The sequence below is a fragment of the Macaca fascicularis genome, chromosome 11 (genome assembly GCF_037993035.2).
Source record: "Macaca fascicularis isolate 582-1 chromosome 11, T2T-MFA8v1.1".
Classification (NCBI taxonomy): Eukaryota; Metazoa; Chordata; class Mammalia; order Primates; family Cercopithecidae; genus Macaca; species Macaca fascicularis.
The window spans coordinates 54,360,488-54,584,452 of NC_088385.1; the positions used below are offsets into that span (position 1 = coordinate 54,360,488).

General features: G+C 47.3%; 5 protein-coding genes and 1 long non-coding RNA gene across 72 annotated transcripts; 2 read left to right on the top strand and 4 right to left on the bottom strand.

Annotated features, from left to right (window-relative positions):
- Nucleotides 1-42,811: 42,811 nt before the first annotated feature.
- RPAP3 (RNA polymerase II associated protein 3) lies at nt 42,812-87,166 on the bottom strand. Of its 2 annotated transcripts, none has more exons than XM_005570657.5 (17): nt 87,110-87,166; nt 83,187-83,345; nt 81,955-82,095; nt 78,070-78,192; nt 76,733-76,860; nt 70,927-71,048; nt 69,548-69,618; nt 68,295-68,420; nt 67,196-67,323; nt 62,009-62,130; nt 60,047-60,117; nt 59,836-59,937; nt 50,313-50,551; nt 49,109-49,295; nt 47,948-48,018; nt 47,171-47,271; nt 42,812-44,082 (listed from the first exon to the last, which is right to left on the bottom strand). In XM_005570657.5, the coding sequence occupies exons 2-17, from the start codon at nt 83,337-83,339 to the stop codon at nt 43,997-43,999; spliced, it is 1,971 nt and encodes a 656-aa protein (XP_005570714.3). In that variant the 5' UTR covers nt 83,340-83,345; nt 87,110-87,166; the 3' UTR covers nt 42,812-43,996. The 2 variants fall into 2 exon arrangements, with proteins under 2 accessions (XP_005570714.3, XP_005570712.3); XM_005570655.5 differs by having other exon boundaries at nt 47,948-48,045.
- Nucleotides 87,167-90,810: 3,644 nt separating this feature from the next.
- Nucleotides 90,811-117,054, bottom strand: ENDOU (endonuclease, poly(U) specific). Of its 5 annotated transcripts, none has more exons than XR_012420177.1 (11): nt 116,326-117,054; nt 100,831-100,953; nt 99,209-99,274; nt 98,597-98,734; nt 97,968-98,139; nt 97,382-97,581; nt 94,345-94,458; nt 93,862-94,033; nt 93,588-93,694; nt 92,711-92,853; nt 90,811-91,996 (listed from the first exon to the last, which is right to left on the bottom strand). XR_012420177.1 is itself a non-coding variant. In XM_065524104.2 (10 exons), the coding sequence occupies exons 2-10, from the start codon at nt 100,946-100,948 to the stop codon at nt 91,879-91,881; spliced, it is 1,176 nt and encodes a 391-aa protein (XP_065380176.1). In that variant the 5' UTR covers nt 100,949-100,953; nt 116,326-116,928; the 3' UTR covers nt 90,811-91,878. The 5 variants fall into 5 exon arrangements, 3 of the variants coding, with proteins under 3 accessions (XP_065380176.1, XP_005570715.1, XP_065380177.1); XR_012420176.1 differs by lacking the exon at nt 116,326-117,054 and adding an exon at nt 105,447-105,578; XM_065524104.2 differs by lacking the exon at nt 93,862-94,033 and having other exon boundaries at nt 116,326-116,928.
- A 523-nt stretch (nt 117,055-117,577) lies between these two features.
- On the bottom strand, nt 117,578-140,337 carry RAPGEF3 (Rap guanine nucleotide exchange factor 3). 26 transcript variants are annotated; one of them, XM_074006713.1, is made up of 28 exons: nt 140,034-140,337; nt 139,349-139,561; nt 133,410-133,463; nt 133,217-133,323; nt 132,893-133,014; nt 132,536-132,681; nt 131,833-131,917; nt 131,423-131,483; nt 131,234-131,310; nt 130,891-131,037; nt 130,319-130,431; nt 129,954-130,042; nt 129,574-129,618; nt 129,214-129,364; nt 129,046-129,128; nt 128,362-128,401; nt 125,490-125,571; nt 125,034-125,180; nt 123,003-123,100; nt 122,409-122,534; nt 122,136-122,317; nt 121,800-121,890; nt 121,635-121,685; nt 120,651-120,738; nt 118,988-119,052; nt 118,517-118,571; nt 118,345-118,416; nt 117,578-118,007 (listed from the first exon to the last, which is right to left on the bottom strand). In XM_074006713.1, the coding sequence occupies exons 13-28, from the start codon at nt 129,609-129,611 to the stop codon at nt 117,889-117,891; spliced, it is 1,488 nt and encodes a 495-aa protein (XP_073862814.1). In that variant the 5' UTR covers nt 129,612-129,618; nt 129,954-130,042; nt 130,319-130,431; nt 130,891-131,037; nt 131,234-131,310; nt 131,423-131,483; nt 131,833-131,917; nt 132,536-132,681; nt 132,893-133,014; nt 133,217-133,323; nt 133,410-133,463; nt 139,349-139,561; nt 140,034-140,337; the 3' UTR covers nt 117,578-117,888. The 26 variants fall into 26 exon arrangements, 20 of the variants coding, with proteins under 20 accessions (XP_073862814.1, XP_073862811.1, XP_073862809.1 ...); XM_074006710.1 differs by having other exon boundaries at nt 123,003-123,274; XM_074006708.1 differs by having other exon boundaries at nt 123,003-123,274; nt 128,278-128,401.
- Nucleotides 135,399-138,918, top strand: LOC141408051 (uncharacterized). The gene is made up of 3 exons (XR_012420178.1): nt 135,399-135,526; nt 137,400-137,429; nt 138,781-138,918. It is a non-coding gene; the product is annotated as an uncharacterized lncRNA (long non-coding RNA).
- Nucleotides 139,753-164,178, top strand: SLC48A1 (solute carrier family 48 member 1). 8 transcript variants are annotated; one of them, XM_005570668.5, is made up of 4 exons: nt 139,753-140,235; nt 140,903-141,078; nt 160,480-160,647; nt 161,574-164,178. In XM_005570668.5, the coding sequence occupies exons 2-4, from the start codon at nt 140,988-140,990 to the stop codon at nt 161,708-161,710; spliced, it is 396 nt and encodes a 131-aa protein (XP_005570725.1). In that variant the 5' UTR covers nt 139,753-140,235; nt 140,903-140,987; the 3' UTR covers nt 161,711-164,178. The 8 variants fall into 8 exon arrangements, with proteins under 8 accessions (XP_005570725.1, XP_073862830.1, XP_045221063.1 ...); XM_045365128.3 differs by lacking the exon at nt 139,753-140,235 and adding an exon at nt 140,497-140,631; XM_065524106.2 differs by lacking the exon at nt 139,753-140,235 and adding an exon at nt 140,497-140,586 and having other exon boundaries at nt 140,863-141,078.
- On the bottom strand, nt 164,149-201,855 carry HDAC7 (histone deacetylase 7). Of its 30 annotated transcripts, none has more exons than XM_065524095.2 (27): nt 201,717-201,855; nt 183,888-183,938; nt 182,967-183,041; nt 180,439-180,626; nt 180,216-180,306; nt 179,767-179,878; nt 179,075-179,190; nt 178,701-178,826; nt 177,876-177,967; nt 177,575-177,685; nt 177,256-177,436; nt 176,853-176,977; nt 176,429-176,602; nt 175,026-175,245; nt 173,530-173,663; nt 173,245-173,365; nt 172,918-172,967; nt 171,484-171,591; nt 171,194-171,249; nt 170,932-171,019; nt 169,721-169,840; nt 169,387-169,484; nt 168,099-168,217; nt 167,125-167,258; nt 166,760-166,844; nt 165,486-165,624; nt 164,149-165,298 (listed from the first exon to the last, which is right to left on the bottom strand). In XM_065524095.2, the coding sequence occupies exons 1-27, from the start codon at nt 201,733-201,735 to the stop codon at nt 165,253-165,255; spliced, it is 2,979 nt and encodes a 992-aa protein (XP_065380167.1). In that variant the 5' UTR covers nt 201,736-201,855; the 3' UTR covers nt 164,149-165,252. The 30 variants fall into 30 exon arrangements, 27 of the variants coding, with proteins under 27 accessions (XP_065380167.1, XP_065380166.1, XP_065380165.1 ...); XM_065524094.2 differs by having other exon boundaries at nt 176,429-176,623; XM_065524093.2 differs by having other exon boundaries at nt 176,853-177,049.
- Nucleotides 201,856-223,965: the final 22,110 nt, after the last annotated feature.

Genomic DNA, 223,965 nt, shown 5'->3' on the forward strand with positions numbered 1-223,965 from the left:
GACTAAAAAGGAGCCAGGTGCTAATAGTCAAGACAATGGGGAAAAAGCCCCAAAGGCATTTCAGAAATATTTGAGGCAGCTCCTTCCATCACGGGCCTAGAGGCCTAGGAGGACAGAATGGTTTATGTGGACAGGCCCAGGGTGCTGCTGCCCTGCACTGCCTCAGGATGCCATTCCCCACATTCCAGCCACTTTGGCTAGTACAGCCCAGGCTCAAATGGCCTCAGGTATTGCTCAAGCATCTGCTCTAGGAGGCACACACCATATAAGACTTGGCAGCTTCCATGTAGTGTTGAGTGTAGGCACCCAAAATACAAAAGTGGTAGAGGCATGGAAGCTTCCATCTAAATTTCAGAGGAGGTATTGGAAAGACTGAATTCACAAGGCAAATTCTGCCCCAGGGGTGGAGCCATCACATAGAGATTCTACTAAGGCAGCAGCCTATTGGAGCTGTGAGAGTATGGTTTGTGCCCTCTAGACCCCAGAATTATAGAGCCACTGGAAGCTTGCAACCTCAGCCTGAAAAAGACACTGGCATTCAATTCCAACCCATGAAAGCAGCTACATGGCCTGTACCCAGCAAAGCCATGGCCTTGGGGGCCCACCCTTACACAGTGTGCCAGGATGTGAGACATGAATCAAATTTTTTTTTTTATCATTAAGACTTAATGTCTGCTCTTCTGGGCTTCAGACTTGAATGGGTCCTATTACCCTTTTCTTTTGGCCAATTTCTCCCTTTTGGAATGGGAATGTTTACTCAGTGCCTGTACCACCATTGTGTCTTGGGAGTAAATAACTTTTTTTATTTTACAGGCTCACAACTGTAAATAACTTTCTTGAGTCTCAGATGAAACTTGGACTTTGGAGTTCATGTCGGACCACAAACGTACTTGATTAAATTTCCAAGACATATATTTTGGGGAGTATATTCAGACCACAGTGCTGAGACCAGCTCAGTCAGGGAGACCCTAACCCACCAGCACTAGAGGAATTAAAGACACACACACAGAAATATAAAGGTGTATAGTGGGAAATCAGGGGTCTCACAGCCTTCAGAGCTGAGAGCCCCAAACAGAGATTTACCCATGTATTTATTAACAGCAAGCCACTAATTAACATTGTTTCTGTAGATATCCGATTAACTAAAAGTATACCTTATGGGAAACAAAGGAATGGGCCGAAATAAAGGGCTAGGTCTGGCTAGTTATCTGCAGCAGGAACATGACCTTAAGGCACAGATCACTCATGCTATTGTTTGTGGTTTAAAAATGCCTTTAAGCAGTTTTCCGCCCTAGGTGGGCCAGATGTTCCTTGCTGTCATTCCAGTAAACCCACAACCTTCCAGTGTGGGAGTTAAGGCCATCAAGAACATGTCACAGTGCCGTAGAAATTTTGTTTATGGCCAGTTTTGGGGCCAGTTTATGGCCAGATTTTTGGGAGCCTATTCCCAACACCATAGCATTCCACCTCTGGCCCCCCAAATACATGTACTTCTCACATATGAAACACATTCATTTCATCCCAAAGGCTCCAAAAATCCTAATTCGTTCCAATATCAACTCAAAAGTTCAAGTCCAAAGTCTCAACTAAATCAGATGTGGTTGAAACTCAAGGCACAATTTATCCTGAGGCAAATTCCCTCTATCTGTGATCCTAAGAAATCAAACAAGTGATGTGCTTCCAAAATACAGTGGTGGAACGGTTGTAAAACAGACATTTCTGTTCCAAGGGGGGAAAATAAGACAGAAGAAAGGTTCCAAGTAACAGAAACAGGTTCCAAGTAAATCTAAAACTCCACAGGGCAAACATTAAATCCTAAAAGTTGAGAACAGTCTTTTTGTTCTCCATATCTCACCTTCCAAACATCCTGGGGTGGGGTTGGGCTCCAACCCCCCAAACAGCCATGACCCTATAGCTTCACAGGGCAAAGTACATGCTTCAGCTCTCACACATTAAAGTCACATGCCTGCAGCTTTCCCAGGCTGATGCTGCATACTGGTGGCTCTACAGTTCTAGAACCTTGGGCATGGCCCCATTCCCACAGCTCCATTAAGAATTGCCCTAGTGAGACTCTCTCCAGTGGCTCTCTCCTTGCTGCAGGTCTCTGTTCAAGGTCTAAGGCTGTGCAAAACATCCTTTGAAATTTAAGTGGAGGAAGCCATGCCTCCTAAACTCTTGCACTCTAAGTACCTGCAGAATTAGCATCACGTGGATACCACCAAGGCTCACCACTTAAGCCCTCAGGAGTTGTGACTCAAGCCATACTTGGGCCCCCCTGAGCCACAACTGGGGCAGCTAAGGAGCACTACTGCACTGGAATGTGGGGAGCAGAGACCTCAGGCAGCCCTGGGCAGTGAGCCCTGAAGTCCCATGAGTGACCTGGGCCCATCCCCACAAACCATTCTGGCCCTGGTACCCTGAGCCTGTGATTGGAGGGGCAGCTCAAATATCTCTGAACCATCTTTTGGGTCATTTTCCCTTTGTCTTGATAAATAGCACTTGGCCTCCTTCTATCCATACTAATCTCTATCAAACAGTCACTTGGCCACACTCTTGGCTTTCTCTCCTAAACACACGTTTAGTCGTTACATGACCAGGCTGAGAATTTTCCAAATATTTGCATTCTGCTTCCCTTTTAGTTATAAATTCCATTTTTAATCTTTTCTATTTTCTTGCATTTTACTATAAGCAATTGAGGGAAGCCACACAGCATCCTGCTTGAGATTTCTGCTTAGAGATTTCTTTTGCCAAATATCCTAGTTTACCACTGGTTAAGTTCTGCCTTCCACAAAGTTCGAGGACATGACCATAATTCAGCCAAGTTCAATGTGCCAGCAAATTCAGTGTCTGATAAGGGCACTCTTAAGGGCTTGCAAATAGCCATCTTCTCATTGTGCCCTCAGGTGTCAAAGATCAGAGGGAGCGTGCAAGCTCGCCAGTCTTTTTGTGTAGGAGTACTAATCCTATTGACGAGGGCTCCATCCTAATGACCTACTTACCTCTCAAAGGCCCCACCTTCTACTACCATGACATTGGAGGTTAGGATTTCGAAATATGAATTTGGAAGTACACAAACATTCAGTCCATAACACTATTACATATACATAAGGGTTTATATAATAAGGCTTCTACATTAGCAAATGTTTATGATAGGTTAAGAAAATTATCTTGGTTCTATGGAATATATTATTTCAAAGCAACTGCTTTTTAGAGAAATGTTTGACTTGTGCATTTTAAATTTACTGACCTGCCTTAATTGCATCTGGAGAAATATGAAAGGGAAAGAAATGATAACTTCTTCAACTGAAAAAGAAAGCAAAAATAAATCAGTCACTCCCAAGGTACATCTTATATGTCAGTACAGACTATGTAGCTTGATTGATGCAAATCTGTGTATCACTCTTCTAGTACTATAAACAGATATTTACTTCTCCACTTTACTCCACATTCTGACACATTGGTTCAGGGAAAGGCATAATTACTTCAGCAATTCAGCCTACCAAATATTAAAAGTGACTTACAAGACAGCAACATGGAAACTGGATTTTGAAAGCTTTAGAATAGAAAGACTTGGTAAAGAAACTACCAGAAAGATTGAAAGAGAAAAGAAAAGAGACAGAGCAACATAAAGAAATCTGTAACACAAGTTAGGGTGGGTTCTGGAACCATGAGGAAGGAAGATGGGGAGGAAGGCTGGGTTTTCTGTTTATCTAATGGCTGGAGGGTCTGATAGCTGACTCCCTTGCTTATCAGTTCACTTCTCCATTAAGTCTCTGAGGTCCCTGCAAAGTCAACCCTGGTAATACATGAGATGCAGTGAAACAAATAATATTCATATTTTTGAAACAAACTCACAAATTGTTTAAAATGGCTACTACTGCCACTAATATCTAGCTTCTATTCCTACCTTTCTGTGTGGTTACATCTTAGTATTTTCCTATTTTAAAGGTACCAGAGCCTCCCCTGAAACTCCCCTGCCCAGCTCTGCTTTATTAATTCTTTTTTTTCTCCCTCTGAGCTCAGGGATCTAGCGAAATCTGGCAAGACTAGCTCACCATTTGCTAATACTGTGACCTAGATTGGATATGTTTCATTTAATAAACAGTAAGAGTTTTATCCTTGGGCTATCAATACATCTAATGCTGCAGTGGACCCACAGTTTGTTTACAAGGGATGTTTTTGCCTAGGATAAAACATGAGCTGTTGATTTCTTCTGAGTTTGCAGAATGGACCAAGATTTGGGCAATTATTTTAGGCTTTTTTCAAAAATGCTCACAAAGGTGTTATCTGTGTCTCAACATATTCAGCAAAATTTGTAAATTTCTTCCCCAGATAAATTTGGAAGTTCTCATCCCCTTCTGATAAGTAACTGGAAGGAAAAGATATTGCCACTCAGCACAGAGGCAGTACTCATTACATCATCCTTGGTTCAATGATTCATTTCCAAGTCTCCTTGATTCACTTTATTACATCATGCAGTAACAACTGAGTCATATCATAAGTGTGCTGTGAGGTAGATAAATTATCCATTTTTATGGATACTCAAGAACACACATCTATTAAGCAGAAAATTTTAAATCTGAGTTTGTCTTACTCCACACAGACTTAACTTTCATAGCACTATTCTAGGAGTGCAAAGGACTATAGATTCTAAATCATTTTAACCGTTGTGATCTTATTTGATCAGAAGCACAGCACTCTGTAGTAGCTATCATTATGTCCAGAAAGAAATTGAAGCTCCAAGAGTTTGAATATCTTGCCCAAAGTATGGCTGCCATGTCTACGGGTGCAAATATGGGACTTTCAGTTAAATTCGATTTTCAGATAACAAATAATATTTGGGAAACATACTAAAAACTTATTTGGTACTTATCAATTTCAGTTTATTCCATTTCAGATAAGCAACAAAATAATTTTTAGTGTAAGTTATGTCCCAAACAGTATTATTTATCTAATATTCAAATTCATCTTGGTGTCCTGTATTTATATATGACAAGCTTAGCCTAAAATCACTTTAATGGCGTGAGGCAAGTTTGGAACTACAAGATAGGTCTTTGCTCCTAAACCCAGGGCTCTTTCCACCACACCAGAATAAGGGGCCTAAACCCCCACTCAGATTTGTAAATGGACTATCATAGATAACTGCCTCTGATCAGATACTCAAATACTCATATAAACTAGTATTTTTCCTACATGTAAATTAACCTTGTAGCTGGTATGAATCTCAGTCCATATGTGATGACGTCAAAAATTAGAACTTAATTTGGTATAACTGAACTTGGTTTCTATTTTAAATTCTCCTCCTTGCTAGAATAGTAGAAGTACTGCTTCTAGGCTCTCTCCCTAATATGGGCTATGATTCTGGGATCTTACTCAGTGTCAGGCTCCACAGGAGCAGGGTCCCTTCTGGTCACTGTGTCATCGGCCCACACAAGATGCGTGAAGCCTCGCAGCCCTGATACTCCCATGACAGGCTGAACTCACAGGTTTTTGGCAAACTGCTAAAGCTTGCATCCTCTTTTGCAGGGTCTCTGGAAAACTGGCTGCCTCTGAGAGCCTCTGCCTAGGAAATGGGGTAGAGGTTCTCTCTGTTCTCATCACCTCTTACCCTCTCCCCAACCTCGGGACAAGATGGATATTTTTCTTTTTTTTTTTTTTTCCTAGTCTTTGAGAAATCATATTTCCCTTCACTTTCTGGCAGAAACTTTTATCCATTCTTCAGAATTTTTTCCTCATTCCTTTGGGTTTGGACTTTCAAAGATAAAACCTAGAAAGATTTCCATATGTATACATCTCTACCACACTCTTCTCTCTTCCCTGGGGTAAGAAACACAAGACCAACTAATCGCTTGAATGCACAAGAGACAGAAGGAAATTCAGGGTGAGAAAAAAATTCATTAGTATCTTAACATATTCTCCTGACACAACACAATATAAGAGTTACACTTTTGTCAACAAATTGCAAGTTATGGTTTTTCCATTTAATACACTGCTCTATACATCTCTGCAACTAAAATTGGCATAATCATCCTATGCAGCCAGACCAGTTTCCTGAAACCAGGCTCATCAGATTACTTCCTAGCTCAAATTCCTCCAACGGGTCTCCCTTGTCTCCAAAATATAGTTTTAGTCTCCATGGTTTAGCACATGAAGATGTCCAGTCTGCCCATTCTGTTTTTACCTCCATCTTCCAAAGCTCCTTAGCATGGAATGCTAAGTATGGAATAATACCATACTGTTTATTACCCCACAATATTACCCTGCCTCCAATGCCTTCCTTCTTCCCCTGTTCCTCTCCAAAATTCCCAAACTGTTGCCATAAATGTTGACTTCATATCCCCACCATCCCTCAACTACAGCAGCCCATACCAATCCATTTCCACTCACATCAACTAATTCCTCTGCCAACCACCTTACTCAGTATCCCTTTATATCTCTAAGAAGGATACCTTGCTATTTTAAACATGAAAACATCACATGTGCTAGGAGAGCATAGGTTAATTAATATGTCCAGGTTTCTTTGCTTAGGACTGGAATTGTACCACCTCCATGCAGTTACACTGGTTGTGTCATAATAATGAATGCCTGGCCAGGTCCTGAATGGAAAAAAAAAAAAAGTGAGAAAGCAAATGCTTTATTAAATGCAATTGTCTGATAGAAAAATAAGAGGCCCACTGAGATGTGAAAGAAGACTTTAAGAGTGAAAAGGTAGAAACCATCCAGTCCAGCACAGCCCTTCAACTTTCAGTTGAAGAAATACCTTCCGCCCTCACCCACACCCACTGCCACAAGTTTCCGCCTGGTGTAACGAAAGATGGTACTCCTCACATGCTATACAATGTGGAAAGCCCACTGCTACAGACTGTTTGTGTCCTGCCAAAATTCATATGTTACCTCCTAATCTGTAATGTGACAGTATTTGGAGGAGATTAGGTCATGAGGGTGGAGCACTCTTGGGCACATGAATGAAATTAGTGCCCAGTAAGCACCTTTGCCCCGCCACCATGTGAGGACTCACAGAGAAGATGGCTGTCTATGAACCAGATGCTGAATCTGCTGGCATCTTGACCCTGGACTTCCAGGCTCCAGAACTGTCAGAAATAAGTTTCTATTGTTTATAAGCCACCCAGTTTATGGTATTTTTGTATAGTAGCCCAAGCAGATTAAGATACTCACTTGCTAAGAAGCTTATAAAAGCTCATGGGCATAATTAGTGACAATCAATAAATGCATAACATGTGTGAATATGATGTATGAAGCCAAAAAAGAGATACTCTGAGAAAGACAGTGAAGAAGACGGTTGGATTTCCAAACTTTCCAAGCTTTCACGCTTCACATTTGCTCTACTGGAGCATCATCTATCAGTGAATTCCTCTAAAAAATGTGAGTGGGTAGTTCTTATGGGCGTTCTTATCTATTGTTTTATCCTTGGACATGTTAAGAGAAAAGCTGCTTTTTCAAAGTAGAGAAAGGGTCTTACCTGAAATGCACCATCTTCTTGGGTGGCTGGAGAAAAACTCATATTCAGACCAGAATCTAGAACTGAGGGGAAGGCCCTAGGTGAGAGGCAGAATTAGCATTTTTCCTTGGCCCTGACCTTGAAGAACCTTAAGTGTCAGGGAAATCAGTGCTGACATCTAGGAAACCAGATTCCAGCATCAGGGAAGACAGAAATTGTCCTCCACATGGAGGCAGTGTAGGAACTGGATTGGGGGACTCAGGAGGACACAGCAGAATGGCATAGGCCTGGGAATCTGGTGAGAGAGCTACCCAGGGTGACATCAGAGACCTGGATTGTTTACGCTGAACTTTTCTGCTTCTAATATCTTTATTTATATTTTACATTTGCCCCTAGAATTTGAAGTCCTCTTGAAACTGCCAGCTTGTCTAAGCTGGACTGAGGGGAACCAAAGGAAAGGGTTTACATCCATTCGTGGGCCTATATTTTTCACAGCCTAATCCCTGCACGCTAGGAGCCAGGCTCAGGGGTGGCAGTGGACATCCTAATATGAGTGCTCCAAGGGAAAACCAAGTCACAATCCCTTGGTCCCACCACACTTCCTCACCTGTCAGGTCCCTCCAGCCCTGCAAGAAAGATCTCTACAAAAGCACCCTCAGTTCTCCACCCCCAACCCTACCAACAAGTGTTACTAAAAATAGCAACAGGGTCCAGGGCTGTTGACAGCTGGTCTTTCCCAATATCTTCAACACAGTCCATGACTGAGCTTCCAGGTTCACTTCTTCCCTCTTACAACTCTAATTTGCATGTCATTCTCTGTTGGGCATCTACCTACTCATCCAAAAAAGAGCCAGACAAGCATGAACGGCAGAAACTCAATGCTGACTTTGGGACTCTGGCTTCAGAGCTTGTTGAGCAGTCCCATCATTACAGGTGGACCAGTACTCAGCATTAAGCCACCATTGGTGTCTTGTTGAACAATTTCCCAGTGACAGGCAAAAAACACCAGTAACCCTCAGAGCCATGCATGTCTGGCTGAGTATGCAGACCAGACAGAGCCTGGGGGTCCAAGACCACAGCAGGAGCCCTGGGGCCTCCTTTACTGGAGATCTAAGTCTTAACTACTATTCTGAAAATAGGATCTAAACACCAGAGGGCTTCCCAGTAGAGATTTAATTTAGATAGAATGTGCAGAAAAAAGCATGAAATCAGAACTGACAGCAGATGGAAGGGCTAGGATGTTACTTCAAATACATGACCTGGACTCAAAATAGAGAGAAAATTATTCTCCACCACATCAGATTATTAAAGTCACCATTGCATCCCTAGCCACAGGTGCTCACTGCTCTAGGGCTGCTGTCTTCACTGTAATGAAGAGTCTGATTCTCAGGCTATAGGTAAGTGGACAAGAGCGACTCAGGGCAAGGGAAACTTGGGTATGATTCTTCTGATTCTATGATGCCATTTATTACATTTTATTGTATTCTCATTAAATTCACTCCCAGTAATAATAAAACACAACATATATTGTCATTGACTATGTTACAAACCCAATGCCAACTAATTTAGATGAATTATCTCATTTAATCTTCACATCAACCCTGTGAAGTGGGTGCTATAATTACCCTTTTTTAAAGATTATGAATCTGAAGTTTAGGGACTTTGGGTCATTAGCCCTACTGCTTGACTCAAACTCCTGGCCATCTGACACTTGAGTCTAAGCTCTGATGCTATACCACTTCTGTAGACTGTAAATACAAAGGCAGGAAAAGTGTCATTCATTCATCCATCCAACAAATATTTTGAGCAACTACTATAGACTACTGTAAGCTATTCTAAGTGTTAGGAGTACAGTAAACAGACAACGTTGCTATGTGTAAGAAGCTAACATTCTGCAGATGGGAAAACAGACAAGAAACAAGTAACCCAATAAATGAAAAAGATAAATAATGTAGTGATAAATACTAAGATTGCAATAAAATAAGCAGACATGCTGGCTAGAGAATGACTAGGTCCAGGTGTGTGGCTGACAGGGCGGGTGTAACTTTAACCTGAGTGACTGGGGAAGATCTTCCTTAGGAGATAACACTTGAGCTGAAACCTGCAAGATAAGAAAGAAACAGTGATGTGAAGATCTGGGGAAAGAGAATCCCAAGCAAGGGACTGAGCCATGTTTAAGAAATAGAAAGGAGGCTCATGTGGCTGGAGCAAAACGAACAAGGATATTCCACCTGATGCTGGAGATGAGGTTTTATTTTCAGGGTAATTGTAAGTCAATGTTGTCTCCTTTACCTCTGAATCTATAGCACTTAGTGATGTGTTCAAGGTATATGTTAATTGTCACTGGATAAAATGTTTGCTGTGTGAAGAAATGAAAGAGTGAACAATACCCAGCTTTCAGCTCGAAGGAAGAAGTTACAGAATGATGTGCCCTGTAGAGGACTAAGAACCTGATCTAAAGCCCAAGATGCAGAGTCCTTCCTTCTCCCTCTGCCGCACACTGAGTGGGTGGCTAGACCCCCTAGAGATACTGCAGAACTGAGAACGGCAAGTCAAAGTTTATTATGTTACATATAAGGAGTAGAAGATGGTCATGCCCAGTGTGGCGATTCCTCAAGGATCTAGAACTAGAAATACCATTTGACACAGCCACCCCATTACTGGGTGTATACCCGAAGGATTATAAATCATGCTGCTATAAAGATACATGCACACGTATGTTTATTGTGGCACTATTCACAATAGCAAAGACTTGGAACCAACCCAAATGTCCATCAGTGACAGACTGGATTAAGAAAATGTGGCACATACACACCATGGAGTACTATGCAGCCATAAAAAAGGATGAGTTCATATCCTTTGTAGGGACATGGATGCAGCTGGAAACCATCATTCTCAGCAAACTATCGCAAGAAAAGAAAACCAAACACTACATGTTCTCACTCATAGGTGGGAATTGAACAATGAGAACACTTGGACACAGGAAGCGGAACATCACACACCAGGGCCTGTTGTGGGGTTGGCGGAGGGGGGAGGGATAGCATTCGGAGATATATCTAACGTAAATGATGAGTTAATGGGTGCAGCACACCAACATGGCACATGTATACATAACAAACCTGCACGTTGTGCACATGTACCTAGAACATAAAGTATGATAAAAAGAAAAAAAAGAAGATGGTCATGCCATTGCTCTGTGTGTGTGTGTGTGTCCCTACTCACAATCTGCACAATAGCTTCCTTGCTTGGCCGGGTGCATGATCCTTTTCAAACTCCAAAGGATAAAATGTATATAACACATAGGAGGCAATATCCCTGGGGACTGTAGCCCTCATTTCTGGAGGACAAATTCTGAAGAGTCATGCTTGCTCCTTCCAAGGGATTCAAGCATGAACAGGAAGGAAACTTGGCAAAGAATCACACCAGCCTTCTGAGGGACAAGGGATGACATGCTTAAGCCAGTCTATACCTAACCGTTTGTCTGGCTCATGTTTTACCCTCCTTCATAGTGCTTATGATATGTCATGTGATAAAAATGAGTTTCTGATGATCTCCAAACCACAGATTCACCACAGGAAGCAAGCATGCAGGCCATTTTAAATAGTTGCCTGAAACATCCTTATTTTACCCAGAATTTTATCAGCCTATTTTCCTGTTTAGATAATGCTTCTACTCCTCCAAGTGCTACAGAGAAATAGCACATCAATAAGGTCAAAGAGACAACACCTGGACCAGAGAGGCAGGTCTTAGGGCCAAAGTGTGACTGTGAACCTAGGCAACATAGCAAGACTCCAGCTCTACAAAAAAAAAGAAAAAAGAAAAAAAATTTTTTTAATTAGCCAAGCATTGTGGTGCACATCTGTTGTCCCAGCTACTCTGGAGGCTGAAGCAGGAGGATGGCTTGAACCCAGAAGTTCAAGGATTCAGTGAGCTACAATGGCACCACTGCACTCCACCCTAGGTGACAAAGCAAGACCCTGTCTCTGAAAAAAAGTGTGACTGGGAACTCAATGAACTTTAGTTGTCTTACATCTTTTCCATTTTTTCCCTACCATGCTCCCACCTCTACTGGCACTCCAAGTTGGAAGCAGATCTGGCTTTTGAATTACAGTTTTACTACAACTAGCAGTGCGACCTCAGTCAAGCTACTCAACTTCTACGTGTCTCAGTGAGCCAATCTGTAAAATTAAGAGAATAGTGCTGAGAAGATAAAATGCATAAAGCACCAGAGCACCTAACTCACTTCTGGCATCTATTCAGCACTCCTTCCCATCCTTCTCCCCAAATCCAAAGGCCACACTCCCTTCACTCTCTAAGGACATATTAAATAGCACAGAGAGAAGATACTCACAAAAAATATTTATCATGAAGGTGTTATTAATAATATCCAATAACATCAATTTTATGTTTCCTTTCCAAGCAGTATTTAAAGTTTAATCCACAGCAAATAATTCCTAGTTAAGGGATTTTATGCCATGTAGTCATACTGGCAAACAGTAAAGAAGTCTTTACCAAATACAAGCAAACTGAGGCTATGAATGAGTTTACCATGCCATTATCCCCACTTCCATATGGTGCTATCATAGTTCATTCAAATGAAGAGGCTAACTGAGGAAAAACCACCTAAAGCTTGGGAAGTGCAAATCTTAGGCAGACCAAACATTTATTGACTCTTGGAGATAAAAAAAGATTCATTAACTCAGAAAAGAAACTCTATTCATACAGTTCTTCAACCAGATTCACGTTCCTGCTGACTTTAATAAATGTTGTGAGGGGATCTGGCAAGATGGCCAAACAGGAATAGCTCCAGTCTGCAGCTTCCAGCACGACCAACGCAGGAGGGTGATTTCTGCATTTCCAACTAAAGTACCCTGTTCATCTGATTGGGACTGGTTAGGCAATGGGTGCAGCCCACGGAAGGCAAGCAGAAGAAAGGTGGGGCATCACCTCACCCAGGAAGTGCAAGGAGCAGGGGGCCTCCCTTTCCCAGCCAAGGGAAGCCGTGAGGGACTGTGCTACTTGGCCTGGATACTACACTTTTCCCACAGTTTTTGCAATTCACAGACCAGAAGACTCCCTCGTGTGCCTGTATCACCTGGACCCTGGGTTTCAAGTACAAAACTGGGCAGCTGTTTGGGCAGACACCGAGCTAGCTGCAGGAGGTTTTTTTTTTTTTTTTTTTTTTTTTTTGGTACCCCAAAGATGGCTGCAACCCCAGCAAGACAGAAACGTTCACTCACCTGGAAAGGGGGCTGAAGCCAGGGAGCCAAGTGGTCTTGCTCAGTGGGGTCCCAATCCCACAGAGCCCAGCAAGCTAAGAACCACTGGCTTGAAATTCTAACTGTCAGCACAGCAGTCTGAAGTCGACCTGGTATGATAGAGCTTGGTGGGCTGGGGGGTGAGGGGGCGTGCATCTGCCATTACTGAGGCTTGAGTAGACGGTTTTCCCCCACCAGTGCTAAGAAAGCCTGGAGTGGAGGTTCAGACTGGGTGGAACTCAACACAGCATGACAAAGTGGCTGTGGCCAGACTGCCTCTCTAGATTCCTCTTCACTAGGCAGGGCAACTCTGAAAGAAAGGCAGCAGTACCAGTCAGGGGCTTATACATAAAACTCCCATCTTCCTATGACAGAGCACCTGGGGGAAGGGGTGGCTGTGCGCACAGTTTCAGCAAACTTAAACATTCCTGCCTGCCGGCTCTGAAGAGACCAGCAGATCCTGACAAGGAGGGTTCTCCCAGCACAGTGCTCGAGCTCTGCTAAGGGACAGACTGCCTCCTCAAGTGTGTCCCTGGCCCCCATGCCTCCTGACTGGGAGAGACCTCCCAAAAGGGTTTGACAGAAACCTCATACAGGAAAGCTCTGGCTGGCATCAGGTGCCCCTCTGGGATGAAGCTTCCAGAGGAAGGAGCAGGCAGCAATCTTTGCTCTTCTGTAGCCTCCATGGGTGATACCCAGGCAAACAGGGTCTGGAGTGGACCTCCAGCAAACTGCAGCAGACCTGCAGAAGAGGGGCCTGGCTGTTAGAAGAAAAACTAACAAACAGAAAGCAATAACATCAACATCAACAAAAAGGACCCGCACACGGAAATCCCATCCAAAGGTTATCAGCCTCAAAGACTGAAGGAAGATAAATCCATGAAGATGAGGAAAAACCAGTGCAAAAATGCTGAAAATCCCAAAAATTAGAATGCCTCTTCTCCAAATGATCACAGCTCCTCTCCAGCAAGGGCACAAAATTGGACAGAGAATAAGTTTGACAAATTAACAGAAGTAGGCTTCAGATGTTGGGTAATAACAAACTTCTCTGAGTTAAAGGAGCATGTTCTAACCCAATGTAAGGAAGCTAAGAACCTTGACAAAAGGTTACAGGAACTGCCACCTAGAATAACCAGTTTAGAGAAGAATATAAATGACCCAATGGAGCTGAAAAACACAGCATGAGAACTTCAGGAAGCATACACAAGTATCGATAGCCAAATTGATCAAGCAGAAAAAAGGATACCAGAGACTGAAGATCAACTTACCAAAATAAGGCGTGAAGACAAGATTAGACAAAAAAGAATGAAAATGAACGAACAAAGCCTCCAAAAAATATGGGACTATGTGAAAAGATCAAACCTACAATTGATGGAGTACCTGAAAGTGATGGGGAGAATGAAACCAAGTTGGAAAACACACTTCAGGATATTATCCAGGAGAACTTCCCCAACCTAGCAAGACAGGCCAACATTCAAATTCAGGAAATACAGAGAACACCTTGAGAAGAGCAACTCCAAGACACATAATTCTCAGATTCACCAAGGTTGAAATGAAGGAAAAAATGTTAAGGGCAGCCAGAGAGAAAGGTCAGCTTACCTACAAAGGGAAGCCCATCAGACTAACAACAGATCTGTCAGCACAAACCCTACAAGCCAGAAGAGCATGATGGCCAATTTTCAACATTCTTAAAGAAAAGAATTTTCAACTCAGAATTTCATATCCGGCCAAACTAAGTTTCATAAGTGAAGGAGAAATAAAAGTCTTTACAGACAAGCAAATGCTGAGGGATTTTGTCACCAGTGGGCCTGCCTTGCAAGAGCTCCTGAAGGAAGCACTAAATATGGAAAGGAAAAACCGGTACCAGCCACTGCAAAAACACACCAAAATATAAAGACCAATGAAACTACGAAGAAACTGCCTCAACTAATGTGCAACATAACCAGCTAGCATCATAATGACAGGATCAAATTCACACATAACAATATTAAACTTAAATGTAAAAGGGCTAAATGCCCCAATTAAAAGACACAGACTGGCAAACTGGATAGAGTCAAGAACCATTGTTGTGCTGTATTCAGGAAAGCCATGTCACATGCAAAAAGACACACATAGGCTCAAAACAAAGGGATGGAGGAATATTTACCAAGCAAATGGAAAGCAAAAAAAGCAGGAGTTGTAATCCTAATCCCTGATAAAAAACAGACTTTAAACAAAGATAAAAAAAAAAAAAGACAAAGAAGGACATTATATAATGGTAAAGGGATCAATGCAACAAGAAGAGCTAACTATCCTAAATATATATGCACCCAATACAGGAGCACACAGATTCGTAAAACAAGTTCTTAGAGACCTAAAAAGAGACTTAGATTCCCACTCAATCATAGTGGGAGACTTTAATACCCCATTGTTGATATTAGATCAATGAGACAGAAAATTAACAAGGATATTCAGGATTTGAACTTAGCTCTGGACCAAGCGGGCCTAATAGATATCTACAGAACTCTCCACCCCAAATCAATAGAATATACATTCTTCTCAGCACCACATAGCACTTACTCTAAAAGCGACCACAAAATTTGAAGTAAAACACTCCTCAGGAAATGCAAAAGAACGGAAATCATAACAAACAGTGTCTCAGACTACAGTGCAATCAAATTAGAACTCAGGATTAAGAAACCAACTCACTCAAAATTGCACAGCTACACGGAAACTGAGCAAGATCCTGAATGACTACCAGGTAAATAATGAAATTAAGGCAGAAATAACAAAGTTCTTTGAAACCAATGAGAACAAAGAGACAACATACCAGAATCTCTGGGACACAGCTAAAGCAGTGTTTAGAGGGAATTGACACTCTAACATCAAAATAAAAGAACTAGAGAAGCAAGAGCAAACAAATTCAAAATCTAGCAGAACAGAAGAAATAACTAAGATCAGAGCAAAACTGAAGGAGACACACACACAAAAAAACTTCAAAAAAGAAATCAATGAATCCAGGAGCCGGTTTCTTTAAAAAAAAAATTAACAAAATAGATAGACTGCTAGCCAGACTAATAAAGAAGAAAAGAGAGAAGCAGCAAATAGACACAGTAAAAAAAAATGGTAAAGGGGATATCACCACTGATCCCACAGAAATACAAACTACCATCAGAGGATACTATAAACACCTCTACGCAAATAAACTAGAAAATCTAGAAGAAATAGATAAATTCCTGGACACATACACCCTCCCAAGACTAAACCAGGAAGACGCTGAATCCCTGAATAGACCAATAACAAGTTCTGAAATTGAGGCAGTAATTAATAGCCTACCAACGAAAAAATCTCCAGGACTAGATGGATTCACAGCCAAATTCTACCAGAGGTACAAAGAGGAACTGGTACCAATCCTTCTGAAACTAATCCAAACAATAGAAAAAGAGGGAATCCTCCCTAACTCATTTTATGAGGCCAGTATCATCCTGATTCCAAAACCTGGCAGAGACACAACAAAAAAGAAAATTTCAGGCCAATATCCCTGATAAACATCGATGCGAAAATCCTCAATAATATACTGGCAAACAATCCAGCAGCACATCAAAAACCTTATCTACCATGATCAAGTCAGCTTCATCCCTGAGATGCAAGGCTGGTTCAACATATGCATATCAATAAACATAATCAGTCACATAAACAGAACCAATTACAAAAACCGCATGATTATTTCAACAGATGCAGAAAAGGCCTTCAATAAAATTCAACACCCCTTGATGCTAAAAACACCCAATAAACTAGATATTGATGGAACATATCGCAAAATAATAAGAGCTGTTCATGACAAACCCTTAGCCAATATCATACTGAATGGGCAAAAGCTGGAAGCATTCCCTTTGAAAATCGGCACAAGACAACGATGCCCTCTCTCAACACTCCTATTCAACACAGTATTGAAAGTTCTGGCCAGAGCAGTCAGGCAAGAGAAAGAAATAAAGGGTATTCAAATAGGAAGACAGGAAGTCAAATTGTTTCTGTTTGCAGACAGCATGATTGTATATTTAGAAAACCCCATCATCTCAGCCCAAAACCTCTTTAAGCTGATAAACAACTTCAGCAAAGTCTCAGGATACAAAATCAATGTGCAAAAATCATAAGCATTCCTATACACCAATAATAGACAAGCAGAGACGCAAATAATGAGCAAACTCCCATTCACAATTGCTACAAAGATAATAAAATATGTAGGAATACAACTTACAAGGGAAGTGAAGGACCTCTTCAAGGAAAACCACAAACCACTGCTCAAGGAAATAAAAGAGGACAAAAACAAATGGAAAAAAAATCCATGCTTATGGACAGAAAGAATCAATATCATGAAAATGGCCATACTGCCCAAAGTAATTTATAGATTCAATGCTATTCCCATCAAACTACCAGTTACTTTCTTAACAGAACTAGCAAAAACTACTTTAAATTTCATATGGAACCAAAAAAGAGCCCATATAGCCAAGACAATCCTAAGCAAAAAGAACAAAGCTGGAGGCATCATGCTACCTGACTCTGAACTATACTACAAGGCTACTATAACCAAAATGGCATGGTACTGGTACCAAAACAGATATAGAGACCAAGAGAACAGAACAGAGCCTTCAGAAATAATGCCACACATCTACAACCATCTGATCTTTGGCAAATCTGACAAAAACAAGCAAAGGAGAAAGGATTCTCTATTTAATAAATGGTGCCGGGGAAACTGGCTAGCCATATGCAGAAAACTGAAACTGGACCCATTCCTTACACCTTATATGCAAATTAATGTTTGAGATCTGAGAATGGACAGACTGCCTCCTCAAGTGGGTCCCTGACCCACAAGTAGCCTAACCGGGAGGCACCCCCCAGTAGGGGTAGACTGACACCTCACATGGCCGGGTACCTCTCTGAGACGAAGTTTCCAGAGGAACAATCAGGCAGCAAATTTGCTGTTCAGCGATATTCACTCTTCTGCAGCCCCCGCTGCTGATACCCAGGCAAACAGGGTCTGGAGTGGACCTCAAGCAAATTCCAACAGGCCTGCAGCTGAGGGTCCTGACTGTTAGAAGGAAAACTAACAAACAGAAAGGACATCCACACCAAAACCCCGTCTGTATGTCACCATCATCAAAGACCAAAGGTAGATAAAACCACAAAGATGGGGAAAAAACAGAAGAGAAAAGCTGAAAATTCTAAAAATCAGAGTGCCTCTCCCCTTCCAAAGGAACGCAGCTCCTCACCAGCAACGGAACAAAGCTGGACAGCGAATGACTTTGATGAGTTGAGAGAAGGCTTCAGATGATCAAACTTCTCTGAGCTAAAGGAGGAAGTTCGAACGCATCGCAAAGAAGCTAAAATCCTTGAAATAATATTAGACGAATGGCTAACTAGAATAACCACTGTAGAGAAGTCCTTAAATGACCTGATAGAGCTGAAAATCATGGCATGAGAACTACGTGACAAATGCACAAGCTTCAGTAACTGATTCGATCAACTGGAAGACAGGGTATCAGTGACTGAAGATCAAATGAATGAAATGAAGCAAGAAGAGAAGTTTAGAGAAAAAAAGAATAAAAGAAACGAACAAAGCCTCCAAGAAATATGGGACTATGTGAAAATACCAAATCTACATCTGATTGGTGTACCTGAAAGTGACGGAGAGAATGGAACCAAGTTGGAAAACACTGTGCAGGATATTATCCAGGAGAACTTCCCCAACCTAGCAAGGCAGGCCAACATTCACATTCAGGAAATACAGAGAATGCCACAAAGATACTCCTTGAGAAGAGCAACTTCATAATTGTCAGATTCACCAAAGTTGAAATGAAGGAAAATATGTTAAGGGTAGACAGAGAGAAAGGTCAGGTTACTCACAAAGGGAAGCCCATCAGACTAACAGCAGATCTCTTGGCAGAACTCTACAAGCCAGAAGAGAGTGGGGGCCAATGTTCAACATTCTTAAAGAAAAGAATTTTCAACCCAGAATTTCATATCCAGCCAAACTAAGTTTCATAAGTGAAGAATAAATAAAATCCTTTACAGACAAACAAATGCTGAGAGATTCTGTCACCACCAGGCCTACCCTACAAGAGCTCCTGAAGGAAGCACTAAACATGGAAAGGAACAACAAGTACCAGCCACTGCAAACACATGCCAAAATGTAAAGACCATCGATGCTAGGAAGAAACTGCATCAACTACCAAGCAAAATAACCAGCTAACATCATAATGACAGGATCAAATTCACACATAACAATATTAACCTTAAATGTAAATGGGTTAAATGCTCCAATTAAAAGTCACAGACTGGCAAATTGGATAAAGAGTCAAGACCCATCAATGTGCTGCATTCAGGAGACCCATCTCACATGCAGAGACACATATAGGCTCAAAATAAAGGGATGGAGGAAGATCTACCAAGCAAATGGAAAACCAAAAAAAGGCAAGGGTTGTAATCCTAGTCTCTGATAAAACAGACTTTAAACCAACAAAGATCAAAAAAGACAGAGAAGGCCATTACATAATGGTAAAGGGATCAATTCAACAAGAAGAGCTATCCTAAATATATATGCACCCAATACAGGAGCACCCTGATTCAAAAAGCAAGTCCTTAGAGACTTACAAAGAGACTTAGACTCCTACAAAATAATAATGGGAGACTTTAACACCCCACTGCCAACATTAGACAGATCAATGTGACAGAAAGTTAACAAGGATATCCAGGAATTGAACTTAGCTCTGCACCAAGCAGACCTAATAGACATCTATAGAACTCTCCACCCCAAATCAACAGAATATACATTCTTCTTCTTAGCACCACATTGCACTTATTCCAAAATTGACCACATATTTGGAAGTAAAGCACTCCTCAGCAAATGTTAAAAAACAGAAATTATAACAAACTGTCTCTCAGACCACAGTGCAATCAAACTAGAACTCAGGATTAAGAAACTCACTCAAAATCGCTCAACTACATGGAAACTGAACAACCTGCTCCTGAATGACCACTGGGTACATAACAAAATGAAGGCAGAAGTAAGGATGTTCTTTGAAACCAATGAAAACAAAGATACAACAGAACAGAATCTCTGGGACACATTTAAAGCAGTGTGTAGAGGGAAATTTATAGCACTAAATGCCCACAAGAGAAAGCTGGAAAGATCTAAAATTGACACCCTAGCATCACAATTAAAAGAACTAGAGAAGCAAGAGCAAACACATTCAAAAGCGAGCAGAAGGCAAGAAATAACTAAGATCAGAGCAGAACTGAAGGAGATAGAGATACAAAAAAAAAAAAAAAACCCTTCAAAAAAATCAATGAATCCAGGAGCTGGTTTTTTGAAAAGATCAACAAAATTGATAGACCGCTAGCAAGACTAATAAAGAAGAAAACAGAGAAGAATCAAATAGACGCAATAAAAAAATGATAAAGGGGATATCACCACTGACCACACAGAAATACAAACTACCATCAGAGAATGCTATAAACACCTCTACGCAAATAAACTAGAAAACCTAGAAGACATGGATAAATTCCTGGACACATACACTCTCCCAAGACTAAACCAGGAAGAAGTTGAATCCCTGAATAGACCAATAACAGGCTCTGAAATTGAGGCAATAATAGCCTACCAACCAAAAAAAGTCTAGGACCAGATGGATTCACAGCCAAATTCTAACAGAGGTACAAGGAGGAGCTGGTACCATTCCTTCTGAAACTATTCCAATCAAGAGAAAAAGAGGGAATCCTCCCTAACTCATTTTATGAGGCCAACATCATCCTGATACCAAAGCCTGGCAGAGACACAACAAAAAAAAGAGAAATTTAGACCAATATCCCTGATGAACATTGATGCAAAAATCCTCTATAAAATACTGGCAAACCAGATCCAGCAGCACATCAAAAAGCTTATCCACCATGATCAAGTGGGCTTCATCCCTGGGATGCAAGGCTGGTTCAACATACGCAAATCAATAAACGTAATACAGCATATAAACAGAACCAAAGACAAAAACCACATGATTATCTCATTAGATGTAGAAAAGGCCTTTGACAAAATTCAACAGCCCTTCATGCTAAAAACTCTCAATAAATTCGGTATTGAATGTATCTCAAAATAATAAGAGCTATTTATGACAAACCCACAGCCAATATCATACTGAATGGGCAAAAACTGGAAGCATTCCCTTTGAAAACTGGCACAAAACAGGGATGCCCTCTCTCACCACTCCTATTCAACATAGTGTTGAAAGTTCTGGACAGGGCAATTAGGCAGGAGAAAGAAAGAAAGGGTATTCAGTTAGGAAAACAGAAAGTCAAATTGTCCCTGTTTGCAGATGACATGATTGTATATTTAGAAAACCCCATCGTCTCAGCCCAAAATCTCCTTAAGCTGATAAGCAATTTCAGCAAAGTCTCAGGATACAAAATCAATGTGCAAAAATCACAAGCATTCTTATACACCAATATCAGACTAACAGAGACCCAAATCATGAGTGAACTCCCATTCACAATTGCTACAAAGAGAATAAAACACCTAGGAATCCAATTTACAAGGGATGTAAAGGACCTCTTCAAGGAGAACTACAAACCACTGCTAAATGAAATAAAAGAGGACACAAACAGATGGAAGAACATTCCATGCTCATGGATAGGAAGAATCAATATCGTGAAAATGGCCATACTGCCCAAAGTGATTTATAGATTCAATGCCATCCCCATCAAGCTACCAATGACTTTCTTCACAGAATTGGAAAAAACTACTTTAAAGTTCATATGGAATCAAAAAAGAGCTCGCATTGCCAAGACAATACTAAGCAAAAAGAACAAAGCTGGAGGCATCACACTACCTGACTTCAAACTATACTACAAGGCTACAGTAACCAAAACAGCATGGTACTGGTACCACAACAGAGATATAGACCAATGGAACAGAACAGAGGCCTTAGAAATAACACCACACATCTACAAACATCTGATCTTTGACAAAACTGACAAAAACAAGAAATGGGGAAAGGACTCCGTATTTAATAAATTGTGCTGGGAAAACTGGCTAGCCATATGTAGAAAGCTGAAACTGGATCCCTTCTTTACACCTTAAACAAAAATTAATTCAAGACAGATTAGAGACTTAAATGTTAGACCAAAAAACCATAAAAACCCTAGAAGAAAACCTAGGCAATACCATTCAGGACATAGGATGGGCAAGGACTTCATGTCTAAAACACCAAAAGCAATGGCAACAAAAGCCAAAATCAACAAATGGGATCTAATTAAACTAAAGAGCTTCTGCACAGCAAAAGAACTACCATCAGAGTGAACACAGGCAACCTACACAATGGGAGAAAATTTTTGCAATCTACTCATCTGACACAGGGCTAATATCCAGAACCTACAAAGAACTCAAACAAATTTACAAGAAAATAACAATCCCATCAAAAAGTGGGCAAAGGTTATGAACAGACACTTCTCAAAAGAAGACATTTATACAGCCAACAGACACATGAAAAAATGCTCATCATCACTCGCCATCAGAGAAATGCAAATCAAAACCACAATAGATACCATCTTACACCAGTTAGAATGGCAATCATTAAAAAATCAGGAAACAACAGGTGCTGGAGAGGATGTGGAGAAATAGGAACACTTTTACGCTGCTGGTAGGATTGTAAACTAGTTCAACCATTGTGGAAAACAGTGTGGCCATTCCTCAAGGATCTAGAACTAGAAATACCATTTGACACAGCCACCCCATTACTGGGGATATACCCAAAGGATTATAAATCATGCTGCTATAAAGACACATGCACATGTATGTTTATTGCGGCACTATTCACAATAGCAAAGACTTGGAATCAACCCAAATGTCCATCAGTGACAGACTGGATTAAGAAAATGTGGCACATATACACCATGGAATACTATGCAGCCATAAAAAAGGATGAGTTTGTGTCCTTTGTAGGGACATGGATGCAGCTGGAAACCATCATTCTCAGCAAACTATCGCAAGAACAGAAAACCAAACACTGCATGTTCTCACTCATAGGTGGGAACTGAACAATGAGAACACTTGGATACAGGAAGGGGAACATCACACACCAGGGCCTGTTGTGCGGTTGGGGGAGGGGAGAGGGATAGCATTAGGAGATATACCTAATGTAAATGACAAATTAATGGGTGCAGCACACCAACATGGCACATGTTAACATATGTAATAAACCTGCACATTGTGAACATGTACCCTAGAACTTAAAGTATAATAAAAATATTTTTTTTAATTGAAATAAAATAAAATATTATTCTTTCAAAAATAAATAATAAAGCAACCAAAATAAAAATGCTTCGACCAGCAATTACAAGCCTGCTTGAAACAAATAAAATATAGAAAATAGACGATATAAAGAACTAAATGAAAATTTTAAAATTCAAAAATAAAATAACCGAAATAAGAGTCTCAGTGGATGGGCTCAATAGTAAGAAGAGGAAACACAGGAAAGAAATCGTGAATTGAGAGACAAAACAATAAAAATTAGTGAATCTGAAAAACACAGAGAAAATAGACCGAAATAAAATTAACAGTGTCTCAAGGACCTGTGGGACTATTTAAAAAATAACATTCATGTAATCAAAGTTTCAGAAGGAGAGGACAAAGGCAATAAGACTGAAAAAGCACTCAAAGAAGTAATGGCTGAAAATTTCCCAAATTTGCCAGGAGACAAAGACCTACTAATTCAACAAGCTGGGCAAACTCCAAACATAATCAACTGAAAGAAATCCATGCCAGCTTCTGAAAACTATATACAAATTTTAAAATATTGAAAGCAGCCAGAGAAAAATGACAACTTACCTACGGAAAAAAACAAAAGAAAAAAACACAGATTTTTCATCAGAAACCATGTAGGGCTCATGCCTGTAATCCCAGCACTTTGGGAGGTTCAGGTGGGTGAATCACTTGAGGGCAAGAGTTCAAGACCAGCCTGGCCAACATGGTGACACCCTGTCTCTACTAAAATACAAGAAAAAAATTAGCCAGGCGTGGTGGTGCATGCCTGTAATCCCAACTACTCGGGAGGCTGAGGCAGGGGAATCCCTTGAACCCAGGAGGCAGAGGTTGCAGTGAGCCAAAGTCATACCACTGCACTCCAGTTTGGGTGATACAGCAAGACTCCATCTCAAAAAACCAAATCAAAACAAAACAACTGCCAACCAAGAATTCTATGTCCAGTAAAAATATCTTTTAGGAATTATTAATATATAAATATTAAGAAATTATCATTTGAAGGAAAACTAAGATAATTTTTCACCAGCAAAACTACCCAAAAGAATGGGTAAAGGAAGTTCTCTAAACAGAAAGAAAATAATAAAAAGAGGTACTTGAAACATTAGGAAGAACACAGTAAGCAAAAACTATGAACAAATACAGCAGGTTTTTCTTTTTTTCTTGAGTTTTCTAAATTATGTTTGAAGGTTGAAGCAAAAATCACAGCATTGTGCTATGTGGTTGTAAATGTATGTACAGGAAATATTTAAGACAACTGTAAGTAGAGGAGGATGACAGAACAAAAAGGAAGGCAAGGTTTCTATACTTGAACTGGTAAATGATAACAACAGTAGACTGCAATAAGACGTGTATATATAATGTAATATCTACAGCACCCAAACAATTAAGACATATACTTTTTCAAAACTATATAGATAAATCAAAGTGGAATTCTAAAATATATTACAGTAACACACAGGAAGGCAAAAAAATATGAAAACAACAGAAAACAAAAAATAAAATGGTAGACATACATTCTAACGTAACAATTATGTTTAATGTAAATGGTCTAAAAACAAATTGAAAGAGATGGCATGTTGGGTTACAAAACATGACTCAACTATATGCTGTCTATAACCAACTTGCTTCAAATATAATTATATAAAAGGACTGAAAGTAAAAGAATGGAAAAAGACATATCATGCAAACATTAATCAAAGGAAAGCAAGGATGCCTATATTAATATCAGATAAAGTAGACTTCAAAGCAAAGAAAATTACCAAAACCAAGGAGGGACGTTACATAATGACAACAGGATAAATCAACTAAAAAGACATAGTAATTCTAAATGTGTATGCACCCAAAAATAGAACTGCAAAATATGTGAAACAAAAACTGATACAACTGAAAAGACAAATAGAGAAATCCACAATTATAACTGGAGGCTCCCATACCCTCTCAACAACTGATAGAACAACTAAACATAAAATCAGCAACAATACAGGAAAACTCAATACCATCAACCAACAAGTTAGCATTTATAAACTATTCCACCCCACAACAACAGAATCAACAGATTTTTCAAGAATCCACAAATCATATACCAAGACAGACCATAAATTGGGAAATAAAACAAACCTCAACAAATTTAAAAGAACTGAAATTATACAGAGTAAAAAGAAAAGATACAAATTACCAATATCCAGAGTAAAACAGAGACTATCATACAGACCCTACCGACATCAAAGGATGATAAGGGAGTACTGCAAAAAACTCTACACACACAAACTTGACAACTCAGAAGAAATACATCAATGCCTTAAAAGACACAAATTACCACACATTTTCTATTACGAAATAGATAATGAGTAGTCTACAATATTAAGGAAATTTAACTTATAATTTTAAAACTCCCAAAAAATAAATCTGTAGGCCCAGATTGTTTCACTGGATAATTTGACCTATTTTTTAAATAAGAATTAGCATCTATTCTATGTAATTTCTTCCAGAAGACAGAGGAGGAGAGGTTTCTTAATTCATTTTTGAATATTGTACTACCCTGATACCAAAAACAGACAAAGAATATTTAAAAAAGAAAGAAAACCAGACAATATCCTTCATGAACACAGACACAAAATATTAGCAAATAGAATTCAGCATTATACAAAATGAATTATATACCATGTCCCAGTGGAATTTATTCCAGGGATGCAAGACTAATTCAATATTTAAAATTCAATCAACATAACCTACCATATTGTGCTAATGAAAAGAAATATGGTCATAATTGATACAGAAAAAGCATATGAAAAAATTCAACAGAGATTCTTGATAAAAACTCTCTGAGTAACAGAAATTGAGGGGACTTTCCTGGAGAGAAAAGGTAGAGTTGTTCCTGAATTTATTTTTTTTAAATAAAGAGAACAAACAAATAGAAGAAAGTTCCCTCAACTTGATAAAGGATATTTACAAAAACCTACAGCTAGAGTTATACTTCATAAGATAAAAGAATGAATGCTTTCTCCCTAAGATCAGGTACAAGGCCAGAATATTCATTCTCACCATTCTTTATTCTGCATAATGCTGGAAGGTCTAACCAATGCATTAGCTAGTGCAATTTTTTTTATAAAAACTAACTCGAAATGGATCATAGGCCTAAATGCAGAACACAAAATATCCAAACTGAAATGCAAAAATAAAAAAGAATGAAAAAGACAGGATATTCAAGAACTGTGGGACAATTACAAAAGATGTAACATGCACATAATGGAAATACCAGAAGAGAGAAAGGAACAGAAGAAATATTTGAAGCAATAATGACTGAGAATTTCCCAAAATATCAGCTGATATTTACTCAACAGACTATACACCCTTTACTGTACCTAGTGTTCCCTAGTCCAGAGGCTCTCAAGAGTTCCAGAATGTAAGTACTATCTGTACTCAGTTGCTAGGGCTGCCATAACAAAGTACCACAGACTGGATGGCTTAAATAATAAAAATTTATTTTCTCACAATTCTGGAGGTTAGAAGTCCAAGATCAAGGTGCCAGTAGCATTGGTTTCTTCTAAAGGCCTCTCTCCTTGGCTTGCAGATGGCTGTCTTCTCCCTGTGTCTTCCCTCCATATGTGCCTGTGTCCTAATCGCCTTCATATAGGGACAGCAAATCGCATTAGGGCCTACCCTAATGACCTCACTTTAACTTAATTACCTCTTTAAAGATCCTATCTCCACATGTAGTCACATTCTGAGGTACTGGGGGGTGGGACTTCAGCATATGAATTTTAAGGAGAACATAATTAAGCCCATAATACTTTCCTCATGCTCCCTCATGCAAATCCTTTCTGTAACTCCACCTTCATCTTTCTAAATGCATTAATACTTTTTGTTTCCTAATGCAGTTCCCCTTCTTTTTGCTGTTTATGATTTATTCATGTGTAATTCTTTACTATTATTTTACATGAATATGAGGAAAGATAAGGAGAAGAAAAAATGTGCTTAATCCACTATCTTTTCCTAGGAGTCCCCCCAAACTTTTTAAGTATCACCTCCCACTAAGAAGTCTTCTTGCTGATGTTAGACCACAGTAATCTCTCCTTTATCCTAATTCTTATTTCATTTAACACATATTTGTCTTGTTTCATTTTTATTAGCCTTATGACACCACTTACAGGTTTTAAGCAACGATGGCTTTTAAAATTTCTATTTTACCCCCAATGCCCAGTATTGTATTAAATATTCATTATTTGATTGATAAAAATAATTTAATTTTTATGAATTTATAATAGGACCCCACTGCTATAATTCAGATTCAGTTTTTATGTTTTACTGTAGTGGATCAATGAATACATCATGAAATTCACAATGCACCACCCTATTATATATGACAGCTTATTGGGAATAAGAGGTATAAAATTTCACATCCAAGTACCAAAATGGAAAGCACAGAGCCATCTCATGCCTGAAAATCCTGTCCTACACTTCTTAGAAACACAAACATTTTACACGCAGCCCAGGAAAATTAGATCAAAGCTAATAATGTAGTCCTTTAAAAAATGACCCATTGCCCCAAGCTAAGTAAAAAGTGTATCAGATCTATGAAAAGTAATTATACATGAAAATGAGATTCTTTGCTTTCCTTCTAACAAGTGTTAAAGGTCATGTAATTAAAATCAACATTGATCACTATATTTATGGAAATCTTAGTCCTGAATTCAGGTCATTTACAATTAGTTAAGTTGATCTATTAACAAGATCTTTGAAGTTTCTCTAAGAAGCCTCATTGCCTTACATGATTTTCCCTGCTTCTGAATTTCCACCAGGCTTGGGTTCAAAATCCTCTGGTGGTTAATGCTGTCATGTGGTTGGTTGGTGAAAACTTTGTTCTGCTTCTTCGTCAAATGCAAGGACAAATCAAGTGTAATGAAAAGTGAGATGGCAAACATGCAGTGTAGCTTGACTTGACAACATTTCAGATTGTAAGGGCTGATATTTACCTGAAAGACCTTATACCCAATTTGAACATTTTGACTGACTTACTCTGATTATCCAAATCAGGCGTTCTCGGATGGAAAAGGTGGTAAGTGAGTAAAAAAGGACAAAATCAAATTCCAGGTACCCATTGCAACAGACATGAGAAAACAAAATTAAAGCCAACATTTGGGGAATCAGAAGCATTCTTTTCATTCTTGTGTGTTTCCTGGATTTTCTTTTTCCTTTGGGAAGATTCTCCTATAGTTCTAGGAAAAAGTTTGTTTTGGTCAAGCAGATCTAAGGTAAATGCCTACTCACTCTTTCAGGTCAGGGAAGTCCTGAAAGCAGGGAGTAATCCACATGCACAGGCTTCAGATTCAGATGCTGAGCCGGTCTTCACTGAGTGTGTAGTGAAGCTCTGCAGAGACTGTTAGAGGATGAGAACTGGTTTTCACTTCATCTGGCTTAGGCCAACTGGTGGAGAATTCGGGATTTAAGGAAGAGCACTTCTGCAAAGAAGCACAGCCAGTGGACTCCAGGAGCAGGGGTGCCTGGTTTTAAAGTTCATTTTGTGTCACATAAGGCCCCAATGGTATCTTCAAGTATATGGTAAAGTACTGTTAAACTGTGCCTTCTAGCATCAGCTGTGTTTGGAAGGCTAATGGAAGGGCCTGCGCCCATGCATGGGGTTAAACAGGCCGGGGGTGGAGGGAAGCCTAGAGACAAGGCTACAACCGCTGCAGGGAAGCCTGGGCAGCTGCCCACAGGAGGGCTGACTGGGAACAGTATGGCTGGATTTGTGTGTGTGTAAACATACCCTAGGTAGGTGTTGCTGGGACCCAACAAAGACTGATACCTTCTAGTGACACAAGAAAGAGGCTCAGGCTATGTTTTCCAGCATCAATGGGACAGATGACCCTCTAAAGCTAGAGTCCTTGAGGATATCCTGATGATAGTTATAGAAGTTCATTTATAGAAGTTCATTTGAATCTGGTTCTCTATTTTTGCTTCTGCCTTTCCAGCAAATTGGGGGCTTCAGATGGCTTTGCTGCTTGGTTTACGGTGGGGTTTAAAGGCAGATGGTAGCTGCCTTGAAACATCCTACTGAACCCCACCCTCCATTAAGCTCAATCTAATTATCACTGAAGTAATAATAACCAGAGCCATAAGTTATAATTACCTAGTACTGAGTCTACTCAGGAAAACCCCTATGTCAAATTTATGAGCCTGGGATCTCAGCCTCTCCAGCCCCAACTAAGGCAAAACTCTGAGCCTATGGGAGGTAAAAAGACTATGCCTACCTTCTTTATTCTTCATTTCCCCAGTTAAATCATCCTTTTTCACTTCTGACTTAACCCAAATCCTACCTTGGCTTTTGCCTCCCAAGGCCTGCTTTTAGGTTCCTTCAGGATCCTCCTCTCCAAATCATGGGACTGATAAAATAAAATCATCTTTGTTAATAGATGAATTAGCTCATATGTTACTATTTTCAAATTACAGTAATACCTGGGCTGAGTTTAAAATGTTTGTGTCTCTAAGAAGTCTAGGACAGGATTTGCAGGCATTCTGGCAAGGCAGGGGGGAAACGTATTTGGCAGGAGCCCTCTGGCACTTTGAGGTTGCTGGCTAGTCCAGGGCCAGGAGTTAGGACATGATCCAGTCTGTAACGATGCAGAGCTTCCACTACTGCCAGACTCTATGGATAATACTGACCCAGGTCTTCCACTGTAGGATGTTAGGGTTAAAATAAGGTTGATAGCAACTTTATTTTTTTATATTTTATTTTATTTATTTTATTTATTTTATTTTATTTTGAGACAGGGTCTTGCTCTGCCACCCAGGTTAGAGTGCAGTGGTGTGATCTCAGCTCACTGCAACTTCCACCTTCCAGGTTCAAGAGATTCTCCTTCCTCAGCCTCCCGAGTAGCTGAAAATACAGGTGCATTTCACCACACCCAGCTAATTTTTGTATATTTCATTGAGACGGGGTTTCACTATGTTGGCCAGGCTGCAGTGGTATGATCTCAGCTCACTGCAACCTCCACCCCCCAGGGTTCAAGAGATTCTCCTTCCTCAGCCTCCCGAATAGCTGAAACTACAGGTGCGTGTCACCACGCGCAGCTAATTTTTGTACATTTAGTTGAGATGGGGTTTCACTATGTTGGCCAGGCTGGTCTTGAACTTGTGACCTCAAGTGATCCACCTGCTTCAGCCTCCCAAAGTGCTAGGATTACAGACGTGAGCCACCACGCCCAGCCAGGTAGCAACTTCAGCTGGAAAAAACAGACTGCCACCTCAGTCAACTCTATTTATTGTTGGACAGAATTGTGAGTGAGTCCTTTCTTTTGGTCTTTTCACCCTCCTCATAAACTAATACCTGCCCAGTGAGCAGTACCTAATCACAGATAATTCAAAGATGTTTAGCACTCACAAAAAGGCTTGGTACAAAGCGCAGAAAAGAGAGAACTGAACATGGTATAATCTTTAAGAAATCAAATCAATGACCACAAAACTATGACACTTCTTGGTGTCAACTTGGCTTTTTGCCATTGCAAGTGTGCTACTTCATCATAATTCAGGGTCTGTGTTGACTTAATAAATATAGTTTTGCTCTGATGTTACAGAAATGCATATTCAATTATCCAAGTGAGACTAAACAAAATCACTGTTTTTACCACTTAAAGAGGCCTCATACAGTAAACATCAAAATGACTCACTGATGTTAGAAACTGAGAGGAAGGGGAAGTAGAAGAGAAGCAGGTATCTCTGTAGGCCAGTAAAGTAGACCTGAATACTACACAGAAACAGCATTGCCCACCACGTCCATGCACACGCACACACCCCTCTCTCAAGGAAGAACAGTCCTTTCTGCACATTCCTTTCTAACTGCATTTTTGTGACACCTCCACCTCTTCAAAATTTAGTCAATATTTAGCTTAAATCTAGGTCTCATGCACTAAAGTACTGAGGGGAGGAAAAATGCTGCCCACACACTCCACCCTAAGTCCCTAGAAAGACCTTGTGACACATTAGGAAGGGGACTCTCCTTGATGTAGGAAGATGGAGTTCTGACCTAGCCATGCTTAGGAACTGACTTTGAGGTATGCTCCCTGTCTGGACACTCCACCATGATTCCACAGCTTCCCTACATGACCGTGGCCCAGGACTGTCAGGCTACAGGACAGAGTAAATCCAACGTCTCATAACAGGGCCCAAATAAGCACTGACATCCCTTCCTGTCTGCCAGCTACTCAAGCCAACCACCACAGTGACTGGCACAGAGGAGGCCTCCAGGACCTGTATGTTGGCTAAATGAATGAACTTGCCGTAACAAACTGTCCACCGTACTCCCTCCTTTCACCATATCCTCCCCTTTCACCATAACCTGGCCTCCCAGGTTTCAATGCTGAACAACATGATCAAATATTACATCTTCATTTTTGCTGATGCACATTTTGCTGATTTTGCTTCATTATGCACTAGAAGACTTTTGCAGATACTAAACAGCCAAAATCTTTGTTTTGAGACAGGGTGTCACTCAATTGCTCAAGGTGGAGTGCGGTGGCGCAAACTCAGCTCACTGCAACCTCTGCCACCCACGTTCAAGTGATTGTCATGCCTCAGCCTCCGGAGTTGCTGGACTACAGGCATGCACCACCATGCCCGGCTGATTTTTCGTATTTTTAGTAGAGATGGGGTTTTGCCATGTTGCCTAGGCTGGTCTCGAACTCCTGAGCTCAGGCAATCTGCCCGCCTTGGACTCACAAAGTGCTAGGATTACAGGCGTGAGCCACTGCGCTGGCCGAATTCTTAAGAAATTAAAATTCACTTTCATTTTTATTCCTATCAGAATGCTTTCTGCCACGTGCATACTGCTATTTTCTGAGCATCCAGTGGGTGGCAGTAATACCAAGGAAATGCCAGCTGCCAGCCTGCCTTCTCCAGCCACTGTGCTCTTGTGTTATCCTGACAGTGGCTCAGCAACCACTGCAGTGTATGAGGAAGAATATGAGCATCTAAGTCAGACTAGCTTCTACTTGACCCCCAGCTTCACAGGAAAATCTATTCTGCATGTTTCTAGGATTGAGATAATATATGCAAAACCCTTGGTACACTGCCTGCCACACAGTAGGACACATATAAATATTAGCTAATATTAGTCTATTTCAACTGCCACGAACAAGGGAGTTCCACATGAGAAACAGAACATTATAACCCTATTCCTTTTTACATTCACTTGATATTCAAAAAACATTTTGAGGGAAGAACACTCTGAACACAATCCTATAAAAGGGAATTAAAATAATCCTCATTGATGATGAAAAGGTCTTTAAATGTCCAGACAAGTGATTTTAGCCAAACTTAAGGCTTATCTGAATACTTCATTCTCATTCTATAATGCTTGCATTCGTTCATTTATCTAGCAAACATTTATTAACTTCATATTATGTGCTAAGTACTATACTTTGGAGATCAACTCTTTAAAATACATTGCACATTTATAATCTCACTGATAGGTAGACCAATTCTAGTTTTCATGTCTCTTAGTTCAGGAGCCTATTTTAAGAATACAATACACTAGGTGGCTTAAACAAGAAACATTTATTTCTCACAGTTCTGGACACTGAGAAGTCCATGATCAAGAAGCCAGCAGACCCGGTGTTTGGTGAGGGCCCTCTTCCTGGTTTGCAGATGGCTGTCATCTCATTGTATCCTCCCATAGCAGAGGACAGAGACAGACAGAAAAAGAGCCAGAGAGAAGGGGGGTCGGGTAGGGGAAGAAGCTCTTTCCTGTTCCTTTTTAATATGGGTAGTAATCCCAGCATGAAGGCTCCACCCTGATGGCCCAATTACCTCCCAAAGGCCCCCTCTCCACATACCATCACAGTGGGGATTAGGATTTCAACATACAGATTTTGGGTAAGACACAACATTCAGTCTGTAGCACCACTGAATCCACATTCAATGGTTTGCAGTGCTACGGGGTTGACTCAGTAAACTGCTCTAACTATCCCACTGAACGCAGTTGCAAGAGTCAAATAAGATAAACTGAAAATGTCATGAAGGGTCAGGCGTGGTGGCTCACGCCTGAAATCCCAGCACTTTGGGAGGTTGAGGCAGGCAGATCACCTGAGGTCAGAAGTTTGAGACCAGCCTGGCCAACATGGTAAAACCCTGTCTCTACCAAAAATACAAAAATTAGTCGGGCGTGGTGGAGTGCACCTGTAATCCCAGCTACTCAGGAGGCTGAGGCAGAACTGCTTGAACCCAGGAGGCGGAGGTTGCAGTGAGCTGAGATTGTGCCACTGCACTCCAGGCCAGGCAATAAAGTGAGACTCCGTCTCAGAGAGGAAAAAAAAAAAAAAAAAAAAGTCAAGAAAACTATACAGCTCAGAGCACCTTGTTATGATAAAAGCTTATTGCTCTTATTGGGACAGAGTTCCAGAAGTATTCTAAATGGTATTACAAATTCTGTTCTAGTACAGGATCGATGGAATGACTGAGTCATCTATTTTCGTGTATTTCCACTACTCTGGCTACAGAATTTTTTTTTTTTTTTTAGTTTACCTTTTAAAATATCAAATTAATTTACAATCAGCCAGGCATGGTGGCTCACACCTGTAATCCCAGCACTTTGGGAGGCCGAGACGGGCAGATAACAAGGTCAGGAGATCGAGAGCATCCGGGCTAACACAGTGAAACCCCGTCTCTACTAAAAATACAAAAAATTAGCCAGGTGTGGTGGTGGGCGCCTGTCGTCCCAGCTTGGGAAGCTGAGGCAGAAGAATGGTGTGAACCCAGAAGGCAGAGCTTGCAGTGAGCTGAGATCGTGCCACTGCACTCCAGCCTGGGCGACAGAGCCAGACTCTGTCTCAAAAATAATAATATATTACAATCAAATTAATTTACAACTTTTGCCTGGTGTTCATGGACAATGCACAGCAACAACTGTCTCCAGCTTTGTTCACTTTTTACTCAGTGAACATTTATCAAGTGCCTCCTCAATGCTCTGCCCTGTGCACACTGGTCTCCCTCCCAAGGTGGCGGAAACTGCAGTGACTCATTACTCAAAGAGAACCAGCCAAGGATCAGAAGAATGTTTGATGTATTTCAGTAACTTATTAGTACCTGAGAATATTTTATCACTGATGACAGTTTTCTATGTTTTTTACTATTTCTTATGGCCTATGCTCAACCCTTATTAATCTGCTTGTTTCATCCTGATTTCATCTGTTTCATCCACCCAAAGGATGCCCCTAGTTTTAGAAAACATTTTCCCCCACGATCAGCTTCAGGATCATCACGAATGTGTTCACTGGCTTGCGTGATCTGAAATGTCAATAAAGCAAGCTATAATTGGTAGGTTAAAATAGACCCCAGGACTCACGCATATCTTCCTCATTTACACTATTCCCTGAAGATATAATAAACCAAAAGAAAGATTCTAGTGAGGCCCAAATATTGAGTTTTACCCATGTCAACTGCCTGAGTGCCTGCACTCTGTATCTTCTTTTCTTCTGACCTCTCAGGTTGGTATTTTGAAAGCAGGAAGTTTAAATGCTGAAGTGTCACATAAAATTTAAGAATCTTTTAAGAGACAAACTAAGTAACAATTCTACCACTGTTCTCCATCCCAAGATATCTCCTGAGTGAACAGGTCTGGGTTTTGATGTGCCATTCAAGAAAGGTGCCACAGCAATTCCCATCCTACCATTCTGCTATCCATCTGTATCTCTCAGAAGTTAAGATGGATCCTGTTAAGAGAAGCCATGAACCCTCCTCCACCTAAACCAGATCTGACCCATGCTTCTAGGCCTCCTAAGACCCCACCTCTTCCATGCCACCTTCCCTGTCTATTCTCCAGATTGCCACCTCCAGAATCATCAAACCCCTGATTGAGTCATCACTCACAGTCTTACTTCTTTGCAGTTCTTAGCACAGCACCAGTCACTACAAAAGCACAGTACTGATTCCATAAGCCACAAGGGAAATGTCTCCTACCTCCCATTTGACTGGCTGCTTGTGATCACAGAAGTCAAATACACTGAAGGAGGGTCTTCTGCTTAGGTAAACTGCCCATATACCTGGATCCTGGGATAGGCCTCCAGAATTGCAGATTCCAGATGAACCCAAGGCCAAGCCCTCTGGAGACCCCTGCAGTGTTAACTACAGCCTCCTCCAGAGCTGCATTCAGCAGGACACCACAGCAAGGCTTCATACACACATAAACCTTGGGTCTGTTATTGTTGTTTGGTATTTTGTCTATTATAAAATATAAATGGATATTCTAAATTTGTTTTAGTCTAATTGGGCTACAGTAACAAATCACCATAAACTGGGTAGCTTATAAACAACAAAAATTTATTTCTCATCATTCTAGATAATGGGAAGTCAAAGATCATGGCAGATTTGATGGCTGGTGAGGGATAATCTTCTTGCTATAACCTCCCATGGGAGAAGGGACAAGGCAGCTCTTTGGGGTTTCTTTATTAAATAAGGTCACTAACCCCATTCATGAGAGCTCTGACCTCATGACTTAATCACTTCCCAACGGTCCCACTTCCAAATACCATCACACTAGGGATTAGTTTTCAACATATGAATTTGGGGAGACACAGAAATTAAGACCATAGCAAAAAATTATATAGTAGGTGAACAGCATTTATTACATAAAATTACCCAGAGGCCTTTTTTTACTTAATTCAAACTCTAATTGTAAGCATCAGCTAATGGAGGCTCCCATATCCCTGAGGTGTTCCTACTTTAGGAGTGGTTCTTTCCAGAGACAGAATGTAAGGAATTTTGTCTCCTTGCTGCTACTAGGTTAAAATTACTGCTGTATAAAATTCAAAGCCGTCACAAATCTTAAAAGCCTTATGGCTAGACAGGCTGCCATTAAGACTAAATTGAAGTGAGGCTACCCATCCTCATGTTTGATGGGAAATAAATTTTAAACTTATATAAGCTCAACAAAACAATCATGTTAAAAACTATTTTTAATCAAGTCTTTTTGTTGCCCCAAATTATTATTTGACAAAGTAGAATCAAACTGATTGGGACAGCCTATATCATGTGTGGCTTGATTTTTCTTCTCTTTAAGTGATTACAATGAAAAAGTCATGAAGAGTGTAATTCTCTCATGAATTAGATTTGACAGTCCTGCATTAAATAACCACAGTAAGAGGTGAAACTCACTAATTCTAGCCTAATGTCGTAATAATCTAGACTGATCACTCAATAAATATTAGCTGAGCATCTGCCATAGACAAGGCCAATGTTAGCACTAATGACATCTAAGATGATGTCACGACCCTCCAGGAACTTAAAATCCAGTTATGTGCACACGTGAAAAATTAACAAATAAAAAACGAAGGGAAATGTTACCAGTCAACTCAAACTCTATCCCCCATGTCACCTTCCATAGTGTACAGAATTGCCTACAACCCCAAGGTCAAGTCAAGGTGCTCATGACTATGCTATTAATACATGGCCTTCACCTATGCTGATCCCGCCACCTGGATATCCTCCTTCCCACTGTGCACCTGGACCATCCTTCTCAAGTCTCATATCAAATGCTGCCTCTTCCTTCCCTGTCCCACCAAGTCTGATTCAGGGCTGCCCTCTGTGCTCTTTCCAAACCTTTATTAGGGCACTCATGACACTGTGCTGTAACTGCAGATTTATTTGACTCCCCAGCTACCCTGTGTGTTACTGAAGGGCAGAAGTTATGTCTGTTTTCTCATGCTTAATCCCCTACCAGGTACATTATAGACACTTAAGAAATGTTTGAATGAATGAATGCCCACAAGTCCTGTGGACTCTCCCTCCTACATATATTTTTAAAATCCATCTTGTCGGCTGGGCGTGCCTGTAATCCCAGCACTTTGGGAGGCCGAAACGGGGTGGATCACTTGAGGTCAGGAGTTCGAGACCAGCCTGGCCAACATTGTGAAACCCCATCTCTACTAAAAATATAAAACTTAGCTGGACATGGTGGCACATCCCTGTAATCCTACTTGGGAGGCTGAGGCTAGAGAATTGCTTGAACCTAATAGGCTGAGGCTACAGTGAGCCCAGATCGTATCATTGCACTCCAGGCTGGGTGACAGGAAGGCTCTGTCTCAAAAAAATAAAAATAAAAATCCATCCTGTCTTCTCTATACATCCAAGAGAATAACATATAGAATGGTGGTTGGGCATGTGGCTTCTGGAATCAGACTACTTGGTATAGTATCTCTGCTCCACCACCTGTTAATCAGATGTCTATGGGCAAATTATATAACCTATATAAGCCTCCGTTTCCTTACCTTTAAAATGAAGCCCTTGAGTGATTCTGGATCACTTTCAGAAAATTGACCTTTTTGTCACAGCAAAGGCCTTTCATAATCTGGCTCCTACTTCTTCACCATCTCCCCACAGCCAAGCCCCAAGTACCTCCACTGCCTGCAAATCCCTAAATGTTTCCTGTTTTCATACTCCTCTGTTCCAAGCTGTTCTACCTAAACCATGCTTTCCCCACATCCGCCTGGATTCTTTGCAATCCTTCATGTCTGAGACTAGATGGCTCCTCTGCAGAGATGCCTTTCTCAATCCTACCAGGTGAGCTTTGAGTCCTGCCTCTTAGACTTCTATCATTATATTTGTCACCCTTTTTATAGTTCATATTTCTTGTCCAATTCCCCCAACAGACTGAGATACTTCAGGGTAAAGGCTGTGGCTTAGCATAGCAGCTGGCACATAATATGTGTTGCTGAATTAAGAGTTAAATCCATAAATCAGAAAGCCCTTGGTCAAACACGTTGTCCCAATATTTAACGCAGAAGACGGCCATCACAAGAAGTCTCAAAGCAGTGAGGTGTCCTGCAGGCTGTGTGCACAGGTGACATGATGAGAGCAATGCTAAAGGAAGATTTAGCTGGCAGAGGCACACGGTGGATTATACAGGAGTACAGCCAGAGAGACACTTTAAGGGTTACTGCCATCTTCAGGCCATGAGGTGACACATGGCAGACACTGCAAGGGGAAAGCTCACTGGACTTCATGAGTTAGTGATTGGATGTAGGCAAAAAGAAGTAGGGGTCAAAAATAATGCTAAGGTTGAAATTTGTGTCTGAACCAACAAAGGCCACATTAAAAGAAGGGCAGTCAGGAGAGACGGCTAGGATGGGGCTGCTGGATTGCAAGGGCAATGAGCTGCTATTTACAATGCTGGGTTCTGGTCAGTAATAGCACACCAAGGAGTAACAGTACAGAACCAGGGAAAAAGACTAGCACTTGGGAAAAAGGAGAACAATTAATAAACAAATTTGGGAGTTGTTAGTAGAGGTTCTGAGTAGTCAAGCTCTCACGGGAGAGGAGAGGGCCAAGGACTAGACACTGAAGTTGCAAAGAAAAAGGAGACAGAGACAGAGCTATGAGGAGGAGGCAAGCAACCAAAGGGTGAAATGTCACCAAGGCCAAGAGAGCCAACCAGGTCAAATGCTACAGGGGGTCAAGGACAGTAAGAACTAAGGGGAAAATGACTAATTTTACCATCACAGAACTACTGGGGATAGCCAGGAGAGAGACAGGATACAGACATGGTCAAAGGACCATTCCTCTAAGCAGGGAAATCCAGACTTGCTTGTAGTCAGGGGAGGAGCCTCAGAAAATAGAGGACGACAGGATACAAGATAATAGAAAAGAGAGAAGGGCATGGGCTCAAGGCCCACACTCTAAAAAAAGGAGATATACATGCAAGAGAAAACAAATAACCTCTTCAGGGTTAGCTCTTATAACTCATACCTAAAATGAAAAGTCAATACCAGACAGATCAAGCCCTAAAAAGGCATAAGCCTTCAGCTTTCCACAAATTTGACAGTTGAGATGTATAGACTGTGCATCCAAAACTCCTGGTGTTGCAAAAGAAGAGATGCTTGCTAAACACTCACAGGCCTCAGGGTTATGGACTGAGAAAACAGGTGATTTACCCTGAAGTTAACAAAGCTTAAGCCCCAGGAACTCTCACTTGCACAAGCCACTTCCACCCTGAGAGGGGCTCCAGGGAAGTGTTTACATGACTATGTTTTTGCAAACTACATTTTCAAACTAAATTTCAAAACTAAGATATTTTAACCACAAGCAGTCTAGACTGCTGTCCCTTTCCACTCTAACTTCCCTGCACCAAGTGTTTTGAGATCTAGACTATGAAGTAGCTGAGTGTTATGGAATATATTTACATTGTCTGCAGTCATTTCTGTACCAGGTTGAACTACTGCTCACCATCTCAGCATAGGAAGATTTTAGGGATACTCCTACTGTCCATACCATCAACTTTCCCAGTTTTAGGCCAGAAGTTGAACCATGATATAAATGCATTAGACAGTAACCAGCCCCAGAAGTACATGTGCAGTGGCAGACAAAATTTGTAATGTATGGATCCCGAAGCTAATCTGTGGAGATACTTCTCAGTCTTCAGACATGTATTGTAACAGGATGCTACATGGATGCCTGGTCAAAATGGGAGATCTGCCTTGCCAGAAATATATACTCATATAAACCCTTAATCATATGGCTCAAATACAAAAGACACATGGTAGAGATTTTCTCAAACTTGGCAACAATCCTAAAAACTTACATGACAGAACCAATAATTAGTTATGAAGACAAAGCTTTTAAATTATCAATAACAAAAAACTTAATTCCATCACATGCTTTTTGCCAACGTCACCCTCTCTGTGCCCACTCTCCCCAGTCTGCTTTATGTGCTCCTTTTCCAATCTGTTAAATGTGGGCGTTGGTTCTGTTCCACTTACCCAGTCATCCTTTTCTCCTGATTCTATACTTCCAAGTAATCTCATCTAATCCTGAGACTCCACCTACATGCTTTTTAATGTCCAAACCCAAATCACCATCCCTAATCTATTTCAATGACCAAAGGGATCACAAATGAACAAATCCCAAATTGAACCTTTCTCTCAGCCACTCAACCAAACTTTCCACTGCCACATATGGTGTCACCCCCCGCTGTGGTCTATATTTCAGTGAATGAAAGCACTGTCCTAGGGGGAAAAAATCTAGGCACGACCATTAATGCTTCCTTCTGCTTCTCAACTTGCTTCCCAGTCCACACAGGATCACCAAATTGTACAAGTTAGGAAGCATTCACATTATGTGCCAGGGATGCCGTTCACGCAGACCACAATGTAAAGGGTGCTCCTTGGAGTTAAGCCCTGAATGTGGGGGCCCTGAATCTGCTGCCAAATCTTGCCCATTCTACTTCCCAAATACTTCCCCATTCTGGTCACTTCTCTCCATCCTCACAGCTAGTACTCTTGTTCAGGACACCATACTCTCTTGCCTTAGGTACCCCAAAAGTCCTCTGACAAGTTCCCCTGTCTCTAATGTCCCCAGGCAATTGCTCTTCCCATAGTAGCCAAAGTAAATTTTATAAAATACAAATTTGAGAATCACCTTTCCATATAAACTATCACTAGTTCCGCAGTACCCTCAGGATGAAGTTTAAATGTCCTCTAGAATCTCAATCCTTCTTTCTTCACCAGCCTCATTTCTAACCACTATCCAGTTCCCACTCTATGCTGGAAATAAAACAAGTTTTCTCAAACTTGTCTTGCCTTTTGCATCTGTTGTTCCTGGTATTTCCCATGATCCCTTGGTATTACCTGTTTAGCATTTATTACACTGTACCTCTTTATTTGTATCCCCCCCCATCCCATCCCACCTCCCACTTCATTGTAAGCTTTGTGAGGAAAGAATCCATGTTTACTGTATTCATTTTTGTATTTCCAGTGTCTAGCAGTGCCTGGCATTACATGTAGATTCAACAAATATTTGTTAAATTAATTAAATGAATGAATCAAACAGAAGTTTCATTAACATTAAATTTTTAATGTTTCTTTAAAGATAACTCTGATAAACGTCAAACATTAAGAAAGAATTGTAAAAAGGTAAAATGAGCCTTGGTACTATGTTCAGAAACGCCTCCTGTTAACAGAGATAATGGATTTATATGTTGGAAGTAAAACTTTTTTCAAATGCATTAGCACAAATTGTTAAAATGGTGAGGACTTGGGTATACCCCATCAATTTATTAAATTGAGTGTAACTAAAACAAGAGTGGGAGGCAGCCACTAAATGATGGGCATGGCGCTTCCGCCAACAATACAAGAATAATTATGATGTAAATGTTGCTATCAAGTCAAAAGATATAATTAACAGTAAATAACTACATTTCCAGAAAGAAACCACTTGGGAAAGTACTGCTTTTGTACCTTTAAGGCAATAATATTACTATTATTAATAAAAATGACTGAGCACTATGTGACAGGCACTAATGTGCTAATACTTACAAGTATTAGCCTTTCTAAAAATCTTGAGGTAGGCATTTATTAATATTCTATTTCATATGAGAGGAAACTGAAGCTGAGAGAGGCTAAGCAATATGTCCAAATTCACAAGCTAGTTGAGTGCAATAGACTGTATACTCAGGTTATTTGACCCAAAAATGACTCTATTAACCACTATGCTATTTTGCAATAAGGCAATAATATGATAGCCCCTAAAAACTGTTCTTTATTCTGATCACTTTTAGGAAATGATGGTAATTGTAATAATAATAGTAACAGTGGTAGCTTACTATATACCCAGCCCTGCTCCAAACACAAAATGTGTGCATTTGTTCAATCCTCACTTATACCCATTCTACAGATTTCAAAAACAAATAGAAAAGTAACTTGTTGAAGGCCCTAAAGCCAGATGGAGCCAGAATTCAAACTCAAGAAGTCTGAATTCAGAGCCTCTAGTCTTAAATCACTACATGAAAATGTCTCTGGGGAGAAATCAGGCTAACATTAGAAATTTTTTAAAATTCAAATTCTACAGTAAATCTTGTGATCTGTATTTCTTCAGTTAACAGTCTCTACACAGGTAACACAACATAAAAACTGCAGCTGGGAGGCCGGGCGCGGTGGCTTATGCCTGTAATCGCAGAACTCTGGGAGGCCAAGGCGGGCACATCACGAGGTCAGGAGATCAAGATCATCCTGGCTAACACGGTGAAACCCCATCTCTACTAAAAATACAAAAAAATTAGCTGGGCGTAGCGGCGGGCGCGGAGGCTAAGGCAGGAGAATGGTGTGAACCCGGGAGGCGGAGCTTGCAGTGAGCTGAGATCGGGCCACTGCCCTCCAGCCTGGGTGACTGAGCGAGACCCTATCTCCCAAAAAAAAAAAAAAAAAAAAAAAAAAACCTGCAGCCGGGAGTAGCTCAAATAGCTCTACATTAAGAGAAGACAAGACAGCACGTTCTGAACTGTTTTGGCCAATTTTTAGCTCTGTAATCATGTAGAGAACACTAACCCTCTGAGCCTCCTTTTCTTACATTAAGAATGACAATAACATTACCTGCCCTGACTACCTTGTAAGTTTCTTCAAAGGATCATACCTTAGTCCATTCAGGTTGCTATAATAAAATGTCAAACTGGGTAGCTTATATTAATATAAACAGAAATTTATTTCTTACAGTTCTGGAGGCTGGGGAATCCAAGATGAAGATGCCAGCAGATTCTGGTCTCTGGTGTCTGGTGAAAGCCCACCTTCTTATTTGTAGATGGTGCCTTCTTATGTGTCCTTACATGGTGGAATTGGTGAACAAGCTCTCGGGGGCCTCTTTTACAAGGGCCGGCCCTCCTGACCTAATCACTTCCCAAAGGCCCCACCTCTGAAGACCATCGCCTTCAGGGTTAGGATTTCAACATATGAATTTGTGGGGGATATAAACATTCAGATCATAGCAGATAAAAAGTTAAAATCCATTGCCTGTTTATATATCATAATACATTTGACAACGAACAAAAAATAAACGCTATCTTAAATGTATTGTAAAGCATTCAAATTATCCAAATTACAAACATATCTCAATAATTTATACCACAACCTGGAGAAATTATCTTTGTAAATAAATTATGATTACTTCTCAAACAATTCATAAGAATAGTAATATGTATAGTGGCAATAAAAATTAACAATATTGTATAAAATTGTAAACTGAACTGTCTTATTGATGCTGATAACAATTATAGGATGGTGTCCTAATATTTTTTAACAACTTGGTAGTCTCTAAAATTACACTGGTTTTACCAGTGTTTACACCATGCCAAAAATTTGCTAGGCTGCTACTTTAAACATTTACTTAATATGATTCTTGTGTCAAATTCAATTAAATTTTATAAGTATCAGTTGAGCACCTAACTATGTGCAAAGGTTTGTACTAGGTACCATGCAGAGTACAGCGATGAATAGAGTTCTAGCCCTACTTTCAAAAGCTTACAAATGCTACACTCACATCCAACACATACATATGGGCTATATACTAATTAGTACTTTAAACATTACTAATTTTTACATTTTTACACCTTCATTAGATTATCTGTCCTTAGCTGGTATGTAACATGGATATCATAAGGGAAAAAACCCTATGGCATTAAAATGTAAGAATACTGTGATACTTCAATTAACCTAGTTTGAAAATCTAGTTAAAAGTCTTCTTTCTTTCAACATAAATACTAAAAATGCATACCCTGCAACTAAATAACTTTATGTTACTGAATTGGCACAATAACATTAAAAAGTTTTATAAAGAAAGGATCTCACTATTTAACTTCCTCTATACAAAGATAATTATTCATATGCTAATGAAGCAGCTTTGGCATGTATTTACAAAAACTCATGAAAATATAAAAATAATGTTACATTTATGGGTCACTGAAGAATGTGTCTAAATTTAACATTTAAAATGACTCATACAATAAAATGCTGATCCTTACAAACATACCTCATTGTTTATATTTTTATTTTCAAAAAAACACAGAGTTCACTTGAATACAATTCTCACCAGTTAAATCACAATTCACTTTATAGTTAATTAGGTTCAAAGATAGTCCTTTCCTGCTATATAATTTCATTTTCTTAAAAAGCAAAACACTGTCAGTAGAAAAAATTTACATATGAAAGTCGGAAACAATTATTTCAGCAAAAATGGAAATCAACCACCATATCTTTTCTTGAGTTCTTCGACAGAATTATCCTTCAATCCTGACTTGTCTATGTGATTAAATAATGCATGTGCAACTGAAAAAGAAAAAAAAAATCTCCATTTTAATCTCATTTTTTAAAAACCAAGCAAAATGTAAATTAAAAGGAGCAATCTGATTTGTCAAAAACATTTTACATTTTAAAGCAATAAATAGGTTTATAAATTCTAATTCAGATGTTTAAAAAGCCAATCTGAGAATACAAAATTATATAGCAATCCAACAATGGTTCTTTCCAGAATATTTTGCTTTAGTAGTATAAAATTTCCCCTGCATTCTCAATATTAATCTTGCAGATTAAACTTAATTCATTCTGTACTACCTTTAAAATGTTCACCTTGTGTAACAAGTGAACTTTTATTTACTTAATATTTTTATTTCAATTAAACTGTTTTTCAAACCTAAATCATTTTATTTTAAAAGAAAACTTTACATCACTACTGCAAATGAAAAATAGCAATGACATCGATGAAATCACACTTGATAGGACATTTAAATATTTTTATATTACAAATTAAAACTACTAAATGTTAAGAATAAGATTATGAATTGCAAAAAAATTGTATTTACTACCACTATTCAGTCGACACTCAACATTAGGAAAACACTGTTATAGTTCATGCTTCTCAACGTTAAAACTGGAGAACTAGCTAACAGTTATTAATGATAATGGCAATAATAAAAGATAACAACAGCTAAGTATTTACTGAATACTCAGTTGCATGCCAGAACCATTCTAAGTGCTTTCCATGTTTAACTTAGCAGACAGTGGAAACCTCATCAAGACAGTACTATTTGTCAGCCAGTCTGAAGAGCCCACTTGCATTCTCGGACACCTTGAACTTATCACATTAGAGTTACAATAAATTCATTCATTCAACACACTAACCCTGATGGGTTATTATGTACTAGCACTGAGGCCCAGAGAATGAGGTAGACAAAGTTCCTGCTGTCATGGAGCTTTCATTCTATTAGAGAGGGAGATATAATAAACATACACATACACCACTGTCAGTTAGTAATGTATTATGAAGAGAAATAAAGCAGGGTAAGAAGAGAGAGGTTGATTGGGGGTTGATAAAGAAAGATGTCTTTGAAGCGGTGATAGATGAAAACCAAATGAAGAAGCACACAAGTGAAGATATGTAGGAAGAGATCCTAGGTTGAGAGAAGAGTCAAACACAAAGTCCTCGAGGCCAAAATAAGTTTGGCAGTTTGGTAATTTTTTTTTTTTTCTTTTGAGACGGAGTTTCACTCTTGTTGCCCAGGCTGGAGTGCAATGGTGCGATCTCAGCTCACTGCAACCTATGCCTCCCAGGTTCAAGCAATTCTCCTGCCTCAGCCTCCCAAGTAGCTGGGATTACGGGTGTCCACCACCACACCCAGCTAATTTTCTCTTTTTTTTTTTTTTTGTATTTTTAGTAGAGATGGGGTTGCACCATGTTGGCTACGCTGGTCTTGAGTTCCTGACTTCAGGTGATCTGCCTGCCTCGGCCTCCCAAAGTGCTGGGATTACAGGTGTGAACCACCGTGCCCAGTCGGCAGTTTGGTATATTAAAAGCTATATAAAACCACTATAACAGGGCAGAGTGGTTGAAAAAAGAGTGGTAAAGGTCAAAACAGTAATAAGAAACAGTAACATTTTTCAGGGATTTCAAGGAACATTTCTGGTTAACTAAAGCTAAAACCAAAACTTCTGGTTTAAACCCTCACTATTTTTTATATATATACACACACACACACACACACATATATACACACATATATATATACACACACACATATATATAATTTTTATTTAACTATTTATTTGAGGCAGAGTCTCACTCTGTTGCCTAGGCTGGAATGCAGTGGCACAATCATGGCTCACTGCAGCCTCAACCTTCTGCGCTGAAACAATTCTCACACCTCAGCCCCCCGAGTAGCTGGGACTACAGATGCATGCCACCGCAACCAACTAATTTCTGTATTTTTTGTAAAGACAGGGTTTTGCCATGTTGGCCAGGCTGGTCTCAAGCGATCCTCCCACCTTAACCTCCCAAAGTGCTGGGATTACAGGCATAAGCCACCATGCCTGGCCTAAAAAAATATATATCTAAATTACATGTCCACTTCCCTAAGTATAATTTCAAAAGTATCTTTCTTATAGATTTAAAAATCATTCAACATCACTGCTAAAAAGATAAAGAAGAAATAAAAGAAGCCCACGTATGTTTAGCACAGGAGGTATTTGAAAATGATACACTGAGTTTTGCTAATTTTTAAAAATAAAAAAACAGACACACTTGTATGTGAATGATTTTTCTCTTTTCTCCTGAAACGAGTATAGTCCAAAACTCTGAGTAACTGAAGTTTCTGCATAGTGCAATTTTACTTTAATTAGGATTTCTCAAAACGGACTCTTTATGCCAAAGATTGTGATGTGGAAATAAAAGAGAAATAAAATTATTCAGGTTCATCACCTGCCACTTATTACTCCCTATTCTACAATCCAGCCATACCACTTTAAATTCTCTGGACTCAATTTGCTCTTTCCTGCCTCAGAACCGCCGCACATATCATTATTTCAGTTTAAAACTCTCTTGCCCAGCCTTTCCTCTGACTCTTGCACTTCTTTGAGAATTCAGCTAAAAGCAAACTCAGGGAAATTACCTCTCTCAGAATAGATCAGGCCTTTACTATACCTCACCTGGTTACATGGTCCTGCGGCTTTGATCCTTTACATACTCAGTAACAGTAGGAACTCAACCATTATACCATTTATTGAGTTTTCAAGTAGAAGAACTCAGACTATGGAGTTGGACTGCCTGGGTTCGAATCCTGGGTCTGGCTTCCTAGCTATGCGACCTTAGCAAGTTTCTTAGCCTCTCTAGACCTCAGTTTCCTCCTCCGTAAAAGGAGAGTGAAAATAGTACCTACACTTCATAATATTGTCAGGACTAACAATACAATTTTAACTGTTGTTATCCAATTTAATTAACTTAAATATAATTTAATATAATTTAAATATAATTAAATGTAACGTTATACACAGTAAATAGTCAATAAATGTCAGCTATTATTTGTTGAATGATAAAGGAAAGTACAAAAATAAACAAACATGGGAAAACATTCATAGAACTTACTCTTCTTCTCTGTTTCTGACATAAACATCACTGCCATATCAAACCTTTTTAGTTCAGAAAGTCTTTGTAAGATTTCAAAGATGAGTGATGGTTTTTCTTTCCTGAAATAATCCAAATATAAAAACAAATGATCAGTTAAAAGTAGCTCATTTGTTAATAATTCTGTTTACTAACACAAGGCATCTAATTATACATAAATGACATCATTTTTCCCCTGGATACTACCTATGTTTTAAATGTCCAAATGAAGAGATTTATCAAGTCAACTGAAGAAATTACAATATTCTTAAATAAGAGCTTAGCACGGAAACTATCATTCTGTTAAAACACTGGTCACTTCCACACCCTACTTTTCTCTACAAAAAAATTAAGAGTCCTTTTTCCTCCCTTTTAAACTTTTCCCTTTTTATTGTCTGTACTTGTCATTTCCTTGCAACTTCTGTAACAATGAAACTTACAAAAAAGCTAACTTTGCTATATGCTGCTAATTTGCTATACACATTCAAAAAGAATGAACTCCCCAAATCATTGGAAATAGCATAGCATTATGAGAGTACAGTAAATCCTCACTTAACATCATCAATAGGTTCGTGAAAACTGCGACTTTATGTGAAATGGCATACTGTATAAACAAACCAACTTTACCATAGGCCAACTGATATAAACAAGACTTATGTTCCTATGTCTTAATCATTTTAATTAAAGTTGCAGTTTCCAAAAACCTATCAATGACATTAAGTGAGGACTTACTGTATAACTAAAAAAAACTTGACTTACTCAATGTAAAAGTCATGCAGAATTTTAATGATCTGGTTGAATACATCTGGATCCAGATTTTTCTGAAACAACTTAGGATACAAAGATGGTTCAATTTGCTTGAAAAATAAAAATAAAAAGTTAGACAATTAATTGATGGCAACACTTACAGATCACAAATTACACAACAATTGCTTGGGTAAAAATAGTAAAGAATAACTACTTTGGGAGGCCAAGGCGGGAGGATCACCTGACGTTGGGAGTTCAAGACCAGCCTGACCATCATGACGAAACCCCATCTCTACTAAAAATACAAAACATTAGCCGGGCATGGTGGCGCATCCCTGTAATCCCAGCTACTTGGGAGGCTGAGGCAGGAGAATCGCTTGAACCTGGGAGGCGGAGGTTGTGGTAAGCTGAGATTGCGCCATTGCACTCCAGCCTGGGCAACAAGAGCAAAACTCCATCCCAAACGAAAAGAAAAGAGTAACTACTATGCATTAGCACTTATGAATAATAATGGAGTCACATTAAAATGCAATTATGATAGAAGAATGAAAGTTACAGGAACTGCATGATAATCACTCTGTTCCAGTCACAGAAAAGTCTTATGAGCGGAAGAGATACACACCATCCTAAGAGAGACAGAAAACTTTAGAGGCTCTCAAAGAACACTAGAGATTTTAAAAAGTAGAATTACATGAGAAAATGTATTTGGAAGTAATTTTATATTGCATAATTATAAGGGAACGTTACTCTCATGACACTTGAAAAAGACCATGCTAATCCATTATTTGCTAAATTTCATAGGATTTGATTCTTTTTCTTAGAGCAAATATTATAAGAATGATTGCCTACATATTGCAAGTACTGCTCGGCTCACAGAAGACACTCAATGCATTTTAGGATTTTTATGAAGAATTAAGCTTAAGCTAATATATATGAAATTAGATTAAGTTATTTGAGACAATAGAATTTGACACAGAATCTATTGCCAAAGCAGAACACCCAGGTTCCCTGGTTGTAAATATTTTTAAATGGTCTGACCAGGGTGATGTATTCTACAATAATTTCTACAATAATATCTTACAAAAAGCAAATATGGCACCATTATTATAAAGTGACAAAAGAAGTTCTCTGACCTTTTACTTACAACAGAAGTACTAGCTTCCTCTCTCTTACCTTTAAATACTGAAACAACATATCTGGAGAACTTTTCAATTGTCTGAAATCAGATTCGAGCTGGAACGAGTTTGCAGGAATTGGAGGAAGAACAGTTGTGGCAAACTGAGCAGGTTTTTGTCCTATCTCTCTAGTCAATTTCTCGCTGTAAGACTGACATACATCCTGATTCAAATTGGCTTGAGGTCTGAAATATTTCAGAGGCATCAAACAGAAAAGAACCATAAATAATCAGCTCAATCAAGGAGACATTAATAAAAATTTTTTAATTTTTGATATTATATAATCTATTTGTATTATACAAGCATTCAAAATTATTTCAGCTAATAATATATAAACATTTTTTGGCAAAATAGATTAAGCTCTTGCAAATTTTCACATGCTGGCTATGTAATGACTATTCTACTCTGCTGGGCAGCTAGCCCATCCACCTTTTGAGTACACCATTTCTATATATTTCAGTTACCGTGTCACATACACTAATGATTTAGCCTTTCAAAGATCTAAATGATCATTTTCAAGATACTCCAAAAAGGAAGAAACGCATCTTCCAAAAACAAAAAAACTGCCTATTTAGTATTGTCCCATGATCTATACTATCACTTTAATAAAAGTACTATTGAAGTTCAAAGTTTACAAGAAAAAAACAACCTTTAGCAGGTTTGTTGAGCAGCAATGTAAAACTATGAGTAAGGTTTCCAATACCTCAAAATGAACCTAATTAGTCTGTATCTTCTATATTCTCATTATTAAGAAAAAACACGTAAACTATTTTTTAAATGCCAAATAAAAGTTAAAGTCCACAACAGTCTTAAATACTAATGGATGAAATAATGGCAATACATAAGTTTTACATTTTTGTGAAGCTTCCTTTAAAAAAATTAAAATTTTGCTGAACTAAATAAACTGAAATCCTAGAAATGAAAAATTTTAAACAAAATCAATTTTCAAGATACCTTCTTACCATCTCTAAATTTCATACTGTGGTTAAAAAAAAAAAAAAAAAAAAAAAAAGACAGTAATCATTCCTTAAGCAAAATCACCCTTACAATAAGTACAAATAAAAAAGAAAAAGCCAGAACCTTAAGTTAGGCAGTTCAAAAAATCAGCATGATGAGTACAAATCAGAAGTCTCAGTAATACCAATTCTCCAGTGGAATTATCCCATTCTAGATGATCATCAAATAACAGTATTTCTACTCACTGCAGGGATGAAGTATCACTGATTTCTTCTATTTTCAATACTTTTGCTCTTGGAGTATCACTTGTGGGAAAAAGGTCATCTTCGCTTGAATTCTTCTTACTTGTGGTGCCGGTGGCTGCTATTACATTTGCTAGATTAATAGGATTATTCTCTGGAGCAGCAGCAGTAGTGCTATCTGGCACATCAATAGTCTGTATCAAATTACCAGTTTCTTCAATAATAACCTTCTTGAGTGGTTTCTAAAACAATTAAAATCAATTCCTTAAATCAAAATATGAAAGGTTTCCTATTTTAGGGTCACAAGTTAAAAGGCTACAATGTTCTTACAGCTAATATCCCAGTGATTAGTAAATTCAGTTTGGTGGCTAGACAGATGTAGGAGTCTGATAATACAAAAATAAAAAGCTCGGGAGGCTGAGGCAGGAGAATGGCGTAAACCTGGGAGGCGGAGCTTGCAGTGAGCTGAGATCCGGCCACTGTACTCCAGCCCGGGCGACAGAGCCAGACTCCGTCTCAAAAAAAAAATAAAAATAAAAAATAAAAATAAAATAAATAAATTAAATAAATAAATAAATAATAAAAATAAAAAGCTATACAAAGCACTTATCCCAGGTAGGTCTAAATGAGGGAGAGAGACATGTATATGTAAATATATAAGGCCATAGGTATGTTTAAGAGATGAAAGCACAAAATGCTAAGAGAACACAGGAGGGAAGATAAACACTGGCATAAGGGAAGCCTTCACAGAAAAAGTACACAGGAATGGCAAAGTTGAAGGGTGCAGCACAGTCAGTGGGAAGGTGAGAGGTCCAGTGGGGCTGGTGCAAGGCAAGGCACGGTGGAGACAAAGCCTGAAAGGCTGCTTGAAGACAGCTTATGAAGGGACTTGGATGCCATGGAAGGAGTTTGGACTCTATTCTAGGGGCAATACAGCAAAGAAATTACCAAACCAACAGTAGTATTGTGGACTAACTGAAGGCAAATGGAATAAGGGCAGACAATAACCAGCATTATGTATGGGATAGACTATCATTAAAACCTAAACAAATGTGTTTACTAGATTAATAGGATTATATATATAGTAGCTGGATAAAACTAGCCCAGGATTAAAAATCTGTCAAGTAATATTCACAAAGTTGGTAAAAGTAAACCCTTTTTTCCAATTTAATAAAGTAAATGGCTTTCACTGTTTATCTCGATCACCACACGTGTCATTTTCAACTTATGTTGATATTTAATAATATATTTATATCTAATAAAATATAACAATATTCTTCACTATATCATCATACCAGACACACAGAAATACACTGAGGAGCTATTGTTCCACCAAGGGTATTGAAAAATGAAACAAGTTAAGAAAAGCTTCTTCTAAAATTTGCAAATATTGATTAACAGTTGGCGCTATATACTTTTATATACATTTGAAATTTGTTTTGTTCTATCTTTAGAAAAGAGAAAGAAACTTTCCTCAATATACTCTAAGTATACATTCCAACAACACAGTTGAATTATAAATTGCAAAGTTATAAATATAAGAACTTCTGCTTCTGCAGTAGATATCAAACTCAATGTTAAAACCAGAAATTCCATTAACGCAGCTGAGATATGACCCAATGGTAATAAATGAGTGTTACTAAATGAAGGTACAAAAATGAAAAAGCTGTAAGAAAATTTGTAACAGAATCCTTCAAGCAGTTCTATTTTAAAGAATAATATTAAGTTATGGCCTATGCTTTGCTAAGAACTATATCAGCAACAGTTTTCATCAAGATACTGATCACGAATGGATATGTCTATTAAACCTTTTCCTTGACAACAGATATGTAAATAATGATTTGAATTTATGAATTTCCTAATCACTGGTCTCTGCTAAGTGTAGACCTGGGGTACTGAGAGCTGCTGAGGGTCACTGATGACAGCTGGAAGGACTGTGGGGAAGAACAGTATGCTAGTAACAGGAGTAAACCATGAAAGAAACCACTATAGAAAGAAAGAATTTAAGAAAATATGAAAGGTTCAATTCATTCCTTTTTTAAATCATGACTCAGAAGTGTTAACATTTTATTTAGTTGTATATTGTGATCATTTAAAAAAAAAAGAGAGAGAGAGAAAAGAACAAAGGAATAAAGAGAAAAAGGGACCAAACAGGTGAAGTTTTGACATCAGGAAACAGAAAAATGAAAAAAAAAAAAAAAAAAGGAAATAAAGCAAAATAAGATATTTTAGCAGAGACTAAAGGATCAGGAAAACTTTCACTTGATACCATTCTCAGGGGAAACCCCAGGCCCAAGTTCACCTACGTCTCTGCTCTCCTACACTCTGTCTAGAGGTTTGCTAAAAATACTTCCAAGCTGCCAGCCCTTCAAGCACAGACTACCCTGGCCTAGCCTTCATTTCAATAATACTGAGACTCACTCTCTCTCTACTTTCTGTAGTCTTCCTTTCTTTCCTGACCACTTTCCCCAGTGACCAGGTGGTGTCACAAATATGTGACTAAAAAGGAAATTAAAATTCGTTTCACCTGAAATTGCCTCCACATTTACGCACATTATTTCCTTTGATATAATCTGGGAGTTATTCTCAATTTAAGGAGAAAAAGTAAGGATAACACAAGGATTAACTTGCTCAAGATTGCAAAGTTTTATCAAGTGGGGCTCAAATCCAGTCTCAAAGGCATTATACTAAACTGCTATCCTCTACTTTTTAAAAATAATGCCCACATTTTTTTTATCATGAAGATCCATTATAAAAATAAACAGCAATTTTTTCCCTCCCCACTGGGATACTAACTTTGTTGATTTTGGATCATTTACACAATGGTTTACCCCAAGATTTCTCATTTCCTAGAGGTGTTTTGTTTTGTCATATTGCCATAAGAGATTTAAATTCACATTGTATTTTCACAACTATTAACATAAATTCATTTTTAACAAGAAGGTGAACCCAACAAATTTGTAAAAGCTACTTATTGTATGTTAGTCGCAGGACATTACACATATCACGTGGCAATGTTTTTATAATTATGGACAGTGACATCTAACAAAGGCCTTCTGTAAACTTGTGAATTAATTTTTGTAAGGAAGTCTTACAAAGATGTAAAAGTTTAAACTATATTTAATATTTAATCACTTTTACTGAAAAGAACAGTAAATAAATATGTGAAAATGACCATAATGTGTGAAAATAACTAGATTTATCCCTGGCATACACAACACACACAACCAGCATTACCAAAAATACAGCTGTAATAGGCCAGGGACGGTGGCTCATGCCTACAATCCTAGCACTTTGGGAGGCCAAGGCGGGCAGATCACTTGAGGTCAGGAGTTCAAGACCAGTCTGGACAACATGGTGAAACCCCGTCTCTACTAAAATGACAAAAATTAGCCAGGCATGGTGGCAGGCGCCTGTAATCCCAGCTGCAAGGGAGGCTGAGGCAGGAGAATTGCTTGAACCCGGGAGTCAGAGGTTGCAGTGAGCTGAGATCTTGCCACTGCACTCCAGCCTGGGGGACAAGAGTAAAACGCCGTCTCAAAAAAAAAAAAAAAAAGAATACAGTCATATTAAATGCATTGGAAAAGTATTAAACTAAGAAATCTATTTGCTACTAACTACTAACTAGTACAAACGTAACAAAACAAACTTTCTCTCCTTTTCTGCCTTTACAAAAAGAGGATAAAAATACCTCCTCTGTCTTCCTTATGAAATTCTTATTTCTAATAAAGAAAACTGTTATGCAAAGGATCGTCTATGCATAACAGTTTAAGAGGGCAGGAAGAGGATCTTGATCAGTCAGGGGTACATAGAGAGGTTCTCTGAGGGTGATATCTTTGAGTTTTCTGACTTGGTGGTTTCATGGGTATTCACTTTGTAATTATTCTCTAAATCATACTTTGTCTTGTGTACTTTACTGTACATTTCATAATTTACTTGATGCAAGGGTGTTTATCCCAACTTCAGAAAAGAATAGTAATAAAAATACAAAGACATTTAAATTCTATAAAATGCAAAACTGCTTGAAATTCCTTTAATATAAGAGAAATAGGTAGAAATATTAAAATTTACAGTGTTAAAATAGTCACTAAAAAAGTTACCCCAAAACGCTAAACACTGCTAAATTTCCCTCATATGTCAGTAATCCTAGGAAGTATTTCTTAAAGATTCTTAAAAAAAAAAAAAAAGTCCCCAGGAAGACATTTCCACATTTCCTTTAAGAGTTAGGAGACGTTCCAAGATGGCCAAATAGGAACAGCTCCAGTCTGCAGCTCCCAGCGTGATCAATGAAGAAGACAAGTGATTTCTGCATTTCCAACTGAGGTCACTAACATCAAAGACCAAAGGTAGATTAAACCACAAAGATGGGGAGAAATCAGAGCAGAAAACCTGAAAATTCTAAAAATCAGAGCACCTCTTCTCCAAAGGATCGCAGCTCCTCGCCAGCTGGACAGAGAATGACTTTGACGAGCTGACAGAAGTAGGCTTCAGAAGGTCAGTAATAACAAACTTCTCTGAGCTAAAGAAGGATGTTCAAACTCATCACGAGGAAGCTAAAAACCTTGAAAAAATATTAGATGAATGACTAACTAGAATAAACAGCATAGAGAAGACCTTAAATGACCTGATGGAGCCGAAAACCATGGCACAAGAACACCATAACGCATACATAAGTTTCAATAGCCGATTCGATAAAGTGGAAGAAAGGGTATCACTGACTGAAGATCAAATTAACGAAATAAAGAAGACAAGGTTAGAGAAAAAAGAGTAAAAGAAACAAACAAAGCCTCCAAGAAATATGGGACTATGTGAAAAGACCAAATCTACGTTTGATTGGTGTACCTAAAAGTGATGGGAAGAATGGAACCAAGTTGGAAAACACACTTCAGGATACTATCCAGGAGAACCTCCCCAATCTAGCAAGGCAGGCCAACATTCAAATTCAGGAAATAGAGAGAACGCCACAAAGATACTCCTCGAGAAGAACAACCCCAAGACACATAATTGTCAGATTCACCAAGGCTGAAATGAAGGAAAAAGTGTTAAGGGCACCAGAGAGAAAGGTAGAGTTACTCACAAAGGGAAGCCCATAAGATTAACAGCAGATCTCTCAGCACAAACCCTATAAGCCAGAAGAGAGTGGGGGCCAATGTTCAACATTCTTAAAGAAAAGAATTTTCAACCCAGAATTTCATATCCAGCCAAACTAAGCTTCATAAGTGAAGGAGAAATAAAATCCTTTACAGACAAGCAAATGCTGAGAGATTTTGTCACCACCAGGCTTGCCTTACAAGAGCTCTGAAGGAAGCACTAAATATGGAAAGAAACAACCAGTACCCGCCACTGCAAAAACATGCCAAACTGTAAAGACGATCGATGGTAGGAAGAAACTGTATCAATTAACAGGCAATATAACCAGCAAACATCATAATGACAGGATCAAATTCACACTTAACAATATTAACCTTAAATGTAAACGGGCTAGATGCCCCAATTAAAAGACATAGACTGGCAAACTGGATAAAGAGTCAAGACCCATCAGTGTGCTGCATTCAGGAGACCCATCTCACATGCAAAGACGCACATAGACTCAAAACAAAGGGATGGAGGAAGATCTACCAAGCAAAGGGAAAGCAAAAAAAAAAAAAAGCAGGGGTTGCAATCCTAGTCTCTGATAAAACAGACTTTAAACCAACAAAGATCAAAAGAGACAAAAAAAGGCCATTACATAATGGTAAAGGGATCAATTCAAAAATCAGAGCTAACTATCCTAAATATACATGCACCCAATACAGGAGCACCAGATTCATAAAGCAAGTCCTTAGAGACCTACAAAGAGACTTAGACTCCCACACAATAATAATGGGAGAATTTAACACCCCACTGTCAATATTGGAAAGATCAACGAGACAGAAAGTTAACAAGGATACCCAGGAATTGAACTCAGCTCTGCAACAAGCAAACCTAACAGACATCTACAGAACTCTCCACCCCAAATCAACAGAGTACACATCATTCTCAGCACCACATCGCACTTATTCCAAAACTGACCACATAATTGGAAGTAAAGCACTCCTCAGCAAATGTAAAAGAACAGAAATCACAACAAACTGTCTCTCAGACCACAGTTAAATCAAATTAGAATTCAGGATTAAGAAACTCACTCAAAACCACAAAACTACATGAAAACTGAACAACTTGCTCCCGAATGACTACTGGGTAAATAATGAAATGAAGGCAGAAATAAAGATGTTCTTTGAAACCAATGAGAACAAAGACACAACATACCAGCAGCTTTGGGATACATTTAAAACAATGTGTAGAGGGAAATTTATAACACTAAATGCCCACAAGAGAAAGCAGGAAAAGATCTAAAATCGACACCCTAACATCACAATTAGAAGAACTAGAAAAGCAAGAGCAAACAAATTCAAAAGCTAGCAGAAGGCAAGAAATAACTAACATCAGAGCAGAACTGAAAGAGACAGAAACAAAAAACCCTTCAAAAAAAATCAATGAATCCAGGAGCTGGTTTTTTGAAAAGATCATCGAAATTGACAGACCGCTAGCAAGACTAATAAAGAAGAAAAGAGAGAAGAATCAAATAGACGAAATAAAAAATGATTAAGGGGATATCACCACCGATGCCACAGAAATACAAACTACCATCAGAGAATACTATAAACACCTCTATGCAAATAAATCAGAAAATCTAGAAGAAATGGATAAATTCCTGGACACATATATCCTCCCAAGACTAAAGCAGGAAGAATTTTAATGTCTGAGTAGACCAGTAACAGGCTCTGGAATTGAGATGATAATTAATAGCCTACCAACCATAAAAAGTCCAGGACCAGACGGATTCACAGCTGAATTCTACCAGAGGTACAAAGAGGAGCTGGTACCATTCCTCCTGAAACTATTCCAATCAATAGAAAAAGAGAGAATCCTCCCTAACTCACTTTATGAGGCCAGCATCATCCCAATACTAAAGCCTGGCAGAGACACAACAAAAAAAGAGAATTTTAGACTAACATCCCTGATGAACATCGATACAAAAATCCTCAATAAAATACTGGTAAACCCAATCCAGCAGCACATCAAAAACTTATCCACCACAATCAAGTTGGCTGCATCCCTGGGATGCAAGGCTGGTTCAACATATGCAAATCAATAAACGTAATCCATCACATAAACAGAACCAATGACAAAAACCACATGATTATCTCAAAAGATGTAGAAAAGGCCTTTGACAAAATTCAACAGCCCTTTATGCTAAAAACACTCAATAAACTAATGGAACATATCTCAAAATAATAAGAGCTATTTATGATAAACCCACAGCCAGTATCATACTGAATGGTCAAAAACTGGAAGCACTGCCTTTGAAAACCAGCACAAGACAAGGATGCCCTCTCTCACCACTCCTATTCAACACAGTGTTGGAAGTTCTGGACAGGGCAATTAGGCAGGAGAAAGAAAGAAAGGGTATTCAATTAGGAAATGAGGAAGTCAAATTGTCCTTGTTTGCAGATGACATGATTGTATATTTAGAAAACCCCATCATCTCAGCCCAAAATCTCCTTAAGCTGATAGGCAACTTCAGCAAAGTCTCAGGATAGAAAATCAGTGTGCAAAAATCACAAGCATTCCTATACACCAATAACAGACAAGTAGAGAGCCAAATCATGAGTGAACTCCCATTTACAATTGCTACAAAGAGAATAAAATACCTAGGAATCCAATTTACAGGGGATGTGAAGGACCTCTTCAAGGAGAACTACAAAACACTGCTCAATGAAATAAAAGAGGACACAAACAAATGGAAGAATATTCTATGCTCATGGATAGGAAGAATCAATATTGTGAAAATGGCCATACTGCCCAAAGTGATTTATAGATTCAATGCCATTCCCATCAAGCTACCAATGACTTTCTTCACAGAATTGGAAAAAAACTAAAGTTCATATGGAACCAAAAAGGAGTCCGCATTGCCAAGACAATCCTAAGCAAAAAGAACAGAGCTGGAGGCATCACGCTACCTGTCTTCAAACTATACTAAAAGGTTACAGTAACCAAAACACCACGGTACTGGTACCAAAACAGAGATATAGACCAATGGAACAGAACAGAGGCCTCAGAAATAACACCACACATCTACAAACATCTGATCTTTGACAAACTTGACAAAAACAAGAAAGGGGGAAAGGATTCCCTATTTAATAAATGGTGCCGGGAAAACTGGCTAGCCATATGTAGAAAGCTGAAACTGGATCCCTTCCTGATGCCTTATACAAAAATTAATTCAAGATGGATTAAAGACTTAAATGTTAGACCTAAAACCATAAAAACCCTAGAAGAAAAAGGAGACAATACCATTCAGGACATAGGCATGGGCAAGGACTTTATGACTAAAACACCAAAAGCAATGGCAACAAAAGCCAAAATCGACAAATGGGATCTAATTAAACGAAAGAGCTTCTGCACAGCAAAAGAAACTACCATCAGAGTGAACAGGCAACCTACAGAATGGGAGAAAATTTTTGCAATCTACTCATCTGACAAAGGGCTCATATCCAGAATCTACAAAGAACTCAAACAAATTTACAAGAAAAAAACAACCCCATGGAAAAATGGGCAAAGGATATGAACAGACACTTCTCAAAAGAAGACATCTATGCAGTCAACAGACAAACGAAAAAATGCTCATCATCACTGGTCATCAGAGAAATGCAAATCAAAACCACAATGAGATACCATCTCACACCAGTTAGAATGGCAATCATTAAAAAGTCAGGAAACAACGATGTTGGAGAGCATGTAGAGAAATAGGAATGGCTTTTATACTGTTGGTGGGAGTGTAAATTGGTTCAACCATTGTGGAAGACAGTGTGGTGATTCCTCAAGGATCTAGAACTAGAATTACCATTTGACCCAGCCATTCCATTACTGGGTATATACCCAAAGGATTATAAATCATGCTACTATAAAGACACATGCACACGTATGTTTACTGAGGCACTATTCACAATGGCAAAGACTTGGAACCAACCCAAATGTCCAGCAATGATAGACTGGATTAAGAAAATGTGGCACATATACACCACGGAATACGGAATACTATGCAGCCATAAAAAAGGATGAGTTCATGTCCTTTGCCAGACAAACTATCACAAGGACAGAAAACCAAACACCACATGTTCTCACTCATCAGTGGGAATTGAACAATGAGATCACTTGGACACAGAGCGGGGAATATCACACACCAGGGCTTGTCGTGGGGGTGGGTTTTGGGGGAGGGATAGCATTAGGAGAAATACCTAATGTAAATGATGAGTTGATGGATGCAGCAAACCAACATGGCACATGTATACCTATGTATCAAACCTGCACATTGTGCACATGTACCCTAGAACTTAAAGTATAATAACAATAAAAAAAAGTTTATTAATACAATAGTTGGTTTCTAATTCTCTTAATACAACATATTTAAATGGCAAGGAAAAAATGAAAGTGCTTTACTTACAGTTGATCCAGGATGCGGCGGATTATCAATGGGTTTTACCACATTTTGTCTTTGTGTGGAATCAAGAAAGACATCATCCCAGTGTCCTTTCTCAATTAATTCCTTGAAAATAAATTTATAATCATAACTATCAAAATATTCATTATACAACAAATAAATATATTTATGTTTCAGAAAATATGACCATGTTTGAGTGAAAAGAATACATTACCTTTTTAATTTTGGAGAGTTCAGTTACTGCTTGCTTATTTCCAGGTTCCAGAAGTAAAACAGTTTCAAAATCTAAAGTGAGTTTTTTAAAAATATTACAACATAGTTAAAATGTGGAGTTTTCATATTTGCACGTACATTCATGATACATTCAGTTGGTAATCACATTTTTAGCTCAAGAAGTTTTATTCGGATTACTAGGAAACAGGTGAGCTATAGTAAGAACCTTTACTGAACACTGTCGTAGTTGTTTTATATGAATTTTCACATAACCCTCACTACAATCCCACTTTAAAGGTGATAAAACTGAAGCCCCTAGAGGTCATCTAACTTAGCAAAGTTCACCAAGTAAACAAATGACAGAGTAACTCACTAAATGTAAAATATTAATAGATTAAGAGAATTACATACAACAAAGTATTACTCAGCCTTAAAAAGGAATGAAATTCTGATACATGCTCCAACATGGACATTATGCTAAGTCAAATAAGCCAGAGGCAAAAGGACAAATACTGCATGATTCCACTTACATAGGCTATCTAGAACAGTCAAATTCAGAGACAGAAAGTAGAATGGAGGTTACCAGGGCTAGGGGGAGAGGAGAATGGAGAGTTATTGTTTGAAGTGTATAGTTTTAGAATGCGATGATGATAAAGTTCTGGAGATGGACAGTGGTGATGGCTGCACAATGTAAATGTACTTAATGCCACTGAGCTATATATTGAAAAATGGTTAAAATAATAAATTTAATGTTACATTTTTTTTTACCACAATAAAAAAACACTGCTGTAGCTAACAGGCTTACAGAGAAACTGCCAGATTTTAAATGCACATACCAGAAAAGAACAGAGACTGAAAATCACTTATCTAAGTATTGATCTCAAGAAGCTAGAAAAACAGCAAATTAAACCAAAAGAAAGTTGAAGGAATAAAATAAAGAGCAGAAGGAAATTAAATAGAAAACACACATAGGAGAACCAAGTTGGTTCTTCGAGAAGACTAACTCAATGAATACCCTAAAAGACAAGATCATAAAAAAAAAGAAAAAAAAAAAAAAACTTGTATCAAGAATTAAAATGGCATCAGATCTCCATTATCCTCCATTCCCTACCTGCTGATAAAACCACTGCTCAAAGAGTTTAAAAAAAAAAAAAAAATTCAATCACTAACAGAAATTCTTGAGTTTGCAGGATGGCAGATAGGAAAAAATACAATTTGGTGAAACACTGAAACTTCCTCTGCTCGCTGGGATTTTAAAAAAGAAAAAAAAACAACTCCTGAAATCGGTTGGAACCAAGATGGCCAAGTGGAGGTTGCACAAAAACAAGCGTGCTGATGTCATAGCCTGAATTTCCACCAAGTTCTACTAACTACCCCAAATTTGCATCTGCAATCCATTAGTTAGCATGAAGAGACAGTTACATATGCCCAAGAGCTTTTCCCTTTCCTTCCACTAATTACCTGATAATTCCAGTATCCACCTTCCTAAACCTTTTCTAATAAAATTACTGCCTTAACGCCAGGACAAGGAGACAGATTTGAGTTTTGATTCCTGTTTCTTTGGGAGTCAACCTTCAATATAAATAAAGCCTTTTCTCAAAAACCTGGTGTCACAGTATTGGCTTCAAGCACATCACGCAGTGAGTCCCTTTCGCTCAACAACACTGATTCCCTTCCTTTTCATTCTTGTCTTTTTATTGCTTTTTCCATTTTCACCTATAATTAAAATTTTTCATTAATGCTGGCTGGCAATTAGCCAGAATGTATGCTACTAAACAAAAGATAATCTGGTACACTGCAGAAGCTGCATTCCTCCAAATCTATTCATGATCTAAACTGTGGAAAGAAAACATAACTCCCTAAGTTCAATATCTTTGAACCACGGGTAAGTTACATGAATCTCTGCTTCTAAAACTTGGGCACTCATCAGGATGACTGAGTGCCAGCTGTTATAAAGTCTTACCTTGTTTTGCCTCATTTAGCTTTCCCAAAAATGTTCTTGCAGTTCCTCTTCTGGCAAAAGCTTTAGAATATGAGCCATCTAATAAAATGGCTTGTGTGCAGTCTTTTTCAGCTTCTTCGTATCTATTGAACATGATAAAATTACTGACTGGAAAAAAGGCAGCTTATGGAAAAATGTCATATAAACTAAGTTTCTAATTTTAAAAGCTTGTATATAATTTAAATCACTAACTCCTAAATCTGTGTTTGAAGTGGAGAACTACTTTATAAATTTTTTATTCTCACCAAATCTTAGAATCATTTGGTGAGGAGGGAGAAGGTACCAGATTGAGGGAATGTTAGGAGAGTCTGCTGGAGCAATGGAATAATAATGCAAAAGTATGACTAGGGCAGACAAAAGAATACCACTGCTGGCAGCCTACCTCCTCTCCAAGTCTCAATAAGCACAGGTACTACATTAGAATTTTAACTGGCATTACTTTTCTAATAAAACTTTATTAACATTTACCCACAGTAAACTTCCCATACTCACAGAAAAACCAAAAAATGAGAACTTGCTATGTATGTGATAGTATATCATCTAATACTTTGCATAAATACTACTCAGCCATGCAACCAGAAATCAATTCAGACTTACAGATTTACTCATTACTGCTCTACAATAACAAAGTGCTTAAGAAGAGCTCAAAAAACACCCCCCCCCAAAAAAACCCAACAACAAAAATACCTGAGACATTCCCATATATTAACATGGCATTAATGAATTATTGTTAATTTCTTAGGAGTGCTAATGGTTGTCGTTATGCATAAAATATCCTTTCTTTAGCAATAAAACGTCATGATTTGCTTTACAATAATTCAGGGGGAAAATGCTGAAACAAATATGACCCAAAAAAGTATGGCCTGATAGAATTAGATGATGGACACGTGGTGTTTATTATACTACTTTTGTATAAGTTTGAAAAGTTTCATATTTAAAAAAAAAAAAAAAAAAAAAACTCCTGTAATTGCATTCTCCCCAAGGCCTAAATGGATGTCATCTTCCCCTCAAAACAAGATCTCATATGAACAAAATCAGAATTTCGAATGAACTTAAACATCTCTGATTTATTTAACTCACTTTCCAGCAAGAGATAAAGAACGTATCTGTGTTCATGCCCTTATCAATGTATTTTCTACTTGTCTGATTATATCATTCAAGATACCCGCATGGCCCCCACACTTTTCAGGATAAAGTCAAACTGCTTTGGAGCATAAAGTCAGGGGCCTGCCTGAGTATCTAGCCTTCTCTCTGCCACTGTCCCCTGCAGTAACAGCCATAATATGAACTACTCACCCTTTCCAGGTTGAGGTACCATCAACCTGCCTACTCCCATGTCTTTGAACCTGCACTAGAACACTTGACCTGTTTCCTGTTTTTTCACCTCACTAACTCATATTACTCGTTTAGATCTCAGTTTGGTTTGAGCAATTCAAGATGCTTTCCATGAATTCCCCTGCCTGGACTCAGTCTATGCCAGTATTCTTCCCACCCTGAACTTCCATAGCATGTGTCCTTCATAGCATTATCTTAGCATATTTTCACAAATATTGGTCTCCTTTTCTGTCGCTCCCTGCAAACTTCGGGTTTCTTAAAAACAACTATACATTAGTATACTTAATACCTTCCACAGCGCCTAACAGAACACCTGATACATTTTAGCGCAATAAATGTTTGCTGAATAAGTAAATCAAAAAATTTCCAACACTCAAATTCAAAGAAAATTTAGAAGATAAACGTTTAGGAAACCATTTTAATTGCATATTTAATTTCATGTTCTATTGTACAGCTGAAGAAAACCCAGCAATTTTTCTTAAAGTCTGAAGTTGCCAGAGGTAGATGCTTTTTCTTTGAAAATAGACTCATGTAAGTCCTTTAAAATTGTTAAATGTCTCCCGTGCACTCCATTTGTAAACTGAATTTAGAAAAATCCAATCAACAAATATCTTTTAGGTGGTTGGAAAAAAAGACAAACTAATCAAAAATAGAATAAAAATGGTGAGTGCAAAAAACCATCATCTCTGCCTAGCTCCTTAGCCATGATTCCTTCTGATTTTCCGTTAGGTCCACTTGTCCTAAGTCTACTCTAGCTCTAGTGTCAATGCCATCCCTAATCACCATTAAGTGAACCCTCTACTAAATCAAGTCTTAATCTGGTTCCAGTTCCAGCAACCAAGATTCCACCTTATTTTTGTGACCAACTCTCAACTCTGTTTCCCAAATCTAATATCTAATACTATTGGGTTGTTTTCTTCTTATCCTATCTCTAAATCTATGCTTTACTCACTCTAAGAATAGGACCCAGATTTGTTCTTGGCCAGTCCTCTTCAAGGACTACAATGTAGGCCCAAACTTCAGTCCTTATTTGTGATTATCTTACTTCTTCAGCCTTTCTGAACCTAACCATCTACCTACCTACATTCCACAATTTGCCAGCTCACAGATACTCCATTACTGTAACTCAAGGATGTCTTGCTCATCTCCGGATGCAATCTACTAATGTAGACTATCACCTCCAGAAACCACATTCTCTAGGAATCCTCGTTGGCCTAACTAGGTGAATTCCTTCTTACTCCCTACTGCTACCCCACATACTAGTAGGTAAGACTGACTATACTGCTGGTTCTCATTAGCTCTAATTTGACACCGTTTGTAGAACCTCAAGCTATAGGACGGTTACCTAAACTAGGAGTAGTCCAAGATTGAAATGTTGCTTTTTTATGTTCCTCACAGAGTCCATAATACATAACAATCTCCACGCACAGAAAAAAATTCTGATATTAACTGTGAATCTAAAAGATAAACTAGAAAAAGATACAAATAAGAGTCATAAAGTTCTTTTAATTTAAAGTATACTCTGCTAACTTGGTATAATATAATATATTCCACTAATATGATTATAAACTAAAGCAATAAAACTAATACAATAGATATCTTATAAATGCATATATAATCTCTCACCTATAAAAAGGTATTACTCTTAGCATTAATCAAACCAACGGACTCAGGCTTTACAATTTTTAAACCAATGCACAATTCTTCCATAGCAAAAATCAAAATTTTCATAAGCTAGCAAGAGAAGCAATGATCTTTACTCTGACTAGTCAACAAAAGAATCTATCTCTAATGATATCTATTGCTTTAAATGAGGTTAAATATATAATCAAAATTTATTTCTATGACAGGAGCTCCTAACCTGAGACTCTCTGGGGGATGTGAAAACTTGTTTAGGAAAAAAACTGTATCACTATTTTCACTAAACTTTAAATAAAATTTAGCTTTCTTTCAAATACAAATGCAAACAACAGTACCTATCACTTTGTCACCAATAAAAATCAGACATTTTGGCCAGGCGTGGTGGCTCATGCCTATAATCCCAGCACTCTGGGAGGCCGAGGCATGCGGATCACCTGAGGTCAGGAGTTCAAGACCAGCCTGGCCAACATGGTAAAACCCCGTCTCTACTAAAAATACAAAAATTAGCCAGGCATCATGGCGCACGCCTGTAGTCCCAGCTACTCAGGAAGTTGAAGCAGGAGAATTACTTGAACCCGGGAAGTGGAGGTTGCAGTGAGCCGAAATTACGCCACTGCACTCCAGCCTGGGTGACAGAGTGGGACTCTGTCTCAAAAAAAAAAAAGTAAAAATCAGATATTTCCGTATCGCATTACAACTGTTACTGGTATCTCAAAATATTGCTTATGCTCACCACTATTCAGAATTACAGTAAAAATGTAACCTGTTGCTTACTTGCATGTGATTGCAGTGTCTGGTTCATAGATACTCTTGTGACAAGGCTGGCAACCATTGGGCAACTCTCCCCTAGTAGTTATTCAGAAGCCAAAGAGCTAAGGCATGTGTTATCACATTGGAAATCTAATCATCTGCATTGCTTCAGGTATTCCCTGTCCACACTTGTTTGTTGATTAATAAGTGGAAGATGTGTCGGGGATCATCCCAAAATTTAGTGTCCTTATTGAAACCTTACAATCATGTCTTTAAAATTTTTTTAACATTAACTTGTCTGTATTTTAAATGTAGTTTCAAATACGGTACAACGTGATTGCAAATAAGCAGCAGGTTAAATTTCTACTGTAATTCTGAAGAGTGGTGAGCATAAAACACAGCACTTGCCTGTATTTTAAATGTAGTTTCTCATTTTGAGGTGTGTTAATAAAAAAGCACATATACTACTATATCACAATTTTTAATATTTTCAAAACTATATTTTGATATAATTGGTTTCCTTTGTAATCCTAATTGCATAGCTAAGCATTTAAAAATATTCTGAGAAGCGTTCAACATACAGCTAAAGGATCAGCAGTTTCAAAGACAGCAGTTCCCTTTTGTTTTACATGTATGTATATACAACACTTCCAGATAAGACTTTGCCCAAAGGGCTCTGAAGTTAAAAATAATTTTTAAATCAAGATTCAGAATACTATATATAAAGTAACTAGAGAAAAACTGGTAAACTGTGTAATGCCAGACTTAAAAGTGGGAAAATATATATATATATATATATATATATATATTTCTTTTTTTTTTTTTTTTGAGAGTCTTGCTTAGTCACCCAGGCTGGAGTGCGGTGGCGCGATCTCGGCTCACTGCAAGCTCTGCCTCCCAGGTTCATGACATTCTCCTGCCTCAGCCTCCCGAGTAGCTGGGACTACAGATGCCCGCCACTACGCCCAGCTAATTTTTTTGTATTTTTAGTAGAGACGGGGTTTCACCACGTTAGCCAGGATGGTCTCGATCTCCTGACCTCGTGATCTGCCCGTCTCGGCCTGCCAAAGTGCTGGGATTACAGGCGTGAGCCACCGCGCCCAGCCAAAAGTGGGAAAATATTAACAAGAACATCTACTGAATATACACCTTGTGCCTGGAACTATATATACCACAGGTACATAAACACACACATACACATACACACATACACATACACACTATTTTTCCCCTCTCATTTCACTTTAATTTAAATGCTCAAAAATATATCAATTACATTTTAATTTACTTAAATTTACCAAAAATTGGCATGTAAGCTAACCTAACATGCCATAATTGGTATGTTAGGTAACTTATGGTAAAAATTTACCAATTTATTGTAAATTTTTATCCTGAAAAGCACTAAAATTAACCAATACTTACTTCTGAATCTTCAGATAGGCCATAGCTCTGTTAGCTGGAAGAAGGGCATTAGCACCATCTGCTGCTATCCCTCGAGTATAGCATTCAATTGCTCTTTCATATTTCCCCTCTTTGAAAAATCCATTCCCCTGTTATTTTGTAGAGAAATATGGAGAATAAAAAAAATGCAAAAAAATTAAATTAATTCAAATCTTATGAAACACTGCAAGGATATTCACCAACAGTATTTCAGGAAAGAATATTGTTAAAAATCTGGCCCTTGAGACATGTTTTAGAATCTGCTGGTTTGGGTTGTTTCTTTTTTAATGGCATTATTGTTCTTTCAGTACTAAAAACAAAAAACATGTATACTACTATATTACTTTGCAGCATTCACTATTATTCTATTAATTACATATTACGCAAAGCTTAAATTTAAAAACCTATTTTAACAAAGGTCCAAATAATATACTTCCTTAAGTTACATTAGAAGCTGTACAAAAGAATTTCATAACTCAAATAAATTTTGTGAAAGAACACAGTACCAGAATCATAAAGCCCACTCTTCAATAACTTTAATATGCCCAAATATAAGATAAATTCAACTGTATTGGAATTTGTATACCTGATTTCACTATAACATTTACTTATATAATCAGAGTCAAATATCACAATCAATAATCATTTCATACGTATTTATTATGAATCTTCTGTGGGTCCAGGAAAGGCTATAAATAAATGAAACCTCCTCAACTCACGATTAATAGAGGAATTTCAATCAGAAACAGTTCAGTGTGAATTAATGAAAAAAGTACATTATAAGAATGGATTGTAATTAACTTCTATGTTAAATTTATAACTATGTATATGTAAATATATAAAACATTCAAAAGTAGTTTCCAAACTTAAGTGTTTCCATAGTTACTTTTTAAATTTATGTATAAAGTCATCAATTACCCAAATTTTGAATTAGTAGGTCCCAGAGGCTTTAGTGTATTTAATTTCCAATTCCTACTCAAGCAAAACTTTAATATTAGAGAAAAAATTTAACTGATATACAAGAAATAAATCAACACTCAGCAAAATATATACATTCTATGTTGGATTAGCTTTGGATTACCCGATCTTTCTCTGAAATGGCCTGCTGCTTATTCTGTTGTGCTTCAATTTGCTTTCGCTCTCCTTCTGTTGACTTAACCACTATGTCAGCTTCCTCTGGATATGAGTTTTCTTTGGATGCTAAAGCCTAGGAGACATAGCAGTCAGCTAAAATAAAACAAGTAATACAAGATGCATATACATTTGACCTTAAAACATAAATACCTCAAATATATTAGAATTTCTGCCACATTTTAAATAATCGAAATAACATTTTCTACTCTAATTCAAAATCTTTCTACTTATTAAAGTAAAAAGTAAAATAAGTATATAATAAATTTAACGTGCTTCTCATTTCAATTAAAATTAGTATCAAACACCACATACTGCCTGTTCTGACTTATAAGTGGGAGGTAAACATTGGGTACACATGGAACGGAAACAATGCACACTACAGACTACCTGTTGAGGAGAGAAACACTGGGGGTGGGGAGGGGACGGGAAGAAAAACTACCTATTGGGTACTATGCTCACTATCTAGGAGAAGGAATCATTCACACCCCAAACCTCAGTTTCATACAATATGCCCATGTAAAAAGCCTTCATATATACCTTTTGAATCTAAAATAGTAGTTGAAATTATTTTAAATAAATAAATAAGTAGCATCCATTAAAAGTAGTTGCTCATTTATTCAACAAATATTTATTGAATTTCTATACTGGCCAGGCACTGTTTTAGGAGCTGTTTTCAGACCTAACAGTTCATTACATCTACATTACCAAACTTCTCAAATTCAATACTCACAGTCATTATTTGATCTAACACAAAATTTTAAAAATATATAATAGAGTTCACAACTACAATCAAGTTAACATATTTACCAGCAGATCTTACGTGCAATAGTAATGGTAATATTTAAAAGCACACTTTCCCCAATCACTGTCATTTTTCTCTCAATGTTTCAATCAGTGCATAAGCCAAAAAGGAAGAAAATCAGTGGGATAAAAAAACAATAATTCTGTCATCTGGGAAAGAGTAAAGCAGCAGTAGTTCTAAAGATCTCAGGCAACTTTTAGAACAATTAAGGGTCTTTAAATACCATTACACTCCCTCTGGCTTGCAAATTCATTTAGTAAAACTCTATGGTACAAATAATTAAAATCAGAAAATCTCAATATTAAGAAATCCATAGTACAAAATACATGCAAAAAGCTTTACTTCTTCAAATAAAAGTTATAAGTAATACACTTAAAATTTAAATAACTATAGTTTACCTGATTGATTTTCCTGAGTTCATTTGTTGCTTCAAAGTTATTTGGTTCCAGTTCTAATACTCTTTCATAATCTAAGAGAAGATTTAAAAATTTCTAAAGATCAGTAATATTTAAAAACTTGTATAAAACAATCTTTTGTTGCCTGTGACAATTAGGCAACTGTCCTACAGCAAAATAAAAGAGAAACAAAGAAATACTATCATTAGGCCACTGAACTTTCTTTTTTTGAGACATTCTCACTCTGTTGCCCAGGCTGAGTGCAGTGGCGCAATCTTGGCTCACTGCAACCTCCAGCTCCCAAGTTCCAGTGACTCTGTACCTCAACCTCCTGAGTAGCTGGGACTACAGGCACACACCACCAAGCTCAGTTAATTTTTGTATTTTTAGTAGAGACAGGTTTTCTCCACGTTGGCCAGGTTAGTCTCAAACTCCTGGCCTCAAGCAGTCTTCCCATCTTGGCCTCCGAGACTGCTAGGATTACAGGTGTAAGCCACTGTGTCCAGCCAAGCCACTGAACTTTCTTCTTCTCCCCCAGGGCAGACAAAATCCTATGACAAACCATCTTCCACCAGCCCCAGGAAGGATACCTGCTATCATAAGTTGTACATCATAAAACCAAGAAGCAGGCCAGGCACGGTGGCTCACTCCTGTAATCCCAGCACTTTGGGAGGCCGAGGTGGGAAGATCACCTGAAGTCAGGAGTCAAGACCAGCCTGGCCAACATGGCGAAACCCTGTCTCTACTAAAACTACAAAAATTAGCCGGGCATGGTGGTAGGCACCTGTAATCCCAGCTACTTGGAAGGCTGAGGCAGGGAGAATCACTTGAACCCAGGAGGCAGAGGTTGCAGTGAGCCAAGATCACACCATTGCACTCCAGCCTGGGCGAAAAAGCGAGACTCTGTCTCAAAAAAAAAAAAAAAAAAAAAAACCCTAAGCAGCAGCAAAATCCAATTAAATATCAGCTTTATTCAGATTTTGTGATTTACAATACACAAACCTATTTTATGGAATATAGAAGGCTTAGAATTTATAAGTGAACAAAAATGTGTTATGAGCTTTAAACACACTACCTCTTGCCTCACAAAAGCCAAGAAGACATTTTAATGCCTATTTTACAGATGAGAAACTGAAAGTCAGAGAAGATACTGGTTACATAGCTAGTACTTAGTAACATGAAAATTTGAACCAAATTCTGATTGGTGGCAAATAACACATTCTTTCTTAAAAAATCAAGATATCTTTTCAGTTCCAAAAATGACCTTTGTTCAAATACAGAAAGTTCTCTAAAGGTAGTAACTGTGATTACTCAGTATTCTCTACATAGCATCTGTTAGATAACACTGTTAAAGAATTTTTTAGATAATGACTAGAAAATACCTTTTTTGGCCTCTTCTAATTTTTGCAAAGCAAATCGAGCAGCACCTCGTCTGGAATAAGCCTTTGTATAACTTCTATTCAAGGCAATGGCTAAATTACAATCAGACTCAGCAACAGCAAATCTGCAATTTAAAAACATTAAAACAAATAAAGTTAACAAAACTAATTTGCTAAACCAAAACTTCAAAATTTGCTTCTGAAATCCTTGAAAAGGGAATTTACTTGCCCACTGAAGGCATTTTTCCCACCTCCTTTTAGTTAACTAAGCATAATAAAAGCAATACTGCCATTCCTCAAAGATACTGTGGGTTTGATTCTAGACCACCACAACAAATGTCACAATAAAGCTAGTCACACAAATTTTTTGGTTTTCCAGTGCATACAAAAGTTTTATTTACACTATACTGCAATCTAGTAAGCGTGCAAAAGCTTTATGTCTAAATAACAATGTATATACCTTGATTAAAAAATACTTTATTGGCCGGGCGTGGTGGCTCAAGCCTGTAATCCCAGCACTTTGGGAGGCCGAGACGGGCGGATCACGAGGTCAGGAGATCGAGACCATCCTGGCTAATATGGTGAAACCCCGTCTCTACTAAAAATACAAAAAACTAGCCGGGCGAGGTGGTGGGCGCCTGTAGTCCCAGCTACTCGGGAGGCTGAGGCAGGAGAATGGCGTAAACCCGGGAGGCGGAGCTTGCAGTGAGCTGAGATCCGGCCACTGCACTCCAGCCTGGGCGACAAAGCGAGACTCCGTCTCAAAAAAAAAAAAAAAAAAAAAAAAAATACTTTATTGCTAAAAAATGCTAATAATTATCTGAGTCTTCAGTGAATATTTATCTTTGTGCTGTTGGAGGATCTTGCCTTGATGTTGATGGCTACTGACTGATCAGGGTGGTGAAGGTAGCATGTGATGCTGTTTGATAGCATTTACATAATAGAACTTCTTTTAATATTGGAGTCAATCCTCTCAAACTCTGCCACTTTATCAACTAAGTTTATATAATGTTCTAAATCTTCTGTTCTCCTTTCAAAAACATTCACAGCACCTTCACCTAGACTAGATTCTCTCTCAAGAAACCACTTTCTGTGCTCATCCATAAGAAGCAACTGATCATCCATTCAAGTTTGAACACAAGATTGCAGCAATTCAGTCACATCTTCCTCCACTAAAATCTTGAACCTCTCAAAGTCATCCATAAGAGTTGAAATCAACTTCTTCCAAACTCCTGTTAACACTGACATTTTGACCTCCTCTCATGAATTACGGACACTTTTAATGGCACCTAAAATAGCTGATCCTTTCCAGGTTTCAATCTACTTTGCCCAGATCCACTAGAGGAATCACAATCTATGACAGCTACAGCCTATGAAATGTATTTCTTAAATAACAAGACTTGAAAGTTGAAATGACTCTTCGATCTATGGGCTGCAGAACGGATATTGTGTTAGGAGGCATGAAAACAACATTCATCTCCTTGTACATCTTCATCAGAGATCTTGGGTGAGTAGGTGCATTGTCAATACACTACTTTGAAATAAATCTTTTTTTCTAAGCAGTAGGTCTCAATAGCAGGCTTAAAATGTTCAGTAAACCAGTTCATAAACAGATGTGCTGTCATCCAGACTTTGTTGTTGTATTTATAAAGCACAGGCAGAGTAGATTTAGCATAATTCCTAAGGGCCCTAGGACTTTTGGAATGGTAAATGAGCACTGTCTTCAACTTAAAGTCACCAGTTGCATTAGCCTCTAACAAGAGAATCAGACTGTCCTTTGAAGCCAGGCATTCCCTCTAGCTGTGAAAGCCCAAATGGCACTGTCTTCTAACAGAAGGCTGTTTAGTCAACACTGAAAATGTGTTGTTTAACATAGTCACCTTCATCAATTAATTACCTTAGCTAGATCTTCTGGATAACTTTCTGCAGGTTCTCCATCAGCACCTGCTGCTTCACTTTCCACTTTTGTTTAAGCTTCTTTCCTCAAACTTCATAAATCAACTTCTGCTAGCTTTCAACTTTTCTTCTGCAGCTTTCTCACCTCTCTCAGCCTTCACTAAACTGAAGAGCGCTAGGGCCTTGCACTAGATTAGACTTAGGATCAGGGGAATGTTGCGGCTGATTTGATCTTCTATACAGACCAATAAAACTTTCTCCCTATCAACAAAAAGCTTCTTTTGCTTTTAATTATTTGTGTTCATTGGAGTAGCCCTTTTAATTTCCTTCAAGAACTTTTCCTTTGCATTCACATCTTGGCTAACTGGCACAAGAGGCCTAGCTTTCAGTCAGTCTTTGCTTTCGACATGCCTTCCTAAGTTTAATCATTTCCAGCTCTTCCAATTTAAAGTGAGAGATCTGCGAGTCTTCTTTCACTTGAATACTTAACATGCCACTGTAGGGTTTTGTTTGTTTGTTTGTTTGTTTTGAGATGGAGTCTTACTCTCTCGCCCAGGCTAGAGTGCAGTGGCATGATCTCAACTCATTGCAACCTCCGCCTCCTGGGCTCAAGCGATTCTCGTGCCTCACCCTCTCAAGTAGCTGGGATTATAGGTATGCGCCACGACGCCTGGCTAAATTTTTATATTTTTAGTAGAGACAGGGTTTCATCATGTTGGCCAGGCTGGTCTCCAACTCCTGACCTCAAGTGATGCCGCCCACCTCAGCCTCCCAAAGTGCTGGGATTACAGGTGTGAGCCACCGTGCCTGGCCTCACTGTAGGGTTATTAACTGGCCTAATTTCAATACTGTTGTGTCTCAGGGAATAGGGAGGCCCAAGGAGAAGGAGAGAGATTGGGTTGTGGGGGCGGCTGGTCAATGAAGCAGACAGGATGCACAACAACATATGGGTGTGCTTGATGGCTCCCCAAAACAATTACAATAGAAACGTCAAAGATCCCTGATCAGAGATCACCATAACAGATACAATAATAATAAAAGAAATCTGAAATACTGCAACAATTACCAAAACGTGACACACAGATACAAAGTAAACACATGTTGTTGGACATACGGCACCAATAGAGTTGCTTGACTTCCCTGATACAAGGTTGCCACAAACTTTCATTTTGTAAAAACAGTATCTGTGGATGCAATAAAGCGACACACAATAAAACAAGGTATGCCTATAATTCCTAATGGTGAAACATTAGTAGCATTCCCTTTAGTGCAAGAAACAAGAATGCCCATTATCACTGCTTTTTCTTGGTATTACATAGATGTCTTCACCAAAGCAGTTCCACAAGAAAGAAACACAAAGACTAGAAACAAGGAAAAAAGCCTGAAATTATTCTCAGATGATATGATGGTCCTAAAAGAAAACTCAAAACAATCTAGAGACACTGCTAGAATATTAAAAGTTTAGTAAGGTGACTACGACAGACCAACAAGAAACAAACAAACAAAACATCTAACAAAGACCTACCAGACACAGATGCAAAAAAATTGTAAGACTGTTTTCAAAGACATTAATGACAATATAAGTGGAGATATTTCACATTCACCTATAATAAAGTACAAAAACACACAATATGATTCTCTCCAGACTGATTTATAAATCTAATGCAATTCTAATCAAAATCTCAACAGGATATTTTAAGGAATTTGGGAAGATAATTCTAAAAGTTACATTGATGAGTAAAAGTCCAAGAATACCCAAAACATTCCTGAATAATAAAAGGTAGCAGAATATTCAGTATACCAAATATTAAGACTTACAATCATAATGCTATAATAATTAAAGATAGTGTGGAACGGATGTAAGGACAGGCAATAGACCAGTGTAAAGAACAGAGAGATGAGAAAGCGATCTAGGCAAACATGACATATGACAATAGTAGCATAGCAGATCCACAGGAGAAAGCAGGGCTATTCCAAAACTAGAGCTGGAAAAACCTTCAGCATATGTGAAAATGCCTAAATGTGAAATTAAATCTTAAAAATGTTTAGAAGAAAGTAGAGGAGACTATTATGAACTCAAGCAGCAAACTATTTTTTTCAACAAATCATTTTATAAAGTCCTAATCTTTTTTAAAAAAGCAATAAGTTGAACTATATTAAAATTGAATGTTTATATTCATTAAAATTCCATAAAGAAGATAAGCTACAAATTGAGAGAAGAGAGTTATTATGAAAAAGACCAAAAGATTAGTATCCAGAATAAAGAACTCTCAAAATAAATAGAAAAAGCCCTAAAAAAAAAATGGCCAAACACCAAATAGGCATTTCACAGGGAAAAAAAAAAAAAAGTGGAAAATATATAAGATGCTTAACCTTACCAACAGTTGAGAAATGAAAACCTTACTAATAGTTGAGAAGTGCAAAATGGCATTTCAAAGACACAATGAAACGCCATTTTACACCCACTAGATTGACAACAATTAAGAAGCCCAACTATATCAGTGTTGGTAAGGGTAAGAAACAGGCATTATTATACACTGCTAATGAGACTGTAAACTCATCCATTTACCTTTGTAACAACTGTGTAACAACAAACTACCTTTGTCATCATCCTGTGAAGCTGAACATCTACACATTTTATGACCCAACACCAAGAAACATATACAAAAATGTTCACAGCATTGCTGAAATAAGGAAGGAAAGGACAGAAGGTGGGCAATAGAAAGAGGGACAGGAGGAGGGAAGAAAGAGTGGGAGGGAGAGAGAGAAAAACAAAGGAAGAAAGGAACGAACCAACAATCCAGCAACACAAGAATAGACACATAATGGTATATTTCTAAAAAGAAATTATCCTTTGTAACAGTTACAATCAGAGCTCTAGAACTATATGCATCAAAACAAGAATGAATCATAAAAATATAATACAGAAATAGGTGAGCCACAGAAAACTACACACAGTATGATATACTTTTAAAGCTCAAAAATAAGCAAGATTACACCATATATTATTTACCAACATATACATATATAATAAACCGTTTTTAAATCAAAAGAATGACAAATATATAATTCAAGATAGTGGTTAACTGGGAGGGAGGCAACGGACAGGATACAGAAAGGAGCATCAAGGCAACTTCAAAAATAATGGTAATGTTCTGGTTCTTAAGTTGAGAGGGGTGTTTATATAGGCTTATTTTAAATTATTCTCTGTAATTTATGTATATGATACATATATTGCAGATATCAAATTTTATAAAATGTAAATATTTCCCTAATTCTTTAGAAGATTAATATCATGAGTTTCAAAGACATAAAAATATGCTATTTAAATAGTAAAAACTCAGATACCAATAAAATTTGGATTTCCAAATAATTAAAACAGTAAGAATGTCTTCCTTGATGGTGTTTATCTTTTTAAAAAACCCCTTTGATAGGCTGGTTACCTGCATATGACAAGACAATACCACATTTATATTCTTCCACATTATTTATTTTAAAAGTCAGTATGACTTAATGACAAACAAATGTTGAAACATATCTTAAGTTTTCCATAATAAATGTTCTCTAGATTAAATAGCGGATAAATAGCTTTTCAAAATAATGGGATACTGATTTCTAAAAATATCCAACTAACTTTTTTAGCTTTGTGAATTAGATAAGAACACTATTACTGAATTTTTAGAGGAATACCTCAGTAAAGTGAGCCATGGGAACAAGGTTTTAGCACCAGATGTTTAAAATGGCTTAAGCAAAATAATTCAATAAAAAGGAGTGAGCTATAAGAATTTACAGTTGAAAAGAAAACGCGATACATTCACAATCTGTCCTCCACACCTTATTCCAGAAGTTTTTTTAATAAGTCTCCATATATACATAAGACATTCACATTCACACACGTTACAGAAGTCCTTACTTTTTCAGTCTAAAATACGCTGATGCTCTGTTCGTTGGCAACACGGGATTATATGGATCGGCACCCATGCCTTTTGTGTAGCAGTCAATTGCTTCATCATATTTTCCTTGTTTGAAGTATTTATTGCCCTGAAAAAAAAGAAAATTATATAAAATGACCCTTTTTACAAATTCTGAAATTCATTACAGTTGACCCTTGAACAACCTACCCATGAAGGGCATGGGTCCACTTAAATGTGGATTTTTTTCAATAAAAGTCTACATCAAGTGTGCCTGCCTCCCCTTCCAACTATTCTACCTCTTCGGCCTCTGCCACCCCTGAGAGAGCAAGACCAACTCCTCCTCTTCCCCATCCTCAGCCTACTCAATGTGAAGATGACAAGGATGGAGACTTTTAAATGATCCACTTCTACATAGTGAAATATATTTACATAAATAAATACACATTCTCTTCCTTAAAATGTTCTAATAACATTTTCTTTTCTCTAGCTTACTTTTTTGTAATACAGTATATAATACATATAACACATAAAATTTGTGCTAATCAACTATTTGTGTTATCCATACTGCTTCCGGTCAACAGTAAGCTATTAGTAGTTAAGTTTTTGGGGGGGTCACAAGTTATATGCAGATTTTTTACTGCATGAGGCACTGACCCCACACTGTTCAAGGGTAACTGTATATGGTCATTGTATGGGCACAACCCAAGAGCCCAGGCAGAAAAATGAGTAAAATACCTAGCATTATATTCCTTATTGACAATGCCAACCTACAGAAATGTAACCAAAAAAAAGCATCAAGAGTTTAATCTGAAAAGAGTTCTACCTTTGTGAAAGTAATACAGCTGGTTTTATAATAATGAGGCATCCCTCAGGGAGATACTGAACATTCCAAAAAGTAACCAAAGATAGCCTTTGATACCTGAGAGTGGAATATAATATTTATGCCAAGAATCACACACTAATTTCAAGTTACTTCAACCTACTACTAAAAACACTGGACAACTCCAGGTACAGTCTAAGCATTTTACATAAAACAGTTCACTTACTACTCCTAAAAACCCATTGAGGTTGGTAATATTATTATCATTTTACAGAAGAGATAACTGAAGTTCAGAAGTTTAAAGAACTTATCGAGATTTGAACCCAGGTAATCTGGCTCCAGAGCATGTACTCCTAACCAATATGTTACACTGCCTCCAGAGAGGGATGTAGCCAATAACAACAGAGAGTTTAAACACCTACTAAAACTGTGCTCAAGAAACTTTAGGGTCCACATGATTTTCAACATCTCCTGCTTACCTGAAAAAAAAAAAAAAAACACCTAACTAATTAGTACCTTTTCTTTTAAAACAAGAGCCTTTTGTGAATCTACATGAATCCCATCTTCTTCCGACTCTGATTCTTGAGACAGAGACTCATGGGTACTATCGTCTTTGTCAAGCTCATCAAGGATACTGTCCTAAAACCAAAAGGAGGAAAACAGTGGTCATAATTATATGATTGGGGGAAAAAAAAAAAAAAAAGACATACTAAAAAAATACACTCAAATGAATGTAAATTGTTACAATCTAAGGACCTACAGGCTTACAAAGCAACCCAAATCTCTCATTGTTAAGATTATATCCAGAGAAAAAGATGCCTTTGTTTAGAAAACCAAGATGCAAACCAAGAATCTGACTACGAACTCATAAAGCTAACTGTACAAATCATCCCTAAATCACAAACTATTAGCAGTTAGGTATTATGGTTTAAAGGAAGTTTGCAAATAGCCCTAAACTAATATAATTAGCACCCATTAGCAGAGAAAGGCTTTTAAAAAATTTTTTTTCTTCCTTATTTTAAAACAAAAAACTGCTATTTTAAAACTGCTATTTTAAAACAAACAAAAGAGCACATTAACTCCTAATCTTCACAATAACCTATGAGGAAGGTATAATTACCCATGTTTTCCACTTGAGGGAACTGAAATGCAGAAGTTAGTTAACTCATTCAAGGTCACTCAGCTAGTAAGTGACCAAGTCTACTTCCTCCAAGAGCTCTCAATCGGTATGTTATACTGTCTCTGAGGGTATTCCAAAATATAGCTGCCTCTACCAAAGGAAAAATAAAAAATGTGCTAGTCCCATGATTCTCAATCTCTTTTGACTCACACTACTTTCATGGTAATAAATAATTTCATAGACTGCCACCAGAATTTTTCTCTTATTTTTAATATGATAAAACAATGATTTTTAGTAAGATTTTATTTTTATTTTTATTTTTGAGACAGCATCTGGCTCTGTTGCCTAGGCTGGAGTGCAGTAGTGTGATGTGAGTTTACTGCAACTTCCAACTCCCAGGCTCCAGCCATCCTCCCACCTCGCTCTCCCAAGTAACTGGGACTACAGGCGTGCACCACCATGTGCAGCTAGTTTTTTATTTTTTGTAGAGATGGGCTTTTGCCACATTGGCCAGGCTGGTCTGGATCCTAAGCCCAAGCACTCTGCCCGCCTCAGCCTCCCAAAGTGTTGGGATTACAGGCGTGAGCCACCAGGACGACCATTAGAGTTCATTAAAGCACTTTTAAACACAAACTTTAATTATTATGTAAACAAAATCCTTTTTGCATTCAAACACTATTTTAAAGTTATTTACATAAGAGAAAAACAAATTGCTTATAAAAATAAAAAAACTATGCATAGTTTCATTAAATGAACATTGAAACATGGATTAAAATTTAGCTATGTGTTTTAGCAAGAAGATTCTAGAAATACCACCAGCCTACCAACATTGTAGCCAGGATTATCCAACCCTGCTATGCTGACATGTATAGAAAACTAACAGTAGCAGAACACTAAAGCAGCTGCTCAGATCTGAACTAGAAAGAAATGGGAATTAAACAACTATATCTTGTATAGAGACACTAAAATGACAATTGCAAGTTATGCAGTACAATCTTGATGGCATTGTCCACATACAGCAGGAGCTCAATCAGTATCTGCTGAATGAGTAAATGCCTGTGTAGAAAACACCTCTATAAGAAATCATCTGAGATGATGTCTTTCAGGAAAGGACATTATAAGAAGACACCAGCTGATGAAAAGGAACAGGCTATAACAAAAAGTCACACACACAAAAAAATGAAGACAGTCTACATGACACTTGAGAATAAATTCTATTTTCAGAAAGTATTTCCAACAGTGATAAATTCAAGACCCAAAATTTTACTTCTCCTTTATTGGGACAATCCTGAAGCAGATGGCAAACTAAATAAAATCCCCAGCTCTCTCTTAATTAGCCTTAGTTTTATTAAGAAAAATACCACACAAATAATTTGGAAAACTGTTTGACAGTATTTTCTAAAGCTAGATGTATTTATAAACTATGCCCCAGCAAATCCTCTCTAGGGTGCTTATATCCATCAAAAGACAAGTACAAGAATGTTCACAGCAGGTTCATTCATCATAGCCCCAAACCACCAACAATACAAAAGTATTATCAATAGAAGAACGGACACAAATTAAGACATCCACACAATGGAATTCTGGTCAGCAATGAAAAAGAACTGCTGCTACTCACAATATGGATCTCAAATAATGATAGCGAAAGAAGCCAAACTTAATGCATACTGTATAATACATTTATATGAAATTCCAAAACTGTATACAGTATGAGAGGTGAGAACAGTGGCTAATTTTGAGAGGTCATCTACTGAAAGTAAGGCCTCTGCAAGGCTGGAAATGTTCTTTTTGTTTTTGTTTTTTTGAGACAGAGTTGCCCAGGCTAGAGTGCAGTGGTGTGCTCTTGGCTCACCGCAACCTCTGCCTCCCGGGTTCAAGCCATTCTCATGCCTCAGCCTCCCAGAATGTTCTATATCTTGATCCGAACAGTGGTTTCACAGGTGTACACTTGAGTAAAAATTCAGGAAGATGTACACTTAAGATTTTTGGACTTTATGTACATTATACCTTAGTAAAAATGTCAAACAGAAAAATGCAGAGAAAATAAACAGAGAAATCAGACAGTGGTTACTTCTGGGAGTAGAAGGGAGAAAACAACATGGGATCAGAAAGGAGCACACCAGTAGCTTCAAAGATATTGGAAAAATTCTCTTTAAGTTAGATAGTAGGCTCATGTATTCATTTTATTACTATGTTTTAGAACATATATCTCTACATATTCTTTGGTATGAATCAAATATTACATAATAAACACTTGTTTAAAAACTAAAGAGGAATATATATTCCAAATTCATCAGCTGGTTATCACATCCCCTAACACACATACCCCTAACCAAATCAACCCTTAAAGTAGATCGGAGTGCAGAATAGGGCTGGCCAACAGGTTCTCTTTCACAGGCTGACACGACAGTGGCTGCTTGAAACACTGGTAAAGGGTTGTAAGGCAGAGCACTGGTGGTGATTCTCCAAGTATGTTGTGTATCACATGTGGGAGATGGGAGGACACACATCTGCTATCCCAGTCTAGAAGGGTAAAGAAGCCCAACTTCCTAGGATCAAGATAGGCCTATGTTTATTGTTACGCAGCCCCAGTCCTAAGACTAGACACAAAGGCATTCTCTTTTAACAGATTACTGCAGGTCCTTCAGTTTACAACAAAGACATCTGCACAGTCATTCTTTTCTGGGAGTATCTTAGAATTCTGGCTGTTTAGGGGTTAGAGAAGGTGGCGAAGAGGGGAGCAGTACGACTATAAAGGGATGGCACAAAGGGAATCTTTGTGGTGGTGCCATATATCTGCATCTTAATTGCGGTTGGGTTATCCAAACCTACACGTGGGATAAAATAACATAGAACCATACACACACTATACCAATGTCAATTCCTAGTTTTGATACTGTATACTACAGCTAAGAAACATGTAACCACCAGAGGAAACTGGATGAAGAGTACACTGGATAAATAAATAATAATAAGTAAATAAATAGTAATTTTTGTAAAAAAAAATAATAATAAGTAAATAAATAGTAATTTTTGTAAAAAAAAAAAAAAAGAATAAAATCCTGGCTGTTTTAGCCACAATTCGCTGAAAGAGGATTGCAGGAAAAAAAATTATCTCATTAAAGAGCTATGTAATTAAATGTTTATTCCACATAAAATCATGTATAAGAGAAAGACACAGGCCATAACCCTACATTCTTCTTCACTTAACCCATGACTACCAGCTAACTCCCAGAAACTTTCACTCAAATATTAAGAAGCAAACGACTAGATTAACTTACCACATCAAGTTTTGCCCATGCCTCATAATCATAAGATTTTATCCTGTTTTTTGTGTTTTCCTCTTTGGTTTTTTTGGAAGGCTCTTTAGCTTTGCCTTTCTTCTTTTTCCTAAAATTCCCATTTCGAATAGGAGGTAAATTCTGAGGAGGGAAAAAAAAAAACACACAAAGTTATCAGTATTATGCTCTGTTATTCTTTGTATAACTAGCTATGTTTAAAATTCTCACTATATTATATTTTCTTATAAGCATTAATTTTAAAGTGTTTAAAAAGACCAATTTACCACCTTCACTTATAATAATTATGCTTGAAAAGTTTAATTCATACTTTGAGTGTTACACATTGTTCAATCACAAGAAAAAAGTATTACCTAGAAATTCTAATTATACCTTTAATTTGCAATCCTAAATTCAAACTTCAAAAACGACCTATCTTCAGCCTTAGTACGATGAACCAGCAGTAGTGCAAACGCAAACTGAACTGCCTCCATATTATGTACGGTATGAAAAACCCAGCCATATTTAAATGCACTGTCTTAAAACTTTTGGTTGAACCTACGTACTATCTGCATTTTTATGACAATATGGTATGTTAATGTATCATCAGTATATAACTACACATATTTTTATACACACACCCCTCTATATATTTTATGATGTTAGTCATTTATTTACCTCTAAGTATTATCACATGATCATCCTTTCGGTAACTAGTCACTAAGCCTTAAAATATAGTAATATATTTAATTATTACAAAGACTTTTTGAAAAGCAGAATTTCTAAAAACATTGACGGTGAGCCGGGCACAGTGGCTCACGCCTGTAATCCCAGCACTTCGGGAGGCTGAGGTGGGCGGATCACTTGAGGTCAAGAGATTAAGACCATCCTGGCCAACATGACGAAACCCTGTCTCTACTAAAAAAAAAAATACAAAAAGTAGCTGGGCATGGTGATGCGCACCTGTAGTCCCAGTTACTCAGGAGGCTGAGGCAGGAGAATTGCCTGAACCCGAGAGGTGGAGGTTGCAGTGAGCCGAGATCGCGCCACTGCACTCCAGTCTGGTGACAGAGCAAGACTCCATTGCAAAGAAAAAAACAAATAAAAAGAAAAAACAAATTGACAGTGAAGCAAATCACTTCAATTTCAGTATTTTCACAAAACATTTTTAAAAGTTATGCTTTATTTTTATAAAAACAGTTTTGGTGGATCTTAATTAGGAATTCTTAATTTACCTCTTCAGGAACACCATTCTGTCTTCTTAGTTCCATATCCTTTTGTTTAATGTCTTTTTCCCAGTTTTCTAAATCCCTCATAAAGTCTTGTAATTCTTCCGCATTTTGTTTCACTTGTAGTTGTAATTCGATTGCTTTATTTGCTGAAGTCATTATGGCCTGCAGAGTTTTGAACAACCAACCTCTGATAAGAATAGGCCTATTTGGTTTATTTTTCTGAAAGCTAGCTAATTATTTTTTACCACTTCATAAGTGGCCAAGATACCTGGACAGAAGAGAGCCAACTGATGCTGAACAAAAAAAATTCAATATAATATTTTAAAAATAAATCAGTTGCTGAATAAACAAATGAAAAATAGACAAGTTTGAGCATCCTTGAAAGGCAACATTAAAGAAAGGTAATTGGGAGAAAAATCACTGAAATTATCTAGCAGCCTGTGGTAGCAGACAGGCTGCTCATCTCTGGAGTTGAGCAATTACCTCCTTTATTTCTTTTTCTTTCAACATTTAACTTCTTCTATGTGAAAGGCCCTGAATCAAGATTTAGGGATGCAAAAACAAGAGGTCCCTTGTGTAGCAGAGAAGAAAAAAATATATAAAGTACCAGTAACAAAATACGTTAGGCAGGGTTTCTCAACCTTGGGACCACTGACATTTTGGGCCAAAAAAGTTGTTGTAAGAGTGATGTCCTGTGCACTGTAGGATGGTTGGCAACGTTTCTGTCCTCTACCAACTAGGTGCCAGGATCATCCCTTCCCCTCACGGACTGTGACAACGAAGAATCCCAGACACTGCCAAATGTTTCCTGAGAGGTAAAAATAACCCCTGGTTGAGAACCCTGTGTGAGAGGTACATACAGATGCTACGGAACTGACTGCAAAAAAATAGGCATGGATCAGATGGCAGGGTGGTAGAGTCAAGGAAGGAGTCCCCAGAGGTGTTGGAACTTAGCTGGATTTCAAAGGGGCCCACCAAGTGACTAACAGGGAGGAGAGGGCAGGCAGAGTGAGGAATTATAAGGGAGAATGAAGAAAGAGAAGATTAAAGAGGTGGACATGGGACAGACTTGAAATGGCAGGCCATGAGGTATAACCTATATTCTGAAAATTATATGAAAATATCAAGGTAGTAAAATAAAAAGAACCTGATGACTGATCAGACTGAGGTGTTGGAGAACAAAGAAAGACTCAAACAGAGGCCTAGATTTCTGGCTTCGGAGCCTGGTAAGATTACTGATGCCATTTTGAGTCAAGAAATACAATGCTAAAAGGAAAAGAGGCGTCAGTTGGAGAGCAAACAGAAAGTCAGATTATTTGTTTGGGATATGCTGAATTTGTTTGGGATATGCTAATGGGGCGAGGAGATATTCCATAGGTAGCTATATAGGATTAGAGATAAATGCCGGTGTCACTAGCATAAAGGTAGAAGCTAGAATCAAGGATGTGGCCATGTTTAACCATTGTGACAACTGGGAATGGAGTGAACCTGGAGAACACTAAACGGAGGAAGAGATGCCAAGGAAGAAAAAAGTAGGCAGTAGCACCTAGACAGCTGGGACGAAAACCTAGAGTGTACTGTCACAGAAGACAAAAAATGAGTTCAAGAAAGTGAGAGAGGTTAGCAGTGCCAAATGGCACGGAGAATACATAGAGGGAAAGAAAGTGCATTATGTTTAGTCATATAAAGACTATTCAGAGGGCCGGGCGCGGTGGCTCAAGCCTGTAATCCCAGCACTTTGGGAGGCCGAGACGGGCGGATCACGAGGTCAGGAGATCGAGACCATCCTGGCTAACACAGTGAAACCCTGTCTCTACTAAAAATACAAAAACTTAGCCGGGCGAGGTGGCAGGCGCCTGTAGTCCCAGCTACTCGGGAGGCTGAGGCAGGAGAATGGCGTGAACCCGGGAGGCGGAGCTTGCAGTGAGCTGAGATCCGGCCACTGCACTCCAGCCTGGGTGACAGAGCGAGACTCCGTCTCAAAAAAAAAAAAAAAAAAAAAAGACTATTCAGAGTTGCTGGGGTTTTTTTGTTTTGTTTTTGTTTTTTTAAGACAGAGTTGGCCGGTCGCGGTGGCTCAAGCCTGTAATCCCAGCACTTTGGGAGGCCGAGACGGGTGGATCACGAGGTCAGGAGATCGAGACCATCCTGGCTAACACAGTGAAACCCCGTCTCTACTAAAAAATACAAAAAAACTAGCCGGGCGAGGTGGCGGGCGCCTGTAGTCCCAGCTACTCGGGAGGCTGAGGCAGGAGAATGGCCTGAACCCGGGAGGCGGAGCTTGCAGTGAGCTGAGATCCGGCCACTGCACTCCAGCAAGGGGGACAGAGTGAGACTCCGTCTCAAAAAAAAAAAAAAAAAAAAAAAAAGACAGTCTCCCTCTGTCACTGAGGCTGGAGTGCAGTGGCACGAACTCAGCTCACTGCAACCTCCACCTCCTAGGTTCAAATGATTCTCCTGCCTCAGCCTCCCGAGTAGCTGGGATTACAGGTGCAGGCCACCACACCCGGCCAATTTTTGTATTTTTTTTCAGTAAAGACGGGGTTTTACCATGTTGGCCAGGCTGGTCTGGAACTCATGACCTCAAGTGATCCGCCCATCTCAGCCTTCCAAAGTGCTGGGATTACAGGCGTGAGACACCACGCCTGACCTCTATTCAGAGTTTCATTGAGATTTTTTTTAAAGGGCGGAAGGCCAACCGCTGTGGCTCATGCCTGTAATCCCGGCACTTTGGGAGGCAAAGGTTGGGGGGCGGGGGAATAGCTTGTGCTCAAGAGTTCGAGATCAGCCTGGGCAACACTTCGAGATCCCCGTCTCTACCAAAAATATAAAAATCAGCCAGGTGTGGTGGCGGGTGCCTATAGTTCCAGCTACTCAGGAGGCTGAGGTGGGAGGATCGAAAGATGGAGGCTACAGTGGACGGCGATGGCCTCAGAGCACTCCAGCCTTGGACAAAAAAAAAAAAAAAAAAGGAGGGGGGAATGAAATGAGTTAAGCAAATGAAATTAGAGTACATTTGCCTTTGATAATGTAAGACTTGTTCTTGAGCACAGTCTGGGGGAAGAGGAACAAAGTAAAAGATACAGGAAAAAGGATGAGTGATGGGGCAAAGTCTCCAAAAAGGTGGAAGAAGATTCAAAGCTTGAGGGAGAGGGGAGAGAAGGTGGGAGGGAGGTAGACGGAATTAGAAAAATATTTGTTTAGGACAGTGAAAAATACCTCACTAAGAAGGGACAGCTGCAGATGCAGATAGGTCTTCTGACCCGTAGCCTCAACAACTAAATTAGGTTTAAGCTTCTTTCAGGCAGTGTCCATGTTGGATCATACATGTACATCTCATTCAAAACCAAAACTGGTACAACGCTTTGTCGGGGACTCAAATAAATGAATAAAAGCGCAACAAGTCAGTCAGATACTGACGGGTGCTAGATGCTTTTCCATTTCACCCATCACCGCTGCTGCTCGAGCAGGCCCAAAAACTCTCCCAGGGACCCTGCGATGGGGCAGGGGTGCGAGCCAGCAATCAGAAACTTCCAGCGCTTGGGGTATCACTTTCACACGCGCTGTCCGGGCGAACGCCGCACACCCACGCCGCAAGGGGGCGGGTCCCACCGCCGTCTTTGCGGGAGGGCGGCTCTGCCTTCCCGAGCACTGCAAATCGCCCAATACCCCGGGCAGCAGGGTGGAGGGTCCGTCCGCAAAGCAGAGCGCGTAGGCCCGTGTTGCCAGGGCGAGCCCCTCCGGGAACGCGCACCCCGGGACGCCGCTACCCTGGACACCGACGCGCCGCCTCAACGTACACCTCCACCGCTAGCCCTAGCCCGCTCCGCCTCACCGCTACCCATAACCGCTACCTCTCCTCCCACCGGCCACCCCAAGGATTTCCTACGCTGCTCCGGGCAGCGAGGACCGCAACGCCCGCTCACCTGACCAGGCCGTAACCCGCCGCACTGCAGCCCCGTCAGCCCCGCAGCGACTCACGCAGAGCCCCGCCTCCTGCGCTTTCCCACAAGTCCCCGCGGCCTCGCCCCGCCCCCTTTAGCCTGGGCTTGAGCGCGCGCAGGAAGTAAGCTTCGTGACTTCCTTCTCAGGATGGAACCAGCTTGGCGGCTTGAGGGTATGTAAAAGCAATATCTGAGCCTTCTGCCTCCTTCCAATATGACTAAACTTAATAGGGGATAACCCAAAAACTGCAGGATCATCCTGATTTTCTGATCTCCAAAACAATAAAACCTTGACTATTTCGTTGGACTCCCTTCAAACAGTTTAAACTCTAATATTTACCTTGCTAATGTCTAACGATTTGTCTGACCTTTGTGAGTATAACCATGTGAGAAAGTTACTGTTTTTCCACCATGAACAGACTACTGTCAACTGGTAATCCTGGTAATTTTAGGGTATTTTTGTTTTTCTTGAAGTACTGGTATTTGGCAAACTAGTCCTTCCGTCTAACTCCCTTGCATCTTTTGCAAGTAAACTCCTTTTCTGAGTGAATCTATCTCTGAGTCTGTCTTTGACATGTGCCAGTGTTACACTCTGTCTTTAGATATGCCCTGACTTATCAGAGAAAAAAGAACGAAACTTTTAACACTTTTTGCTTCTGCTTCCCGTGTGAGGGAGTCATCCTTGCAATGACAACTCTTAAACGAAAGCAAAACAAAAATAACTGCAGAAGTCCACAAAAGCAAACACAAACTAATGAAACTTTTCATTTAAAACAGGACTGTAACCTCAAATATTATTCTCAAAATCCAGATCGGTGGTTCTCAGTCTTGACTGAACTTTGGAATCACTTAGGGAGTGTATATATATATACATGTGAGTGTGTGTGTGTGTGTATATATATATACTGATTCCTGGTCCTATCCCAGAGATTCTGATGTAACTAGTCTTGAGTGAAGCCAATCAGAATTTTTTAAAGCATAGGATACAGCTGTGCATTTGAAGCTGGAAGCCACTAACCCAGGTGCTAATCAATGAAGAACTAGGCTGGGGTCCTTTCTTACAAGGTCATATCATTAGCACATCCTTCCCATTGTTTAATTATTGGTATCTTTGTATTTTAAAATCATGGTAGTCAAATCATTAAGTGTACATCAAAATATTTACTAATAAAATTATTCTTTGGTTGTATTAGGGAGATAGAGAACTTTTTAAGAATTTTTTTGTTAAGTATTTAAAAACAAATATTGATTGATTGGTGTTTTTAACAAAAGCAACCACATTTGGTTTATTAATTCTGGCAGAGTTGATTGAGATGAGAGATAAGGGAGCTAGCTGGCTACTCTGGTAAAACCTCATAGACCCTTAGGTGACCCCTCTTTTCTCTCTCTCTTTTTCTCACTCAAACCACATAATAATCAGAGGTAGCTTAATGAATATAGAGTCAAAGTGAGAAAAGTTAATCAAATGGTTTTGATGGTCATCATCACCTAATTCTGAGGCTCTTGCTGTCCCACAAAACCTGTGCCTGCAATGGCAGCCTTCTCTGCTGTGAGCTCAGACCTAGGCCACCTTAAGGTCTTTCCTAGATTCCATGCAGACCTCCCCACTTCTATTGGCAGTTATCTTCAAATGGATTTCAACAAAATGTATAAATCATGCCTTTCTTTTATGTCTCTTTTATTCATCTACTCCAGTCATCTCAGTTGAACTTACCATTAATACCTGAATAGTTATTTTCAAAGAGACAAACCTCTTTATGTGTTTTATATGTTGAAATTGTAATGGTCAGTGGAAATAAACAGGAGTGTTTATTATTGCAACATTAAAATGCTGCAATTAATGATTGTAAATGCTATTAATTTTAATATCCAAAACAATTATTGGGATCTTTCAAATAGTTAAAGAGTCTGACAGTTAATGTAAATCTTAAGAAAGGAAGTATTAGCTAAGTAACTTTAGGAAGAAAATGAACCTTGAAACTTCCTGTTATGGAGATACTATGTTAAGTTTGGTTGCATGTGTCAGAAAGCCCAAAATAAGAGTGGCTTAAACATGAAAGATTATTTCTCTTTCATATAAGACTGAATATAAGCAATCCAGGACTAGTGTGACAGTTCCAGTGTGAGACCCAGGCTCCTTCCCGGCTGCTCTGTGATCTTCAGCACATGGCTTTCATTCATGGTTCAAGCTGGCCACTCAAGCTCCCATGATCTTGTCTGAAATCCCATCAGCAGCAAAGGGCAAGAGTGGGAATAACGGTACCCCCTGCCCATTAAGAATACTTCCTTTTGCATGCCATTGGTAAGGACATAGACACACGCCTACTTCCAGTTGCAAGGGAGGTCAAGAGTCTGTACTCTTGACAGTCATTTGTGTACCTAAAAACTAAGAGTTCAATGAATAAGGAAGAAGAGGAGAGCAGACACTGAGGGGTAACCAGCAGCCTCTGTAAGGGGTCTTAATAAATATTATTTTTAAAATAATGAATGAATAAGTGAGTAGATACTACTAGAAATCCAGGCTCACTACAACATAAGGAAAAGGGTTGAATTTGCAATCCTGATTCTGCTACTGACTAAGAATGTGACTTAATCTGAGCCTCAGTTGTCTAGGTAAAATTAAAGTGGTGAAGATAAAAATACCCACCAGATTGAGAAAATGAATATAAAAGGACTACTTAGCACAGCTTGGGACATGGTAACAGCTTAACAAATGTTAGTTCTTACCCTTCTCTCCTGCAAAGCTAAGGCCCAGACCCTGGAATGCAGTACTGTCTCCTACATTTCTGTCTTTCTGTCTCCTACTGGACTACCTGGAAGACCTGAAGAGGCCTATGAAGAGCACAAGTACTGGGCACCAGTAGGTGAAGGTTAAGGCTGATAGTAGGGATAGTAAATTGCCTCTCCCAGTATAAAATTAAATCTGTATCATAAGTGAGACAATTATTACTATAAGAAAGACTAGCATGTTATTTCACATTCCTTATCTCACAACAATGGTAATATTATCCCCATTTGACTGGTGAGGAAACAATCTGAATAAGTAAGAAATTTGCTCATATGGCCAGTAAGCAACAGAGCCTGGCTAGGTACCTGGGCAACATGACTTCAGAGCCTGTACCTGTTACCCCTGTGCTCTGCTGACTCACTGTCTTGCCCGTTGACTGTGAACATCCCTGGGAAAGGGCAGGACACAGCCCTGTTGCATCCATCTGCAGTCTATAAACTTGCCAGAGGTATCCCTTCATATCTGACTATTTTCTAGCATTGTGGCTTGAGCAATCTGTTTACAGATAAGAAGTCTTTTTCTGTATCTCTTTAGCATCTCCTCTTCCCCCAGTGTAGTCAACCTCTGCAACCACAGAAGCTACATCCAGAAATGTCCTTATACTCCTGTGTATGTGATCAAGGGAACCGGTTATTGGGGATGGGGACCACCAATCTCCATTTACCCCCTGCCTCACTAACTGTATGCAATGCTCCTTCCACTCTTCATATTACAGAATTCTCTTCCCCTCTTGGCTAGAGAGACTTAGTGAGTCAACAGGGACTTCACCCAGATACCGCATTCTTCAAGCCATTCTGAAAAAACGCTAGAGTAAAAGTATCATTCGCAGCCCTGCTCCAGGGAAAAGGCAGGGAGACAGACAGTGGAGGGAGACCATATACAAAGAAGACACTCATTTCAAGTTTTCTTCCATGACTTTGATTGGAAACTTGAACCTTCTAAACTGTAGTTCACACCCGGCTCTGTGGTACAGCATTTAGTTCTCAGTGGGGTTGGGGGACAAATGCATAATTGAGGTTAAAATAGGGAACCACAGTCTCTCTGGTCTCCTAGAGTTACTCAAATTATGCCTGCTGGATAAGCCTTAAAATAATTATGTTAATGACACCAAGCTGTGGGTTCCTTCTTTTTCTGATGCTGAATCTTCCTCCTATGAGGAGAACTCTTTCAAAAAAAACATTGGGGATCAAAATACAAGTCTGTGGCTGCACTAAATATCCACAAGTGGGAAACATCTTGATGCAGATACTGAGCTGGACACAAAAACACTCAGGCCTGGAGAAGGCCACCCCACCCTCAGCCCATTCACTGCACCAACCTATTACCCTTCTCCATTCAGCATTGGAGTTCTCCCGGACTCTGTTCTGAGAGGATCTAACGCTGGAAAAAACCAAAGGCCCTTGCTTGATTACTGTGGACTTACTTCTTTGAGGATTGCAACACAGGGCTGAGTTGTAGTTTACAGAGCTGTGTATAATAACAGCCATTATAGTAATCTTGAATTTCTATCAGCTGTTCTTCCTAAGAACAATTGAAAACACTATCACAGTAAAAATATCAGAGTTTGCCGTTTCACCAACCCCGAAAAGAGGAAAGTGGGGAAACCCCTTCCCTTTACATTAAAGGGAAGCATGAGGCCTGGGGAGGTCAAAGGACTTCTTCCTAGTTCCCCCACACATGAGGGCAGAGAGCTATGGAGGGCTCCTACCTTCTCTGCCTGGACTCTGTTTCTTAGTCTACATTGCCAAAATTCTAGAGGATAAAGGTTTGACTGTTTATCCAATTTTTCTAATTTGTACATTTTATCTCTTTCCCATGTGGGCACTTTGGGATTTAGGAATGCTTCTCATTGCTTTGAGATTTGGTGATCCCTCCCAGTCGTCTCCCTCTTCTCTCTAGTCCGGAGAAGATAGCACTTCAGTCTTGCAAGAGCCCTCATACCCCTTTCTGGCTCAAAGTTCTATTAGGCAGAAGACACTATGTAGGCTGTGGCGATGTGCTTCTTGCCATTCCCGTAGGTGGACTTGTCCCAGGTATATGTCCGGACGGCTAAGGGATATCCTCCCAGGCTTAACTGGCACCTGTGGGGAAAGATCCTGAAATCAGAGGGGCTCCCCACTTCACCCTGCCTCTCCCTGGACTGGAAGGATCAAGCCCAACCTAAGCAGAAGGGCTCCGTTCTGCTTAAACAGCCTGAAAGACAGAGCTGGCACTGCTTTCTTCAGCAGCTGCCTCCAGCTCCCCATGTGCAAGGAGCCATTTCAAAATCTTTGCCTTATTTCTTGTCTTCTTAAAGAATGCTGTTCCTCATCTTTCCCAGAGCAGTATTCCAAAATCCCAGATTCTAGAGGTGAAATCCTCAGAAATTAAATGTTTGCTTAGGGTTTCAGAAGTGGGAAAACTTAATGTGTCCGAATGTTAGAGAACATGAGGCCCCGTGGTTCCTAGTGGTACTTTCTGGGGCTCTAGGTTCCCCTAAGTAGCCTCAGGGCACAAATAAAGAGGCTGAGAGCCCCAGGACAACTCCATTTCTATTTCATATATTAAGGTCCTATGTAAGATTTCACTTTGAGGGGATGAGGGGAGATAGTTTTGCTGCTAAGATGAAGTTTGGCAGCCACCAAACCAATCCAGAAACTTAATTTTTCAAGCAAGAGAACTGTGGCCCAAAGCACAGATTTGGCCAAACCCTCTCAGCCTCTTTGTGGCAGAGTCCAAGTCTCTTGACTCTGTGCTGGCTGAGGACAGCCTGCAGCCCCAGCCTGCTCCCCAGGCCTGGCTGGCCCCGTCCTTACACTTTGCCTGGCCTGGCGATGAAGCACAGGGAGTAGAGTGCAAACTCAAACTCAGGGCTGCTGCCGATGAAAGCGGAGCCCACTTCCTTATAGTAGCCGTCCCAGTTGAACTGCATTGCCAGTACGTCGGGGTAAGAATCCCACTGTGGAGGGAAGGGCAGAAAAGGGGGTCTGGTGAGTGCCACAGAGTGGAGTAGAACAGATGCCCAATGGCAACAGTCAGACAGTATTTGTTGAGGGTCCATTAGGGGCCTGTGTGAACCTTCCAGGGAGACTGGATTCTTTAAATAGAGGAGCCAGTCTGCCTTGCTAAGGTGTCTGAGCCCACCCAGACCCTCTGCCTGGAGCTGCTAGTGCACATCTACCAGGAAGGCCAAAATCACTATCCATAGGATCCATCTCTGGGTATCAAGGACATCACTATTCCCAATGGCCCTCACACATGGAAGAGAAGGATAGTTTACTACCCCCAAATTATTTCCTGGTACCGGGCAGCAAAGGTTTCTGTCTTACAAAGTGTATGAAGTTTAGCTCAGACTAGCCAGGCTGAAATTTTCAGCCACATTCTAAGGAAGCTGAGGCAGGGAGTAATTGCATATCTTTGTTCTTCCCTCTGAGAATCCTCCCCAGGCTCCAGGCTCCCACCCAAATATTGTGCCTCCTGCCTCCTGTCCCTTGCAGTTAAGCCTTCACTGTTTGGAAGGGAATTCCAGTGTCCTGGCTGGCTAAACTGGCTGTCCAGCAGGTGAGGACATCATAGTCACAATTGCCTGGGGTTGCCCCATGAGAGTCAGGCTGAGAGACTAGTCTGACTGGAATGCAGAGTGAGAGCAGGACATCTGGGCGCTGACAAGGCTTTTCCAGGTCGTGTACTCACAGGCCCATCGTAGATGTGACTGTAATAGTCAACCAGACCCTCCTTCTCCTCCAGGTAGAAGCGGATCCAGTTATGGAAGCCAGTGACCTTGCCTTTTTTGACCTCACCTATAATAAAGAGTCCAAGATGGATAATCTGGGCTCCTTCCCCACCCTCTCCTCCAATTCCCTTTCTCCACCCCATGCCAAGGCTTCCCCCTTCTCCAGTCTCTGACTTCTAGCTGCTTGGCCCCTTGCTCTGAGCCCCCAGAGTCTCTCACAGTCCTATCTCTCACCTCAGGAAGGCACCCCTTCTGGCTCAAGCCCTTGGGAGAATCCTTCCTTCTGGCGATCCTGATGACCTCTCTCAGCCATTACTCCAGCAGCAAGCCAGGCTTGGTGGGAGTTTTATGGGGTAGAACAGGGGGGAACAGACCATGGCCCTCTTGGAAAGCAGCTGGCCAGGCTCTGGAAGCAAAGGACTGTTCAGAGGTAGGCAAACTTGCTCCCAGACACGTGTCTTGTCCTAGATGTGCCCCCTGGGGAGCCCCAGCATCTGGTCTTCTTTCCCCCTTAGGTACTCCAGAAAAGACTGTTTCTCAGAATGGCTCCTCAGACACCCCCCTCCCCCAGCCATCTGGGTGGGGGAGAATGCATGGGTCCCTCCATGCTAGCTGGCCGGACTGCTGATTAATCCATACCCAGGGCTGCCCTGCTCCTGAGCAAAACCATTCCTCTTCATCCCTCCAACTCTTTCTTTCCAAGAAAAGTGCTCCCACCTGAGAAGACATGTTCAAAGCCACTCGAGTCCCCCTCTTCATTGCCTCTTGAATAAAGCCCAAACCACATGTTCTTCAAGTCATTGATGAACTCTTGTTCTGAGCCATAGCGATCTACAGAGAGGAACACAGAGGGTTTTGGAGAGGGGAGGCAGGGCCAGGTCCTGGGAGCGCTAAACAGAGACCTAAAGAGCTACTTGTTCCACACGTCAAGAAACATGGGGGTTCAATCAACAAATGTGTTCAGCTGTTTATTCAATGATTATCTATGGGATGCCTATTTTGTGCCAGGTCCAGATCTAAAGGCTGAGGATTCAGCTGGGAATAGCGAGGACATAGTCTCTATCTATATTACATTCCAGTGGAGGAGTCAAATAATAAACAAGTAAACAATAAGAAATATGATTTCAAATCGGTGCTGTGAAGCAGAGTAGCCCGTAATGATGGGAAAGGGCTGGCACATTGGGGACAGGAGGCAGGGGGGAGTCTTCTAGAAGGGAAGAACAGAAAGGCCTCTGTGAGAAGGTAGTACTTATCAGAGAGCTGAAGGATAAGGAACTGGCTACACAAAGAAGAAGAACGGGGGGGAAGATTATTCTGTGTAGAGGGAACTGCAAGAGCAAAGGCTCTAGACAGACTTGAGTTTGCTGTTCAAAGGACCAAAAGAAGTCAGTGAGGCTGGAGCAGGAGAGGAGAGTGGTAGGGGAGGAGGTTTGAGAAGCAGCCAGGAGTCAGATCCTTCAAGCCATGGCAAGAAGGTCAGATCTCAGGCAAATAGAAATAAAACAAAAAATATTTTAGATTTACTAATTGTTTTCTGTCCATTTAGTGCCATTTTAAGTGCTTTCAATGTAACACTGAATCCTCACATTGAATCTTCACATAAGGTTGATACTAATTATCCCCAACTTAGAAATGAAGAAACTGAGATAGACAAAGTATGAAACTCATGCAAGATCACAGTTAATGAAAGGTGGAGACAGTGCTTGAGTCCACTCAGTCTAGCTCCAGAGACCAATCTCTTTAACAACTCTATAACTTCTTGGTAGTGCAGAGCCACTGAAGGATTTTAAGCAGGGGAATTGTATGATAGGAGCATTTCAAAGATCACCCTGGCTGTGTATGTTAAAAAGGCAATGGGGTGGTATGAGTGGAAGCAGAGAGAGATTAGTTTTGAGGCTCATGCTTTGTCCATGTAAGAAGTTGATGGGGCTTAGATAGTGGTATTAACTCCGGAGGAGGAGAGAGAAGCAGTAGGCCCAGGACATATTTTGAAGTGGGAGTGATGGACATTACTGATGGAGGAGATGGGAGTAGGGAACTTTGAGGTAAAGAGAACAATTAAATCTAACTACTAGGCTTTTGGCCTGAGCAACCGGATGGGTTATGTTGCCATTTATGAAATGGGGAAGACCCAGAGAGGAGCAGGTAAGGAGGAATAGAGGGGAACCAAAAATTCTTTCTACACTAAGTTCTGTGTGAATATCAGTTAGATAGCTAAGTGGAGTTGTTGAAAAGGCCCTTGGGAAAGTTCAGGGCTGGAGATTTCAATGAGGGAACCATCAAAGATTGTTCACTGCCCACAATTTTGTACGGTGAATACAAAAGAAATACCAGACATATTCCTTCCTTTCAAGGACTTGAAACACATTTGGAAAACAAGACTAAATATACAAAAAATAACAGAGAATGGCTTCACACACTGAATAGCTACCCTTACTGAGCGCGGACTGAGTGCCAGGCTTTCTACTGGGTGCTTTATAAGCAGTCATCCTCAAAAACCCCATTTCAAAGGGAAGCCCCAGAGAGATCAAATAAATTGCCCAGGGTCAAGTCACTAGCAAGTGGCAGAGCCAAGATTTAAACCAAATCTCTCTGACCCAAGGCTATTGTGGACCACACTCCAAACTCTGCAGAGGTGCCGAAAGCCAGAGTGAGCTGGGGCAGGTGCAGCCTTCACAAATGTGGTGGGATATGAACTATTATAGAACTTTAAGGATAAGCGGGATTTGGACAAGGAGAGAGGCGAGGAGAGAGTGAGTAACGGGACAGCCTGGCCTTGGCGTCGGAACCCTGAGTTCCAGCCCCAGCTCTGCTTCCAACTCATTTGTGGCCTCAGATAAGTCTAGCCTGTCTGGCCTCCATTTCTCTCATTTGAAAAGCCCTTGCTCAGTCTAGACCTCCAAGATTCTCTTGTGTATTTACTACAAAGAGAACGCCAGGGGGCAGCACAGGATTGCAACTTCTTCATAGAGTCACTCTGTGTCACTGCCACTTTACCTAAAAACAGTGTCACCAACTCTTAAGGGAGGCAGCAGCTCTGAGCCAAGGCACTCTCAGGGACAACGAGGGAAGACCCAGACAGAGCCACCCCTCAGACAAAGCCCAGCTGCCTGGAGTTTGGGAAAGGAATCTGCAGAACACTAACAAACGCAACCCCATGCCAAGAAGTCCTGCGGCCAAAATCTTTTTTGGTCTGACTCTAATGTATCTCTATCTGGAGGCTTTCCAACCACAACTCTTCCCGATAGGACTTCCCTCTCTGAACCTTTGTTGATTTTCTGATGCTGTTTCCCCAGCCAAAAGGTGGACTCAGCCAACCCGATTCCTGGACTTTAGTGCAGGAGGAGGGAGTAGAGTCAGTGACTCTACCTGTCTGAAACATGGCGCTAACTCCTGGATCGCAGAGGTGACTGAGACGTGCCCTGGGTGGGGTTGGGATGTGACGGGAGGCTCATGCCCAGCAGAGAACCCTGAGACTGTAGCAAAGGGTGGGCATGCATAAGGCAGTTAACATGAAGTCAAAGGTGGGGTGATTTCCAAGCCAGCCAGCCAGAGGATGTGTCAGCTCCTGGTTGGGTTCCTAACCTCTCCTTGGCTTCCCCCTGGCCTCATCCCTCATCCCTCCCAGATATACACTGACCTCCACAGAGTCCCCACCGCCTCCTCACCTGCCCTCCTAACCTTCCCCTCCCCCACCCGCCTGGCTCCCTTCAGACAGACTCGTGCACCCTGGGGCCTGGGGGTGCTCACTCACTCTGGTGATGGAGGAAGCTGTAGAGCTCCTTCATGACTGCCGTCTTCATGATCTCTCTGAGGAAGGCGTCCTGTTCGGCCAGCTCCTGGGCACTGAAGTGCTCCCCATGACCTGTCGCCCGCTGGTAGTTGTTGAGGAGGTTGATGAAGGCTGCATAGGTGGGCTTGGAGAACAGCTTCTCATTGACATAAGTGAAGAGTCTGGGGGAGGCAGTGGGAAACCCACTGAGAGCCCCAAACACGGGGCAGCAGCCCCTCCAGAGACTTCTAGACAGGCCAGGGGCAGGCAGGCGAGGGCTGGCTTCAGGAGCCGAGGGGGCACTTTGGGTACTCTTGAAAGCCACAGGTCACTTTTCTTCTACCTCATGTTTTGGAAGAGCTGTTCTATCCTCAACCTGGCTAATCACAGAAACCCTCCCAACTGGATATCCACAGTCACTCAAGATGGCTTTGTCTCTAGAGACCTATTTTTTTTTCTGCTCTCCCTTTGATCCTGCCTGACTTGAGGATAAAAGACCTAAGGCATCAAAAGAAGCAAGGATGGGGGCGAGATTTGGGGGGTAGGAAGAGGAACTGCGGGAACTCACGGCTTTGGGCAGCGATCCCTTTGGTCTCTGGTCTCTGACGGGGAGATGCAGTTTTGGCTATTGAGAATGATATCTTCCTTCTGGGCTTTGTTGGTGTCTGCCCTGTAGATCTTCTCAGAGATGCTCTGAATCTCCTCTTTGGTTATGGCATCACTGCTGTGGGAGAAGCCCTCTGGGAGGAATTAGGAGAGGGGTGGCCTCAGAGCCAGAGGGAAGGGGGGCGGGCAGGAAATTGTCTGTGTGCATCCCCTCCTGGGCACCTTCAAGAAGCCAGCATGGACAGAGGGGAGCCACAGTTGGACACCCTAGTGGTAGACAGGGGCCCAGAGCCTAAAGGACCTGTAAAATCAGCACAGGCATTGCCCACAGAATGTCCCCGGCCCCTTCCCCCTAGGAGGAGTCTCACATTTGGGCATGCATCAGAATCACCTGGAGGCCCTGGTAGACCAGGAAAGTGAGTCCCACCTCCAGAGTTTCTGATTAAGTAGGCCCAGAGTGAAGCCCCAGAGTCTGCATTTCTAACAAGTTCTCAGACATTGCTGTTGCTGCTGGTCCAGGGACCACACATTGAGAACCTGCTCTAGAGTCCTTCTGTCTCTGCAGCTTAGCTAAGGGAGCAGAAGACTAACCGTGGTCACTACACAGGCTCTCAAAATCCTTGCAGCAGTTCCCAAACTCTTGGCAGCGGGCATTGCAGTGACATTGGTGGTGCTTGTCGAAGGCTTCGTAGCAGCGGCCCTGGCAGGAGGTGGGTGCCGAGTACAAGTCTGAGAAGACAGGGGAGGTGTGTCCCGGGCTGACCTCTAGAGGTCGCTCTGAACACCCCGCAGGCCGTCCCTCCCTAGCCTGGCTCTCTTGACTCTGCCCAGCAAAGATCTCCAGGGAAGGAAAACAAACAAGCCTAATTCGTGCACACCCTTCACAGTCAGGAAGTCCTTTCTGATGCCGATCTTTACTTTCTGGCATGCTGTTTTTCTAATCTTCCCATTCTAAAAATAAAATCTCTTCCACTTCCCTCTCCAGGCCTCAGGCTTTCTTTCCTAGCTACCCTGCCCCCATAGCCCCCCCAGGCTGGCTGAGCCCCACCAGGCTTCTTCCTGCCCAGGTTCCCAGAGTCCAGCAAGCCTCTCTCATCTGGCTGAGGCCTGTGCCTGGTGCCACTGCCATGGCCGCCCCTCCTTGTCACCCTCATGTCCCTCCTGCTTTATCTTGAGGGCCCCCCTTTGGGGAGGTAGGCTCACTGCTGGCAAGGGCCTCTTCTGTCTCTTCCTCCGGCTGTGGCAATGGCTCTGACTCTTTGTGGTCCTCTGCAGGTAAATAGAAAATAAAGTCACCAATAACCTGAGAATTCCCCTGCTGCTTGGTTTCTAGTTCTCTGCTCCCCCAGCCTCAGGGGACAAGCAAGGGCACTGGGTGCAAATCCCAACCAGGGGCTGGGGTCCAAAGGACGGGCACCAAATAATGAGGATGAAAACAGAAAATGGAAGATGTTTCCAATGGAAGACACATTATAGAAAACTTATAAAAAAGGAAAATAATTTCCCCAGGTGACACATCTGGATTGAAAACTCTGATTTTGGTGATGAAAACTCTGATTTAACAAAAGTTGACAGATGGATAGAGCCTTGATGCTGTCCTAATGACAAGGCCCTCACTTAGGAACATCCTGTACCTAGAAAAACTTCTCATCAGAGTTCAGGGTAAATTCTCAGGGCCTCAAGGAATAAGAGCTGTTTCCTGAGATTCCAACTTCCCTTCTTTCTTCGCCCCACTTGGAAATGGCCCCAAAGACTGTGTCTAGGGAAAGGGCATGTTCGGAAAAGCACATTCCTATTGCTGCCCCACTCCCTTCACCTGCAAGCTGAGTGATTGTAGCTCAGCTCTGGGCAGAGAAGGGTGGATTTGAGGTTGGTGGTGGTGTGGCAGGGAGAAATGTTCCTGGGGACTCTGAGTTCCTCTCTCATCACACAGTGGAATAATACCCCCCCAATCCCCTCCATACACCCAACAAACAATACTGTGACAAAGTGATTCGGAATCTACTAGTGAGTTTACTGAAAAGTTATTACCATCAGAACTACCAGTCAAGTTGTTATTCAGTCAGCAAACATCTTCTGATCACTTACTATGTGTCAGGCTGTGTTCTAAGTGCTGGCAATCCATGCACTCTGACTCCCAGTTGTGAAAACATGCTCACTGGAGCCACGTTAGGTAATGATGTCACAAAGCAGAAGATCATTAATCTGGGAGTTGACAACATTGGAAGCACCTAAACAATTTGATTATTCATACATTATTTTTTTCAAGTATTCATTTAAAACTATGCAGTTAAAGGTGGCGCATGTCCTGTTCTAATTGGTGGGCTGGAAATGACGGTATGGAGATGTTGTGCCATGTGGTCCCTTCACTAGAGGAAGAGTGGTATGAATCGTGTCCGTCACTGTGATGATACCATGCAGTCTTCCTGGCGGTACACGAGTTGTGAGAGTTTGCTACCATTTTTACATTTTTGTGATTTAAAGTGTTGAATGACAATTAGTAATGTCATACATACTAAAATATTATTTTTATCATTTTACCCTTTTTTAGAATTTGGTACTTAAACTTTCAAGATATTGTTGATACTGGTAGTTCAGACAGAATTCTAGGTAAATGACATCTACTGTATTTTAAGTTGGGGGCATCCTAGAAAACCTGAGAAAAGTGGTGGCCAAAGTCCTGACCCTGCCTCTGTCTCTCGGTGCTTTCTGTCCAGATCCTTAGAGCCCCTGTCAGCTCTGAACGCTGCTCTGGCCTGCTGGACACCCAGGCCAATGGCCCCTTAGACAGGCTGGACGTGCCTTCGTCTCACAAGGAGGCTCACCAGTACACAGATGTTCGTAGTCTTCGCAGCAGTTCCCATGCCGGAGACACCGGCGGTCACACTGGCAGGCAGCGTCCCGGTTAAATTTCTCATTACATCGAGATGCACAGGATTCCATTTTTCCTATAGTCAGTAAAGGTCACAAACTCAGCTCTATGGAGACCCTGTTCTCCTCCCCAAGGTGCCTCCTACAGGAGGGTTCACAGATCAGGACAGGAGTGTACCTGGCAGGGAAGGGCATTACTCTCTGCAAGGGAGAAGTACATCCACAGCCTCCCGTGCACAACATAAGCCTCCTCCCCACCGCCCAACACCCACCAAATATTTCAAGGCTCATCAAAGAGACCAGGATTATAAACCCAAATAGGCATTTGGGTTAGGCCCAGAACATAAACAAGTAAAGAAGCAGGGTCTGAGGCAGTAGGAAGAAATGGAGACCGTGACAAGCTTGAGAGCAATGCTCCATCTGAAATTCGCAGCTGATGCTCAGCTCCAGCTGATTGTTGCCATGTTGGGATGTGGGCTCAGTGTTGCCAGAGCTCCCATTTTTTTTTTCAAGATAAATCTTCATTTTGATGTGAAATTTTCCAACCATGTAAAACTTTAAGCACACCAAAGAAATAGGTCTGTGAACTGGGTGTGGCCCACAGGCCCCCTTCACCTATCATGTAGATGCTGTCCCAGGGATGTCCCCTGCCCTCTGACCTTCCCCGGGCTCTTATCCCATCCCTGTTATGTTCTTTGCTTCTTTGCTCTTCTCTCCCCTTCATCTGTCTTCTCTGTACCCTCTTTCCCCCTGTGTCACATCTTTCTGTTCTTTCCCATCTTTGGAGTACATTCAGATTAATTTATGCTCAGGGTGGGGAATGAGGTGGGTACGGGTGAGAATTGGGCTCTGGCCTAGCATTCTATTGTGTAACCACAGACCACATCCCCCACTGCAGCCAAATGGTTTGCAGAAGCAAGGTTTTGGTCACAAGGGACGTAAGACAAGACATTTTGAAGGAACAGTGGAAACCCACTATCCACTCTGGGCTTTAAGGGTGATAAGAGTCTTTGTTCGATTTGAGGTTCCTGAGGTTTGGATTTCACGAACGCTGGCTTCAGAGGTCATACTGTGGGTTACCGAGAATGTCAAGATCAGAGTCAGAGTTACCATCGGCATCAGAATTTGTATCAGTGAGGAAACTGAAACCTAATTTGGACGAGTGTTGGGGTTAGTTAGGTTAAGAACTACAGTTAGGATTTGGGCTTGAGTTAAATTAGTTGATAAATTAACAATTTTGTATTGATATTTGGGTAAGGAACAGGAATAGACTTAAGATGACATTCGGGGTTGAGGAATGTGTCAGGATGAGAAAAGATGAATAATCCCTGTTTTGTTTGGGGGCTTGGTTCTGGTTATGATTCAACACAGGTATAGTATTTTAATTTAAGCCTGGAGTGGTTAGAGCTCAAATATTAGAGGTTGGGTTTAGTTACCAGTCCCTAGTATTGGATTCTGGGATTAGGGTTGATACTGTGTCTAATGAGGGACGGCATAGCAGAGAGGTTAAGAACCTAGACTCTGGCGCCAAACTGCTTGAGGCTGGAATTCTGGTTCCACTGCTTTCTAGCTATGTGATCTTGGGCAAGTTATTTAAACTTCTGTGCCTTGGTTTTCTTATCTGTAAGAGTGGGATGATAATGGAGCCTATCTCATAGAATATTTATAAGAATTAAATGAGTTAATATGTGTAAAGCACTTAGGACAGCAAGTGACACATAGTAGTACTATAGAAGTATTTGTCAGGTGAATAAATGGTGGCAATATTTCATGCCCATCTTCCAAGTGACAAGTGTTCAGACTGGGTGGAGAAGTCTTCCCTGTGTGGTGGCCCTATTGACACACTTAATCTAGCTGACACTCTCCCAGGGTTTCAACAGGGCCATCCCTTGGGCTGGGTTGTCAGCACATCTGTGTTGCTGGTTTCCTGGCTGACTTCATCACTACAGGTCTGTATTCTTTATATCAGAGAGGCATCGGGTCAAGGTTAACCCAGGTCTTCAGACAACTTCGCATTGTCAGGCCTCCAAGGTGGCCAGGAAGGCAGGTTTCCAGTTCCTAAAAGAGACCAGGCCCAAGGCCACTTGTTCCTTCAGGCCCACAGGAACTCCTCTTGAATGTTAAATGATGCTCCCTTGGAGCCTGAATGCAAAGATCTTAAGGAGAAATTTTCAGCCCATCAGCTCCCTACTCAGTCAGCCTGGCAGTACACCCAGAATCCAAAGGGAGAGAATTCAGGCAAATCAGGGCAATGTTTTTAATGGGCCAAATCAGCAGAGTCCAGGGAAAGAATTCACTTCATTCCAGCAGCTGGCACCAGTTGAGAAGGGTTGCAAGCGAGCAGTCAGCTGGACGTGCAGGAGAGCACCCCCGCCGGCCCAAGCTGAGTGGGCTTTTTCATCTCTGCTCAAAAACTTTGTCTCCAGCAAGAGCCCCATGCCAGCACTTTCTCACATTTCTCTGTGCACTTGGTCTGCTCCAAGGTGACCTTGGGATTTGACAGTGGAGGGCAGGGGTGGGAGGAACTTTTCCTCACAGGCACTTTGCTGTGACGTTCTGGGGACACTCTGATGAGTAACTAGTCACCCTAACTCACTCCAGCACCCCCACACTGTGCCATTGACACCAATACTCTTGAGTAAGCCTTGCTCCCCAAGCCAGGTGCCTGAATCACTGCTCTAGTAACCTGTGCCTCTTGTTCCTCTGCCTCACCTCTCTGACTCTCTGCCTTTCTTCATTTGAGTCTTTCCTCTCTTGGGTTCAGATTCTTCCTCCATTCCCTATGAAATGGTCAATTTCTCTGTACTTTCTAAGACTTCAATATGCCAAAACAGCCACTCCCTATCCATAGGCCATCAAGAAAGCTTGGTCCCAAGCCTGGGTGGACACAGTGTCCCTGTACACTGGCGCTCAGCCCCTCTGATGACTGGGACATTCTACATGTCTGTACCTCTCAGAAGGCCCCAGATGCTGTTTCCATGGAGACCTAGTCAACCAAGAAGCCTCACCCCTTGGACTAGCTTCCTGCCTCCATTCACAACCAAAAACATCAACCAAGGTTCTCCACAGACATCCAGCTCATAAAGGAGGACCTGAGGCTGTCAATGATTCCCTGTGTGATTCATATTCTTGCCTCTCAGTTCTGAGATGTTGGGATAGTATCAACAAGTGCAGAGCCTCTTCTCTGCCACCATAGGAGGCCTCACACACTTGACCTCACTTCCCATCCATCCCACAGACGAAGCAGATACTGCCCTCTGACCCAGCAGCAAGAGCTCCACCTGCACTTCTAAAGCTACTGCTACCTCTGCCCTCAGGGATGTCCTCCCAGGGACCAAATGTCCAGAGTTGCTCTCCTTTCCTAAGGCTGGGATATGCCAAGACTGCTGGCCACCCCTCCACATTAAGCACCCCCAGGTTCCACCTTCCTTCCCACCAACAGGGCTGAGGCCGGTGGCTCCCAGGCCCACCCTCATGCTCTCCCACTCCCTCTCCACCAGTAGGGCCCAGGCAGAGCTGGTTCCTGGTAAGGCACACTATCTCATCCACAGTTGAGAGGCACAACTTCTTCTTCCAAGGGTTTTCCATTTAAAAATCCCATTAGGGGTCTCCTTTCCACAACCCCATTGGAAATGACCCCAAGTGGAATTTGTCCCAAGAATATTTATAGTCATAATCATAGCGAATTTCCAATTCACTGAGATCTCACTTTGCACCAGGTGCTTCTCATACATTATCTCATTTAATCCTTTCCACAGTCCCATACAGGAGTAACCCAGTGGAAAGATTCTTTCTCCTGTGGGCAGAGGAGGATTCTCCCTACACTCTTCAGCTCAGCCCCTCCCTTGGCAGTCCTTCCCACCCACCCACTAGCTACCAATTAACACATCAGCACCAGCATTTTGCACAGTTACTAAACAAGAACATGGTCCTGTTCCTCTGCCAGTCCCATCCCCTGAACCTCTTATAACTGTGGGCCAGGTCCCTTCTCTATTCTTTAATTCCCCTAACACTGCAACAGAGATCCATTCCTCTGACCCCTGTACAGCCCCAGATAGGACGTGGCCCACCTCCTGGTTAAGGATCCTTCCAGTTTCCTCCTAAGCCTGCCCACCTCCTAAGGCACTACACAAAGTAAGATCACACCCTAGACAACCTCACCTGCCACCGGGCAGTGGAAGGAGTGACCAAGGGCAGCCAGGCCACTAGACCCCATGGAACCCATCCCTAGCTTTATACCATACAGTGGCCCCAGACAACAAAATCTTGGGGAGATCAAAAGTCAGGCTGGACTAAGGGATGTTTGGGGCTGATCCTCCAAGGTGTCAAGAAGGGAATTCCATGAAATCAGACCATCAGCCCTACAACTCTCTCCACATAGTCCAATCCATTCCAGGAACAACACCTGCACCCTCAGACAAGGACAACCCAAAAGAGTTCTGTGGGTTTAGAACAGAGCTTACCCTCCCTTGTCCCATAGCCCTGCCCTCTACCAGTTCCCCAATTCTCTGCTTCTTTAGGCAAGATCCCGCCCTGCCAGCAATCCCATGCCCGCCAGATAGTGACTTACCAGCCCAGGCCAGGCTGCACAGCACGGCCAATACCAGGGGGATGCAGGCCCTCATGGTGCCCAGCTGGAGGCCAAAAAGGGAGTGGCTGTTGTACTTTCACTAGAGTCAGATGAATGTCACAGCTCTCAAATGAGCCTTATTCCTCAAGCTGATCCTTTTAAAGACACCAGGACTTGTAGAGCTGGTGTCTCCAGATCCTTTCAGGAAGAAAAATGGAAGGGAGGGACCCTAGATGGATAGGAGGTGGGGCCCTACAGCTGTTTGAAGCCTGAGGGAAGGTGACTAAGCAGGTAGGTAATGCCAGATGTTGAGAACAGGTAATGCTAGCTGTTTGCAGCTTTAAAAATAGGTCATGCAGGCAGGCACACCAAAATGGCTCCAGTTGGGGGGGTTCTTTGTCCAAATTAGGGACACCCATGGGCTGATCTCTGGGTGATCCCCACCAAACAGACACCTACTTCCAAGTCTCAGACCTGACTTTTCAAGGGGCCACAGGTTGGATTCATCTTCAAATTCCTGATGCTTAGCATGACACTGGCACACAGTAAGGTGATTGGTCCAAGTTTGACAAGCAGTTTAAGTGCCCAAGCAAGGGTTGGGGTCATTGGACAGAGACATATAGGATGTGTCTGTCAGAACCAGGGCTATTCTTATTACCACCAAGCCCAGCATAGCTAAATCAGCCACATGTAGCTGCGCATGGCTAAATCACCCTAAAATATTATGCAAATGACTCTTACTGAGTCAGCCTCTGGGGTTTAAATGTTTCAGAGTCCTTATGAGGCAGGGGAGGGGCAAGAGGCCTCTTAAAGGCAACTGAAGGCCCACTCTTCTTCCTCTGGGAGCCCAGGGTTTCGCTCCCTTCACCCCCACTTACACTCCTCTCCTCTAGAACTCCTCCCCAGTGAGGTTCTTTTGTTTCCAAGTCCAAAAGAAGAGGAACAGCTCCCCGTGACTGTCAAGTTTTCCACGATAATAAAGGTAAAATCTGCAAAGTATGATGCCCTTGCCAGAAAGAGCACTGCATGGGGATTCTCAACCCTCTCAGAAAAGAAAATATCATATACAAAGGCAAAACTGGTGAACAGTGGAGGCCACTCTATCAGTGACTTTTTTCTGGAGGTTGGGAGTGGAGCACGTCTTCATCCAGTGTGCTTTAACAGGAGAATTTTCTTCCTCTCGCTGGTCTTCAGCTTTCTCATCTGAAATGATGGGGTTGGATCTGACAATCCCTTCCAGGTTATCAGATTTTAATCTCGAGGTTTCCTGCCCACGCGCCAGGTTGAACAGTTGCTGGTGGGTTTAAGAGAATCCCCCAACCTGTTGCTGTGTAGAGAGGAGTCCAAACATAGGGACTCAGGGGTAGAGAGAAGGACAAGCCTAGGGCAAGCAACCTTTGCAAGGGCTCACACCGTAAGTGCTATATATATATATATATATATATATTTTTTTTTTTTTTTTTTTTTTTTTTGAGATGGAATCTGTCGCCCAGGCTGGAGTGCAGCAGTGTGATCTCGGCTCACTGCAACCTCCATCTCCTGGGCTCAAGCAATTCTCATGCCTCAGCCTCCCAAGTAGCTGGGATTATAGGCATGCACCACCACACCTGGCTAACTTTTGTATTTTTAGTAGAGACTGTGTTGGCCAGCCTGATCTCGAACTCTTGACCTCAGGTGATCCACCCACCTTGGCCTCCCAAAGTGCTGGGATTACAGGTGTGAGCCACTGCATCCGGCCCGGAAGCACAACTAAAGAGTGAGCCTGGCCCTTCTCTCCCAGAAGGAAGCTGGTTATAGGGAGTAAGAGCAGAAATGGCTGCTTCATTTGCATAAGTTTCATTTACACAACCTAAAAGCAGGCTGCAGAGTCACTGCCCATCAGAATCCTCATCCTCCCTGGATAGGCACCACATAAACATATCTCTGACTCCTGTTGTTTAGGGGACAAAGGAGTGTGTCACTGGCTGGTCTGGGAAGGGATGATGCCTCAGAATTTGGGATTGAATGGTCTGTCCCTTCCAAGTGTCCAGCTGGGTGGACCCTAACTGAAGCCAAAGCTGTCAGAGTGGAGTGCAGCCTGGCTAGGTTCTCCTGGTGTCCAGCTGAACTGGCTATGGGATGGTGTTTTGAGGGCAGGAGCTCTTTCCCCCATTAGTGGAATTTTAGGTCAGGAGCAAGGATGGGAGCTGGGAAGACAGTTAAGGCTGACTCCATAGAGCCAGATGGTTCATCTGAGGACCGAAGTGTTTAAAACTGCATCCTTCAACAAGAATAACAGCCTTAACAACCACCAGCAACATTCACTGAGCACTTACCACGTGTGTTATCATATGTGTTATCTCATTGATTCTCACTACAACCTTAATAGGTATTATTGCTGTCCTCATTTTACAGATGAAGAAACTGAGGCACAGAAAGGCTAGGAGACGTGCCCAGAAGCATACAATCATTAAGTTATGCAGCTGTGCCTCAACCCAGATCCATCTGACCAGGGGCCATTCTCATAAGCACTGTTGCTCCATTGCCCCACAACATCACACTTTCAACCACCACTTAATCATGTGTGGTTACTGTACAAAGCAGTCTAGATTTAAATTCACTGGAATTAAAGGGACCTCAATTGTCATCTAGTTCCACTTCTCATAGGATGTTGCAACTCCCTAAACAACCCTAAGTGCTTGTCTTGCCTCTCCTTCAATGCCTCTGGTGCTGAGGGTTGAGGGGTGGGGAATTGGGATATGCCTTCTCACGGCTGCTCATGCTCCCTCTTCGCAGATCAGATTCCCAAACCCCAGATTTTATAACCAAAGACATGCTGACGAAGGCAGAAAAAATCCATTAAGTCAATAAATGAAAATATATCCATACATATTCATGCAAAGATGCCTCATAAACTTAGATGTCCATATATGTGTATATACACACACACAGAGAGATACATTAAGATAGATTTCAGACAGCTTTCTCTTCCCTGCTAGCCTGTTCTGGACCAAGAACTCTGCTGTTCCTCTTTCTTAGTACCCCATGCCATTAGGTACTCACATGGGCTTTCCATCCTTGCAGACTTCCCAAGAAGCCACAGTGGGACCAGCCAGCAAGTTGGGAATCGCAGTAGGCTGGGTCCTGGAGAGCTGGGGTAGGGACAGAGTGGAGGGAGAAGCATGGTAGATGGTGTCTCGATGATGAGAATAGCAACAGAGATGGTGCAGTTGTGGCCTCTGTGAAGGCTTGGAGAGTGAGGAAGAGGGTGAGGCTGCTTGGGCAAGGATTTGGGAGGCACTCAGCTGTCAGAGATGTAGAGAGTGGGAATTCCATCAGCTAAATATTTATCGAGTGCTCACCACATGTCAGGGGCTATGCTGTTATTGGACTGGCAGGGTTCAGGCCAGGCTGAAAAACTCTTCCTGGAACTGATTGGTTTCTGGTGGGACAAAGGCCAGATAAGCCCCAGCATTAGGCCATTGTTTGAAGTAGGCCTCATTCATCTCTGGGCTACCACAGGTATTCTGGGGTCTATCAGGATCAACAGGCCATGAGAGAGACTACCCAGAGGACAACTAAAAGGGACACCTGCCCAGGCCAGCCTATTCTACCATCCTCGCCCTTCTGCAAAACCAAGGACACATCATTTCAGCAGAGGACCTGAGTGCAGAAGGACCCTGCAGCTGGCCCATCACAGGCGAGGCCCAGACTCACCTCCCAAAGGGACCCTGGCACCTGAAGATGCCGGTTCTCCCTGGGAGTGCTGCCCTGGCCCACAGGATAGAAGCGCAGGATGGTCACCCATGTCTGATCTTACTGAATGTGTCTTAGAAGCAGCTCCGTGTGTGATTTCTTTCCCACATTGGTTAGCATGGTGCATACCATGTTTGTGTTCCCAGGCTTTTGTTTAAGTTTGTGGGCAGCCCTGACATCAGCATCACACTCGCTGCCTGGGCCGGGCATATCCGTCAGACCTCCCAGCTAGGCCCACTCATCACATAGTCCCATGCTGCGCTTCTAGTTCTGCCAGCCACACCCCATGCTGGTCCTTAGCCTGGAACACCCTCCTCCACCCTCCCTGCTCAGCTTCCAGCTCCTACTCATCCTCCAGCCCCAGGGCAAATTCACTCTTCCACAAAGCCTGACCTCCTCTCTCCAGCCCACAGGATCTCTCCTGCCTATGAACTCGGTTGTGCATATTTGTTCTGTGTGCCTTTGACACAGCACAGTCATCTCTGACCATCAGTTGCTGCCAATGGTGTCAGTTAACCCCTGCACTGCCATTTAACTTTTCCTCTGAAGTTCTTTGAGAAGGGGACCCTGCCTCATGGATCCTTTATATTGCCATCCAATGTGTGTTAGAATCTAACAGTTAGATAATTATCAACCTGTGCCTGGGACCTGCAATGACTCAATATGAAAATGAATCAGGGCACTGGTCAGCCTTCCAGCCCCACTTGTTATTAAAGACTCAGTGAAGATGGTTAGCAAAGCAGAGGACAGCAAATGGATCTCTGGCAGCTGTAAAGCTCCAGAGTTTATCCAAAGGGGGACTGTGGGGTCTAGAGACTCATCTCGAAGTTGCGTTTTCGTAACAAATACACTGGGGGTTTTTTTTGTTTTTTGTTTTTTGTTTTTTAGCTATATTGTATATTTGTTGGGGCCTAATGGAAATTTAGGAGGCCCTAAACCCCCAAGCCACCCTTGGCACCACCCCTACAAGGGGCAGCCACCACAGGGATTGGATAGTTCCAGCAGTTTCTGAATCCACGATGTCACAGAGTTCTCAGCTGTATCCTGCTTTTTTAGGATCCCAAAGGAACCACCTGCCTACACTCTTTGCCAGCTGTGCTAATGTTTGTTTTACACTGCCCAGTAACAATTAGAAAATTACTATTGCATGTCCTCAAACTCCAGTGGCTTTAAAGAGCGTGTAGAGGCACAATGAGAACAAAGAGAGGTGGACAAGACAGGCAGACAGCGATAAGGAGGCTCAGAGAGACAGCGAGGGAGTGAGTAAGGGCAAGATCAAAGGAGACACAGGCCCAAGGCCAACCCACAGCTGGCCGCTGGCATGAGGAACATGGGCTGCCTCTCGCCCCAGGTATGTTGGCGCAGCTGGGCTGTTCTGGCCTGAAAGACGATGACGGGACAACAGGACTGGCAGGAGCAGTTCCTGACCCATGATTTGAAATCTACAATCTATCAAAATTACCATAATTATTGTGCTAAGGTAGTTGGGTTATGGGAAATTCCCCCTTTCTCATCATTCCTTCATTCACCTGACAAATAGCACTTGAGTGCGACTCTGTGCCAGACACTGTGATAAGCAAAGTGGATAAAGAGTGAGCAGCTCAGCAGCTGGAGGGAAAGAAAGACATAAAGAGCATCTACAGCCAGATCTGGGCAGCAGGACACGAAGCTCAGACTGTTGATTCTAAAGCCAAGCTGCCTGGGTTTGAATCCCAATTCTGACACTCACCAGCTGTACAACCCTGGGCAAGTTCCCTCACCCCTCTGTGCCTCAATTTCCCCGGTAGATCTAAAATAGAACAAGTAAGAGTACCTTAGAGGGCAATGGTGAGGATAGAATAAGTTAATACTTGCAAAGGTTTTAGAACAGTGCCTAATACATAAGACCAGATGTTTGTTAAAAAAAAAAAAAAGGGGGGCCACAAAGGGTGTAATTTAGATAGGATGGTTAGGAAAGGCCTGAAAAATGAATATTAACAATGTTTTGTGCCTGGGCACAGTGGCTCACACCTGTAATCCCAGCACTTTGGGAGGCTGAGGCAGGCAGATCACCTGAGGTCAGGACTTCGAGACCTACCAGGCCAACATGGTAAAAACCCGTCTCTACTAAAAATACAAAAGTAGCCGGGCGTGATGATGCACATCTGTAATCCCAGCTACTCAGGAGGCTGAGACAGGAGAATTGCTGGAACCTCGGAGGTAGAGGCTGCAGTCAGCCAAGATCTCACCACTGCACTCCAGCCTGGGCAACAGAACAGGACTCTGTCTCAAAGAAATAAAAATTAAAAATACAAATAAAAATGTTCTGGGCCAGGGGCGGTGGCTCACACCCATAATCCTAGCACTTTGGGAGGCCAAGGCAGGCAGATCACAAGGTCAGGAGGTTGAGACCATCCTGGCTAACATGGTGAAACCCCATCTACTAAAAATACAAAAAACTAGCCGGGCGTGGTGGCAGGTACCTGTAGTCCCAGCTACTCGGGAGGCTGAGGCAGGAGAATGGCGTGAACCCAGGAGGTGGAGCTTGCAGTGAGCCGAGATTGTACCACTGCACTCCAGCCTGGGCTACAGAGCGAGACTCCATCTCAAAAAAAAAAAAAAAGTTCTGAAAATGACAATAGTGAGAAGGTGGCAGTTTCTCTAATCTACAGTCTCTATGATGTAATATTTATTTTATAATTCCAAAGATATATTTTCATTTAAAACATGTGCACCCTCAGTATTTTCAAGTCTTGGGGATGGCCCTTTGATGAGTCGCACCGTCTAACTCACCTGGTTTGGTGCCAAAAGGAACCACCCGTTTTCTGGGGCTGTGTCCTGCAGCCTGAGGAAGAGTGCTTTACTCTGGGAGAAGCTAAAAGCTTCAATGGGGCTAAGCTAAGAGCAGCAACTCCATGGCTCAGCCTCCTGAGCCTTGTGCTCTATTTGATGAGATTATCCACAGCTGCCTGGCATGGAGTCAAGAACCAGAGAAGAGAAACAAAGATTGCTGACCTTCTCCCTGGGCCATCAGAGTCCAGCCTGCATGTGCAGGCTCTCCCTCCAGGACACAGGTTGCTCCTGCAGGACTCAGCCCCAGCAAGGCTGAGAGGGTGAAACTGGCCACCTACCTCTCCCTCTGATTCCCACCCTGGATGCCCTGTTTCCCAGGACCCCTGTAACACTCTCCCACCCAAGTAATCATCTCTGGACCTTGCCACTGATCATGCCATTAAAATTCCCCTAATGCCATTGCCTTGAGGCTCTTCTTTTTCCATTCTTTTAAGAGTGACCATTAGAAATATTAATTAGAATCTACAATTGGGCCATTAGAATCTTCCCAACTTATGTATCTACATAACAGGGGCTTTCTACTGACAACTAGAACTCAAAGAGTAAAAGGCAAGCAGTCATGCACTCAGGCAGGTAGCAGGGAGCAACACTCAGGGGTAGGGAGCTCTGAGAACCCTTCCAATGAAACAGTGCTTGCAGCTCACTATCCCTCCCATGAGCAGTCATGGCTGGAAGCCACCACTGGGAAGATGCTTAAAGGGGCCCTTTTGACACCCTGAGTTGCCAAATTCATAGATCCTCAAACATTTCTCATCCAAATTCCTGTTTCTAAATGGGGAAAGTGAGGCCCAGGGAGAGGAAGGCACTTGCCTTGCCCAGGGCTACTGAGAGACAGAGGCCCCCCTGCCCCAGCATACTGCCCACCTATGGGATCCCCTATGCTGCCTTATACTCTGGTGGACAGGACACTTTTCTGGGTGGTCAAGTAAGTTTAAAATATCCTGTTGTCCTGGCCCCCGAAAAAGGCACCCTGTCTCTACCTCTCTGCTGGCTAGGATCACCTAAGTGCCAGGAAAGCCAGTACAGCCCTCCATTCAGCAGTCCAAAACAGCTCTAGCTGCCTACAACTCACTCCAGTGAGAAAACCAAGACCCGAGTGCTCTCCAAGGGCCAAGAGCAAGGCAGGCAGAGTCAGGGTGAAGCCTGAAGCATCCAGCTCGCTGGTCCAGGGTGCACACTGGTCAGAGTCTACATACACACGCACAACCAGAATCCCACACCTCCTAGCACAAAAAGTGGGTCCAAGCTGTGAGCTTAACCTTCTGTCTTCTGGGAGTCACCAGGCTCCTCTGTGTTCTACCAACTACCACCAGCAGCATCCTCCCCTGACCCCATCGAGGCACCTGCTCTAGGAAGGCCCCCAGGCATGGGAGAGAAGACTCTAAGTGCAGCTGAGTCAGACTCGGCTTCTCAGGATGATCCAGTTTTATCATCACTGGGAGGGACGGCAGTCACCTGTGTCCTGGCCTGCAAGCCCCTTCACCCTCAGATGCCAGCAGACTGTGCTGCAAGAAGGCTACGGCTCAGGTCTTGAAGAGTCCAGAATCTGAGAGGAGGGTGCCTAAATTGGCTGCAGCAACTGGACAGGCCTGGGTGGACACTTACTTAGTATAGATCCATGGCCTGGCCGATGTAGGAGGAGCTCAATACTGAGTGTGGGTTGGGGTACTAGGACACATTTTGGAAAGACATGTACTTTCTGGCCTATAGGTCTGTGGAAGGGAGAAAGGGGCTGAGGACAACTGCCAGGTCGGAATTTGCTGCAGCCACCAGCCACCATACCTGCCTGCTACTCAGGTGGCTTGTGCCAGTGGTAAGGGGAGAGCACCCCCATCTCAGGGGACAGAGCTATGCAGGGCTCAGAGGAGCTGGGGCTATGAATCTATGCTCCGACGGGAGCAGCTCTGGGCCTCAATGCTTAGGGTAAGCACTGAGATGCCGCGGCCCTGGGATTCTGCTGCTCTGGACTTCATCCCTCAGCATCTTCTGTTACTGATGGACTTGGCTGCCTAGCTGGATGATTGACCCCATGAGGGCCAGAACTACCAGTCTTAGTTTTTTCTTTCCTAGAGACAGAGTCTTTCTCTGTCAACCAAAGAAAGGACGAGTGCAGTTACAGTTCACTGTAACCTCGAACTCCTGGGCTCAAGTGATTCCCCCTACTTCAACCTCCCAAGTAGCTAGGACTACAGGTGCACACCAGCATACCCGGGTCATTTTTATTTTTTATAGAGACCGGGTCTTGCTTTGTTGCCCAGGTTGGTCTCAAAACGCCTAGCCTCCCAAAGCATTGGGATTACAGGCATGAGCCACTGTACCTGGCCTTTGTCTGGTTCACAGAGTCCCTACAAGGCCTATAGTAAGTATGTGAAAATAAAAGGATGTGGGAATGGAGAGAGGGAAAAAGGAATTTATATGCTTGGGTCTAATCCTACAAAAGAATAAAATGCTGGGATTCAGGGAGCTGTCATGGGGAGTGCCGGGGGCATGGGGAAAGGGCATGGCTGATACACATCCAGTTACTTCACCTGTCTACCCTATTAAGCAGTTATGTGACCTTGGGCAAACCTGCCTGTGCCTCAGTTTCTTTGACTGTAAAACCAGGGTAAAAATACCTGTAGTACCTCTTCTGTAATCAGGATAAAAATAAGATAACGTGAGACAGAGTGAAGATGAAAGAGGATGAAAACACTATTCAAGTCTTAACCTATTATTATCATGGTAAATCTTGTGACTATTGGGAAGGAGAGCAGCCAGAGGCTGAGGGCTGTTGGGGACACAAAAGCCATAAGGCAGCGTGTGAAGGCAGGCATGCCCCCACCCAGCTCTAACTGAGTGCTGAATGGAGGGGTATGGGGAGCCGGATCTCAGGCTGTGCCTTCCTTTTGTTCGGATGGAGCCTGGGAGAGAGGGGACAGCTGGCTCCAGGCGGAGATGTTGAAGCAGCAGAGAGTGCTGGCTCCACTGACCACTCCACCCCTTCTGTGGGGAGGTGTGGCCCTCCCTGGTGTGTACCCCACAGTCGGGGCCTGAGCCTGGCCACAGCCTGCCCCAGGCCTTCACAGGGAAGTGGAGGGGAAGGAGGAAAGGAAGGGGAGATGTGTGTGTAACAATGACCTCCCTCTGTCCTGTCCTGCCTGGTAGGACACATACACAACCATTCCTCTCTGCTTGATCTCCTTTCAGGTAACAGAGGCTTTTTAAAGGACTGATGTAGGGCCACACTCTCTTTCTTCACACCTTCCTCTCAGCAGTCCCATGAGCCCCTCCTCCTTTCATGGCCTTCCTGCAACTGAGACACAAAATGGGAGCCCCTGCACACAGCCTGGGCTACTAGGGAACACCAGAGGATGCCTCCTGCTCCACGCCACCCCATACCTGGGCAGTCAGGGAGAGAGAAGGCAGCACAGCCTCCGAGCATGGGGCCACCGTAACACGGAGCCTTTCCCTGCTCTTCTGGCTCCCAAAGACTGTGTCCTCTTGCCTGCCCCGGGCACTGTTCTCTTGGCAAGGCCTCTCCCAACAGGCTCAAAAGGCATCCTGCCCAAGAGACTGGGGCAGCTAGGAGGCCACAGGGTGGCTGCAGGGTGGTCTGGACTGTAAAGCTGATGGTCCAAAGTGGAGGGAGAAGTCCCATCAGGACACAGATGTGACCAGAGGAGAAATGCTGGTGGAGGACACCAGCCCCCATGGCGCTTGGTTTCTGTTGTGTCGCTGGGCTGGGCTCACCCTGGAGTCTGAAGGATGGCGCAGGGCCGTGGCTGGCTTTTGCCGAGACACCAGCAGACAGTGGGTTGGAAGAGAAGAAAGCCCCTGGACTCCTGACTCACCCAGGCTTGAGCCTCCTGTCCTGATTGCTTAGTTCCGGATGCTTCCGTGCTTCTCCTCTGTCCCCACCCAAGGCAAGGGAACTGGTTTGGTTACCACTGCCATCTGCTCCACCTCAGTCTCTCCCTCAGCCCTCACCTGAGGCAAGGCTGCCCCGCTACCAGACCTGGATAGCACAGGACTGCCCTTGGCTGTCACCTCTGCTACAGAGGCAGGAGCTACTGTTTCATGTGTTTGTCACTAAGTGCGGGATGGCGTTTATCATATCTGGCTTACAGGTGGAGAAGGCAGAAAACTGTTCAATGACTTGCTCAGATTCACTTAGTGACCTGAGGTCTAAGCCCAGCTGTGCTGCCTCCCTGCTAAAGGCTCTGACCCTTTCTGGAAGCAGGGGGCCTGTCTATCCACAGCCATGGAGCTGAAGTGCAGAGGGGCCAAACCAGCTGCCTCCAGACGCCCAAGACCCTGCGGCCTCAATACCTACTCAGGGGTCATGCCAGGGGTCATGCCAGGGGCCATGAGGTCTCTCTCTGGCCAGACAAGTGCCTCCTGCTGCCAGGACTCAGGGCAATAGTGAGGCAAAAGGGTGGAGTCCCTGGAGCTTCCTGGGTGAGCTCTGTCTTGCAGGAGGGGTCCCACAGTAGCTGGTTCCTAGGGGAAGTGCTGAAGGGGAAGGGAAGAGAGGAATTCATGTGACCAGAGCTTGCTGGGACCATTCTCAACACTGATGATAAACCCTGATTTCCTGGAAGTCTGTCAGGCCTCAACAAGCAATGGGCTCTCCATGGAAGCTTCAGCATTGTTTCTATCACAAGCCACCCCCAGAAGACCCCAGAAGCCTGAACACCACCCAACAGGCCAGGATGAGCTCAAGTGTGGAGCAGCAGGGATTGTAGTAGGGAGGAAGCTGCCAGTTACATCTGGACTGTAAAGTCATATTGGATCACCATGGGGAGCTTATGGTCACCCTGGCTGGCTGCTGACAGGGGCTCCAGGCTCCAGCCCGCCCTGTGGCCAGAGCCCCGGAGGCCCATCTGGGTGGCATCAGGATCTTGGACCCGGCCTGGCCCGTGCCCAGCATGGGGCCGCTTCTCCTCCATAGCTCCTTCCCAGAGGGCGGGGCCTCAGCCTCCCTGCCACGCCCCCTCCAGGCTGGCCTGGAGCACACTACTATGTTGATAGTAACAATAAAGCTTCTCGGCCGGGCGCGGTGGCTCAAGCCTGTAATCCCAGCACTTTGGGAGGCCGAGGCGGGTGGATCACGAGGTCAGGAGATCGAGACCATCCTGGCTAATATGGTGAAACCCCGTCTCTACTAAAAATACAAAAAATTAGCCGGACGTGGTGGCGGGCGCCTGTAGTCCCAGCTACTCGGAGGCTGAGGCGGGAGAATGGCGTAAACCCGGGAGGCGGAGCTTGCAGTGAGCCGAGATCGCGCCACTGCACTCCAGCCTGGGTGACACAGCGAGACTCCGTCTCAAAAAAAAAAAAAAAAAAACAAAAACAATAAAGCTTCTCAGGGACCACTGCACAGGCTCGCAGCCCCAAGCCCCACCGCCCGATGTTTATCTCAGATGCTGTAGAAAGAAAGCAGGGGGCCCCTGCCCCAGGCCAAGGCCCTGCCCTTGCCACACACGGTACACACATGCAGCCTCTCTCTCTCTGTGTCCACTGTGAAAACAAACTGCAGGCCAGGCTGGACAACAAAGCCAGAGGCACAGAATCTGGAAAACACCTGGTGTGGAGAGCTCTCTATTGCACACAACATCCCAGCGCACTCCACTCTCCACCCACTCCTGGGGCCTCTCTGTCCCCCTTTCCTTGGCCTTGGGTCATTCCTTATTCCCGGCTTGGGTCCACTCCGAGGTCCTCCTTAGCCGCCAGTCATCACAGGGGACGGCTGCCTCCACGCTGCCTGCTCCAGGGACTCGAGTCCACTCCACAGAGAGCCCTGCTCAGCTGTGGCCAGCCTGTGGGTATCTTGGCCCGGCACGCCCTGGCTTTCCAGACCACAAGTGCCTGCTCCAGCTCTAGTCCCAGCCCCTCCTCATGGCTCCAGCTCTCGGGAGAGGCGGGAGAGTTCCCGCTGGTTGTCGATGACCTTCAGCTGCTGGACATAAGCCCAGGTGCTGGCTGGACTCCGGGTGCTCAGGGACTGCTCCGAGCCTGGTGGAGGAGAGCGGTCAGGGAGGCACCGACGTCCCTTTGTGGAACTCAACGTTTCCCCCTCCAAGAAGCCATATCACATCTGCCTTCTTGCTCTCCACCACCCACCAACCACTTCCCATCACCAATTCCTAAAGATTGCTGTCCCTGCCCACCCCACAGGTGAGGGGACAGAAGAGTCCTGTGGCTCAGAGCACAGAGTCTGAACATTATCAGCATCATGTATGGAAGGGCCGGGCTCTGTGTCTGGCACATGGCAAGTGCCCAGGATGTGCCAGCCATGAGTAACTACCATGAGGACTCCCTCCCCGCCCACCCCCCACCGCCAGCCACTTACATGTGGAAATCCTCGCCACCTGGCTGTCCTCGTGGAGATGGGAAACTCGGCTTCTGAGTGGTGAGAGAGGCACTGCGGGGGGTGAGGAGGGGTCACGGAGTCAGGGCCACCCTGGAGCTTCACAGAGGATGTAGGGTGGGGGACCGCCCGCCCCGGGGACCCGCCCTCTCACCAGGGTTGTGGCTTCGGCAGTGGTGCAGCATCCGCGCGGCTCTGGCCATCATTCTCTGTGGACAACACCGGGACATGAGCTCTTGCCTGAGGGAGAAACCCCGTCCTGCCCTGTGCAGCAGCAGGGAGGCCAAGCTCCCTCTGAACCAAGGATAAGGGGCTGTAAGAGCTGGGGTCATGTGTACTTCGCCCCAGAGGGGACCAGGCAGAGGACAGGAGGCAGAGGCCAGGTGAGAAAGGCTTAGAGAGAAGAGGGCTGGAAGGGCTCTTGTTGAATCGTGAGATCTCTGAGGCTGGCACCCTGGCAGACCTTCCAGTTGCAGTGGAATAAGGCAGGGGCTATTACACAGTAAGTATTCGTCCTCATATTATTCATAACAAGTTTAAGCCGCCTCCAAGCCCTGCCCCTTCCCAGGCCACAGTCATGTCCCCCAACCTATGTTAGTAGTCAACACCTGCTCCCTGAACTCACCATCTTCTCAAAGTTGATGAGGTTCTCCACTAGTGTGTGGTTTCCCTCATGAATGAAGGTCATGTCTGCAAAGAGACAGGTTTTGTTCATAGGTCCCCAAACTTCTGCCCTCTGTAGCCCAGAAAAGGTGAAGGGCATAACGGCTCCCTTGGGCCTACCTCACCCCATAGAGCCCCTGCCTCTGCCCGCTCCAGGCCCCAGCAGCATTTCCTTGTATCTCTCAGGCCCTGAAAGGCAGCCCGTATTTGTCTGGATGTCTTAATTCTTCCAGCCTAAGAACTCCTAATTCATCTCTGCGCTCCCCGAGGCATCAGCACTTGAGGTGTAATCTCTCCAACAGTGTGAGTGCACACACAGATAACTATGGGATGGGGGACGGAGGCAAGAAGGGGGGAATGGAGGGATGGTGGTAGGAAGCAGGGGATGGAGGCAGAAAGCAGGGAATGGGGGATGGAGGCAAGAAGGGGTAATGGGGGCATGGAGGCAGGAAGGAGGAATGGGGGGACAGAGGCAGGAAGGGGAGAAGGGAGGGACAGAGGCAGGAAGGGGGAATGGGGCGACGGATGCAGGAAGGTGGGAATGGGGGGACAGGCAGGAAGGGGGGTGGGGGATGGAGGTAGGAAGGGGGCGATGGGGGACGGAGGCAGGAAGGGGGGATGGGGGACGGAGGCAGGAAGGGGGAATGGGGGAACGGAGGCAGGAAGGGGGGAATGGGGGGACGGAGACAGGAAGGGGGGGATGGGGGAACGGAAGCAGGAAGAGGGGAATGGGGGATGGAGGTAGGAAGGGGGAATGGGGGGACGGAGGCAGGAAGGGGAGAAGGTGGCGACAGAGGCAGGAAGGGGGAATGGGGGAACGGAAGCAGGAAGAGGGGAATGGGGGACGGAGGTAGGAAGGGGGCGATGGGGGACGGAGGCAGGAAGGGGGGATGGGGGACGGAGGCAGGAAGGTGGAATGGGGGAACGGAGGCAGGAAGGGGGGAATGGGGGGACGGAGACAGGAAGGGGGGATGGGGGAACGGAAGCAGGAAGAGGGGAATGGGGGATGGAGGTAGGAAGGGGGAATGGGGGGACGGAGGCAGGAAGGGGAGAAGGTGGGGACAGAGGCAGGAAGGGGGAATGGGGGAACAGAAGCAGGAAGAGGGGAATGGGGGACGGAGGTAGGAAGGGGGCGATGGGGGACGGAGGCAGGAAGGGGGGATGGGGGACGGAGGCAGGAAGGGGGAATGGGGGAACGGAGGCAGGAAGGGGGGAATGGGGGGACGGAGACAGGAAGGGGGGGATGGGGGAACGGAAGCAGGAAGAGGGGAATGGGGGATGGAGGTAGGAAGGGGGAATGGGGGAACGGAAGCAGGAAGAGGGGAATGAGGGACGGAGTTAGGAAGGGGGCAATGGGGGAACGGAAGCAGGAAGAGGGGAATGGGGGACGGAGGTAGGAAGGGGGCAATGGGGGACGGAGGCAGGAAGGGGGAATGGGGGGACGGAGGCAGGAAGGAGGGATGGGGGGACAGGCAGGAAGGGGGAATGGGGGAGCAGAGGCAGGAAGAGGGGAATGTGGGGATGGAGGCAGGAAGGGGGATGGGGGATGGAGGCAGGAAGGTGGGAATGGGGGGACAGAGGCAGGAACGTGGGAATGGGGGAACGGAGGCAGGAAGCCCTGTTACCTTTGAGAAGAAGGGGCATGAAGGGGATGACAGGAGGGGAGAGCTTGGCGAGGGCCAGTCGGTACACCCGGTGGTTCCATGAGGGATCCTAGGGGAAGAAGCCACACTGAGGGGGTTGCACACAGCATAAGCCACCACAGACCCCACCCAACCAAGGAGGAGCCACATGCCCATCCCACAGCAGGTGCAGAGGCCCCAACTCAGCCTCTCCTCAGCCCCAGGTTTCACCCAGGCTCTGTCACAGGCAAGCACGGGGCTTCCAACCTCCCATTAGCACTGAGAAAATTCACAGCACTTAGAGGGGCCCCAAGTTTCTTGGAAAAGTCTGTCTCTGTCATCTCTCTGTCCCTTTCTGTCCCTGTCTCTCTCTGTCCCTCCCTCTCTCTCCCTTTCACCCTCTGGAGAGTAAACTCCTTTGAACCCCTTGAGCCCCACGAGGTGGATTTTCTCTCAAGAGCTCCCAGGCTATGCTGATGAAGTACCTCTTCTCTGCTTCTCTCCAGAACAGTCAAATCCTCAAAAGTTCCTGGAGGTGGGAGGTTCCACCCCCAAGTCTTTCCTCGCCTGTTCTACAAGCCCCTCGGAGCTCCTGAGGGGCAGACAGGCCCTGGTGCACCATGGGCGCTCCGTGCCAGGCCCTTGGGCTCTGGAGCCCCTGACGCTGCCCTGGTACCTCAGACCCCAGGACCGGACACCCACATGCTCCAGCCCAGTCTTCACACAGGATCTCCTGCCCCCATGCAGACACACACTGAGGGCCAGAGTGCACCATGCAACCCCTATCCTAGTGCTGAACACCCCCTCCTCAGCCAGCTCCCCAAACTCACAGGCCGGAGCTAGGCCCCGGGCCGAGGTTGGGAACCCTGAAAGTGACAAAGGACAGGTATAGGGGCTGTGGGGAAGCCAAGAGTGAGGATGTCTGGAGGGCAGGGCTGAGCCAAGCTGATCCTAGCAGAGCCAGGCCAGGCAGGGCTGAGCACTCACCAGCAGCCTCTCGAGGGCAGAGTACAGCTTCCGGACTTTGTGCGGCAGCCGCTGTGAAAGGGAGGCAGATGAGCCGCTGCTCTGGGGGAGGCCCAACCCCATCCAGCACTCCCAGGAGGGCCTGAGGCCTGACCTCAGGAGGGGGGCCCTCCAAACCACACCTACCTCCCAGGTGTGGGCTAGGCGGCTGATGGCTGAGTTGCTGAGGCCAAACATGACGGCAAAGAAGGAATTGAGATTCTTCTGCTCCTTGAGGCTGTGAGCAGAAGACCCAGAGACCCTCAGGGTAAGGGAAGCAGCCACCCCCACAGTGTCCCCAGACAACGGCCAGGCCAGCCTCTGCAGAGACCCAAGCTGGATGTGGTGGGAAGGCAGAGGCTCCAGGAGACCCAGGGAACAAATAGGGTGGCAGATTTGGCAACATACTAAGCAAAGAGCGGGGTTTAGGAAAAGGTAGCCCAGGGACTCTGGCCACGCCCCACCCGCTGGACAGGGACTCACTGGGCCGCCAGCTTAATGAACTTCCTGAGCAGCTGGGCCCGGGGGCCGGGCACCGGGCAGAGACACAGCTCGGTGGCCACCCAGTACTGCAGCTCGTTGAAGCGGCGCATGAAGCGCTCCAGGTTGGCGGTGGTGACATCCCGCAGATGCTGGGGGCCCAGCACATAGTAAATTAGCTCCACCTGGGCAGGGGCAGCAGGCGAGGTCAGTGAATGCCGAGCCGAGCCGGGCCTCCCGCCGCCTGCTTTCTTCCCCCAGCTCTGCCTCCCACACCTGGTGGATGCTGTTGAAGAGGCTCCAGTCGTGGTCCGTCAGCTGGCCTGCCAGGTCCTTGGCACTCACCAGGTCCAGCCCCTCAGCAGAGCCCACAGTGGGCCCCAGCTGGTCAGGGTGTGGGGTCTGCGGGTGGGAGAGTGCTCAGGGGGCTGCCTGAGGAATCCAGGGAAAGGCACAGGGTAGGGGGAGAGGGTTGGGGCAAGGACTCTATGCTCATGTTAGCAGGAGGGTTAGGAGGGCAGGAGCGGCGAGTAGAGGGTGTCTAGGGGCTGTAGCAGCTGGAGGATAGGGCTCTCCAGTGCTGAGACCCCTCATTTTAGGCTCCTGTCTCCTGGGGAACCCCTAACTAGGGCAGGTCCTCCTCTTTCTCCTTGGGAGCTCCCAACCAGTGCTACCAGCCCCTGCCCTGCACAATCTTGAGAATTTCCCCATCAGCTGAAGCCCACTCCTTCCTCTGTGTGCTGAGGACCCAGCAGCAGCCAAAGCCAGACCCTTCCTCCCTCTTCTCCCTGGGACCCTCCCCAGAATCCACCCCTTCCAGGCTCAAAATAGATCTCCTCCCTGGGCCCTGGCACCCTGCCTGGTCCCTACCAGCTCATGCACTTCCTGTGGGTTGACAACAAAGAGCCGCTCATTGAGCCCCAGAGATGTGGCCACACCACGGGCATCTGGCTGCAGGCCAATGGCATCTGCAAAGACAGCAGTGGCGGCCTGGGTGGGGGAAGGGAGGGAGGCCAGGGACCAGCTGGAGGACAGGGTGGAAGAGATGTTTGGGAGGCTGGGAGGTTGTTTCTCCTCGTAGCGGGGTTGAAGTCCTGGGCGGGTGCTCAGAATACACAGGTACATGTGCCCACACAGCCACGCTGCCCAGGAAAGCACATCCAAGAGAATGAGAAAAGATCCTCAGTGAGTCAGGAAGAACCTGGGCAGGGTCTGATCCTCCCTCAGCCTCACTTTCCTCCCTGGTAAAATGGAGACAATAAGACTTGCCCTGACTATTTCATAAGTCAAATAAAATAATGTATATAAATAGTAGCTATAAGTATATGCTATGTATAAAAGCTCTTTGAAAACTGGGAAGTGTCTTACATAAGCCTTGGTGTTGATTTTCATCAGCTCCTCATGGACTGGGACTGTGCTTGAGTTCCCAGTCCCTAGAGCAGTGGCCTCCAAAGTTAGGCACATCAGATCATTCACGTGCCCGGGGAAAATATGAGCTCTTCTACTTACATTTATTTTTTCTACCTGCTTTGCATTTCTACTCCATCAATTTCTATTTTATCTATCTTTATTATGATATTAATGTAGTAATATATGTGTATTACTTACAAACAAATATTCACACCGTGGGGTGAGGGTTTTAATTAAATATTGGTTATTGACATGGGTGTCAATCCAAGTGCTTTGGCGATCAGTGCTCTAAACAGTGCCTGGCACATAGTAGGGTCTCAATACACATGCCCTTTGGGCAACTGCAACTCACCAGATGGCCAGCAGAGGGCAGTGCTTCCCAGGGCAGGGCACACAGGAGGCCTTCAACTCTCCCCACTTACTGAAAGGAGAAGGCTTTTCTTTTCTCATCCCCACTTCTTGAACGCCCCTAATTCTTGTCTGTCCTGGGTTCCAGCTGTCAGGCCCGTGCCTTCCACAGAGAATGGTGGTTTTGAATGTTCCAGGTTCTCTGGAGGCCCATCTTAATAATCCTGAGCCCACCATGTTCTCAGCACTGACTTTGTGGCAGGCCCTGTGCTGCTTTACACACATTAGCTCACTTAGTAGCCATTACAACCCTTTGGTAGATACAATTACAGTCCTCATCTAACAGGTGAGGAAATGCAGGCTCAGAGAGGTTAAGCAACTTCCCCAGCATCACACAGCTAGTAAATGGTGAGCCTAAGATGCCTTCACACGTCTGGGAGTCCACAGTCTATGCTCTTAACCATCAAGCTGACCTGTTTTACCTGCTGTGGTATCTCCAGCTCCTAACAAATTGCTGGCTCATAGCTGATCCTCAAAAATGTTTGCTGAGTGACTAAACAAATGAAGACTACCTAAGTTCCAAGACCAGCTACTCTCACTGTGTGAGCTTGAGGAATAGCTCACACCCTTTGAGCTTCAGTGTTCTTGTCTGAAAATAGGATAAAAGTACCTGCACCTCATGAGATTGCTATTATTTCATATTAAATGACTAAGCACAAATGATGATAGTAATAGCAGCTAATAGTTATGTATCACTATGTGCCAGGCGCCATTCTAAATGCTTTCATAGATGAACTCATTTGATCCTCACAGTTCCTCCAGGGGGCAAGTACTCCTACTATTCCCATTTTACGGATGATAAAACTGAGCACAGAGAGATGAAGTACCCTGCCGGAGGACACACAGATAAGGAGCTAAAGGGCTGGTGCCAAATGCAAGAAGCAGGCTCCAGAGCTCATGCTCTTACACACTGCATGAAATGCACTTCGAATAGATGCACTCCACCTCCCATGAATGCTAGCCATCATTCACACTGAGGAAGACGAGAAAGATGACAATGATGACAATGATCTTGACTGGGGGACCTGGGTGCAGATCTGAGGGGCCACCCTCCCTTGGGGTCTATCCAGGGGCATAACTCACCACCTGCAGAATTGACCTTCACCAGCACCTGCTCCTTGGTCCAGCCATCCTCCTGAGCCAACGCCGCCATCACCTCTCTCACAGACGCTGTCACAGGCAGCTGCAGGGTCAACACTGAGTGGTCTGGCAGGCAGATGTCATAGGGGACTAAAGAGGAGACCAGACTGAACTGTGGGAAGGGCCACCTGATCTCTACCCCAGGAGGGAGAGGGCAGTTATTGCAGTAAGGGTGGGAGGAATCCCCAAGAGGCTGAGCTGCAGGTGGGGAGGCCCTGAGCAAAAAAAAGGGGTACAGGAGGCAGATGTGGCCAGCAGCCTGGAACACAGACCCTGAGGAGTACAGCATGCCACCTAGGCCCAGGCACGCCCAGGTCAAAAGCGACGACAGCAGGACAAGAGAGGCAGACACAGCAGGGTGCAGATGTCAGGTGTGCCCAACTGGCTCAGACCACCAACCTTTATCCCCAACTCGGATGGCACAGCTGCTGCCAGGAAGGGGCTCGTCCTGGTTGGGGAGCCAAACAGGCAAGTTCCGGGCCTGGGAGGAAGAGGAACGAGAAAATAAGACTGGGAGGACGAGAGGAGAGCATGGAGGGAGGGATTGTGAGGGCCCTGTGTCACCAGGAGCATGGGCGCCACACAGCATTCACACCACCAGAGGGCTCTGCCTGCCACATTCACCTGAGCCCAGGTAAGGCACCTGGGACCAAGGCTCCAGGAGAAGACACAACGTGTCTAAGGGCGGGGCAAATCCATGCCCCTGCGTGTGTGTGCTTCTGCCTCTGCCGGATAGGTCCAGAGCAGTTCTGATATGAAAACTCTTCAGCTGTTGACTTGGATTTTTTCTTCCTTTCCCTCCAGCTACCATTTGCTACAAGCCAGGCATTATTCTGAGGATCTAAGTATTCACAATGCACCTTTGACAAAAGCATTATTATTTCCATTTATGGATGAAATAAATGAGGCTCAGAGAGGTTAAGTAACATGCCCAAAGCCACACAGCTGCTAACTGGCAGAGTTGGAATCCCTGCTGCTCCTTTCCCTCTCTGTGCTCCAACACTGTGCCAGCGGCCCTGTCCCAGTCCACAGCAGAGATGCAGTGCGTGGAAACCACTGCCAAGCCTCTGCTGGTGGGGCAGCACCTGCCAGGCAAGGCTCCTGATGCAGGTTCCCCTTCCCACCCTGCTTTTTTCCGACTCTGGTACTGACTCTGTCCCTCCTCCCAGCTCTGCGTATGGCAGATTCTCCAGGTTCAGACCTCAATCCATTGCTCTTCCCTACATTTTCAAATCTCAGGGCCCCCTGCAGAGTTCCTCACTGCCTCATATGTCGCCTGTACATGGGTGATTCCCAAAACTACCAGCCGTGCTGAACTCTCTTCCAAACCCTGGTCTCAAACACCCCCTGGATCCTTCCACATGAGTGATCCATTACCTCACACTCCATATACCCATCGGATCCTTGCATCCTGCCTCCCAGACCACTCTGCTCCCCAGCCATTCTCCCAGGCTCCAGGCTCCTCCACACTTCCTGTAGCTTGTCATCTTGCTTTGAGGATTCTTCTTTGAAATGGGTCTCCCATGCCCCCTCCTCCCCTGCCCAGGCTAATTTCAGTTCCACCTGCCCACGAGGCCTCACTCCTTATCTACTCCAATGGCCCACCTATGCTCCTCCTCCTCCCTCCCAGGTGCCTCCAACCCTCCTCCTCCAGTCTGCCTGACCAGAGCCCCGTGAAGCTCCCGCCCTCGGCTTCAATGGCGGCCACTGTTTGCTGGAGAAAGCCCAGGCTCTTTAGCTGACCTATTCAAAACACAAATCAGACTTTGCCAACCTTGGCTCAAACCCCTTCAGTGGTCTGCACTGCTCTTAGGACAAAGATCAGACCCCCTGGCCCCGGCCCATGGGGCCCTGCCCACTTCCTGCCTGCTCTGGGGTCCTGCTCTCACTCTCGCTCCTCCAGGGATCCTCCTCCTGGGTTTCCTTTCCTCCTGGGTTTGCCCGCCAGGTATCCTCTTCTTCCTCCACCCTCGCCCCCTGCAGCTCTCAGCTCCAGTAGTCGCTTACATGGGACACTTTCCCTGAATCTGCACTGGAGTCGGCCCTTCCCCTCCCATTTTCAGGAGCCGACTCCAGTGCAGATTCACGGAAAGTGTCCCGTGCCACTGCACATCACGGGTTGTTTAACTGCTCTGCCCCTTGCCTGACTGCAGCCCCACAGGCCAGGGCTGAAGTGCAGCATCAGCACCTAGCACAGTGCCCAGCCCGCGAGGGCGAGCCCACATCAGTTTCTGAGCGTCAGCCAAGAGCCAGGCAGCATGTGAGCAAGGAGAAGCGGAGGTGGGGGCCCGCAGGAGGGAAGTCAATCCTCCAGTGGGATGGGAGAGAGACCAAAGGACAGAAAGCAAGTAGGCAAAGAAAACAACTCCACCTGGCAAGAGTGCTTTGAAGAAAATCACAGAGGACACCACGGCAGAGCCTGGTGGGGAGAAAGGGGAGGGTGCTCCAGATAGGGAGATGGGAGGGGGCCTGTCTGGGAACCCAGCATTTGGCTGAGATGAGAACAAGAAGGATCCTGTCAGGCAGAGCCAGAGAAAGACGCTTCCAGGCTAAGGGATAAGTACAAAGGTCCTGAGGGGATAACAGGCTTAGCCTTCGGAGGAGAAGAAGCCAGTGAGAGCCTCCAGCAGGCAGAGGCTGGGACGCACAGTAGGCTGGGAGCACGGGGAGCCTGCTGGCCGGTGAGGCCCCTGGATTTTATTCCCAGTGCAGCCCTCCCCACCACCAACCCAATCTACCTTTCCAGTTCTTTCTACCACCATTCCTCAACCAAATCCTGGCTGCAGTCACATCTTCTCAAATCCTGGCTGCAGTCACATCTTCTCGTCCCCTCTTTGCTTCCCTTTAAGCCCCAGCTGAGAATGGCCTGGGGCCACCTCTGACTTTCCAGGGAGGGGCCTCGCCTTCCTCTGAGCTCCCATAACACTGGCCACCAGGAGCCCTGTGGGCCTCAGAGGCCAACTCCAGCCACCATTCCTTATCTCCCAGGCTCTACCTGTGGGCATGAATTACCTCCCAAAAGGAATAAAAGGCCCATGGAGTCAGGGAGTGGGGGAGGAGGGAGACCGCCTTAGGCCTCTGCGCCTCCGGGCACGGCCTGGCCCAGGGCACCACATGCAGCAAGGGCCCTGTGAACACCTGTCACAGACCCAAGGGTGTGTCTGTGGGAGGAGAGCTTCCCACGCACACAGAGCCCCTCAGGGTCAGGGGGTGAAGGAGGGGCCTGCAGTCCAGGAGGAGCAGAGGAAAGAAGCTGGGGCCAGGCAGACACCTTCATCTGAGGAGATGCATTCCCACAGCCGTTCTCCAACCTGCAGACAAGAGAGAAGGGAGGTGAGCAAGCCCAGGTATTCCTGGGCCAGCAGCAGGGAGGCCCCTGGGGCTCTGGATTCCCCCCGGCCCTCACCAGTGGTTCAGAGGTAAGCACGACCAGGTAAGTATCACATAAAGAGGGGCAAACACGGTCTTGAAACCAGGCCCCTGGACTTTGTGATTTTCCAAGGCCAGGAGGGGAAGGAAAAAGTTAAAGGCAGATGGAGACCCAGGGTTTCAGATCAAGTGCTGTTTCAGATGAGCTCCCGATCCCCCTGAATCTCAGCTGCTCCCGTGGGAACACCTGCAAGGGTGAAGGTAAAGTCTAGGAAATGTACTGGGCGGGGCTGGCAGAAACTGGCACTGAGGGTATTTGGTAATAAATGCATGCCCAATGGAGGAAGTGAGAACAGCAGGTACACTCAGGATATGAGAATGAATAAATGAATGAGTGCATGACGCATGAGAATGGATGGACGTGTGGCGTGAGGGTGAACAGCAAGGGGACTGATAAGAACAAGGAATTGAAGTAAGTGGTTCAGCCTGGATCTGAAGCCAAGTGCTTGACTCCAGAGCATATGCTCTTGGTCCCCGTGGCACTGCCAGTTATGGAAATGACAAATTAACGGAATCAAAGCATCACCTGTGGTGTCGCCGCCTCTCTGGCCACTGCTCCCTCAGCAGGTTGCTGAGTCGGGCGTCCCTGCCCACCAGGTCCGAGAGTTTCTAAGAAGAGCCAAGATGCATTGAGATGGCTGTAGCTGTGTCCACCCCGGGCAGCCCAGCCCTGCTGTGCCTCACTCCCAGGTACCTGGAGGAAGCTGGTAGCCACAGGGTCAGTGTGGAGCATGGAGCCATACAGGGCCACCCACTGGCTGACCAGCCGCAGGATCTGCTGCCTCTTGTTGCAGATGTAGGTGCTGCGCTCCTGCTCACTGCCACCCGCAGGCTCCGCATGGAAGGTGGGCACCAGTCAAGGGAACCACAATATCCAACCAGGGCCACCCACCTGAGGCAAAGGACGGGCAGGATGCCCAGGGCCCAGGCAAGCTGGGCCTGGCAGCAGGCTGGCATTTAGAGGACTCAGCACAGCCACACTGGTAAGATTCTCTCAACCCTATGCACCATCCTATCCCCTACACACACCATCCCCGTGGGGCTGGAAGGATATTGGTGCAGAAGGGCGGCACAGAGTTGGGCGCTGGGCATGAAGACCCTGTGGGTCAGGAGGAAGTCGCTGAGGAATGTCTCTGTAGGACAGGGTAGGGGGATGGGAGGAGGCTTCAGAGGCCAAGTCTGCTGAGCACAGGTGTATGGACAGATGGAAGGACCCTTCCCCACATCCCACCACCTGCAAGGTACCAGCAGTGTCCAGCCCCTGTGATAGTGCTCCCCACTAAGCCAAGAGCACAGGTAAGAGGACTTATTGCCAACCACCGTACAGACCGATCCAGCATTCGGTGAGGTCAGATGCAGGGTACCTGGCTCTCTCCCAGGCTGCATGGACCACCCAATGAGACAGAAAGCAGGCAGGCTGTCTCTTGCCCTTACCTGTTGGGTCATGAGCACTGGAATCTGGTCCCATGGCCTCCAACAGGAGCTCTAGGATCTTCTCTGGGGTACCAGACATCACTGTATACCTAGCAGAAACAGCCAATCTATGGCACTGGTGCCACCACTCCCCACTCCCACACCTGGGCAGACATCAATAACCAATTACATCATTTTTCTCGATTAGCCAGCCCTGTCCCACCTTAGGGCAGGGAAGAGACTGACTCAGCGGGTGCATCCTGGTCCCTCAATACCTCTCCATCCACGGGTGGCCAGAGGGCAGGGATATGACACAGGGGAAGGGAGCAAAGACTGGGAAATGAAAGGAGAGACAGTGTGGAGAGGGAGCATGGCAGGTATGTTACCGGTTCCTGCCTGGGGTTGGGGGTCGAGATGGGCCGGCGCCCTGAGAGGCTCTCTCCAGCACCAGCACCACTTTGCCATGTTCTTCCAGCCGCATGGTCTTTGCCTCCACATCCTGGAGAAAAGGCCACACCCCATGCTCAACACATGATGTTCCAGCTTCAGACCCTCTCATCTACCTCCTTCATTCCAGCCCCTGAGCCCCATGAGGGTCCCACAGGGACCCACAGCCCTTCTCCCTCCTCTGACTTTGGCTCCACCTCCTCAGCCTTCCCTTCCTTCCATGCATCCTTCCTGCCCCACAGCCTAGTCCCCTGCCCCGTGCACACCCATCCTTCCCCTGGTCTCCCACACTGCGCCTGAGGTCACTGGTCTCGCTGAACCCCTGCTGTGCCCTATGGGCTTCACCTTCTCACACATACCCAGGGCCATGGTCCCCACTGCCAGCCGTCATAGCCCAGCGTCTCCTACCTGCCCTGCTTCTTACAGGCCCTCTGCTCTGGTCCCTACTCCTCGCCCCACATCACTTCTCTGGACGAACGGCCCCTGCCCTCCCCGACCCCAGCAGCAGCACCTTGATGATACGGTTGAAGTCCTGCTTGTCCACACGCAGGAAATGACAGTTGTCTTCTCGCAGGATGATGGTGGCTGCCCGGGGTGCATCATTCACCAGAGCCAGCTGTCCAAAGTCATCTCCCTCATGCAGGGTGGTCACCAGCCCCTGCAGCCAGGCCTCAGTCTCAGCCCACCCCTGCCAGCCCCAGCCCTTGCCAGGACAGACCCACAGCAGGAAAACAACCCAGACAGGAGACACAGAGGGTCAGCAGCAGTAGACTAACAAAGGCACTACCCATGAGGAACGGACCAGGGAGCAGTTAGGACCCAGGGCACTGGGGCGGGGAGGAGGGAGGGCTCACCTTGCCATGGGTCACCACGTTGACAGATCCCTTCCAGATAATGTACCATGAAGTGCCCTTGTCCCCCTGGCTGAACACTGACAGAGGCATACCTCAGACCAGGCCCTCCTGGCACCTACCACTCCTTCACACATCCTTCTGCCCATGTTCAGGCCCTGTGCCTGGCTTCTTGTGCCCTGCTGGACTTACACACGGTCCCTGCCTTGCTGTGTGGTTCAAAGAGCAGAACAGCCGCTAATTCTCGCTTCACCTGTGTGGTGGAGATAGGAGAGTCAGTGGTGACAAGTTCGTGTGCAGAGCAGCCAGGCTTTTGCTAGGGGTGTGGTTAGGTCCAAAGACACAAGTGCTGAGGGACAGAAATGTGGCCAGGTCAGGTGTTTCCAGGATTTGGCAGGAGACAAAGCAAGTGGAGAAAATGGGCTGAGAGAGGCGGAAGGATTTTCAGACAGAGTAGCGCTGGGGGCAAGAAATCAGACTGAAAATTTCCAGCCACAGATGGAAGTGGAGAAATGCCCTCTGGCCCAGCAGTTGAGTTTCAGGGAAGTCACAGGAAGAGGAGATGCCTGGGACAGGGCAGGGCTGGGAGGGGCGGGACTGACCGAGTTGGAGAGGTGGGCTACAGCCTTGATGTGCAGCAGCTCCTCAAAGATGAGGTCCAGCTCTTCATCCGTGCGCTGACCTGGGCTGCAGGGACAGGAGGGATGGGAGCACACCGTGAACTGTGGGCCCGCCAGGCGCAGGGAGCCACTCTACCCACCCAGCCGAAGCCCAGACAGTGCCTCAGCAGCGATGGTTATCAGCAGCGGCTAACCTTTACTGAGTGCGCACATGTGGCAGCGCCTGTGATGAGCATTTTGCATGCATTGTTTCACAACAAGCCTAAGGAGCAGTTCAATTATCCTCACTTGACAGAACAGGAACTAGCATGGGGAGGCTCAAGGTCACCCAGCCAGTAGCCGGTCCAGCTGGAATTTGAACCTGGACCCACTGGACTGCAGTTTCCAAAACTCCCTTGCTTTCAGCCACAACTGTGTCTCTGAGTGGGAAGGGTCCTCAGAGATCCCCCTGGCCCAACACCCTCATTTACAGAGGAAGAAACTGACTTGGGGTCGGTTTGGGAGTGTGGAGGGATCCGGGTCACACAGTGAGTCCATGGCAGTCAGGGCCAGGGGCTTCTGGGCCAGCCAGGTTCCCTTCCCTCCACAACAGGTGAGGGATGTCCCCAGAGATCAGTGTGAGAAACCATGGAATCTGAGTGCTGTGTGGGGTCTGGGGTCACAGGGTGCAGGGATTCTGACTCACGGCTTTCGAAGTGCCACAGTGAGCAGGGCGTCAGGCCCCCGCTGGGAGAGCAGGGCCACAGCTTCAGCCAACTCCTCCTCCATCTCATGAGCTCCCACGGGCTCGGGCTCGGGCCCGGGGAACCGGTAGAATTGGGCATCTCGGTCCTGGAAGGCCCAGTCGTGTTTCACTGGGGGGCAGAGGCCCAGGCATGGGGAAGGAGAGGAAATTGAGGCCATGTGGATATGAAACTGAAACCCCACAGCAATGCCACCCGTCAGCACTCCCCAAGTAATGCCTGCTTCCCAGGACTGCCCTGTCCTGTCCCCATCACTGCCCAGCCCAGCCCGGGGCACCCCACCCTGGGCTCAGGCTCACCATGGCAGAGGGCACCTTCATCCAGCAGCACCTGGCAGATTCCCACAACTTGGCTCCGGGAATGGACCCCAAGTCCCAGGGCCAAGATCCCATCCACCAGCTCCCGGCCAGAGCAGCACTGCCTATGGAAGGTAGAAGGGGACAGGCCAGTGGAAGGAGGGTGGCAGGGAGAGGGAGGAACTCTGCATTAGAAAGGCACCCTCTGAGGCCCAAGCCTGGTTCGTTCCTCTGCTAGAAGCAGGGTGAGGCCCAGGTGCCTGAAATAGAGTGGAACGGAGAGAAAGCAGGGAGGCTGGGCAGGGACGCAGCAGGGCCTCCACTCACCGATAGAGCCTAAGGTGGTACTTCCGGTCTCGGATGAGGTTTGGGCAGGTGGCCAGCAGTTGCCGATGCAGCTGCCTCCCAGCCCTGAACACCCGCTCTGTGGAGGCCTTGGAGGGAGGAAGAGCACAGTGATTCAGGCTCTGAACCCCTCATGGTGCTGCCCGTCCCAGCTCCACCCCACCCAGGCTTCTACCTGCTCCAGGCTCTCGCTGAAATCCAGGGACTCCTCGCTGTTGGTGAGTGGTGTCTGGAGGCAGCAGGGAAAGTGTGCACATCAGTGTGAGGCCTTCAAGCCCAGCTCTTGGATACCTCCCCTCCCCCATCACTTCCACCCTTGCCTAGGCCCCAACCCCAAATGCATCCATGTGGCCATTTATTCAGCAAATAAACAAATATTCACTCAGCACCCTGTGCCTCGGGCATCGCCTCTTCCCACCCTGCCATCCTGATCACCAGACCCAACCCAAAGACTGCCTCCTTACAGATGAGAGCCCCAAGGCACCCATTCTGCTTACTCAGGGCCCAGGGGTGCCCACACCCCCAGGTGAACTGCCACTGTTGGGGGAAAGAAGTGAAGGAGCTGAAAGAAGCATGAGAACATGAGATAAGAAGGCCCGTGAGACGGAAGCCAGGATGTGAGCAGCTCAGGAAGCCTAGGAACGACTGCTCCTGGGCTGGGGTCACAGGCCTGGTCCCCAGCCAGCTTCTGTGCCCTTCCACAGGCCCGTGAGCAGGTCTCTTGCCATCTCTGGGCCTCGGATCAGCCTGGTAGTTAAAAACACAAATGCTGGAGCCAGGCTCCTAGATTCAAATCTGCTCCCCTACTGATTGAAGATGTGACCTGAAACAAGTGATTTAACCTCTCCCTCCCGACCTGAGTTTCCTTAACAATAAAATCTATAAAGTACTAATGATACCAACTCATGAGGCTTTGGGAGAATTAAATGAGCTGCTACACGTCGAATGTTTAAAGCATTGCCTGGCATAGAGCTGTATGCACATGTTAGCTAGTACTCATCTGTGAGGCATTAGGGTGGGGCTGCTTGCTGGAAAGCGTCTTTCTTCTCTGAGATGTTGCTAGCCCATGCCCTGCAAGAGTGAATAAGTCCTTGGTGGCACACAGGACTGGCTCAGGAAGACGCACTTTGTCACGGAAACACTGCTTAGTAAGGATTCCCTGCCCTTGGTAACAATCAAGCCATTTGGAATTCCCGGGCCTGTATACCCTGGAATAATGGCCAAGAAAGCCCCTCACAACCCTTCTCTTCCTGCCACCTGAGAACTGGGGTTTGTGGGCATCTCTGGACAAGATGCTCTACCGTCTATGAGCCGTCTCAAAGAGCTCACTGTACAGTTTACAAAGCACTTTACAGTTTACAAAGCACAACCACCCCCTTGATTTCACTGGATCTCATGTAAAATAGGATAAGACGTAAAATAGGCAGAGCAGGCATTGTCTGTCCTCTGTGACTTACGAGGAAATAAAAGCCTGGAGGTGAGGTACCTTGTGTAACTCAGTCGTGCACACTTGGGACAGCCAGACAGCTGTGGAGAAGTTCAAGTTCCCACCCAGAAGTGCTCCCATTCTCAGTTTCCCCACACCCACCCCACCTACCCCTTTCCTCTCCCCTCACCAGCCAACTCTCTCCTAGCTTCCCATCTGCCCTCGGGTCCCTGAAAAGGACCTGCCGGGGAGTTGCAGTACAACCAGGCCTGGTGCTGGCAGGGCCCTGAGCACAGGCATCTTGGCACTGCGTGCCCAGGCAGAGGCCTGAGGTCTGGCATGCGCAGGCGCCTGGCCCAGGGCTGGGCGGAAGTCACTAGGTGTCCCAAGGGTATCCCTGCCCGGGTCATGGGGCCGAGCCCAGTACCAGACACAGAGCCCTGGAGACTTAACGACAGGAAATGAGGAGGAGGAGGAGCCAGGGAAGGGAGGAAGGGCAGGAATGCTACCCAGCCAGCCCCCTGTGTAGGAACAAACAGTGCCTGAGTGCTAATGACTTGTTGTTGTTCATGTCAAAATGCCCAGGTGGCCCCAGTCCCTGCCCCAACTCCCTCTGGAGCCCACAACCCAGGCTCCAGCACCAGCCCCTTCCTGGTATTATTCTGACCTGGAAGAGGGCACATTAGGAGGGGAGGTGCCGGGTCACATGGCCAGGCTGGTCATTTCCTGTCCTCCCCCAGGGGATGAGCATGCAGGTCAGAGAATAGGCCCTAGCCCATGAGCACGGAGGAAGGGACCTTAAGGAATCCCTCTCATTTTGACAAGGAAAGCAAAAGCCCAGAGAGATCACACAACTATTTAGAAAGGTAAGATTCTACTGAGTAACTCTGCTACTGGTGCTGACCCCAGAGGTAGGTATTTGTTTCCTATTTCACAGCTAGAGGAAAGAAAGCTCCAAGGTTCTACAACCTGCCCTAACTGTTGGTCAGTAAGGGCACCAGGATTCATACCTGTGTCTGTCTGATTCCAAAGGCCATGCTCTTAGCATTACGCCCTACCGTCCGTCTCCCATGATGCCTATCCCCATGTTTCCTCAGCTTTGTGCTATGGACACAGACAGTAGAGGTATTCTGCCTTCAGGCAAGTTCCGTGGGCAAGTAAGTTTGGAAACCACTGGGTTAGACAGAGGTAGATAGGTTTGTTACTCTACCCTTTCTGTGCCCCCAGGATGTTTGTGTGCATGGCAACCTTCTAGGATGGGGGCGAGAGAGGGCTGCTATTCAAGATCAGTGGTCAAGTGTATGGGCTCCACAGCCAGATGCTTGGGTTCAAATCCTAGCTTCTACATTACCATCTGGTTATGCGAGCTCATGCTGATTACTGAAGTTCTCAGTGCTTCAGTTTCCTCGTCTGTAAACTGGGGTTGATGATAAGAATAGTACCTATCACAAAGGGTTATGAGGATCAAAAAGTTAATAATATAAAGTACTTGGAATGGTGCCTGGATCATAGTAACTACTTAGTAAATGTTAGTTGACTTGATCAGATGTTATTATTTCATGATGGGCCCTATTATCAGGACACAGTGCAAAAAAAAAAAAAAAAAAAAAAGCTATACCATGTCAGTTTCAGGGTTCTCAGTTGGGAAGAAGTAGCTGATATGGGTCAAGGTGAAGGTCCTCACCCACTCCCTCCTTTCATTCCTGAACAGAAAGGTTTCAGGGTGGAAGAGGAGGCGCTAACTCCCCTGGCACCAGCACTGTGGCCTGCCCCACCCTCACTCCCTGTCACTGAATGTCAGAGCCGGGCTGGAGAGACAGGCACAGAGCCAGACAGCCTGGGGACCTGTCAGACCAGTTCCCTTGGGCCATAGCTAACATGTTAGGCTAAAGCTGCTTGTGGTGGGACAGGGGAAGGGTGCATGGGGTGAGGTGATGCCTTAAGGTGTCAGTGTTACTATTTGTAGCACGAGAGAAGTGCAGCGTGGTGGTTATGTGGTTATGAGCTTGGACTCTGCAGCCAGATTGCCTAGGACCAAAGCCCAGCTTTGTCACTTAGCAGCTGTGTAACTCTGAACCTGTCACTTAACCTCTCTGTGACTTCATTTTCACATCTATAAAATGGAGATGATGACATTAATACCTATCTCACAGGGCTGTTGTGAGAATTATTTGATATGATAAAGGTAAACCTCTTACAATAATGTCTGGCACATAAGTACTGTATAACTATTAGCTGCTGCTATTATTTGGACAGATTGGATGAAAGTGTGTTCTCTGAGTTACAAAATAGGGTCACTTCCCCAAAAACAGTCGCACAAAGAGAATCATCTCAGACTTCCCTGAGCTAATAGAACCCACCAGAGGTCACTGATCTTGCCCCTGCCCCCAGACATCAGACAAGGTCTCACCTCCCCCCTCATGTTTTCCAAAGATGTTCTTCCATTCCATTCCAGTGTCACCTTTGCCATAGCTGTTAAGTCTTATCTTAGTCTGTATCTAACTGCAAGCTCTCCTACTGTAACCCGCCTGCATTTTCTCTTGTCCTGGTCTAGGTAGGAACGGAAAGAGCTGTCTTCAGACTTCTTCTCTGGGAGGTTAATGGGTTTTCCCCTTGGCTTTCGAAGAGGGAGGTCTGGCATCAATAACTGGCAGTGCTGTCTTCCTGGGACTCGGGCTCCACCCCTTTACCGTGGGTGTGCGTGCTCACAGCTGGCACTCATTCATTCCCTCATGGAAGCCTTCCCTGGGCTAAAGGCATCATCAAGAGGTAAGAGGTACAGCTTCACAGGTACCCAGAGCCTCTCAAACACAGGAATGATGGAATGAAACCTCCCCACCCCAGTCCCCAAAGATGGTCATCAGAAGAGGGAGCAGCCGCCTGCCTATAAACACTAAAAATCTAAGTTCCCTCTAGTCACCAACGCCCACCTGGCAGGGAAGGGCCTTGTTTCTGTGCCTTTGACCCCATTTACACTCCAGCAACCTTCACCCCCACCTCTCCAGCCTCCCCATGCACACCAGCCCTTCATTTCTGGGGGCTGAGGGGAGTCAGGAAACAGCCTGGTGGCCTCCTCCACTCCCTCCCAGACTTCAGGTCCCAGGGGATCCTCCAGTGACCTCATTGTCCTGGCACCTGACCTTCTCCCTACCCCCTACCTTGCCTCTACAATCTGGGAAGGGGACAGGAAATGCACAAATAATTATAGCCTAAGAGGGAAAGAGGGAGGGAGGGTTCCAGCCCACTGGCTCCAGGCAATAGGTACAGCCAATGACCCAGAGAAGAGAGCTGGAGGGGTAGCGGGGGAGGACCCAGGTTCATGATAAGGAAGACCCTAGTAGAGAACAGCTCTACCAGTACTGACACCTGGACTCTCCTCTCAATTCTGAGTGCAAAGAGGAGCCCCTCATCTTGGTGGGTCTCAGTTTTTTCAACTCAGCTTCAGCGTAAATGGCAGTTGGGCAAGGTAGGGGGAAGGAGGGAGAAGGTAGTGGTTATTCTACTAGAAAGCACTTGCCAATAAGAAATGAACTCTCGGCCAGGTGCAATGGCTCATGCCTGTAATCCCAGCACTTTGGGAGGCTGAGGCAGGCGGATCACAAGGTCAAGAGATCGAGACCATCCTGGCCAATATGGTGAAACCCCATCTCTACTAAAAATACAAAAATTAGCTGGACATGGTGGTGCACAGCTGTAGCCCCAGCTACTCAGGAGGCTGAGGCAGGAGAATCGCTTGAATCTGGGAGGCGGAGGTTGCAGTGAGCCGAGATGGCGTCACTGCACTCCAGCCTGGTGACAGAGGAAGACTCCAGTTAAAAAAAAAAAAAAAAAGAAAGGAAAAAGAAAAAAGAAATGAACTCTCCTGGCCAAGCGCGGTGGGTCACGCCTGTAATACTAGCACTTTGGGAGGCCAAGGCAGGTGGATTGCTTGGGCCTGGGAGTTCAAGACCAGCCTGGGCAACATAGCGAAACCCGGGTGGACACATGCAGTAAAGATGTAACTGAATCTCAAGCTAAGCTACTCTATTTAGTCTCTGCCGATTTGGATAGTACACCCATTATCTTGCCTCCCAAATCCCACCATTCTTTCCCCTTCCTGCTCTCTCCTTCATTCTTTCAGGTCCAGAAATGTTTCTCACTAGCAAAGGGCACTTCGGTCATCTCAGATTCTCCAAATGTCTCAGAATCCTTCCCTGAGACCCCAAAGGCAGGTACCAAGCAGCGTCCACATGACCACCTCACCCCAAGCCCAAAACACAGAATTAGCACAGTTCAGTAACTCACTAAAGGAGAATGCTGCCACAGTGACGTACCCAAGAACCGTAACCAAGCTTACCTCACTCCAACCCCTTGACCTGGCCCCTATACCTCCCACCTTCACCTGGAGAGAACACACAAGCACCTCACTCAATGCCTGGCTCACAGAGGTGACAGAGAACAAATCCCGTTCCCCTTCCCCCTATGCCCAGAGACATTTGGGCAGAACACACACACAGACACACACTTTGCAGCTGTGTGAGCCACCCACGCATACTGCAGACAAGCTTCCTGACCCACTGTCTACGGCAGCTGTACCACTCTACACCCCCAGAGCAAGCTGGACCACCAGCAGCACGCCGAGCCACGATCCAGGCCCCCCTCTAGCCCTGGTACTGACCCTGGCACCTGGGCAGGTGAAAGGGACTCACCCAGCGCAGCCCCTGGATGCAGCTCGGAGGCTGGTGCTCCAGCAGCAGCTGGTAGGAGCAGCTTCGGGGCCGGTGCATCTTCCTCAACACCATGTTGAGTAGTGTCCCCTCCGGCACCACGTCAGGGAGGGGTCCCACCCGCGGTGCTCCCAGAGCTGGGCTATCCTCCACAGCCAGGCCCACCTGCCAGCAGCTCTCACCTGGCCAGCCCACCTGTGACACAGGGAGGAAAGTGGACAGCCATGGGACGGGACTGGAGCAGCTGGACCACAGTTCAACTGCCCCAGGCAGAACTACTTCCTTAGAGTCCTCTGGACTGGTCAGGCGGAGGTGCTGCAGCCCTGCCAGGAGCTGGGGGGAGGAACAGGAAGACCTTTACTGGGGCCTGCCGGTCTGGCGCACTTAGGGGTCTCCAGCTGGCTCTTGGAAAAGATCAGGCCCTTTTTAGTCCTCTTTGGAATTCTGTCCCATCTCACTGCCCATGCCCCTGCAGGGATCTCCACCACCTCCCACTATGAGGCTGTAGATTCACTGGGTCTCCCAGAAATGCAGCTTCTGCTCAAACCCTTCTCCCCTCCTCCTCAGCCCTGACCAACCCTCTCTCTCCCACCCAAACTCCCCACCGTGTCAGCTTCCTCTCCCGCCCTCTCCTGCTCCTCTTCAACCCTGACCCCACCTTACCCACCTTCATGTTTCTTTTCAAGCTCGCACAGCAGTGCAGGCTCTAACAAAAGGCTGGGCGGTCCCCAGCGACCCCCATCAGCTTTGATAAGGGAATCGGGAGGGAGCCGGTGGGTAAGTCCAGGTACAGCGAACGGGGCCAGTGCCTAGCTGGACCGGCTGCCAGGGCAGCAGGATGCAGAGCTCGGTGGAGAGGCTCCTCTTGGGTGAGTAGAGTGGTGGGGGCTTGGTGGGGGGACGCCACCCAGCCACCGGCGACAAGGAGCCCCAAGCCTCCGCCTTCGTCCCAGACGAAGAAGCCAGCTGGCACCGGGCGCTGAAGCAAGGCTGCGCTGGCTCCGGTCCGGGCGGGAGCTGTCACACCCCCTGCGCTGCCCGCCCTCTTCCCCTCCCCTTGACTGGCGGAGGGGGCGGGGAGGAGGCGCCCTGCCTTACGGTAGAGGAGAACGTAGGGGAAGGGGGCGGGCACCGGCAGGCTTTGGAGTCCGCACCCGGGGGTACGTAGAGTGGACATCCGCCTGAGCCGAGCATCCCCAGGGGGCAGGAGCCGCCCCGAGGTGTGTGCAGGAGGCCGCAACGGCCGGGGTGTCGGGGATCGGGCGGTGAGTGGCTGCACTGGCCGCCACGTGGCCGGGAGGAGAAATGCAAACAAGGAAACCGGGGAAAGGGGGGAGGGGTGAGTCATTGCGGCCCCACCCGGGAGGGAAATCCGGGCTGGGGCCGCTTCCCGGCCGGGGGCGTCTGCCTTCTGTTTCAGTTCAGGGTCTCCAGCCCCCCGGGGGAGGGACTAGGCGGCTTTCCCGCGGGGAATCCCGCCGCATTGCCTCCCGCAGTTCGGTTCCCAGACCCACGCCCCACTGCCCCCTGCCCCAGCACACACACACCGGGAGCAGATGAGAAAACTGAGGCTGGAGAGGAAGGACCGCTCGCCAGGACGGATAGGACCGGAGTCGCGGCCATGAAAGGAGATTGGGGTTGTGGCAGAGCTTCCAGGGGAGCAGAAGGCGTTCGAGGACCACGCCCCCTACCGCGCGCTCCCTGGTGGCCGGGTAGGTTGAGGCAGAGACCAGGAATTCCAGCGCCCTGCTAAGCAGGCTTACTACCTAGGCCCCACGCCTCCCTGGGCCTCAGTTTCCACCACTGTGCAAGTGACCCAGCGCAGGCCTCTTCGCCCCACTCCTGAGAGGGTGGAGAGACAGTGGCCGGAGACAGCGACTCGTGCGGTAATTGCTCAGGACGATCATGAGGGTTTGGAAGGAGGCGAACGCCCCACCACCAGCTTTTTAGGACTTTTTTTTGCCTCTTCTCTTCCCTTTTCCCTTTGCTGTTGAGCCAGCCCAGACTGGGAAGAAGTATCTCTAAAAAGCCTATACCCCCAACTTTGGGATGTTCTCCCATCATCCTCCACCATGAGTATCTTCTTGAAGTTGGGGGAGGACTGGGAAGAAGTAGCTCTAAAAAGCCTAGACCCCCAATTTTGAAATGCCAAACCCCCATCCTCCACCAATGATTATTTTCTTGAAAGTGGGGATAGGAATTTTAATTGTGATTAAAATTTCATTTTTAATGTATATGTGTATAAAAAATGTTTCCCAGAAGCTTACTAAAATGCAGGCTCCGTCCCCAGCAATCCATATTCAATCCTATTGGCATGAAATGGAAAATCTGTATTTTGAACAAACACCCCAGGTCATCCGCTGTGTCCACAGGTTAAGAAACGCTGGTAGAGTTTTAAATGCCTCTCTGGGGAAGGAGGGAAGCCTGAGAATGAATCTGACCTCAGACCCAAATTCATTCAACCAAGTTCTGGTAATTTGGAAGAAGGAAGAGCAACTTGGAAACTGGTAGGAAAGGATGACAAGTTGGGAGTCACAGGTATGCATGGGGAAGAGTTAGGGGGATGGAGTCATGAGTTTTGGGTTGTTGGGGCCAGTGCCCTGGCCTAGAAGTTCTTGCAGGAAGGCTTCCTGAGACTGGCAGTAGGGTCACAAAGGGGTTCCCTATTTCCTATTCTTGCTGCCCTTACTCTGAGCAGGTGGAAAAGATGCTGGGGAGTGAGGCAGGACACTTGTATACCTGTAGACATTTCAGTAGAGCCACAAAAGCTAATCATGTGCGGGCAGTGCTTTCCGTGTGTTTAATCCCTGCCACAATCCTGCGAAGTAGGTACTGCTGTTATCCTCACATTACAGATGGGGAAACTGAGGCTCAGGGATATTAAGTAAATTGCCAAAGTCACACAGCTAGTAAATGGTGGAGCTCGGGCATGAATCCAGGTTGTCTGTCTCCCCGTACTCCCCAATGTGTACTGTGTATACTCTGTATGTATTCTATTTTCTCTTCTAATGTAGACTAGACTGCCTAGGAGAGTCTACTCAAAAAAGGGAAATTGAGGCCGGGCACAGTGGCTCACGCCTGTGATCCCAACACCTTGGGAGGCTGAGGGGGGTTGGATCACGAGGTCAGGAGTTCAAGACCAGCCTGACCAACATGGTGAAACCCTGTCTCTACTAAAAATACAAAAATTAGCCAGGCGTGGTGGTGCACGCCTGTAATCCCAGCTACTCAGGAGGCTGAGGCGGGAGAATTGCTTGAACCCGAGGCGGGAGAATTGCTTGAACCCGGGAGGCGAAGGTTGCAGTGAGCCGAGATCACGCCACTGCCACTCCAGCCTGGGCGACAGAGCGAGACTCCATCGCAAAAAAAAAAAAGAAAAAAAAAAAGGGAAAATCGAATATGTTTGTGTTGAGATGTGGGGGAACCTCAGGGAGCCAAGGATCGGAAGAAAGTCTTTCAAATCAGTGAAAATGAAAATGTCCCAAACCCACTTCCCATCTATGTTCCCCTTCAACACTATTCTTGCCTTTCTTTTTTCCATCTCTTTTTCATTCCCCCTCTCTAGATAGACTGAGAAGAGGGCCTGGGGCGATTACCTATTGGCTCCTAGCCTGGGGAGATCATAGGGAGTGGATCTTTTATGTGTCCCATTTCTAGCTTGTCCTATCTCTAACAGGCAAGGCCCCCAGCCTGCCGTCAAAGCAGATGACGGGGCAGGTTTTTGCCTTCTCAGAATCCCTGGATGGGGACCGGCCAGTAGAATTACTGCTCAGCAGATATTTGATCATGGTGAAGGCCTAGAAGGGGCAGAGGACTGGGAATGTGTCTGAGAAACGCATCCAAGCAAGATGGTGAATCATCTTGGGGACAATCATGCCATGTCCTGGTACCGCCTCCACCCTCCACTGACTGTCATTAAATGCCTGGCAGGTGTGTTAAGACAGATAAATAATAATAACAATAGTCAACATGCACCAGGCCTTGTTCTTGACACTTTATATATATCCACTGATTGAATTGTCACAACCACCCTATGAGATGAGGTTGTTATTATTGTTATCCCATTTTACAGATGAGGGACCTGAGACACAAAGAGGTTAAATGACTTGCCCAAGGTCCCACACTAGGAAGTGGTAGAGCCGTGAGCGACTCTGCCCAGGTGGTTTCTACCCTGTGTGCTTTACCACTCTGCAGTCCTGCCTCTGAAATATACCGACAGCTCCTATAAAGGGGGAAAAACTCATATCCACAGCCATTTGCCCACACCTTAGTACAGATGATGGAAACTGATCAGCAGGACCCCTTAATACACTCTACTCGGACAATGAGCTCCTGCCAGAGCATGGACGTCCTTGAACCCTCCCCCATTCCCTTCAAGCAGGTGGCAGAGGCTCCCATGGATAGCTAAGGAGGGTGGGAGGTTGAAGGGGGCTTCTCAGACCGGCCTTTGACTCTGGGCTTGATTTTCCCCACTTTGGCCTCTTTGCTGAGCTCTACACAAGGTGAGCCCATAGTTTCCTGGATCTTCACAGGAACCTCATATTCCCTTCCTGCCCCAGGAGGCCTCTCCTCCTGCTCTGTCTCTCTCAGCTCCCTGTTCCCAAACTCCACCACTGCCTAAGCAAGGAGCCTGATACCCTACATTCCTCCTCCCACACCAAGTCAGGTTGATTCAACCAATGAAGCATCTCTTGCATCTCTCTGTTATGCCCCATCCCCACTGCAACTGTTCTAGCCCAATAATGGTCTCTTCCAGTATTTACTATGTGCAGAATACTGTTTGTCACTTTATATACATCTTTTATCCTCAGAACAATTCCTATTTGTGAGTGAGGAAACTGAGTCACAGGGAGACGAAGTAACTTTCCCAAGGTCACACAGTTAATAAGTAATACAGCCAGACTCCGGCAGTCTAACTGCAGAGTCCATATTCCTAAACACCATTGTACACTGCTACCTCCTGCCCCGATCGCTACTCTCAAACTTGCCTTGCTCAGTCCTTACTATGCAATGCCACAAGAATCTTCAAGGAATCTTGAATTCATTCAACAACATTTACTCTAAGTGCCGGGAACTTTGCTGTAAACTGGAGAGCTCAAACTGAGCAGCAGACACTGTCCCAAATCTTCAGGGCCCCAGATCCTATTGGAATTATCTTTTATCTCCCTAACACACTAATCTGATTGGCTCTCCCTCCCCAGCACAGTGTCTGGCGTGAAGTTGATGCTTAATGATTATGGGTGGAAATGAAATGAACAGGAACAGTGAGCAGTCAGCTGGTGCCTGCTATGGGCCTGTAGCCTCAGCAGGATGGAAGGGAGAGGAGCTAGTTTCCCAGTTCAATTTCAAGGCCTTTCATGCCATCTCCCTCCCTCCTTGCTGCCTTCTTGTCTCCTACTCATTTCTCCTCTATCCTGTGCTATCAACTTTGTTCACAAGGCTCAGCTGTGACATTTGAGAGTGATTGGTGGGATGGAGAGAGGGAGGCTGGAGGAAAATTTCACTAATAGGCCTCCCATGGGACTGTGGGAAATGACCAGCTTGGAGGCCAACTGGGAGATAAAGCCATAGGGGATATAAGGGCTGTGCCAGGACCTTGGCCTGTGGCTGAGCCTCCCACAACACCCCTAGGAGTCGACCTTGCCTATGGTTGGTCAACAGTGGGAAGAGATTGAGCAGAGATCTAGGTATCCTCCTCTGGACTCTACCTCCTGGCTCTGCATGGTTTAAGGCACCCTGACTCTTGCCCAGACTCCATCCCCCAAGGGCTGTTCCAGTTCAGTTCCTCCATCTCCTCCCCTGCCCATTCCTGGGGTCAGCGGCAGGGGCAGGGAGCTGGAGCCTTGATGGGCGCCAAGCCAAACCTTCCTAGGGCTAACAGGTCACCAGTCACTCATGAGCCACTTATGACAGTGATAGGAGGGACAGGAGGGATGGGCTCCTGCCTCCTCTAGGAGGCCAATGTGGGCAAGCTGGGGCTCACAGTCAGGGCTGGGAGCTGCAGGGAAATTGCAGAGGCAAAAGCAGGAACCCCACACTCTCCCAGAGGCACATTCCTCTGGCTGGTGCTCAAGCTAGCCGTGCATGGCGGAGATGAGGAAATAGTCGTCGAACAGACCTGTGGTGGTGATGCTGGGCTGGAGGGTAGGGACAGGGTGGCAGAAGCCAGAAGAGCAGGTGAAGACGGGCAGGGCTGGAGATGCCCCTAGAAGGGAGGGAAGCAGCCTGACTCCCGGCAAGTTTACTGTTGTAGGAATGTACAGAAACGAGTAACTGCTTTCTCCCCCCAGCTTATGCTTCTCGAGGAGAGAAAGAGAAAGAGAGAGAGAGAGAGAGAGTGTGTGTGTGTGTGTCTTGTTTGGGTCCTACGAGACACTGCATCTGACCTTGAGTGACCAGTGTTCTGCAATGGCTGCCCCATTCCAGTTGTGGCCATTTTCCCTAAGAGTCACTTTTCTCCTCACCCCTGTATTCTGTTCTGAGGCTGAACACCCACACCAGCCACTGCCTCCTACCACTCCCCTCTTTGCAACTTTCCCAGCCTTCCCAAAACCTTTGTCTTAAGTGATCCCATCTTCCAACTCATCCTGGGCTCACGGACTCTGTTCAGGACTCAAACCCTGTGCCCAGTTTGTCCCTTTGTTTCAGAGTCTTGGTAGGGGCAACTGTAGGAGCCTGAAAGAGGGGTCCTAGCGGGGCCCTGGCCCCTGCTCAGGAGATGCCCAGTTCTGTCTCTTAGGCCTGGTCAGTCAGGCTGGATCCAGAGCACTGGCTGGGGGTGGGGGGAGGATGTGGGTAACAAGGAAAGCAGGCTAGGGCCAAGGTCCCCTTCCCAGCATCAGAGCAGAGCCATCCCACCCCCAAATGCCACTCTGGAAGTGCTGGGGTCAGAGAGGAAACCAAATAGGCCAAAGTTTTCCTGGCATCAGATCCACTGCCTGTTTCCTCCCTTCAGAGAGAACTTGGTAAGAAATTAGACCAGGTGCGGTGGCTCGTGCTGGTAATCCCAGCACTTTGGGAGGCTGAGGCAGGCAGATCACGAGGTCGAGACCATCCTGGCCAACATGGTGAAACCCCGTTTCTACTAAAAACACAAAAATTAGCTGGGCACGGTGGTGTGTGCCTGTAGTCCAAGCTACTTGGGAGGCTAAGGCAGGAGAATCACTTGAACCCGGGAGGCGGAGGTTGCAGTGAGTCAAGATCGCACCACTGTACTCCAGTCTGGGCAACAGAGCGAGACTCTGTCTCGGGAAAAAAAAAAAAAAAGAAAAAAAAGAAAGAAAGAAATTAGGGGAGGATACAAAGATGAGGGTCTGGAGAGAGAAACAGAAAAGTGGGATCCAGAGAGAGGAACAGAAAAGTGGGGTCCAGAGAAGGAAACAGAAGTAAGGGAAAGTCTGCAGTTCTGCCTGAGAGAGGGCACAGGTCCCCCTCAGGCCTTGCGGGGGATAGAGAGGCAGCCCCACTGCTCTGCCTTCCCACCCCTCAGCCTCAGCCCCTCCTGCTCTAGCTTCTTTGCCTGCTTTGCCTCTGGTGGAAGTGGGGAGCCTAGTTCGTGAGCTCCACCTAACCACTGCAGGGCCGGACCGAATCCTGACTTAATATCCCCAACTGCTTCAGTTCTTCCCAAGCCCAGCCTCCTGGGACCTCAGCTGAGGGTACCTGCTAGGCCCTGGGGACCAGGCAAAGTGGCAGCCTCTGACCTGTCACTGCCCCTGAGTCTGGCTCTGCACCCACCTCAGGGCCTGGTCTGTGTCAGGCTTCCCCCTGGAGGCCATCATTTCTCTGCCACATGCCTGGCACTCACCACACTGAAATCAAAGTGTTGCATAAGTATTGCATGCTGCCTCCTCCAGGAGAATGTTAGCTGCCAGAGGGTGAGAGCCGCTCTGCTGTGCTCAAAAATGCGTGCCTTGTGTGGTCAGTGCCTTGTACATAGAAGGCCCTCAGGAGAGGTTTCTTGCATTAATAGTAAACAAGTTTCTCCCCCTCCTGCCATGGCTCTTTCTCACCTCCCTCTTAGCTTCCCAAGATTTGTCTTTCCTTCCTGGGGCCTGTCCACCCAGTTCTTGACCAATTGTCATTCCTCCCACTGTCCTACTCCATCTCTTGTCCAACGCTTCCTCTTCCAAGAAGTATCATGAGATGTGGCCACTCAAGTCTCTCTAGGGTGCCATTTTTGGGGCCCCTGCTCTGGACTAAGCACAGGACTAAGACCTTATCTCTAGTCTTTTACTTCACCCAGTGCCCATGCAGCTGGACTAGAGGGGGACCCACGTGCCCTGATGAAAGCTCCATGGTGACTTTCTCATTCAGTAAAGCCAATTCTCAAACTCAAATCTAAGGGGCAAATATTGATGAACCCCTCTGCCAGGCTTTTCCCTCAGGGAAGAGCTAATTCTCTCCCCTCCTGCCCTCAAGCCTTATTATTCTCTCACTCCTCACAGTGCTGCAACCTGCCCTTCTCCAACCCCTGGCAGCTTCCAAGGAGTCAAGGAAGTCAGTCAGCCCCATTTGCCCCCAGGCCCAAGTCCCTGTGGAAGTGAACTGCAGGCTTTATCCACCCCACCCTCCCCATCCAGCAACAGCTCCCTCCGTAAAAGGGGAAAGAGAATCAGATTAGGTACCTGTGATTGGGGGTTCAGGTCAAGAGATGGAGATTGCTAGAGAACACAGGATAGGGAGGCAAGCCTGGGCGCCAGCTCCTTCACGCTGCTCTCCCCAGGCAGCTGCACCTGTGATCCCCCTCCCCTCCCCCTGACACCCCAGGCCACCTGCCTCTGATGCTTTCTTAGCTCCTGAGTTCAAAGACCTGCTGTTTCCACTCAACATCTTCTCACTTGCCATCCTGCCCTCCGCATAGACCTCTAGGCTGTCAGGGGGCAGGCAGAGGAAATGGGGTCTCAGCGAGAAACCAGACTCTGAACAGTTTCACTCTAGCCCTGAGAAATGAGGAGAACCCCTTCTAAAGGGTCAGAAGGCAGCCCTAGCCCTGGGGAGCAGCATTCTGGGTCCAAGGTGACCCTTAGATTTGAGTCCTCCCTGCAACCTCCTAGAATGCATGGTGATAGGGCCAGGTCCTCCTTGCAGCCAGCCACCGCTGCTGCTGTCTAGGACAGCCCTTTCTGCTCTGTGGTCTACAAGCCTGACCTCAGGAGGAAGGTGAAGCTGCAGGGGCCTGGGTGGGGTAAAATGGGGAGAGGAAAGGAATTTACCTCTGTGTCAGGCACAGCCTAGGGTTGCCACAGCCAGGGTCCTCAGCTGTGAACTCCACAAGGGCTGGGGGGGTGGGTTGTGGGGCGGCAAGGGGACCACATAAGGTCTAGGGAGAATCCTGTGGAACTCAACTACCTATGTACACAAGCTACCAGCCCAACCTGCAAAGCTGTCTGTTCAGGCACAAGGTTGGGGAAGGCTGCCCCCTAGAGCCAGGATCAAAGAATTCTTTAGGACATTGAGCCCTTCTTTTCATATGTATTGAATGAATATTTATTGAGTTCCTACCTAGGCGCCTGGCGTTATACTAGCGACTGGGAATACAGAAGTGATCAAGGCAGGCGTAAAGTGAATAACTATCATAGTTGACCCTATGTTGAGGGGTCTTTTGGGACATGGAACTTTTTGTGGTAAAACTGGAAAAGTCCCCGGTGAGTCAGGACGAGTCAGTTACCCTGCCTTCCTGGAGATTATGTTCCAATAGGGACAGGAGTAGGGGTGGAAAGTATAAATACAATTTTTTGTCGTGGTAAGTGCTGTGGAGGAAATAAAACAGAGCGAGGAATCCTCTGAGCTGAGACTTGAATGAGATGAGAGATCAATCTTATAAACACTCAGAGAAGAGCTTTCCGGGCACAAAGCACAAAAAAGCTGGGACAGGAACAAGTGTGGCACGTTTGAGAAACAGAAAGAGGGCCAATGTGTCTGAAGTAAAATGAGCAAGGGTGAGTAAGGCTGGTTGGAGCCAGCAAGACCCCGATCAATTTACTCTAAGAGCTGTGGAAGCTATCAGAGTGATTGAAGCAGGGGATTACCATGTTCTGGTTGTTTGATTGATTGATTGATTGATTGAGATAGAGTCTCTCTGTGGCCCAGGCTGGAGTTCAGTGGTGCGATCTTGGCTCACTGCAATCTCCACCTTCCAGGTTCAAGTGATTCTCCTGCTTCAGCCTCCCAAGTAGCTGGTATTACAGGCACGTGCCACCACGCCTGGTTAATTTTTGTATTTTTAGTAGAGATGGGTTTTGCCATGTTGACCAGGCTGACCTCAAACTCCTGACCTCAAGTTGATCCACCCACCTCAGCCTCCCAAAGTGCTGGGATTACAGCCATGAGCCACTGCACCTGGCCATGGTTATTATTTTTAAAAGATTGGTCCAGCTGCTGAGTGGAGAGAGGATCAGAGGGGGAAGAATGAACAGAGAAGGACCAGTTAGGAGGCTGCTGCAGGTAGGCAGGTGGTGATGATGGTGGCTGGATTAGGGTGGCAGAGGGAATGGAGAAGGAGGACAGGGCAAATCCAACTGTATTTTGTAATGAATTTGATGTAGGAGCAAAGGAAAGAGAAGACTCAGAGATAACACCCAGGTTTGGGTCTGAGCCACAGTAAACAAGGACATGCCCCAGGGACATCAGAGGTCTCTCTGCATTGGGATTAAGAAGAGAGGAGGAAGCCCTGGCATGTCCAATAAACTCAATCATCTGGAAGATAGCTCAGTAGGTGTATCCTTGACCTAGCATTGTGGGAGAAGATATGTCTGGAATGTGTGTTTTTGGGACGAGTGAGAAAGGAATGTCAGCAGGCAGGATGTCTACAGATGGGGAGTTAGAAATCTGTCTTAGTATTGGTGGGACCCAGTTCAAAAGAGACTTCAGAGGGATTGATGGTTTAGATGGGTAATCTACATAGGACCTGTTTAGATGACCTTCAGTAGAATGAGGGATGATGTATTAGGATAATAAGGTTAGCTGTAACAAACAACTGAGCTATAACAAAGCCACTGACACTTCTCACTCACGTTCTGTAGTCCAGTGAGGGTCTAGGGGACAGGGGTAGCTCTCCTCCATCCATTCATTCAAGGCTAGGTTCTTTCCATTCTGTGGTATTGCTACATATGGCCTCTAAAATCATCACAGAATGGGAAGAGGGAATGCAGGTTGTATGGGAGATTTTCAAATGAGTCCAGCCTAGAAATGGCACACATTGCTTCTGCCTTCATTCCATTGTTCAGAACTTGATCCCATGGCATCTGTTTGACTGCAAGGAAGCTGGGAAGTGTAGTTCAAATTTGGGAGGTCCTGTGCCCAGAAAGAGATACACAAATGTTGGTGTGTGTTGTGGAGCGCTACTAGTTTCTGGCGCAGGCAGGGAGAATGGCTGTGCATCTTGTAGGGGTCACAGTGGTGTCTGTCCTGTGCTGGGCTGGGAGTGTGCTCTCTGAGAATACCTTGGAAGGAAGCTGATTTGAGAGGATGTGTATGAGTGGTGCACAGCCATGTGCTTTGCGGCTCAACAATCATTCCATTCTTTCCCTTTCTCAAGGTCTTCCACTGGATAAGATCTTAATTCTCTCACACCTTATCACTGAAATAACCTTGTGAATGCTTTATCCTCTACAATTTTCCCACATCAAATCTAACTGGATATTATAGTCTAATTAATCTTCCTATGACTTGGCCTATGTCATGCAATCGCTGTTCAATAATAACAATAACAATTTCAATAGCAGCAGCAATAATTTGTTGAATTACTGTGTGAAGCACTTTGAATGTAGTATCTCAATATAGCTCGATCTTTGTAATAAGCCCATGATGTACATCATCATTCCCTGTGTACAGATGGAGCGACAGGAGTCCTGAGAGGTTCTTGCTGTGCTAACACAGTAGCCACTAGTCATGTGCAGCTACTTAAATTAATTAAATTAAATTAAATTGATTTAAATTAAATAAGTTAAATTTAAATTAATTTAAATTAAATACGTTAAATTTAAATTAATTTAAATTAAATACAATTAAAAACTCAGTTCTTCAATCACACTAGTCACATATCAAGTATTCCATAGCCACGTGTCATTAGTGGCCACCATTGTGGAGGGTGCAGATACGGAATATTTTCTTCCAGGCAGAAAGTCGATTGGATTGGACATCTGTGAGTTAGGGGCACTTGCCCAGGGTCACAGCAAATGGTGAAGCTGGGCCTCTGACCCCACCTGAGCCTAACGCTCTGCAATAGCTCTTTATTGCCTCCACAATTTAAAAAACGTTTAAGCCTGGCCTTAGCCTTGTACAACCTGGTCTAGTACTACTTATGTATAATTATTTCTCTTTCTTTTCTTGCACAGTCTCACTTTCCAGCACAGCAAGCTTGCTCACTGCTCTTTCATGCTCCCAATATGTCCACTCATAATATTTTTGCTCTCCTCCTTCTGTCTGCTCAGCTAATGAATTCTCCCCTGACCTTTAGGTTCAGATAGCTGAAATAGCTCTTGAAGCAGTTTCTTCTCTTCCATTCTCACTGCTTCTGCCTGAACCAACTCTGAAGCCCCTCATCCTCTCTTGCCATGGCAGCCTTCTGCTGCTACTAATTCCACTTCCTGACATTTATTGAGTATCTACCATGTGCTAGGCACTCTTCCAAGCACTCCTCTTCATAACACTTTGAAGTAGGTATTACTGCAGTCTCCATTTTAAAGACATGGTAATTAAAGCACTGTGGGGTGAAACTTGTCCAACTCATCTCTCTGCTTCTAGTGTTTCACAGGCAGTTCGCCTTCACTCTATTACTCTGGCCATAGTTCTAACACACAGAATTGTAAGTTTTCTCCCCCAGCCCCAAGGGGAGAGGGACAGCCTTCTTAACAGAGCATGCAAGGTCCTTTATGTTCAGAACCTTTCTAATCTCCAAACCCACTACTCCACCTTCAAACTTGACATTCCAGCCACAAATGACTTACAGTTTCCCAAAGCGGCCACGTTATTTCTTCCCTCCGGGCCGTCACACATGTTGTTCCTACTGCCTGGAGTACCATCCATCCTGGCCAGCTCTGAAGCCATCCATGGCAATGCACTCCGGACCACGGGGCTTGCTCCCTCCTCCACAGGACGAGCACTTACTCTCCACCAGCGGCTCCTAAAGGAGGGCTGGTGCTCAGCTCACAGCCTTGAAATCACTTCTCATTAAAATACACACTCCAAGATTCAAAATTTAATAGGCAGGGGTAGGGCTGGGTTTATTTTTTTATTTTTAAATAAGCTCCCAGATTATTCTAGAGTGAGGCAAATGTGCTTAACACTGGTTTACATCCCTTGTTTGGCAATTAAGCACACCCTGTCTAGATTCCTTGTGTATAATTGCTTTTGTTCTTATTTTATTCTTACCTTCATTCACTCACACTCACCTATTCAACAAACATTTATTAAGGGGTCATTATATGCCAGACACACTTTTAGGTGTTGATGTGAACAAAACTGGCACTGTCCCTGCTCATGAAGTTTATGGTCCAGAGGGGATGTGGTGGGTGGGATAATGGCCCTCAAAGATGTTCACGTCCTCATCCCAGAACCTGTGGACATGTCACCTTCCACAGCAAAGGGATTTATTTTGCTGATGTAATGAAGTTAAGGATCTTGTGATGGGGAGATTATCCTGGACTATCCCCTTAATCACAGGGGTCGTTAGAAGGGAAAAGAAGGAGGAAGTGGGAGTTAAGGCATGTGGGTAGCCTCACTCTAGAAGCTGGAAAAGGCAGCCAGGCACAGTGGGCTCACGCCTATAATCCCAGCACTTTGGGAGGCTGAGGTGGGTGGATCATCTGAGGTCAGGAGTTCGAGAGCAGTCTGGCCAACATGGTGAAACCCCATCTTTACTAAAAATACAAAAGTTAGCTGGGTGTGATGGTGGAAGCCTGCAATCCCAACTTCTCAGGAGGCTAAAGCAGGAGAATCACCTGAACCCAGGAGGCGGAGATTACAGTGAGCTGAGATCACACCACTGCACTCTAGCCTGGGTGACAGAGCAAGACTCTGTATCAAAAAAAAAAAAAAAAAAAAAGAACCTGGAAAAGGCAACGAAACTGATTTTCCCCTAGAGCCTCCAGAAGCAAGGTAGCCCTGATGTCCCTTTGATTTTAGCCCAGTGAGACCATTATTTGGACTCCTGACCTACAGAACCGTAAAATAATAAGTTTGTGTTATTTTAAGTCAGTAAATTTGTGATAATTTGTTACAGCAGCAAAAATAATAATAATAATAATAATGCAAGGGGTCTTGGTTGTGTTTTGTGCAGGTATATGATGGGCCTCCCCATGTGGATCCTAAGTGCTCTGTCAAAGCCCTTGTTATTGTGCTGGGATTTTCTCTCCAGCTCCTGGCCGAAGCTGGGCTCACGTGGGAGCTCAGTGCACTCCTGCTACAGATCTGTCTCTTCCTTACAATAGTATGATCCCGAGGGTCAGGGTGAGGCGTTTAGGAGGATGAGGCTTGTGCTGATAAAAGGAAAGGTGAGGTCGGATGCAGTGGCTCAAGCCTGTAATTCCAGCGCTTTGGGAGGCCGAGGTGAGAAAATAGCTTGAGGCCAGGAGTTGGGGACCAGCCTGGGCAACATAACGAGACCCCATCTCTAGAAAAAATAAATAACAAAAAATATTACCAGGCGTGGTGACATACACCTGTAGTCCTGGCTGCTTGGAAGGCTGAGGTGAGAGCATTGCTTGAATCCAGGTGTTGAAGGATGCAGAGCTATGATGGCGCCACTGTGCTCCAGCTTGGGCAACAGAGTGAGACTGTTTTTTTTTTGTTTTGTTTTGTTTTTGTTTTTGTTTTTTTAAAGTAGGGATTTGTGGGGAGCTGTACGTGAGGATAGAGTGTTTGCAGTCAGAAGGTGTTGGTCACAGGGGTTCTCAGACTTTAGTGTGTGGAGGAATCTTCTGCGATATGGTAGGGGGGAACCTGGTTGATAGAGGGACGGGCAGAAGGAATTCTATTCACAGCGTACTCTAATATTTCGTACATTTTACATATTAATTTTTAACAAGAAATTTTAATTTTAATTTTAAACGAAAATACGCCTCTTATTCAGAGGTAAATATTTTTAATCCCCGCGGCTGGCTTGTATAAAGGCATATTTCCGGTCCCTTCCAAGGTCCAACTATCCTGACACGGCGGGTCTGGGGATGGGCCCAGGAATCCGCCTTTTTAGCAGGAATCCCCCAAACGACACCGGGGCTTAGCAAAGCGGCGGTGGCGTCTGCGGTTCCGGGCGCGGGCGGCCTCCGGCCGGGGAGGGCGCTGTGCCGGCGGCTCTGGGGGCGGGCCGGGGGCGGAGCGCGGGGCTCCGGCTGCTCTGGCAGCTCCCGCGGCTCCGGCTGGCGGCTTCGGGCCCTGCACCTGTGACTCTCGGCAGCGCTAGCCCTCGGCCCGCCTGGTGCCGCAGCCCCATGGCCCCGTCCCGGCTGCAGCTCGGCCTCCGCGCCGCCTACTCCGGCATCAGCTCCGTGGCCGGCTTCTCCATCTTCCTCGTCTGGACGGTGGTCTACCGACAGCCGGGGACCGCGGCCATGGGAGGGCTCGCAGGTACCCCGGGACGCTGGGCGGCGCGGGGCGGGTGCGCGGCTGCGGGGCGGGCGCTGTCAGCTGCTCCAGGACGCTCCTCCCGGGCGGCGCTTCCCCGCGGAGCGGGTGGAGTGTTTACTGGAAAACGGCGGTTGACGGCGGCAGGCCCCACGCGGGCCCGGGCTCCTGGGCATTCCTGGGTGCCTCCGGGACCCGATGCCCGGCCGGGCGCCACGTGGGGGTGCCGACGGCCCGCCACTGCCGGCTGCACAGACCTGCCGCGCCGCCTGGGTTATCTGTCCCGGCACACTGCCTGTCGCCCTCCGCCCAGTTGCCCCACAACAGTGTCCCCTCCGCGCGCCCGCGGCGCTGGTCCTTTCCTATCTCCAAACACACACACACACACACACACACACACACACACACACACACACACACACACACACGCTTGTTCTGAGGGATCCCCTGCCCCCCGGGCGTCCCTTCCCTGGGTGTTGGGTGAGGGCAGAGAGAGAAGTGGGAAAGGAAGAGGGCTAGGGGTGGCTGGGGAAGCCCATCTGCCTCCTTCCAGTGTGTACCCCATCCTCCGCAGAGCCCTCTGCTGAGACCCACCGGGAGGACCGTGTTAGGGATCTCATAGAAACTGGACATTCTCTTTCCACCCATGTTGGTGCCTTTTTGCCACCCGTCTGCTGTGGCTCCTCAGCCAAGGTCTGCCAAATCCTGCAGCCCAGCCGCCGTTTTTGTGCTTCTGGGAGGGAAGGGGAAGCATCGGTGCGCTAATGGAGGCTCTGGGCTGACCAGTGCTCCTTGCTGTGCACATTAGGGATCGCAGTTTAACCTCTCTGTGCCATAGAATTGATATGAAGATGAAAAATGTTATCTCTACTTCCTAACATTTAAAAAAATGCTTTCTACGTGTCAGGCACTATGTAGGCAACCTGCTTCCGTTATTTCACGTAATCCTTACATTAGTCTCAAGAAGTAGGCATTATTATGATGTCCATTTTACAGATAAGGAAACTGAGGCCTGAAGTTAAATAAATTGCTTACTCGGGATTACACAGCTATATGAGATAATATGTGTGGGAAAGGACTTTGGGTAGAAAATACGGATAAGGATAATACTTTTACATATGCTGATCATATTCCGTTACTAAAATCCTCTGCCAAAAGAACCCTAAATGGAATAACTAAAAATAACTAATTTACTCACTGCCACGGGGCATGCTGAGTGCCATCCCTGGGTAGAGTCGCAGCATGAGGTGGGGTTAATGCCTTAGAAGAGGGGCATACATGGCCCCACCCTGCACAATGCCAACAAAGCACTGGGTCACCAAGAAGGGGGGGTGGGTACCGTGGCTAGGGTGTTCTCTGCCTGCCCAGCTGCCTCACCACCTGTGGGGTCCTGAGGACACCTGGCCCATCTCTGCGCATTATCTACAGAGCCCTAGTTCCTTTCCCCTCTGCACCCCGCCACCCTCCATGTTTTTCAAGGTTCACTTCTCCCTGCCACTTTTTTGTTTCCTATTGGGCCTATTGCTTTCCCCTCTGGAAGGCGGCGTCAGAGCCCTGTGATTGCATTGCTAAGACCTAAGGCGAGAGAAGGATGAGGAGGGAGGGCCGGCCTGGGATCTCAGCGGGTTGTGTTGAGTCTGGCCTGGTGCAAGTGGAGGTGAGCCCTACCTGGCCGTTTGACCCCATCCTGGGCCACAGTTTCCTCATCTATTAGGAGTGGGAGGAGATGTCCCCGAAAGACATCTGACTTCCCTCCAGATCTGAAATCTTGCAGTGCTGCCCACTCCCTGAGTCTCCAACTGCATCCTAGAGGGCTGTGGAAAAGGCCTTCTTTCTTATACTCTAGGGAGTTGCCTGGGATTTTCTTCCGACCCAACGCTGCCCTCTCTCCCTCCCCACAGGCTTCCCTTGGCCTATGTGGCAGGCCAGCTGTGGAGCTGCCTTCAGAGAGAGGTGCCAGGGCAGCAGCCAGCTGGAGTAGGGTCCTGGCATCTCCCTGATGGTCTGATCTTTGACAGTGGCAGTGGAAGAGCCAAAACTGCTTGGTAGTGGTGGTGGTGGATGGTGGCAGCGAGAGGGATTGCCAAGCCTGGGCCTCCGACCTTCCCCACCATGAGTGGGTTCTCAGAGGGTCTGTGGCCAGTCAGCCTTCTTCCTCTTTTGGGGTTAAAGTGTCAGCAGATTTACTAACTTGTGAGCACCCTACTTCTGACTCAGCATTTTATAGCTCAGAATCTGCTGAGTCACCCAAGGGCAGCCCCAGTGTGCTCCTTCTCCCGTGTTGGATCAGGCAAGGACTGATTGGGTATGCCGGTTTCTGGAGCAGAGTCACGGAGCTCCTGGATCTGGTGGGCAGAGTGTTCACGGGTGGGGACACCCTCTCCCATCCTGATGGGCACCTTCGAAGAAGTGGCTTTGGAGAAAGGCAGTGGCAGAAGCAAGGCTGTTTTTCCTGGGGAGGCGGGCAGGTGTGGGTTGGATCTACCTGGTCTGGCTTTGCTGTGGGAGCCCTAGGGGAAAACACAGACTCTTGCTCTGGGTTTAGTAGACCAAGGAAAGAGGAAAAAGAAAAGGTGCTCCTGGAGTCTAAACAGCTCTAGGTTTTTCCCACGTGAGCTGTGACAAGAGCCCTGGAGCTCCAGGACTGTCTTCCTCCTAGGAAGGAGTAGAGGGGCCTGACCTAGGCCCAGTGTCCTTCTTGTCTGCGTTTACCCTGTGGGATCCCCCAGGTGTCTCCTGTCTCCTCACCTCCAGCCCAGCCACTGGGGATGCTTTCACTGCCCTACCCTATGCCTTCCTTGCCCTTAGCTTATTGCCTGTGCGCCCAGAGGCCAAGCAGGGGCTCTGCTACTTGAAACAGGTAGGATGGAGCAATGGTGTGGTCTGGTGTGGGCTTGCAGCTAGTTGGGGTTGGTAACCTGTCCGTTCCACCCCGAGTTTTACAAACCAGGCTTCCTAGAGTCCCCAAGTGTGCTAAGGAAGGGTATTAGGGAGGTACATTGCCTCCTGCCTGATGCGTGGGAGGGGACCAGTGAGGGGCTCCACCTCCTTCAGTGACCCGCTCGGGTAGGGCTGGTGGAGAGCTCCCTTCCCAGGAGGGTGGTAGGAGCCAGGGCGTGGGCAGCAGGCCTGCCTCCAAACTTGGTGTGTGTTTATCTGGAGGGGAGGCCTCTGTGTAGGGCCTGGAGCAGGGTTGAGGGAAGGTGAGAGGTGGTTAAACCATGCCTGCTTATTAACAAAGAACAGGCCCTGAAACACCGCAAATGGCTGTCTTCCTCTCCCTCCTGCTGTCAGCCCTCTTGGGTACATGCGTGTACGTGGGGGTGGGAGTTTTGGGGAACCACTGGATCGTGATCAGTGGACTAAGAGATGGCATCTTCACGGGCCCCTATTTCAGCATTTCCTAACCCAGAAACTGCTGAGTCACAGAGGAATTGTTCTGACCTTATTTTTCTCCCAAGCTGGCTTCTAGAATCTTTGAGTGGGAAAGGATCTTAGAGCTCAACTTCCCCAACCCCTTGTGGTATGAGGAGACAGAAGGCGAGGGGACCTGTTCCAGACAGGTGCCCATCAGACTGTTCCTTGAGTGTGCTCAGTGACAACAAGCCTTGTGCCTAGAGCCCTTTAAGAAACCAAACAGCTCCCTCCAATGAAAACATGGGACACATGTGAGGAGTGGGAGGGACTTCTGGGAAAGGTGGCTGGTATAAAATCCAGATCTTGTAGGAGGTAAGAGGAAGCTGTGAGATGATTGTCCTGTCCACCTCTGGCCCGCTCCAACATCCAGAATAGGTAGGGAGGAACAGATGCTTGTCCTGGCCCACCCTGATCTCAGTGGGAGGGGGACCCACATTCTAGGCCCCCACCCCCTGAGGAAGAGTGGAGGTGGGCAGGGGCAGGGCTGGGAGAGTGTTCGAGGGGTCAAACAGTGGCAGGGACTAAGGGAAGCTGTAGGCTTGGTAGGCCTTCGCCCTCACTAGGGTAGAACCCTGGGCCCAGTTACCCAAACTGCCAGGATCCCTGGGCCCACTCATTTTTAGATGTGGAAACACCAAGGCTTTGGGACACAGCAGTGCCAGGCTCCCGATTTCTTGGCTTGGAGTCTCATGGATTTTTGTTCTTCACTGGACTGCCTGGGGACAGCCGAACTGGGACAGCCTCTGAGCTGGTAACCAGAGCATAGCTCCATGGTGACTAGCTTCCCCCTGCCTTTTTCCCCCTTAAAAAAACTATGAAATATTTTAGGCACATAAAAAAGGATAGACAATTTAACAAACACCCTTTTATTCATCACCCAGCCTAAGAAAATAGCATAGATAAAATAGCATAGATTCCCTCAAAGCACTTCCCCACCCGAACCGCCCCATCAACTTCCCTTCCTTGTCTCCATTGCCAGAGATAACCACTTTCCCCAACCAGATGCTTATCCTTCCTGTGCACATTTGGTAACTACTCTGAGTGGCATGTATGCAGCTGCCTTTTGGAAAGGCCTCCTGACTCCTAGGATGCAGTGGCCTGAGTGGCCCACACCTTGCAGTCCAACCAGCTGAGAGCCTGCAGCTGGCTCTGCCTCTTTCCTCATTTGTCCCTTGCCGGGATCCACCGCCCTGCCCGGACCCTTGCCAATGGAGTTGATGTGTGTTCCACTCTTTGGGCTGCACCAGCAGTCACTGCCTGGCACAGAGGCTTGTTTTGTATTGCATTGTATTGGCTGGGTGGCAGCTGGCATCCTAGGGGAAGTGTCCACCCAGGCGCAGAGACCAGGCCCAGGAAAAGCTGGGACGGGGTGGGGGGTACAGGTGGTGATGGCCTGCCCTTTGCCGCAAAACGGAGGGAGTGGCATGAGGTCTGGCTAAGAACAATAAGGCCACTCAGGGGCTGCGTGACCCTGGAGTCTTCATGGCTGGACCTCCTCATCCTGCAAAACCAACTCAGGCAGTTTGGGAAGAGCCCTGCAGGCCCTGTGACTTTGAGACTGTGGCCTCTGAGGGCTGGGTGGAGAAGGAGCATGGAGCAGGAGCATGGCTTCCCTGCTCTGTGGCCCTCAAGGTAGACAGTGACAAGTTCCCAGAAAGCAGGCTGGGCTGCTGAGGCGCAGATTTTCTGGTTTTCAGGATCCTTTTATACTCTTGAAAAGTAGTGAAACTCCATGCAAATTTTATGTATGTGAGTTTTATCTATTGATATATACTATATTAGAAGTTAAAACGGAACATTTTTTAGCATTTTAAAGTAATACTAAAAATAACATGAATTAACATAACATTTTTGTGAGAGTCATGTTTTCCAAAACAAACAAAAAAAAAAATGAGAGAGAATGGCAGGGTTTTGTATTTCTGCAGGTTTCTCTAATGTTGGGCTTACTAGCAGGCAGCTCAGTCTCTTACCTGCTTCTGATATCACAGCCCCTGAAAAGGAAAACTCCATTCTATGAGGGAGTGAGTGACAAGACCATATTCTTGGTATTCTTATGCAAATAGGCATGGCCTAGTGGATCTACAGGGCCCTGGAGCACCCTGGGGATGGGCCCTGATGTGTCTCTCCTGCAGGGGTGCTGGCATTGTGGGTCCTGGTGACTCACATTATGTACATGCAAGATTACTGGAGGACCTGGCTCAAGGGGCTGCGCGGCTTCTTCTTCGTGGGTGTCCTCTTCTCGGCTGTCTCCATCGCTGCCTTCTGCACCTTCCTCGTGCTGGCCATCACCCGGCATCAGAGTGAGGGCGGGTCCCAGGGAAAGAGGGCATGGGAGGGACAGCAGGGGGGATTTTAGCAGCGTTCCCATCCTGGTTCCACAGGTTACCTCCAAAGAGACTGGGTGGATCACTTAACCTCCCTGGGCACGGGTTTTGTTATGTTCAACTGGAGAAAACAAGTCCCCACCTCCCAAGTTGGGTGGAGTCAGTGAAACTGATGTGAAGTCTTGAGCAGTGCATAGCCCATACAAGCACCCATGATATTGGGACCCATTAGTCTCTGCCCAGCTCTGAATTGGGCGCGCCCTCTGGTGGCTGTGGCTGGAAGTAACCAGAGGCCCTTCTTCCTGGAGTCTGATGCTAACTAAAGCAGGTTTGTCACGGAAGCCGAGTGGATGATACAGACCTGTGATTGGCCAGCCCTGCCCTTCCCTAATCCCCACGGCCTCCTGCCTGAAAACCCTGGAATGTTCTAAAACGGTCCCCAGCCCCTAGGCCGTGGAACAGTAGTGGCCCGTGGCCTGTTAGGAACCAGGCTGCATAGCAGGTGAAGGGCAAGGAAGCCTTACCGCCTGAGCTCCGCCTCCTGTCAGGTCAGGGGTGGGCATTAGGAGCACAAACCCTGTTGTGAGGCACATGCGAGGGATCTAGGTTGCGTGCCCCTGATGATCTAATGCCTGACGATCTGAGGTGGAACAGTTTCATCCCAAAACCGTTTCCCCCAGTTTTTTTGTGGAATAATTGTCTTCCACAAAACCAGTCGCTGGTGCCAAAAAGGTTGGGGACCATGGCTCTAAAACCTCCATCACAATCTTTCTGAAGGGTTAGTTCGGCTGCCGGGAGGTTGCAGGGATGTTGAGTGGGGAGGGTGGCCCTGGCCTTGTGGCCAGTGCAGAGGCTGAGGGCAGGGCGTGCTCAAGTCACTGTCGGTTCTTCTCTCCCTGCAGGCCTCACAGACCCCACCAGCTACTACCTCTCCAGTGTCTGGAGCTTCATTTCCTTCAAGTGGGCCTTCCTGCTCAGCCTCTATGCCCACCGCTACCGGGCTGATTTTGCCGACATCAGCATCCTCAGCGATTTCTGACCCGGGGGTGAGGTCTCTGTACCCCGGGGGGGTCCTTAGGACCTGGACTCAGCCTCTGAGACGTTGGGAGAGGCTACTCCCACCCCCTGGGAACCCCAGAACTGTGGCAGAAAATACACAGCAGGACGAGTGTGGTCTCCCAGGAAGCTGTCCCGCCCGTTCCCTTTAGGGGAGACCTGGGTGTGGTAGACAGGGGATCCTGCCATGTTGCTCCTCATCAGCCTGTCCAGAGGGCAGCTTTAGACCTCTTCAAATGGATCTGTTTTCTTTTCTTCTTCTTTTTTTTTTTTTTTTTTTTTTTGAGATGGAGTCTTACTCTTATCACCCAGGCTGGAGTGTAGTGGCACAATCTCAGCTCACTGCAACCTCCACCTCCCGGGTTCAAGCAATTCTCCTGCCTCGGCCTCCCAAGTAGCTGGGATTACAGGCATCTGCCACTATGCCTGGCAAATTTTTGTGTTTTTAGTAGAGACGGGGTTTTGCCATGTTAGCCAGGCTGGTCTTGAACTCCTGACCTCAGGTGATTTCACCCGTCTCAGCCTTCCAAAGTGCTGGTATTACAGGCGTGAGCCACTGTGCCCGGCCTGGGTCTGTTTTCTTAGCACGCAGTGAGGAATCTTTGTCTGTAAGGCCAGGGCAACGAAGTCAAGAGGTTAAGGGGTAGGGCCATGAGGCCTGGACCTATGCTGCAGGCAAGGGCTTTCATCCCTGCTGCCCTAGGCACTCTCTTCCCAAGGCCAGGATGGGCACCTGGGGAGGTCAGTTCAGGAATATCTAGCAGAGACCTCTTCAGCCCCCATCCCAGCACCCCATCCTGTTGTTCCCAGAGCTGGTCTCCCATGAGTGTGCTACAGCCAGATAGCCATGGCCCCTCACCCATCTCACCCACACACACAGGCATCCATATATCCCAGAGGACTTCCAAATGAGGCCAGACTCAGGGTCATGGGGAATGTGCTCTCGCCCCTGGAAGGGCTTTGGGGAAGGGGGCAACATGGCAGAGGCTGGAAGGAGCCCCCAAACCTGTTCCCATGCCCTTCTAGCCCTGCGTTTCCACTCTGCCTTCTCAGAGTGCCCTTACTGCACCCAGACCACCGGCCAGGAGAGACCTTCTCTCCCACTCCAGCCCCTCACTGCCCTTCAACTAGAGCTTTCACCTTTTTACATTTCCCTTCTGAAGGACACAAATCTGCTTTCCTGCCCATACACTGGCCCAAGGGCTCACCTAACTTGGGAGGGAAGGGGCTGTTGTTACAAGGATGATTTTATGTTAGACTGCCATTTTGCACGGTCTCCCCCTTCCCACCTGATGTGTCCTGCCCCTCAGCTCTTTGCCTTATCTGTGTCACTGTCACTTTAGCAAAAATACAGCGGCCATTTGTATCAGCCTCTGGTGGTTGCTTGTGAGGTGGGAATCTTGTGGGGACAGGTGGACTTTGGGAGGAGTGGGCAGGGAGGGAGTGGTAGTGGCAGTTCTCGGGCTGTCTGATTAAGCCATTCCCCTAGTTCAATTGTGCCCTGGAGGGCAGGGGACAGGGTCAGTCTCTCCTGGGGCTGAAGGCCCTCTTGCCTTGGCCCTCCTGGCATGGGGTAACCACCAGCTCAGCTCTCCTCCTCCAGCTCTCCTCTCTCTAGCACACCTCAGCCAGGGCAAGGATGCCCACGGGCATAGCTGCAGCAACCCCTGTGGGATTTGGTGTCCACACCTGAGAGGCCAGGCCAGATGGGAAACGGATTAACACCTCTTCCCTCACACCCTGCCAGGCTGCTGGGAGCTTGGGCCAGGTCTAAGGTAATGAGGTGCTCCTCTTCCTGCTGGAAAAACCGGGCCAACTCAGAACCACAAAGGCAGGTGCTGCCAGCCTGGCGCCTTCCTCTCTGCTTAGGCTGGGCGAGCTTGTCCAGGCCTGTGCCTCACCCCTTCTCTCTTCTAGGCTCAATGTATGCTTAATCAGGCATGGTGCATCAGAGCAGGAAGGAACCATCAACAGTGTATACTTCTGGAGCCTTCTACTGATAAACAGAGGCCCCAGAAGACTATTTGACTTACCTGAGCTCCCAGCTGGGACTTAAACCCAGGTGTGTCTGAGTCACAACTGTTTGGGGATGCCGTGGTGAGCTGGGGCTGAGCTCTTGTATTCCCACTCCCCCACCCGACCCCCACTTCCACCATATCAGGGCTGGTCTCTGTGGACTCAGCCCAGGGCTGCCTCCTCTTTGTCACCCCAAAGTGGGGCAGCCAGGGATAGCCAGGGTGTGTTCAGAATGGGTTCTTCCTGCAGGGCACGAAGGGCAAAGAGTTAGAGGGGCTGCAGCCCAGACCACCCTAGTCCCTCCTCCGGCACTGACTCAGACCCACACTGTGCCGTGCACCTGTGTGCCCTGCACAGCCACTTGACGGCACACTGCTCACTTCCGGGGGGGCCTTTCAGAGGCACTTTTAAAGCAAATAAAACATTTATTGTTCAGATTTTTTTCCATTTTGTTCCTTTTTACAAAAACATGCATACATACACAGGGTATGGTGGGTCCTAGGAAAGACACACACACCCCTCACACACGCTCACACACACTCCTCACTCACGCACATGCTCACACACATTTTCCTTCTTGACCCCAGGCCTGGACCCCCAAAAGCCTTGAAGACTTTGCCAGAGCAGCCTCCCCTCCTCCATGTCTGTATCTTCTCTCCCACCCCTTCCCCCTCAGCCAGGCTAGTCCTATGTGGGGTGGGAGTCAGCTGTGGTGGGGGAGACCCCAGAAACAGAAGGCTCCCCGAGGGGGCAGTGGTCGAGGGGTCCCAGGGGTATGCTGTGCTTCTGGGGGAGATGAAGGGTTTGGCACCATTGGATCAGGAAGCACAGGACTCCCAGAGCACCCATCCGTTCCACCAGGGCATCGCCAGGAGGTTGATGTAGGGGGCCTCTGGCGAGGGCACAGACCAGATGAGGGCTGCCAGTCTCGGCTGTCAGGGAGCTTCGTCTCAGTGCCCGGTGGTAAGGGGAAGCTTCCAGAGTCATCTGAGGAAGCAGGTAAGAGGGACTCCCCCTGCACTCAGGAATATGGGACCTATTGGCTCCCACTACCCGCCAGCCCCTAGAGCCTAGGAAGGGCCAGCCTGTCTGAGGCCAAGTTCACATTTCTGTGTGGAGCCCGGGGCTGTGTGCAAAGTCTGGGGTTTGCAGAGCCAGGAATAGTGGTTAAGGGTGAGCCCGACGGAGCCGGAGCCAGTCCTCCTCTGTGCAGTCCTGAGGAATGGGGGCCACAGCCAGGGCCCACACCAGAGGGGAGAATGTGTTCTCGAGAGCCCTGTGGGGGTCGCTGCCCAGCCCGCCTCCTCTCAGGGTCCTCTCCAGTCCCCATTCTAGACCCAGGGATTTTCTCAGGCTCCCTGGGATGTCTGTCAAGGCAGGCAGGCTGTTCTCTCATCCCAACTACCTGCCCACAGGATCTCTAAAGACCCAGGAATGGGGGCTACTGCCAGGGGTTAGAAGAGAACCAGGTCCCAAGGGCATGGTGGGCGGGCAGATGGTTCCAGAGCCTTAGAGATTCATAGGTTCTTCCTCCTCCACCAGCTGCTCCGAGGGCCTGTGAGGAGGGACAAGGATGGGATGCTGGAGCACCAGGGCTGCAGGAAGGGCCTGAGCTTCCTCTCAACCCTGGTCAGGAAGCCTGGGAGGGTTGGGGTGGCTGCACAGGGGACCCGGGGTCTTCAAGCAGGGAGGAATGAAGCGGTGGAGAGGCCGTGGGCCCAGGGCGGGGGGTCTGGCATTACCTGTCTTCAGCCAGGATGCCCACAGAGAGGGATGCCAGTGCGGTCACTGCCTCCACTTCTTCTTTGTCAGCCCCTGGCACTCTAGGCACCCAGGAGTCTGGACAGGAGGCCAGGCGCTGCATGCAGCCCCAGTATTTACCTGGCGTAAGATGCCAGGTCAGAAAGGGTTAGAGAAAGCAAGCCCCCCCACACCATGTCCTAGACTGGATATTGACGTTGGTGTCTCAGGCCCAGGGCCCCAGAGTAGCAGGCCTGTCCTCCACTTGGGGTTGGCTCTCCCACCTGCCCCTCTCCTCACTTTGCTCCCCCTCCCCCACAGCCTGACCGGGTAAGCAGAGTGGGTTCAACATGGCTGTGACGGGGTCCTAGCAGGTGCCCAGCCTTTCTCTCATCCCTTGTGGCTGCAAGGCCACCTCCTCTGACTCATTCCCCACAGGTGCGGGGCTCCTGAGAGCATCAGGAGGGCCTGCTTGCCTGCAGACAGGGTCTGTGTCACAGTGACCTCCCAGAGCCCCAAGCTCGGGCCTCCCACTTAAATGCAGCCCCCACCAGTGCTCAGCCCAGCACTCAGGAAAGCAGGGCCTGGGAGGTGGGACGAACACGACGTGGGAGAGCTGACCATCACCACGGCCGCTCTGCATAGGTGCCCAGGCCAGAAGAATGCTCCTCCTGCCTGCCGCTGTGAGGAACCATGTCCTGGAACCTAGCTCAGTGTGGGGGTACCCACCGTAAGAGGAATCAGCCATGTCTTTACCATCATGGCTCCTGTACCCAGCCCTTGATATGGGAATCTATTTTATTCATTTTTATCCCTACTATAGATTATGGGTCTTGACATAAGATGCTCAATAGATACTGAGTTGAAGTTGAAAATTTGAAGTACTTTACAAATGTGGGGGTTATCCTAAGACCCAGCCCCCAAGCCAGCAGAGCTCCTGAGACCCCCGTGGCCAGGACTGAGGGGAGGGATGGGAACCAGGCCTTTTGTCACCTGGCCGTGGTCTAGGGCTGTAGTTAGAGATGGAGGCCAGCCCCTACCTTGAGGGGCCACTGTCCACTGGGCCCTGCTAGGTCCATCGGGAGGGCTCAGAGGACACCCCCTCTCTCGGGGGTGCTCACCATTGCTGCCTGGGTCATTCACAGGAATCTTACTCCAGACCAACAGCAGGTCACCTGGCTGGCACTGGAGAGCCCTAGGACTCTGGCCACGGGGGGCAGGGTACCACCAAGATCCCTCAGTCTGAGCTCAGCGAGTGTCCCATCTCCACACTTACTGTGCACCCGGATCACGGCCTCCAGAGAGCGGATGGCATTGAGGTTGGGTTTCTGTTTCCAGCCTTCTTCTGAAAGGGGATCCACCTATAGAAAACAGTCCATCAGCCACCAGTCTCAGGGACCCACAGGCCCAGCTCACTCCCACCCCAGGGGCCCCGGCCTGCTAGCCACAAGCACACTCTACCTAGGCCAGGAGACGCTGCCCGGACCTAACTTGGAACAGAGGCTTCCGCTTCGCCTACCTCGTTTCAGGCCTGGCCACTCCCACCCTGTGCCATCCCATCTGCCTGCTCTTTGGGTAGTCCTGGGAGAGCCAGGCTAACCTGCCTGACAGAAACACGGATAGGGGAGGGAGATGGCTCACCTTGTTACCCAGAAGAGCAGCCACACAGGCCTCAGAGGCGTCACAGATGGCTGTGAGGTCATGGCCACCCTCCAAGGCCAGCACCACTGCACCTCCTGCCAGGTTCATCAGTTGCTGCGTCATGTACCCAAAACCTAGAGGTTGGATGGGGAGAAATGGGAGGGGCGGGAGTGGAGAGGTGACCCCGTTCCCTACCCCTGTGGCTTCCCTGCTTGCTTCCTCCCTAATAAAGAATGACTCACATATATCAATCACTATTTCCAAAGTGCTTTCACATTGAATGTCGTGCAAAACCTACTAGTATGCTTCACTCAAGGCTCAGGGAGGTTAAGGGCCTGGGAAAAGCCCCACAGCTAGTAAGTGGCAGCAAGGTAGGACTTGAACTCGGGTCCTTGACTCTAGCCTGTGTCTTTTTCACTGAGCTGCACCCTCTCCTCCTTCTGTCCTGTGGGCCCTGTGGCCCAGTGGGCTGAGTGGGCGCCCTCTAGTCTGAGAGTGCTGCTCCTCTCTCTCCTTCCTCTGGAGGAGCTGCCAGCCCCCCTGGAATCAACCCAGCTGGGGTGGGGAGTCCCATGGGTGAGCTTCCTGCCTGCTGGAATTAAGTCCCCATGAGTATGACCTGGTCAAGCCCTCTATGGTGAACCAGCCTGGTCCTGAGAAAGGGCCTGGGCTGTGCTCAGATCCTGGGGGCCAGCTGCCATACTCCAGTCCTCAGGCTGAAAGTACTGGGCTGGCCACTGCCACCTTCCCTTTCTGACTTGGGAGTGCCTCCCGACTGCCCGCCCCGCCTCCCGACTGCCCGCCCCGCCTCCCCACTGCCCGCCCCGCCTCCCCACTGCCCGCCCCGCCTCCCCACTCCCCGCCCCGCCTCCCGACTGCCCGCACCGCCTCCCCACTCCCCGCACCGCCTCCCCACTGCCCGCATCGCCTGGCTCTCAGTCCCTATATCTCCCCCTCAGCTGAGGCTCCCTTACATTTGGCAGAAACATGGTAGCCACCCAGTGGGGCCGGGTGACCCTCAGCAGCATCAAATCCAGCAGACACCAGGACTAGGTCTGGAGAGAACTCTCGGGCAATGGGCATCACGACTGTCCTGTGAGATCACAAGAAGTGGTGATATCATACTGTGCAGGGTTGCCAGGGGCGGTTCTGCCAATGTTGCAGTGGGGCACCCTGTTCTTAGGCCTCCAAGGCTCCCAATGCCCCAGCACAACTGGCAGATTTCTCTGACCTCCTTGATCTTGGCTGGCCACCCATGTCCCTGGCACACACACCCTGGACTCAGCCCCCTAGGGGACTTAACTAGCAAGAGGCAGAAAAGAGCCAAGGATGGGGCACCAGAGGGAATGAAAGAGGAGTGTGTGTGACCATGTGTGTGTGCACGTGTGTGTGCATGGAAGCATCTGTGGGGTGCAGTGGCCTGAGCCACAGGGAAAGGGTAATCTCATGGCCTTGCGGAGATGGACTCTGGTCATGAAGCTTCAGGGACTAGAAATGCTCAGTCCTTTGGACTGAGTTGACCACACCTAGCTACTCACTACTTGAGAGGTGAGTGGGGACAACTAGGTCCTCTGAGGTCCTGGGCCACCTGGCTACATTCTCTCCATCCTCTCCCTCTTCCAGCCCTCCCCCACAACTGCCTCCCTCTACCCTGATCCAACTCTGGGGTCTGCTTGGGTGTTCTTCATAGCCCTGGGCTCTGAGAAGACTCCAAGAACTCCAGCCCAGGGCTCTCATAGAATTAGCTGTCATGGAGATAACTCCAGAAAAGTGTTGGAAGATCCATTTCCAGAATTCTCTTTTCCCAAATGGAGTGCAGGGACCCCACTGTGAAATATATAAGGGCTCCTGAACAAATCCCAAAGGCCCTCTTCCAGAATGACTTTTTTTAAAGTTACTCCCCCAATATGGACATTATCTGCTTTCTCTCTTTCTCCACAATTTAAATTTCTGCTCTTCTGCTGAAAGCCCACCTCCTGCAAGCAGCCTTCTCTGACTAAATGTGCCAGCTCTGCTCACTCCACTGCCCATCTGCCAGCAATCAGTTTGACATTGGCTCTTGGTAATGTATGCCTTTGCGAAGCACGCTTTGACTTTTGCGTTCTTCTCTCTGTGTGTCCTATTCTCACTAGTGTTCACCTACAATGTCTAGGAACTGGTGGGGACAGGCTGACAATCCAACTGATCACCTCCACCCTGGTGCTCTTGGGAGAACGGACAGGAGAGAGTGGCCTTGCCCCTCTGGGCCCCCAGAGGACATACCTGAAAGCAGCCAGGTACTCAGGATCCCCCATGGGGGGATCCAGACCTCCAGTCCAGGCCACATTGACATTGAAGCCCTCACCGCTGCCAGCCCCTACCTGGAAAGCAGGAGGCAAGAGAGACATGAGGACAGCAGAGTCCCAGAAGGGGACCACCAGCTTGTTAGAGCTGCCACCCCAGCTCATCCAGCCTCCTCATTTCCAGATAGGGAAGTTGAGGCTCAGAGAGGCTCAGCAGTCTACCCAGGATCACACAGCTCATCACGACAGAGGCAGAGTAAGTGCCAGGAGGAGAGTCAATGAAGCTGGAGGATGTGGCCCTGACATGCGGTTACCTCATCCACGGCCCCACTCCCCGGGAAGAAGTTGCCATCGTCATGGCGATGCAGGGAGATGTAGAGCACACTGGGGTCTTGGTAGAAGGTTTGCTGGGTGCCGTTGCCATGGTGCACGTCCTGTGTAGGGAGATGGGCAGTGATTAGGGAAGGCAGAGAGACAGAGACCAGGACAGGTTAGAAGGGTTTCAAGGTCAGTGGCCATTCTGAGGTCAGGACCCCAGACTGGGGATCAGGAACCTGGGGTTCCTAGAGCCACATGGTTGAGTGGCCCCACGTAATCCACTGCCCAGCTCTGAACCTCGGCCTCTCTGTGCTGGACAGGGCTGGCTGTAATATAAGATCCTGAAGGAGAGGAGGTGTCCCAATCTCAGGCCAGCCCACCTGAGAGAGTAACTGTGTGGACATGGGGTTAGTGGCAAGGAGAGGGAAAGGTTCAGGGTTACACACATCAGGAACCACTCTGTCTTGCATAAAGTCATGAAGTTATGAGGCGATCAGAAACCAAGCTCGGTTACAGAGTGGCAGGTACATGAGGCCCAGCCCCATCCCTCTTAGGGAAAGCTGGGCCCTACACTTGACTCACAGGACCATGCGGGGACTCAACTGTGCAAAGGTCCTCCACCGTTCTCAACATCTGCTTAGAAATGTCTCTTTCACAGCTGTCAGTGCAGAAGGGACATAGCTTAGCAGTTAAATGCAAGCACTCTAGAGCTAACCGGGCTGGGTTCAAATCCATCTCACAACTTACGAATGACTGTGTGTGTTACTTAATCTCTCCGTGCTCACTTTCATCTGTAAAGTGGGTTATAGTCGGGATTAAATCTATCATGTGTAAAACCATCAGTGTCTGGATGTGATTAGTGGTGTACTGATGTTATCTGCTATTATTCTTATCATCACTACCTGTACAGGAAATGCAGAAGTTACTAGATCTGCCAAAAGAAGCCAATAGAGGTCAAAAGACAACACTCAAATGACAGCTCCTACCCATTGCGGGGGTTTGCGATGGCTGAATGCGTTCCCACACACCATCCCCTCTAGGCCTCCCAACTGTGGGTGTTATCTTCACTCAAGTTTTACACAAGGGGAAACTGAGGCTCAGAGAGGCTACTGCAGAACGAAGACATGAAGCCACATCTCTTAACTTCAGGCTCAGGGCCTTTCCCCCAGGGCTCTCGAATCAGAGGGTGCTACGAACAGGCACCTACCCAGTCTACAATGAGGATCTTGCTAGCCTTGCTCTGCTGTTGCAGCTGCCGGCAGGCGATGGCCACTGAGTTGAAGAAGCAGAAGCCCCTGGAAGGAGAGACAGTTCCTGCCAGCCCATTCTCCCCACATGCCCTCACCTCCCCAGGCCCCTGGGTTGGCCCAGCCTGAGCAAGCTCAGGGAATAAGAAAGAATGTCCCTAAAGGAAGTTCCTGGGGGCTTGCCCCCCACCTCATCCCACCCAGGTCTTCCCCTAGCCTTACATGGCTGTTGAATGATCTGCATGGTGTCCTGGGGGCCGCACCACAGCGAAACCATTCTGGAAAAAGGAAGAATGCTTGTCAATCAACAGACAGCTCTCTCCCACAGCTGCATGAACGTACCCCAACAGTTTAAATCTCAACCTGGTCCCCAGAGCCCTCAATTTCCCCTTGAAAACCCTGTGGCAATTTCTAAGATGAACGCAATGCCTGGGGTTCTGGGCCTAGATTCCGCACTACCCCACTCTGCTGCCTCCTTTGTGGTGTGTTCACCTTCAACCCAAACCTCCTACCTTCAGCTCACGAGAAGCCACTTTGAAGGCGAGGTCAGTGACACTGCCAGCGGCCCAGCGGGCTGCATTGGAGGAATGCAGCTCATTCCAGATGGTGTCAGTGTCCACCTGCGGGAGCCAGAGTCAAGGCCCGCATCATCCAAGGCTTCACACAGGAGCCAGGGCCCAAGGGGGCGGTCCCCACCCCACGGCCAGGACCCCAGGGGCAGGGAGCTGGGCAGACAGCGCTGCCTCCCCAGTGCCCCACCGCCCAAAGGCAAGGCCTCCTGTGTCCCCCAATCCCAGCATGACTTTTTCCCAGCTTAAGTCCCAGCACCAGCCCATTATCTGGCCAGCACTCTGCTGGCAGCATCACGCCTGCCTCCCCGGTCAGGGGAGGGGGCATGGCGTTACCTGGGCGGGACTTGGGGTTTGGGCCGGGAGGGGGTTTTAAGCCCCAGCTGACTCTGCTCAGGCCCTGCGGGACGGTCGGAGCTGGAGGGGCCGTCTGCACCACTGTCTTCCACTCAGGGCCCCTAGCCCAGGCTGGGAGGCCCCCCAAACCCAGTCCCTGGGCCTCAAGGCTAGGGAGGGGCCGGGGGGCATGATGGGGAGATGGGAAGGGCGAGGCAGACCAAGAGAGGCGAGGAAGGCAGAGAGAGTCGCAAGAGGCTGGAGAAAGAGAGAGAGAGGGAAAGACAGAGAGGGAGAGGAGGGAGGAGAAAACAGAAGCAACAACAGTTGGAAAAACCAGAAAGTGGCAAGAAATGGGAAGTTGTGAATAGGGCACTGACTGCCTCCCAAAGTCCCCCACCAGCTACAGCTCCCACTTTCCCTCCAGAATGAGGCCTCTGTCCCCTGCCTCTACACACCTTGCTTGAGAAACTACTGCAGAGATAGTGTTAGGCGAGGAGAGCTGAGCCAGAGGGGGCGGGAAGCTCCCTTCACAAAGGGGTGAGGACTGAGGAAGCAAAGCTCGTGAGTTTGGGGCTGTGTCCCGGAGTAGGGAAGTGCTGGGATCGCCAAGGACACTGGAAGCACCACCATGACGTCACGCCAGGCAGCCCAAGGTCTGGGGACCAGGCTGAGGTACCCCACTTCAGAGCAGACAGAGCAGCCTGGCGGCCAGTGCCCAATCATGGGGGTCTCTGAAGGGAGAGATGATCCTAAGCCCCAGCCTTGGCCCTGCTCCTGAAACCTCACTCAACCTCTACCAGACACCTTCTAGGGGCGAGGCTTAGGCTGGGCTCCGCATTCGGGGGACACTGTGGGTCCGAGACACGCCTGTCCAAAAGGAGCTTCCTGCTGCAGAGGGCACCTCAGGAAGTCCCTGGCCCACCCTGTCTGGCAGAACCACAACAAGCAGAAGTTCTGCAGGGGCTGGGCCTGGGAGAACCACAGGGAGGAGAGCTGAGAGCCCTGGCAATGCCCCCTGAGACCCTTGGGCACACTTACCCCAACCCCACCACAGGGCAGCATCACAAACATCCGCTGTGCCAGGAGCCCTGCGAGGAGAGGCCCAGCCCACGTCAGCGTGAATACTCTCAGCCTTTGGCCCAATAGGGAGCAGGGAACCCAGATAGCAGGGCTGGGTGAGTATTGGGGGAGAGAAATATGGAAGGGAGAGGTGGAGGTGGGTTGCGGAGGGGCTCGGCAGCAAGCTGGAGTAGGGACGTCCAGGGCGTGGGAGGAGGCCGGCCAGGCGGGCAGAGCCAGGACAGGAGTGCATGGGAGCTGGGTGAGGTGAGTGGGCACGGGGAGACAGGGCCACTAGGCCCTTACCTGCCAGCTTCCCATTGTCCAGTTTGAGGCGGCTGAGCGGGTTGGTGCCGTAGAGGAGCACGTGCCGCTCAGAGTGGACCGACTGCAGCTCCTCCAGGGAGGCCTTCCGGCCTCGGAGACACTGAACAGGGGACCACAGAGCTCTGAGCCCATGCTCGCCCCTTCCCTCCCATCACCACCAGCCCATGTGCCCCTCATCTCTCATGGGCCCCAGGGCCACCCACCCCTCCCCTCCCATGACTCCTCCCTCCACCCATTCCTCGGGCCCCACCGGCACCTCCTCACCTCACACTGGCTCCGGAGACCCCGCTCCTGCAGCCGGGACCAGATGCTCTGGATGCGGCCGGCGTGCTCTGGGTGCCTGCTGTTGTCACCACAGGAGCACTGGTGCTTCAGCATGACCGAGTCATAGATCAGCCCTGCGGGAGCAAGGGTCAGAGCGGGGACCCAGGGAGTCCTCACGCCCCATGGCCTTGGCTGCAGAGAAAATGCCAGCACCGCCACAGCAGGCGCCTACACGGAGCCGGGCAGGCACACACCCCTCACACCCACACAGGCCTGCATTTCATCCTGCCCCCTGCCCCAGCCCCTCACACCTGTCCACACATGCCCAGACACCTGCCCAGGTGGCGGCAGCCAACACACCAACACAGCTCCAGCCAACACGGCTGCCACAGAGCCATGGCCTTCCCACATGCGGACACGACTGCTGGGTGGCCCAGCACTCGAGGGCCCAGCATCAGGCACTCAAGTGCTCAGAGCAAAGCATGAAGTCGAGGTCTAACGTACAGCGTCTCACATGGGTGTCATGAACCCAGAGAGGTTACCAAGGGGTGTTGGGAGGGGAAAGAATTCCTAGGAAACCCCAAAACCGGGAGCTAAGAAGCCCACAATGACACTGGACCGTGTGATAAGACAAATCCAGCTTCGGAGAAGTGACTATTTCAGTCTGACCCGTGGGAGGTCTTCAGAGGAGGGTCCTGTGCATTGCGGGTGGGAGGGTCAATTTCTGTGCGTCTAGGACACCAACGACTCTCATAATGCTCACACCATGTGACCCAGGAACGCTACTCCTTTACAGTGAACCTTGGGAAATAATCCCAAGCATGAGGAAAGATTTATGCATAAGGAAATTCAAATAAACTGTAATCTAAATGTCTAACTGATAAGGAATCCCTCAGTAAAAATGAAATACAATGATGAAATACTATGAGACTCTCGGTTTTAAAGACTAATTATGCCAAGAAGCATTCATAATATGTTAACTAAGTAGGATACAAAACGTAGTTCATGTGTTCATGGCATCTGTACATGTACATATGGCCAGAACAAAGCCTGGACTGAAATACAGCAGAATTTCAGAGGCGTTACTTCTGGGTGGTGGGATACTGGTTGATGATTTTTCTTTTCTTCTTAGGTTTTTCTGTACTCTTCAAAATGTCTAAAATACTTCTGAGCTCTTTTTACAAGCAGAGCAAACAGTCATAAATATCATTTTCAAAAGGTCTGAGAGCATTGGCAGGAGACTGGAATTCTTATCCTGGCTTGACTACTACTTGCTATTTGACCATAGGCTTTGTCACCTTAGCTTTCCTGAGCCTTGGTCCTCAAAGGCCAAATGCAATAACCAGCTGTTCCATGTGCTCCATGGGTACTGCGTGGGCCTAACAAGGCTAAGCGCTCTGTGGCCTCTAAAAACGTCCCAAGTGACACCACGACACCCACATGGACTCATGCAGCCGAGCCCCTCCCTCCACCTGCCACCCTCCTCCTGGTCTCACCTGTGGTGAAGGGCAGGGTCCTGGCAGGGGTCTCTGAGCTGGAGAGGACTCGGGCCTGGCTGGCAGGTTCTGGGGCTGACAGTGAGGCAGGTGCGGCTGGGGAAGACTGAGCCCGGGACAGAGGCCGGTGCCCACCCTGAGCCAGAGGAAGCAGCACAGTGTCCCCGGTGCTGCCCCGGGGGAGCCGCCCAGCCAGTCGCTGCTGTTCCCAGAGCAACACCTAGGAGAAAGATGAGGCCTTGGTCTCCAGTGCCTCAGGGTCCTGCTCCCTCTACTTCTGCCTGAGGTCTCGGGAACTGCCAAGCAGGCCCCTTTCCTAGAGAGATTCCACGATAAACCTAGACCTGCTGTCCAGTGGGGCTCTGGCCTTTGACTCTCTAAGCCCCCTGACCCCTGCAGCCCCCTGAAAGGCTTGCACCCCAGACTGACCACTCATTCCATCAGAGCTCCCCGGGCCCTTGGGACTCCAAAGCCAGGAACCAGGGGAGGGGCGCTGGATCTTGCGCTGACCAGGATGTCCTCGTCTCCTGGACTGTGTAACTGCTCAAGAACGTGTATGTGGCCTGTCATCACGTGTTATGGATTGAATTACGTTCCCCACCCTCAAATTTATATGCTGAAGTCCCAACCCCCAGTACCTCTAAACATGACCTTATTCAGAGATAGGGTCTTTACAAACAGAAGTAATCAAATTAAAACGAGGTCGTTAGGGTGGGCCTTAACCCAGTATGACTGTTGTCCTTATAGGAAGAGGAAATCTGGACACACACACACAGAGGGAAACCACGTGAAGCCACAGGAAGAAGATGACCATCCACAAGCCAAGGAGAGAGACCTGGAACAGCCCCTGCGCTCACACTCACAGCCACCAGAAGGAACCAACTCTAACAACACCTCGATTTCGACTTCCAGCCTCCAGAACTGTGAGACGGTAAATGCCTGCTGTTTAAGGCACCCAGCCTATAGCACATATCCCAACAGCTCTGGCAAGCTAATGCACTGGGTCTTGATTCCCACAGTGAGAGCATTCTGCTGGACATGCTGGAGCCTGGCTCCACTCCACCTCTGGCCCTAGCCACCTTTCTGGAAAGAGGAAGACACGCCAGGGCAGGAGTGTGTGTGGCTCCAGGAAAGGCCAGACTCCCTGCTGGAAAAGGGACCTGCTTCACCTGAGACTGGCAAACTGTTGTGTGTATGTGTGTATATGGGTGTGTGAGTGTGCATGTGTGTGTGTGTATGCCTACACCTTGGTGTGGATCCAGCACCCAGGATCTTATAGGGCAACCATGGGTCCTAGAGCTGCCTCTTGCACTAATGTCGTATCTCTCTCCCTTCCCCACCTTACGCCAGGCGCCAGAGTCTTCTGAGGACACTTTCTGAGGGGCAGGTGGGGACTGCCATACCTGGGGGTGCTGCTGGAGAGGAGCAGGGCCTCTGGCCTCAGGCTGCCCATGGCTCAGCTCCCTGTGTTCCAGGCCATCGTCTACCACCTGGCCCGGTCCCCCACCATCTGTCTCCAGGTCTTCAGCCGAAGGTATCTGCCGCAGCCGGGGCTTCTCACTCGGTTTGGCTGACCTCTGGGGAGGGGAGACCCCTGGCTGAGAAGCCATGGTGGAGCGAGGGGCATGGGGTGGGAGGTAGTGCGCTGGGCCAGGCAGCAATCATCTTGCTAGGACTCCAGCTGCCACACAGCTCTGGGCTCCCAGAAGTCACATCCCCTTCTTTTGTCCTCCAGGTCCCTGCCCTTTCTAAGCACCCCTCTTCTTTCGGCCCCTAAGGTCCCAGTTAAGCACCCCCTCAATACCTCCACTACCCAATTCCTCTCACCTTGATCACCTGGACGTGAGTTTTGAGTTGCTCCAGGCGGGGCTGCATGGGGCCCGGCGGTGGGGGAGCGGTGGCACTGGGGGGCAGGGGCTCTGAGCGAGTCCGGCTCAGTGGCCAGTGGAGACCTGACCCGGAGAGCCGCTCGGTGGTCATTAAGGACTGGGCAAAGTGGAAGGGCAAGGGCCCAAGCCCGGGCACTGGAAAGAATCGGGGGGTGGAATAAGGAGGGAACCACAGGGAGCAATGGAAGGAAGTGAGGGTATAGGGTGGGGAGCCAGGGTGCAGCAGGGTGATGCGCACGACACGGGGACAGAGATGGGGAGGAAGGATGGGCCCATCCCAAGCTTGGCCCTTAGCAGGATGCAGGGACCCAGCCCCTTCCCTAGAGAAGTAGCAGACTCACCAGTCAGCAGCGGGGCATGAGAGCCTGAGGGGTCCAGGAGGAGAATGGGCTGCAGGCGAGAGGGCAAAGTGCCCCCAGCCTCGGGCTCCAGGCCATGGGGCAGGAAGAGGGGAGTGTGGGGGCTCCCCAGGATCGGCCCCCGAGGGCCCAGAGTCGGATGGGTCCTGCGGTCACTGTCAGCCTGGGGGAGAGGCGGGAGAAGTCATGGGGGAGAAGATTCCAGCAGAGAACAATGAAGGTGTTGGGGTGAGGCAGCAGGAAAAGGGAGTGAAAGAAGCTGGGGGGGCTTGGAGTGGGGGTGGGCACCCCAGCCACTCACCCTGGCAGGGGCGGGCAGCCCCAGCGTGATTGCGGGCAGCAAGGACACTGTCGGCAAGGCGAACGGGGCCAGAGAAGTCTCCTGCAGCCGCAGCCGCTGGCCCAAGAGCGCCTGCCATAGGGAGCAGGGCGAGGGTCACCGGTCCCAGACCTCTACCCCAGCGCACCTTCCCCAGAACACCCAGGAGGCTCTGGCAGGGGCTGCCAAGACCCTGCAGCCTCAGCCCGGGTAGGGCCGCTTGCTGGAAGAAGACTGAGCCTCAGAACTGCCCCAGGAGAGCCCAGTCTCGGCAAGGCCTTACCTCCGAGCCCAGGATGGGATTGGGGCCGTGCTCGCTGTCATTGGGGGAGCTGCACCCTGACGCAGGCGTGCTGCTACTACTTGGGGAGGAGTCTGAGGGTTGGGGAGAGAGGGAAGTGCAGTCAGAGGCCAGGGTGGGCAGGAGGGCACAGCCAGGCCACCTGGTGCAGGAGACCCAAGAGCAGCCCCTTCCTTAACGGGCACCTTTGCTTCCTGCTTTCCCTTTTTTTCTTTTTTCTTTTTTTTTTTTGAGACACAGTCTTGCTCTGTTTCCCAGGCTGGAGTGCAATGGCACGATCCCGGCTCACTGCAACCTCCACCTCCTGGGTTCAAGCGATTCTCCTGGCTCAGCCTCCCAAGTAGCTGAGACTACAGGCATGCACCACCATGCCCGGCTAATTTTTGTATTTTTAGTAGACACAGGGTTTCACCATGTTGGCCAGGTTGGTCTCAAACTCCTAACCTCAGGTAATCAACCTGCCTCGGCCTCCCAAAGTGCTGGGATTATAGGTGTGAGCCACCACGCCTCGCCTCCTGCTTTCTTCCCATAAGAGCAGGAAGAAGGCAGGCCACCTTTGGCCTACAGAACCTCTGCACAATTTTTTGAAGGGTGTCCTCTTTTCTGGGAGATGTCACCTTAGCTAACAGAGCAGGGACTGGGTTTCAGCCCCAACTCCCGTGCTTCGGCAAGTATGTGGGACACCCCCCATACAACCATGCATGGCAGTCCTAAGGAGGGGACCCCTGTCTAGGTAGGGCCTGACCCAAAGGGACAAGACCAGCCAGGTTTGAGGATGGCAACTGCACCCGCTCAGCCGGCCCTCACCTCCGAGGGTCTCTGCAGGCCGCCGCCGGAGGCTGGGGGGCGCACTTTCCTTTCGGAGCAGTGGATTCTTCCTCCGCTCCAGGGACTTCTTGGGCTTATAGCGCAGCTTCAGGTTGGGCTCAGAGACTGCAGGGAGCACCAGCGTCACTCAGGCCCCCCCAACCCTTCTTTTTTTCCATCCTTTAGTCCCTCAGTCCCAGTCATCTCTATCAGTCAAGGAAAGAGAAGGCAGAACCAGAACGAAGATCCTAGCCTACCGACGATCCCCTGGCCTGGCCCAGTCCAGCCCGCCCACCCCTGCACACTCCTCCCCTATGTCCAAGGCCCTTCCCCCTTCCTTTGCCTGAAAGGTCCCACCTGTTTGTCCAGCTCACCTGTCTTGCGCAGAGGGAAGTGCTCTGGGGGGTCACTGGGCAGGCTGGGAACAGGAGGCAAAAAGCTGCTGAGCATGGAGCGGGCGGCTCCTTCCGTCTCCAGGGGCTCCAGGGTTCTACAGAATGAGTGCCAAGGCTGCTTCAGAGGGGTGGGGACACTGCACGGGCACCGCCCTGAGCACCAGCCCTGGGACCTGTGGGGCTGGGCAAGGTGGGGCTGGTAGGAATGGGGACCATCTCCAGGTGGCAGCAGTGGGCCACCTGTCCTCTCCAGCAGCTACAGTGCAGAGCTCTGACCTAGGCATAGAAGCCAGGTGCTTGGTGCGTAGGTGAAGAGCCCACTGGGAGCTCTGTCACCTGCACTAGGAACCTGCTCTGGGAACCAGGACATTTTTGTGCTCAGGGAAAATATAAAGAGAGAAGGGGCTCCTGTGCAAGAAAAAAGCCAGTAGGGTGTGTGTATGTGTGTGTGAAGGGCCTCGGGTGGGGTGGGGGTGGGGAGAGAATTTAAAGAGAGAAGAGGGCACGTATCAGTTGAGAGAGGGGCTTGGGGGCATTATGTTTAGAGGAAGGTTAAGGACTGGTTGTGGCAGCTGGGGAGGAAGGAGGCGTGTGTGTGTGCTCATGGCTAACACGGGGGTGGGGGTGGAGGCTGCATGTGGGGACAGGAGGGCAGGTGAGGACGGTGTTACCTGTAGGGAATGCCGGGGCTGTTGGAATGGACTGTTCTCTCTAGGGCTGCCTGCTGTTTTTTCAGAATCACCTCTGCCAGCTTCTGCTTGACCACGCTGCTGGCTACAGCACCTGTAGGGGCAGAGTCACGAAGGGGCTGGAGGTGGGTGGACAGGCAGCCTCATGGCACTCCCTGGCCACTGCCCTGTCCCCATCCTCAGTAGGAGGCGTCCCAGGGACTCCCCGCGCAAGAGCCAAGACCAAGGCCCTACCCCTCCCTGAAGCCTCCAGACACTCCCCACCTGACCCCACATCCCACACACATTCACAGGCGGAGCCCAGGCAAGCAGGGGGAAAGCCTCGGCTCAGCTGGCTGCGCCCCTCCCACCTCACCCCTCACAAGCTATACAGGCAGCCACAGGCACCCGGCTGGTGGGGCTGGGCTGGGCTGGGGCGGTGTCCTCCTTACTTCGCTTGCTCTTGTCCTTGTGGAGAAGCTGCCGCAACTCTTGTTCCTGGGGTCCCACCTGCAACTCGGGCATCGGTGTGTCCATGGAGAGCTGTGGGCAGGGCCGGCAGCCCAGAAAGGAACAAGAAGTTGAGGACTGAGACTGGGGTCTAGGGAGGCTGAAGGCGGGGAGGCTGGGGACCAAGCTCAAGGTGGCCCCACGTGCAGGGAGCTCCATCTTTACCCTCATGGGCTCCACCGAGCGCTGCTGCTGCAGGCCTGCTAGGAAGAGGTGGTGGTGCAGGCGCTGGGGACGCTGCAGGGCCAGCAATGTGGGCTCTGGTGGGGGCTCCACTGGGGGCCGCTGGCCCACCCGCAGGTCCATGGGCTGGGGCTGAGGGCCTGGTGTGTCTGCACAGGGCCTGGGGCAGCCTGGGGACAGAGAGAGGGAGCAGGGTAAGCTGGAAAGTTTGTCCTCGGGGGCATGACTACAGCCTGGTCCTCCATCAGCCTCCCTCAGGCTCACTTGACAATGGCAAAACACTCTCATGGGGTTTTCCTCACTTAATCCTGTCATGGTCCTGCAAGGTAGGTGTTATCAATTCCATTTTACTCGTGAGAAAAAGTCACAGAACTGAACGCAGTTACACTGTATCACTGGTGGTGCTGGAATGGAGCCTTCCGACTTCACCACCGTGCTCTTCCACTAAACATGCTCCTCCCTGGGCCTGGGGCTGAGGGCTACGGTGATCTATGATGGGACATTGTCCTATGGTGGGACATTCTTGGCCCTGCCTTCTCCCTCCCTTCATCCCTCCCTGGAATCAGAGGATTTGCCCAGCTGCCCTTTAATGAGTTGGGCTCAAAGGAAGCAATCAGGCAGGCAAACAGGCCCACTTTGTTCCGCCTCCAGCCCCAAGCCTCACAGGCCCTCTGGGTCGCCACCCTCCCATGCTCTATCCCCAGTCATGAGATAAAGTGATGCCTCAAGCCTACAGCCAGACCTGACCAGCCACGTTGGGCCTGCAAAACCCTGTGCCCAGGGCAGCTTCCTCAGCTCACAGGGCCCATGTGCCCTTGGGCCTGCTCCTGGGTGCCTCCACGGCGGCTCTGGGCCTGGCATGGTCAGGATGGCAGGCACGGCTGCCTCTTCTCAAGAATCCTCTGCACCCATGCTAGGAGCACCCTGCCAAGGCTGTGGGTGCAGGGGCTATTTATAACTAGCCACCAGACTAGGGTCCATGCCAGCCTAGCCAGCTGGACCAGGCTGGGCTGAGCAGCCAGAGAGGCTGAGACACTGGGAGACGGAGCTGTTGCATCGGGCTTATCCTGGAGAAGGGGAAGTGGGTGGGGTGGGAGCAGGCCGGCCCCATGGTGGGGCACACAAGTGGAGAAGCCTTCCTGGAGAGGTCTCCTTCAGCAATTCCAAAGCTGGGTATCTCCCGGTGGGGCAGCCACAGACTGTCCTCAGGGACTGGGGCTGAGGAGGGCTGGAAAGGCCTGTGGCAAAGTACCAGTCCAGGAGTCAGAAATCATAGCCTCCAGGCCCAAGCCGGCCACTCCTAACCACAATCTTTACATCTACAGCACTTGCGAGTGAACATCTACAAAACCCTCTCACCTCATCAACCCACTGGCCCTGGGGGGTAGGCATTACTATCTCGTTATTCTAAATAAGGAAACTGAGTCTCGGAGGTGAAGGGCCCTATCCAAAGTCACCCAGCTAGGGGCAGAGCTAGCATGGGTTCTGGTCCTACCAAGGCAGGTACTCCAGTTTTCCACCAACTTTCAGTAATTCACCTCCCCTCAAGGGGCTTTCTCACTAAGCAAAGAAGAGGGGTTTGCAGTAGGCTGTCATTAAAGGGCATTCACTCTAACATTCCCTGACTGTGACATGAACACAAGACAGGACCCCAGCAAGGAGGTGCCCGCCATGCCCCCGAATATCAAGAGGCCCAGAGGGACGGTGATGGCTATGCACCCAGATGCCGCCCTCAGTAGAAAATGCACAGCTTTGATGCCCCACCCCTTGTTCACAGTGCCTCTCAAGAAATCCAGATTCTCATTTGGGTTGAGTCTGGGTTTTGAATACGAAAACACTCCTGCCCCAGGAAGGGTTTCAGTCCTTCCATGTTCTGTGTCCTGGTTTCCTGGGGTGACTCCCCTGATTATGCAAGAGGGGCCTGGGGGAACCAAGGCCAGCCACCTGGACTGAAGACCAGTGGCTTCAGCCACACACGGATTGTGAGCAGCCCCCAGCATCGGCCCTCCCCCTCACACTCTGCATGGCCATTGCCTCCACAGCAGAAGGGAATACAGGATGGGCTCTGCCTGGAGCCCTGGAAATACTTTTTGGGGTGCTGTAGCATTCCTGAGGCTCCACAGTGTAGTCCTAACTTGGCTTCTCTCAACTTGGTCTGCATCTGAACATGAACCTTCCACCTTGGCCATCAGCTTCCACCTGTCACAAATCCACGTCTCTTCTGTTCTCTGACCTTTTGTTCACAATGTCCCCCTGCCTGTGCTGTCCTCATCCCAACATTCTACTTTTCCAAATCCTACTCTCTGCTCAAAGCTCAGCTGGAGTCCTCCCTCATCCCTGGACCCAGCCAGCGTCTAGCATCCCTCTCTCTTCTGGACTCCAATCATGTGGCCGTTCCATACCAGGATCAGTGATCTGTGGGCAGGCACCATGTCTGAGTTAAGCTCCATAGGGCGGGGACTTGGTTTCATGCATTGCTTATTATTCCCAGCACCTAGAATAGTACCTACCACATGACAGGCACTCCACAAACATAGAATCAATGAATAAATCGGTGTCTCTCCTAAAATGTCGAGGAAAGTACCCTGGCACAGAGACAGAGCTCATTAATGATTCTTGAACAAATGGATAAACTCATGAATCAGTGTCCTCTCATTATTATTGCATTCTACTATTTTTTTTTCTCTTTGTATTTGTGTTTGCTTCCTCCCTAACCTGCCTGTTAGCTTTTCAACAGCCAGGACTAAAGCAAGGAGGATACCTGGACTCCATTTCTCCCTGTTATATGGAATTATTAGGCATCAGGCTGTGTATCTTGCACTCAGTAGGCCCTCAGTTGCTATTGGCTGCGCTGAAGGAAGGGCAGACTGCGTCTAGTCCAGACCTGGCCCCATGGGCATGTCCTAAACCAAAGCAGCAGCAGGAAGTCCAGTCCTTCCCCAGGGCAGACTAGCAGCAGAGGAGGCTCGGGCCAGCAGAGGGAGGAGGTGCAGACGGTGAGAGAACACTTCCCCTCCAGCACAGCAAGGGCTCTGCAAGGGCTGCCATGCCCACCTTGTAGAGCCGGCGTGAGAACTGAATGAGTCCACACACAAGAACACACCTTGCCTGGTGCCTGACATGGGGCAGGGATGTCAGTATAAATATTAGCTTCTTACTTTCCTTCCTGTTTCACTGCTCCCAGCAAGAACAAGAAGGGCATCCTGTGTTTCCTTTTCCTGTTGTGTTTCCTAGCACTGCGCCCAGCCAGCATCCAGAGCTGCCTCTCTTACCCCAGCTCCTCGCCCCTCCCTGGAGTCCCCCCTCGTGGCTCTCTGGCAGATCAGGCAGCAATCCTGCTTCTCTAACCCCTCACCTTCTCGCCTTCTTACAGCCTTTCCACCCCTCATCTTCCACTCCCTACCATGGGCTCCCCCGGGCTTGACTCTTACCTGTGCCAGTGGGGCTGCGATAGTGGGCACCCGGGCTCACCTGGGTCCCATCTGTAGAGAGAAGAGAGACGGAGTGAAAGAGCTGCAGGGAGGGGTGAGGAGAGGGAGCAGGAAGGAAAGAGAGTCAAGCCAGGCCTGCTCCCTGCCACTCCAAGCTTGAGCACGCCAAAGCCTGGGACCTCCACCAGAAGTTAATCAAAATGAGAAGACCCCACCCCATTCGACTTCTCCAATCCCCCTGCTGGTGAAAAGGGCTCCCAGCTCCCTCTTCCTCAAGTCACTCACTCTAAATGATTTGAGCTCAGACAGAACAAGAACCTAAGGAGGCCTCAAGTCACCCAGCAATGCCCTTAGCCCTCCCTCCTGTGGTCAGATACGATCTTCCCTGGGCAGCCAAACCAGGCTCCCATCCCCCACCCTCGAGGGAAAGAAGAGGGCTGAGAGGTGAGGTGGGGCCAGAGGTGGGAGAGCCCGGCTGGGGGGACGGCTGTGGGGACAGGAGGAGATGGGGAGGAACAGGCCTGGATAGAGGGAACCTGGCCTGCTCAGAGCCTCCCAAGTGGGAGTGAATGGAGCAAGAGGGGACACAGAGGTTTCCAGAGTGGGGGAGGGACTGGGTCATGGCCCGGAGGTCAAGTCAGATCTGGTGGGAACTGTGAAGTGGTAAGGGCAGGAGTGCACAGCCTAAGGACCCCGTAGTGCAGACCCTTTTCCTCACACTGCCCCATCCTATGTCCTGCTGCCTCTGTTTCCTCAGAGGAGGGACCTACTCAGCCTCTTTCCCAGATTATGTGAGACAGAAATCTTTTCTTTTGGAAATGGGTGCCTCTCTCAGGCTCCTAAGCCCAGCAAGAAAACCTATAGCTGGTCAGATTTTCTGGTCAGCAGCAGAAGGCCCCCAGGGGATGTGGAGGCCGGCTGGGGTTGGAGAAGACAGAGATGAGTCCTGAGGCCACCTGTCCAAGACAGACACCTTTCCCTCTTGCTGTCCAGTTCAGGGTCAAGGGGACAGGAGGCCAGGAGACCCAGAGGCTGCCTGGAGAGGGTATGGGTGGACACAGAAGCCCTCTGCTGGCCAGACTTGGGGCAAAAGGGGTATTTTTTGAGAAACCGCCAGGGTGCTCCTGTGGTTCTGTGTCACAGAGGCAGCCACAGTTCCTCTTCAGAGCTGAGAAATGAGAACTTCCTGCAGGCAGGCGCTGCTGGGGGAGGGGCAGCCTGGGCACAGGGAGACTCCCACCGACTGCCCTCAAAACATCCCACGCTTTGGGTGACAAAGTTCGGTCAGAAAATGCTGCTCTACCTATTTAAATTCTGCCCATTCTCTGATGTCCAGCCCAAGTCCATCTCCTTGGGAAGCTCCCCGTGACCTCTCCCCTCCTCCTTTTCCGCAGCACTCGCTCTGTGTCTACTACCTTGACACTCCATTTATCATGATCTCTGTGGTGCCCTGTGGAAGCCATGGCCATCTGCACCAAACACCTCACTGGGCACATGGCAGGATCTGTTAGTAACTGGCAAATCAAATACAATGACTCTCTCCTGACAACCTGCCTGAGACACAGCATGCATAGTTCTCAAGGTGGTGGGCCTCAGAGGCAAACTCCCCTCCCCACGACATGGTAACCCCCAATCCCAGGCTTTCTTAGTACCTCTTCTTTCTTCTGCAGGACCTAGTCCTCCCAGAGGTTTCTGGACTGGGCTCCAGGGTGCACTCCCAGAGACGGTGTCAGGCTGAGTCCCCTGCCTCCTGGGAATTCTGTCCCACCTCCCCAGTCCCTGCCCAGGGGCTGGTCAGAAGCATTCATGCTCGGGAACAGAGCCAGGTTCTCTGCGCCTTGCTCCCCTGGTAACCACAGATTCTGGACACCATGCACTCTCTGGATAGGAGAAAAATTAATGACCCTGAACTCTGTGGTGTTGGCTACCAGGACCCAAAGGGATGTTTTGTGGTGATAATCCATAATATAAAGTCTGTCCAGAAAAGCTGTGTGCGTGTGTGCGTGTGTGTTGGCAATGGGGGCTGCTTCCAACAGCAACTCCTGGAAAAAGTTCTGCTTTTCCCCCGCTCCCTGGCCCCGTGCTGAGGGCCATCAAGTTCAGAAGAGCCCAGAGCAACAGAGATAAGACCTGGGAACAGCTCTCTTTGTGTCCTAGAGAGAGGAAAGGTATCTAATGGCACCCCGTTAGTAGCTGAACTGAAGCCAGAACATGAACATCCTGCATCCCAGTTCTGGCTTGAGTGTGGGGACCTCTTTTCCCATCACTGCCTCTCTCCAAGGGCTGTTACTACTAATTTGGGGTCAGCCTGAAAAAAAAAAAGAGGGAAGTAAATGGACCCAAGGTACCAGGAATACTGTCTCACACTGGAACCTTCTCCACATGGCTCTCTGCCAGGTTGGAGAGCTCTCCTTTTTGGAATCCTGGCTACTCTACCCTTTTCTATCTTCTTTGTAGGCAACTGCAGTCAGACTTAAGAAACAGTTTACTTGGCACTGGGGCACGTGGGCCAGCAAGTCACCTTCTTAAACCGGAACACCTGATTTTACCCAAAAACCTATGGAGCCCCTGTTCCAATGGGTGCACCCCAGCCCTCAGCAACCTCCAGAGTAGATACAAACACAAGTCTAAGCACCTGGAACAAACTGACCTCCCTACTGCTCCTACCTTATTGCCTCAGGCTCCAAGCTTGGTCCTCCCTGCCCAGCAGGTATGACTTTGCCTCCTAGATCTGCACAAGGTGGATGAAAACCTGAGCCTTGCCGACCACCTGCTCTCCCAGGAGCTTCATGTCTTCAGTGGGACAGAAAGGAGCACTGCCACCTAGAATGCCCTCTCCCAATGCCTCCAGTGTCTTTTTTTTTTTTTGAGGTACGGTCTTGTTCTGATGCCCAGGCTGGAGTGCAGTGGTGTGAACAAGGCTCACTGCAGAGTTGACCTCCCGGGTTCAGGCGATTCTCCTGCCTCAGCCTCCCGAGTAGCTGGGACTACAGTATGCACCACCATGCCTGGCTAAATTTTTTTGTTTTGGTTTGTTTTTTTGTAGAGACAAAGTCTTCCCCTGTTGCCCAGGCTGGTCTGTAACTCCTGGGCTTAAGCGATCCTCCTCGCTCACCTTCAATGTCTTTGTTGAGGCTGTTCCCACCTCCCTGGACTCTTGATTAGCTGAAAAGGAAGCAGCAGCAAGAAGACCTAGGCCCCAGCAGCAAGAGGAAAGCAGGCAGTGGCAGGAGGCCATAGTCCTGGGTTCAGAGCTGACTACCTTCACACCCGAGGTTGCGGTCTCTGGTTCTCTTTCCCTGACATAGGCTGGAAAAAGCTTGAGTCTCCATGGGGCTGGCAGAGAAGATGAAGGCTGGTAGTGAAATAGCTTCAGGAAGATCCAAGAATAAATAAACAGGAGAAGGAACACTGTGGTTGCCAGGCCTCCCTGACATAGAGTCGGGGCTGAGCACAGAGGATCAGCTCCTCTTCCAGGCTTTAGAGATCATTCAGACCAACACTCTCATTTGACAGAGGAGGAAAGAGAAAGAAGGGGCGAGGTCACAGCCACCCAGCCAGCCAGTGGTCCAGCCAGGCCAGGCCAGACCAGTACAGGGGAAACCCAAAGGTCGACCCCAAATGCAGGTACTACTTCCATGGGAAGTCACTGATCTAGGGGTTGAAAAGACGGAAATATGAGTGAAACCTGGTTCTCACTTTCAAGGAGTTTAGAATACAGCCTGCAGCCTTAAACATATTTGAACAAGTACAATACTTGCAGATACTAAAAAAATTCAGAGAGCCCAAAAGTTGTTAGGATAAGTTTCTCATTCATCCCAGACTCCCTAGAACTTCCCTGGAAGCCACCCTTTCTAACAGCTTCTTGTGTCTCCTTCCAGAAATTCTCTATACTGCTCATTGATTGGCACTGAATGCTTCTTGCTTAGATTTATCCAGAACCCAGCAGGGAACTGAGAGTGGGCTGGAAGCCCCTGCCACATGAGGTCTGGCAGGCCACAAAATGTGAGGGAATCGAAGGTCTGAAGCACACAGGACATTTGCTTTGCGGTCAGATGGGACTGGGTTTAAGCCCCGACTCCCTCGGTGACTGGCAAGGCAAGCCAGAAACACAATTTAACCTGCTTAGGCTGCCCCATCTGTAACCAGGAGATAAGAATACCTACTTCAGGCTGGGCGTGGGGGCTCACGCCTATAATCCCAGAACTTTGGGAGGCCAAGACGGGCAGATTACTTGAGGTCAGGAGTTCGAGACCAGCTTGGCCAACATGGTGAAATCCCATCTCTAATAAAAATACAAAAATTAGGCATGGTGGCGGGAGCATGTAGTCCCCGCTACTTGGGAGGCTGAGGCACAAGAATCGCTTGAACCCAGGAGGTGGAGGCTGCAGTGAGCTGAGATTACACCACTGCACTCCAGCCTGGGCGACAGAGCAAGACTCTGTCTCAAAAACAACAACAACAACGACAAAACAAAAGAATACCTACTTCAAAGAGGTCACCTGAGATTAGCAATGCTGTCTGTGATGCACCCAGCACATGCGGGCCGGGGGGGGGGGGGGGGTTCCTTAGTGGTAGTTTGCCTGCTGCACTTGTCTGCAGCCTCCTTCCTGGCATTAGCATTTCAGTGTCTGCTCCCAACTCTCCTCCCTCCTCTACCACAGACCATTTTCTCCTGGATGCATGCCCCTGCCCCATCTCGCTCACTCGCTCTCTCGCTCTCTCTCTTTTTTTTTTTTTTTTTTTTGAGATGAAGTCTTGCTCTGTCACCCAGGCTGGAGTGCAGTGGCACAATCTCAGCTCACTGCAACCTCTGCCTCCTGGGTTCAAGCAATTCTCCTCCCTCAGCCTCCCAAGTAGCTGGGACTACAGGCATTAGCCACCAAGCCCAGCTAATTTTTGTATTTTTAGTAGAGACGGTGTTTTGCCATGTTGGCCAGGCTGGTCTCAACCCCCGTCCTCAGGTGATTTGCCCACCTCGGCTTCCCAAAGTGTTAGGATTACAGGTATGAGCCACCGTGCCCAGCTCCCTGCCCTATCTCTAATCACCAGCCTCTCCCAACTCTTTCCTTTCTCTTCCACCTGAACTTTTGTAAGCGAACACCTTATTATGTGCTAGGAGTTGTTCTAAGTGCCTTACATTTGCTAACTGATCTAGTCCTCATGACAAACCTATGAGGTATTTTTTGTTTTATCCCCATTAGGTAAATGAGTACACTGAGGCCCAGCAGTATTAGATAACTTGTCTGAGGCCACAGACAAGTGGTAGAGGTTCAGCTGGGACTTGAGCCCAGGAAATTGGGCTTCAGAATCCACACTCTCAACCAATACACTCCACCCCTCCTCCCCAGCATTCCCACTCGCCACAGGCCAGCCAGCACAGGACACATGCAGGACCTAGATGGGCATGCAGAAAGATGAAAAAAATCACACAGCCCCACAGAGACCCATGCCAGCAGCAATCCCCAGCCCTGTGCGGGTGAGAGGGCAGAAGCTATGTCATCTTTGGGTGCCCATGAAGACAATCCCAAAGAATCATTTGGAGCAACTGTTGACTTTGTAGAAACCAAGCAATGATTTGGGACTGTATGCTGGGAACAGGGGGCTGGCAATGGGTTGGGGTCTTAGAGGACCCTCAGCTCCAACTCCCCTGCTCTCAGTGCCCTGCCATATCCCTTCTCTAGAAGCTCCCAAGTCCCACTAGGACACTCTCATTAGCGTCCCAAAGCAAGCTCCACCATTTCTCTGTATTTGGCAGAAGAGCCAGCTGCCCATCAGGGCAGAGGCTTAGCTGCCAGGTGAGCCAGCCAGAATGTCTGCCTACCCAGACGAAGGCCTCCGTCAGTCCAAGGCAAGGGGACAGAGAAGCTCCTGCACACCAAGCAGGAGGCTGGATATAAGGGCGGCGAGGCCAGCCTCCTGCCTCCACAGTGAGCATGCCTCTTTCTTGCCACCTCGGGGCAGCTGGGGCCCTGAGGCAGCTATTTTTAGCTCTTGACACCTGGGTATTTTGCAGCCGCAGGATGTCCGGTTTGGAGTCTCTTTCTGGGAATCCCACACGCGGCTGTTGTAAACAGCCCCACGCAGCGGCCGCCTGAGCAAGGAGCGAGCGTCGCCCCCCACCCCACCTCCACTTCTGCTGTTTGAGATGAATCAAACAGGAAGCAGATGTAACCATGGCAGCAGCGGCTTGAGCTCCCTGGGGGTGGGAAAGCATCCTCCCTGGTTCTTTGTCCCCCACCCCAGATCCCCAGCTCCACCCTGTGGCCTCTCAAGGATGGAGACCTGGCAGAACCTGAGGCCAGGGAGCTGGGCCATTCTGAGTTGCGTATGGCTGTCGGTTTCTGGGCCTGGCACTCTCTGGGGACCCTTACTGACCTCTGACAGAGAAAAATAGGGGTCCTCCCAGCCCTGTCCACCTCCCGGGACCTCTCGGACCACCACTCAGCCTCCTTGCAAGTCCATTGTGAAGGGGAGGGCATAGCTACTTCCTGGGGTGGCAGGCCTGGAGGGCCTGCATCTACTTCCTATTACCCATGGCCTTCGGCTTATAGCCTGGCCTGCCCCTGCACTGCTCTGCCCACTTAGGGAATTCCTGAGCCAGTGGGCTCCCCTAGTCCACACTACTCTAGGATTTCTTAGTTCTGAAAAGCCCTCAAAGACATAAGTTCCACACTCATCCTCACTCCTCTGCTCCAGTATCTCCAGTCCCTGAGATAGGAAGTTCACCATGATGTCTAACCACAATCTGTCCTATCATAAGCAAAACATCCTGAGCAGGCAAGATTTGAGGCCCTATCTGTAACATGGGGATAAGTGGGCCAGTTTCTGCCTTCATCTCTCCCTTCTCCCCTACCTTCTGGTGTCCCACTTAGACCAGCTGCTCCCTCTTAGCAGCCAGTGGGAGCCAGTCTTTCTCAAGGGCCAGTGTTTGCCCCAACAGGAAGCACAGTCACTGGCCCAGGCTGCCTCTAGGGGCGGCTCCTTCTCGCCTCTGAGATGTCACACTCATTCCCTTGCTCTCCTTGTCACCCCAGTTCCTGGGCCTTCCTCGGGCTGACCCTGCCCCTCTATGTACCCTACTCCTGCTTTGCCCACTGGTTCTGCCTCTCCCAGCTGCAGGCCGAGAGAGGAGATGTGCGTTCCTCACTCTTCTCACCTGTGCCACCCACAACGCCACGCAGCCCATTCCCAAGACTGCCAGGGAAATGTTTAAGTTACAATATCAACCATAATTATATTATTTTAATTAATTAATAATATTAATAATGATCAATCATGTGTTAATGCTTACTGTGTGCTGGCTATTATCCCAGGCATTTTTGGCGGGGGGAGGGCAACCTCCTCCCATTAAGCATTATTTATTATTTTTTTTTAATTTTTTTTTTTTTTGAGATTGAGTCTCACTCTGTCGCCCAGGCTGGAGTACAGTGGCACGATCTCGGCTCACTTCAACCTCTGCCTCCCGGGTTCAAGCGATTCTCCTGCCTCAGCCTCCTGAGTAGCTGGGATTACAGGCATGGGCCAACATGCCCGGCTAATTTTTGTATATTTAGTAGAGATAGGGTTTCACCCTGTTGATCAGGCTGGTCTCGAACTCCCAACCTCAAGTGATACGCCCGCCTCAGCCTCCCAAAGTGCTGGCATTACAGGCATGAGCCACCACGCCAGGCCTACACTAAGCATTTTTTTTTTTTTTTTTTTTTTGAGACGGAGTCTCGCTCTGTCGCCCAGGCTGCAGTGCAGTGGCCTGATCTCAGCTCACTGGAAGCTCCGCCTCCCAGGTTTATGCCATTCTCCTGCCTCAGCCTCCCGAGTAGCTGGGACTACAGGCGCCCACCACATCGCCCGGCTAGTTTTTTGTATTTTTTAGTAGAGACGGGGTTTCACCGTGTTAGCCAGGATGGTCTCGATCTCCTGACCTCGTGATCTGCCCGTCTCGGCCTCCCAAAGTGCTGGAATTACAGGCTTGAGCCACCGTGCCCGGCCCACTAAGCATTTTAATTGTTACTATTGCAAGTAGTCCTCACAACTCTGTAAGGCAGATACCACTTTGTTTGTTTGTTTGTTTTGTTTTGTTTTGTTTTTGAGACAGAGTTTCACTCTGTCACCCAGACTGGAGTGCAGTGGCACGATCTCGGCTGACTGCAACCTCTGCCTCCCGGGTTCGTGATTCTCCTGCCTCAGCCTCCCAAATAGCTGGGATTACAGATGCAAGCCACCATGCCCAGCTAATTTTTGTATTTTGGTAGAGATGGGATTTCGTTATGTTGGCCAGGCTGGTCTCAAACTCCTGAACTCACTCAATCCACCCACCTTACCCTCCTAAAGTTCTGGGATTACAGGCATGAACCACCGTGCCCAGCCTATATACTGTTATTATTCTCATTTTGCAAATGAGGAAACTGAGGCTAAGAGAGGTTCAGAAACTTGCTGAGGTCATACAGATGGTATGTGGAGCTGCTGGGACTCCAGAACCTAAGCTTAGCATCGGTACACTGGCGTGGACTTCTTACTCAGCCTGCCTCCTAGTAGCGGGTGAAATGAGACCACCAAGGGGACAAGGGGATGCGAGACACAGTGAGGTCCTAGGGTATGCTCCCAGTGCCAGCCTGTTCCCACAAAGTGTGCTGTGTTCCACCCCTGCCATCCTCCCTTCCTTTTTCATCATCTATTTCCCTTACTTTTTAAATGTACATTTTACCATTTTAAAGTGTACCATTTAAACACTTTACAGTGTTTCCTGTTAGTTGCCTCCAGCGGGGTATAACTAAACAAGCAAACCTCCCAGGGTTGCCACAGAGGATCAAACACTGCGTGAGCTCTCTGGAAACTGTCAAGCCCTCTACAAAATGTGGGTTGCATAACCAGAGCAAGTCACCCTGAGTGGGTACTTGGGGGTAAATTCCCTTGGGAGGAAAAGGTCTCAAGGTCTCTCTCTCTCTCTCTCTCTGTCTCTCTCCTCCCCCTCTCACGTGCAGGCCTTGGGCAGGTGGAAGGGCTGGAAGCACCCACAAGTGCAAAAGGGAGCACCTACCTTCAGGGCTGCCTCCTGGGGACTAGGAACACAGCCACATGGCTATCAGCATCCCTGGATCTGGGGCAGAGGAAGGCAAAAGCCACAATGGAGACCCTGGTCTGCACTCAGTAAGAACCAGGCAAACCAAACTGAGGCATCTCGGATGTGAATAACCACAAGCTGTGAATCCTGATACTCACAGGGATGTCACATTAACATTAATGACAGTAAATACCCTAGAGGTCCCATCCCAGTGGTGCTCTAGAATCCCCCTCCTTTTGCCTATTATTTTGGAAGATGGCAGAAGTCTAGTGGGCAGATTCTCCAGGTGACCTGATTCCCTTTTGAAGTCAGGCTGCCCTTGAGACTTGGTTGAAGGGGTTTTTCCAGATCACAAATACAACTAGGGTGCTCACACAGCCTTCAGGTCACTCAACAGACAGATGCATGGTCCTGGGTACTGATTTGGACAAATCAGCTGTAAGGACAATTTCTGGCCAACTGGGAATTCAGTAAGATGAACATTTACCATAATGGAAGGTGGAAATCACTGATTGAAAAAACAGTATATGCAGAGTAATCTCATTTTCATAAAAATTACAACACACAAAGACACACAAGGAAATGGAAAGATGTGCAGTGATCTCTGACTGACGGGTCTGTGATATTTTTTATTTTTTAGCTTTTGCTGGTTCGTCCTGTCTGAGTATCCACAATGCACATGGACTGCCTCTGTAATAATCAAGCAGCATATATATGTACATAGACACAGCCCATGGTAGCAAAGTCAAAGTGTGACCTCGGGCTCCCGTGAGAATTAGTCCACAGGGCTTTCATCGCCCCCGTGTCTTCTTGGACCATACATCCTCTGAGGTTCCGTGTTATCTACAACCTAGCATCCTCTGCCTCTCCTGAATCTCGCCAAGGGCCTAGCACAGGGCTGGGCACAAGTCAGGACTTACTTAATGAATGCCTTCTGGCTGAATAATGATCATTTCCTGAAAGAAATGCCTCATGCCTCTTCCAGAGCCGCTGTGCTGGGAATACTCACTGCTGACATCACTGACCTGCCCACCCCTCCTCTGTTCTTCATAAGAGCAACAAGGGAAGGGCTAAAATAAAGGTCACCCCCAGCAGATGCTGGCAAGGTACTCCACATCAGGGCCATCAGGGCAGCCCCGTCCCAGACCCTCCCCAGGCTGGCACGGCAGCCCCTCTCCAGGGCCAGCTGGCTTCAAGGCCTTGGGGTCCCTCCTCGCCCTGCCTCACTGGGTGAGGCTGGGGGAGGAGTGAACAAGAGAAGCAGGGGTCCACCCTATGACTTCTGGCTACAGCTCTGGCTGTTCCAGGCCCTGATGGGTGGAGGAATCTGGAACAGGGATTTGGCCTGGTTTTTTCTGTGAACTGGGGCTAGGCCCAGTTTCTGTTCTTCGTGTCTGCAACATTCCCTATCCCTGACCTTCAAAAAATATGAACAATAACATTAATAATGATGATGAATATTCAGTGAGTACTGACTTCATACCAGCACGGAGCTAACTTTATTTACATTATCTCCTTTAATCTTCATAGCAACTCCATAAAGTTGAAACTGTAATTATTTTCACATTACAGATGAAGAAGTGGAGGCACAGAGCAAAATGTGCCCATAATCACACTTGCAGGAGAAACCAAGACTCAGCCAAGGCCATCCCATTCCTCCCTCTGCATCCTTACAGGATGCTCTCCTGCCAGGCGTTGCCATATATACAGTAGGGTCTAAGGCGATAATTAACATCTGCAGAGTGCTTTAAGCACCAAGTGTTTACACATGCTTAGAGAAAAGCCCCACTTGAAACTAGGAAATTAAGTCTCAGAGCCATCTGCATCCTTACTCAAGATCCCACACCTTTCGACTTGGATTCAAACTCAGGTCTCTGGCGTCAGAATGGCACATTTCTTCCTCCCTATTATCACACGATGCCCCTGGCTCACACTCAAGGCGGCCCCGGTTGCCTGGAAGGGAGAGTCACACCTCCTTTAGCGCTGGAATCCGGGGGGCGAAGACTGCGCTCAGCCCCTCGCCCCGTGGGGGTGGGGTGCTGCGCCAGCACCTCCTCAGCGTCTCCGCCGTGACTCACTCCCGGGACCCAGGGGAAGCACAGCCCTGCGCTGCGGGCAAACATCGTCCGCCGCCCGCCCCGCCTCCAGCTCCCCGCCTCCACATTTGCTAACCGAAACAAGGCTGCTGCTATTTTTAACCCTCCAGCTCCCCCTTGCCTGGGGCTCCCCCCTTCACCTCCCCACCCCCCGCCCCAGCCGGGTGCCACCAGCCTGTCATTCTGAGAGCAGTTCTATAACCTGAACGCGCCCGGGAGGGCGCAGCGGACGCCCCGGACGTGCAGGTTTGTGGGGCAAGCAAAACAAGACGGTTACAGCCCAATCGCCGAATTCCCCCACCCCAGACTCTTTCCGAACCTGTCACTCCCCGACTGCCCTGCTCCTCCTGCCATTCTGGGGGCTGGGGTAGAGGAGAACGGGACTTCTGGGCTGGGGTCACCTCAGGAGCCTAAGCTAGGCTCCTTGGAACGGGCCCTGCAGGGAGGAAGCTGAACTGAAGGGGAATGGAGTTCCCCTACGGATCCCCAGGGTGAGAGGCTGACCCTATAGGCCCAAAGCTTCTGACCACCAGGGTTTACAATCCCTGCAGGCAACATGGAGGAAAAAGGAAGTGGTGTGGAGACAGGGTGGGGATGGTGTGCTTAGCCCAGGGCCCTCCTTAGGAGGAGAAGTCCCCTCCCCATCCTGCTGTGGGGGCTGTGGAGCTTGGGTGGGGAAGGCCTGGGAGTGGGGAAGAGCACTGAGCAGCCTCCAGAGAGGCTCAGGGTGGAAGACAGCCTCGGCAGTGTGCAGGGGGGAAAGCAGGCCTGGCGTCAGGGCTCCTTTGACACTCAAGAATCTAAGGAAAGGGCCAGGCAACACCTTCCTGCAGCCTGAAGCTCTGGGTTCCCAGAAAAACCTTCCTGGGAGAAGAGGTTGGAGGTGAGAGGGGGTGAGGCCTGCTGGCCTAGAGCCGAAACCTGTCGCCCCAGTTGCTGATGTGAAAGTTAACCTCCTGAGAGGGGCGAAGCCCTAGAGCTGCAGGTGGACCAAACGGGGGCATTTCCTCCCAGCTGATGTAGAGCCAGTGGCTTGAATCAGCCCCATCTGGCCATCTGGTCTCAGAGTCTCCCCCAGTTTGGGCAGCAGATTCCAAGGGCCCAGGAGAGACTCTGGAGAGCCCAGCCAAAGGGCCATCTGGGCTCAGATCTTCCCCGTGTGCCTCTCCTGTCCCAGCCTCCGCCCTCCCTTGAGCCCTGTCCTCTCTCATCCCGACCCCAGCCCTCCTTTCTGGTTCTGTCCTCTCTTCCAGGGCCCAGGTCCTCTCTAGGCCTTGACCCTCTCTCTTTGGTGATTCCTGAGCCAAGTAAATAAATCCCAGTGGCCACAGAGGCAGCAGGCTAGACCAGAGGGGAGGGACTTGACACAGCAGTTCCCCAACTGGGGAGATGGCGGAGAAAGGAAGGAGGTGGGAGGAAGGTGAAACAGGAGAGCTCCTGGGGAGATGCGGCCTCCTTCTCAACATTCAGTATGGCCACAGGGCCCTGGACTCAGACCCATGGAAGAAAAAGGGTGCTCCCCAAGCAAGGAAGTGGCCTTGATCTTGGCCTTGTACAGCTCCCCCTTCTGCTCTCCCCTCTGCTAGCCTTTGGGGCTGCTTGAGGCGAGGAGACTGCTATCTTCCATGCCAAGTGAGAGGCTGGCAATTCAGCTCCAACCCTCAGCCATTGCTCAACCCAGGGCCTCCACCTGGATCCAGGGAGTTCCCAAGCACGGCTCCAGAGGCTCTGACAGCTCACTTCCAGCCTGGGGAGGCGAGAGACGGCATCAATGTCACCTTCTTAGGCAGTCCTCCCCTGGCCACCCTATCAAAGGAAGTCCCACCTTGTTATTCTCTATTGCCATGCCTCGTTCATTTCCTTCTTAAGGCTTATCACAGTGTGTAACTAGTCACACATACTCATTCCTTTACTTGCCTACTTGTTCTGTTTGTCTTCTCCACGAGAGTGGAAGTTCCCTGAGGTCAGATGTTGTGCCTATGTGTTCACTGAATATCTGTACCCAGTGCCTGGAACATTGCAAGGCTCAGCTAGGATCCAGTGAATGGATGAATTGCTGAATGACTGGCTCAGCAACATGATTCCCTGGTTGCCAACACTGACCTTTAGGGATGACACTCAACAGTTCCAGGAGTTCTCCAAAAAGGAGGCAGCAGAATGTAGCAGGAAGAACAAGATCAGAAAACAGGAAAGCCAAGACCCCAGAGGAAAGATCAGCCCCAGTTAGCACCAGCCCAATCAGGTTCACGTCATCACAAAGTGTAGTTATGAGCACACATGCACACACACACACAGCGGGTAGATGGGTGAGCACAAAGTCCTGGACAGGTCTTAGAAGCCTTGAGTTTTCTCTTGGTTCTTCCTCTTAATGGCCCAGCACCTTAGAGAAACTACATACCTTCTATGGGTCTGTTTCTTCAAAAGAAAAAATGAAGAGGTTGACCCAGGGCACTGGTCCTCAAACACAGCCTTGCCCCAGGATCACCTGAAGCACCTGTTAAAATCCAGATTCCCAGGCCCCACCCCTCAGATTCTGACTAGTCAATCTGGAATGGGCCTGAGGATCTTAATGTTTTTAATTTTGAGACACAGTCTCACTCTATTGCCCAGGCTGGAGTGTGGTGGCGCGATCTCGGCCCACTGCAGCCTCCACCTGCTGGGCTCAAGGGATTCTCCTGCCTCAGCCTCCCAAATAGCTGGGACGACAGGCCTGCGCCACTGTGCCCAGCTAAATTTGTATTTTTAGTAGAGATGGGGTTTTGCCTTGTTAGCCGGGCTCATCTCAAACTCCTGCCTTCAAGCGATCTGCCTGTTTCAGCCTCCCAAAGCCACCGCTTCCAGCCAGGAATTTTTTTTTTTTTTTTAATAGAGTCTTGCTGTCTCCCAGGCTGGAGTGCAATGGCTTGATCTTGGCTCACTGCAACCTCCGCCTCCCGGGTTTAAGCAATTCTCCTGCCTCAGCCTCCCAAGTAGCTGGGATTACAGGCGCATACACCACACCTGGCTAATTTTTTGTATTTTTAGTAGAGACGGGGTTTCACCACGTTGGCCAGGCTGGTCTCGAACTCCTGACCTCAGGTGATCCACCTGCCTCGGCCTCCCAAAGTGCTGGGATTACAGGTGTAAGCCAATGCGCCCGCCCGGCCCAGGATCTTTACCTTTAACACATTCCCCAGGTGACTCTGAAGCAAATGGTCAAGGAACTCACATTTGAGAATCCCGAATGAGATGGTGTTTTACAAGCCAACACCTGGACTTCTATTAAAAAGCCACTCCTGCCCAGGTATATACCCCCAAAAAACACGTCCATGTATTCCATATACCCCACACAGGGCCGTAACCTGCAAAGGTGTGCACCAGACAGATGATACACATCTGTCTTTTATGTGTGCATACTCCCAAAACACCCAACACAGAACCACCACATAGATCACAAATAGCCCGGAGCCACCACATCAGCATACACGGCGGGGGGTGGGTACACACACAGATACCCACCACACACCCAGTGTGTGCTCTCACACACCTCATGCAGACCCACACTAAACAGACGCTGTCCTGAATTTATTTTGCCTCTGGGAACTGGTCCAGGACCAAAGGAGCTATGCTCTGCTGATGAAAACATCTATCCCGCCTCTGCCACCCCCAACCCTGCCCCTTGCCCCAGGCAGCATGCTACCCCCCAGGAGGGCAGTGGGGATGGGTTGGGAGGAGGCAGAGGCTAGGCCAGCGACTCAAGCTGCTCAGAGCCCTTCCAGGTGTCCAGCTCCCCTCTTTCCCTCTCCCTTCCCCCCAGAAGATGCCAAAGGGCCTTCACCCAGCCCCCGAGTCCATGCTCACTCAGGCCACTTGCCTAGATTCCCAGGCCCCTGGTCCTAGGGCGCCAAAAGGTTTAGGGAGGTGGCTAGATCTAGGGACTCCTCCTAATACTCAGGCCTCTAAGGAAAGGGCTGTCTGGGGGCACCTTCCTATAGCCCTAAGGCCTGGGGCCTCCAGGGAAGGTTACCACAGAAACAGGGGGAAAATATTACAAGGAAACACAATACCCGGCAGGGTCACCTGCTGACCGGGCTTCCTGCTGTGTTGCCCACCCCCAGCTCACTGCTCTCACAGCCTCCTTCTCCAGCCTTGCCTTGGCCTCCTTACCAAGGCTCTCCTTCCTGCCTCCCAAGAGCTGGAAGAAGCAGTCTCAAGCAGAAACTCTGCCCCTCCGTGGTTCCAAACAACAGCATCGAGGATGGCCCAGAGCTGAGCCCCCAACTCCTAATCCTTACCAACCCCTCCTCACCATCACCACAGGAAATCAAAGCTTCCTGCCCCAGAGGAAGTGCCCCATCTAGTGAACAAATCCAACACACACAAACGCACGGTCCTGGGAGCCTCCGGGAGGACAGATGCCCTCCCCCTGGCCCCAGGCCTTATTCAGGCCCTGCTTCCAGCAATACCCCACACCACACTGGAGGCCCCAGTCCCAAGTCTGAGGGCAGGCCAGGAAGAGTCAAGCTGTGGAGGGTGGGCCAGCAGAATGGGCACTGGCAGAGTGAGAAGGCCTGGTTCTGGCCGCCCCCTGCCTGCCATTCCCTGACTGAGTGACCCTGGGTCTTGCATTATTAGCTCACCTTGTCTCAGGCCCCTGCCAACTTCAAAATTACCAGCCCTTAACGAAAGGCCAGGAGAAAGAAGGCAAAGAGAGATGGGGTTTCACAGGCTTCTGTCTTCCAAGTCCTTGGGCAAGCATGCCCACAGCTACCAGAGGGTCCCCACTCCCTACCCCATCACACATGAGTTTCTCTCTTGCCCAAGGGTTTTATATCAGAATTGAGAAAGTTCCAGCTTCCATGCCCAGAGGCCAACAAGGACTAAAGCAGAGGTCCATTATCCCTAAGCAAACTGGAGGGGGTGGATAATGGCACTGAACCTTGATTCTCCTCTCCATAGTCAACGTCTCCTGCTCTGCTCTGAGAAGTGTGCTTGGAATTTTCTCCCCATTTTACTGAAGGGGAAACTGAACTTCAGTGTCAAAGTGGAGTGAACTGCTTAGACATGCAAACTTCCCTGCCCCAAAACCCACTGTAAGACCTGGTGGCCACAGAGACACCCACCAAATAAGGGACACAGAGGCCTCAGGAGAACACTGCACCAGGACCATTCCAGGTGCAACACCAGGAGGCAGCTCTGAGCTTGCCTCTGAGCCTGGCCCTGCTGGGCAAGGAAGGACATCAGGGGACTAAAGGCAGAGGACTAGTCCCAATAGGTCCAAGACCTGGTTACAGTCTAGGCTCGCTGGGCTGGGTACCACTCAGCGAGACTACTCTGTGCCTTAGTTTCCCTCAGAAATGGCTGCAGAGAAGAAGAAAATGACTTAATAACTCATGGGTAGCAGCAGCCTATGGAGGAGGAAAAGGCCACCAAAGCACCTCATTAGAAGGCAGGGACCTGAGTCACAGTCTCCTTCCAGCCCTATGGCTGAATAGGGGTCCTAAGGAAGGTCCCACAGGTCCAGATGCAAGTCCAAGGAACAGGCTGAGAAGTCGATCTTGAGCTCCCAGCAGGGCCGCTGAGGGCCGATGCCCCATTCTCACCCTAGAAATCGGCAGGCAGAGCTGGGCCTCAGGCAGATGTTGCCTAGGAGAGTGGGCAGGGAGTGTTGGCAGCCAGACAGCCACTGTCCAGATGCAGGGGGAGGCCTTTGGGTGTGCAGGAGGACTTTGGGTGGCCTCCTCAGCCAGAGGGGATGAGGAGTGAGGAGCAGCCGTGGCTGGGGAGGTCAGACCCAAACAGGCAGCCACAGCGGGAAGCAATGGGGGTGGGGGCACTAGGTGGCCTGAGCGCCCCAAAGGGCTCTCTCCTAGCCCACAGGCCTAGAAACTCTGGTGGTGGGAACCCAGCTCATCCGCCAGATTTGCCGCCTGCTCTCACACTCCCCAACACCAACAGACCCCAGGCCTGGGGGGTGCACATCCTGTCCCCCACCCCTCACACAGCCTGTGGCACCCCGCTTCCCGCGCCGCTGCCGGCATTGACCTCCACAGCTCACTAGGGCACAGGTGTCTCTTCACCCTGATGGGTAAGCAAGGATGGGGGGCGATGCTCAGTGAAACCTCCCACTCAGAGACTCCTCCAAGGGACCTCTTTCCCCGCCGAAGGATCTGAGTAGGGCCCTGCCCGGCTCCACGGGATGGGGGCGCTGATGTCCAGCCCCACAAAGCCCAGCCCCAACTCAGTGGGTCCTGCCCTTTGCCCTCGCGCTTCCAAACCTTCCGCCCCGGAGCACCGCCCCCTCGCTGGGCCACCGCTGCCGTCCCTCCCTCCCCGGTTCCTCGGTTCGTCCTCCCCGGGAACAGGGGTGATGGGACGTGGGGCCCGCGCACCGGCGGCCGGGGCCTCCAACTCCCTCCCTCGGGCCTGTTGCTGCCCCGGGGCGGGCGGATGTGGGCGCCCCGCGGGAGGCCCGAGCCCTCTGGCCCCCGGAACCAGCCGCGACCCGGAGCCTGCCAGAGCCCCGCGGAGCCGGGCGGGACGGGCGCGGTCGGGGGGTGCACGCCGGGCTGGGCCCGCGGGGCCGGCCGGAGCCCGAGCCGGAGCCGGAGCCGGGGCCGAAGGCCGAGCCTGGGCGGGCGGCGCTGGGTGCCGCGCGCAGGGCGGGGCGGGGGGCGGCCGCCCAGTACTCACCAGCGCCGGGGCTGTGCATCCAGGGGCCGGGGCCCTCAGAGCGGGGGGCTCATGGCGGGGCGGGGGGCTGGGGCACCGGCCTCACATCCCCCCAGTCGCCGGAGGCTGCAGAGCGACTGTGAGACGGCGAGAGGAAGGGAGGGGGCCGAGAGGGGGAGGGCCCTGGCAGCCCGGCCGGCCGGGTAGGATGACAATGGAAGGAAATGCTTTATCTGAGTCTGAGAGCGGGCCAAGGGGGAGGGGAGGGAGGGGGCAGGCGCTCGCGGCCCTGGGACACACCACCCCGGCAGACGCTGCACCGGGCGGCGCACAGGCGGGCCGCAGACACCACGCGCGGCCGGATCGCGGCGGGGTGCGGCGCACGGCCAGAGAGGCAGCGCTGAACCCGGAACGCCGGCCGCGGCCCCGAGCCCGAGCCGCCGCGAGGCGCTCCGTGCAGTGCACAATTCCCGGAAACCCAGCTACCTGGGCGCACGCACCCTCGCATACACAGCGTACACGAGCACGCATCCATGTTTACAAGGGGCAGAATCATTTACACAGCACACACTGGGGCTTCGGGGTGGACCCCCGTGCACACATTACATACCGGTACAGCCCACAAGCACGCGGGCACAGTGGGACACGCGTGGAGTCCCACGTCCCATACAAGGAATCCCAGACGAACACCCCCCACCACACACACACACACACACATAAGCACGACTTGCCTCAGGAAAGTTCCAGGATCTGATTTGAATCACTGCCCAGCCCTCCCCCACTGGCACCCCCCCCACACACACACCATGCCTGCTGAGGGGAACGGAAGGGTCCAGCCTGTTCCTATTAAAAGAAAAAGGGTGTGGGGGTGGTGCAGATTTTGAAAGTTTTCTTTTTTTAAAGAAATTTCTCAAGGGATTTCCTTCCCTCCTCTCCTCTTCCTCTCTTCCTCCCATTCCTCTCCCTCCACAACCCCCCTCTTTCCCCCTCCCAGTCCCTATGAGTCAAACTTCAGCAATGTGCCCAGTGTCCCCCAGTGCATTACAGCGGATCACAGAAATGTTCCAGTCTGTGAGTCGGAATGCAGCCGCCTCCAGCCCTCCCTCAGCTAATAAACTCAGCTCAGGGCCGGCTTTAGGCAGTGGCCCTCCCTGCCTCTCCCTCCTCTTTTAGCTGGAGAGAAGGTCAGATTCAGGGGTCAGGGGTCGGGGTTAAGGACCTCGCCATTGTGCTTCCTGGGGTAGCTGCTCAACCATGTCTGCCTCCAGCAATCTGGAGCTGCTCCTAGGAAGAGGAGAGGTCCACCACGCAGGAACACTGGGCTCTCTGCAGCATGAGGCGCCACCACTGCAAACCAAGGAGCAGCTTCCCCTGACCCCATCCTATCTCCCACAATCCTAAGAAACCCCAAGAATCCAGAGAAGGAGAAATTGAGGCAGCCCCAGAGGTGGAGTCAGGTCTGATCGGAAGCAGGAGCCCACAGTGGCCTAGGAGGGCTTGGCCATGCTGGTCGTGAACTTCAAACCGTAGATTCTATTCTGTTCCCTCAGGCACAGCTCAGGACTCACTATCTGTTGCTACCAGCATATTCAGCATGGGACTTCTTACTTCATCCCCTTTCCTTGTCCCAGTTCTCCGTCGACAGGCAGATCCAACCCTTCTGCGCTTGTTAACTTATCCTCCCAAATGCCTTTCCTGGCATTCAAGCCCTACTACAACATGGCACCAGACTCCATACACATCCCTGCCCAGTGCCTCCTGGTACTTCGGGCTCAGTAGTGTTAGTCGCTATTATTACTATCATTATTTCCACCAGACTGGGCTGCTAGCTGCTTCCCATCATGTCCTCACGCTTCCGCACTCCCTTGCCTTCGCTCATCATGCTCCCTCCAAAATAAATGTCCTCCCCAGCCCCTTTCTCCTTCTGTTGAAATCTTTCCAATCCTCAAGACCCACTCCCTATCTAGTGGGAGGGAGGGAGGGAGCGAGGAAGGGAGGGAAGGAAGGAAGGACTGGAAGAAAAAGAAAGTGACTGTACCACTTTCTCCAGGAGGCTTTCCCAGATTCCCATAGCCAAGAGGGATTCTTCCCTGAACTGTGTGGTCTTTATACATTGACCTTCACCCACCTCGTCTACTTGTATCAACTGCCTTCCTTCCAAGAGCATTCAAGAGTGGATATCCATGAGTCCAGCTACTGCCTTAGTCATGGGTGCATTTCTTGCAGTGTCTTGCACAGAATTCAAACTTGATGTGAGTTATTTGTCCAATTGGGACAGATGTTCATGACTTTTAAGAACCTTCTCCAGGCTGGGCGCGGTGGCTCAAGCCTGTAATCCCAGCACTTTGGGAGGCCAAGACGGGCAGATCACGAGGTCAGGAGATAGAGACCATCCTGGCTAACACGGTGAAACCCCGTCTCTACTAAAAAATACAAAAAACTAGCCCGGCGAGGTGGCAGGCGCCTGTAGTCCCAGCTACTCGGGAGGCTGAGGCAGGAGAATGGCGTAAACCCAGGAGGCGGAGCTTGCAGTGAGCTGAGATCCAGCTACTGCACTCCAGCCTGGGCGACAGAGCGAGACAGCTACAGTACACTCTTTCACCCCATAACTACCCATGCTGACTCTCCAAGACACATGCTGTTCCACCTTAGGTATGTCATCCCCAGCCCTCAATTCCAAGCCAGATCATCCTCCTTCCAAATGCCTCTTTGGTGTCCATAGACTCCTGAAAAACTACTTGGTTACTGCAGACCCCCAGCCACATGCCTGCTATCTCCCTTGTCTAGCTCCACAATTGCTCCCAACCCTCAACACACACATATCCGTAGCTCTTATGTAGCTATTTCTGTACTAAAGCCAGGCCCTTTTATGCTCATTTCTTCCATGTGCATTGTGCATGCATTTATTTGTGAGTCTTCTTTCTCTTTTTAACCTCATCACTGGGTTTTGAGTGATCTGAATAAAAAGGCTATCTCCCTGCCTGTCTGTCCACACACTGCCCAACATGTGGCTTTCTACACATACCAGGACTCACTGCCTCCAACATACAGTCAGAGAAAAAGACAGCATGTGCAACCTGCATCTGGGAAAGCTGGACTGTGTCTCTCCTTCCCCTGCCAGATTTACCTACCAGACCCCGCCTCATGGCAGAATCCTAAGCCAGTTTCTAAGTCACATGTCCCTTACCAGGATAAATTAGAAAGCCTCCAAGAACCTTAGAGACATGAGACAGAGAAATGCAAGCTACCTCTGTCTCCTGTAGCCTGGTTACTATGGGGAGCCTTTTTTTTAAAAAAGCTCTTGAGTCCAGGCCTCTCATAGCTTGCTCAGCTGAACACCTAGCAGAAGAGACTGGCCCCAGAGGACCTGCCTTGGCTTCCTGAGCCTTCCTTAGAGTCTTTGGCCAGCACAAAGCCTGAAGACACCCCTATCTGCTTCCCTCTGGGACTCTGGGCCTACTTGACCTTCTCTTTCTCCTTTTCCTCTCCTTCTTTCCTTAGTTAGCTACTGTTTACCATTCAATGCGTAGTAGTCCTTGCTATCCCCTGGACAAACATTAGATCATTTATTCTGAACAATAATTCTTGTTATGCTCATGAGTAAGCATGGCCTTTATGTTTAAGAAACCTGAGCAAAGTTGCACAACTAGTAAGTGACGGGGCCATTCATTCATTCAACAAATATTATTGGGTGCCTACTTTGTGCCAGGATTTAAAGCCCCAGAAAATTATCCAAACTTTCTGATACCCTCTGTTCCCAACCTTCTAGATGTGGAGGCCACAGCCACAATTCCTCCCGTAGCCTGCACTTCTCCTCACACACTTTCCACAAAGCCAACCAGAAAGTGCTCCTTCACCAAGGCCTCAGTGAGATCTCAGTGGACACCCATTGTGTTGGGTTAGTTTGGATCTTGCATTTCAGTTTCTGGATCTGGAATCAAATGCCAGTTCATAGGGTTTGGGACTTGCAGATTAGTAGGGGAGATTAGGTCCCCAACTCCAAATAAAGGGTTTAATGGGACCAGACATAAGAGATATAAGAAGTAGAGGAAGGAAAAAAGAAAGGAAAGAAGAAATGGAAAAAAAAGGAAGGAAGGGATAGCAAAGGAAAGGAAAGAGGGAAGGAAGGCCTGGAAGAAAAAGAAGGAAAGAAAGATAATTTAGGATTTATTGAGCATGTTCTACATATCACATGCTGTTCAAAGCCCTTTCACTTAAATCTCATTATTATCCCCATTGTTTCCATGAGCAAAGTAAAACTCAGAAAGACAAAATGATCTGCCCAAGGCCACAGAGCCAGTAAGTTACTTAATCCCAAGTATGTCTGATTCAGAGCCTGTACAATTTCATAGCAGGTCAAAACAATGAAGAAGCCATTGCCAGGGTCTCCTGTTCCAGTACAGCCTGCTTCCTTGAGGTCCCTATACATCTCATTCCAGATGCCAAGTTTCTGACCCCAACCATGTGGTCTCATCCCTGTTTCCCACCTTTACCTGTTGCACAGCACAGGCAGAATCAGAGGAACCGTATAAGTATTCTGGGTAGTGTTGGGGGTGTGGCTTTGGGGTACAGGCAGGCAGTCCCCTATTCAGGATTTCACGATCTGAGGGAAGAGGTGCCAAATCCTTCTGGGCCAGAATTGGATGGCTAGATCAAGAAGAGGCTGCAGTGTGGCTATAAGTACCGGGGCCTCAGGTTGGGAGGGTAGATGACTGCGGGGACTGGGGCAGGTGGAGAGAACTAAGCTGGTCCCTTCCCCTTACCCCCATCTCCCTACAGAGTCAACAGAGGTGATGTGGTTTCCCCTGTGGTCTGTTGCCCTAGACACCTGCAGTTCTGAATATACACGTATATGTCTATGTGCCAACTATGTGGCAGGGGACACAAGGAGAAAGCACTGGGACAGGATGGGGAGGGGCAGGAAGCCAGACAGTCTCCTCAAGCCCAAGACAGAGAAGGTACCATGAATGAAAAGATGGCAACGGTCACCCCTTTGACTATGCCAGGTCCCCAGCCAGGAGCATCAGTAGAGAGCTAGAAAGGAGACATTGTGGGGATCAGGAGCCTGGGCTGGTAGTCAGGGAACTTGAGTTTCAGGCCCAGTTCTGCCATTAACTTCCTGGGTCACACCTTTCTAAGTCTCAGTTTCCTGCTTTGTAAATAGCAATATCTTGGCTACTTACCTCACAGGGCTGGCCTGAAATCAGATGAATAATACATAAAAAGATTTGTACCACTGTGAGTTTTAGAATTATTGTCCTGATGGCATAACAAATATTACAATTGCTTACTTTAGTTCCTGGATACACAACACACCCAGAGTGTGGAGATAAGAACATTAAAAACAAAAACAAAAACAAAGCCCCTGCCCTTCTATTGGTCACAGAGTGTTGAGGAAACAAAACAAACACATAAAATACTTGAAAGCCTCTTGCAACGCCAACTATTTTAAAAATCTCACTGTGTGATCTTGGCCAAGTTGCAACCACCCTGGGCCTCAGTTTTCTCATCTATCAAATGAGGGGGCTGCTTTAGATCATCTCTATTTGTTTTTCTGAGTCTAAAGCAGTTTTCTGATTCTGTTATTCCAAGTGTAAATGAGTGCATCGCAAAGAGGGAAGACTTGAGTACATCAGGGCAGAACATGGCCTCAATGAAGCTGGCAAGTGTCGGTCAAGCTGGGTTTTGAAAGAGCCCAGAGATGTGAATCAGAGTGGGGAGAGAAGAGGGGGTGACATTCCAGGTAGAGAGAATGGCATGTGCAAGGGCGAGGCAAGGAAGCAGAGGGTGGCAAACAGATTAGCCAGGCTCAGGAATGAGGTTGGCAGGATTGGAGGGGCCTGGGGAGGAAGTCGGGAAAGGAAGACTAGAAGGGGGCAGTCCCAGGGCTGAGTGGCTAAGATGTGAAAGTGGGGGAGGAATATGGGTGGGGAGAGACGCTCTCAGCCCGAGTTCGGTGCCAAAGCCTGTGGAGCCAAACTCCACCCAGGAGAGAGGGAAAGCAGGGTCCCCTTGCCAAGAGGCCCCACCCACCAGGGAAAGCCCTTCCCTCCCTACCCTCCTCTCCCAGCTTCACTCCCAACCCTGAGGTAAGCAAGGCCCCGCTTAGGCCAGAACCTTGTTCATGGCAGAAACACACAGATGGGCAGCCACCACATCCTTCTATAACAATAATGCCAGCAGCAAAATAATAATAATGATAATGATGAAATAAACTACCCATCGCCTGCTCTCTGATAAAACCCCTCAGCAGCAAAACCTCACGATGTACCCATTCCATTTACTAGAATATTTGCTCCCAAAAGCTGCAAGTGTTTTATAAGATTATCTAGTCTCCAGGATCCCCTAAACCTAACACTATATCAAAACCACATAGGTCGGGTGCAGTGGCTCTCGCCTATAATCCCAGTACTTTGAGAGGCCAAGGCAGGTGGATCATCTGAGGTCAGGAATTTGAGACCAGCATGGCCAGCATGGGGAAACCCCACCTCACCTAAAAATACAAAAATTAGCCAGGTGTGGTGGCACATGCCATTAATCTCAGTTACCCGGGAGGCCGAGGCAGGAGAATTGCTTGAACCCAGGGGGTCGAGGTTGCAGTGAGCTGAGATTGCGCCACTGCACTCCAGCCTGGGCGACAGAGCAAGACTGACTCAAAAAATAAATAAGTAAATAAAAACCACTTAAAAGAACCTGTGAAAAAAAAGATTCCTGAGTCCTATCCCAGACCTCATCAGACTCTTTGAGAAGGTTGGATAGTATCCAGGAACCTGCAGCACCACAGGTAATTCTAAAGTGTGGTTAAGTTTGGGACTTCCTGGTCTAATCCAAACCATTCCTTTTACAGATGAGGAAACGGAGGACATGAGGAGGATGTAAATTGCCAGAGATGACATGGTTAATCAGGGCCAGGGCAGGCAGAGAACTCGGGCCCCCACGCTTCTAGGTCAGCGCTCCTTCCACAGCCCGCACTGCCCAGCCCGGAGATGCCTGTGCCAGCAGAGATTATGGTCAGGGAGGCAGCCACTGGGCCATATTCTAATCATGAGTGAGAAGAAATTTGTCTGAGTTGCAAAATGCCTTTCTGCAGCCAGCTCACCATTACTTGCTCCAGTGGGCCCCTGCAGGGGTACTGTGGTCCTCCCGCTGGCAGGCTTGAGCTTCGGCCTTGCCATATGCCCCAGCACAACCCTCCAGTTGCCCAGGGGCGATACTGGCTGGCATACAGGATCCCACTTTACTACAAATCTCAATGCTTCCTATTTGGAGGCACGTACCTCTGACTCCAGAATCTCCAGGAGAGACCCCTGAGAAGGTCTTGGCCTGAGGACACTCACCTCTCTTTCCCCAGGAGTGTCTTTTAGGGTGGGTTTGGATTATGCGCCTGTGAATCAGGAGATTAGAGGCAAGAAAGAGAGCAATGAGCTGAGGGCGGCTAAGCTGGGAGGCGAGCAGGGGTGTCCTGGCTGAGACCCTGAAAAACTCCACCCGTGGCCGGGCGCAGTGGCTCACGCCTGTAATCCCAGCACTTTGGGAGGCCAAGGCGGGCGGATCACGAGGTCAGGAGATAGAGACCATCCTGGCTAACTCGGTGAAACCCTGTCTCTACTAAAAATACAAAAAAAAATTAGCTGGGCGTGGTGGCGGGCGCCTGTAGGCCCAGCTACTAGGGAGGCTGAGCCAGGAGAATGGTGTGAACCCGGGAGGCGGAGCTTGCAGTGAGCCGAGATCGTGCCACTGAACTCCAGCCTGGGTGACAGAGTGAGACTCCGTCTCAAAAAAAAAAAAAAAGAAAAACTCCACCCGTGATCATCACCATTATACTCCTCTTCATCAACAGACATTTGTTGAGCATCTACTCTGATGCGAGGCACCGTGTCAGGCTCTCAGGCACAGAGGCAAAAAAAAAAAAAAGCCACAGTGAGGAATTCATCACCTCCTGGGGGGCAGGATACAGTCTAAGAACAGAACCTGGAGTGGAGAAAACTGTTGGATGAGGGATTCGAATAACATATGCCACAAAGGAGAGGGTGGATTCAGAGTCACCAGAGTTCCAAGCAGGAAGAGACCTAATGGATCAATGTGGGTTGGGGAGATGGTTCTGCCCTCACCTGCTCTCCTCTGTGCTTGGGGTCTGAGGAAACCCAGAACAGTGATTCTAGAAGTCTGTCTCATCAGATCCCTCACTCCAGCTTGGCCTAAATGACTAGGGGTGGGAAGGCAGAGGAGGCAGAGACAATGTGCAGACATCTCCCTTGGGCAGGCCCTGAGTCCTGGGCTCCAGGGTTCCCTGCACTGAGCTTTCTCTCTCTCTCTCTCTTTTTTTTTTTTTTTTTTAAGACAGAGTTTCGCTCTTGTTGCCCAAGCTGGAGTGCAATGATGCAATCTCGGCTCGCTGCAACCTCCGCCTCCTGGGTTCAAGCAATTCTCCTGCCTCAGCCTCCCAAATTGCTGAGATTACAGGCACACACCACCACGCCTGGTTAATTTTTTGAATTTTTAGTAGAAATGGGGTTTCACCATGTTAGCCAGGCTGGTCTCGAACTCCTGACCTCAGGTGATCCACGTGCCACGGCCTCCCAAAGTGCTGGGATTACAGGCATGAGCCACCACGCCCGGCCCCCTGCACTGAGCTTTTAAGAGATCATTTAGGCCAGCACGGTGGCTCACACCTGTAAATCCAGCACTTTGGGAGGCTGAAGCGGGCAGATTACCTGAGGTCAGGAGTTCGAGACCAGCCTGGTCAACATGGCAAAACCCTGTCTTTACTAAAAACACAAAAATTAGCCAGGTGTGGTAGCGGGCGCCTGTAATCCCCGCTACTCGGGAGGCTGAGGCAGGAGAATGGCATGAACCCAGGAGGTGGAGGTTGCAGTGAGCTGAGATTGTGCCACTGCATTCCAGCCTGGGTGACAGAGCCAGACTCCACGTCAAAAAGAAAAAAAAAAAAGAGAGATCATTTAGAAGCACCCAGAGGAGTGGACAGAGTGAGGAGGTGTTGTACTGTGGTTGTGAGCAAGGATTTGGTGTCGAGCTGCTTGGGCTGGAGCTTGTTGCTTCCCCACTGCTTGACCTTACGATATTATTTAACCTCGAGGAGTCTTGGTTTCCCATCTGCAGATTAGGGGATGAAGTGCCTGCTATATTAGGGTTGTTGCAAGGACTGATGAGATCGGGACATGAAATACTTAACTACAGTGCCTGACACACACTGGGCTGTTAGGGACAGAGCTCCAATGCTTACATCAGTAATAGAAGAAAGACAGTGTCCTGTCTCTTTTGTCTCCCTAAGCCTGTTTTCCTCTATAATTTGAGGTCTCAAAGTGAGTACTGAGCTGATTTATGCAAATGAATCCAATAGGGCCTATCACCCAAGCTGACCTTTCTAGGGTGTACAGCCAGGCTACAGAAATGGGAAAATAGGTGCAACTTTCCTGATCCTCCTGAGATCCTCAAGTGTTGTCTTGAAGTTGAGGGGAACCTGGACCAGGCTGCAGGGAATGCCACAGGGACTGCGGAAAGGGCCTGGCCTCCCCTCCCAAAACACTGCACATCTGGAGTGATCTGCCCATCTGGCTGCATCCCTGGGGCAATGGCCACAGCTGTTATTTGAGGGAGGAAACATCCAGCTCCTTAGCCAGTGCCTGGGGGTGGGGAGTGGGGGGGGCTATAAATAACTAAGAGAACCAGGGGGCCAACGTTGACCTTTGGGGGGCAGGAGCTGGTGACTTCCCCCTCCTTGCTTGAGTCCAGAGCCAGAGTTTTAGCAAAACAGGAAGAGGCAGCAGCAGCTTCTGGGAAAGTGGGAGTGGCTCCCCTTCCCCCACTTGCCTGGGGCCTTCGGATCCCAGCCAGGACCTGGGAGAGGTGGAGTCATCTAGGCAAGAAGAGGGAGGGGCAGACCCACGCAGACTGGGCCCCAGCTTCAGTGCCCTCAAATGGCGCAGCCGGGGCACAGGAAAAGGAGAATGAGACAGAGAAGGGCAGCCCAATGGAGTATATCTGCCACCCTGGTCCCCTCCTGTTCCCTTCTGTTCTCCAGGAAGGATAGGCATTAGAAATGGAGCTCAAAATGTGCCTGTGACCCAGGTAGTGTACAGGGAGGTTCAAGGTCAAGTTGAGTACACCTCCATCTCTCATCCCCTCCCAGCCTGCGGGGAGCTGAGCCTGAGCCCAAGTGGGTAGGAGGGAGGGCTCTAGACGGGGGAAGGACACCTCTGGGCTTCTGGAAGGAGATCCAGGACCTGGCCCAGGTGGAATGATAGAAAAATCTTCCAATGAACTATCAAGGCGAGGCAATCCAAAGGTCTGGGTGGTGGTCCTGGGTGAGTGCTTTTCCAGAAAAATGAGGCATCTACAGGGACAAGCTCAGGAGAGCTAAGCTTCAGTCCAGAGACCCTCATAAAGTCAAAGACTGAAGGAATTATCCAGGAAATGTTGCCTGGCTTTGCTTTGCCTGAGTGAGGCTGGCCACCGAGAATCTGTCCTTCGGTGTCTGGAGACATCTGGTTGGAGCTCTGGCTGGCCCACACCTCTAGTAGGGTCTGTACCTGTGTCTGTCATGGACTGCCCTTGTCTCCTGAGCCTGGAGCCCCACATTTCACCTGCTGGGAGGGTCTAGATCAGCGTTGTCCAATGGAAACAGAATGTGAGCCACATATGTAACTTATTTTCTATTAGCCACATCAAAAAAAGGAAAAATAAACAGGTGAAATTCATTTTAGTAGTATATTTACATAACCTAATAGAGTAAATCCAAAACATTATTTTGATATGCAATCAAAATAAAAAATTACTAATGAAACCTTTTACTTTTTTTTTCCATACTCAGTGTTTGAAAGCCAGTGTATATTTTATACTTATAGCACATTTCAATTCTGAGTGGCCACATTTCAAGTGCTTAGTAGTCACATGTGGCCACTGGCTACTGTATGAACAGCACAAGTTTAGACTTACAGCTTCGCCTCTTCTGCATCCCTTCCAGTCTCTTGTTGGAGAAGAGGCTCAAGAGGTGAAGGAAAACGCTGGTGAGGTCAGTGTAAAGGGTTAATTTGCTCTAGGAGGGTGACCACTCACTTTGGCTTTCAAGCATCTGTCTCTAGACCTGGATCAGTTCTAGTGTCCAGGCAGGCAAGGAAATTGAGGCATGGAGCAGCATCTTCCCTGACAACTGGCCTTTTCCTGCCCTTCCCAGCGCTCTTTCTCTGAGCAGAAGGTTGATAGAATCCGATTGCCTCTTCAGGCTCATTAGCCTCCACCTTCCTCTTTCCTCTCCCAAAAGCGACTCCAAACCCAAAGGTATTTGAGTAGCTGAGTTAGGGAATATGGGAGGAGAAGCAAATTTGGAGGACAATGCAGAATGGAGCTTTGCACAGGTGGAGTTTGAGGTGCTGGTGGGATGAACAAGGGGGGCTGTTGAGTGGACAGTTGGTATCTGGAGCTCAGGGAAGAATTTGGAGGTCATCAGTGAGAGATGAAATTGTAAGAGTGAATGACATCACAAGAGCAGGGGAGAAGAGAGGAGAGAAGGGGAGGGCAGGGAAGATGGCTAAATACAGAAACGTGAGAAAACAAAGTTTTCTCGGATGGGCGAGGAGTGGAAGCTGGAGGAGGTCAGGAACAGTCACAGATTTCAGTGAAGCAAGAGGAAGTACATTGGAATCCCAAGTGGAGAAGAATGTCAAGAAGGAGAGACTCACACTTGGTTGCAGTTGACAATGCTTTAAAATCATTCCTTTTTTTTTTTTTTTTTTTGAGATGAAGTCATGCTCTGTCACCCAGGCTGGAGTGCAGTGGTGTGATCTCGGCTCACTGCAACCTCCACCTCCCGGGTTCAAGTGATTCTCCTGCCTCAGCCTCCTGAGTAGCTGGGATTACAGGCACCAGCCACCAGGCCTGGCTAATTTTTACATTTTTAGTAGAGACAAGGTTTTACCATGTTGGCCAGGCTGGTCTGACCACAGGCAATCTGCCTGCCTCGGCCTCCCAAAGTGCTGGGATTACAGGTGTGAGCCACCGCACCTGGCCCTAAAATCATTCTTTCTTTTTTTTTTTTTCTTTTTTTTTTTTTCTTTTTTTTTTTTTTGAGGCGGAGTCTTGCTCTGTCGCCCAGGCTGGAGTGCAGTGGCCGGATCTCAGCTCACTGCAAGCTCCGCCTCCCGGGTTCACGCCATTCTCCTGCCTCAGCCTCCCGAGTAGCTGGGACTACAGGCGCCCGCCACCTCACCCGGCTAGATTTTTGTATTTTTTAGTAGAGACGGGGTTTCACCGTGTTAGCCAGGATGGTCTCGATCTCCTGACCTCGTGATCCACCCGTCTCGGCCTCCCAAAGTGCTGGGATTACAGGCTTGAGCCACCGCGCCCGGCCCCTAAAATCATTCTTATAAAGAGAGCTCACACAAACTGTTAAGAAGCACTAGAACAGTGGAGACTAAAGTTCAAAGCCCAGAAACAGACTCTTCTGGAACAGAGGAAACACAACTCACAAGTAAAGGTAGGGTTATGTTTAACCTGATTGTCATCAAAGTAATGCCAATTAAAATGAGACAAAGGTAGGTGCCTTTTTGAAACATTAGCGAGAGCTCGGTGAAGTGTGTGTGCTGTCGGTAATGGCGTAACCTCTTTTGAAATCAGTTTGGCAATATATAGTAAGAGCTATAACGTGCTGTTACCCTTTGGCTCAATAACCCCACCCAGTATATCCTAAACTAGATTTCTATAGCCACAATTGGGGGAGGAGGAGGAGCAGAATATGTACCTAATGATGTCCCCCATCACACTGCTTATAATATAGAAAATTAGAGACAATTTGAACACTATGATTGGAAAATTGTGGAGGTAAATTATGATATTATATCTCCACTTAATAGAAAACTATGAAACTGTTAAGAAGATGTTTATATGCAACCTAGCATCACAAGAGAACATAGATTGGTGCATACCCTATGACTGCAACTGTATTAAAAAACATATACGCATGGAGGAGAAGGTGAAGAGGAAGTATGTGCCATAGGTAATGATTATGTAGCGTGGAATGGGTATATATGGTTTTGGTCTCATTTAATGAGTCTTAACATTGTGGAGAGCGGGAATGAGGGTTGACCAGAAGCTGAGATTTGGGTCTCAGCTATAGGGAAGGACCTGACAACCTTCCAGAGGCCATGAATGTGTTTATCTGGCAACTTAATGGACTGAGCTCCGACCACAAGGCAGGTGCGGTCACTGTGGGTATCAGCTTAGCACTCTCCTGATAGGAAAAAGCCCACCATGAGGGACGATGGCCAGGTGCTCACCACGGATTCCCTCCCGTGCATGGGAAGCTCCTGGAGCCCCATAGTCTCCTCTACTATTGTTGGGGAGCAGGCCGTGGCAGGCGCCTGTGGGGACAGCCCCCAGAGGACAGGGCCGGCTGCAGGAGGAACAGAGCGTCTGCAGTAGTGGCCACAGTGAGGTGAGGAGCTCAGCGGGTGTGAGGGCCTCTCTGCTCTGGGGTGGGGGTTGGTGGGCTGTGGTCGGCCACCTGCTGCTTCACATCACCCCGACGGGGACATGAGATGCAGGGGCCATCACCTCCACGGCGCCCCCAGGAACTCTACCCAGGCCCCCACCTACAGTGCCATTGGGCCTCCTGCTCCTCCCCCCTCCACTCTCTTCCCACAACAACACACTGGGGCCTTGAAATAACACATCTTTCTTTACGCCATCATTTCCACAGAATTTGCCTATGATTCATTTGTTGTCAAGAGGTATTAAAACCTCCAGCTCCCAGGCACCCTGGTCTTTGTACCCCTCCCTCCTAGGTCCCACCACTCCCCTTTCCACGGTGTCCTGCCCAGCTCTTACCCTGTCTTCCTGAGCCCCAGCATCCCAAACTCAGCGCCACCTCACACACCCCACCCCCACCCCTCTCCTCCTCACTTGACCCCTTGGGGAACAGTGGGAAGGGGCTAGGGCAGGTCCAGATGGCACCCACCCACCTCCCCAGCCCAGCTCCACCAGAGGAATGCCCTGCTGGGAAGGCCTCTAGCCTTAGGACTTGGAGAAGAAGCCCTGGAAAGGGAAGAAAACTCTCTTTGCCTAAAAACAGGAGGCGGTGGAACCTTCAGACCCAGAAGCTGCCCCTTTCTGTGACTCCCCAACCCCCTCACTTGGGGAGGCTGGATTTTCCTCATACCTCCAGACCTGGTCCCTGGGTCCCTCCCCATCACTGTTTCTGACTAGGCACAGGGGTATAGAGTTTCCACTGTGTGTGTGTGTGTGTGTGTGTCGGGGAGTAGGAAAAGCTGTCTTCTCACACCCTCATTACCCAGTAAGGCTTTGGGGTTCCCCTCCCGGGCCCTCCCCAGGGCTGTGTAGGTGTGTCAGGGAGCTAGAAGGTGGGGGTGGCAGGAGAGGAAGAGGGTGAGGAGCGAGGGGGCTGGGGGGCTGTTGGGAGCTGGGCTGGGGTGAGGGGAGCTGCTGTGGTCGGGTTATCTGATGTGATGAGCCAGGTGTGCAGCTTCGAGGCTCTGGGGGTGGGGGAAGAGCAGCCTGAGAGAGAAGTAGAAACGGCAGAAGCAGCCTGGAGCCAGCGAGGTAGACAGGAAAGACAGAGGTGGGAGAAGAGAGCCTTAGTGAACCCAGGAAGGCCTCTCCCCAGAGGAGGAGCGCTTTTCTCCTCAAGCTCTGGAGGCAACACCAGAGCAGGCAGACAGGTGGGCAGGGGGGTGTCCCCTGCCTCTGCCATGGCCTAACTTTGCCAGCTCCCCAGCTCCCAGGGAACCAGGCAGCCTCCCCTCAACACTGCAGAGCTGATGGGCTCGAAGGTCCAGCCTTATCCCTGAATCAGAGCAGTTGGAGACAGTTGAGGCTCTATAATCTCGGTTGGGGGTTAACGGGTGGAGGAGGCTTTGCAGGAGGAGATAATGGGGCGGACCTCAGGTCCTCCGCACTACCCACCAGCACACCACCGTGGAGCTGGGGGAGTGAGCGGGGTTGTGGGCACCACGGGCCAGGCCAGGGGTGTGTCTGCCATCCTTGGAGCTGGGTTGAGGGCCAACCTGGCCTTTCACAGAGGGGTCTACCTGTGAGTCCTCGCTTCTACCCTGTCTATCCCTGACTTGGAATGTGTTGGAGGAGCTGCTTGTAAGGAAGATAATATCAGGTCAGAGGTTATCTCTTTAGAGGAGAGGGTCCCCAGAGGATGATGAAAATTACAGTAATAAAGTTACAGTAATAAAATTACATTTACCGAGCACCAAACTCCATGCCAAGCGCAATTGTAAATACTACATAGTAGCTCAGGTGGTCTTCACAACACCTAGGAAGTAAGTACCATTACTCTCTTTGCTTTACAGAAGAGAGACGAATAGCCAGCTGTCCCACAGCGACTCAGGGGAGTGCCAGGGTTCAAGTCCGGCTCCTGCTAGATGCCACTTCTGCTGCTCTTCACTGCCGCCCTAGACAAGGCCGGGCCCTGCGGCGTGCTGCAAGCCTTCCTTCCGTTATCTTTACCAGCTCTACACTGTCATTCACAGATGAGAAAGCCAAGGCTCAGAGAGCTCACACATTTCCCCCAAGGTTACACAGTCAGTAAGAGACACTATCAGGATTCTGATGACCTGCTCTTAAAGTTCATCTCTTATTCACTCCTTGCCTCCCTCAAGGTTGAGGAGTGGGGTGGAGAGGAGACCAGGAGAGCAACTGAGCTCCATCTGCCTCCGTGGCCCCCGCAGCCCAGAGCTCTGCCAGCAGTGGTAGGAGGAGTGTGGTTAGTATTTGCTGATGAATGAACAACCGAAGGACAAAATAATGAACTGTCATCTTCCAAGACAAAGGATTGCAGAAGCCACTGATATCCTGCCCACCGCCCTCCCCATCCACTCCTCTACCACCTCCAGTCCTTCCTGTGAACACAGCAGAGGCAGGAGCCCCTTGGGGTGGGGTCCCTATCAGGGAGGAAGTGCAGCTGGCTTCTCCCCCACCCCCGTTATCACTTCTCCCCCATCCCTACTTTATCACCCAGGGCCTCCACAATCCCCTCCCTGTCCCTCTCCGGGGGCTCCTGGGTAGGAGAGGGAAAGCCATGGAAATCAGTGGGGCTGGGGGAAGCGGAGGAAGCAGAAAGGATACCAGGAGCATTTCCCCGACACATTTAACCTGGGGCTCACAGTCCTTGCCAGGCTGGGCCAGTGGCGTAGAGGACCAAGCCCTTTCTGATAGGGCGCTTGAACTATCTGGCTGGCCTAGTAGGCAAATGGGGAAATGGTAGTCAGGAGCTGACAAAGTTGGGGCACCTGCCCTCACTTCAGCCCTAGCCCCATGCCGGCTGCCACAGATGTTCACAGGTGTCTGCAGGATTGTTTTGTTTTTGTTGTTTTTTGAGATAGGCTCTCGCTCTATTGCCCAGGCTGGAGTGCAGTGGTGCGATCGTGGCTCGTTGCAGCCTCAACCTCCCGGGCTTAGGCAGTCCTCCCACCTTGGCCCCCCAGGTAGCTAGGACTACAGGCACACGCCACCAGGCCCAGCTAATTTATTTTTAAAATTTGTTTGTAGAGATGCTGTCTCTCTATGTTGCCCAGGCCGGTCTTGAACTCCTGGCCTCAAGTAATCCTCCTGCCCCGGCCTCCCAAAGTGTTGGGATTACAGGCATGAGCCACCATGCCCAGCTAGGATTTGGGATAGGCTCGGGGTGGCACGGGCCTTTCCAGAGACCCAGTATGCTTCTGAATGCAAGTGAAGAGTGCAGTGGGGAGGCCCTACATAGCTAAATAAGGGCTGTCAACCAGGCTATGTATGAATTTTCCATTCACCACCAAGATCTGGATGTCTAAGGGGAGCTCTGCCCACTACCCCCAGGAGCTCATGGGAGCTTCTTCCTGCCTTCCTCCTCTCAGCAACCAGTATCCAGGAGGTCATGCCTTCCTTTCCAGAGTCCAGCTCAAACAATTTGCAGAACAATCTAGCTTGAAATTTGATACTTGATCCACCCCTCCGTGCATCCCCTAGATCAAATAACCCTGGATCTGTGACCCTTGGCTCAGATCTGTCTAATTCTTAGAGTCTGTTCAGACTTGGAGTGAGGCTGTTGAGTCCTGAGGAGGGAGGGGCTGTGGCAGCATTGACAAGTTCCCCACATTCCTGTGGTACCTGAGTCTTTCCAATGCCTCCCCTCACCTAAGGCTCAATCTCTCATTACCCACCCGCTTCCCTACCTTATCAGTGAGGTCTTGAACAACTGAACCAAAGAGCTTCTGGTTCATGCGCTAATGTTAACCTGCAAGAGGACACAGTCTTTGGCTCTGTCTCAGTCAACTCTGAATATGGTAAGCAGACCTAGGTTTTGGAAGATGCAAGAGCAGGAGGGATGGTCAGAATACTGTATGACAAAATGAGGATTCAAAACATTCGAGTAAGCCAATATGGGAGAATCAAATCAGATAAATATAAAGAGGGATAAATGCTACATTCTGCATTTAGTCAAAACAAATTGGTGGCCAGGCACGGTGGCTCACACCTGTAACCCCAGCACTTTGAGAGGCCAAGACTTGGGAGGAACGGAGGGGGGATTGCTTTACGTCACGAGTTCAGCACTAACCAAGGCAACATAGAGGGACCTCATCTTTACAAAACACAAAAAAATTAGCTGAGTGTGCCAGTGGTCCCAGCTGCTCAGGAGGCTGAGACGAGAGGATTGCTTGAGCCCAGGAGTTTGAGGCTGCAGTGAGCTATGATCATGCACTCTGGCCTAGGCCACAGAGGGACCATCTCTCTCTCTTTCTCTCTCTCTCTTTCTCTCTCTCTCTGTCTCACACACACGCGCGTGCACGCACACGCTCAGCCAAGTACAGAATGAGGGGGATGTGGCAGACACTTTAGGGAGAGGAGTTAGTATGAAGTTTCTGAAGCCACATGGAATTAACTTCACAGGTTCTGAAGTTCAAATGAAGGTGTTTAAATTTGCATAAGTCTGTTTGCATTTCATTTTCTAGCAGGGACATTATTAGCCTTTTTGACTCTCATTTTCTCACAAATGTACAGTGGAGTTTTCCGGAGGCTTCTTGACACATGATATCATAACCAGTTGAATGCAGAAGCCAATATGAGAATCTGGCTGCCTTCTATTAAATCAGACATTAAAGAGATTTGCAAAACTGGGAAACAATACTGTCTTGTCATTAAATTAGTTTCACTTTGGAAAGTGGTTATTTTAAAGAAAAAATGTGTTATTTATCCTAACTTTTAATGATTCATTATTGCCACATTTAAAGAATACACTTTAAAAGTTTCTGTTTTAATTTCTAATGGTACATATTGATGGATCTAACCCACATACACAAAAGTCCTTTGGGGTCCTTATTTTTAAGAGAGTAAAAGGATGCCAGGACCAAAATGCTTGAGAAACCGGTCTAGAGGCAGGCCATAGAGGTGCACATTCACAGAACAGTACATACCCGGACACGGTGGTGGGTTGAGTTTCAATGTCTGGAACAAAGACAAATGACACTGAAGAGATCATGGTGGGGTTCATACCTCATCAGAGAAGCAGGGTTCCAACAAACACCGGGATAAATGAATCGATCAAACCCGGTTCTTGAAACTTGTCTTGATTCCCTTTTCTCTGGGTATAAGCCAACCCTTGCCAGAGAACACTGACATTAATTATAGGTCAGTAAATACGCATGTGGTGAAGTCCAGGTGTTGGCGATTGTTGAAGGAGTGACATTGACAAAGAAAGAACATGAAAGAAGCTGGGGACAGTAGTCACTAGAGTTCCATGTATTTCAGATTTATAGTCCTACCTTCCCACCTCTTTCCCACACTTTTCTCCCCAAGCAGCATTCGTTTGGGGCCAATTTGGTTTATTAAGTGGCACACCTGCCCCCTGGTGGCCAGGTGGTACAATGACACCTTCTCTCCATTCCGGTAGATAGCATGGAGCAGGAGTCCCTAGCACCAGAAGCTGAGATCCGGAAGGGCCCCAAAAAATCAGTCTGGATTAAGTCTAGAGGGCTGGTCAGGGATTGGAGGTCGGAATGTGGGAGCAATGTCACCTCCTTGATAAAAATTTATTTGGCCATCTCAGCAACCCAATAGTGATGCTGGCCAACATTTATGATTGATAACTATGTGCCAGGTACTATTATAAATGCTTTACACAGATTATATCACAACAGCAGCAAATCTATGAGGTAGGTACTATTATTGTTACCATTTTGTGGATGAAGAAACTGAGGCTCAAAAACATTAAATAACTTGCCCAGGGTCATACAAGCAGCAAATGGCAGAGCCAGACCTGGGAGACAGCAGTTTACTTGTTAACTGTTACTTGTAACTTGTTAACACTTTGCAGCTTCCACTTGGCATACCTTGCACTCATCTGTCTGTAGGGCTATCTTCTCCCACTGCACAGTGTCTTTCTTGGGGGCGGCGAGTGTCTCGTTCATCACCGTATCCCCAGCACTGGGCTCGGTGGTGTGTTTGGTTAGAAACATTGGAAGGACTACACAACTTGGGTGGACCTCAGAGGGAATCTGCAGCCTCGCTCACTCTCAGCACGGACTATGCTCAGAGGCCCTGGGCACAAGATCTTGACCCTGGGAGGCCCTTGGCTGAGGTGTGAGAGGGTCAGATACTCCCTGTTGCCTGGGAGGAGAAGCCAGAGAGCAAGTCCCTGACCCCATGTCGCTGGCATGAGGAGAGGTAAGCACCATCAGGTGCCCTCAGTAGCAGAGACTCAGCGCCTTGCTGAATCTCAGTCACAGCATGGAGATAGAGAAAGGGTGGAAGAGGGTGTGATTGGGGCTTTGGGGGCGGGGAGGCCAGGCAAGTCGCTCAAAGCTATCCCCGTAGGGCAGTAGCACCACCTAGTGGTGAAGCTCAAGATGATTTAGGAAAAATACCCGGCTAATCCATAGCTGAGGGGAGGCTGGGAATCCCCTCCTTTGGAGAGCGCACTTTCCTTGGATGGAGCCACAGGAAAGGACCTGGAACTCTTCCAGCGTCTCCCCAAGCCAGAGCAGCTCACTCCAGAAGTGCTCACCAGGTTGTACAAAATGTGAAGAAAACACCCCCTATGGACACGTCCTATGGGCCCCAGGCTGAAAAGGGCCACCCAGCTGAGGTCAGGTCAATGAAATCACACCCTCTTCAGGGAACGGCCTGCATCTAACGACTACCTGGTGCAGGAATATAGAAGTGTCTCCCCCGCTTCATCTTGGGGCCATCCAAAGGGCCATCCCAGCTTCAGAGATCCCCACATGGGTTGATTGAGACGTTCACTGAGACTGCGTTGCAGCCCAACTTCTCCCACTGCTGATTCTACTTCTTTCCCTTCCACCAGGGCTGATAATCCTGAGACCGCTCCCCAACAAACTCCCTGCACTTCAACCTGCATTTCAGGGTCTACGTCCCTGGAATCCAGCTTGCAACACCATCCCATATATCATATATGACATGCGTGCGTACAGAGATTCGGAGCAGCTGTCTGGAGCAGCGAGCTCTCAGATCCCCCCTACCAGCCACAGGCTCCACACCCTGCTGTGCTTCTGGGTCTCGAGCAACACACGCTCCCCAGCAGCCTCACGGGCTCCCTGCCCACAATGAGGACTAGTTGCTTATAGGATGTCAGCATGATGAGCCATCTCCTTGGCCACGCTGGAGGTGTCAGACAGCATCCATCCTTCTTGTCATCTGCAGAGGCCATGGGGTAGGCAGACTGACCCACACTGCACAGGCAGCCTGCAAGGAGCGTGGTAGAAGCTGGGGAAATTGAAGGGCTCTGGCTACTCCTAGCATGCCCTGTTTGCTTGCTCCAGAGCTAAAGGAATCAATACTTCCTAGCACACCAGTGACTTATTTATACCACATGATGCTTTGAGTCTATCAACCCCACGGTCTGTGCAGTGTTTTTGCTTTATGTCTCTTTTAAGGAGCAGACTCGTTCACACTACCCCAGGTGTGGCACAGCCATTGTAAGGGGAGGATGTTCCCTATAGAGCTTCCATATGATGTCAGGTTAGTGGCCATTCTGCCCAACAGATCAAGAGAAGCACATTAGGCCAGCATCCTCATGGAGTCATTCACAATTTGTACCAGATAAGAATGCATTGTATAGACCAGTGCTGCCCCATAGACTATTCTGTGATGATGAAAATGTCATGCCTGTAATCCCAGCACTTTGGGAGGCCGAGGCGGGCAGATCACTTGAGGTCAGGAGTTCAAGACCAGCCTGGACAACATGGTGAAACCCCGTCTCTACTAAAAATACAAAAATTAGCCAGGCATGGTGGCAGGTGCCTGTAATCCTATATACTCTGCAGGCTGAGGCAGGAGAATGGTTTAAACCTGGAGGCAGAGGTTGCAGTGAGCCGAGATTGTGCCACTGCACTCTAGCCTGGGTGACAGAGCAAGACTCTGTCAAGAAAGCAAGAAAGCAAGAAAGCAAAGAAAGCAAGAAAGCAAGAAAGCAAGAAAGCAAGCAAGCAAGCAAGCAAGCAAGAAAGAGAAAGAAAGAAAGAAAGAAAGAAAGAAAGAAAGAAAGAAAGAAAGAAAGAAAGAAAGAAAGAAAGAAAAGAAAATGTTATGTATTTGCACTGTCTGTTACAGTAACCCTGAGGTTATCAAACACTGGAACTGCATCTTGTGCGGCTGAGAAGCTAGATGTTTACCTTTAGTTCATTTAAATACTCACGTGTGGCTAGTGGCTACTTGATTGAACAGTGTAGGCATAGAACCAAAGCTTGGAATGTGAAAACTTAAAATCACTTGATCCTAATTATGCAATCTTCCTGGGGTATGTTCCTCTTGGTTTACTGGAAAAGTTCATTATAACACAGCCTTGGAAATGTTGTGTTCTTCTAGGTCAGCTATAAAAATGCTACATAAGATCCTCCTAACAGTGTATCAGACTCCATTCTCCACATTTCTCCAGCCAGAGACACGCCCATTTATGCAGCTGTTGATTTCCTTTCTCTTAAGTCCCTTCATGTTTCACAAAATAACCCTCAAGTTCTAACCCCAGTTCCCCTAAGTTCATCTCATCCCACTGAAACACATTTTAGCCTTTGGTTTGAAATATTTTCAGATATTTCTGAAAAATTAGAGTGAATCACATCCCCAGGCCAACTTATCCTAAATCAATATATTGGCTGGCATGATTTCCTTATTTTCAGATCTCAATGCTGTGTCCTTGGTTGGTTATTCTTGTTTACTGTGCTTAGCAACGCTACCCTTCATCATAAATCCCACTTCCTTGGGAAGCAGAGTGGAGTGCATCGGCGTAAGTTGGGCC

Excerpts from the sequence above, each read along its gene's own strand:
- SLC48A1 (XM_005570666.5), top strand. The coding sequence starts at position 154,798 with ATGGCCCCGTCCCGGCTGCAGCTCGGCCTCCGCGCCGCCTACTCCGGC. Across the intron at positions 154,934-160,479 it reads GGCCATGGGAGGGCTCGCAG|GGGTGCTGGCATTGTGGGTC; the intron begins GTACCCCGGGAC and ends TCTCTCCTGCAG. Across the intron at positions 160,648-161,573 it reads GGCCATCACCCGGCATCAGA|GCCTCACAGACCCCACCAGC; the intron begins GTGAGGGCGGGT and ends CTCTCCCTGCAG.
- RAPGEF3 (XM_074006696.1), bottom strand. Across the intron at positions 133,015-133,216 it reads TACCACCTTAGGCTCTATCG|GCAGTGCTGCTCTGGCCGGG; the intron begins GTGAGTGGAGGC and ends TACCTTCCATAG. Across the intron at positions 131,038-131,233 it reads ACGTGGTGACCCATGGCAAG|GGGCTGGTGACCACCCTGCA; the intron begins GTGAGCCCTCCC and ends GCCTGGCTGCAG.
- HDAC7 (XM_065524092.2), bottom strand. Across the intron at positions 172,968-173,244 it reads GGACAATGGGAAGCTGGCAG|GGCTCCTGGCACAGCGGATG; the intron begins GTAAGGGCCTAG and ends CTCTCCTCGCAG. Across the intron at positions 165,625-166,759 it reads GGCCGTGATCCGGGTGCACA|GTAAATACTGGGGCTGCATG; the intron begins GTAAGTGTGGAG and ends ATCTTACGCCAG.
- ENDOU (XM_005570658.4), bottom strand. The coding sequence starts at position 105,501 with ATGAGGGCCTGCATCCCCCTGGTATTGGCCGTGCTGTGCAGCCTGGCC. Across the intron at positions 92,854-93,587 it reads GTCACATCTACGATGGGCCT|TGGGATTCTTACCCCGACGT; the intron begins GTGAGTACACGA and ends TTCCCTCCACAG. Across the intron at positions 91,997-92,710 it reads ATCGCCAGGCCAGGCAAAGT|GTGCCAGTTAAGCCTGGGAG; the intron begins GTAAGGACGGGG and ends CTTTCCCCACAG.
- RPAP3 (XM_005570655.5), bottom strand. The coding sequence starts at position 83,339 with ATGACTTCAGCAAATAAAGCAATCGAATTACAACTACAAGTGAAACAA. Across the intron at positions 60,118-62,008 it reads GCTAAATGAGGCAAAACAAG|ATTTTGAAACTGTTTTACTT; the intron begins GTAAGACTTTAT and ends AACTCACTTTAG. Across the intron at positions 50,552-59,835 it reads CGCCGCATCCTGGATCAACT|AAACCACTCAAGAAGGTTAT; the intron begins GTAAGTAAAGCA and ends TAATTGTTTTAG.